Source organism: Moschus berezovskii, chromosome 19 (assembly GCF_049115385.1).
Source record: "Moschus berezovskii isolate FMDL1 chromosome 19, NW_MosBer_1.0, whole genome shotgun sequence".
Taxonomy (NCBI): Eukaryota; Metazoa; Chordata; class Mammalia; order Artiodactyla; family Moschidae; genus Moschus; species Moschus berezovskii.
In genome coordinates, this window is record NC_142478.1 from 35982487 (window position 1) to 36270844 (window position 288358).

Genomic DNA, 288358 nt, shown 5'->3' on the forward strand with positions numbered 1-288358 from the left:
ATTAACATTATGTTAATGTTATAGGTTATCTCAAAAGAGCCACTAAAAAAGTATATATGGAATATAATTATAGATGTGTGTAAGTGTGTATGAGGTTATACGTATAGAATTATATATATATACACACTCACAAATTTGGATAGTGATATCAGTCAAGAACTGTGCAAGATCTGAGATTTTACCCTACTTGCTAGAAAATTAACCTTTTACTGTTTAATATATGCTGACAGAAAACACAAAACTCCTGGGTCACAGACAAAGGACTTTATTGCTCACAGCCAGAGCAATGCTCAGAGTTTCCTGTTTGTGTCAGTTTCCCCATGCCCTCCCGTCTCATAGACTCCTGCATATGCGGTGGATTGTAGTACAGCAGGGGACACTCAACTTGGGGCATTTACTGCTTCTGCAGCAAGTGTGAACAAGCCTGCTCTTGGAGGGAGAGATTGTGCCTCACGGAGGTTTCTCACTGCAATCAAAACCTTTAGAAATATCTCAGGTAGAGAGTTTGTCAGAGTGTTAAACTCTTAGAATACTCAGCAATTTCATGCAGTTAACATGGCAGATTGCCTCTAAACAGTCCTCATTTGTTGTTGATAAAAAGAGATTTTTATTTTTTATATGTTTTATTATATTTTACACTTTTTTAATGGTTGTCTCCTCAATCTTCAAAAGATGGAGGAATGGATAATAAATGCAGTGCTGTAAAACCAAGACAGTGATCCGTATATTTCCCTCAAATGCATTTCTGGGCCTTTCTTGTAGTCTGTATTAATTTTGCTTTTCAGTCTCAGCATGTATTGTTTGTTTCCCCATTCGGTCTTGTTACATTCTCATTTATTTAATAAAACATTTATTCAGTACCTACTTGGTGTAGGTAAAATTTTTGTGTTTAAAGCACTTTCATAGCCTCAAAGTAGAAATTGTATTTCGTCTAGTTATGATGTAGTTTTTAAGAAATCTAATATATATAATTTGTAACATTATATCAGGTACCATGTATCAAAGAAATTGCATTTATAAACTTTCTCTTTATAAATATTAGCAGCTATAACGCTGCTAAAATTGTTTCTATTTTTTTCAGTGAAATATAGTTGATTTACAATATTACATTAGTTTTAGGCATATAGCATAGTGATTCAGTATTGTTATAGACTATACTCTATTAAAAGTTATTGCAAAATAATGGCTATGATTCCCTGTGCTATACAATCTATACTTGTTCATCTGTTTTATGTGTGGTACTTTGTACCTTTAATCCCATATTCCTAACATGCTCTTCTCCCATTCCCTCTCCTCCTTGGTAAACACTAATTTGTTTTCTATCTCCCTGAGTCTGTTTCTGTTTAGCATATACATTCATTTATATTAATTTTTTTATTATATATGTAAGTTATATCATATAGTATTTGCCTTTTTCTGTGTGATTTATTTCACTAAGCATAATATTCTCTCTGTCTAGTCACCTTACTGCAAATATCAGAATTTCATTTTTTTATGGCAAAACAATATATGCATGTATATAATATATATAGCAAATTATTTATCCATTCATCTCATGATGGGCACTTGGCCATTGTGTACAGTGCTGTTATGAATACTGGAGCATGTATATCTTTTCGAATTAGTCTTTTCATTTTTTTCCAGATAAAATCCAGGAGGGGAATTGCTGGATCATGTAATAATTCTATTTTTACTTTTTTGAGGGACCTCCATACTATTTTCTATAGTGGCTGAACTGATAATTTATGTTCCCACCAACAATGTACAAAGGTTCCCTTTTATTCACATCCTCTTTAACATTTGTTATTTGTAGACTTTTTGAAGGTAACCATCTGATAACTCTGTTGTCTTAATTTGCATTTTAATGAACATCTTTTCATTAAAATTGTTTCTTGTTTTATTTTATAAAATAGCTTTAACTTTTAACTGTTGAAATCCAGTAGTATTTTCTAAACAGTTTTATTGTTTAGAAAAAACAATAAAAGGAGTTTCTCAAGATAAAATAATTTGAAACCACTATTAATAATAATTTTGCCAAAGAAATGTTTTACATTACCATTATCTTATTAATACATTCTACTTTAGTACACATAACATCATCTCTTACTGAAAAGAATAGAAAAAGAAAGCATAGAATTAGAAAGAAAATCATAGAATAAGAAAGAATGAGAACTAGATTATTAAATGTCCTCGAAATACAAATATCAGAGAATATGATTGAAAATAGAATATATTTTTGACAGTGGCAACTTAATACTGGACTTCGTAACATGTGTGTTCAGTCACTTTAGGCTTTGCAACCCTATAGACTGTGGCCCATCAGGCTCCTCTGTCCATGGTATTCTCCAGGCAAGAATACTGGAGGGAGTTGCCGTGTCCTCCTCCAGGAATCTTCCTGACCCAAACATTGAACCTGCATCTCTTGAGTCTCCTGCATTGCAAGCAGATTCTTTACCCCAGAGAATAAGTGTGTTATTTAAATCCACAATATTTTTTCATTTTTTTCCAGTAAAAATAAATGGCAGGATCTAATCTCAAATTTCAAATATTGCTACATGACATTGGGTTGTTCAAGTCTTGCCTATTTTCACCCATTCTAGGAAAAAGTATTACTGAAGAGTTTTTCTAAAATTTTAAAAATGTAACTAGCATATTGGTAAAGATAATATGCATTTTATCATGAATACAGGTTCAGTATACATTTGTACAGTGAAAGATTTTTCACTTCTAATCAAAATTCCAATATTCTACTTCTTAAGTTATTAAATTTCAATTGTGAATTTAATTTTTTGAGAAACTATAGATCTTTGTAACTAGCAGAAAACTTGAGGATTTGCTATTCTACCTGAATTATGCCCACATAATTCAGAAAGGATGTGCCTGCAAATACACTTATGAGGTCACCACCCACTCTTTGCATGAACATTGTCCAAATTTATTTTTCATATTATACAAGCGTACTGATATCTGTTCATTCAAATATTTTAAATTAATTTGGAGTAGCATCATGCAGTAGAAGGAAGTATACAGGTTTTAGAATAAGACAAGTTGCAACATTAGCTCTGCCATTTACTAACCAAAAATATTTTGAAACATTATTTACTTATTTGGCTGTGTCAAGTCTTAGTTGTGGTGAGTGGGATCTTTCACTGTGGTGCCAGCCTCTCTGTTTGTGGTGCATGCGCGCAGTCGTTTGTCTCACAAGCTTAGTTGCTCTGCGACATGAGGACTCTTAGTTCCCTGACTAGGAATTGAACCCAAGTACCCTGCATTGCAAAGTGAATTCTTAACCACTGGACCACCAGGAAAGTCCTGGTATTTTCAGAAAATGACATTTTCTGAATCTCAATTCTCTCATTTTCTTTCTCATCCTTAAAATATCAGAATAAAGATGTGGGGAAGATAAAATCATCTTCATCACATGAAATGACAGAGGTTAGGGACCTAGAAGCCTGCCTAGAAATCAATGTTAGTTACTCTTGTTTCTTTTGCCATTCCCTTTATATTAATATCTACGGTGCCTTTGTAGCCCAGGGTAATTCTATAGCTTTCACATATACTATCTTGTGAGAGAATATAGGCCCTTAAATAATATAATTAATAGCAGTACTCCAAATGATGAAAGAAAGAAATATGATCATATTAAGCTATTCTAAAATATTTATGGAAAGTTCTTTTTGTATCAGTAAATATAATTCAAAATTATTTCACCAGATATTTCTTTCTTTGAAGGAGTAGAGGGTCAACTACAAATTTATCATCTGGAGGTAGGGATTTTTTTTTTACCTGTTAGTTAATGATGATAAAGATAACTGTTTTTTAATTCCATGAAAGTTTTCTATCAATTCCATACGTTTACTTCTTTGGAAATCTATTGTGACATAAAATTAAATAATGCTAGAAACATACATTCCTTTGAAAACAAAGGAATAATTGATTATTCCCTCTTCACTTTTAATCAAAAAATCCTGCCATAAAATTAGATAGGAAGTTGATGGAACATCTGGGAGGCTTTATTAGTGCTACTTAAGTAGCTAATTACTATGAGAAGGAAGAATGTGCTTTAGACTGCAGACTTTCTGAGAATGCAAAGGAGTTTAGAGTTTATCCCATAAAATGGTTATTGTCCTGTCAATCATATTTTACGACTAGACTCTGTAAGGTCCAATAAACATTCAGCAAGTTTGTGCAACCAAAAATAGACCCCTAAGTATTCTTCCAACAACACAAGAGAAGACTCTACACATGGACATCACCAGATTGATATCAGATTGATTATATTCTTTGCAGCCAAAGATGGAGAAGCTTTATACAGTTAGCAAAAACAAGACCAGGAGCTGACTGTGGCTCAGATCATGAACTCCTTATTGCCAAATGCAGACTGAAATTGAAGAAAGTAGGGAAAACCACTAGACCATTCAGATATGACCTAAATCAAATCCCTTATGATTATACAGTGGAAGTGAGGAATAGATTTAAGGGACTAGATCTGATAGATAGAGTGCCTGATGAACTCTGGATGGAGGTTCGTGACATTGTACAGGAGACAGGGACCAAGACCATCCCCATGGAAAAGAAATGCAAAAAAGCAAAATGGCTGTCTGAGGAGGCCTTACAAATAGCTGTGAAAAGAAGAGAAGCAAAAAGCAAAGGAGAAAAGGAAAGATATAAGCATCTGAATGCAGAGTTCCAGAGAATAGCAAGGAGAGATAAGAAAGCCTCCCTCAGCAATCAATGCAAAGAAATAGAGGAAAACAACAGAATAGGAAAAACAAGAGATCTTTTCAAGAAAATTAGAGATATCAAGGGAACATTTCATGCAAAGATGGGCTCTATAAAGGACAGAAATGGTATGGACCTAACAGAAGCAGAAGATATTAAGAAGAGGTGGCAAGAATACACAGAAGAACTGTACAAAAAAGATCTTCACGATGAAGATAATCACGATGGCATGATCACTCACCTGGAACCAGACATCTTGGAATGTGAAGTCAAGTGAGCCTTAGAGAGCATCACGACGAACAAAGCTAGTGGAGGTGATGGAATTCCAGTTGAGCTATTTCAAATCTTGAAAGATGATGCTGTGAAAGTGCTGTACTCAATATGCCAGCAAATTTGGAAAACTCATCAATGGCCACAGGACTGGAAAAGGTCAGTCTTCATTCCAATCCCAAAGAAAGGGAATGCCAAATAATGCTCAGACTACTGCACAATTGCACTCATCTCACACGCTATTAAAGTCATCCTCAAAATTCTCCAAGCCAGGCTTCAGCAATATGTGAACCGCGAACTTCCAGATGTTCAAGCAGGTTTTAGAAAGGCACAGGCACCAGAGATCAAATTGCCAACATCCGCTGGATCATGGAGAAAGCAAGAGAGTTCCAGAAAAACATCTATTTCTGCTTTATTGACTATGCCAAAGCCTTTGACTGTGTGGATCACAATAAACTGTGGAACATTTTGAGAGAGATGGGAATACCAGACCGCCTGACCTGCCTCTTGAGAAACCTGTATGCGGGTCAGGAAGCAACAGTTAGAACTGTACATGGAACAACAGACTAGTTCCAAATAGGAAAAGGAGTACGTCAAGGTTGTATATTGTCACCCTGCTTATTTAATTTATATGCAGGGTACATCATGAGAAACGCTGGGCTGGAGGAAGCACCAGCTGGAATCAAGATTGCCAGGAGAAATATCAATAACCTCAGATATGCAGATGACATCACCCTTATGGCAGAAAGTGAAGAGGAACTCAAAAGCTTCTTGATGAAAGTGAAAGAGGAGAGTGAAAAGGTTGGCTTGTAGCTCAACTTTCAGAAAACAAAGGTCATGGCATCTGGTCCCATCACTTCATGGGAAATCGATGGGGAAACAGTGGAAACAGTGTCAGACTTTATTTTTTGGGGCTCCAAAATCACTGCAGATGCTGATTGCAGCCATGAAATTAAAAGACGCTTACTCCTTGGAAGGAAAGTTATGACCAACCTAGATAGCATATTAAAAAACAGAGATATTACTTTGCCAACCAAGGTCCATCTAGTTGAGGCTATGTTTTTTCCCGTGGTCATGTATGGATGTGAGAGTTGGACTGTGAAGAAAGCTGATCGCCAGAGAATTGATGCTTTTGAACTGTGGTGCTGGAGAAGACTCTTGAGAGTCCCTTGGACTGCAAGGAGATCCAACCAGTCCATTCTAAAGGAGATCAATCCTGGGTGTTCATTGGAAGGACTGATGCTAAAGCTGAGACTCCAATACTTTGGCCACCTCATGTGACGAGTTGACTCACTGGAAAAGAGTCTGATGCTGGGAGGGATTGGCGGTGGGAAGAGACGGAGACGACAGAGGATGAGATGGCTGGATGGCATCCCCGACTAGATGGACATGAATTTGAGTGAACTCCGGGAGTTGGTGATGGACAGGGAGGCCTGGCGTGCTGTGATTCATGGGGTCGCAAAGAGTCGGACACAACTGAGCGACTGAACTGAACTGAACTGAAGTATTCTTATCTTTACAGATAAAACATCCCAAAGTCATTGTGAGTTCTAGAAGAAATGGATTATTCTGAGGTGCTCTATTGACATGGTAACCTTGTTGGATATTTCTCCAGGATACTTAATGTACAAACTGTTATGTTAATTATGGCATTGTATCTGTACCTCGATGGAAGGGTCATAAAATTGGTAAGATAAATGATCGATTCTTGGATTTACGATATTGTGTATTTGGGAGAGAGTTATAGGCAAATTAATACAGAAATGGTTGTATTGTATAAAGGCTGTTGAACAAGCTGATGTGACATTTTGATAGCTAAACCTTCACTGGTCATTGCATTCACACATGCAGACTGTGTTTTAAACAGCTGACTAAAATAACCAGTTACTGTTATTTGGTTACTGAATGAACAATTAGATTAGCTGTCTACAAACTTTTTCTGTAAGAATGAGGTAGTGAGCATTTTTAGCTTTATGAGTCAGAAGGTCTCTGTCCTAAATAGTCAGCTCTGCTATTGTATCATTAAGCAGTCAGAGAGACAATATGTAAATTAAAGGGCATGGTTGTTTTTCATAAATAAAATTCTTTTACCAAAAACCAGTTAGCAGGTCAAACTTGGAAGGTGAGATGAAGTTGGCCTATCCGTAAATTAGACCAATCACAGCATTTTAGCTTATGTACTCCATCTAAACTTACATACCATGAAGACAGAGATTTCATCTGTTCTTCTCACCCCCTGACAAGCAGAGTTTGCATCACACCTGGAAGACAGGAGTTAAAACATTTTGTTAACTTAAAAGGTAATTGTGTATACACGATAAAATAATTTCTAATAACTCTAAATTGTTGTTTCCTTTTCTGGTAGCTCAGTTGGTAAAGAATCTACCTGAAATGCAGGAGACCTGGTTCGATTCCTGGTCGGGAAGATCCTCTGGAGCAGGGATGGGCTACCCACTCCAGTATTCTTGGGCTTCCCTGGTGGCTCAACTGGTAAAGAAACCTGCAATGCAGGAGACCTGGGTTTGATCCCTGGGTTGGGAAGATCCCCTGGAGAAGGGAAAGGCTACCCACTCCAGTATTCTGGCCTGGAGAATTCCAAACACGACTGAGTGACTTTCATTTAGACTAAACTTGATTTGTATCACTAGCTGTACTTTAGAATATACTAATAAGTTTTAATGAATTTTATAATTGTTCTCAGGATACATATCTTAACATTTGACAGAACTTCTAGGCCAATGGGGTATATATCTTAAATAATCCCATCTTCCTTATCGACATTTTTTAAGAATAGTTCCAAGATAGAAAACCACAAAAATCCTTTTAAGTCATGTGCTACCCACCAAAGGTCTTTAATGAGCAAGAACTCTCTCCCTTACTACATAAACCATGGAGAATGTTCATATACGTCCTGTTCATCTATTGTCTTAAAACACAATATGCATGGTAAAGGTAGTTCAAAATGTTAAATTGAAAAATGTGGCTGTATATGTAGATGATCAGTGTCACAGAGAGATTATCTCTATATATTTCAAAGGAAAGTGAGAACACAGGTGACAATTATACAGGAAAGAAATAGCAATATAGAAAAATAAAATCCAAGGATTATAAAGGTTAGAAATAAAGCACAATGAAATAAAAATTTTTTAAAATATGAATAATTCTTTGGTTAGTATAGAGCATACATTGAGATGCTAAACAAATCAAATGAGTTTGTGAGGTATACCAGAAAGGGATACATAACAAAGTAGAGAAAATTTGCAGCCATCTGTTCCTAGAGGAGACAGGCATAGTATTTGACAAACATATAAATAAAATAGCAGTTTTGTAATGAAGTTTTTTGTGAAATAATTAGAAATTCTAATGAATATTGAATGAAAGAAAAATATGAGAAATAAGAGCAGCAGCATAAAGATAAATAAATTCTAGAGAGATAAGAAAGCTATTAATTCAGTTAAAGCATAAAAAATTGTTTGTATATGTTTAGATTTTACAGTTTTCTAAAGAATCTATTGATACCTAATATGAACTGACTCATTTGAAAAGACCCTGATGCTGGGAAAGATTGAAGGCGGGAGGAGACGGGGACAACAGAGGATGAGGTGGTTGGATGGCATCACCAACTCAATGGACATGAATCTGAGTAAACTCCGGGAGTTGGTGATGGACAGGGAGGCCTGGCTGCTGCAGTCTACGGGGTCGCAAAGAGTCAGACACAACTGAGCGACTGAACTGACCTGATGGTGCTATACACAGAATGTGAACTACTTCTGTTTGAGAAGTATAACAGGTTTATCAGTTAGGTTTCCTTGGGCTGCAGACATCAGAAATCGGTAATATAGAAACCATTTGTAAGTTTAATTTTCATAGAATAAGTCGAAGTTGTAGGTAGCCCAGGCCTGGACAGCCATCTGGGCTTCCCTGGTAGCTCAGATGGTGAAGAATCCACCTGCAATGCAGGAGACATGGGTTCAATCCCTGGGTTGGGAAGATGCCCTGGAGGAGGGCATGGCAACCCACTCCAGTGTTCTTGCCTGAAGTATCCCCGTGGACAGAGGAGCCTGATCAGCTACAGTCCATGGGGTTGCAAAGAGTTGGATACAACTGTGCGACCACAGCTCAGCAGAGGACAGCCATCCAAGTGGAGACACCACTCACTCTACCTCCCTCGGTGTTCATGGGTGCAAGGTGGCTGCTTCATCTGCAAACATTGATTCCATACCCCAGATGGAAAGTGATTGCAAAGGTGATGTTTGCTAGCCAGACCTGTCACTTTTCAATATGAAAAATAATTTGCTGTAAAGAAAATCCATTTGGCTGACTTCATATTAAATCTTACTGCTCAGAATCATGTCATACAACTATCCTTAGGAGCAAGGAGACTTCGGGAATTAAGAACTTTAGCAGGACACATTGCAAACCCGAGTACAATCATGTCTCTTGTTAATAAAAGAAAGAATGGATATTTAATACAAACTTAGCAGAGAAAAGGCAAAACAAGATAGAAATCTATATCATCCATACCTACACCTATATATCTATATATCTAATCTCTATATATAATCAATATATATGAAAGAATACTGGAGTGGGTAGCCATTCCCTTCCTCATGGGATCTTCCTGACCCACGGGTCAAATCTGGGTGTCCTGCATTGCACACAAATTCTTTACCATCTGAGCCAGCAGGGAAACCCAAGAATGGCAAAGGCAGGACCAAATCCTGTTCATCTTTGAATTCTCACTCATGGTAATGCCGTATAAATAAAGATGTTGGTTTAATTAATGATATCCAACATCCTAGATTTGAAAAGACTTTAGAGGCCATCATTTCCTCTTCCTCATTTTGCATATAAATCATGTAAGATTCATGTAAGGAAATTGACTTGCTTATAGCACATAGCAACTTCTCCTAATTTCTTGTTCCTTCGACCTTGGACTCTTTCATTTTATTTTATTTATTTGAAATATCACTCTGACTTTAAAGCAAGGGGCAACGCATAGCAGAGTTTGAGAGTCTAGATTCTGTTTCTGAATATTTCTTATTCTGAATATTTTTATCATTCCTGTATTTGGTAGACAGGTGGCTGGAAAAAAGTCACATAGAGAGTCAGAAAATGTTTATTTTGCTATAACAGAAATTTTGCATGACAGAGGTCAAAGTACACAGGTACAAACTCATATTGAAATATAACTATTATCATACATTCCTAGAATGGTGGTGGGGAGTGAAAGCCTTACAAGAAACACCTGTAAGTAAAGTCTGTAAGCATGTGGAAGTGGTAATGATAGTGCTTGGAAATCTCTGTGTAACAGCAGGACAGAAAATGAAGTACGTCTGTTCTCCTAAGGACAGAGGACATATACGGAACAAAAAAGAAATAATGTTTGTGTAGAAATCTTTTCAGAAACACGTTGATTTAAATTAATGCTTATTTTAAAATTTTAACAGTTTTGATGTTTTCAATTATATTGATTAGTTTAAGCAAGTTTATCTTAAAGCAATAAATATTTTGTACAACAAACACATCATACATACGGTTGGACAGGGATGACTAATCACTAAGATGGATCTAATTCTTAAAGAGTTGCTGACAAGAATTCCTGTCATTTATGAAAGAGTGCAATAAATACTTTTTCTCCCTTTTTGTTGTTTGTCATTGTAACTTTCTACCTTTTCATGAGGATAGGATGATTTTCCCATATAATTGTTCCTCTTTTAAAATGTTAACTAAATACTCAATAAATGGTGTTCAAAGAGGTGCAATTAAAATAATAATAATAAAGATGCTTTCTAAATGATGTTCTGGCTTTGTATTCAGGGCTCTCTACTTATATGATTTCTTAACTTAGTCCAGATCAGTTTGTAGAAAAGGTTATATGTAGGTTTATATATAGGTTTCATGTTGTAATGCAGTCTCAATTTTATTTATATTGTAAATAGGAACTGTGATTGAGTTTCTCAGCAAACAAAAATGTATTAGTTTCAATCTTGTAATTCCTCTATCAGTTGTCTGCTTCAGTATAGTCATTATGAGGAGAAAAAAAAATGTAGCTACCACACTTAACTCCACTCTTAGGAATTCCTAGATATTATCAAGCATTATCAGCAGACAAGGAGTCTGGTGTGGTTTACCGAAACTTTATAGCCCACCTGGGTCATAGTTACTTTTGTAGCACTTAAACTTGAATCCTATCCAGGACTACAATGCATGATCTGGCAATAATCTGGAATCAGTCACTTTTGTTTTTTCGTGGTGAGACTGTTTCTCAACCAAATTGATGCCTAGCAGCTGTGAATATCAAATTTTGCATGAGCTTCTGAAAACAAAAGAAATAATTGTAGCACATGCTTCTAAAATCATATAGACAGTCAGCAGGAGTTCCTGTCATATAGTTACAGAGAATGTTTAAGTCACAGTGATAAGGTCTGTTTGCTAAATTATCAAGAGCCAACATTCCAGTCTTAAAAGAATAGAAGTCACACTCCTCCAGCTAATCCATTTGGTGGTAACTCTGTGTGAAACAGTGAACTAGACAGGAGAAGTAGCATGAATGTTGTTTGTTTGTATCATTCTTTAAGATTGCACTTGTTAAATATTAGAAAAATTGCTTAATCAAACCAATTAAGCAAAGATGTTTATAAGCTACTTACCATGATGTTTTTTTAAAAAAAGTATTATGCCAAATAACAAAGAAAGTACCAACACAGCTCATGGGTGGACTTTTAGGAAGGATTTGACTGTTTTTGCCTTCTCCTCCCTGAAGTTCATCAGTGAGGCACTGAATATAGCATGCACTGTGAGTGAACACAATTCCTGAAGCTCGAATGCCCTGCTACTTCCCAAGGCCAGACCCTCAGTTTTGTAAGGGTGGACAATGGTGCATTATTTGTTCAAGACCCTGACATGTGACACTCGGAGATGGAGCCAGTGGAGGGGAGCAGCTGCTGCTTGCTCAGCCGTTCTGTCTGAAACCCCTTCCCTTCAGACCCCAGTGCAGCGCTGAGCGACTCCATTCACTCACAGAAAAATGGATCCCTGAGTTTTCGGTTAAAGTAGATGGAAAAGAAATGTTCCATAGCCTGCAAATACACTGCCAAAGCAACACTAGGGACTATTTTTAGGACCTACTTAGCAGCCGATTTATGAGATTCTGTATTTTCATGAGTAATATCTAATATTTTAAATAACTGAAGGCTTATTTTTTGGCATTTGTATATTACAGTTTCACAAAATGTGCTACACAATAAATTATTTTGGTTGGAAAACTTCCACATAGAAATACAATAAAATGTCCATGGAAACATTGTTTAGCAACCAAGGTTAGAGTCTATTTTCATTGTAACTCCTAAAATGTTTGCTTTTTACAAAATAAAAACTAGAGTCCTACTTTTAAAAGATTTGTCTGATCCCTAAAAACAATAAAAGTACTGTTTCTCCTTGAGTAATGTGCATTAGCATTTTTTCAGTATAGCACTGAGCTATGTTGATAAGTAGGCTGCTTAAGCACGAGGAGATGCTGAATTGAATCTGAACAATGCAAGGAGGAAGAAAGGATGTGAATCTAAAGCAGGACCTACCTGAAGATGTGTCCTTGAACAGAAGGAGAAATAGCGTTTCTCATATTCATTCAACCAAACACCAAAATACAAAAACACACCACAATAAAACAAAACAAACGCCTTTAGGACTACATCTTCCCTAGCCTTTTGCAATAATTTTCATGGCATCTCCAACTAAAATTTCATGCCAACTTATTTGGCTGGTGTTGAATGATGCCTCTTTTAAGACACTACAATAAAAGGGAGGACATTTGGGGGCTCTGCCCCTCTCCCTTCAATGATCCCCAACTAATTAGCAGCTTGTCACCTTGAGTAGGTTGCTAAATCTTTTAGATCTTCACAAGTTCTTGCTACTTGATCTTTGAGGTCTTTTTCAACTTTAGGGTCAATAATTTTATGCTCATTTTGTAGGTCTTTTTTTTGTAGTGTACATTCAGTGGTACACAAAAAGTCATTGCTTCTCTTTCAATATCTTTAATATAGTGGTTCCCATGTGTATACACATTTGGTAGATTTAAAATTAGTTCACCACTTACTTTATATAAAAATGCTATATTAATCAATTATTTGAAAAATGTAAGTAGTATCTTTATAATGTTCCTTAGTCACCACTTTAAACTTTTATTCATGTAAATTTGGATTTTTATCAATGAGATCCTCAAAAAAAATGTTATTTTGGCATTTGCCTTAAGGTAGGATGAAGCTCTTAAACAGAATCCTTATGTTTTGGACCCAATTGCAAAAATATTAATAAATGATTGACTAGTTCACATGGTTACAGGGACGGCTAAGTGGTTGGTTTAGTTACAATTATACAGTACTATGTCCCATCACTTCCCTGGTCACCTACTTGTAATGGTACACCCTTTATTGCCCTGGTATAACATATGATGATGTGACATTTTATGATATACATATTTATCTGCTTGTTGCTTATGCATGCTCCACAGAACAGGAACTTTGTCTTATTCTCCTCTGCATGCTTATACTCTAAGCTCTAGAAGAACTAGAAAGATGTCTTTATAAGGATGTAGTAGTTGCTCAATAAATGACCTGGGAAGCATGGCTTGTAGTCCAAAGGCTACTTAGAGAACTCAAGCAAGAACTTAAATTCTTTACAGCTAGAGAGTACGAAGTAGAGATAATAATACCCGAAGGTTTATAACAAATAATATTGTCTTGAATTTTCTGTGCCAGGCCCTGTTAGATTAACTGAGGCTCCAAAAGCTAAATGGAGATGAGGGCCCTACCTTAAAGGTGCTTCCAGTGAAGAGGAAAAGACGAATTATTAACAAATTCCTGTATTATTGAGTTAGCATGTTTAGTTCAGTTCAGTCGCCCAGTTGTGTCTGACTCTTTGCAACCCCATGAACTGCAGCACGCCAGGCATCCCTGTCCATCACCAATTACCAGAGTCCACTCAAAACCTATGTCCATTGAGTCGGTGATGCCATGCAACCACTCATCCTATGTCGTCCCCTTCTCCTCCTGCCCTCAGTCTTTCCCAGCATCAGGGTCTTTTCAAATGAGTCAATTCTTCACATCATGTGGCCAAAGTATTGGAGTTTCAGCTTCCACATCAGTCCTTCCAATGAACACCCAGGACTGATCTCCTTTAGTATATACTTGTTGGATCTCCTTGAAGTCCAAGGGACCCTCAGGAGTCTTTTCCAACACCACAGTTCAAAACCATCAATTCTTTGGCATTCACCTTTCTTTATAGTCCAACTCTCACATCCATACATGACCACTGGAAAAACCATAGCCTTGACTAGACGGACCTTTGTGAACAAAGTAATGTCTCTGCTTTTTAATATGCTATCTAGAATGGTCATAACTTTCCTTCCAAGGAGTAAGCGTCTTTTAATTTCATGGCTGCAGTCACCATCTGCAGTGATTATGGAGCCCAGAAAAATAAAGTCAGCCACTGTTTCCCTACCTATTTGCCTTGAAGTGATGGGACCGGGTCCCATGATCTTAGTTTTCTGAATGTTGAACTATAAGCCAACTTTTTCATTCTCTTCTTTCACTTTCATCAAGGGGCTCTTTAGTTCTTCTTGACTTTCTGCCATAAGGGTGGTGTCATCTGCATATCTGAGGTTATTGATATTTCTCCCAGCAATCTTGATTCCAGCTTATGCTTCTTCCAGCCCAGCTTTCCTCATGATGGACTCTGCATATAAGTTAAATAACCAGGGTGACAATATTACAACCCTGATGTACTCCTTTTCCTATTTGGAACCAGTCTGTTGTTCCATGTCCAGTTCTAGCTGTTGCTTCCTGGCCTGCATACAGGTTTCTCAAGAGGCAGGTCAGGTGGTCTGGAATTCCCATCTCTTTCAGAATTTTCCACAATTTATTGTGATCTACACAGTCAAAGGCTTTGGCATAGTCAATAAAGCAGAAATAGATGTTTTTCTGGAACTCTCTGGCTTTTTCCATGATCCAGTGGATGTTGGCAATTTGATCTCTGGTTCCTCTGCTTTTTCTAAAACCGGCTTGGACATCTGGAAGTTCACAGTTCACATATTGCTGAAGCCTGTCTTGGAGAATTTTGAGCATTACTTTACTAGCGTGTGAGTTGAGTGCAATTGTGTGGTAGTTTGAGCATTCTTTGGCATTGCCTTTCTTTGGGATTGGAATGAAAACTGACCTTTTCAGTCCTGTGGCCACTGCTGAGTTTTCCAAATTTGCTGGCATATTGAGTACAGCACTGTCACAGCATCATCTTTCAGGATTTGAAATAGCTCCACTGGAATTCCATCACCTCCGCTAGCTTTGATTGTATTGATGCTTCCCTAAGGCCCACTTGACTTCACATTCCAGGATGTCTGGCTCTAGGTGAGTGTGAGTGACCACACCATGACCTAGGTCGTGAAGATCTTTTTTGTACAGTTCTTCTGTGTATGCTTGCCTCCTCTTCTTAATATCTTCTGCTTCTGTTAGGTCCCTACCATTTCTGTCGTTTATTGTGCCCATCTTTGATGAAATGTTCCCTTGGATCTCTAATTTTCTTGAAGAGATCTCTAGTCTTTCCCACCCTGTTGTTTTCCTCTATTTCTTTGCATTGATCACTGAGGAAGGCTTTCTTTTCTCTCCTTGCTATTCTTTGGAACTCTGCATTCAAATGGGTATATTTTTCCTTTTCTCCTTTGCTTTTTGCTTCTCTTCTTTTTGCAGCTATTTGTAAGGCCTCCTCAGACAGCCATTTTGCTTTTTTGCTTTTCTTTTCCAAGGGGATGGTCTTGTTTCCTGTGTCCTGTACAATGTCACGAACCTCCGTCCATAGTTCATCAGGCACTCTATCTATCAGATCTAGTGCCTTAAATCTATTTCTCACTTCCACTGTATAGTCATAAGGGATCTGATTTAGGTCATACCTGAGTGGTCTAGTGGTTTCCCCACTTTCTTCAATATCAGTCTGAATTTGGCAATAAGGATTTCACGATCTGAGCCACAGTCAGCTCCAAGTCTTATTTTTGCTGACAGTATAGAGCTTCTCCATCTTGACTGCAAATAATATAATCAATCTGATTTCGGTGTTGACCATCTGGTGATGTCCATGTGTAGAGTCTTCTCTCGTGTGGTTGGAAGAGGGTGTTTGCTATGACCAGTACATTCTCTTGGCAGAACTCTATTAGCCTTTTCCCTGCTTCCTTCTGTACTCCAAGGTCAAATTTGCTTGTTACTCCAGGTGTTTCTTGACTTCCCACTTTTGCATTCTAGTCCCCTATAATGAAAAGGACATTTTTGGGGTTGTCAGTTCTAGAAGGTCTTGTAGATCTTCATAGAACTGTTCAACTTCAGCTTCAGCATTACTGGTTGGGGCAAAGACTTGGATTACTGTGATATTGAATGGTTTGCCTTGGAAACAAACAGAGATCATTCAATAAAGGAGTATCATTTAAAAAAAAAGAAGGCAAATAGGTGGGGAAACAATGGAAACATTGACAGACTTAATTTTTTTGAGCTCCAAAATCACTGCAGATGGCGGCTGCAGCCATGAAATTAAAAGTCACTTGCTCCTTGGAAGAAAAGCTATGACCAATCTTGACAGCATATCAAAAAGCAGAGACATTATTTTGCCAACAATGTCCATCTAGTCAAAGCTATGGATTTTCCAGTATTCATGTATGGATGTGAGAGTTGGACTATCAAGAAAGCTGAGCAGTGAAGAATTGATACTTTTAATGTGGTATTGGAGAAGACTCGGGAGTCCCTTAGATAAGGAGATCCAACCAGTCCATCCTAAAGGAAATTAGTCCTAAATATTCATTGGAAGGATTGATACTGAAGCTGAAACTCCAATACTTTGACCACTGATGCGAAGAACTTACTCAACTGGAAAAGGCCATATTCCTCGGATTGAAGGTGGAAGGAGAAGGGGACAACAGAGGATGAGATGGTTGGATGGTATCACCGACCCTATGGACATGGTTTGAGTAAGCTCCAGGAGTTGTTGATGAACAGGGAGGTCCATGGGGTCGCAAAGAGTCGGACATGACTGAGCAACTGAACTGAACTGAAAATGCATAAACATGCATCAAGTGCTCTGATCTTAAGTTTTCATCTTGATTTTATACACACACATAAACATACACACATGCACACACACTTGTACATATTTACACATTTATATAAAGAGAGAGATATTATTGTGTACATGAGTGGCTTATTCTTTGTAACTGCTATGTAGTGTTGCATTTTATGTATATAGTTCAACTTTTATCCAAACGTCTCTGTTGGTGTGCTTTCATGGTTTAGCTATTGTATGATTGACAATAGGCATATTTTTGTGGATATATTACTTTTGTGGTTACATTTTTTTCATTGATATACTCAAATGAAATTTTAACATCATAACTTGGGTATACTTTAGCTTTAAGAGAAAACTACCAGACTTCTCAATAGTACATATACCACTTTTATACTGGAACCAGTATGGGACAGTTTTAGCTGTACAACACTCTTGCCAAAACATGGCTTTAGCACTTTTGGAGGCTGAGTAATGGTATTTTAATGTTTTTTTAATTTGCATTTCTTTGTTTTCTACTATTATGCTAACAAATTACTAGTTTAAAAAACATATACATTTTATTATTGTGCAATTTTGTCGGTTAGCAGTCCAGCATGATCCAACTGGGCTTAAATGAAGACATCAGCTGTATTCCTTTCACAGGTATCCAGGGGAAAATCTGTTTCTGTCTCTCTGCCTTTTCTGGATTCTAAAGGTTTCCCAGAATTTTCACTTATAGCTCTTTCCTTCCTCTTCAAAGTCAGCAACTTTGCAACTCCGACCAGTCTTCTGTAGTCACATCTCTTGCTCTCCTGCTCACCGTAACCATCTTGAAGTTTTGGGTTTCCTTCTGGGTTCATGTACCTTCAGCCTTTGTATTAAAATGTTTTGCTTATGTATTATAATATATATATTATTTAATTATGTATATATATTATTTTTGCTTCTCTATACTTTGTATATATTATATATACAAAATATATACTTTGCTCATAATAACAAAGTATAAATATAGTTTGCTTAATATTTCTTCTGCTATAGATCTTGGTGATGAATTGCCTGAGCTTTTGTTTACATACAAGTTTATTTATTTTACTTTAATTTTTGAGTAATATTTTTACTGGCTATAGCGTTTGAGGTTAGTAATTTATCTTTCTTTCTTTTGACATTTTAACACTAATATTCCACTTTTGAAGGCCTTCCCTGAAAATCAGTTATCACTCATTATTACTCTTTGAGGTTATTGCTTCTTTTTGCTCTTTTTTTTCTTTTTCATTTTTCATTTTCAGTAGGCTTTAGCAATTTGACTGTCATATCCAAATGGTTTGCTTTCTTTGTAATTATCCTGTCTGAATTTTGCAGAACTTTTGGATTCATAGATTGACAAAATATCTTCCATCAATTTTGAAAAATTCTCCACATATATTTCTGCAAATATTTTTTCCAGCCCATCTTCATTGTTTTTGTCTGCTGGAACTTCAATTATATATACATTAGACCATTCGACTGAATCCTACTTTGTATTTCTTAGGTTTAGTTCTTTCCAGCTTTTTCTATGTCTCACTTGAAATATATTCTTACACTCTGTCGTATGTTTACTAATTCAATTTTCTCTTTTATTTTTTTTCTCTTTAAACCTCTCCATTGGGGTCTTAATTTTAGATTCTGGATTTTTCAGTTGTAGAATAACTATTTGTTTCTGATTTTTAATGTACATTTCAATTCTTTGTTGAAATTCTATTTTTGTCTATTTTGTGTATCTTTTTTCTATTGTAAAAATATGTTAGTTATAATTATTTTAAAGCATTTGACTTTTAAATCCATTTTCTGGATTATCCATGAAGCTGCTTCTGTTTTCTATTTTTCTCTTAATTAACAGTCATATTTTCCCAGCTCTCCCCTTTTTCACAAATTTTTGTTGAAATACAAGAACTATAGAACTTCAGGTAATACCCAATTTATTTCCTAGACCAGTTCTTTTTCCATCAAATCCTCTCTCTCTGTCTTTCCTGTATTATGGAAATGATGGGCTACAGATGATAAAATATTCGCTGAGTTAAATGAATAATCTCAGAATTAGAAGGGTATAAAATCTGTATCTCTGTCAATGTTAGAGTCATATGGCTGTTTGAAAACTTTTGAAGAAAATCAGGAAAAGAACTTCAAAACTCTAATCAATGAGGATAGGAATAAAATTGAGATATGTGGAATAATAAAATAGTAGACACCTAGGAAGGAACTTATGATACGAGCCATTGTATATCCGGGAATAGCATTAATGAGTTACCTTAGTAAGCTACAAAAATGTAGTCAATACCTGTGCAGAAGAAGCACAAATCTCAGCCTTCTGAATTTCATAGTTCTCATACTTCCCAGAAAGTCACTCAGTTGTGTACAACTCTTTGAGACCCCATGGAGTGTAGCCTGCCAAGCTCCTTTGCCCATGGTATTCTTTAGGCCAGAGTACTGGAGTGGGTTGTCATTTTCTTCTCCAGAGGATCTTCCCAAAACAGGGATTGAACCCAGGTCTCCCACATTGCAAGTGAATTCTTTACCGTCTGAGCCACCAGGGAAGCCACATAAGGGCTACAGGGATGTAATAATCATGTCAGATGTCTCTGTTGGGGTCTTTATTTTTCACTAATCAATTTTTTTTATTTACTTTATGTTTAATTTCTGCTGTACAGCAAAGTGACTCAGTTATACACATATATATATTCTTAAGGAATACTTGAAAAATTTTAACACTTCTCTTGTCTTGCAAGCTTGTTTTCTTTGTCAAGTCATTGATACATATCGTGTTTTCTTAGTCATTTAATATGTCTTAGTTTTATTATTTGTAAAGTCAGAGAAATGAAACTATAAAAATTTTAAATCTTTGGTTTAGAGACTATGTTATTTCTAATAATGTGTTAAAATAGATATTTGATACAATTCAGATTTAAATCTAAAATCACCCACAGGTTACTTCACTTGGTAACCCTTATTAGAATACTATCTTTGATAATTAGTTGGTGTCCAGAGGCTAGTGGTGTGGCGTTCTAAGGATAAATCCCATTTTTATGGCAGCAGATTATATTCTAGGTAAGTATGGCTTTTCATTACTCTGAGAGTTTCAATATTCTAGAACATGCACCTAAAATCAAAAACTGAATACCAGGATGATTTTAGTCTGAATATTTCAAATACTGTATTTCTAACTTTTGAGTTGATGCAACACCCACTAAATATGCTTTCTTATTTTTAAGCTATCCTTCCCTGACACAAATTACTTGACACACCGCTGTTTCATTCCTTCTTAAATAATTCATGGCTGTCACTCAGCCTTAAGACCATTAACTAACTGTACAAGTGTTCTAGTAATGGCTACTATTTGCATTGCATTAAAATGAGTTATAAAGAAAGATCACCTATGTCTCCTTTCCCGTTGAGTTTGACAACAAGTTGGCTCTTTGAAGCAAGTTTGACATTGATGCTTCTAGTGGCCTGGGTCAGCTAAGAGTAGCAAATCTCTATAATTTTCATGTGACAATCACAAAATTTATTAACTTATACACATTACAGGTTGTCCCCTAAGAGAAGGTTTGTTCTTACCAGCCCAAGTCTCAAACTTTTGGTAATAGAAAATAGAAAAGGTAAGCAGGGTAAGATAAGCTCAAATAAAGAACTTGAAATACTATAGTAGTGTTATTTGCTGGGATATTTTCATAGGCCTTCCTTTATTGCAGACAGAGTAGAAAACAAAGAATACGAGAAAGTAAAGTTTTGTTCATTCAAAACATAGAATAAAGTGAACCAAACAGAAATAGCACCCACACCAAAAAATCAACAAAAATTTAGAGATTTTTAATTTCATTATGTTGACAAAAGTCCGTTTAGTCAAAGCTATGGTTTTTCCAGTACTCATGTATGGATGTGAGAGTTGGACCATAAAGAAGCTGAGCACCAAAGAATTGATGCTTTTGAACTGTGGTGCTGGAGAAGATTCTTGAGAGTCCCTTGGACTGCAAGGAGATCAAACCAGTCCATCCTAAAAGAAATCAGTCCTGAATATTCATTGGATTGCTGAAGCTGAATCTCCTGATGCAAAGAACTGACCAACTGGAAAAGACCCTGATGGTGGGAAAGATTGAAGGCAGGAGGAGAAGGGGATGACAGAGGGTGAGATGGTTGGATGGCATCACCAACTTGGTGGACATGAGTTTGAGCAAGCTGAAGGAGTTGGTGATGGACAGGGAAGCCTGGTGTGCTGCAGTCCATGGGGTGGCAAAGAATCAGACACGACTGAGTGACTGCACTGAACTGAAAGTGGAAAAAAAAAAAAACCTGAGATGGAGAGTATGAGAAAATGAGCAGCCCATGTGAAGATTTGAAAGATGTTGAGAAAGTTCCAATGTGTGTGGAGTGGAAATAGAGAAAAATTGGATTTTAAGAACTTTCATTTGGGGTTATAAATTGTATACTTCTTAGTATTCTTATATAATCTGATTCAAGGTTTTTAATTAGTTATTGTTGGCAACTTGGTAATGTGCTTAACTGGGCCACTGCACTGAGCCTGAACCACACGGAGTCCATCTCGGGGCCTCTAAGAACTGAACCCATCACCACTGTTTGCCTGTTGACACCAGGGAAGCCCGTTGACACAGTTAGTGGGCCTGTTTCTCTTTCTGTCTTCATGTCTCTTGAGCTCCTGACAGAATTTGGCAGGATATACCACTCTCGCCTTCTGAAACACCATCCTCCTTCGGACCCTCTAACACCATTTTCTTCTAGTTTTTCTTCCAATTCTCTAGTTATTCTTTACGTTTGAGCTCATCCCCTCTCACCAAGCCAGTAAGCCGCCCTCAGGTCTCTTATCTGCTGTCCATCCTCTCCTGTGCTGAGCTCTCCTAATCCTGTGGGTTTAAAGACCATCTGTAGTTTGATGATCCCCAAAATTATATCTGTGGTCCAGACTCAGATGACTACATATTTGAAAATTTCCCTGGATGTCAGACTAGGGTCTCAAAATTAGAAATCTAAAACCAGATTTTCTGCTTTTACTTTTAAAGTGTTAACTACTATATTTTAGCAAATAGCATTACTAAATAGTAATTTATTCAGTTCCAAAATCTGTATTCTTGGGCATTGTTCTTCTTTTTACTTTGATCCCCACATTCAATTTGTTAAGTCCTGTCAATTCTCTCTCAAATCTGTCTCACACCTTCACATTTCTTTCCATCATTCCCAGCATGACTCTTCTCACCTTTTCATGTCTCTACATTCTTCCTTTATTACTTTTATTCAACTCATTCTCCGAAGAATGGTGGAATATTTTTTTAAAACACAAATTGAACTGTATGATATCCTAGTAGAATTTGTCAATGGCTTTTTATTTTCCTTCAGATAAAATCTGAATTTCTAATATTGGCATACAGGGCTCTGAGTGATCCAGATCATTGTATTAATAGCTTGTCTAATCTCTTATCATTTTCCCTCTTTCCACACTCCAGCTACATAAACATTGCTTACTTCTTAAAATGTACTAGCTATTTAGAGCCTTTGAAAATACAGTTTTTGCTCTCAAAAAAGCTTTCAACTATCATTAGACAACTGTCAAATTACTGAACACAAGTGAAATATCACTTTCTAAAGGAACTTCTTTGATCAATCCTAGTAAAAAAATCATCCTTATATTACTCTTTCAGAAGAATCTGTGTCCTTTATCACAGTTGGGCATTTACAGTTGACTTTTCAGTTACTACTTGTCCTCTTCAGCTCCAAAAGGGATGGAAGGTTTTACCTACCAAGCATACTGCTTGGCACAAAGAAATCATTCAATAACTACTAGATAAATAAATAAACCTTTTAAAAATGAATTTATTTCCTTTGGTCTACCCTGGTGGATAGTTCGTGTGTCTTCAGCATGCAGCTTTTTAAAACAGATTTTTTTCATTAAGAGCACAGTTTTTTTTAGAACTGATTAATTAATCCTGTAACTACTACAACCACTTATGTAGTGTAAACCCTCGTCTAGCCATTGATTGCATGGAGCTCTTTTGTGTGTTCCATATCATTAACTGCAGTATTATTTCTGTCTCCATTTAATTAAAAATAAAGCTTTGGAAGGTTAAGTTTATAACCTTCTTGAGTTGAATTAGAAAAGCAGAGTTTCATAATGCCATAAAGTTTCATAGTATTCCACCTTCTCACCTCGGAGGCAAGCCAATAGCCGCACAATGATCCCGGGGTCATGCCTACTGAAGTCTTTTATTTTTCTCGATGGATTCTCGTGGTTTTGGACTGTGAAGCTCATCGCTTCCTCCTATGAAAATCTACTTCCAAGGATCAAGAAAACATTGAACCAGTCTCTAGTTTCCAAAATTTTCCACTCTTCATAACATGTGCATAAATGGAGGCTCACTTGCTTATCGTTTAACTCTCTTTAATTACCTCTGATTTCCTGAAGGGGAAAATTTTTTTAAAGGCCGACTTCTACCACCTACTCTGGTTATTAAAAGCTTAAGTTAATATTCTTACTTCACAATGATTAATGTGTCTAGTGAGCTGTTTGACATGTGTTATTCAACACATTTTTGTTATGTAAAAGTATTACTCTCTCATTTAAGAAAATGGAATGGCCAACTTGGAGGGTTGTTTTATTGTTTGGCTCTCTGGTGTTTTTCTCTCATCTGATGACCAAAACACAGGAATTTAACCTGAAGTGTGTTTAGTTTATCCTGAGTAGGCACTGGTTAGTCTGGAAGTCCTGGAAGACAGAGAGAATCTTTGTTAATATTCCCATCTTTTCCTGGGCTAAGTAGCATCTGACTGAATCTAGCAGCTGCCCACTACCACAGTAAGATAAAGTTCATGATCAGTAATCGTGAGGAATCCCTATAAAAACAAGCAAAGTGTACATGTAGCCACACCAATACATAAATTAAGTTAAAAACATTGTTTAAAAAAGTTTTCCAATTGAAACAAATGTGAAAGTCTACTAAACAGTTGTTATTATAATTTTTTTGATGTAGACCATTTTTGAAGTCTTTATTGAATTTGTTACAACATTGTTTCTGTTTTATGTTTTGGTGTTTTGGCTGCAAGGCATGTGGAATCTTATCTCACTGACCAGGAGAGCCCACATCCCCTGCATTGGAAGGCGAAGTCTTAACTATTGGACTGCCAGGGAAGTGCCATCCACCAAACATTTTTTTAAAAGAATTTCAACTAATTCCTTAAAATAGGAGTTGGAAGCTTCATTTAATGTTGATTTCAAATGAGCCTACTTTATCCTTTTTGCTGCAATTTATCACTGATAAAATCGGGACAGGTAATGCTCTTTTTTCAATTAATCAGATGGGATATTATGAAAATACTTACACTATTCTGAGTTTCTTAATGGTTTTATGGATAAGATTTTAATTTCATTCATATCCTGTATAGTAGCTCATCTCCACAGACAGATCATACCTTCGGTTATTGATCCGTGCACTTTCCTCCACTGCCTTAAGTCTCAGCTGACTCTTTTAACTTATTTTTAACCAGTACAGTACAACACAGGGAAAATGAAACAATGGTTTCCAAGGTGAATATAGAAGAAACCTTGACTCTTCTCCCTAAGACTCCTAGAAAGCTTGCTTTGGGAGAGTTTAGTTGATGGTGTGTAATAATTCTTATCACCCTGAAACTGTCATGCTGTGAGGAAGCCCAAGATAGCCGTCTAGGAGAGTCCACTTAGAGTTATGACTGGCCAGCCCTTAACCCTTCCTGCTATCCTAGTTCTGATCCAGACATTTGAGTGAAGAAGATAATTTGAATGTTTAATGCAGTGCAACCTCCAAATAACTCTAGCCTCACCCTCCACCTGCATATAACTCATGCAAGACCTCTAGTGAGAACCATTCCTCTAAACCCAGTCAACCCTTCAAACTATGAAAGATAATAATGCATTGTGGTGTAAGTTTCTCCATTTGGGATGGTTTATTATAAAAAAAAAATAGATAACTCGAACACCTTGATACTAAATGTGAACATGATAATAGTTTTTTAGAAACCACTTGTGCAAATGGACATAAGTATAAAAATAGAGATTGGAAATGTATCTCATCCTGTCTCAAAACACATTTTGGTATTGAGGTCCAGATGGAATATATACAAGTAGTCTGGGGAAGAACAAAGACATAAAATGAAATATTATCCATTAATAATTCAAAGAATTTTTTTTTAAATGCTAAGATTCAGGAGTTAGAAATGCTATTGAATTTTTCACCTTTCAAGCCTGCCAGAGGAAGGTACATTTTCCCATGCCTTCCCTTTTCTATTTAAGAGTTTATGAGAGGCTATGTGATATACATTGGCAGATATACTTAAATGAATGAACTTGGATATCAAGAATGAGCAGATGCCCTTTAGCATTCACTCTTTCTAAGACCTCAGGTAACTATGGCAGCACAATAGTAATTTACACATTCCTCCTTGGAGGCATTGCATGCATAGTCTTAAAAGAAAAATTCTTTTCTTTTCAGGAGAAATTTTCTTATACAAAAATAACAAGTGATAGGACATAATTCAAGGCCCATAATATACATTTTCCATGCTGAATAATAAATTTGCCTGAAGATTTCAGCATAAATAAAAAATTAACAATATGTGATAGGATACATTTTAAGATAAATTTTATTGAATTTGATTTAAAAAACAGGGCTTTCCTGGTGGCTCAGCAGTAAAAAATCTGCCTGCCAAAGCAGGAGACACCACAGGTTTGACCCCTGGTCTGGGAAGATCCTAAGCCCATGTGCCCAACTATTGAGCCTGTGCTCTAGAGCCCCAGAGCCTCAACTACTGAAGCCCATGCACCTTAGAGTCTGTGCTCAGCCACAGGAGAAGCCACTTCAATGAGAAGCCCATGCACTGCAACTAGAGTGTAGCCCCTGCTCATCACAACCAGAGAAAAGCCTGCACAGCAATGAAGACCTGACACAGTCAAAAAAAAAAAAAAAAACAAACTTAAAGAGTGCTAGTCTATTTTATACAAAACAACTTATTTGTGTCTCAAAGATATATAATTTCTATGTTATTAATTGTTTCAACTCTATAAAATTACTTCAAAATCTGTATCTATAGTATTAGATTAAGTTCTGCATTGGCAAGTGGGTTTATTAACACTAGTGCCACCTTGTAGCCCATAGCAGTTATTAATATCAATTAATATTAATATATTAATATTAAAGTGGTGGGTTGGCTTCAAATTGAAGACATAATCCAAATTCTAATGAGTATTTCAATATGTGACAAATATTTTCTTAGAATTTTGATTGATAGGTTGAGAAAATTCTTATTCTGAAATCAAGTATAATTTGTTGATTTTCAACAGTTGTTTCTTATACTCAGCTTTCTGCTTCTAACACAGAAACAGATGATGTGAATATAAAATGCTGCTTCTTTCAGAAGTGAAATTTTCACAAATTTATTTAGAAAGGTACATTCAGAATCTTTAACCTTAAGATACTCACAAAATAGCACTAAAAATGACACAAAAAAATATTTCTTTATAGATACTGTTTGGAATTAATTTCAGAACAAGATCAATTTTGAAGAAAACAATGCTTTATTCTTACAACTAATATGCTGAAATAACCACACTTAAATTCTATAACTTATAAAACAAGCCATAAACCAAAGCAAACCTAACCTTGGGTCTTCCCTGGCCCTGGTGGTCTAGTGGTTAAGACTCTGGTTCCAATGCAGGGGATGCAAGTTTGATCCTTGGTCTGTTGACTAAGACCCCACATGCTGGGTGGCATGGCCAAAAAAAACAAAACAAAACAATAATAACAGTAAATCAGTAACCATGACAAAAACAAATAAGAGCTCTAGTTGTGAATCCCTGTACTGTAAACTAGTATTTCTGCTTAGCTAAACAGACTAAACATTTACAAAGCCATTTCTTTGTTATAAGAAATAGATTTAGAAAGCAAGTATCTACATTTTCAGAATTTGCCCCAGAGTTAACAAAGAAGAAATAGTTCTTTCGTAAAACCAAAGCATCCATCAAAAACCATTAGTAGCGTCCTCAGATATATTTCTAGGCATTTTATATGTATCAAATCATCCTAAAAATCCTCTCTTACTTAGCAACTGACTCAAGTTTACTCTGGTCTGCTATTACAAATGTTTTGTGTCCCCAGCTACAAGAATCTATCTTTACGCAACTCACAATTCTAGTAAAAGTTTCTCTAGTAGTAACAATAGAAAAAGATAAAATAAGGCAAAGTCACTGCCTTAATGCTTTCCAGGTGGCACAGTGGTAAAGAATCCACCTGCTAATTCGGGAGATTCAAGACTTGGGCATTCGATCCCTGGTTGGAGAAGATCCCCTGAAGAATTCTGGAAATGGCAACCCACTCCAGTATTCTTACCTGGAGAATCCCATGGACAGAGGAGCCTGGTGGGCTGCAGTGTATGGGGTTGCAAAGAGTTCTTGAACATGACTTAGTAACTGAGCATGCATGCATGCATGCATGGCCTTAATAAGTCTTTTTAAATCTTCTAGATGTTCATGACTCAGTATAAAGAAGAACTGTATATATAAAATTGTGATGTGAACACCAAAAAATCAATATCTCTCACTGGTTTGGAAGAAGAATCTTGTGCTCTTTTGCAGACAGCTTGTTTCATGCACACTATAACCTTCACAGCCTTTATAGTTCCTACAGAGGAGTGAGATATCATTGTGAAATTTTGGATAAGATTCATATTCACAAATATCTTTTTTAAAAATAAAATTTACTATTGGAGTATAATTACAACATTGTGTTAGTTTCTACTGTATAACACAGTGAATCAGCTATACACATACATATATCCGCTCCCTCTTGCGCCTCCCCCGCCCATCCCTCTAGGTTATCACAAAGCACTGAGCTGAGCTCCCTGTGCTATACAGCAGCTTCCCACTAGCTATGTATGTTACACATGGTAATGTACATATGCTGATGGATTTGGGAGAATATTCACAAATTTCAAAGCTTGACTGAGGCAGATAAAGATTCTTTGTAAGACATTGCAAAAAAAGAACCACTTCCAAACCTTGTCTTTTATAGTTTCTTTTAGAAGCTCTTTGAATTATTTTGAAAAGCTATTGTTAAGAATCCCCTCCACTTAGAATATTCTCCTCTGAAATGATCAGTTCAGTTCAGTCACTCAGTCATGTCCAGCTCTTTGCGATCCCATGAACCGCAGCACGCCAGGCCTCCCTGTCCATCACCAATTCCCGGAGTCTACCCAAACCCATGTCCATTGAGCCGGTGATGCCATCCAACCATCTCATCCTCTGTCATCCCCTTCTCCTCCTGCCCTCAATCTTTCCCAGCATCAGGGTCTTTTCCATTGAGTCAGCTCTTCACATCAGGTGGCCAAAGTATTGGAGTTTCAGCTTCAACATCAGTCCTTCCAATGAACACCCAGGACTGATCCCCTTTAGAATGGACTGGTTGGATCTCCTTGCAGTCCAAGGGACTCTCAAGAGTCTTCTCCAACACCACAGTTCAAAAGCATCAATTCTTTGGCGCTCAGCATTCTTTATAGTCCAACTCTCATATCCATACATGATGGGTCAAGATAATTTTAAAACTCCAGAAGTGCCAAAAGAGACGGTACAAAAGATAGTGTCTTGGATATGTTGTCCCATATTGGCCCAAAGAATCAGAATTCCTTACTACCTATCAAGTCTGTGTGTGGGCACACTCACTCCTTAACACCTTGGTATATCTGGAAAATGTTATGTTACCTATTTGAGAAAAAATTTACCAAAATGTGAGTTTCTGGATGACTATAAAGATTACTAAGAAACTAATCATCTCATTAAAATATCAAGGAATTTTACTTGTACGTATTTCAATTTTCTATAAGATGCTTTAATGAGATAAACCATTAACACCATGACAACTTCTAGGATTTGGTGGCTCTTCAGTGTCCTGAAAAAAAAGTGAAAGTGTTAGTTGCTCAGTGGTGTCCAACTCTTTGCAACCCCGTGGACTGTAGCCTGCTAGGCGCCTCTGTCCGTGGGATTTCCCAGGCAAAAAAACTGGAGTGGGTTGTCATTTCCTTCTTCCCGACAAAGGGATTGAACCCCAGTCTCCTGCATTGCTGGCAGATTCTTTATTGTCTGAGCCACCAGGGAAGCACCTATCAGAGCCTCCTACTACAATTTAAATGGAAACAATTTAAATAGAAACAACAGTGGAAATAGCCTTTAGAGCTCCTTACCACCTTCTGTCACAGTGACTACTATGGCACAGGATACTTTGCTGTTTCAGAAAACTGAACACAGTAATCTTCTAGTCAGTGTGAAGGAGAGTATCATTCTCTCCTGAAACAAATAAGACTCAGTCCTCAAAGAGAAATGTGGAATAACTTATGACAAATGTGCCACAATAAAGCCTCTCAAAGCCCCAATTTCATTAGGACAGAAAAATAATCTAATCATATTGTGGGCCTTTTGAAAGTGCATTTATACGAATATATTTAGTCTTGTAATTATAAATTTACAAGTATAATGCTGCTGCTAAGTCACTTCAGTCGTGTCCGACTCTGTGCGACTCCATAGATGGCAGCCTACCAGGCTCCGCCATCCCTGGGATTCTCCAGGCAAGAACACTGGAGTGGGTTGCCATTTCTTTCTCCAATGCGTGAAAGTAAAAAGTGAAAGTGAAGTCACTCAGTCGTGTCTGACTAGTAGCGACCCCATGGACTGAGGCCACCAGGCTACTCTGCACATGAGATTTTCTAGGCAAGAGTACTGGAGTGGCTTGCCATTGCCTTCTCCGGACAAGTATAATGAGAAAACATTAATTCTATTACAGAGTTATGCCATCTGCTTAAACAGTATAATTTTTGGAATTATTTAGATAATTGAAAATTCTTTAACAATGGAGAATTTACTTTATTGCTCTAAAAGCTCCATTGATTTAGATCCATTCAACTCTCCACATTAGCACTGAACAGGACAGTAGGTGAGGGTGCCCACTTGGCAAAGACAACCGTGAAATCTTGAAATCTCAGTTCTACCATTTTCTAGCTGTGAAATCTTGAGAAATTGCTTCTTAAGTCTCAATGTCTTCCTTTGTGAAACAAGAATAATAAAATCCCCGCTACGTGGCATACAGTGAGAGTACAACAAGTGAGAGCTAATATTATGATACACTCAAAGCAAAACACTCAAAAAAATAATGAATGACACTTAGCACTAATGTTTTCCCTAACATTAAATCACTTAAAAATTAATGATATTTTGCTGCAGTTGTTCACAAAATGCTTGTGAACAATAGGTGCAAAAACCAAACATCTGCTATTACAAATAATTTAAAATTTGAATGTCTGATTAAGATACTCTAACATCTGCATAAGGGAACAATGTATTATGAATGATCCTGTAGTACACGGTGCTTTGTTTCTAAATCTTGTGAATCATTTTCAAATCCGATTGGGCCCCATCTAGAAAAAATAATCTGTCCATTCTAGCACAGTATTTAGCACAACAGATGCTCAAATGTTGGTTGGCGGTAGGAAAGAAATAAGGAAGAAAGGAAGAAAGGAGGAGAAAATGAAGGAAGAATAACCTCAGACTCTACAGTTGCATTTTTAGACTAACAAGTTCCCTGATACTAGAAGAGAAAATAAGTACGGCTCTGATTTTCTGTGATCCATTGTCAATATTGGGAAGTATGTGAAAAGTATTGTGATAAAGAAGGAAAATAACACTGGCTTTGAAATCAGATAGATTTGAGTCCGAGTCTTCATTTTGCTATTTACAAGCTTGTTCAAGTGACCTAGCCTAAGAAAGGCATCAACTTGTTCATCTGTAAAGTGGGGACAATAATAGTATCTGTGTTAAATGTAGTTATAGGTATTAATCAAAGTGCAAAGAATTGTGGTGGGAAAAAAAGAATCCAGTAAATATGGAAAAGCTGGCCTCTGATTTTCAAGAGGTTACAGAAAACTTAGAGATGAAATGTACATGTAACTGCTGAAGAATAACCCAATAACCCACAAGCATTATAACAGTAATGAGAAATGTCTATATACGTTCATACTGCTCATTAAAGTTAACACCAAAATAACACAATATAGTTTGCTTTACTTTTTCTATATGAGATATGTTTCTTAAGGTAGGATTTATTTTATATAAAAATCTATATATGACTCTGCCAATGGTATGAAAGTGAAAGTTGCTCAGTTGTGTCCAACTCTTTGTGACCCCATGGACTGTACATGGAATTCTCCAGGCCAGAATACTGGAATGGGTAGCCTTTCCCTTCTCCAGGGGATCTTCCCAACCCAGGGATTGAATCCAGGTCTCCCACATTGCAGGCATATTCTTTACCAGCTGAGCCACAAGGGAAGCCCAAGAATACTGGAGTGGGTACTCTTCTCCAGTGCATCTTCCCAACCCAGGAATCAAACTGGGGTCTCCTGCATTGCAGGCAGATTCTTTACCAATTGAGCTATGAAGGCAGCCCATGCCAATGGTATAGAAGCATTCTATAATTTGAGGAAGTATATACTATTTCATATACACTATATACTTAGACCCCCAAGGACTAAGTGGAAAGCATGTTTATTATTTTATGTCATCTGTATGAAAGTGATCCTTTTCAAGGTATTGGAATTTTAAAATTCTGGGTCAAAGTAAAGTTTTGTATAAATCAAGGAATGAAATAAATTATTACTGAAATATTTTTGCATGCTGGAGTTAGTTAGGTTTTCATTTCAAGAGATTTCTATCATTTTACTCTTTGTGGCCAGTGGAATTGGCGGCTTGTTTCACTTTTGGATAATGTGGCAACATTCAAAATTTAAAAAGAGACTATATCTAGATGAATAAAAAAGAAAAAGAGATGATATAAATAAATCCCGAGGTAACTAACAAAGTATGTTTGAAATATCAAGTTGTTAAAGAGATGGAAATCTACGAGAAAAAGTTCAGTCATAATGATATAACTTGTCTATGAAAAAATACATTTTAGAGGAGAGCAATGAAACTAATTCTACTTGAGCTATAAAAAATAGGTGACATGTAGGATAATTGCATTTTGAAACATAGTGAGAATTTCTTCTACATTCAAGTAAGTTAATATTCTAAACAGAAGAATTCCCAATTTCAATCAAAGGTTTAATAGTCCATGTAAATTAAACTCTATTTCCATCTTATACTAGGATTATGATGAAAAACCCACTTTGTCTTAGCTGCTTTACAATGCATTATAAGATAATAATGCTTGTTTTAATACACTAAAGAGTTATTTAATGTCTTAACTATTCCAGAAAATTAGCTTCAAGACTTTTGATTGTAAGGTCATGCTTGTATAATCTTTGATTAAGGATGATATTCTTCCAGCCAAGAAAGGGTTAAAATACTATTCATCACTATATCACCAAAGGAAGATTATTCTTAGTAAAAAAATAAAGTAAAAATGTACACTTAAATGAAAGGTTAGGGAAACCAAAAGTTTACATGGTAATAATTAACATCAGCACATTGTATATCTAAGTATATCTTTAGAAATAAATAGGTAAAAATTTACTTCTAAGACTATTTTATAAGCAAGTTACATAAACAAATTGGTAATTGGTAATAAAAGATTTTGCTGTCCACAAAATGCTTCAGAGAATAAAACAAAATGGAATACACAGAAATGAAATCCATACTAGCCTAATATTATTCTTATGTTTATTGTTATTTGATTATAATCAACTCATCTATTAGGAAGTATTTAAATAGGGAATCAGAATTTAACATGTGTCTTTCATATGCTTTGTATGTAAGGTATCTGCTAGTAAATGATAGATTTTTAAAATTAATGCCTGCTTTGTAAACATATTAAATCTGTCAGGCGAGTGTAATTTCCTCAGTTCTATCTCGTCACAACAGAGATTTGAAGCAATGGACATTAAAGCCCTTGGCACGTCACAACTCTTGAACAGACGGTGTTATAACTCTCGGGTCTTGAACAACCGTATTATAGCTCTTAGACAGATCCGTGTTACAGCTCCATGTTACAGCTCAGTTTTATTTAGAAAATAGCAGGCAAATACATCCTCGAGGAGTGAGGGAAGGCCAACCCAAAGACGCGAAGAGAAGAGAGGGAGAGCACGGAATGCGTGGGAGAGAGAGAGACCTGGTCCTTCGGCTCCTCTTTTTATATGTTTTTTTTTTTTTTTCCTCTCCCCTGGGCCTGCCCTGTGTAAATTGGACTAGCCAGGAGTGCTGTTTATTCTACCTGAGGTCCTCCCTCTGGTCCTTGGATCTTCCTTTGCCCTTTGTTCTATTTTTGTGGGCTTTTCCCTTCCTTTTCTTTTAGCCACTGCCATTTTGGACTCCTATTTCCTATTCTAACTACCTAACAAATCCAAGCCTACTTTTCAGGTGAATAACCTTAGATAATGCTATTAAACACTTCCCTAGTGGCTCAGACAGTAAATAAGTTGCCTGCAATGGCAAGAGACCCGGGTTCAATCCCTGGGTTGAGAAAATCTAGAGAATGAAGCTGCAACCCACTCTAGTATTCTTACTTGGAAATTCCATGGACAGAGGAGCCTGGTAGGCTACAGTCCATGAGGTCACAAAGAATCAGACACGACTGAGTGATTAACACTAATATTATTTTTTGTCAAATGAGAATAGTACCTACACCATAGCTTTAGAGGATTATATAAAATAACTTGGGTGCTTTGCCTACTTGAAGTGTGGTGTACATTTAACTAATCATTAAAACAATGTCTGTGGATTTCCAGAAAATTAGAAATTCTATATACAAGGATTTAAGATACACAGCAAAGAAAGGAAAGCGGGAAGAGTGACAATCATGTTTATTGGGTGTTTATTTGTGCTTGGTACACAAAATACTCATTTAATCTATGTACATAAGTTTAAGTTTTTCAAGAAATCCTTCATATAGGTATGCTTCCCTGGTGGCTGAGATGGTATAGAATCCCTCTGCAATGCAGGGGACCTAGGTCCGATCCCTGGGTAGGAAGATCCCCTGGAGGAGGGAACAGCTACCCATCCCAGCATTCTGACCTGGAGAACTCCATGGACAGCTGCAGTCCATGGGGTCGCAAAGAGCTGGACATGACTGAGAGACTTTCAATTTCAATTACATTTCTTGTGGAAAAGGAAGTCAAGACTCATAGATATTAAGCAAATTGACTACCTAGGGAGCTGACTTTGGAATGCTATTTTCTTAATTAAGTCTATGTTCTTACTTTTTTTACTATTTATTTCTACCTCTTAGTTTCATGGGCTTCCCTGGTAGCTCAGTGGTAAAGAATCTGCCTGCAAAGCATGAGACTCAGGTTTGATCCCTGGGTGGGGAGGATTTCCTAGAGATGGAAATGGCAACCCACCCCAGTATTCTTGCCTGGGAAATCCCATGGATAGAGGAGCCTGGTGGGCTTCAGTCCATGGGATCGCAAAAGAGTCAGACATAACTTAGTGATTAAAAAACAGCTTGGTTTCACAGGAACATACAAGTCATGCTAGTTCTTGAATTTTTAAAACTCTATAAATGATACTTATTTTAACTTCTGTACCCATTTACAGAGAAAATATTGCTTTAGTTTCACTCAACAACATCTGAGAACATGTTATTATTCAGTGATGAAAATCTTCTCTCCTTTACTTCAAAAATTAAGAAAGACAGTAGGGCTCAAAGATCCAACACCTGGGCTCTGAAGTGTGAATGTGGGAGACTGTGTGTCTTTGCTGCTAACTTCACAATAGTATCCACTTCCTCATCTGTGAAATGGGCTCTGAGTTAAACCTTTCTCAGATGAAACAGGGCGAGTGTAAACCTTCTAGCATAGTGCTCAACAGACATTTTAAATTTTGCCAAATTTTTAAGTTACTGTAAAGAGCATCTTACATAGTCTCTCTTTTCTACTAAAGAAGAGACTCATTTGAAATAGCTTAAGCAACAACAACAAAACCTACATGTAAATCGCAGAGTCTAGGGTATCTCACCTCAGACCACAAAGAGCCATAAAATATTATAGGTTCAGGAAAACACTGCCATCAGAAAACTTTCTTAATTCATTTATTTAACTATGTCTATGACAACCATGCAATATTACCTTTCAATCTTATGAACAGCAAGCAGTATTCTGCAGAAACCAGTTAAAAATGCTATGGAAATAAGATGAAAATTATTAAGTTCTACCTGTTTGCTCTACCGAGAAAAAGAAAAGAGCTCTTGTGTTTTCCAAATACGTGCTAAATGTTGACTTTGGAGTCTATATAATACTTAATAGATTTTTTAGTTTATCAAAATATTATGGAGTTCTAAGGTGATTAGTCATGGGGTCGCAGAGAGTCGGACACGACTGAGCGACTGAACTGAACTGAACTGAAGGTGATTAGTCATACTCAGTAGGAATCCTATAGTTTTTTTTTTTTTTTTGTAAAGTCAAGGTTTTTTGTCACTGAAAGAAAATGTAGACTTTTTCGGGGATGAGATTCAATGTTTTGTATATTATTTTATAGTTACCTAAAAACTGGGTACATTGAGGCAGAATAAAAAAAAATGGTAATATCACTGACTCTCAAGCCCTACTCTCTAGGTTTGTACCGGACTTCACCCAATAAGTTGTGAAGTTATTTAGCCCCTGGGTAACTTAATTTCCTCATCTCTTAAAGTTTTATGAAGATTTTATATTTTAATGTGTGTGAAGGACAGAGGACAGTATAGCAAATTCTCAGTAAATATTAATTAATAGTGATATTAAAGTACCAAAAGTATACTCTAGTCCCATAAAAAGCACTATGAAAATAATATCCCAGGAGCAAAATATTATCATAAAACTTTCTTAGCTCATTCTATGATGCTATTTTGATCATTTGCTGCATTACCTACTCTTTAGTAAGCTGAATATCTGACCTACTTGGGTATTTAAGATGAGAAATGAAAACAAAAAAGAAAAAAACAAAACATTTCAATGGAAGCTTTAAGATATCTTTCCATGAATGATTTAACTGGAGGCCATGATTTACCTATTCATTCAGCCATTCAACAAATGCTTTTTGAACATCTTCTTTGTGCTAGGTGTAAGTGCCCTTTCAAATCATATTGGAAAAGAAGGCAAAGGAAAAATATATATTCTTTTCTTTTAGTGTTATATGGCTTTTCATGATTAATTTTTTTCAAAACATTATAGCAAATCAAAAATATTAAAAAATTCCCAAGTAAATGTATTAAAGCTTACAATATTGTTTAAATATTTTATTTTTCAAATGAATTTACTATATATATATTTCTTTTAATGGTATTAAACTCGAATAATATTTTGAAAATTTACTTCTTTGGGAGAGCACTTTGGTGCAAGCCACAGAGTTCATACATGTAAAGGTGGTTATATTATTCTCTAACAAAGACAATTTAGCCTCCACAGATAGTTTATTACAAGTAACTCACTAATAAGAAATATAATTCATGATAAAATTTTTATTATATGGACTCTCATTAAATTCTGTCTCACTCAAACATATATATACACACGTGAAGTAAAATCTATATAATTTACTACAAATCACATTATTCAAACGTTTCTGTTAGGCTTGAAAAGTGAAAGTGTTAGTCTCATAGTCATGTCTGACTCTTTGCAACTCCATGGACTGTAGCCTGCCAGGTCGTCTGTCCATGGGCTTTCCCAGGCAAAAATACTGGAATGGGTTGCCATTCCCTTCTCCCGGAGATCTTCCTGATCCAGGGATCAAATCTGGGTCCCCTGCACTGCAGGCAGATTCTTTACCATCTGAGCCACCAGGGAAGGCTTAGTAGAACATATTTCTTCTTCCCAGGTGGCACTATTGGTAAAGACCCTGTCTGTCGATGCTGGAGAAGGCAATGGCAAGCCACTCCAGTACTCTTGCCTAGAAAATCCCATGGATGGAGGAGCCTGGTAGGCTGCAGTCTGTGGGGTCGCTAAGGGTCGGACACGACTGAGCGACTTTACTTTCGCTTTTCACTTTCACACATTGGAGAAGGAGATGGCGGCCCACTCCAGTGTTCTTGCCTGGAGAATCCCAGGGAAGGGGGAGCCTGGTGGGCTTCCGTCTATGGGGTCACACAGAGTCGGACACGACTGAAGTGGCTTAGCAGCATCAGCAGCTGTCTGTCGATGCAGGAGACATAAGAGATGCGTGTTTGATCCCTGGGTCAGGAAGATTCCCTGGAGTAGGTCATAGCAACCCACTCTAGTATTCTTGCCTGGAGAATCCCATGGACAGAGGAGCCTGGTGGGCTACAGTCCATAGGGTCGCAAAGATTTGGACACAACTGAAGCAACTTAGCATGCATGCAGAATATATTTCTACTTTAGAATTAATGCCATTTTAATTAACAACTGAAAAATAGTAGTAGATTCTACATTTAGTATCATTGTAAATTGTTCTCTGAATACTACTTATTGTTCAGTCCCTAAGTGGTGTCCGACTTTTTGTGATCTCATGAACTGCAACATGCTAGGCTTCCCTGTCCTTCACCATCTCCCTGGAGTTTGCTCAAACTCATGTCCATTGAGTCGATGATGCCATCCAACCATCTCATCCTCTGCCACCCTCTTCTCCTCTTGCCCTCAGTCTTTCCCAGAAGCAGGGTCTTTTGCAGTGAGTCGGCCCTTTGTATCAGGTGGCCAAAGTATTGAAGCTTCAGCTTCAGCATCAGTCCTTCCAATAAATAATCAGGGTTGATTTCCTTTAGGACTGCCTGGTTTGATCTCCTTGCTGTCCAAGGGACTCTCAAGAGTTTTTTCCAGCACCACAGCTCTGCCACTTTATTGAACTTAATGTGGTCTGTTGCTCTCTGCTCTCTTTTCTTCATGGACCTTAGCTTCATCTAGTCTATTATTATTTGAATGTTTGCTTACTGTCCATCCTCTTACACAAATGAAAATGTCTGGAGGACCCGGGGGCTTTCTTGTTCTAGTCACTGATTAATTCCCAGTGCCAAGACTTGTGTCTTGCTCATAATAGACATACAATAAATGATACGTAAATGAATGAATGAACAGCATTGTCTTCTTCCTATTATCCATCTTTCTTTCCTCTTGTAATAGTACTCCAAATTTCTTTCTTTGGTAACACTATTTTCTTACTCTGAGTCTGTGCCTTAACTTGTTTCCAGGGACACAGTGACCAATACAAGGGCCAAGACAAGCCAAGCACATCTAGTGCTAAATGTGGAGTTTTTGTTGGAAAGACCATTTGTACTGGCCTTGAATCTGATAGTGTACAGTCAGAGCTAAGCACCAAGAAAGCTAATAGAATACTGATGACATTGTTTAAGTCTGCATGTCTAGTCAGGCTAAAGATGGTTCAACCAGTTATGCCAAAAAATAAATTGTTTTCTTTTCTTGTTTCTTTTTTCCTTTTGCTTAAGTTGTTTTGAGTTTGTTGCTCTCCCTTGCTATTATTTACACTGTTGTTTTAAATATATATACAATATGACCAGGGAAACTTTCATGCCAATTAAAATGCTTTTGCATAACTAATAAGTTAAATCTATATTAATTTAAAGTTTCTCAATGCAAAAATTAAAGTAAATTTATACATGGAAATTACATCAAAGTACTGTTTTATTTTATTTCATTTGAATGTTTATAACATTTTGATAAAGAGCAAAGATGGGAATTTTTAAAGAAAATATTGTATTTAAGGACCAGAAAATTACCGTTTATATGCTTATTGAACTACGTGTGTAATGATATTCAGTATAAAATTAACAGCTAATGGTGCTGCTGCTACCTTGAGCTTGGACTATGAAGGCAGTGAAATGAAACATCAGTGCATACCATTTATTCAGAAAGACAACCAAAACACCAGACAGGATCTACTGTCTTTCATCTGTCTGATCTAGTGTCTTTCATCACTTTTCTATGGAAAAGATGGTCTTTTTAATAAGGACATACATATCATTAGCCATTTTTCAACCTCTAATTAGAACAATATATTATGGTACTTGTTACATTAACTATCTAAGAAATTATGTGAAAATGTTCACATGTGTATTACATGCGTATGTAGGAAAGTACACAGTTTAATATATACCAGTGAAACTAATCTGTTTAATCTTTCCATATTTAAGTCTATACTTAAAAACTACTTATTTCTGCACAGAGGGTTGAATTAAGACATCTGCAACCCGCATGTTTCTATTAGAGGAACCATTTTGGAATTTAAGAGTTTCTTCTGTTAGTATGTGTGTTAAGTCATTTCAGTCATGTAGGACTCTTTGTGACCCTATGGACCATAGCCCACTAGGATCCTCTGTCCATGGGATTCTCAAGGCAAGAATACTGGAGTGGGTTGCTGTGCCCTCCTCTCTGTTAGTATAGGGATGCGTAATAATCTCTAATGAAAGTAAGATACTCGACTGAAGTAGTGTGGAGGGTCTAGGAAGAGAGCAGAGGAAGAAAGAATTGGAGATGATAGAGAAAAAGAATGTTTGAGAGAGGAACCTTCCCTATGGGACAATCTCCCAGCTACTAACAAAGCCTCTTATACTGTCTGCCCAACCTGGTTTAAGGAAACGAGGACATGAAGTGTTGTCCTCTGGTTCATCTCCACTGGGAGCTTTGTTGAGATCAGCTTGACCTTTCAAAGAAGCATGCATACCAGTGTATTTGAGAAGCATGCATACCAGTGTGTTTGAGAAGCATGCATACCAGTGTAATATAGAGCAGATTTCTCTTGTCATCAGAAGTCGACAGCAGAGATGGTAGATTTTCTCAGGCATCATCAGAGATAAGAATGGCTCATCCTTCTAAACCAAAAGTTCTAACTTAGGTTGGGCTTGAAAAGTATATTTCATGAACTTGTTGAATGGACTGTGTGCTGAAAAGGGCACAGACAGGTGGTCAGGAGACAGCAGCTGTGGCTCTAGCTCTTCCAATAAGTAGCTGAATAACCTACAGAACCAGTCTCCTCCTCTGCAGGTGATGACTCTTATGACTTCATCTTTACAGAAATATCTGCAGATCCAGCACTAACTCATCACAGAGAAGCTAAACTGAATGGAGATGAGGATACATTTTCATACTCAAAAAGCACGCTCAAAGACACAAAGGAAGTCTTAAAAATAGCTTAAATCAGATTACTGGCTTGTGTAAAGAGTCTTAAAAATAACAAAACAGATTATTGACTTGTGTAAAAAGAGCCTGAATTTACCTGAAATATGAATAAAGAAAAGCTAAAAAAAAAGTGACAGTAATTTTGTGGCTCTAATTATTAAATTTTCTGAAATATAGTATTCTCCCTCATCCACACAATCCAAATAAGATTACAACACAATGTATCCATTGATTATTTTCTCGTATGTGAAGTTTTGAGGCTTCCCTGGTGGTTCAATCAGTAAAGAATCTGCCTGCAATGTAAGAGATCCAGGTTTGATCAGTGGATCAAGGAGACCCCCTAAAGAAGGAAAAGGCACCACACTCCTGTTTTCTTGCCTGGGAAATCCCATGGACAGAGGAGCCTGACAAGCCACAGTTCCTGGGATTGCAAGAGTCAGACATGACTTAGCAACTAAGTCACCATCACTGTGTGAATTTCTGTATTTCTAAATTTTTTGCAATGGAAATATATTAATTTGGCTTTCATAATTTTTTTGAAACAATTTTTTCAAATAAAAAATTCTTCCTTTATTTTCTACCATATGCACAGAATTCCAAACTTTTCACATATATTATTTATTAATATATGTGAGATCACAAATTTACATCTACTATCATTTGGGTAAGAAAAGAAAGTTAGCTCATCATTTCTACAATTTCTTTAACATTTCTCATGATCAATACATAACTGAGTAGCAGTGACTGAGGAGGGATAGAGCCTTCTTTAACGTGCCAGTATTTTGACCTCTTTCAGTTTGCAAATTTCTTTTAGTTACAACCTTCTTTTTGAAATGTCCTGGACTTGAGTGAAATTGTCAAGATAAAAACTGATCCATATTTATACATGAAAATGTATATTAAATTATGTCATATTTTATTTCATTTGAACCTTCAGAGCATTGTGTTGAATATAAAAGTAAAGATACACAGTCTCAGCTTCCCCATGTTCTTCTGTTAAATGGTGTTCAGGTAGATGGAGTTTTCATAATTTTATGGAGGAAGGAATTGTTTAGTCAATAAGTCATGTCCAACTCTTGCGACCCCATGGACTGTAGCCCGCCAAAGGGATTTCTGAGGCAAGAATACTTGAGTGAGTTGCCATTTCCTTCTCCAGGGGATCTTCCTGACCCAGGGATCAAACACGTTTCTACTTCATTGGCAGATGGATTCTTACCACTGAACCACCAGGAAAGCTGAGAGGAAGGAGACCCACATGCAATCTGATTTTCAATATGTTGTTTTCTATTTAAGATCCTCTTTGCTTCTGGGGTCCACTTTAGACATCCCCTGCTGTGCTGCATAATTCTAGAAGCCTATTTATTTGGAGGAAGGCCTTGTCTTTTAAATTGTCTTTGTTGAAACAGGATTTCATAGTTACATCCATCCTCCACTGATGCATTATCATTTTAGCATTTCCTCATTTCATCACCAAAGAAGCAGGAAATTCAACCACCAATAATCCTCACCCCACTGCAGACTACAGGAACCAAAAACACAGCTTCCAATTCATCTGTCCACTTCCGTCTAGGCTTGTTGGACTTCTTCAAGGGGTGTACAACCCAAAAGGTGTTTGAGAAGCAGGCCTGTAGCTTTGATGCCCACAGATGCCTCATGATTTTTATCTAGATGTTGCTTGGTTCCTTACGTGCTACCCAAGGGTGATTCACAAGGCTTCAAGAAAAGGCTGCTGGCGTCTTGTTTCCTAGCTCTGCTTCTGTCTTCCTTTCCCTTCCGAAGTTCATTTGAAGTGGACCTGTATGCTTTCCATTGCTTCCCACTGTAAGGAAATGACCTCACAGCATGCCTTTCTCTGGCTCAGTGTGATATTAGCCATGTTCCTGTCTGGGAGTCATAACTGTAAAGGGAGTAAAATGAAAAGAAACAGGCTAAGAGGAGTAGTAGTTATTAGTAGTTACTACTCTACCATAGAGTAGGTATGGGTAGACATTATATGAATGTATTGTGAATAGATATTCCAGAATCAGTTCTGATAGATAAAAGCCAATGGCTGCATATTGACAGATAAAAATTAAGAAATATATGGAAATGGATAGTTAAATGATATTCTTTTATAACTGAATGTCTCAGTAATTAGAAGGTATGCCCCTCATCTTTGGGAGGATCAAGCTCAATCAATCTTAATAACCTAGAAGTAATTTTTGAGGATTCATGAATATGAATTAAATTCTCAGTGTTCAAAAGAACACTTTTTGGATTCCCTCTTCTAGAAACTGCATGCATAGGGAGTGGTATTTAAAGGACAAGTCACAAGATAATTTGTGGCAGTCAGATTCCCACATTGCTTTTCATAGCGAACCCACCAGAGGGAGGGAAATGTATATATAATGCATTTGTAATCCCCATCCTTCTAGTCTTTGACTTTGCTTCAATAACAATGAGAAATTGGCCCTTTTATGTGGAAAAACCATTTTGTAACAAGAAGGGCCAAAGTATAACAAAGACTTAGTTATAGAAAAACAATCACCAATAGTTTCATGAATACTGTCCAAAGATAATTTGACAGGGGATTTTTCCACAAAGTTAATTGCTACACAAAGTAAGGCTGCATTCAAACAGCTAATTGCTATAAACCAAAAAGAGATTCCAAGAATGTCTTGCCTAATGAGCTTTCTGCAACCTTATAATAAAGTCTCAGCACTGCTTAGAAAAAGCAATTTTCCACCAACCATAGGAGAGCATGGAAACCTCTAACTCTAATTTATTTAATCTAGTTTATTTCGTTTCTTTTTAGTTTTTATTTTTATAAAACCTTCAAAGAGCAATTTGTTATGAATCAAACATCAAGTGTTCTTCCCTGCCCAGCCTACCCCTTCATCTTTCTAAGAATTCCACCAGGTATAAGAGATTAACTAATACCTTCCCTCCTCTTTCCTCTTCCCTCATCTATCCTTTTTTTCTCTTTTTTTTTGGCCACATGGCATCAGGCATCAAACCCACAGCCCCTGCAGTGGAAGTGCCACGTCTTAACCACTAGACCACCAGGAAAGTCCTTCTCTCTCATCTAAAGTTGTGACTACTGGCCAATATACAGCCTAAAGCAAATTTCCCATTATGCTCAGGAAGTAACCATTGGCATGTCTATCCTGAAATGCAAGCAAATATATGTAAAATAATTAGGAAATTGATAGACAAAATTCCCTTACTTTTACTTGATTTTTGTTTATTCAGTTCTCAAAAAACAAACAGGAAGAATAAAAGGATAATAGTACAAATATAGAAATCACCTTCAAAAAAGTAGTTATTTATGGAAGCACATCCTTCTACGTGTGTGAGTTTGAGATAAGAGAAAACAATTGCTTTTTAAAATAGAAATAAAGATTAGTATTCCTTCTCTGTGTGCTCTTTTTGTCTCAGAATCTATTCTCTTCAAAGAGGCAAGAGATTTTCTTCAGGATTCTATTGTTTTAGAATAATGTTCTTGACAAAGTAATGAAACTGATATGTGAAACGTGTCAAATGTTCATTATGGATAGTACCTCCAGGGATTATCTATTTCTCTGTTTCTTAAACACCCTAGACATAAATAACAGAAACAGACACTTACCAATGAGAGGAGGAGTTACCTTTGCAAAGTAATTCTTGTGAACATATTGTGCTTTAATAGTTGAAAATTTTTGGCTACATTTGATTTACAATATTTTGAATGAAAGAAAATGATAACAATGAAGGTTAATGTTAAATATATAATAAGAGTGTTAAATAATGGCATGAAACTCCTGTTTATATATTTGTAAATATACTAAATCTATATACTAAATTTATATGAATACACAAAACTGATAATATATAAGTATATATAACTATACTAAACACCTAAATTTATATATTAAAACTAATATACATGTATTGGAGAAGGCAATGGCAAGCCACTCCAGTACTCTTGTCTAGAAAATCCCATGGATGGAGGAGCCTGGTAGGCTGCAGTCCATGCGGTCGCTAAGAGTCAGACATGACTGAGCAACTTCACTCTCACTTTTCACTTTCACACATTGGAGAAGGAAATGGCAACTCACTCCAGTGTTCTTGCTTGGAGAATCCCAGGGACGGGGGAGCCTGGTGGGCTGCCGTCTGTGGGGTCACACAGAGTTGGACACGACTGAAGTGACTTAGCAGCAGCAATATACATGTATAATTGATGTATGTATATATCATACATATCTAAATAACATGTATGTATGATGTCAGTATTCTTGCCTGGAGAATTCCATGGATAGAGAAGCCTGGTGGGCTACAGTGCATGGGGTAGCAAAGAGTTGGACACAGCTGAGTGACTAATACAAGCACACATAATGTCTACCAGAATTTTGGATATATATTTAGATATATATGAATGTTATCTACATATATACATAAATATCAAAGATTCTGGCAGACTGTGTGTGTATATCAAATTGTATGATCAGTAAATTTTGTTTTGATAGGTTTTACAGTAATTACTTTCATGTCCTAAGAAGGACACATTGATGTCCCTTGGATTAGAAAAGTATGATAATTCAAATTGAATTAAATTTGAAGCAGTTTTTGTCCCAAACTCTTCAGTGTTTTAATGATTAGTGTCCAAGATGGAATCTTGAACAATCAGACAATATAAGTAATCATTTAAGAATATAAAAATGAACATATTGAGAAATACATTCCAATTTTAGTTTAAAAAGAATGACTATTACATACTATTTTGAAAATAAAATATGCAAATGGCCACTAACTAGAAAGGCTGAATTATAGTGTTTAGCAAAGTTATCAAAAACTTGGAAATAAGACAGCAGAGTGTACATACCATACTGGGGCCTTTTTTAAAGGCACACTGAAAGATTATTTAATTATCTACGTGAATACACCAGTGTTCTAATTGCTCAGAGCCCACATACTGAGCAGTTACAAGTCACCTTGCACACTTCTGTCCAGTTGGAAAGAGAATTCCAAAGGTTATAGTTTTGCTGTTCTGTATGCCATTGATTTGTTTTATTTTTAGCAATCTTATTCTAATCTTATTTAAAACTAGTACTTGTAAATGCCCGATTCCTCAAAAGTTCTTAAAACATACTTTATCACTTTACTTATTTCCTCATTAACTGAGTTTAAAAAATTGTCATGCTCTTTCAATATTTGTATGAAAATTGTGATTTAAATTTTAATTTTTATATTTTAATTTGATGATTTTGGAGAACTCACCAAGATGCTAAAGTATTCCAAGTGGGTTTACCTGATGGAGGCAGTTAAACTGCAGTGACTGTGTGCACCTCACAGGCAGGTGTTGCTCAGGTATGTTTTCTTGACTTTCAGAGCTGATTCCCAGGTAGGATTAGCTCTTTACTTTTGTGGACATTTCATTTCTTTAGTTATTGTTTTGTTGTTATTGATATTCTAATGTTTTGGTTTTGTTGATAGGTAAGTCTATTATTCCTTCCCTCTCTTGCCTTAGCCGTGGCCATTGCTATGTCTCTTTCTACAACAGGGACTTAGTGAATCTGTGTCTTGTCTCAGAACATTGAGTTGATCTCAGCCAACCAGTAAGTTATTCCCCATGACTGGCCGCAAGGGTTGGAAATCTGGTTTTATTGTCTGAATATTTTGGTGGCATCTATTAGGATAATAGTTGCCTATTGAGATGAGATGGTTGGATGGCATCACCAACCCAATGGACATGAGTTTCCGTAAACTCCGGGAGTTGGTGATGGACAGGGAGGCCTGGCGTGCTGCAGTCCATGGGGTCGCAAAGAGTCGGACATAACTGAGTGACTGAACTGAACTGAACTGATTTTCTGTTGGATGAGGGACAAGAGAGAGAGTCATTGATTAATGTATTTTTGGTTATTTTTCTATTTCCTTTATTTGTGAGGTCAAATTGATTATGAAAATATTTCTCGTCAACTAGAAATGAGAACAGCTTTTTGCAAGCTAATCCAGTTAATTTTGTGTTCAGTTTTTATTTTTGGTCCATGTCTGAGTTTGGACAAAATGTAACTATAAGAATTCTTTATATGTTTATAAGTCAGAAAAACCTTCACTCTTTTGTGTGTCTTTGTGTGAAATATTTTTCCACTTCTATACATATTATTATATGTTACTATTATTACTAAAAAACAAACTATATTCTGACTAGGATATAGAGTTTATTATGTACATCCACAAATCTAATAATCCCTACCAAATACTGAGAAAATAAACATCTAAAGCTTTAAATGTGATAGCCTTTAAAAAAGAGATTGCACAGATGTTCAAGCAGGTTTTAGAAAAGGCAGAGGCACCAGAATCAAATTGTCAACATCCGCTGGATCATGGAGAAAGCAAGAGAGTTCCAGAAAAACATCTATTTCTGCTTCATCGCCTAAGCCAAAGCCTTTGACAGTGTGGATCACAATAAACTGTGGAACATTCTAAAAGAGATAGAAATACCAGACCACCTGACCTGCCTCTTGAGAAACCTGTATGCAGGTCAGGAAGCAACAGTTAGAACTGGACATGGAACAACAGACTGGTTCCAAATAGGAAAAGGAGTACGTCAAGGCTGTATATTGTCACCCTTATATGCAGAGTACATCATGAGGAACGCTGGGCTGGAAGAAGCACAAGTTGCAATCAAGATTGCTGGGAGAAATATCAATAACCTCAGATATGCAGATGACACCACCCTTATGGCAGAAAGTGAAGAGGAACTCAAAAGCCTCTTGATGAAAGTGAAAGAGGAGAGTGAAAAGGTTGGCTTGAAGCTCAACATTCAGAAAACAAAGATCATGGCATCTGGTCCCATCACTTCATGGGAAATGGGGAAACAGTGGAAACAGTGTCAGACTTTATTTTTTGGGGCTCCAAAATCACTGCGGATGCTGACTGCAGTCATGAAATTAAAAGACGCTTACTCCTTGGAAGGAAAGTTATGACCAACCTAGATAGTATATTAAAAAGCAGAGACATTACTTTGCCAACAAAGGTCCTCTAGTCAAGACTATGGTTTTTCCCGTGGTCATGTATGGATGTGAGAGTTGGACTATGAAGAAAATTGATCGTCGAAGAATTGATGCTTTTGAACTGTGGTGTAGGAGAAGACTCTTGAGAGTCCCTTGGACTGCAAGGAGATCCATCCAGTCCATTCTAAAGGAGATCAATCCTGGGTGTTCATTGGAAGGACTGATGCTAAAGCTGAAACTCCAATATTTTGGCCACCTCATGCAACGAGTTGACTCACTGGAAAAGACTCGGATGCTGGGAGGGAGTGGGGGCAGGAGGAGACGGGGACGACAGAGAATGAGATGGATGGATGGCATCACCGACTCGATGGACATGAGTTTGAGTGAACTCCGGGAGTTGGTGATGGACAGGGAGGCCTGGTGTGCTGTGATTCATGGGGTTGCAAAGAATTGGACACGACTGAGTGCCTGAACTGAACTGAACTGAACTAGCTCAGAAGTTGTATGTAAGAATCCAAATGGATATAAAAAAGGTTAAAACTTTGAACAAATCATATTGGGTTAACATTTAATAAATTTTTAATATTTATAGTGATTTAATATAATATTTAACTATATAATGAAAGTGAAAGTGTCTCAGTCATGTCTGATCTTGGCAACAACCCCATGGACTATACAAATCCATGAAATTCTCCAGGCCAGAATACTGGAGTGGGTAGCCTTTCCCTTCTCCAGGAGATCTTCCCAACCCAGGGAACAAACCCAGGTATCCTGCATTTCAGGCAAATGTTTTACCAGCTGAGTCACAAGGGAAGCCCAAGGATACTGGAGTGAATAGCCTATCCCTTCTCCAATGGATCTTTCCAACCCAGGAATCAAACTGGGGTCTCCTTCATTACAGGCAGATTTTTTACCAACTGAGCTATCAGGGAAGCCCTTACCTATATAGAGTACAACATAAAATTTTTTTGAAAATCAGGTTTGTATTTTCAAAAGAGACTAGTTAACCTATTGAGTTCTTAAATTTCATATATTGGCTTATTATCAGTTAAGATAATGTCTACATAATGTTTATGACATGATTTTGAAAATAAATTTTATTGAACTAAATTTATTTATAATTATACAATTAGTGTATATAAAGAGTGATTTAGAAGCATATGCAATTAAATGTAATTTCTAACATCCTTAGTTAATTTAAGATTCTAAACTAATATTAAATGAAGGTAATTCATGGGTGTTGTTTTAATAATCAGATACTTCCCAAGTGATATAGAATACTGAAACCTTGGTCACCAAGTAATTAGTTGATTATGTTCTTATGTGTGTGTGTATATTTGCTTTTTTACTTTGTGATATTTCAGAGTGCTTATTCCCATGGATCATGTTATTGAATATTTTCATGGTTGCCACTTTCAAAAGATGTGGATGTAGGTAGGTCAACATATTGTGTGTGCTTTTGAGTCTAGTACTGGTTTGCTAAGATGCTTTGTATGACAATTATCAAACACTTATCTCCCAGTTTTCTCTGTAAAGTGCAAGTAGTTATTTTGAATACAAATTATAGTTAATATGGGTAATTAAGACTAAGGTGGAAGTAACAGTAGAAGAAATGTTTGAGTATGTATCTAAGACAATAGTATGTGTTTTATTTATCAAGATGATTGAGTCTACAAAATTAGTAAATGGCCAGGCTGCATGAGAAGTAAGATAGTTAAAATCAAAACTTGAATAGGTTTATAAAGTTGTAAGTAGCAGAAACTAATTTTTATTTGTCTAGGTTTATTATGGATGTAAATAATGAATTTGAAAAGGAGCAATGAATCCATTAAATCTTGATTAAATTTGTTCACTTCTAATCAGTCAGTTCAGTACAGTTCAGTCGCTCAGTCGTGTCCGACTCTTTGCGACCCCATGAATCACGGCACGCCAGGCCTCCCTGTCCATCACCAACTCCTGGAGTTCACTCAAACTCATGTCCATCGAGTCAGTGATGCCATCCAGCCATCTCATTCTCTGTCGTCCCACTTCTAATAGATTTGTCAATTTATCAATAAGAGGATTTTTAAAAGGAACTTGTGGATATTTTATTGCCAAATATTATATTTGCACAAGCTTCACTATATTTAAGATCAGGTTTCTATTTCCAACTGCAAGCCTTTGTCTTTCTCCAGATTGAAAACTGATTCCCTAAAACTTCATTTCTCTAATAGGTGCAAAAAATTGTTAATATTTGCAGAATATTTTCAGCTTTTTTTCTTTTTGTAAGGATAGAAATAATGTTCTTTCAAGCTCTATATCACTGTCATGAAACTGGAGTTCTAAAGTCTGAATCTTTTAAATACTGAATTTATACATATTTTATAAGCAGAACTGAGAAAAGGAAATTATATTGCCTATGAATGATCAGAAATGTCATAGGTCATATTGGGTTTTCATCCACAGACAGAAAACTAACCCTAGTAAAAAAAAATCAAATGAACAGTTGGAGACCAAAAAAAAAAAGGTACTTTATTGTTTAGTCCTCAAGTTACTCTAATTAATGTAAAAGATACATTTGTTAATTCATGTCATAATTTAACAAATTTCATTTGTCTACTCAGTACCTTGAAGGTGAGGGAAGAATCTAGATTCTACTTCACTAGTCGATTCTGCCCAGGAAGTGTTTGTTAAAGTGTGAGACTGTGAATTAACAGTGGTTAAATAGAAAATATTCAGTGAATTAAATTGAAAAAAAAAGTCTGGTCAGGAAATGGAGCTGTAGGCATCTCTGCTTTTATTAGCTTCTTGGCTGACGAGAAGCTGAATTGAAGTCAAAGTCCTGTCATAGCAACAGAAGGTGACAATTGGTAGAAATAAGAGACTTGCATGGCTACTGTTTTGCTCACAATTGATTCCATATCCCTATTCTGAGATATCTTTGCCTATAGATGGACTGTAAGGAGCTGCTGAAATCTACTGTGAGAGTTTTCCCTCCTGTTCCTGAAGAGGATGTATGTCCTTCTTCTTTTTTTTTAAAATTTATCCTGATTCCATGTGCTTGCTTTCAGTCCCGCTCTATATGTTAGAAGATTTCTTCCTTGAGAAATGAAGCCTGTTTCTGCTTTTACTGCAGTGTCAGCAACAAACAGACAACTGGCTTCCACTGCAAATACGATGACTCCTCCTGCCCTAATTACAAAGCTTTTTCCACACATTCTTTGTTACCTCTGTGGTCAGCTCAGATCCAACTCAGAAATAGTGTCATCACCATGAATATCTATCCATTTCTCCCAAGTGAATACGGCATAGAAAAGAATTCCTAGAGGGAACTTTGCCAAGTATGGCTCTGAAGGAATTGCTAAACTGTTCTCCAGTGGCTGAACTGTAAACACATTTTTTTTGGATGTGCGATGTGAGGGGTGTTTACAATTTTCCTAGCTCCACTAAGATGCTGCTGCTTCTCTCCAAGTTTCCATTGTGTTTTTGTGTACCCTGGATAAATATTTGAAGTGCAAAAAACTGTGGACAGATTTTATATCTTACCACAGGTCTGGAGGACTAAGGTGACTCCTTAGATATGCTGCTCTAATGTAGTAAAGAAATCATGGGTTTCAGATTCGGAAATGCCTATGTAAAATCCCAGCTCTATTACCTACAATCTTCATTATCCGGAGCAATCACATCTCATCTACGAACCTCATTTTCCTCATGGATAAAGCAGGAGTAACAATAACTATTTTTTGAAAAATCATTAGAAACCTGATATAAAATGCTTCAGTTCAGTTCAGTTCAGTGGCTCAGTCGTGTCCAACTCTCTGCGACCCCATGAATCACAACATGCCAGGCCTCCCTGTCCATCACCAACTCCAGGAGTTCACTCCTAAAGGAGATAAAATGCTTACAAAATGCCTATTACAAAGCTTGGTATCCTGAATGTATGCAATAAGCTAAGTATTATTGTTAATCATGTATACATTGCATTACTGGGCTTCCCAGGTGCCACAGTGGTAAATAATCTGCCTGCCAATGCAGGAGACACAAGAGACGCAGGTTGGATCTCGTTGTCAGGAAAGATCCCCTGGAAGAGAAAGTGGCAACACACTCCAGTATTCTAGCTTGGAAAATTCCATGGACAGAGGAACCTAGTGGGCTATAGTCCATGGGGTCAGAAAGAGTCAAACACGACTGAGCATGCATGAAAGCATTACATAATTATATTTTATTCAGGTGCTATTTTCAAGTTGTACAAATTATACATGTGTATCCTTAAGTTATATGTATTGTACAAGTGTATCCTCACTGTACAAGTTGTGACATTTTAGTGCTACCACACAATATTTATGACTAAGGTATGCCTCTAACTTATCCTCTTAAGTGAGTTGAATTCTATATACACACACATGCATACACATGCCTTGTCAGAAAGGTTGTTTAAATGTTTAGGAGAATTTTCTTCATGCCTATTAAGATTTCTCATATCCTTTTGATGATCCATCAGAGATAAATCTAGACAAAGTGATCAATATCTTGTGTGTCATTGCTAAGATGTCATGGAGCCCAAGCCATTGCATGCATAAGTGGACTATGAAAATTAGCTCTGGGTGAGAGAGCCCATTAATAGAATTATGTAGGTTTTATTCCATGGTGGTTTTCTGTCTCTGGTTAAATATTTCTTGGTTCTTAGCTGCACCTTCAGACCTGTGTTTGACTTTTTTTTTCCATTCAGTTTCTAGGCTTTCCCACCAAATCCTAAATATTCCTCTTGACCCCACCTCTTGATTTGTCTGGTTTGGAGTTGAACCTACAACCTACTTAGGGCACATCCAAACTACATGTTCCTTGCTGGGATGTATGAGTTTTTAGGTTGGTCAATCTTCTGTGTACTCTCACCTCTATGAGTACCATGGAGGAAATCTCTGGATCTCGGGACACAGTTTTGTCTGTCTTTGTGTAGAAGAGCTGTGTCTAACTGATGAAGCCCTTATGCTGTCAGACTTCCTTTAATTGGTCACCCTGGGTTCACGGAAGAGTGCCTGTGTAATTTAGAAACTACTTTTTTGTTTCCTTTTTTAAGAAAATTTATTGTATTTATTTATTTTTGATGTGGACCATTTTTTAAAGCCTTTATTGAATTTGTTACGATATTACTTCTGTTTTCTGTGTTCTGTTTTTTCGGTCATGCGGCATATGGGATATGAGCTTCCCAGCCAGGGATGGAACTCACACGCCTGCATTGAAAAGTGAAGTGTTAATCCCTGGACCACCTGGGGAAGTCCTGGAACTACTTCAGGCTTAACAATGTCCTTTCACCTCCTTCAGGTACCATGGCTTTTAAACTCTTCCATGTGCACTCACTCTTCTCCCAAGGGCAGGTTTTGTTCCTTCCTTCTAGCTAGATCTTCAAATGTAATCTTTGTTTTTCTTTAGTCCACACTCGGCTTTTTGATGTAGTTTGTGGAGGAAGAGATCCAAGGTTTTAACTGGGAGATAGACATTTTATGCATGCTTTACCTCTGGAGGGATTTCCCCGGTGGCCCAGACGGTAAAGCATCTGCTTACAATGTGGGAGACCCGGGTTCGATCCCTGGGTTGGGAAGATCCTCTGGAGAAGGAAATGGCACCCCACTCCAGTACTCTTGCCTGGAAAATCCCATGGACGGAGGAGCCTGGTGGGCTACAGTCTGTGGGGTCGCACAGAGTCAGACACGACTGAGCGACTTCACTTCACTTTACCTCTGGAAGGAAAGATGGAAGAGTAAGAGGAACTGGCAGGAAAAGTTGTTCTTGGTTTTTTGTTTTATTATATTTGTAAATAAAGCAGTCATTATTCTATTTGGAAATGAAAGACAAGTTAATATCTTTGCAATGAGAAATAAGAAGTGAAAATATTTCAGATTTGTCTACATATTTAATATTTATATAGATAAGTTAGAATTAAAAATCACCCCTCTATTACTTATTTGACATTTCTCTTAACCAAAATATATTAGGAATAGTCATTACCAGCTTCCGCTGACAGTCTGTACATTGGCCTCTGGCCATGAAAGTCTGCACAACTAATTCTCCAGGCTTGTGACCTTAACTGCCTCTGGCTAACACTGACACGGGAAGCCAAATAGTGAAAAATCTCCAGTACTTTGTGCTTTTCTTGCCTTTAAGCCTTTTAGTCACACTGTAAGTCCTGTGAGGTATATACATGGGAGCAGCATCAATAATCTCTGGCTTACTTCTCATTGTTCTCTGAACCATTACTATAGGTCCATAGAAATTTTTTTTCACCTGTTTTTGAGAACATGCTATGCCATTTCAGTCGTGTCCAACTCTGCAACGCTATGGACCGTAGCCCACCAGACTCCTCTGTCTATGGGATTCTCCAGGCAAAGATACTGGAGTGGAGTGGATCCTCCAGGGGATCTTCTAGACCCAGAGACTAAACCCACATCTCTTATTTCTCTTGCATTGGCAGTCAGGTTTCTTTGCATTTACTGAACAATTTGAAAAGCCATACAGGGTTACTAAGAAAACTAACATTTGCTAAATGCCATGATATGGGCACTAGTATGCCACCTACATTATATGATGCCTGGTCATCTGGTTTTAAACCAACCAGGGGCTTGTGCCAGCATCCAGGAAACTACTGTGGAACAAGTATGGAAAACTCACATCCTTACTTTCTCCCAACACTGGGTATGAATCATTTCCTTCTTTTGCAATAAGATCTAGGGGAAGGACATTAAAACAAGATTCATCAGCCATCCTTGTGGCATGAACAAATATTACCAAATCAAGTTCCAACAGGAATTAACAGAAAATGTCAACTGGTGTATAAGAAGGCATTATGAGATATAGGGAAAGAGAAGTAAAATGGTAATGACTCAGAAGAAAATCCTGCCCTGAAATGAGTTTAGTTCATGACACACACAAAAAAATGTAGAACACATTTGTTTCTTATTCTTAGTAATATAAAAGAAAGCTTTAGTTCTTTTTAAAAAGGACAGGCCTGGATAAGAAAAGTATGAAATTCAATAAGAATTGATTGCCAAGTATATGTTCACTGGGAAGGATAAACAGCATATTTATACTGAAGAATTTCAAATTAACAATAATAAAGTAGACTTACAAAGGATTTCCAGCATCTAAAAAAAAACAGTAATAAAACTTTTGAGTAAATTAGAAACATAGAAAATTAACCATAGCAATATAAGAAGTGAATGAACAGGAAAAATTAAATAAAAATTAATTACCAAAACTAATAATCAAAAGTTTAAATGAAAATGCCTTTTATGATCAGACTAGAACTTGGGTCAGCTCTGATGGCCTGAAGATGATGCATGATGCCCTGTACAACTCTAGTGAGTGCCATTAACATCAAGTTTGAAATGGTAGGCTGCAGTCTGTGGGGTCGCTAAGGGTCGGACACGACTGAGTGACCTCACTTTCACTTTCACACATTGGAGAAGGAAATGGCAACCCACTCCAGTGTTCTTGGCGAATCCCAAGGACGGGGGAGCCTGGTGGGCTTCCGTCTGTGGGGTCACACAGAGTCGGACACGACTGAAGTGACTTAGCAGCAGCAGCAGCAGCCTTTACTTGGAATTGTGAAAGGCATGGGAACATAAAAGAAAATAAATCAGTTGTCAAAAGTGAGTAACAAAGGTAACAATAAATACTTTAAACACTTTTAAAAAGTGATTGCCTATAGAATACTAAAACCAAGTTAGATTCAGATCCCTCCTTGGGTAAAATAAATTCCTGAGAAAAATTATATAATATTTATGAAACTTTCACTGAAAAAGAGTTGAGTAATGATCATTCCAAATACTATCAACCACTTGAAAATATGGTTGTTTAGAAATGAAAGCCTATGGTGAATGTTCAGTGACACACTTGATACCACTGTAAGAGAAATCAGAAAATATTTTCTTGTACGTTTCCATTGTATTTCCCCAAAATAAATATATTTTAAGAGATTAAATCTCAGATAAGGAATATACCACTATCCAAATCTGCACATACTAATATTTTCTACATTTTTCAGTCTTTTATATTAAGAACCTCTGAAATGTAGCAAGCAATGATAAATTCGGCATGAAAATAAGTCTAGGAAGGTGTACAGAGAGGTTGGAAAGAACATAAATTCAGAAAAGGAAATGAGTTCAGTTTAGAAGAGTGATTATTAGAGGAGAGAAAAAGAGGGCTCAGCTCTAAGAAGGAAACAGAAAATCAGGTGTATCATATTTTTTTCATGCTAGCAAAATATAGAATGGGTTGATTCTCCATTCAGAAAATGAAAGGACTATGAAAATAAATAATTTATTAATATCAGATATTGAATACAAGAAATCCAAAGGGAGGGGGCAATCATAGCACAATGAAAAATTTAAACCTTCCAAATGAACAAAAATTTTGAAAACATACACACCCACTGTCATATTGTAACATTTCCTACACCAAACAAGGTGTTTTAAATAGCCACCAAAGAGAAATAAAATATTAAGACAGATTTTATTTAATATCATTTTCCAATTTTGTCTATATTTAGCTCTCATATAGGAACTGTGGTACTTTATCTTTTGATCTTTACTTTCTGTAGATGTTTATGTGTAATAAAAAACTTAATTCCATCCAAGTGACGAGTTTTGTCATTTATAAGATTAAGGATCTTGCTAATAAAAATAGTTCTATAATTATATTTAAAATATTTTGACTACTGCCTAAGATTGAGGGATATAATTAATGAAAGCTTAATATTAATGTTTCTTAATAGTTAAGTTATTCTGCTGGCTTATAAATGAAAGTTTTTTAAGCTTTATATTAGATAACTATATCATAATTTTAAAATGTACTTATTACTAAAGAGATATTTCTCCACAGAGTAAAAGCCTCAAATAGTATCTTACACAATATGTTGTATTTCATTAATAATTAAATTGTTCATAAAGTAAAGTTTTACTCCTGGGAAGGGAAATCTAAATAATTTTCTTGAAATTATCATGTGAAATATTTTTAAGGAAACTAACCTTGGCATGTTCAAACACCCTCAACACATCATGATTTTATTATAGTTACATAGTTTGAAGCATTTGTGAGTTAGAAACACTTCCAGGAAACTCCTCTTCTCCAATGTGAGGGCAGCATTTTTCTGTGGGCTTTCCTAAAAGGCCTACCATTGTTTTCTGGGTCTCTCACAGGAAGCACTGGGCTAGTTATCTAAGTATAGAAAACTATTCTGACATTTTATCAGATAAATATGATATGTTCACCTGATTCTTTCAACCTGCATGTTAAACATGAAACAAATACAGGGACCCAGCTAGGCCATGTAGCCAATTCAGTTCAGAGCAGAAGAGGAAGGTGAGAAGTTCTGTACTGAGAGATCCTAGCTGTTGCCTCCACCATCAGAAACATGTGCTGCTCACTCTGATTTATTTGCCAGAATTCCTAGCAAATGATTATATAAAATTACTGAATAATTAAAAATAATTACAGAAATATATTTTCATGGCTAGATATAAGTGCCTTGAATGACAAATCAATAAATAACTTTTAAGAGTATAAAGTGACCTAAATAAAGAGTAAAAATTTTGAAAAGACAACATCTGCTTCAACACTGACAGAAAAAAGAATATGGTATACTTTCAATATATTTCATAGCTTTCAATAGAATGTAATGAAAAAAATTAGATATTTGGTTATTTCCTATATATTGAAGACAAAATAAGACAAAACTAGGCTTTGACAGGGTTTCAAGAGTGCAATAATTACAAAGATTTCAAAGAAAATCGGCTAAAGGTAGTAGTAACTGAAAATAGTATATTCTTTAGTGGTAATATATGAATATATCTTTTGGATGTTTTTTTCAGTGTGCAAATCAGTGATGATAAATTGGCAGATTTGAGACTTGAACTCTGTTTTTGTCATGGTGTTTGCTTTTCCCTGCTTTCTCTTCGACATCTTTATTACCTAATCTCATTTAAACATGCAAGCATCAGTGGCATTTTTTAATTGACCTACAATGTCCGTGACTTCTCAAGGGCATCAATTTACCATGTCATCAATTATGTTGTTACTAGTTCTTAAACAGAGCCCGGTAGACACACTGCACTCAGTGAATGTCAAACAAATGGTCTAGGGCAGAGATAGTTTAGATAGAGCTTATATCTTCTGGAATGCCATGTATTTTGGTACTCATACATTGCTGACCAGAGAATTTTTTAAATTCTAATTTACTTCATTAATATGAGAAGTGAAGACCTGTATACTTTGGCAGAAGCACCTGATTCCATCCTTTTGATAATGTGTTTTTGGAAAATGCCATATTTGGAGTTCTATACTTTGTAAACTATAATTAAGTGCAGGACGACAGAGAATGAGATGGCTGGATGGCATCACCAACTCTGTGGACATGAATTGGAGTGAACTCGGGGAGTTGGTGATGGACAGGGAGGCCTGGCGTGCTGTGATTCATGGGGTCGCGGAGAGTCGGACACGACTGAGCGACTGAACTGAACTGAACTGAACTGAACATGTATGTTAAAGAGGTTGGCCATCTTAGGTGATTAGGTTGCTAAGTCATGTCTGACTCTTGCAACCCCATGGACTGTAGTCCCCCAGGTTCCTTTGTCCATGGGATTTTCCAGGCAAAGTTACTGGAGTGGTTGCCATTTCCTTATCCAGGGGATCTTCCTGACCCAGGGATCAAACCCAGGTCTCCTTCATTGCAGGCAGATTCTTTACCCACAGAGTCATCAGGGAGGTCAATTTCTCAGAGTCAGAGAAATGAACAAAATAAAAATAAGACAGATAATTTTGCAACCATTCAGTAACATCAGCTTTCATCACCTAAATTACTATTGCTATTACAACATTAAAATAATAAATTTTATGTGTCAAAAATTGTTTATAACTATTTTGATAAACGTTTAAGTAAGATTAGTGTCTCAACATTAAAAAACATTTTCTGTTCTTATTATGACTATCTGTTGTCTTTATTCAGATTGTTTATTTCCAGGGAAAATAAGAAAAAAAAAAACAATATATTGCAAAATCAACCACCAACAACTAATTTGACATTCCCAAACTTGTCTTATATTTATGACCCCAAGTTTTGCTTTCTTTTATATGTAGTGAAGACTGTAGACATCTGTATAGCAATCTGAATTGAGACTCCTTGGAAATTTTTATAATTTTCCTGCCAATATTTTATGGTAGTCTCACCCATACCCATTTTATTGGCAATTAATTTTCAAGAAGATTTCTATTATTTATTAATTTCATAGTTTTCTTTAATTTTTATTAAAAATATTCTCTTCTGGCAATCATGTATCACTGTTTTATTGAATTACATTGCACAATTGCATTAAGTAACTCTGGCACACATGTGTTAGAGAATGAACCTATATTCAGCAAACTCTAGTAAGCAAATATTTTCAATGGGTTAGAGCCTACTTGCCTTGAGTGTTCAGCACTTTGTAGACGCAGTAGAAACTTGGTTATTGTGATAGTATGATTTATTAAAAAAAAAATATTTGACCACTTAGAAAACCAGTCTTCTGGTCTTAATAGTTCTTGAATCATAGTCCAAAAATTGAGATTTCCTGAGCATAACAGCAGACCAATTTTGTCATAAAATTTGGTCTCCTGTCTTCAGTGAAAAGTTTTTGAGTCATAAAGGTAAAATAATGTCTTGTTATTCATAACAAGACCCTTTCCACCACAACTGGGTTTCTATTAATGAGGGACTTTGGGCCAGTGCTAAGGATGGAAATTGGTTGCTAGGGAAAACTACCAAGAATAGAAGCTTGGAATTTTCAGTCCCACATCCTGATTTCTAGGGAGAGGAGAGGGGCTGGAGGTTGAATGAAATACCAATGACCAATGATTTAATCAGTGTTGCCTATGCACTGAAGCCTCCATAAAACCCCCAAAGAACTGAATTTGGAGAGCTTCTGGGTTGATGATCATGTGGAAATTTGCAGAGAGTGATGTGCCTGGAGATGAAATGGAACCTCCAAGACCTTTCCCACATACCTTGTTCTATGTACTCCTTGCATCTGGCTGTTCTTAAGTTACATTCTTTTATAATAAACCAGCAATCTAGTATGTAAACTATTTACCTGCTCTGGCAAATTAATCAAACCCAAGGAGGGACCCTTGGGAACCTCTGATACATAGCCAGTTAATCCGAAGCATAAGTAACAACCTGGGCTTGCCAGAGACATCTGGAGGGGCAGGGGATGGTCTTGAAGGACTGAACCCTTAACCAGTGGAATCTGAAGCTACCTCTGGGTAAATGACAGAACTAGGTTAAGCTGTTGGGAATCCAGCTGGTGTAGGAGATTTGCTTGGTGTTGTGGGGAACCCTCTCAACACTCATACTGGAGATTGATCTCAGAACAGAAAAAGTTACCCTTGGTAATCAGTTAAGCAGAATTCAGTAAGAGAGTTTCTATAATATTTACAAAATTCTTCACAACTATTATGTGTTATTTTAGTAATAACAAACTGGAAAAAACTTTCATTAATGATGAATCACATTTCCTTTAATAACTTGTTAGAATGAAAGACACAAGAATCACAGATTAAATGTGTTTGATAAATATTGAATAACCTGTATCCATATTATTTGAGGCATGTGTTAAGTATATGACACTTCTGTGTTAAAAATGATGATAGGAATAAAATTCACACAAGCATATAACCTAACTAGTTATAAGTATTTTATATACCATCAGTGCAAATTACTATTGTCAGCAACTCTGAGATCTTTATAAAAATAAGAATAATTTTACAAAAACACAATATATTGAAACATGAGTTAAAAGAAAATTAGCAGTAAGATATGCATGTAAATGGGGCTTCTCAAGTAGTTCAGGGGTAAAGAATCCACCTGCAATGCAGGAGACTCGGGTTTGATCCCTGGGTCGGGAAGATCTCCTGGAGGAGGAAATGGCAACCTACTCCAGTTTTCTTGCCTGGAGAATCCCATTGTCGGAGAAGCCTGATGGACTACCATCCATGGAGTCACAAAGAGTTGGACATGACTGAGCAACTGAGCATGAATATTCACACATACATGTAAATGTATCAATGACAGAATGAAGTTATTATTTTAAATCAGTGTTTTGTGGTCCAACAATCTTTCAGCATTTAAGTAAGTTTATAAAAGTGCAAGTACACTTTAGTAATTTGCCTCAACTCTTCAGGGTTGTCAAAACTGGCTCAATATGCATTACTATAAAGTGTTTTGAGTCCTTTTTAAAAAGTCTTAAAAATTCTAACAATTTAGTGTTGACATGCAAGATAGAAGTCTTGGAGGAAAACAATATAAGATCAATAAAAAGAATTTGACAAGGTTGTCTCTAACTGAAAAAATGAGGCCAGGATCAAACAAAATCATTCTACAGTTCTGTTAACATAGCTAACCAATAGATATAAGTGATTTTTATTTGATTAATTTGGATAAGATTTAGGCAGTCTTCACAAAAGAATTTAAAGTATTTCTGTTGCTCTCTTCTAAGCTGGTTTTGGTGCACCTAATATTAATTTTACACGCATTATCAAAATCATAGCTAGATTTTATATTTTATGAGAAAAACCCATAGGAAGGAATAGATAATAAAGAAATGAGCTCTTGAAATAGAGCAGGAACCTGTGGTCCTTGCACCCCAAGTCCTCAGCCTGCCCTTTGTCCGTGAAAAAACCTTAGCCAAGGAGTAAGTTTAATCAGAGAAATGAAAAATGCTAAAACAAAGGAAAAATGGTCCAACAAGACTGAATAATAATAGTTTAGCCATTAAACATAGTCAAGGACTTTAGCTCCCCTTCAAGGGCAATTGATAATATTCTGTGCCATGACCTTTCAGCTGTCTTATAGACACTGAAACTCCCACCAGGTGGAAGATGATAACTACATGATGATGACCAGACTAGTCATGACATGAGCTGCCACAATTGCAGGAACTGGCCTCAAAGAAATGGGAACAAACTAACCCTGGAACTAAAGACTAACTGTACTTAAAACAATCAAGATGAGGCTGATGAGACCACCACATGACAAATTTCAAGATGACTATCAGAGCGGACTACTATTTCTGCTTGTAGCGCCTCCCTGCATTGTTTTGCCCACTGATTGTCAGTGGGGAGAGTCGCATCTGGAGGAGAAGCCCCTGGTTGCCACCCTCCAAAATAAAACAAACGTTCCTTTCCACCAACCTTGCCTCTTTATTGGCTTCTGAGTCAGGACCTTCCAGACCCCACTTTCGGTAACAGTCTTGGAGCCCTATGTGGGGCAGTTGTGTTCTCGCAACATCTGGCTCCCCAGGATTTCCCCCAGGAGAGCCACAGCCATGACACTGCACCAGAACAGCTATGAAGAGCCCACAGATATTGGCTAGCTGGCGGTGAGAGGGAGGCTTTGGGGGACATTCTTAGAAGTTGCTGAAATTATTTGTTCCTGGGATCCTCCCCATTTCCCCTCTGCTTACCGCTGGCTGCCAACTTAATGCTTTTCCTTGGTGGAAGGGAAACCCGCATCAGGAGGAGGTGATGAGTTTCAAGACTGAGTAAGTCCAGTGGTGTGTGCCGGGCAAACTTCTCTTTTGAGCATCAAGTGCTATTTGGGCATTTTGCCCATGGTTCTGACGTGTCTGCTTTGGGGGACCATTTGTATTGGAGAAGTATTTATTTGGGACTCTGTTGGTCAGCGGTGATCCTCTCAGAGGACATGTGACAGTTCTGTCTTCTGGTATGTGAGTGTGCATTCCAAGTGTGACTGGTACTCTTGTTGCCTTTTGTAAAATGGGAAATTCAGGTTCAACTCATTAGAAAACTTTAAGCAATGAAACTGTGACTAAAGACAAAGAAAGATAATTTTTTAAAACACTGTATTGCTGACAGTATTCCTCAGACTCCAGAAAAAATTGGTTAAGATGAAACTCTTGAAATTCCAAAACTTTTTTGTTTTTGCAAATGCAGTTAGAGAAAGCTAGCTTGATAAATGCTGTTTTCAAAATTCTAACCCTGAGAGAGGAAAAAAAAAAAATGCCTAGGAGAAAGCTAGAAATTAACTCTTATCATGTCCTTGAAATACAAACACAACTCACTTTGCCTGAGACTTTAGCCTTTGGTTAATTAGAACTTCAAGCCAAGGGGGGATAAAAGGAGTTGGTAGGGAGGGAGAGAAGCCTTTTAAACTCAAATGAGTAAATTCAAATTATTCCGATTGTTATTCATAAGCTGATAAGTTCTATATTGAAATATAAAATTTGAGATCTCTGAATATCATGTGTCTATATGTGATAAATGTGTAATAATTGTACAATTATGTAACCATAATTGTCATAAATGGTTTCAAAAGCTTTCAGATAAAGTCTTTGAAAAAAAAATGTTTCAGGGATATTTGTCTAAAAATAGTTTTTCCAGATTTTTGGTAGCTTTAAATTTTAGAATTTTTCTAAATTGTTTTTTGATGAAAATTAATTGAATGTCTAAATAATTTTTAAGGTAAAATACTTGTACTTTACTGAACAAATTTAAGTTTACCTAATTTTGCCTTCTTATGAGAGAAAAAGCACTAAAGATATTTGGGTTTATTAAATACACATCTCATACCATATTAAAGAGAAATTATGCTCTGAGGAAAATATATGTTTTTAGAGGTTATGGAATGTGTTCTTAAGTTTGCCAATCAGTAAATAATAGCATAGCAGTTCAATTACTTCTTTCTTGGGTTTTTAAGACCTTTAATGTTTAAAAATTGTAATATGTAATTAAAACTACTAAATATGACAAGGAAACCATTTCAGTGTGTAAAGCAAGAAGAATATGTGCTGTCAACAAGAGAAGGTATAAAGAAAGGAGTTTTCAAAAAAATTTTTTTGAGGAAAAATGATGATAATAATTTTGTCCTAGAGCTGTTTGTTTGTAGAGGGGGAAAATTAAGGGACAAATCATGTGGATACAAAAAGTGATTAAAAAAAAAATAGTTTGTGGAAAAAAGGGAACTTTGAAAAAAAGAATTTTCTATGTTGTCAGGAGTGATTAAGATTAGACTGGATTTAATTAATTCCAGTTAGTATTTAAATTTAGTTAAATGAACTTTGTTGTCAGTAGTAAGCTGATACAAGACTGAAATTTGGTTGTCTTACTCCCTGTTAAGAAAACAAATTTTTCCTGACATATTGAACTGCTTTTGATAACAAACTGTAAGTTTCTTTCTCTAGCTATCTTTGAGTATTCCAAAGAGCCCCTAATGCTAATGTGCTGTGCTTAGTCATGTCAGACTATTTGTGACCCCATGGACTATAGCCTGCAAGGCTCCTCTGTCCGTGGAATTTTCCAGGCAGGAATACTGGAGTGGGTTGCCATGCTCTTCTCCAGGGGATCTTCCCAAACCCAGGGATTGAACCTACCTCTCCTGCATTGGCAGACAGATTGTTTACCACTGAGCCACCTGGGAATCCTCTAAAAAGTCCCTAGGCATCTCAGAAGAAATATTAAAGTAACTATGATTATTTGATGTGTTAAATTATATGGGAAACATTTGATAACTTTCAGATCATACTGTTGAATTGGGTAAGAAATTTAAAGAATTCTAATGGAAAACTATCATTTTGCTTAAAATCATATTTTTGACCCCAATGTTCTGGATGGAAAAAAATTGTTCAAGTTATCACAAAGTATACTTACCTATGATGTGTATCACTGCCTCTTGAGAGGGAATTCTTCACTAGGTCAGATGACTGTTGCCTGGACGTAGCTTAACAAATGAATATGCATGTTTCAATTACTGTCCATGCTGAATTATTTTAAAACAAATGATTGGCATTGTAAAAATTTTTTTTTTTCATTGGTAGCTTGGGAGGTAAAATTTCCTAATTTTCCAAGTTGAATTCAATCTCTGTTGCATTTTCCCCCACTTTCCACCATGGAGGGGGGTGCTATGGTATTAAAAACCCACACTGTTACTAGAACTTTAGCTTCCCCAACTGTCTCAGTTTCTTTCAGATAGAACTTCATTATCTTTCATATAGTTTTCTGCCACTGGATCCTTTTTAGTTTCTATCATATAGTCTTCCCATCTTCCAACCTGTTAATTATTAATATTTTCAGAATAATTTGTTCTTCAATGTCAATTCATGTAAATTTTAAAAAGTTTAAAAAAATAAATAAATAAATAAAAAGTTTTCACGCCTTCTCATTGCTTTCTCACAATGAAATCCTAAACAGATTCAGTGCTAATCAAAACCTAACCTTCTCCTCTGTCTTGATTCTCACTATCTGACATTCTCTGCCTCTTTTTCTTCCCCTATATTTTATCTCTACCAAATTGCCTATGTTTCATCACCAATACACCACCAATATATTGTGTTTTAAATGACCACATTTTCACACACCTGCTCTTTTGCCCAGATTCACTTATCTTTTTTCTTCATCCAGTTAATCTTAATCCATCTTTTAAATTCAAATGTCCCTTTCCCCAAAAATTATTTTCCACTGGCCTGGGTCACAAGGGGTCTGATGCCCTGCACATAAACCTCTGAAACATCATTGCTTCTTTAAAATATAAAACTTAACTACTATATTGCTCTTCTGTTTTCCAATTGGCCATGAGCTCTCCAAGGTCATGGACTGATGATATCTGAGAACTTGGAATCCTCAAACCTTAGAACACTGCTTAGCAAAATGTAAGCACAATAACTCCATCTTAATTTGCTTCAGTTAAATGTGTAGGTGTGTAATCTTGGACTTTTTTTCACATTTCCTTTAGCTTAGCTTCTTCATCTATACATAACTACACATACTTAGTGAGTTGTACTAAGTTTTAAAAGAAACTATCCATTTAGTGCTTGGTCAGTATTAAATGCTGAAAAATGTTAGTTCATGTCATGGTTCCACAAAAGTATATATTGGAAACTTGTTGGGTGGTTCCCATTAATACTTCTGTAGGATTTTCTGTTTCTGTGAGTGATGCAAGAGCTGCCTCTAGCACTTATTACAAGGCTCCTTTGGCCATAGTTAATGGGCCCAGGATAACTTCTGATATAAAAGCATCAAGGGTTTCCTTCCCTAGTATTTGAGCCTGAGAACCAAAAAAATTGGTGACTGTTTTGAGATGTAAATGGATACCCAGGCAGAAGCAGAGATGAAAGAAATAGAAGGACCTAGAAGGCATGTAACTTTCTGCTTTCAGATATTTCTTACAATCCAAATGCATTCCTGTTTTCAGGCCCTATGTTTATATTTTATATAAGTTCCTCTTTTGCTTGTCACTAGATTTCTGTTTTACAAACAAAACATTCTAACCAAAACAAATGAGATTAAGTTCTCTTTAGAAGACAGTAGTAATTATGGTTTTGTAACAATACACCTTAATCAGATAATCAATGGCTGATGGCTTGGGCTGATATGCTGTGTTTATATTAAAAATATGAGCTGGCAATATGTGACCCAAAATAATGAGTCATAGTTTTCATGATATTCAACTTTCAACGTCTACAAAAGGGAATTACAGAGGCAAGCAACAAAATATGTATTCCATAAGCAGGTAAAGAACATAATAATCATCCATTTATAACTTTTTATCATTTCACTGATAAGACTCTTCAGAAATTGTAAATATGTCCTTGCTCTCCTGGATGTGGGTATCATGGGCCATTTCTTTAATGAGTATCAACTTTCTCTACCTTCACTCAATGTCATTTCTCATCTATTGATTCTTCCCTCCATCAAGATCAATGCACCAAAAAAATCTATTGACTTTATAACGCAATATAAAATACAAATGCTTTGAAATATTAATGCCCAAAGGATTATTTCAACTGAATAAGATAAAAGGACATGATTCCCTTGCTGCCTTTCAAAAACTATTATTACTGTGAATTTAGAAAGTGTGGAAGTAAGATTAAATAGACTTGGGAGAAAACAATGCTAAACATATTTTAAAATAGCAAATAAAAAATGGATAGCATTTCTTCCAAACAACCAAGATTCATTGTCTTTAAAATCGACTTCTGAAGTGAAACTCTTCAGAACTCCACTGCTCAGAGTAACTTAATGCTGAACTTTGATGTCCTAAGAGGTTTTCTGCATGAACTTTCAATTATGCAGACTGTGCCTCCCTTACATTTTCAGAGCCCTTTCACCTAGATTGAATTGTTTTTCCTTTGCACTTGCATTTCTCTGATTGATTTTTTTTCCCCCTGTCTCATTGGAGTGCTTCATATCATGTTTTCACATCCGCCTGCCTTTCACACACACAACAAAATGATGGTACATAAATGCTGGCTTTGGGGGACTTAATCATTAATTGATGTGTGGAGAGATCTCCTTTCTTCATATCAGCATATATATTTCCTCCTGACTTACAAAAGGAGGATACTGCCTTTTAAACTGAGGGGAGTAGCCTGACCCATCAAAACAGATCATAGATACAGATATAGATACAAAATATACACATGCATGTATATGTTACTACATCGATTTAACCTTTATAATGCCCATGTGCTCCATCACTGAATTGTGTCCAACTCTTTGCAACTCCACCTGTAATCTGCCAGGATCCTCTGTCCATGGGATTTCCCAAGAAAGAATACTTGAGTGAGTTGCCATTTCCTTCTCCATGGGGCCTTCCCAACCCAGGGATCAAACCCACATCTCCTGCTTGGAAGACAGATTCTTTGCAAACATTGAGCCACCAGGGAAGCCCTTAACCTGTATAAATACTTATTATTATGTATTATATAATTATACAAGTAATATATTTATATTAAAGGTGTATAGAATATATCCTTTTTTTGCCAATTTAGGAAATTACAGGGCATCTTCAGGACAGAAAGACCATGATTCTAAATCTTCCCATTACATGTAATATGTGGTCTTTGGTCATAAGATTCTTATACATAATCAATGAGTTAGGGAAAACAGAAGCATAAATACTTCAGTTACTGGACTTTTCTCAAAAAAGTCATTCTTTTTCCCACTTAAAGGCTTTTGCACATGATGCTTTCTCCACCTGAAAATCTCTTCCTCTGGTTTCAGCCGAACCACTGCTTCTCAAGGAGATCCTCACCTGACCTTTATATCTAAATTATGTCTTTCTTTTACCTCCACTCCTAGTACTATAAGTTTCCTTTATGTAAAGTATATTAATATATCTAACCATGGGGGGTATTCAGTGCCTTGCACAGCACTAGCTCATCAGAAATATTCTCTATCTATTGGCTACAATGAATATGTGAATGAATGAAAATATAAAGAAGTGAGAAATGAAGAATGGTGGGAATTCCTGAAGTTCAGCCATGTAGTGGGTTTTCAACTTTTCCTTGAGATCAGGTCATATATATTCTTAGCTTGAGGGCAGAATAGTAGGATAAGTAAGGGCAATCAACTGTGTACACAATTCCCATAGCTACAGTTCTCTCTCTCCACAAAAATGTGTTTCCATTGCTGTGGAAACACTCAATCTTGTCTGATGCTCCTGCCTTGGGATTTTAGCAGTCCCTGCCTTTCCTCATTGTCACTTACCCACCTAAAATCAGTTCCCCTCATTCACTGAAGACTTCAAGAACCAGCATCATCTTCCCTTTTGCATTCTGGCATTTTATCATAACACTGAGAGATTTCCAAGTCCATGTGGGAAATTCATCTAATGAGCTATCATTAAATGTGCAACAGTATTTAATGTATTGACTTTATCTCCATTAATTTTGGCAAGCAACTTCCAGGGCCAAAGTTGAGATCTGGTCATGACCTCGATTAGCTCTACCTAATATGTCTTTACCTCAAATAATACTCTATTAAGATCACACCTTTCCCCTCCTCTTCTCTTACAACTTCTCTCCCACACTGTCCTCTCTTTAACCTCGTGGATAGTCCTTTGAACTCCCCATTTGATCCAAGGTTGCTGCCCCCCTCTTCTGCTTCTTTTCCATCCTAGCCAGCTGGAACCACACATCTATGCAGCTGACACTTGCCTTTTTGTTTCTCTTTGACTGCTGCTGCTGCTGCTAAGTCACTTCAGTCGTGTCAGACTCTGTGTGACCCCATAGACGGAAGCCCACCAGGCTCCCCCGTAAGACCCTTAAATATGTTCCTACTGCAAGGAGATCCAACCAGTCCATTCTAAAGGAGATCAGTCCTGGGTGTTCATTGGAAGGACTGATGCTAAAGCTGAAACTCCAATACTTTGGCCACCTCATGCGACGAGTTGACTCACTGGAAAAGACTCTGATGCTGGGAGGGATTGGAGGCAGGAGGAGAAGGGGACGACAGAGAATGAGATGGCTGGATGGCATCACCGACTCGTTGGACATGAGTTTGAGTGAACTCCGGGAGTTGGTGATGGACAGGGAGGCCTGGCGTGCTGTGATTCATGGGGTCACAAAGAGTCGGATACGACTGAATGACTGAACTGAACTGAACTGATGGCCACTTTTGTCTAGAAGCCAGACACTTGCTTCCCCAGGTGCCAGTGTATAGATAGTGTTGTTTCCAAGCCTGTTTTAATCAAGCACATATCATGCCAATTTGGAAATTAGTGGTGTGTTAATAAAAAGTGATGGGAAAACCTGGCACCACATAGAATCCATTCTGGCACAGGTCGCCTAAACTGCATCGAGTTTCAGTGGAGGCGATGACTAGGGTTGCAGACACAGCACCCGATACCCAGTGTTGACTCTCACTGTGGTGTCATCTGTGTAGATCTGTGTTGTTGTTGCTCAGTCACTCAGTTGTGTCTGACTCTTTTTGACCCCATGGACTGCAGCACGCCAGGCTTCCTTGTCCTTCACCGTCTCCTGGAGTTTGCTTAAACTCATGTCCATTGAGTTGGTGATGCCATCCAACCATCTCATCCTCTGTCATCCCCTTCTCTTCTTGCCTTCAATCTTTCCCAGCATCAGGGCTTTTCTAATGAATCAGCTCTTCACATCAGGTGGCCAAAATATTGGAGCATCAGTTCTTCCACTGACTATTCAGTGTTGATTTACTTTAGGATGGACTGGTTTGATCTCCTTGCAGTCCAAGAGACTCTCAAGAGTCTTCTCCAACACCACAACTCAAAAGCATCAATTCTTCGGCACTCAGCCTTCTTTATGGTCCAACTCTCATATCCATATGTGACTACTGGAAAAACCATACCTTTGACTATCTGGAGATTGTTGGCAAATTAATGTCTCTGCTTTTTAATATGCTGTCTAGGTTTGCCATAGCTTTTCTTCCATGAAGCAAGTGTCTTTTAATTTCACGGCTGCAGTCACCATCTGCAGTGATTTTGGAGCCCAAGGAAATAAAGTCTCTCACTGTTTCCATTGTTCCCCCACCTATTTGCCATGAAGTGATGGGACCGGATGCCATAATCTTCATTTTTTGAATTTTAAGTGTGAAGCCAGCCTTTTCACTCTCCCCTTTCACCTTCATCAAGAGGCTCTTTAGTTCCTCCTCACTTTCTGCCAGGAAAGTGGTGTCATCTGCATATCCGAGGTTATGGATATTTCTCCTGGCAATCTTGATTCCAGCTTGTGCTTGATTTGTGTTAGTTCTTGTTACCTGTGATGTTATCTGTGTTATTTGTGCCCTGGAAAGGCACCTGTACACCTCCCTGGACTGCTGTGCAGGGTGGTTCTGGCTGCTCTTCTGTTTGGCATAGCTACCAAGTCCTGTATTCTCGTCCAACCGTGACAAATTCCACCTCTATTTGAACTAGTCAAAATTGATTTCAGTTAATTATACCCACTATGGAAACATTCATTTGCTGGTGTTTAAGAGTACTGAGTCTAGATTTGGACTCTTTGGTTCGAATCTTAGTTCTACTACTCTTTAGCTATTTAAACTTGGACAAGTGATTTCCCTTCTCTGTGCCTTGGTTCCATTTCATAAGTGAGGGTAAAGGAAGATTCTATGATGAGCACTGGCACACTGTATGTAATATTTTCTTCTATTACAATTAGTAAAAGCATTTGTTTGATCACATAAACTATATTCCCATCAGAAACATTAACAGTATTGTCCCTTCATTTTTATTTATATATAGTCTTTCTTTACTGTGTGTTTCTAATATAGTCACCCAAGAAAACCCAACTGTAAATTTACATTACAAAATACCTTCTCTAGTCCAGTACCTCCCTTAACTTTGATCAGAAAGCCTTATGAATCCCAGGCTCATGAAAGTCTAATGAAGACTTGTCACATAAGTTGAAAACTCATATGAATCTTTATTACTAACTTTCACTGGTCCTTGGTCAAAGCCTTCTTCTTAGTCCCTTAAATGACTATTTCAGAACATCATCTGTCTGCTCATTCTCATATCTTTAAAATGTTTAGGCCATTTGATATTATTTGCTTCATAATCTTGCCACTCAGATTTCTTAAACGTGTGAACTACATACTTTGTCTTCACTTCCTAACTCACCACTGGAACATGTCCTGTAACTTTATGTACTGAGAACATTCTCATTAGTCACCAAAAATCTCCCTATGCCAGATTCCAAGGATAATTTGAGTCTTTATCACACTGTAAAGTCACTGTTCCATGGGACAGCATTGTTCACGTCATCCTCCTTAAAATTCTATATTCCTTGAGTTTCTATATCACACACTTTACTGGTTGTTTTCACATCTTTTCGTCTCTGTGGACGCCTCTTCCATGGTTCATGCTTGCATTTTTTGATGTTTCTTGTGATTTACCAGAAAGCACAAACTCCTTGGTCACTTTCCTAGTTTCAACTACTGATCCATTGATGTTCCCCTCAAGCTTTTCTTTGCCTGAGCTTCCACATATATTCTAGATGTAGTACAGATGTACTTGCTGGAAAGTTTTTGCATGTATGGTTATTCTGGGTACCTGGAATAGGTTGAGGTTTTATACTAAGATACAGAGAGTTGAGAGTCTAAAGGTTACATGCACAAAAACTGAAGAAATTATGTGAATATGTTGAGTAGAAGAGGGTCAGAAAGTTGAGAAATCTGAAAGGAGAAATGTCTGGTATTAGATAATGTAACTTCCTATAAATGACTCTCCTGCTTTAATGCCTTACATGAAATGTACTTTTGATGGTCAGGATTTGTGAGTGTAAGAAAAATGATAGTGAGGATTGATAAAAGAAATGTCTTCTGAAGCCAGAAGGATATTGTTTAATGGTATTGAATATAAAAGATTGAATTATGCTATTTCTGTCCAGTGAAGGATCTGATTTTTAACTCAGACCCCATCAGGAATTACTTCCTCTACTATACAAAATATAATATAATAAACTTCCCTATCACTACAGTGTGACACAGAATGTAAAAGGCACCAAATACACCAGCACATCAGAAGTTGAGAGAAACATCATCTCATGGTACCTGAAATTAAAGGTAGGCATTTTTCACAGCATATTGGAGAGATGCAGTTTTTTGAACAATTCAATTGTTACTCCTTTTCTTTAAAATCTAATAGCAAAGTGCAATAGCACAGCCTGAGCAATCTTTCCTGTTACAAGAAAGTGACAACCAGGGCGGACCAAACTGAAATGGGAATATTATGTGTCATCAGAAAAGAAGCAGCAGAACTTGTACGAAGAGAAAAGAGGAGGAATTTTGACTTCAATAGACAGAGTAATTACATCAGCCTCTGATTATAAGCTTTACTGGATGCTCAGTTAAGAAAAAAAATACTGTGTATAGCTTATATATTTTTCAGTTGTTGTGACTAAGATTGTATAGAGTACATATTTTCCATTTCATGATTTGAGCCTAGTCTTAAAGACCTTTTAGACTATTTTATTGTTTTCATAAAAAATGAGCTAAATAATCACTTCATGGAAGGATTGAGATACGAACTGTGTAAGACATTTTCTTGATAATGCAATAAGGTTTCACGTACACAGAGCAGGCAAAGTCAGGCCAGATAAACAGGAAAATCCACAGACTGCTGTGGTAATAAGTTGACTTTTATCTGGAAGTTTTATATGCTTGAGGACACCTATAAGAATATTCATTGAATTCAATACTGCCTCCCATAATGCTGTCTTATCATAACCTACATCAATTTAACATGTTATGAGTATATTTATACTGAAATTGAAAGTAATGATTCATAGATACACAATCTATATGTGAGATTTCTTTTTGTATTAATAAAAATGTATTGAAAGCCTACTAATTGTGTAACCTGTTTTTGGTGATGTGGAAAAAAAAAGTGTTAGTTGCTCAGTCATGTCCAACTTGGACTGTAGTCCACCAGGCTTCTCTGTCCATGGAATTTTCCAGGCAAGAATATGGAGTGAGTAGTCATTCCCTTCTCCAGGGGCTCTTCCTGACCTAAGGATCAAATCCTGGTCTCTTGCACTGCAGGCAGATTCTTTAGCATCTGAGTCACCATGGAAGAGATTAAGCTTTTACTTTCTTGAATTTTTTTCTTCTAGTTGAGAGGAGAGTAAATTAATATATCGTCAAACTCAAAATCAATATACGTTGTGAAGCCAATAGTAAAAAAAAAAAGTAAGAACAGTAGTCAGGGAAGTCTTTTCTGAGTAGGTGAGATTTTAGCCAAGTTTTAAATGAAGTGAAAGAGTGAGATATGAGAAGGCTGAGGAGAAAGTTCTAGAAAGGAGAATGCCTACAAATGCCCTTTGGTAAGAAAACACTGAATTCAAGGTCAAGGACAATCAGAAGGATATGTTGGAAGAATGGTGGGAATGGTCACGTCAAGAGTATATGTAAGCCCTTTGACTTGAACTATTGAATAAATTAAGGTCTTATTACAGAGCCCCAGAAAACTTGGAGAGAACAAAGCTGTAGGTTAAATTAGTGAAAATTCAGATACCATTTTGCAACATTCAAGAAATCATGAGGATGAGATTTAATATGGAGAATTAGAAGGTAACAAAACCTCTGGAAGAGCTCCGGGAATCAGAGAAAGCTGCTAGCAACTTCAAGGTATCAGAGAGGGAAGAAATCACAGGAAATGGCTACCAATGATTTCAATTTCCTGGAGCACCAAAGTGAGTGATTCAGAGGAAGTTATTCATACACTACCTCCAAGAAAATCTCTCTTCTGTTGCCTACTGAAACCTGTGATCTTTATTTCTTGTCTGAACAGCATTGACTTTGGATCAAGTGCCACATATCACGGTGAAAGCATTCTGTGGGTTGCTTCAGGAAAGGAGCCACATGTGGTACAATAGCTTATATTGGGGTCATCAATTAATTGTATTTATGATGCTCTCCATCCTTCTTTTCATCATATTTAAACACACCAAATAGATGACTTAAAAAAAGACCTACCATGAATCAACGTTCATTCATCTTTTAAGTCTTTCATGGTAGCACTAAATTCTGTCATTCCTTCAGACAGGTCATACTGGTTTCTGTTTTTCATTTTCAGTTCAGTTCAGTTCAGTCGCTCAGTCGTGTCCGAGTTTTTCATTTTACTAAAACATAAATTAGTGGTAGAGGGGAGACCAGTTCCAGAACTTACACTTGATTCTTTCTAATATGATAGATGTTGAATCAAGGTACAACGGGCCAAAGGAAAAATTCTGTGAATTTCCAAATAAGGAGAAAAAGTTGTGGAAAAACCCACAGACACATTGAGCTCACTTTAACATACACTTCTTCCAAAACTTCTTCCAGACTGCCACAATCCCTTCTCTGATTCATGGTCCAGAGGGTGATTTTTTGATCTTTAAAGATTATTTTTACTCCAGAGTTTATTAATTCTTCAAAATCCTGGAAATTTTCTTCTTTTCAGACCACAGACATCCTCTAAAATGGACACAGGAACATTTTAGGAGAAGTAGAAGGAAGATTGGGAGAAGGCAATGGCGAGCCACTCCAGTACTCTTGCCTAGAAAATCCCATGGATGGAGGAGCCTCGTTGGCTGCAGTCCGTGGGGTCGCTAGGGGTCGGACACGACTGAGCGACTTCACTTTCTCTTTTCACTTTCACACATTGGAGAAGGAAATGGCAACCCACTCCAGTGTTCTTGCCTGGAGAATCCCGGGGACGGGGGACCCTGGTGGGCTTCTGTCTATGGGGTCACACAGAGTCGGACACGACTGAAGTGACGCAGCAGCAGCAGCAGAAGGAAGATTTAGAGTACCTCTGCTTGGCAGTGTCTCTGGTCCTTCTTTAGACATATCCATCATTCTCTTCTTTCAAGGAATATAGGACTGTAATTTGTCTCAAGTTTAGAATTAGCTGAAAACTTATGATTTTCCATTATACTAACTCAATCAGGTATATCCACCAACCAAGAGATTATTCTTCTATTATCTGAATTAAGGAAGAACTTAATTGCATGCCTATCTATTTCAGTTTCATGAACCTCATGATAGATTAGCCATGGCCAAATATTGCAGCTTGCCAAACTTACTGATTTTACCTCAAGCCCTGCTTTTCATGACAGCTATCATGTTTATTGTGTCATTTGTAATTAACCTATGGCACTCGGCCTCTGCCACTCTAAAATCTTACCTTTAACATAAATATCAGCAGGACTGTATCCATGCTCACATTTCTCACCTTCATTCCTGCTTTCTGAGAACAATCTCAGAGGTTTTAAAGGATGTTCTATCACCAATGTTCTTTTATTTTAAAGTTTTTATTTAGGTATAGTTTCTTTACAATGTTATGTTAATTTTTTCTGTATAGCAAAGTGAATCACATATATATATATATATATATATATATATATATCTCTGATCCCTCTTTTTTGGATTTCCTTCCCATTTAGGTCACCACAGAGCACTGCGTAGAGTCCCTGTGCTATGTAAGTAGGTTCTCATCAGTTATCTGTTCTATACACCGTACTGTGTATATGTTAATCCCAATCTGCCAGTTCATCCCACCCCCTCCTTCCCTGTTTGTGTGCCGACATTTGTTCTCTACATCTGTGTTTCTATTTCTGCTTTGCAAATAGGTTCATCTGTGTCATTTTTGTAGATTATATATATATGCATTGATACGTGATACTTGTTTTTCTCTTTCTGTCTTACTTTACTGTTTGACAATCTCTAGGTCAACCCACATAATGCTATAGTACCGTTTATTGGACCCTCCCCGGGAAATAATTGGGTAAGCAATTCACCATCATTAATCCATATTTACACACCTATCTCTCTAGTCTTTGGATTCCTTGCTCTAGGTAATGCAAAAGGATTTCTGGCATCTTACCTTCCTTTAATGTAGGTGATTATGGTGTCCAGATTTTGAGCTATTACTGTCACTCCTAGATGCTTGAAATAATATGGCATTATGACTGTATGGTGAGGTGTTTCTATGTTGCTAAGCATGACTTGATCTAATGTTACATTCCTTCTTCCTTGATCTTAAACCTTTAGAATCCATTCATATTTATGTTTCCTAGATTTCTGCTGAATAGACATTTATAAAATTCCGCAATTTTTTTTCATGTATAAGCTACCTTGACCTAGGGAGCTGATATCAGTAGAGCTTCACTCTACTGATTTTTAAGTCTGGAAATAAAAAGAGATCATCTATGTGGGACCTAAAAAGAAACAATAATACTAGAAATTATGACCTCCTGATGAATTTTAGGCAAGTCTTTCACTTATCTAGGAAAAGTTTTGAAGATGATGAACAGCAGATTTTCAGCAAAGAGTCTCCCAGGTCTGTGAAAACATATAAAGGGATGAATAATGCATCATAAGCATACAGTAAAGAGCTGGCAAGAGTGAAGGAAACTGAGGATTATGGATAACAATACCAATAAAATAATTCAGTGACATTCTGAATATTTACACATAATTTCATTATTTGAAATTTAGTTAAAAAGCAAAATGTCTGTATTCTTAACTCATTTAGAAAGGGAGACTTAAGCACCTTCTTTTTTTTCTAGAGACCTTTGAGAGGGAGGTCTTCCAAAATGTCAGTAGGCTTTGAAATCTAAATTGTCGTATAAAAAACTTACTTTATAATTAGTTATACTATAAAACCTATTGATCTGGTAGCTAAACAAGTAAAATTTTTAAACAAGGCAATATCACTAACTTTTTTAAATTTTCTTTGATTCTCAAAAATAATTACACAAAATTTCGGATTTGTTTTATTTCAAATAAGAAATAAAAGATTATAAAATGATGACTTGACTTCTGTCATCTCAGAAATTTTAAATAGCTCAAATTGAATATTGGTGCTTAAATTTAGACATGAAGTCCAAAGTTGTTTTATTTCATGTTATTCTGCTAAACTCAAGATTATTTTGTTCAGAACATGTTAATTATTTTAAATACAAGAGTACTTAAGTGAAAAGACCTGACAAATTTAAAGTCAGTATTTAATTTGCTTATCCAAGTTTTCTATGTCTCACTTCTCTCTCTCACCTTATCTTAAATCTTATATCTCTTTTTTAATTTACATAGAAAATGTTTAGTTCAGAACAGAATGACAACAAATACACATTAAAAAGCTAACATAAAGCCAGTTTGTAACTTAAAAACTTTAATATGTTTTATGCTTAAGCATCAGTGATTCCTTTATAAAAAAAAAAACTATGAAAAAGTGTCTTAGTTTTAAACCTCATGTCTTTAATAAAACACTTGCATAATTAGAAACATAGCAACAATTCAGTGGAGTTAAAGCTAGACATAATCAGGAACAGAGCAATTAAATTATAATAAAGAATATAGGGCCCATCTATACCCTTTATTATAGTTTAACATAGATGATAGAAGTGCATCAGAAATATTGATGATGGATTTTACATGAGATGGGAAATAATGACTACCCTGTAGTCATTTTCTTATGCATTCACCAAATTTTTAATTACCAAATCCTTCAGCTTTATTTTGTTATGTTTTTCCATTGTCAGCATTCAAAGTTAAGGCACTGTACTGAGACTGGGTTTAAAACAGTCATCACAAAGTAATTCAGAACACTTCCAAGTAAATATTTGCAGCAGATTTTTTAGCAGAACTCATAGAAAGTTAGTCACATTACTTGAATTGTATGGTCTAAGCCATGGAAAGAGAAATAAAAACAATCCTCCAGAATGTGTTAAAAATTAGACAGCATCAAATTGTTTAAACAATCCAGAGTATTTAAAGAAATAGGAGCAAATCCTGATTGGTAACCTCACAAAAGCAAGAATGAAATATGAGTGCCTTTATGGTCAGACCTGGAGAATTTTTTTTTCTTTTTATGGTTTCATTATATTTGTTTCCATATGTGAATTGCCACAAAACATAAAACCAGAAAATACATGAAGAACCTTTTGAGAGACATAGCATCCTACACATCTAAATCTTGGTGCCTCTTTGTCTTCATGGCTAGTGTATGTATTTTGGTGGTAACAATAATTTGTATTAAGCTTACTTCTTCTTTTTAAGTCCCCTCAGAGTCCACAATGCCACTCATGCAGTAAATACTGTAGAGCATTGTAATTCTGTCCAGTTCTAGAGACAACAATCACTTGGCATGATTAGAGGTGAATGAGTTTCAATTATGAAGTTGCTCTGCGTCTTCTTAAATAACCTTTCCTTCTCAAAACAAAGGAAATGATGAAAGTATTTTGAAAAAAAAAAAAAAAAAGTAGGGCCAGAGAAAGAAATAAGACCATATAGTAAAAGACATATTGTTATTGTGATGATTTTAAACTGTTTATCAAAAACCTAGATCTAGTATTAAGCAGAAATATCTGTATTTACACATATAATATGGGCTATCAATATAATATGCAATATCAATATAATTTTCACATTTGTTATATCAATACAATAAACTCCAAGGCTATCAGGTGAGGAGATAATTCAGAGGAATGATGCTAAATGCAAAAAGAGATTATTTCTAAACCAGGGTACCTCATTTGAGGATTCATGGCAACCTCTAGACCCAATTCTTTTTACCTCAAGTCAGAAAAGATGAGGAAATTTGACCACTGCTCAATATTTCAGTAGAAACATTTTTTTTGAAAAGTAATACATTGTAGATTGTACTCTACAGGTTTTTCCACTAACAAGTGCCAAATTAATTGTAAAAAGGTCCATTTTTTTTGAGGATTAGCTTTTATTTTCAATTTTCCTGATACTGCATTTTGACATAATAGTGAAAATAAACTTACTTGCCATAATGATTTGGTACTAAAGAGCACTTTACACTGAATTAGTAGCAATTTCCTAGTAATTTTGTAAGATGATCCATATTTTAAAATGGCAATCTATAGTTCATGGGCTCCCTTGGTGGCTCAGTTGGTAAAGAATCTTCCTGCAATGCAGGAGACCCAGGTTCATTCCCTTGGTTGGAAAGGTCCCCTGGAGAAGGGAATGGCAACCCACTCCAGTATTCTTGCCTGGAGAATTCCATGGAGAGAGGAGCCTGGTGGACTAAGATGATCCATATTTTAGAATGGCAACCTATAGTTTATAAGATATATGTATAAGCTGGAATTCTGTGCTGTGGTTATAAGTATTTCCATATGTAGCTCCCTCAACTAGCTAACCAGTTGTAGAACCACCTCAGGCAACCCTATTAGCCCCTTTGTTTGTGCTCAGTTGCTCAGTTCTATCCTACTCTTTGTGACCCCATGGACTGTAGCCCACAAGGCTCCTCTGCCCATGGAATTTTCCAGGCAAGAAACTGGAATGGATTGCCACTTCCACCTCCAGGGGATCTTCCCAACCCAGAAATCGAACCCAAATCTCCTGTGGTTCCTGCATTGGCAGATGGATTCTTTACCACCGAGCCACGTAGGAAGCCTCAGCTGGCTAAGATAGTGCTTAAAAGTGCATGTGTCTCAGGCTTCCTTGGTGGCTCAGTGGTGGAGAATCTGCCTGCCAATGCAGAAGGCATGGCTTCAGTCCCTGATTCGGGAAGATCCCACATGCCACAGAGCAACTAAGCTCGTGTGCCATAGATATTGAGCCTGTGCTCTAGAGCCCAGGAGCTGCAGCTACTGAAGCCCAGTCATCCTGGAGCCTGTGCTCCCCAACAAGAGAAGCCACTGCAATGAGAAGCCTGCCCCTGCAATTAGAGGGTAGCTCCTGCTCCCCACAGCTAGAGAGAAGCCCATGCAGCAGCAAAGGCTCAGCACAACCATAAATAAATAAAAAAATTTTAAAGAAACTAAAAATGAAATGTGATATCCAGGACTGGATCAAGGAACAGAAAACAAATATTAGTGGAAAAAAATAGTAAATATGTCCCTTCTAATCAGATATGCTCTGACATATTAGTCATCCCTTCAGATTTGCATAGATTTCCTATGGAAATAATACCATTGAAAATAAATTTCTCAATTTCCTATGAGCAGCTTCAGTGTTAAAATACTTACGCCCCTCCCTCCCAGTAAACAGACACAGGAAAAGTCAGAGTGATGGACTCAAATTTTCTGGGACTTGGGAGCCAGATATGAGTTTCAATCTTGACTCAGCCATTATGTTAAGCTGTTATATTATTAAAATCTATACCCCCAGTTTTCTGTAAAATGATGACATGTATAGAAATGTCTACCAAAAGGGGCTATGGTAATGGTTGACAACAATATATGTTCTTAACACACATAGTTTCTGCCTAGCCAGCACCCATTAAATGGTAAAAATATTATTTTAAAATGTCTTCCAAAGACAAGGAAAAAAATTGAAGATTGCCATGTGTCTATTTATTTAATGTTGAAAAACATGGCAGTTTAGTATAGTTTCTTCAGGGTCAGTTTCTTCTATTTTCCTATTCTGGCTTTGCCTTCTCTTCATGCACTATAATTCATTCAAACTTTATTTTTTTCTTGGCTCCAATCCCATGCAAGGCCTTGCACTAATAGAAGTGCTTATAGAGGCTTGGGGTATCAGTTCCACAATTTGGAAATCACAGACAAATAGTACAGCAGTGAGCGGCCCCTGGTAACCCACCATCCTGCAGAGAAGCACGCTTGGCAGGACCCAAAGGGGTTCCCTTGGGCACGCTATAGTAGAGGGATTTCAGCCTCCTGTGAATTTCCCTTTGTGCACAGCCAAGAATGGATTTGTGAGGGAGATGGTAAATGTTGCAGGGACAAGGACCAAGAAAACTGAATTTTGGTGCCACCACTCTAGGAGAATATTGGGAAATAAAAGCCAGCTGCCCAGCTCCTGGACTCGAGACTCATGAGCTATTGAGTTTGTCAGGAGTGCTTAGAAAACCCATAGAGATCTTCCAGGGTGATCCATGAGACAGAGCTGGATCACCACAATAGAGTAGCTGGAAATAGTGTCCTTTTGAGGTCTCTGTCTTAGTTTCCTACCACTAGTCTTTTAGTTTAGTAAGAAGAAACTGAACCGCCTTTGAATCTAAGAATGTCCTCTAAAACATACATCTTCCGACAACCTTGGAGGGATGAAAATTACAATAACTCCTAGGCAGAAGCCAGTGGTATAAAATTAGAAACAAGTGCCATTGCATGATATTAAGGTGAAATTCCCTATGTGATTCACATATTATAGCAAATAAGATCAGACTGTTGGAATCATGGCGAGTCAGCCTTATTAAATAAAAGCTACTCTATTTTCTTGGTAAAGAGCTGTCACAACACAAAAGCTGCACGACCTTATGTTAGGCTTGGCCTTGGTAAGGACTGTGTAGATAACATTTAAATGTCATAGGTGCCATTGAGATTATGTATGAGAAATAAATTTTTGGAGTGCTTTGTGAACTCTAAAGGGCTATAAAATATTCATCATCTTAATAGTACTTCTGCAGATTTTGAAAGAGACATAAACCCCAGTGTTTGAGTTAATGTTTTCAAGGCCTTGAAAGAGACAAATGCAAATAAAAACAAATAAAAATAATTGTGGGAAAATTAATTTGTTTCTGCCATGTTTGCTTTAAGATTTTCTAACAACAAAAGTAATAAATACTATTTTGTTGCTTTATTAGATTGTTTCTATAATATTGAGTGATAAGCACATAAGTTGTTAAGAACAAAACTCTCACAACCAAATATTAACAAAGGCTTTATCTGGTTGGAAGAGTTACAGGAATTTTATTTGCTCCTTTTATATTTTTAATATATATCAGCTTTCAGTTTTATTTGTTACTTTTATGATCACGTCTTTCTAAAATATAATTTTTCCCATAATAATACTTTTATATTCTCAAATATTCAGACATTCAGTCAGTTCAGTCACTCAGTCATGTCTGACTCTTTGCATCCCCATGCACTGCAGCTCGCCAGGCTTGCCTGTCCATCACCAACTCCCGGAGCTTGCTCAAACTCATGTCCATCAAGTCAGTGATGCCATCCAACCATCTTATCCCCCACCGTCCCCTTCTCCTCCTGCCTTTAATCTTTCCCAGCATCAGGGTCTTCTCCAATGTGTTCCTGATGTCTTCGCATCAAGTGGCCAAAGTATTGGAGTTTCAGCTTCAGCATCAGACATTCCAATGAATATTCAGGACTGATTTCCTTTAGGATGGACTGGTTGGATCTCCTTGCAGTCCAAGAGACTCTCAAAAGTTTTCTCCAACACCACAGTTCAAAAGCATCAATTCTTCGGCATTCAGCTTTCTTTATTAACCAACTCTCACATTCATACATGACTACTGGAGAAATGATAGCTTTGACTAGATGGGCCTTTGTTGGCAAAGTAATGTCTCTGCTTTTTTAATGTGCTGTCTAGGTTGGTCATAAATTTTCTTCCAAGGAGCAAGCTTCTTTTAATTTCATGGCTGCAGTCACCATGTGCAGTGATTTTGGAGCCCCCCCAAAATAAAGTCTCTCACTGTTTCCACTGTTTCCCATCTATTTGCCATGAAGTGATGGAACCAGATGCCATGATCTTAGTTTTTTGAATGTTGAGTATTAAGCCATTCAATGTTGTAATTTTAGATCTTAGAGTCTGTCTTAGACAAAACAGCCCCTATTATCGTCTCCATTTCATCCAATTTAAATTGAACATTTAGTAATACTTAATTATATTTATTGATGCAAAAAATTGTACTGTTATGAAGTTCACACAAATAAAATGTCAAAATGTTTACAAAAGACTTCAGTATTACTGCAACTTTTGGTAATGGCATGTCATGATACTTGTGTGTTTACTCATATTCTTTAATTATTTTGTTTTTGCCTTTTCAAAGCTCTACAGAGCTGAAAAGCAATGGAACACAGGTCATAGGAAATGAGACACCAACTTTAGAATTTTAAAAGCCTTAACTCATAATTTATCCATTTAATCCTCTGGCCTTCACTGGATGGCTCAATGACTTTGTTCTCCTAAGTCTGAAATGATAGCCTCTTTGTAAGCTTAGAACTTCCTGTCATTCATATTTTTTCTAAGATGCCTTTATATAATAGTATCATTTCTTCTAATGGAAACCTGCAACTATATTGCTAGGCAACATTGTAATAGAGAATTAACTGCTATCACTTGATCCCATTTCAGTGTTCCCAGATGAAAGCTTTCAATCAATGATGCTCTGATTCAAACTAATTTCATCCAAGTGGCTATTAGGACACTAGATGGTAAGATCACCAAAAGCAGTTTCACTCAAAATAAGGACTGAGCTTATAACAAAGTCAATCAGAATATTCTGATAAGGAAGCTCTGGTCATCCTACTTAAATTTGCTTTAATTAGAAATTCTCTAGTTGCAAAACATAGTTGAGAAAAGCATGGAAATTAGAAAAGCAATTCTATCTTCAATTCATATTTTCCCCCCATTTTAATTAGCAGTGAGTGTCCGGAAGCAATAAAATTCAGTAATTTAGTGGGGTGGTAGTTGTCAGTAATATATAGGCCATTTGAGTGTGGCATGCTCCCCTTCTGTGGCACAGGCTGAAAAGGCCCCACTCTTCCCCCTCAATGGTAGCCACATCCTAATTTCTGGAACCTGTGATTGTTACCCTGTATAAGAAAGGGGTGTTACTGGTGTGATTAAGGGTCTTGCGTGAGTAGCCTGAATTATCCATGTGAGCCCAACATAATCACAAGAGTCCTTATGAGAGGGAGGCAAGGTGGTCAAAGGTTGAAGGGGAAGGTGAAGTGATAACAGAAGCTGGAAGAGAAGAGGGGATGTGATGCTGGTGATATGATGTTAAGTGGCAGGCCATTTCTAGGAGCTGGAAAAGGTAAGGAAATGGATTCTCCTCTAGAGCCTTCAGTAGGACACCCTGCCCACACCACAACTTTAGCCCCATGAGACACATTTCAGGAACTGTAAGAGAATAAATTTGAGTTTCTTTGTGGCACATGGTTTGTGGTAATTTGTTACAGCATCAGTATAAAACAGGTATTATTTCCTTGGTACCAACCTACTTCTGAACCCTAGAAACGGGTTTGGGGGCCATGTGTTCACACCACCTTCCTCACCAGTGGGCCTCCCACCTCCAAGGCAAGGACTTTTCTTCTTCCATATTTATAATAAACCCAGGTCAGTTGGGGAGGGGGGTGGCGGGCAGAAGATAGTGAATCAATCATAGATTCTCTATATTCATATTGTAATTATTAGGTAAATAAGCATTAAGACTATTGCACATAAGGTTTTAAACAAAGTCACAATTTCATTGAATTTAAACATACAAAAATGTTAGAAATTATCTCAGTTTATTCCTCAGTAATAATCCCTTCCATTGGTGTAGCACAAAATTTCAAAGTCTTTAGATGTGTAAGGTCTCATTTGTTCCTCACAATAACTTTATTAGTAGGCTACAAAGGCACCTGTATCCCACTTATCAAACAAAGTCGTTATGAAGTAAAATGTCTGTTAACCACCTAATACTACAAGTTCAGTTCAGTTCAGTCGCTCAGTCGTGTCCGAATCTTTTGCAACCCCATGAATCGCAGCACGCCCGGCCTCCCTGTCCATAACCAACTCCCAGAGTACCCCCAAACCCATGTCCATTGTGTCGATGATGCCATCTAGCCATCTCATCCTCTGTTGTCCCCTTCTCCTCCTGCCCCCAATCCCTCTCAGCATTAGGATCTTTTCCAATGAGTCATTTCTTCATGTGAGGTGGCCAAAGTATTGGAGTTTCAGCTTCAACATCAGTCCTTCCGATGAACACCCAGGACTGATCTCCTTTAGAATGGACTGGTTGGACCTCCTTGCAGTCCAAGGGACTCTCAAGAGTCTTCTCCAACACCACAGTTCAAAAGCATCCATTCTTTGGCAATCAGCTTTCTTTATAGTCCAATCTCACATCCATACATGACCACGGGAAAAACCATAGCCTTGACTAGATGGACCTTGTTAGCAAAGTAATGTCTCTGCTTTTTAATATGCTCTCTAGGTTGGTCATAACTTTCCTTCCAAGGAGCAAGCGTCTTTTAATTTCATGGCTGCAATCACCATTTGTAGTGACTTTGGAGCCCAGAAAAATAAAGTTAGCCACTGTTTCCACTGTTTCCCCATCTATTTGCCATGAAGTGATGGGACCAGATGCCATGATCTTAGTTTTCTGAGTGTTGAGCTTTAAGCCAACTTTTTCACTCTCCTCTTTCACTTTCATCAAGAGGCTCTTTATTTCTTCTTCCCTTTCTGTCATAAGGGTGGTGTCATCTCCATATCTGAGGTTATTGATATTTCTCCCGGCAATCTTGATTCCAGCTTGTGCTTCCTCCAGCCCAATGTTTCTCATGATGTACTCTGCATATAAGTTAAATAAGCAGGGTGACCATATACAGCCTTGCCGTACTGCTTTTCCTATTTGGAACCAGTCTGTTGTTCCATGTTCAGTTCTAACTGTTTCTTCCTGACCTGCATACAGGTTTCTCAAGAGTCAGGTCAGGTGGTCTGGTATTCCCATCTCTTTCAGAATTTTCCACAGTTTATTGTGATCCAAGAACCCAAATCTACAGCTTCTAATTAAAACTCTACTCCTCATGCATAATCTGATTAAAAATCCACTTCTTTTATCTCACTCTGATAGAGGTCACTTGTATCTTCCTCCTTTCTCACAATTTTTACCACATAGGATGGCTCCATACTGTTATGAAGTGGCTCAGTGGGTAAAATATCCACCTGCAATGCATGAGACACAGGAGACATGGGTTTGATCCCTGGGTCAGGAATATCCCCAGAGAAAAAAATAGCAACTCCAGTATTCTTGTCTGGAAAGTCCCATGGGCAGAGGAGTCTGGCAGGCTACAGCCCAGGAGGTGGAAATGTCTGAGCACACAAGCACAACACAGGCAGCATTTTATCAAAATTAGCCTCTGATGATCACACAGCCTATTATGGTTAACAAAACTGAATTAAGACTGAATGAACCACTACACAAAATGAATCTTGCATTCTGGTCTTGGGTGGTTATCAAAGACAAGCTATCCCTCAGCAAGACTGTTTAATAATGTAAGATGTCACGTTGCAGGTAAACAAAGTATAGCAATGGCACAAGGTTTTCAGGGTGAGGAAATAGAATTTCTCATTCATAAGTCCAGGAAGAGATGGGGTGTCATTTAATGAGTATGCCAAGAAATATTTGTTTTAAAAATGCATACTATATATAAGCTCTAGTCCTTCTCTGAGGCACAAAATTAAAGCATGAGTAGTTTTCGTAACATTGAAGAGTCTATTCACACTCCTGTACATATCCTTTTAATACCCTTCTCTATCAGTATAATATGCTAATTTAAACTATAGGAATTGATTAAATATTCATGGGGAGATGAAATATCATTTTATAAGCAAAAAGAAAGGCCAGGACAGCCAGTCATTGAAGGAAAAGTTCAGGGTCATTTCAGAAAATGGGTAACTCAACCTAATTTATGTGAGAGATGAATGAAAGGGAGCAGCTGAAATTAAGATTGTGAAATTAGGTTAGGAGAGGTCTTAAATGCCAGCCTAAGAATTATATACATATTGGGGGGGGCAGTAGACATTTTTAGTTTGTAGGGCTAATATGAACAAGACCATGATTTAAAAATATTTTCCTGAATGGAGTGTATATAGGATGATATATATAGAAGGGAAAAGTTTGGAGATGGGGAGAACACTATAGTTGTTCTGATAAGACAACATGAATGTATGATGATATTTCTATTTCCTATGATTTAATAAGTAATAATAGCTAACATGGGGCTTCCCAGGTAGTGCAATGGTAAAGAATCTGTCTGCCAATGTAGGACACACAAGAGATGCAGATTTGATCCCTGGGTTGGAAAGATCCCCTGGTATAGGAAATGGCAACCTGCTCCAGTATTCTTGCCTGGGAAAACCCATGGACAGAGGAGGTTGGCAGGCTACAATGCATGGAGTCACAAAAACTTGGACATGATTGAGCAACTGAGCACACAAATACAGCTAACATGAATATACTAGTGAGGTGCCAAGCAGTTTTCTAAGCACTTACATGAGATAATTCATTGAGTTCTCACAGCTTATTTATGAGTAGCTATTGTCTTTGTCCCTATTTTACAGGTAAGGAAATTAAGGCATTAAGAAGTTAATAGATTCGCCCTGTCACACAGTAGTAATTGGTAAGGCTGCCAACTTTGAAACTGGTAGTCTGAGCTTAGAAATCATAACTCTATACAATGTTCATAAGTCAAAAAGAAACCATTTCATAAACACAAATATAGGCTCTTTTGATAACCGTTGAGCAAATAATTCCATTCTATCATTCTATCTATTCATGTGTGTTATACATTAATTTTTTTTTTTTTTTGCATTTTAATGTAGTTCATGGGATTCTCGTAGCTAGTATACTGGATTGGCTTGTCATTCTCTCCTCCAGAGGATCATGTTTTGTCAGAATTCTCCACTATGAGCCATCCATCTTGGGTGACCCTACACAACATGGCTCATAGCTTCATTGAATTATTCAAACCCCTTCACCATGACAAGGCAGTGATCCATGAAGGGGCTATAGAGGATGAGATGGTTGGATGGCATCTCCAATTCAATGGACGTTAATTTGGGCAAACTCTGGGAGATGGTAAGGGACGGGGAGCCTGGTGTGCTGCGTCTGTGGGGTTGCAAAGAGTTAGACATGACTTGGCAACTGAACAGCAATATACATCATATTTACTTTTATTTTTTGCCCTGAAAGACAGTACCTAGGCTTATTTAGAAATAAACAAAATACTTTAGAAAGGAATAGTGTTTGTGGGCTATTGGTCACATGACTACTGTTACTTCTTCTCACTGTTTCACTAGTATTTATTGAGCAATAACTACGGCACTGTGCCCTTCTTTGAGATACACAGTTCTTGCTCTCTGAGAATGTACGCCTCTTTTAGAGATTAGGTTCCTGTGTCCCATTACTATTGGTGGCATATCATATTCCTGTAGAACAATTGTTTCTATATGTGTCTATATGTTCCATATATGTACCAGTGTTCAAACTGGTATCCTTCATTTTCTATTACATTTAATACATTAATATACCGTGCTATAGACAAGACATGGTCAGTGTTAGAAGATGCCAGGTCTCAGCCACCTCACTGTGTCAGTGACATTCCAAAGCCTGCTGGGACTCTGCCATCTCTTAATAATGTCCACCTCATGTTTAGAATGCCATGATGCTAATGCAGCAGGTTCCATGAAGTACATGTAAAGATCACAGATTGTGTGCAACTGAAAATTATTTTTATTAGCATTATTTATGGTAATTAACTTTATTTAATCCTACCTACTGAAAAAGTTTAATCTGAGCAATATAAGGTAAGGGTTTTGTGTTAAATGCTTTATGATACTGATACTGAACTGCCTCAAATTTTGTTTTTGTATTCCTTTTTGGCTACTGTGTACTTTGAACTTTCAGTCGATGAGTAATTATTTTCTTAGTTCTTTTTTTGCCTAAAACCAACATATATTTAAGGACATTGAATGTATATGACTTACTGAGCATTTTTTGCTTTGAGCATTTTTTGCATATATCAAGAAATATATATTTGCTACATATACTCACCTAACTTCTAATTTTTTTCTTAGTTGAATATCTGTCTTGTCTCTGTAAAGATATTTTTACTTATATGTTCTTCACATTCATTCTTTCAACTTATCACACACAGAAAGTATTTTATGGAAAAGATCACAAAATATATAAATGACAAATGCTTCAGAAACTGTTTTGAAAAAACATATAAACATCTAAAGCTCAATTATGCACAGATCCAATTCCTGAAGACTTCATTTTTCATAAATATTTAATATATTATATTGCTAGACCATAAGAATTCAGTAATAGAAGTCTCATAGCTCAAAAGTAGAGAAGAACATTATTCTTGTCAGAGCTAGGCAGTCCCTGGGCCTTCATATACAAATAACTTTTCCCAGTGACTTTATAGGTTCCCTGGAACTATTCAATAAGAGAGAAACCATGATCATTTTTGTCTTTCAGAATTACTTCTTTTATAATAGAAAGTAAGGCATAAATAACTTTTCCTCATTATCTTTATTTACAGAATCTTGATTTGCATTTGGCAGGGAGCCTGGTGGGCTGCCGTCTATGGGGTCGCACAGAGTCGGACACGACTGAAGCGAATTAGCAGCAGCAGCAGCAGTGTACTATTTAATAATCTTAATTGGATCATTCTTTTATTCACCTAAAAATAGCCATTGAAACATTTTACACAATCATTTTGTACCAGACCAGCCAGACCATTTGTGAAAGAACAAATCCTTCTATAAGCAGTGTCATGTAGTCCCCTACAAACTAGGAAAAAAATAACTAGTCGTGAATCATAAATCCCTAGAGAAAACTATACTTTCTTTTATAAGTCTAGAAAGGAGAAAAAAAGAATTTTAGATATCTGGTACATTAATCTTCAAGAATACTGAAATATATAGTTTGTTTTGAGGGTAATTTTTACCCTGTGAATATTTCACATCAAATTTTTATATGAAAGAAAAATATTACTTTCACTCAACTCGTTACTGCTGACAGCATATTATATGAGAAGACATTATATTGTGAAATAGCAAAATGTTTCCCATCTCAAAACAGTTTCAAAAATGGAAAGAAATTACATTTCTTTCATTTTATATTCCCATTTCTAATCACTAATTTCTGCAATCAGGTATGAGGGTGATGAACTGTGGAATTGGGAAATTTCATTTTCCAGCACATAAAAAGCATGCAAAAGAAATCCATTAACCTCTCTTCAGAAGTAGCAGAAGGAAACTAACTTCTGTTTGAGTGGCAATTGCATTGGCTCGAGAAGAACAAATGCAAAGGGATCTTTGCCTAATCAGCTATCTAAGGGAGCAGAAGTTTTACTTTTTACATTTTCCACAAGAGCAAACTTTCTGAAGAAAATGATCACACTGGAGACTCTCAAGTTTGAGTTGGGTTATCTTACAGGACTGAATTTGCTGTTGCTGTTCAATCGCTCAGTCATCTCTGACTCTTTGTGACCCCATAGACTGCATCACGTCAGGCTTCCCTGTCCTTCACCATCTCCTGGAGCTTGTCAAACATCCATTGAGTCCATGATGCAAACCAACCATCTTGTTCTCTGTTGTCCCCTTCTCCTCCTGCCTTCGGTGTTTTCCAGCAGCAGGTTTTTTCTTGATGGTGGAGAGTTGTGATAAAACGTGGTCCACTGGAGAAGAGAATGTCAAACCACTTCAGCATTCATGCCTTGAGAACCCCATGAACAGTATGAAAAAGCAAAAGTGACTGAATAATTATTATGAATAATCAGTATGTGGTTTTGTTTGCTTCTCTTCTAAAATGAGTTTTTCATTGGGCTGGATACTTTCTTACCTACTACTCATTTCTTTAGGACTCTTGTGGGATGTCAACTTCTCCACGGTGTTGGTCCTGATTCATCCAAGTTTTTGTTGGAAGTTAGGTATTTTATTTCTCTCCCAGCATCTTGTTCTTAATTCTATTATAATTCTTACCATATTATATGCATTTTAATGTCTTAGTATTGAATTCCACAATGTAAGTTTCTCCAGGCATGAATACTATCTTCTATTCGTTCATCTCCATGTCTAGTGTACTACTGGGGATTTTCCCAAAAGTCAGCTCAGAATCAAGGATTCAAGTGCAAGTAGTTTATTTGGTCAGTACAGAGAACTCTGGTTTTAAAAAGTGGAGTAAGTGACACAGGATAGGGTAAATTATTAAGTGGAGAACTGTTAAGTATATCACTATTGGGGGAAACTTGAGAAAATGATCCAAATCCTAGTCCTCTGAATTCTCTTTCCTGAGAAGGGAAGAAGTTCTATAACTGAACACTGACTGAGAAGAACTGATCCAGGGCTGCTAGTTCCTCAGCATTTTCAGATGGCTGCCTTGCAACCAGAGGCACCATAGCTTTTTGGTTTTTAAAGGAAAATGGCCCTCAGGCACATACCTTCAGATATTGGCACTCAGAAGCTTACCAGAACACACAAAAAGTTTCAAGAGAAATGAAATATGTAGTGGATGCTACAGTCTGCATTTTGTACTGTTCACATTCATTCATACCTCACGTTAAATCCACTCTTTAATACAATTAAATACAGCTTCTTTAATACAGTTGCCAGTCACAACTTCTGGGGAGGGCAACATAGAATAAAAAGAGAGTTAGTTGGACAAATTATGGTTTTCATTACGGCAACTGATGTCTTCTTCCTTTACCACTCATTCCAGATTCCTCTTATTCTCACCTAGCACGTATGTTCTAGTATGTTTGCCTGATGGTGTAATGCAGACCTCTTACCTGAGGAGTCAGAGGTCTTTACTATCATGTCCTTGTTAGGCTGAAGTCGGTACAGGTGCTCAGCTCCAATTATTACCAGACATAGAAGCATAAAATGTTGTCCAGGTGACTCTCCTTTCCACGTTATATAGTAGCAATTTTGCCTCCTCCTAATAGCCAGGGTCAGTTCCCTATTCTGGCATAAGAACTTCTTTGCCTGTGATCTACTGGCCAATCAGGTGGAGCCATACCTTTCTCTGCAGTGTGCTACACTTAGTGATGCTGTGATCTCTACTAGATAATTCATCTTCTCTATTTTGCCCTGTAATGCCTCCTCTGCGGTGGATCCTCCTTAGTGAATATTGGTGAGAGACACAGAGGTTCATCATCTCTGTGCCTAATCCTGTAGGTGCATCCACATATTTTTCTCCAAGAACAGCTTGTTTCATAATTAAATGTTATAGCAGGTCCCTGGCCAACCAGCTAAGCCATTTGCTACTGCTCAGGATTTAGTGAACATATTTTTCTGAGGTCAGCTCTACCTCTGCACAAATTTATCTAAAGCTCAGCCCACTGAGACATATTTCTCTCTTGATGAATTTCAGAAGCACACTTAACTGGGATTCTCATGTAGCAGCAGGGCATCGTAAGCTTGTGCCAATGTATCTACCCAACCATTATGAATTAAACCTTAGTTTTTCTCTTTTCCAATAGCTGGCTGCGGGGAGCCTAAGGGACCATAGGTAGAAGCTGTGGGAGAGGCATCCATAAGACAGGAATAGATGATGCGGTCATCTGCGTTGTAAGTTACTTATATTCTCTAATCTAATTGGGTCTGACTCATAATATTCAATTTCAGTTGTGTGATGAATATGCATTTGCACCTCTGTAACTTGGTGGTTTTGTAATATCTGGCTCAGGGTGGGCAGCTCTGGTTACAAAGTCACTTAATGCCTCATGCTCAGTTGCCCAGCATGAGGTAGGGCCGAAGAGCAAGTCAGGAGCTGCTTTTAAAACAGTGAATACTTCTTTCCTGTACTTGGTGTGTCCTTGCCCTGACACCTCACCACCCTCCCTTTGTTGGGATACTTTTATTTTGATTTGGCCAAGTATTTTAACACAGCATTTTAATGTGCCAAATAACTAAATTGACAGCTTTCCAAATCATCTAATACTTGGGAATGAAGCTGTATTTTCAAATATGATATGTGCTGTCTTCAAAATATGAAGAAGCCTACCAAGCTCTATGTCTTTTTCTTAGTGATAAGGGGGGCACAGTGCCTTCACTTGTCCTTTATCATGGAGGAGATATATTGACATACCTCTAATGTCTGGACACTTATAAACTATACTCTTGTGACATTCTGGACCTTTTTATGATTTATATTAATGTTCTGAGATATACATGGTTTTACTAGGGCAGCCAGTACACTTGCCACTTACCTTTTCTAGGTCAGAAGAACACGATGCCCTCAGTATAGTAGATCAGTGGGAAACAATGTGAAATGTCCAGATGATCTAGGCCCCTTTTGACTTTGTGACCAAGAGTGAGAGTTAGTATTATTCTGTGACAAAACTGAATCTATGCTGCCTTTTATTCCAGGTGAATATAAATGATTCTGATTCTTTATGACAGGGACTGAAAGAATATATTTGCTATGTCAGTAGCCAGATACCAACTCCCAAAGTTTACATAAACTCTTCTAGTAAACACACCACATACAATACAATAATTGTGATTAGGACTATCACTTGACTATTTATGGTAGTCTGTCATTGTTGTTTTGTCATTGTTGTCATGACCGTTTTTAGGGACTAGACTAGTAAAATAAACAGAGATATTAAGTGGAACTGTGACCCCGTAGGTCCTTTAAGTTATTAAGAGTGGCACTAATCTTTATCATTCTACCCAGAACATAGCATTACCTCCAATTTATACATTGGTCAGAGAAAAGAAAGTAGTATGAAAGCTTTGTCTAAGGTATTCCTACCATTATGACTTTTACTCTAGAAAACAAGAAACTGATGTGTGAATCAAGCCAGTTATGAGATATATACATCCTGGGGAAGCCCTTGGCAGACCTGGAGAACCAACAGACACGCTGTGAGATAGGGTTTGGCTGTGTTCCCGTTTACCGTATGTCCACATTCTAACAGTTGGTCATGGTGGTGTTTTGAGTCTTCAAGTATTATTGTCATCTTGGATTGTATATTCAAATATCCTAAAAAGTTTAGTATGCTCATTTTCCCAGTGCATAATATACTGATAAATGACTAAAGTTTCCTTTGGGGAATATTGGGGTAAATAATTACTAAATATAATTGTTACGGCTTTTGGGGTTCTTTTGCAAGATGAACTGGCCTCTACTTCAACAATGAGCTAGGGGTCATGAGGCTGCTGCATATGGAAACTGGTTTTCCTTTGTGGCCACTGATGTTAGCCTTCCGTTGTCTGATTCTTAATCTTTTCCAATTGTATAAGTCAATAAAAAAGCTTGTCACTTTTTATCCTATCTCACCTTTTGGAACATTATGGTGTATTAACTATTACCACAGATTTCTGCAAGTTGGGTTCCCTCAGATAATGTCCTCTTAGCTCCTGCCAGTTAAGTGCTGCTACATGACTGATGCTATTCCATAACTGTATTATCTTCATTGACCCTAGAGAACTCAATACCATAGAGATTTACCCTACGCTCAATCCTGGATTAAAAAAAAATAGTAAACAGTGAGCTTCTTAATACCAGTAGCATCCTCTTCACCATTATTACTGTTACAGTAAAGTAGGTGTTTCTGGTCATTATTAGGGAATAGAATTTGCTGGTATGTCATAAGTCTTTGGGAATAAACCCTTTCACTCTTCCCCTTTGGTGCCTTCCTCTGTACTCTATCAAGTCATCCTTCAGTACTCTATCAAGGCATCCTAGTCAATCATTCTTATGATCTGTTCCCAGGAAGCTTCTAATGTTTCCTGGCAGTAGATAGAAGTTAGCCATTGCATGCAGTTCTGTTAGTAATAAATAGTTTTCTTCTAAAGAAGAAAAAATACTTCCCCTGGGCCATACTGAAATGTGCTGTTAGTTATTTGCCTAGAATATACAAGCGAAGATTGGGTCACATCTCAAAAAGGGCAGTTATCTTTTTTGTTTGTTTGTTTGTTTATTTATTTTTATTGGAGGCTAATTATTTTACAATATTATATTGGTTGGTTTTGCCATACATTGACATGAATCCGCCCCGGGTGTACATGAGTTCCCCCTCCCACCTCCCTCCTCCCTTTGTCCTCCCTCTGGGTCATCCCCACATACCAGCCCCGAGCATCCTGTAACATGCATCGACTCTGAACTGGCGATTCGTTTAACATATGATAATATACATGTTTCAATGCCATTCTCCCAAACCATCCCACCCTCACCCTCTCCCACAGAGTCCCAAAGACTGTTTTATACATCTGTGTCTCTTTTGCTGTCTCGTATACAGGGTTATCATTTGCATCTTTCTAAATTCCATATATATGCGTTAGTATATTGTGTTGGTGTTTTCCTTTGGCTTACTTCACCCTGTATAATAGGCTCTAGTTTCATCCACCTCATTAGAACTGGTTCAAATGCATTCTTTTTAATGGCTGAGTAATTCCTGTGAAATCTCTGCATGGTCTCCAGACAAGGGTAGTTTTCCAACCTTGAGGGGCAACGAGCCAATTCTACAGTCCCAGAGCATTCATGGAATGTGGAGGTTCAAGGTTGTTAAGTACATCCACACAGATGTTCCTATCTAAATGTCAAGGTCCCTGGACTTCTGTATCAGAGTCCTTACTTCAGCAACAAAGACTTCCTAGGATTAGGCAGGGGTGGGATGGGGGGAAGCTAAATAAATGCTGCAATTTTGCTTCACTCACAGTCTGGTCCTCAGCCTTGCTTTTAGTCCTGTAGGACTACAGGAAATGAGGGACTTTGACATAAAGAAATTCTGGCTCTAACATTAGGATCTAAATGGGCAGTTGGCTTTCCTTTCTTTACTGTATCACTGGCACTTAGTGAGAGCCAGCCAACTCCATCATTCTGAAATTTCCCATTATTATAATATGATCCAAATTCTTGAAAAATTATACAGTTTGTACATCCTTCTTTATCTCTATCCTACCCCAGTTTACTACAGATGAGGCTTAATAATTGTGATACTATGGCATTCTAGAGGTTCTATTCCCCGGTACCGGCTTCTATGTCACTTGACTCCAGCGATTCAGGAACTGCATTTGGGGACCATTTCAAATGAGTCTTAGTGTGGGTTCTTTCAGTAGCAGATTCAAAGCTAAGAATTAGAGGTCAAATAACTACTTGGAAGTGCAAAGTACTTAATACTTGGAAGTGGGGGCTTCTACAGGAAATAATACGGAATAGGGAAAGCTGTGGTTAGGTATTAAATGTGTTTCAGAGCTATTTAATATGGATCTAGAGTATCATAAAATTCTGGGAAAAGATGAAAACCATGTATCTAAAAAGTATTCTATCCAAAGAATAAGAGAATTAGGCTATTCATATGCCAACTCCTGACAGTTATTCATTGAGAGCTGTTGTAGTAGTGACGACAGTGGGTTCCAAGTATGAAAGTGTTACATCTTTCAGCAGTTTCAAGGAAAAAAAAAACTCTTTCACCCACAAAGATAAACATGTTTGCAATTAATGGACTTCATCAGTTCAGTTCAGTTTAGTCGCTCAGTCGTGTCCGACTCTCTGCGACCCCATGAATCACAGCACGCCAGGCCTCCCTGTCCATCACCCCAACTACCGGAGTTCACTCAAAGTCATGTCCATCAAGTCGGTGATGCCATCCAGCCATCTCATTCTCTGTTGTCCCCGTCTTCTCCCGCCCCCAATCCTTCCCAGCATCAGAGTCTTTTCCAGTGAGTCAACTCGTCGCATGAGGTGGCCAAAGTATTGGAGTTTCAGCTTTAGCATCAGTCCTTCCAATGAACACCCAGGACCGATCTCCTTTAGAATGGACTGGTTGGATCTCCTTGCAGTCCAAGGGACTCTCAAGAGTCTTCTCCAGCACCACAGTTCAAAAGCATCAAATCTTGTCTCTTGGACAGCAAGGAGATCCAACCCATCAATCCTAAGGGAATCAGTCCTGAAAATTCATTGGAAGGACTGATGCTGAAGCTGAAACTCCAATACTTTGGCCACCTGATGCGAAGAGCTGACTCATTTGAAAAGACCCTGATGCTGGGAAAGATTGAAGGTGAGAAGAGAAGGGGATGATGGAGGATAAGATGGTTGGATGGCATCACCGACTTGATGGGCATGAATTTGAGTAAACTCTGGGAGTTGGTGATGGACAGGGAAGCCTGGTATGCTGTAGTCCATGGTCTCTCAGAGTTGGACATGACTGAGCAACTGAACTGAGCTGAATTGAACTTCTGACCATGACTTCCATAATCTGGCTTAACAGCTTTCCCATTTTCACCTCATTATCAAACTCTTCTTTGCTCAGTAGTGAAAGTGAAAGTGTTAGTTGCTCAGTGGTGACTCTTTGTGATCCAATGAACCGTATTGTAGTCCACCAGGCTCCTCTGTCCATGGAATTCTCCAGGCAAAGAACTAGAGTGAGTTGCCATTTCCTTCTCCAGGGGATCTTCCCAACCCAGGGATCAAACCCTAGTCTTCATTGCAGGCAAATTCTTTACTGTCTGAGCCACCAGGGAAGTCCTTGCTCAATATTTCCCACAAATTCTGACATTTTAATTTTTCTTTTACATTACATTGAAGTTTACCCTCCCTTTAGGGGTTTATATAGTTTCTTAATGCAGCCTATGAATGGTTCTATATCATTACTCAGGCCATATTTCAAATGTCAGATCCGCCTCTCCTGACTACTCACTGAATTATACACCCTTTGTCTTTTCCCTGTCATGATTTCTTTATGTTATCATGTTGTGTTTTTTTCTGATAATTATAATTATCACACTTTTTGTTGTTCCTTTTTTATTTTTAGTTTCCTTCCTACCACAAGGTAGGCTTCAAAATCAGAAGGTTAACTGTCTAAAACAATGTTTTCACAAATCATGTGCTCAGTAAATAGCAACCAATTAAATGACTATATAAAGAGCAGAAGTATTAAACAACTATACAATCAAACTATGTGTGGATAGCAAAGAATAAATAATTTTCCCTTCTTTATCCTCTTCTGGATCTTCAAGATTTCCCCCATCAACATGCATCATATTTATATAAAATAAACTATAAATATTTGTAACTTAAAACCTTTTAAATGCCATGATTTATTTTGTTTAATTATTTTGTTGAAATGGTATATACTAAATTTAATTTTGAGATTGCATGTAAGTACTCCATTTTGGACTCTTTTTTGACCATGATGGCTACTCCATTTCTTCTAGGGGATTCCTGCCAACAGTAGTAGATATAATGGTCATCTGAGTTAAATTCACCCATGCCAGTCCATTTTAGTTCTCTGATTCCTATAATGTTGACGTTCAGTCTTGCCATCTCCTGTTTACCACTTCCAATTTGCCTTGATTGGTAGACCTAACATTCCAGATTCCTATGCAATATTGCTCTTTACAGCATCGGACCTTGCTTCTATCACCAGTCACATCCACAACTGGGTATTGGTTTTGCTTTGGCTCCATTACTTCATTCTTTCTGGAGTTATTTCTCCACTGATCTCCAGGAGCATATTGGGCACTTACTGACCTAGGGAGTTCCTCTTTCAGTATCTTGTCTTTTTGCTTTTTCATACTGTTTATGGGGTTCTCAAGGCAAGAATACTGAAGTGGTTTGCCCTTCCCTTCTCCAGCGGACCATATTCTGTCAGACCTCTCCAATATAAACCATCCGTCTTGGGTGGCCCCACACAACATGGCTTAATTGCCAACATCTGCTGGATCACGGAAAAAGCAAGAGAGTTTCAGAAAGACATCTATTTCTGCTTTATTGACTATGCCAAAGCCTTTGACTGTGTGGATTACAATAAACTGGAAAGTTCTGAAAGAGATGGGAATACCAGACCACCTGACCTGCTTCTTGAGAAACCTATATGCAGGTCGGGAAGCAACAGTTAGAACTGGACATGGAACAACAGACTGGTTCCAAATAGGAGAAGGAGTACGTCAAGGCTGTATATTATCACCCTGCTTATTTAACTTCTATGCAGAGTACATCATGAGAAACACTGGGCTGGAAGAAGCACAAGCTGGAATCAAGATTGCCAGGAGAAATATCAATAACCTCAGATATGCAGTTGACACCACCCTTATGGCAGAAAGTGAAGAGGAACTCAAAAGCCTCTTGAAGAAAGTGAAAGAGGAGAGTGAAAAAGTTGGCTTGAAGCTCAACATTCAGAAAACAAAGATCATGGCCTCTTGTCCCATCACTTCATGGGAAATAGATGGGGAAACAGTGGAAACAGTGTCAGACTTTATTTTTGGGGGCTCCAAAATCACTGTGGATGCTGATTGCAGCCATGAAGTTAAAAGACACTTACTCCTTGGAAGGAAAGTTATGACCAACCTTGATAGTATATTAAAAAGCAGAGACATTACTTTGCCAATCAAGGTCCGTCTAGTCAAGGCGATGGTTTTTCCAGTGGTCAGGTATGGATGTGAGAGTTGGACTGTGAAGAAAGCTGATCACTGAAGACTTCATGCTTTTGAACTGTGGTGCTGGAGAAGACTCTTGAGAGTCCCTTGGACTGCAAGGAGATGCAACCAGTTCATTCTAAAGGAGATCAATCCTGGGTGTTCATTGGAGGGACTGATGCTAAAGCTGAAACTCCAATACTTTGGCCATCTCATGTGAAGAGTTGACTCACTGGAAAAGACTCATGCTGGGAAAGATTGGGGGCGGGAGTAGAAGGGGATGACAGAGAGTAAGATGGCTGGATGGCATCACCGACTCAATGGACATGAGTTTGAGTGAACTCCGGGAGTTGGTGATGGACAGGGAGGCCTGGCATGCTGTGATTCATGGGGTCGCAAAGAGTTGGACATGACTGAGCGACTGAACTGAACTGAACTGACTCCTTGGAAGGAAAGTTATGACCAACCTAGACAGCATATTCAAAAGCAGAGTCATTACTTTGCCAACAAAGGTCCGTCTAGACAAGGCTATGGTTTTTCCAATGGCCATGTATGGATGTGAGAGTTGGACTGTGCAAAAAGCTGAGCACCAAAGAATTGATGCTTTTGAACTGTGGTGTTGCAGAAGACTCTTGAGAGTCCCTTGGACTGGAAGGATATCCAATCATTCCATCCTAAAGGTGATCAGTCCTGGATGTTCATTGGAAGGACTGATGTTGAAGTTGAAACTCCAATACTTTGGCCACATCGTGCAAAGAGTTGACTCATTGGAAAATACCCTGATGCTGGGAGGGATTGGGGAAAGAGAAGAAGGGGAACGACAGAGGATGAGATGGCTGGATGGCATCACCGACTTGATGAATATGAGTTTAGATAAACTCCAGGAGTTGGCGATGGACAGGGAGGCCTGGCATGCTATGGTTCATGTGGTCGCAAAGAATCAGACACAACTGAGCAACTGTATTGAACTGAACTGAACTGAAATTTAATTTTACTTCTGTTGCTTTTTTAGTACTTTGAAGTGTCTCAGCAAAAGAAAATAGCAACTTGATGTACTTGGTGACTTCTAAGACATTTTCCATATACTATAGGAAGTGGTTAATCTAGAAGGTAAAAAGGGCAAAATTAATCTGTAAAAATAATATAATCTAGAGATGTCTTTTTAAGTTCCTATTTTAAATGTGGTTACTGTGATTTCTCTCTTGTTCTTACAAATTAAGGAAAAGAATTAATTATTTGAACATTTCCATTTGTTTGCTCCAAGTTATCACAAATTGATTCTGGGAGAAAAATGAAGTAGTGATAGTAATGCAAGATTATTATGAAAGTGAAATTTAAATGCTTTTTTTCTTCTTGGGTCTGGGAATTGTGCATCTTGCTTTTCACTGCATATTTTCCAACTTTCATGGAGTGAAATAAAATTAATGGGAAAAATTTGTAGTAGCACAGCCCAAGCTAAAGTCTGTAAAAATCATTATTGGTGTACTCATTATTGACACGTGCCATATTCCTTATCCAAATGTATAATTTTATTAAGATTGTTCTATATAATAAACCATTAATTTCATAGAAACACAAGTTGAACCCCTAAAGGCAATAAATATCAAAAAAGTGAGTCATTTTCCACCCTTAATGGCAATTTGAAAAACAGAGATTTCAGAAATAATCCGGTAAAATATATTGCTATGTTCCTGGTCATTTTTGTTCAGTAACATGGATTTTTCTGGTATGGAAAATTACAGCCTTACATTTTGTTCAGACAAAATTTCCACATCAGGAAGATAAAATAATTTTAAAATGAGAAGCATTATATTCTTATAAAAGCTACTTTTTCACAAGAATACTTTACACTCTTGGTTATCAATTACCTTGCTTCTCATTTGAATAGTTGTTGATTGGACTTATAGTTGTATAACTTCCTATTTGTGCTTTATAATATGGAATGGAAGTTTAATAAAAAATCAATAATGGACATAGAGGAAAGAATACAAAATGCATCTCAGTAAGAATGTCAAAACAAATCAGCAAGAGTACAGAGGCTCTGTCTCAATTATATTTTGAGGGAGGGTATGAGACTGGAGAGAGAATTAGTTTCCTCTCCTTTATTGCTTAAGCTATAAAACTATGAAGCATTAAATGTCTTCTGGGAGCTCACCCAATGTTTGGAAAAATAAGGCTTGATTCTGTGGAATTTGATGCATTTCTTTCCAGAATATAAGCTCATCAGAGTTAGTGTGTTAAATAAATGCTGGAAACAGGGTGAAAGAAGAAGGGGAGAAAAAACCAATAAAATAAATGATGAAAAGGCAAGGCACAAGTGCCAACCACATTAATAACACTCATTTTGAAGGGTAATATTTAAGTAGGCATAGAAAGTGAGACACTGGAGAATTGAGATTAAAATTAAATCACATGCTTGTTCAATAATTATTTGACTAGGAGCTAAACACATTCATTAACAAATGCAAATGATTCTTTTAATTAGACATCAACAAATGAGGTCCAATAGCAGAAACCATGAGACTTGGTCTTGATAGATTTTCATTATAGAGCTTCAACATCTCCACAATAATTCCCTGAGTTTCCTTTACAGTCACTCGCAAAGAATGTGACTTTAAAACTGTTTTGATATTTTAATATATCCATAAATGTGCTTAAAATCTACCACAATCAAGGAGAAAAGGAGAAGCTTGTTTCTTTATATTTCTAAACTGCATTCCATTGTGCAGATATAGATATATCAGAGTTTGTTAATCCATTCACCCACCAAAAGACATTTGGGTTGTTTCCAACTCTTGGCAATTATGAATAAAGCTACAGTAAATATTCATGGACAGATCTTTTTGTGAACATAACCCAGGAGTAGTATTGCTGGACCATATGGAAAATATATGTTTAATTTTGTAAGAAATTGCCAACCCTTTTTCCAGAATACCTGGACCATTTTGCACTCCCACCAGCAACGTTCAGAAGTTCTAGCTGCTGCAAATTTTTGCCAGTGCTTGATATTATCATTCCTGACATTCCAAGTTTGCTTCTACTATGATTTCCTTCTGTCTGAAAAAGCTCTTTTAGAAGAAATCTAATACCAAGAAATTCTCTCAATTTTTCTTCATGAAAATGCCCTTATTTCACTTTTATTTCTGTTTCTTTGAATATAGAATTATGCTAGTATTTGAAATATATATTATTTGGCTTGAAGAATCCTTAAAGAAAGATGGAGTCATAAGTGTATAATATCAGGCCATTATGATTTAATTATCAAAATGGAACTTCAAAACATTATCAGAAAAAACATTATAGATTAAATGGTGAAAGATGAGTTATTCCATACATAATTTTCAGCATTCAGTAAAATCTATATTCAATAAAAATAATAGAGAAGAGGAAAATTAGATATTTTTTAAAGACCCACAGGTTCAGTTCAGTTTAGTTCAGTTGCTCAGTCGTGTCCGACTCTCTGCGACCCCATGAATCACAGCACGCCAGGCCTCCCTGTCCATCACCAATTCCCAGAGTTCACTCAAACTCGTGTCCACAGAGTCGGTGATGACATCTCATTCTCTGTCGTCCCCTTCTCCTCCCTCCCCCAACCTTTCCCATCATCAGAGTCTTTTCCAGTGAGTCAACTTGTCGCGTGAGGTGGCCAAAGTATTGCAGTTTCAGCTTTAGCATCAGTCCTTCCAATGAACACCCAGGATTGATCTCCTTTAGAATGGACTGGTTGGATCTCCTTGCAGTCCAAGGGACTCTCAAGAGTCTTCTCCAACACCACAGTTCAAAAGCATCAGTTCTTCGGTGCTCAGCTTTCTTCACAGTCCAACTCTCACATCCATACATGGCCACTGGAAAACCATAGCCTTGACTAGACGGACCTTTGTTGGCAAAGTAATGTCTCTGCTTTTTAATGTACTATCAAGGTTGGTAATAACTTTCCTTCCAAGGAGTAAGCGTCTTTTAATTTCATGGCTGCAATCAGCATCTGCAGTGATTTTGGAGCCCAAAAAAATAAACTCTGACACTGTTTCCACTGTTTTTCCATCTATTTCCCATGAAGTGATGGGACCAGAGGCCATGATCTTTGTTTTCTGAATGTTGAGTTTCAAGCCAACCTTTTCACTCTCCTCTTTCACTTTCATCAAGAGGCTTTTGAGTTCCTCTTCACTTTCTGCCATAAGGGTAGTGTCATCTGCATATCTGAGGTTATTGATATTTCTCCCAGCAATCTTGATTCCAGTTTATGCTTCTTCCAGCCCAGCGTTCCTCATGATGTATTCTGAATATAAGTTAAATAAGCAAGGTGACAATATACAGCCTTGATGTACTCCTTTTCCTATTTAATAGACAAGAGGAAAATTAGATATTTTTTAAAGACCCACAGGTTATCTAGATATTAAAATTTCTAGATACTAAAATAGTTGTGTATATGTACCAAAGCTTTCTTATCCATTCATCTGCAGATGGACATCTAGGTTGCTTCCATGTCCTGGCTATTTTCAGCCATCAAAAAGAATGCATTTGAATCAGTTTTAATGAGGTGGATGAAATTGGAGCCGATTATACAGAGTGAAGTAAGCCAGAAAGAAGAAAATCAATACTGTATATTAACGCATATATATGGAATTTAGAAAGATGGTAACCTGAACCCTGTATACGAGACTGCAAAAGAGACATAGGTATATAGAACAGTCTTTGGGACTCTGTGGGAGAGGGTGAAGGTGGGATGATTGGGGAGAATGGAATTGTAGCATGTATATTATCATAAGTAACCAGTCCAGGTTCGACGCATAAATTTTCCTCTGTTCATTTCTTTGCATTTGTGCTTTTTCAATAAAAATACTTTTAACTGAAAAATAAATAAATAAATACAATTATGCATTAAAATAAAATAAAATAAAATAGTTGTGAATAATATATTCAAAAAAATATATGAGAAAATGAAATCTGAAAAGAAATGCACAGAATAGAGCAAAGAGTCAACAACGAATGAAGAATTCAACAAATAGATTACAGCAGATTAGACTCAACATGTAAGAGTATTAGTGAGTTCCATGTTGGATCAGAATATATACAGACTGGAAATATGTTAAGAAGCAAACTAAGAAAATAATATATGAGACCCATGAGTCACAAAGTAAAAAGTCTAAGAAATTTAATTGGATTTCCAGAAAGCAAATAATTACAAGTTTAGAGAACTAATATTTAATAATGTGCTAAAAGCAAACTTGTTGAAATTTTTCCCTGAAAGGAGACATTATCTTTATTATACTACTGTAAATTAATAAGGGTATACGTGAGCTTTCTCAAAAAGCTAAAAATATAATGACCATATGACCCAACAATTCCACTCCTGGATCTGAAGAAAATGAGAACACTAATTTGAAAAGATACATGCACCTCAATATTCATAACAACATTATTTATAATAGCCAAGATATGGAAGCAACTAAAGTGCTCATCAACTGATGAAAGAATGCAGAAGATCTAGTATATATAGATCTCTATAGATATATATACATACATACAATGGGATAATACTCAGCTATTAAAAAAAAAACAATGAAATTTTACCATGGATGGACCTGAAGGGTATTACACTTAGTGAAATAAGTCAGACAGGGAAAAAGAAATACTCTATATTATCACTTATGTGTTGAATCTAAAAAGAAAGCAAACCAGTGAAATATAACAAAAAAAGAAGCAGACTCAGAGATGTAGGGAACAAGTAAGTGGTTACCAGGGAAGGTGGGAGGGACAAGATAAGGGTAGGGAAATAAGAAGTACAAACTACTGTGTACAAAATCAAAAGCTACAGGGGTATATCATATATCACAGGAATATAAACAGTATTTTACAATAGCTATAAATGGAGTATAGTCCATAAAAATTTTGTGCCACTGTGTTGCACACTTGAAACTAATTTAATATTGTAAGTCAGCTATATCTCAATTAAGAAAAAACAATCTGTTCATCAACACATGATTAAGAAAGTTAAAGCTAGGACAAAGTGGGAGAAAATTTGTCAATAGACATTTCATGCAGAATTTGTATCAAAATATATAATAAAATCTGCTACAAAACAATAAGAAAAAGGTAGACAGCCAATTGAAATTAAGTAAGATATAAACTGATGTATACAAAGATTATGTACAAATGGCCATGAAGCAAATAAAAAAGTGATCATTTTCATCATTCCTCAGGAAATGGAAAATAAAATGATGATATATCACTATACATCACACAAAATGCCAGGCTGGATGAATCACAAACTGGAATCAAGACTGCTAGGAGAAATATCAATAACCTCAGATATGCAGATGACACCACCCTTATGGCAGGAAGCAATGAGCAATTAAAGAGCCCCTTGATGAGGGTGACAGACAGGAGTGAAAAAGCTGGCTAAAACTCAACATTTAAGAAACTAAGATCATGGCATCCAGTCCAATCAATGCAAACAAAGGAGAAAATTAGAAAGAGTGATAGATTTTATTTTCTTGAGCTCCAAAATCACTGTGGATGATGACCACAGTCTTGAAATTAAAGACACTTGCTCTTGGAAGGAAAGCTAGGACAAACCTAGACAGCATATTAAAAAGCAAAGACATCACTTTGCCACCAAAGGGCTATATAGTCAAAGCTATGATTTTTCATGTACAGACGAAGGGGACGGCGGAGGATGAGATGGTTAGATCGCGTCACCGACTCAATGGACATTATCTGAGGAAACTCCAGGAGATGGTGAAGGACAGGGAAGCCTAGCATGCTTCAGTCCATGTGGTTGCAAAGAGTCAGACATGACTTAGCAACTGAACAACTTATCACTACACAATATCCAGAATGGCTAAAATTAAAACAAAAAAATAATAGGTTTCAAAGGTCCGTCTAGTCAAGGCTATGGTTTTTCCAGTGGTCACGTATGGATGTGAGAGTGGGACTGTGAAGAAAGCTGAGCACCGAAGAATGGATGCTTTTGAACTGTGGTGTTGGAGAAGACTCTTGAGAGTCCCTTGGACTGCAAGGAGGTCCAACCAGTCCCTTCTAAAGGAGATCAGTCCTGGGTGTTCATTGGAAGGACTAATGCTAAAGCTGAAACTCCAATACTTTGGCCACCTCATGTGACGAGTTGACTCACTGGAAAAGACTCTGATGCTGGGAGCGATTGGGGGCAGGAAGAGAAGGGGACAACAGAGAATGAGATGGCTGGATGGCATCACCGACTCGATGGACATGAGTTTGAGTGAACTCTGGGAGTTGGTGAGGGCCAGGGAGTCCTGGCGTGCTGTGATTCATGGGGTTGCAAAGAGTCAGACACGACTGAGCGACTGAACTGAACTGAACTGATAGGTGAAATGCAAAGCAAATCTTATCTCAAAGTGCTAGTGAGGATGTAATTTTATATAATAATTTGTACTCACTATTGACATCATCTACTAAAGAAAGCCTTCCTCAGCGATCAATGCAAAGAAATAGAGGAAAACAATAGAATGGGAAAGTCTAGAGATCTCTTCAAGAAAATTAGAGATACCAAGGGAATATTTCATGCAAAGATGGGCACAATAAAGGACAGAAATGGTATGGATCTAACAGAAGCAGAAGATATTAAGAAGAGGTGGCAACAGAAGAACTATACAAAAAAGATCTTAATGACCTAGAGAGTCTTGATGGTGTGATCACTCACCTAGAGTCAGACATCCTGGAATGCGAACTCAAGTGGGCCTTCAGAAGCATCACTATGAACAAAGCTAGTGGAGGTGATGGAATTCCAGTTGAGCTATTTCAAATCCTAAAAGGTGATGCTGCGAAAGTGCTGCACTCGATATGCCAGCAAGTTTGGAAAACTCAGCAGTGGCCACAGGATTGGAAAAGTTCAGTTTTCATTCTAATCCCAAAGAAAGGCAATGCCAAAGAATGCTCAAACTACTGCACAATTACACTCATCTCACAAGCTAGTGAAGTAATGTTCAAAATTCTCCAAGCCAGGTTTCAACAATATGTGAACTGTGAACTTCCAGATGTTCAAGTTGGTTTTAGAAAAGGTAAAGGAACCAGAGATTAAATTACTTTATTCCAAAGTGAAAATGTATTTAAAAACATTTTGATTAAACAAACACAATGCAAATGTTCATTGTTGGCTTAAAATGATTGACCAAAGATCAAAGTATAACTTGTTGCTTTAGTGATTAAAATGAAAAAGAACACTAGTTATAGTCAGAGTGTAAAATAAAATGCAAGCAGGTAAGATTTCACATTAGCTTTCTCAGAGTAAATCTATGAGTTGAGGTAAGTATTATATTCCTCATTCTCTTAAGGATTCATTTAAAATAATTAGATTTTTAAAATAAATGGTGAAAATGCATATAACATATATAGATATATATAGATAGATATATATTAATAGGGATATATAGATATACCATTTCACAGATGAAAATGCATAGCTATCCATCTGCGTTTCTTCTTGTTGCTCGCAACTGAGATGGTACAATTGTTTTCTTTCAAGGACTTCAAATATTTGATAAAAATAAATAGACCCTTCTGAAAGAAATAACATTTGAGAATATTTTCCATTATAATTTTTATTAGGTAGAATATATCGTCCTTATCTCTTTTTGAGATTAAGATTCTTAAGTGATCTTCCATCAGCAAAAGTGAGGGTCATAAACACCTGACATTAATAATTGCTAATACTGATTGAGGTCTTCCCGTTCATCTTTGCCTCTGCTCTTCAGGATCCTTTCAACTGACCTACTGACAACCCCTCCAAAATTGTGGGATGGTTGCTAACTTATTTACTCAATGACTGCTTATTGAATGTCAACTATATGCTGTGCACAATTTGTCTAGACTCTGAGGATATATCAAACAAACAAAACCCAGGCCTGTATGAAGCTTGAATTCTTGATGGGAGTGGGACAGGTAAAGATAGTGATGAATGCCATTAGGGAGAGGAAGAAAACTGTAAAAAAAAGAGATTAATCTTACTAGCTTATCTAATAATAAGAAGAATCCCCCCTTTACCATTCATAGAGTGACATACATACATACATTGGTAACAGAACTATAGAATTTTTCTAAAAGACATGGTACTTCAAGAAAGCCAGGTAATTATAATTCATTCAGTTTAGTGTAGAACCCTTAAAAAGACACTGGGCATATAAACAAATTTAAAACACAGTTCCTTTGACCTTAAAGAACTTTTATCCATGTTGTATGGCATCATTTAAAAATCCCAGGAGTCCAGTCCTCTCGTTGCTTTGAAGTAAACAAATTGAGAAGCAAGCACAGTGATAACCATCCACCGTCAGAACCCAGTGTGGGCCACTGGCTCAGAACAAATCTTTATTTTGGATGACTTTAGATATTTGAGAAACATTTATTCTGACTGAAAAGATCTTTTCCTTTTTATAACATCGGATGGGTATCCCAATTGAAACTGATTTTCAGTAGCATTTGATTTTTAGCTAAATAGAATGAGTTCTGCAAAATATGAAGAACAGTCATTTTGCCTGAAGCCAGTTGTGGCAGGCAATCAGAAACTCTGGAGGTCTTTCAGTTTGCTTATTATCCATGTAGCTGTTGAGGACTGATGCTCAAAGACCTCTATCTGAAACAGATGTCACTTTACTGAGTAATCTTCATGTGGAAAGCTTTGTCTAAAGAGAGCTCATTTTAAAACCTAGGCATAATTACTTTTATTTTATTATATAATCCAGAATGCCTCAGAAAAAAATTTTCCAGAAAGAAACTGTTACAGGCCCATTAAGCCATATATGAAGTGTATCATGAAAGTGAACTATGAGAAGTGACTTTAATTAATTTGCCACCAAAAACAATTCCTATTTGGTCATTCTTACCCTGGATTTGAATCATTCTGTCAGAAAACATAACAAAGAATATGTTTCTCTTTTTACTTCATGCAGAAGCTTTTGCCTTCCATGTGAATTCATCTTAAAGTATACCTTTGAATGAGTTTCTAGTGGATTTTCAAATTCTGTGAGTTATTTTTGAGTGGGAGTAATAAAAATCAAAAGAACACTAATGTAGTATCAAGCAAGTATCCTCCTTTCTTGCATGCTGGTGTACAAGAGTGTTCATTCTGGGAGCATTTGACTAAATCTTTTGAGAAATTGACCTCTGTGTCAACTAGCTGAACAGTAAATGCTTCCATGTGTGATAAAAGCAAAGATTCTTATCCCCTCCCCCAGTTGATTAAGAAAAGCAAGTCTTTCTTATACAATTTTAGTGGAAAGATTGAAAACATCAATATTTCTTTGAGAAAGACCCTCGTGGAAAATGTGAGAAAACAGGGAAGATTAAATTACTTGATGTCTGGATCCAGCTGATTCACAGAGGAAAGTCACATTTTCTCTCATTCTCCCACATTCTTTTCACAATGCTGGAGCATTGTTCCATAAATCATGGTTTGACTATGTGGCTGTAAAATCTGTAAATAACACACTGAATATTTTTAGTGCTCTTTATCTTGAAATTCTAATATATAGATAAGAGTACCTGACAATATTATATTCATCAATGTTGTATTTTTTCAAGTAACTTTATAATGGAGTTGAAATTGCTTAGAATTTTACATGCATAACTAAATAAATCATCATTTATGATTTGAAACAAAATTTAGTATTACATGTACAAAGTTTCACTCATAGAGAAAGAATTAAAAAAGCAATCTATCCTTAGTAGTTCATAATCTATTCTAAATCATAATAACTATTGACCCAGTACTTCTAACAAAAAGAGAATACATGTTGATCACAGCATTTAGTAGTCAGTCACGTCACAGCTAAAAGAAATACATGAGCCTTTTTCTGTGTCCTCCAAGCAGAAATGTCACCTGTGGAGAGTAACCAAGGAAAGTCTGCAGTTCACAAGGACTTTTTACCAAACAGTGATCATTATCTCTACTAATTTTCTAAACATATTATGTTTATAAAATGTTATGAAAAACTCGGGGCTGGTGTACTAGGATGAGCCAGAGGGATGAGATGGGGAGGGAGGTGGGAGGGGGGTTCAAGATCGGGAACACATGTACACCCGGGGCAGATTCATTTCAATGTATGGCAAAACGTAATTAGCCTCCAATTAAAATAAATAATTTTTTTAAAAAAAGAAAAACTGAGCCAAGAAGTTCATGGCATTATAACATAATGTACATGATACACTAGTAAACAATTGTTTATCAAAAAGTGTTTAATAAATTGAACAATGTTTATTGTCTCAAAATAAAAAAAAATCTGAAAACTTTACTGAATTTTTTTAAACTTTCCATAATTTCACCTCTTTTCACGTCTTCCCATACAATATCTTAAAAAAAAAAAAAGAATTGTTCACACTTCTAGTAAAGATTGCATTAACACTTTGAAACTGCTCTTACTTCACCTGAATGAATAAAAATGATACGTAAAGTACAAAAGAGAAAACATTAAAAACCTCTCTTATGCTCAAAACACTTAGTTCCAGGTAGAAAAATGAAAAATAAATATTTAGTAATGCTGAGATACTGAGTTCTGAAAAGCAAAACAAAATAAGACAAAACATACATTTAAAATATATAATTTTAAAGAGTGTCACTGAAATTGAAAATAATCTATAAAGGAAATTAACTCTGTAATGAAGTAGAGTTTCCACAGAGTAAAAAGAGCAATGACTTGAAAGAGCCAATAGAGAAATGAACCTAACAAAGAGCACTCATAGACAAAGAGATAAGGAACACTGAAGAGTTAATAAAGAAAGAGGAATTTGAAATACTTCAATATACAATGGAGAGATGGCAGGAAAGTAAAACTCAAGGGATAGTAGCTAAAAATTTTCCAGAACTCTGCTTTCATACTGAAAATACATCATGATTTTTGAGCATTAAGATTTTTTTTCTTACCTAGACTCATCCTAGTGAAACTGTGGCAAAGAAGGATAAAGGAAAACTCATTAACTATGTTTAAGGGTAAAGATTTCTAGATGGACAATTAGGTTAACAGTAGATTTCTTCATAGTAACAATAAGGCCAATATATTTTGAAAGCACAAAGGAAAGATTTTAAATTATATTTCTATACTCAGGTAAGCCATCTTTTATAAGGAGATAAGGGCATTTATAGACAATCAACCAAAAGAGTTTACTATCCAATTTGAATGCTTTTTATTTCCTTTTTCTTATATTTGGTTGGAACAGCCAGTACATTGTTGAACATTAATGGTGAAAGTGGCAATTCTTTTTTTGTTCGTTTTAAATGTGTTTTTAATAAATATTGAAAGTAAATAGATTAATTATTAGAAAGTTTAAAAACTAACCAACCAATAAAAATAAAACTAATAGAATAAGCCTGAAAAAAACTAAATATGTAATAAAGATAAGAATAGCATTTATTAAAACAGAAAATAAATAGGAAAAAGATAAGAAGTAGCTATATCTTTAAAAGTACTGTCAATCAGAATACAAGCAACACTAGATTCTTGATTATTTCTGTGGAGTTATACAGGAGAATTACATTAGGACATGACATTAAGTAGACTTTGACTACATCTGTACTTTTCTTTGATTGCCAAAAGAAAGTATGGTGTTTATAAATATTTGTTAAATAATTCCCTGTACTTTTCTATATGATTTAAATAGGCATAACAAAAATTATGTACATATATTTTTAAAGAAATACAATAGAATGTTTAGTCTTTACAGTGTTCCTATATATTTCAAAAACACATTTGTCCTTTAGTTCTGTCGCATGGAAAATATTCTAAGTTAAAAGTAGAATAGAAAGTCTAAATAATATCTTTTCAGAGGCATAGAGTAAAACCACAGAAAGAAGGGTATTCTAACATCATAATGACTTCTCTGGTGGTACAGATGGTTAAAAATCTGCCTGCAGTGCAGAAAACCAGGGTTCAATCTCTGGGTGGGGAAGATCCCCTGGAGAAGGAAATGGCAACCCACTCCAGTATTCTTCCCTGAGAATCCCATGGATGGAGGAGCCTGGCAGGCTACAGTCCATGGGTTCGCAGAGTCAGACAAAACTGAGCAATTTCAATTTCACTTTAACATCATAACAGACTTCAAATGTATTGTGTTTTGTTTTTTTTTAAGTTTAGAGTATTTATAAAAATTAATTTTAATGCATTTCCAATCAGTGTTTTTAAAAAATTTTAGCAGTGGTTACTATTTTCATTGGTGAACTATGAGGTTGAACTGTAGAAAATAAGAAACGGAAGGTGCTAGAGATTGCCAAAGGAATGAATGGATTAAATAAAAATAGCATATACCTCAAGACATCAAAAAGTGTCACTTTTTAATTATTTCTGTCTGAAACAGATTTAAAGTTCCACCGAACACAATTCTCTTCAGATTTAGAACATACATCTCATTTGTTTCTCTTGGAATAACTCAATTTAACATTTTATCCACACAAAAAAAATCTCATTTCATATTTCTTTTTCAGAAACATATATTTTTATTATTACAATGTTATCAAATAACAAAATGCTACATCTTCTAAGCAGTGACCCTTTGATTTTTCTCTTTGAAATTTTAGTAATTTTTCTATTTTCATTAAATATAGAAACCAGTTTTGGATGACTCCCTCATAGCAGTAAGATAGCAGTATTGTGCAACAAAGCAATCCACACTTGTAATGATGAAATCTTATTTTATGGGGACATGGCCACATTTCAATGAATAAATTCATGAAGTCTCACCGCTCTGTGACCCCTACCTACAGTCTTTTTTATCTAGTCCCATTTTAGCTCATTACTGTCATAACAAAAGCAGCCATTCTATTTCACTTCTGATCTTATCTGCCCTTTAAAGGTAAAGAGACACACAAACAACCAAGAAGATAGGCACCTCACTTTTTATTTCTTTAAATGGCCAGTACACTCATTCTTTTTGGTTTCTTTTTTTAGCAGATAGATTTACTCAAAAAAAGTATGCTTGCTTTTTCTGTAAGGCTTCCTTAGGTTATAAAACTAAACGGAAAATATAATTGCCCCTATCTTCAGCTAATTTATTTGAAGATCCCTTTCCAGTCTCATTAGCAGGCAGAAATTATCCCAATGATACCCTACAGACAGGAGGTAAATAGATGAGTGTGTGACCTGAGTGCCTGTAAGGTATTCACAAGGTCAGACTGATCATTAAAATACCACTGAATGGTCTCTTGATAGCAAGGAGCACAGCATACCATTCTTCATCTGTCTGCTCCAAGTCTAGCCCTAGAATCTTGCTAATTCATTTATATACAGGTTCAAAGATATTATTAAATACTTAGGATCTGAGAAGCATGAAGTGTTTTGCAGTTAAATTAGTTGCCCCAAAGTTCTAATAGAAATCAGGTAAGTGTGGCAGATTTACTACAAAAATGATCATGTTTTCTTCTCAAAAGCTCATAAAGGGAGAGTGATGAAATAAAAAAGGTGTAAACCCACAAGGACAAAGAGAAAATGAAATGACACAAGACATTTTAATAAAGCTTTGAAATACACGTAGTGTGGGAGAATTGGTAAATTATTAATACTTAGCAAAATGGAAATGTTTGTTACCTAGCACCTTCAGAGTGGCAAAGGAAAAAGTAGCAAGAAAAAGTCTTTTTTAATCGGAGTATAATTGCTTTACAATGCTGTGTTAGTTTCTGGTGTACAGCAAAGTGAATCAGCTATATATGCATATATCCCCTTCCTCTTGGACCTCCCTCCCACCCACCCCCAACCCTACCCCTCCAAGTCATCCCAGAGCACCAAGCTGAACTCTGTGCTATACTACAGCTTCCCACTAGCAACTTATTTTATACATGGTAGTGTATATATGTCAGAGCCGAGAGGGTGGGACAAATTGCGAGAAAATTTACTTTTGATTCAGAGGTCAGCCAGAAGATGGAGATGAAAGATGAGACTAGAAACATGAAGATTAAATTGGGATCCTCAGGTCCTAACTTCTGACTCACTGTTAAAATGCCTGTAGCAGGCAAACATATCCCAGGGAAGGACAGAGGGAAAGCAACTAGTAAAGAAAGAACACATAAATCGGAATGAAATAAGAGAACAATCATGTTGGAAAATCTTAATGCAATAAAGACAAAGGTACTCAAAACAATTATTACTATCATTTTTATTTACATTTAATGCTATGTAAATACATTTTATTTACATATAATAATAAATGAAAAGTAAGCACTGTACAAGCAAATCTGTGCTACATAAAAAACCACATACATCTCTAATATGAATACTATATATTCCATTGCAATGTATAGTCTAATGACATAGTGTCTTTCTTTTTAGCAATTTCACATGGTAACTAATAATGACCTAAGCGTCTGTTACGAATACAAACTATTTTATTATCCATCTCATGACAAAGAGACTTTTGGTTATGACTGACTTTTTTTTTAGAAAACGTTAAACTTGACTAAAGTGAAAAATAAGCTTTTAATTTGTCATATTTATTTGATAACACATGACAAATATTTGAAAAATACGTAAGCATTTATTTTTATATCTTATTTCATCTCTAATTTGCCCTTATTGTTACATCCTATTTCAACTCTGAAATGCCCTTTGTTTGAAGGTTCAGTAATAATAAAAAGAAGACTCTATTATTCATCTTCCTTGAAATGAGGCCACAACAGTTTGAAAAAAAAATATAATAGATCTGCCATTAAAGACAACTGCTTTTCTCTTTATTTTTTTTTAGTTGTCATTTGTCAATAATGACTGTTCAATGATTAGAGGGAGGAAAGGAAACCTTGAGCAAAGGGTCATAAAGTATTATTATTAAAACATGTGTTTTGTATTTTGTTTACATTCACACTTCAATAGGTACTTCTGGTTACACAATTGTACTATTCAACCCTTTATCCTATGCATCTTTTTTGCTTGTCATACAGTAGTTCCTTGAACTACTGCTATAATAAAATCAATGGATTAGAAATACTTTGACCTCGGTATGATAGACAAATCGAAAAAAAAATTTTTTCTAATCAGTGGTAACAAAGTCACATGGCATAAAACAACTTGTAAACCCTTCCTGCATAGATCAGGTCTTCAGGACAGATCATCCTTTAAATCTTTTCCAACCAGCCTAAGGAAAGGAATGCATTTACTGAGTTGCTAAATTAAAGAGCAAAGCAAGTTTTGACAGATTCAGGGATGGAGTTCATGGGTGGGAAGAGGGTGGCTGTAAAAACTATGGGTGTTGTCAGTTTGATTTCCTAATTATCAGTTTGGTTCAGTCGTTCAGTCATGTCCGACTCTTTGCGACCCCATGAATTGCACAAAAGGCCTCCCCGTCCATCACCAACTACCGGAGCTTACCCAAACTCATGTCCATTGAGTCGGTGATGCCATCCAGCCATCTCCTCCTCTGTTGTCCCCTTCTCCTCCTGCCATCAATCTTTCCCAGCATCACGGTCTTTTCCAATGAGTCAGTTCTTTGCATCAGGTGGCCAAAGTATTGGAGTTTCAGCTTCAGTATCAGTCCTTCCAATGAATATTCAGGACTGATTTCCTTTAGGATGGACTGGTTGGATCTCCCTGCAGTTCAAAGAACTCTCAAGCATCTTCTCCAACACCACAGTTCAAAAGCATCAATTCTTTGGCGCTCAGCTTTCTTTCTAGTCCAACTCTCACATCTATACATGACTACTGGAAAAACCATAACCTTGACTAGACAGACCTTTGTTGGCAAAGTAATGACTCTGCTTTTAAATATGCTGTCTAGGTTGGTCAAAACTTTCCTTCCAAGGATCTAAATAAGGATTAATCCATTTCTACCAACATACTACACACTTTAAAATCATTTTTAAAGTTCAGTCTCTGTTCTTTGTAATGTATATGGCTACTAAATGATATAAGTCAAGAAAAACATAATTAGGATCAGTTCAGTTCAGTTCAGTCGCTCAGTCATGTCCGACTCTCCCCGACCCCATGAATCACAGCACGCCAGGCCTCCCTGTCCATCACCAACTCCCGGAGTTCACTCAAACTCATGTCCACAGAGTCGGTGATGCCATCCAGCCATCTCATTCTCTGTCGTCCCCTTCTCCTCCCACCCCCAACCTTTCCCAGCATCAGAGTCTTTTCCAGTGAGTCAACTTGTCGCATGAGGTGGCCAAGTATTGCAGTTTCAGCTTTAGCATCAGTCCTTCCAATGAACACCCAGGACTGATCTCCTTTAGAATGGACTATGGGATCTCCTTGCAGTCCAAGGGACTCTCAAGAGTCTTCTCCAACACCACAGTTCAAAAGCATCAACTCTTCGGCCATCAGCTTTCTTCACAATCCAACTCTCACATCCATACATGACCACGGGAAAAACCATAGCCTTGACTAGATGGACCTTTGTTGGCAAAGTAATGTCTCTGCTTTTTAATATACTATCTAGGTTGGTCATAACTTTCCTTCCAAGGAGTAAGCGTCTTTTAATTTCATGGCTGCAATCAGCATCTGCAGTGATTTTGGAGCCCAAAAAAATAAAGTCTGACACTGTTTCCACTGTTTTTCCATCTATTTCCCATGAAGTGATGGGACCAGATGCCATGATCTTTGTTTTCTGAATGCTGAGCTTCAAGCCAACCTTTTCACTCTCCTCTTTCACTTTCATCAAGACGCTTTTTAGTTCCTCTTCACTTTCTGCCATAAGGGTAGTGTCATCTGCATATCTGAGGTTATTGATATTTCTCCCAGCAAACTTGATTCCAGCTTGTGCTTCTTCCAGCCCAGCGTTCCTCATGATGTACTCTGCATATAAGTTAAATAAACAAGGTGACAATATACAGCCTTGACGTATTCCTTTTCCTATTTGGAACCAGTCGGTTGTTTCATGTACTGTTCTAACTGTTGCTTCCTGACCTGCATACAAGTTTCTCAAGAGGCAGGTCAGGTGGTCTGGTATTCCCATCTCTTTCAGAATGTTCCACAGTTTATTGTGATCCACACAATCAAAGGCTTTCGCATAGTCAATGAAGCAGAAATAGATGTTTTTCTGGAATTCTCTTGCTTTCTCCATGATCCAGCGGATGTTGGCAATTTGATCTCTGGTGCCTCTGCCTTTTCTAAAACCTTCTTGAACATCTGGGAGTTCACGGTTCACATATTGCTGAAGCCTGGCTTGGAGAATTTTGAGCATGACTTTACTAGCATGTGAGATGAGTGCAATTGTGCGGTAGTTTGAGCATTCTTTGGCATTGCCTTTCTTTGGGATTGGAATGAAGACTGACCTTTTCCAGTCCTGTGTCCACTGCTGTTTCCCAAATTTGCTGGCCTATTGAGTGCAGCACTTTCACAGCATCATCTTTCAAGGTTTGAAATAGCTCAATTGGAATTCCATCACCTCCACTAGCTTTGTTCGTAGTGATGCTTTCAAAGGCCCACTTGATTTAACTTCCAAAATGTCTGGCTCTAGGTCAGTGATCACGTTATTGTGACTACCTTGGTCGTGAAGATCTTTTTTGTACAGTTCTTCTGTGTATTCTTGCCACCTCTTCTTAATATCTTCTGCTTCTGTTAGGTCCATACCATTTCTGTCCTTTATCGAGCCCATCTTTGCATGAAATGTTCCCTTGGAATCTCTAATTTTCTTGAAGAGATGTCTTGTTTTTCCTAGTCTGTTGTTTTCCTCTATTTCTTTGCATCGATCACTGAGGAAGGCTTTCTTATCTCTCCTTGGTATTCTTTGGAACTCTGCATTCAGACGCTTATATCTTTCCTTTTCTCCTTTGCTTTTCGCTTCTCTTCTTTTCACAGCTATTTGTAAGGCCTCATCAGACAGCCAGTTTGCTTTTTTGCATTTCTTTTCCATGGGGATGGTCTTGGTCCCTGTCTCCTGTACAATGTCACGAACCTCCGTCCAGAGTTCATCAGGCACTCTATCTATCAGATCTAGACCCTTAAATCTATTTCTCACTTCCACTGTATAATCATGAGGGATTTGATTTAGGTCATACCTGAATGGTCTAGTGGTTTTCCCTACTTTCTTCAATTTAAGTCTGAATTTAGCAATAAGGAGTTCATGATCTGAGCCACAGTCAGCTCCTGGTCTTGTTTTTGCTAACTGTATACAGCTTCTCCCAGAGAAGGCAATGGCAAGCCACTCCAGGACTGTTGCCTAGAAAATCCCATGGACGGTGGAGCCTGGTAGGCTGCAGTCCATGGGGCCTCGAAGAGTCGGACGCGACTAAGCGACTTCACTTTCACTTTTCACTTTCACACATTGGAGAAGGAAATGGCAACCCACTCCAGTGTTCTTGCCTGGAGAATCCCAGGGACGGGGGAGCCTGGTAGACTGCCGTCTATGGGGTCGCACAGAGTCGGACACGACTGAAGTGACTTAGCAGCAGCAGCAGCATACAGCTTCTCCATCTTTGGCTGCAAAGAATATAATCAATCTGATTTTGGTGTTGACCATCTGGTGATATCCATCTGTAGAGTCTTCTCTTGTGTTGTTGGAAGAGGGTGTTTGCTATGACCAGTGTGTTCTCTTGGCAAAACTCTATTAGCCTTTGCCCTGCTTCATTCCGTGCTCCAAGGCCAAATTTGCCTGTTACTCCAGGTGTTTCTTGACTTCCTACTTTTGCATTCCAGTCCCCTATAATGAAAAGGACATCTTTTTTGAGTGTTAGTTCTAAAAGGTCTTGTAGGTCTTCATAGACCCATTCAACTTCGGCTTCTTCAGCGTTACTGGTTGGGGCATAGGCCTGGATTACTGTAATATTGAATGATTTGCCTTGGAAACGAACAGGAATCATTTTGTCGTTTTTAAGATTGCATCCAAGTACTGCATTTCGGACTCTTTTGTTGACCATGATAGCTACTCCATTTCTTCTAAGGGATTCTGCCCACAGTAGTAGATACAATGGTCATCTGAGTTAAATTCACCCATTCCATTCCATTTTAGTTCACTGATTCCTAGAATGTCTATGTTCACTCTTGCCATCTCCTGTTTGACCACTTCCAATTTGCCTTGATTCATGGACCTAACATTCCAGGTTCCTATGCAATATTGCTGTTTACAGCACCAGACCTTTCTTCTATCACCGGTCACATCCACAACTAGGTATTGGTTTTGCTTTTGCTCCATCCCTTCATTCCTTCTAGAGTTATTTCTCCACTGAGCTCCAGTAGCATACTGGGCACCTACTGACCTGGGGAATTCCTCTTTCAGTATCCTATCATTTTGCCCTTTGATACTGTTCATGGGGTTCTCAAGGCAAGTATACTGAAGTGGTTCGCCATTCCCTTCTCCAGTGGACCACATTCGGCTGTGGTCCATGTGATCAGATCGACTAGTTTCCTGTGATTATGATTTCAGTGTGTCTGCCCTCTGATGGACCCTCGCAATACCTACCGTCTTATTTGGGTTTCTCTTACCTTGGGCGCGGTATATCTCTTCACAGCTGCTCCAACAAAGCGCAGCGGCTGCACCTTATCTTGGATGAGAGCTATCTCCTCAAGGCTGCCCCTCCTGACCTTGAACGTGGAGTAGCTCGTCTCGGCCCTCCTGCGCCCGCGCAGCCACCGCCTATTGACGTGGGGTAGCTCCTCTCAGCCGCCGGCCCTGGCCTCAGGCCTGGGGTAGCTCCTCACTGCCGCGCCTCTTTGCGAGGTCGGTTGCGCCCAGTCCGGCATCTAGAATGACATAATTAGGATCCACTATGTGCAGAATGCCACAAAATGCTAAAAAGTGCTTTTGCCTCATTTCTTCAGTTCAGTTCAGTTCAGTCGCTCAGTCGTGTCCGACTCTCCGCGACCCCATGAATCACAGCACGCCAGGCCTCCCTGTCCATCACCAACTCCCGGAGTTCACTCAAACTCATGTCCACAGAGTCGGTGATGCCATCCAGCCATCTCATTCTCGGTCGTCCCCTTCTCCTCCCGCCCCCAACCTTTCCCAGCATCAGAGTCTTTTCCAGTGAGTCAACTCGTCGCATGAGGTGGCCAAAGTATTGCAGCTTCAGCTTTAGCATCAGTCCCTCCAATGAACATCCAGGATTGATCTCCTCTAGAATGGACTGGTTGGATCTCCTATTTCCCCTGAAACCCAAAGGAGGAATAGATAATGCCATCCACAGGAGTGGGACCTGATCTGCCAGCACTACCTTGCTGTAGATTATGGCAATTGCATCATCTAACACTAACCCTTAGGCAAGCAGATGTCTAACTCTTGCTGAGGTGTTTTGATGAATACTTTGTATTTGCATTACTGCATAAAAATCTAATGTAAACTGCATCACTGTATGAATCTTTATAGATAAATATTTTTCATAATGATATATTTTCCTCTAATAGCCAGAATGCTATCATAAATTATAAATGTAGAAAGTTTTTTTTCAGGGTTGAGTTTAGATATCACAATTCTGGCTGTATTTTAGCTCCATAAATGAATAACAATGACTTTCTCAAGAAAAGATCTTAATTTCTAGTTTCTGAAATTATTGTGAGGTTGGAAAAGTTCCTACAAATGCAGAATGATATGTTCATATTTGTATTTTACTTATATTTTAAGAATTACTTCCTATTTCACATCATAGAAATACTAAAAATATAAATTTTTCTTAGGTGACAATATAGAACTCTTAAAATATTAACTATCAAGTTCAAATATCTTTATTAACTCAGGACAAAAAATTGCTTCAGATTAGCTAATGAGAACTTTCAATATCTTTCTATTATACCCATCTATTGATATGTACTTTTTTTTCTTTTTATTTTTTTTATATACATATATATACCATGTTTATATACATCACATTTTAAAAAATTAATTAATTAATTTTAACTGGAGGCTAATTACTTTACAATATTGTAGTGGTTGGCTGATATGTACTTTTAAATGTTATATCTGTAAACTGCAATTTCCTTCAATTTCAAGAATAATACTATCAGTTTCCAAGTGCTTGCTATGGGCCAGGAAATGGTCTGCAAAATTTACATATTTACTGTATAATTCATTTTTCAGGTGAAGCAACTGAGATTTGGAAAGGTCAAGTAACTTGTCCCAATTCAGCTAGAAAATGGAGAGGCCAGGATTCAATTCTACATCAGATTCATCCCCCAAACTCTGCCTACTGACTATTCTTTACTACTCCTTTGTAATGGAGTTTCACTAGTAAGATTCAGAGTTTCACTAGTAAGATTCAGAGTTTCACTAGTAAGATTTGTAATCCTTCTAAAAATTGTCAATGAAAAATCTTAGAACTCTTTTTGAATGCTTACTAAGCATATTAATACAAAAATACAATGTGTGTGGTTTGCCTAGGGAAGGGCACACCTAATAATATAGATATTTTCATCCTAAATATAATTTTTGTTTCTTCATAGCCTGGCATTTTTAAGAAAAATCTAGACTGCTCTAATTTGAGTAGTTGTTTTTTTCATAACATCATACACAAAAATAACAATTTTAAAAAGTTGAATTCAATTATATAAAGTAATTAAGGAATAATTATTTTGATTTCAAAATACAAAAGAAGAAATAAAACGCAGTCAGAATTTATGAAGTGCTTGTTCTAAATATTTAAAGTAATCATTGAACTAAAGAAAAATTGCTTCTTTTGGAAATTTTTTTTAAAATTATAATCATACAGTTCTTGGTATTTTGTTTTATGGCATTTTCTTTGTTTTATGACAGTTTAATCTTCAAGTGCCTTATTTTCCAACATATGCGGTTAATATGTTAAAGAAGTCTTTAGTGTTGATCTTTTTTACGAAGTCTTCAAAGCTATTAAATATATCCACAAAATGTAAGTACACAAAACATATACATATACCAGCATAATAACTTCATGCATCAGAGCATATTATCACTATCCATGTAACTTCATTTTATTAGCAAATAAATGATACATATTTATAACTGAATATTGAAATTAGAGGCGTAAATCAAAAAACTTGCCTGCATACCATAACAAATGACCCTGTGTCAACAACAAAAACATGTTCTTTCCAAAACATTATTAAAGTATCAATAATAGCAATAAATCTTATGAATAACTTGAAACATACTCACACTATTTCATTAAGTCTTGGGGCTGCACTCTTCCCACACACACATGAGGTGTCTTCTAGCTACATGGAATCTCAACATTTCTCTGTCTTAAACTTGACCTTTTAAGAGGCAAAGTTATCATCTTTAACCTAACCTACTGAGAGGGTTATTAAGCCTTGAAAATCATTTTATTTAAAATACAGAAGGTGGACCTGAATAGATGTCCTTCATGTTGGTAGGGAATGCAGTTAATGATACTGGACTTGAGATTCCATAGAGAATCTTTCAGAAATTAGTACAGAAGATTGTCTTTGTGGTTAAGTTCCAAAATGTGTCCCCAGTCATTACAGAACTTGTACCTCTGTGTGTCTAAAAGTACTTCATATTAGTATTTATATTGAGTGTTTTTTTTAGGACTTAGTACACTAAGGTCTCTTCAGTTTAAAGAAATGCCAAGAGCTATTGTACACCACTCTTCTAAGCATATTGCTTGTGATTGTAACATTGGAAGGTAGAAATAACAATCATCTCTCACTTTATGAGAGTGAGCAAGATATAGCCTACATCACTTGGTCCAAGTGATCATAAACTGAACCAATGGAACAGAATCTTAGGCATGTAGAAAGTTCTATTATAATGTCCATACAGAACTATATCTACTTAACGTTTTAGGCATCTTTTTGCACAGTAAGCAATTTCATGGTTGAAGATTTTCTTCATCTTAATTTCACATTCAGAAATCGATAGGACTTTTAAAATGCCTGTATCCTACTATGCATACTATATTATCCTACTATGCATATTATACAAGCTACTTTTGTGTACAGCCTTAGTGAATAGAATCTGCATGTTTATTGGAGTATTTAGATTTTTAATCAGGATCAACTCATGTAATGCTTAAAATTCTCCAAGCCAGGCTTCAGCAATTCGTGAACCATGAACTTCCAGTTGTTCAAGCTAGTTTTAGAAAAAGCAGAGGAACCAGAGATCAAATTGCCAACATCCACTGGATCATGGAAAAAGCAAGAGAGTTCCAGAAAAACATCTATTTCTGCTTTATTGACTATGCCAAAGCCTTTGACTGTGTGGATCACAATAAACTGTGGAAAATTCTGAAGGAGATGGGAATACCAGACCACCTGACCTGCCTCTTGAGAAACCTGTATACAGATCAGGAAGCAACAGTTAGAACTGGACATGGAACAACAGAATGGTTCCAAATAGGAAAAGCAGTACGGCAAGGCTGTATATTGTCACTCTGCTGATTTAACTTGTACGCAGAGTACATCATGAGGAACGCTGGGCTGGAAGAAGCACAAGCTGGAATCAAGATTGCATGGGGGAAATGTCAATAACCTCAGATATGCAGATGACACCACCCTTATGGCAGAAAGTGAAGAGGAACTCAAAAGCCTCTTGATGAAAGAGGAGAGTGAAAAAGTTGGCTTAAAGCTCAACATTCAGAAAACTAAGATCATGGCTTCTGGTCCCATCACTTCACGGGAAATAGATGGGGAAACAGTGGAAACAGTGGGTGACTTTATTTTTCTGGGCTCCAAAATCACTGCAATGTTGATTGCAGCCATGAAATTAAAAGACGCTCCTTGGAAGGAAAGTTATGACCAACCTAGATAGCATATTAAAAAGCAGAGACATTACTTTGCCAACAATGGTCCATCTAGTCAAGGCTATGATTTTTCCAGTAGTCATGTATGGATGTGAGAGTTGGACTATAAAGAAAACTGAGCACAGAAGAATTGATGCTTTTGAACTGCAGTGTTGTGGAAGACTCTTGAGAGTCCCTTGGACAGTGAGAAGATCCAACCAGTCCATCCTAAAGGAAGTCAGTCATGAATATTCATTGGAAGGACTGATGCTGAAGCTGAAACTCCGAAACTTTGGCCACCTGATGTGAAGAACTGACTCATTGGAAAAGACCCTGATGCTGGGAAAGATTGAAGGTGCAAGGAGAAGTAGACGACAGAGAATTGAGATGGTTAGATGGCATCACTGTCTAGATGGATGTGAGTTTGAGTAAACCTGGCGAGTTGGTGATGGACAGGAAGGCCTGGCCTGCTGCAGTCCATGGGGTCACAAAGAGGCAGACACGACTGAGCGACTAAACTGAACTGAACTGATGTTGGAGTTGGTTCCTTCTTTGTTCATTTTTGAAGAGTTTACAATCCTGGGTGTTCAATGGAGGGACTGATGCTGAAGCTGAAACTCCAATACTCTGGCCACCTCATGCAAAGAGTTGACTCACTGGAAAAGATTCTGATGCTGGGAAAGATTGGTGTGGGAGAAGGGGACGACAGAGAGTGAGATGGCTGGATGGCGTCACCGACTCGATGGACATGAGTTTGAGTGAACTCCAGGAGTTGGTGATGGACAGGGAGGCCTGGTGTGCTGTGATTCATGGGGTTGCAAAGAGTCGGACACGACTGAGTGACTGAACTGAACTGAACTGAACTGAATCATAAATATTTGCTGAATTTTGTCAAAGGCTTTTTCTGCATCTATTGTGATTATCATATAGTTTTATCTTTCAGTTTTTTAATATGGTGTATCACATTGATTGATTTGCATATATTGAGGAATCCTTGCATTCCTGGAATAAACCCAACTTGATCATGGTGTATAGATTTTTGATGTGTTGCTGAATTCTGTTTGCTAAAATTTTGTTGAGGATTTTTGCATCTACGTTCATCATTGTTATTGGTCTGTAGTTTTCTTTTTCTGTGTTTGTCTTTGTCTGGTTTTGGTATCAGGGTGATGGTGGCCTCGTGGAATGAGTTTGGAAGTGTTCCTTCCTCTGCAACTTTTTGAAAGAGTTTAAGAAGAATGGGCACTAGCTCTTCTGTAAATGTTTGATAGAATTCTCCTGTGAAGCCATCTGGTCCCAGGCTTTTGTTTTGGGGGAGATTTTTGATCACAGCTTCAACTTCTGTGTTTGTGTCTGGGTTGTTATCATTTCTATTTCTTCCTGGTTCAGTCTTGGAAGACTGAACTTTTCTAAGAATCTGTCCATTTCTTCCAGGATATCCATTTTATTGCCATGTAGTTGTTCATAATATTCTCTTATAATCCTTTGTATTTCTGCATTGTCTGTTGTAACCTCTCCTTTTTCATTTCTAGTTTTGATTCTTCTCTCTTTTTTTCTTGATGACTCTGGCCAAAGTTTTGTCAATTTTGTATACCTTCTCAAAGAAACAGCTTTTAGTTTTATCAATCTTATTAATAAAATTAATGAAATTGTTTATTTCATTTCTTTTTCATTTATGGATCTTTATGATTTCTTTCCTTTTACTAATTTTGAGGGGTTTTTTTGCTCTTTTTCCAGTTGTTTTAGAAGTAAAGTTAGGTTGTCTATTCAATGTTTTTCTTATTTCCTGAGGTAGGATTGTATTGCTACAAACTTCCCTCTTAGGACTGCTTTTGCTGCCTTCCATAATTTTGAGTTGTTGTGTTTTCATTGTCATTTCTTTCTAGAAAGGTTTGATTTCCCTTTTGATTTCTTCAATAACTTGTTGGTTATTTAGAAACAGGTTGTTTAATCTCCATGTGTTTGTTTTTCTTATAGTTGTTTTCTTGTAATTGATATCTAGTCTCATAGGGTTGTGGTCGGAGAAGATGCTTGATATGATTTCAGTTTTCTTAAATTTACTGTTTGACTGGTGACCCAAGATGTTGTGAGTTTGATTTGTGACCTGGAGAATGCTCCATGTGCACTTGAGAAGAAGGTGTATTCTTCTGCATTTGGATGGAATGTCCTGAAGATATCAATGAGATCCATCTCATGTAATGTATCATTTAAGACTTGTGTTTCCTTATGTTTTCTGTTTTGATGATCTGCCCATTGGTGTGAGTGGGGTGTTAAAGTCTCCTATTATTACTGTGTTACTGTCAATTTCTCCTTTTGTGTCTGTTAGTGTTTGTCTTATGTGTTGATTCGCTCCTATGTTGGGTGCACAGATATTTACAATTTTGTTGTCCTCCTCTTGGATTGATCCCTTGATCACTATGTAATGTCCCTCTTTATCTCTTGTGATATTCTTTAAGTTCTATTTTGTCTGATATGAGGATTGCTACTCCAGCCTCTTTGGCTTCCCATTTGCATGGAATATATTTTTCCATCCTCTCACTTTCAGTCTATATGTGTCTTTAGGTCTGAAGTGGGTTTCTTGTAAACAGCATATATTTGGGTCTGGTTTTTGTATCCATTCAGCTAGTCTGTGTCTTTTGGTTGGAGCATTTAATCCATTTACATTTAAAGTAATTATCAACATACATGTTCCTATTGCCATTTTCTTAATTATTTGGAGTTGATTTTGTAGATCTTTTTTCTTCTCTTATGTTTCTTGACTATATAAGTCTGTTTAACATTTGTTGTAAAGCTGGTTTGGTGGTACTGAATTCTCTTGACTTCTGCTTGTCTGAAAAGCTTTTTATTTTTCCATCAATTTTGAATGAGATCCTTGCCAGGTACAGTAATCTTGGTTGTAGATTTTTCCCTTTCAGTACTTTAAATATGTCCTACTATTCCCTTCTGGCCTGCAGAGTTTCTGCTGAAAGATCAGCTGTTAAGCAGATGGGGTTTCCTTTGTATGTTACTTGTTGCCTCTCCCTTGCTGCTTTTAACATTCTTTCTTTGTGTTTAGTCTTTGTTAGTTTGATTAGTATGTGTCTTGGCATGTTTCTCCTTGGGTTTATCCTGTATGGGTCCCTTTCTGGTTCTTGGACTTGACTGGCTATTTCCTCTTCTATGTTGGGGAAATGTTCAACTATAATTTCTTCAAAAATTTTCTCATACCCTTTCTTTTTCTCTTCTTCTGGGACCCCTATAATTCAAATGTTGGTGCATTTGATATTGTCCCAAAGGTCTCTGAGACTATCCTCAGTTCTTTTCATTATTTTTACTTTATTCTACTCTTCAGAAGTTATTTCCACTACTTTATCTTCCAGCTCACTGATTCATACTTCTGCTTTAGATATTTTGCAACTGATTCCTTCTAGAGTATTTTTAATTACAGTAATTGAGTTGTTTGTCTCTGCATATTTATTCTTTCACTCTTCTTGGTCTTTGTTAATTGATTCTTGCATTTTCTCCATTTTGTTTTCAAGGTTTTTGAGCATCTTTACTATCACTTTTCTGATTTATTTTTCAGGTAGTTTGCCTATTTCCTCTTCATTTCTTTGGACTTCTGTGTTTCTAGTTTGCTCCTTCATTTGTGCAGTATTTCTCTGCCTTTTCATTAATCTTTTTTAACTTATTGTGTTTGAGGTGTCCTTTTCCCAGGCTTCAAGGTTGAATTCTTTCTTCCTTTTGGTTTCTGCCCTCCTGATGTTTGTCCAGGGGTTTGTGTAAGCTTTGTATAGGGTGAGATATGTGCTGAGCTTTTGTTTGTTTATTTTTCCTCTGATGGACAAGGCTGAGTGAGGTGGTAATCCTCTCTGCTGATGACTGGGTTTGTGTTTTTGTTTTGTTTGTTGTTTAGATGTGTCATGATGTACAATGTGCTATTGGTGGTTGGGTGATGTCAGCTCTTATATTCCAGTAGTTTCCTTTGTGTGAGTTCTCACTATTTGATACCCCCTAGGGTTAGTTCTCTGGTAGTCTAGAGTCTTGGAGTCAGTGCTCCCACTTCAAGGCTCAGGGCTTGATCTTCAGTTTTGCATGGATCTATGAAAGATGATGCTGTGAAAGTGCTGCACTCAATATGCCAGCAAATTTGGAAAACTCAGCAGTGGCCACAGGACTGGAAAAGGTCAGTCTTCATTCCAATCCCAAAGAAAGGCAATGCCAAAGAATGCTCAAACGACTGCACAATTGCACTCATCTCACATGCTAGTATTCTCCAAGGCAGGCTTCAGCAATACGTGAACCAGGAACTTCCAGATGTTCAAGCAGGTTTTAGAAAAGGCAGAGGTACCAGAGATCAAATTACCAACATCCGCTTGATCATGGAGAAAGCAAGAGAGTTCCAGAAAAACATCTATTTCTGCTTCATTGACTATTCCAAAGCCTTTGACTGTGTGGATCACAATAAACTGTGGAAAATTCTGAAAGAGATGGGAATACCAGACCACCTGACCTGCCTCTTGAGAAACAGTTAGAACTGGACATGGAACAACAGACTGGTTCCAAATAGGAAAAGAAGTACGTCAAGGTTGTATATTATCACCCTGCTTATTTAACTTCTATGCAGAGTACATCATGAGGAACACTGGGCTGGAAGAAGCACAAGTTAGAATCAAGATTGCTGGGAGAAATGTCAATAACCTCAGATATGCAGATGACACCACCCTTATGGCAGAAAGTGAAGAGGAACTAAAAAGCCTCTTGATGAAAGTGAAAGAGGAGAGTGAAAAGGTTGGCTTGAAGCTCAACATTCAGAAAACTAAGATCATGGCATCTGGTCCCATCACTTCATGGGAAACAGATGGGGAAACAGTGGAAACAGTGTCAGACTTTATTTTTTTGGGCTCCAAAATCACTGTGGATGCTGATTGCAGCCATGAAATTAAAAGACGCTTATTCCTTGGAAGGAAAGTTATGACCAATCTAGATAGTATATTAAAAAGCAGAGACATCACTTTGACAACAAAGGTCCGTCTAGTCAAGACAATGGTTTTTCCAGTGGTCAGGTATGGATGTGAAAGTTGGACTGTGAAGAAAGCTGATCACTGAAGACTTCATGATTTTGAACTGTGGTGCTGGAGAAGACTCTTGAGAGTCCCTTGGACTGTAAGGAGATCCAACCAGTCCATTCTAAAGAAGATCAATCCTGGGTGTTCATTGGAAGGACTGATGCTAAAGCTGAAACTCCAATACTTTGGCTACCTCATGTAACGAGTTGACTCACTGGGAAAGACTCTGATGCTGGGAGGGATTGGGGGCGGGAGGAGAAGGGAACGACAGAGAGTGAGATGGCTGGATGGCATCACCGACTCGATGGACATGAATTTGAGTGAACTCTGTGAGTTGGTGATGGACAGGGAGGCCTGGCATGCTGTGATTCAAGGGGTTACAAAGAGTCGGACACGACTGAGCAACTGAACTGAACTGAACTGATGTATCCTTTTCCGCTGGTCAGTTACTCCTGTCGACTCTCAGTTGGTGTTCTGCGCTCACTTCTGCGTTCGAAGAACGGAACACCTTCGGACGCAGAAGTGAGCGCAGAACACCTGATATATCTGTGGAGAGAGTTGTACTCCACATCCACCTACTCCTCCACCATCTTGTTCTCTCCTAATATAAGCAGAGCAGAGATTTGTAAGCAGAAACCTCCTCAGGAACAAAAACCTGAACTGTAATTCACAAATTGCTGGAGGCTCAGCATGGACAACTCTGAAAGTTCAGAACTTCAGAGGGACCCAATCATATGAAGGCAGCCATAATACTATGAGATTCACCTCCAAAAGGTCACCTATGTCCCCACAGTTATAAAACTGTTTTTCCTCATATTTTATTTGTGTCTGTTGATCAAAGGAAATTTACATTGTTTATAGTAAAATTACCTTTTTATCTCTGTGTAAGACCTTTTTATGTCTTAAGAAAAATTTGCTACTATGAAATCATGAAGGTATTCTCCCACATATTTTTCTAAAGGTTAACTGGAATTGCACAATTTGAGCCAGTAGTTAGGGTGATCATCTTTGCTTCCCTTGTACATCCCTATTTAATGCTTATTGTCCAGGGTACTTAATTGTACCTTTTTCTTTCTTAATAATATATCAATTTGGATAATAAAATATATGGTTGCCTTACCTATAATCCATATGTAGATAAGTTTTTGTGTGCTGTGAGGGAAGGGTCTCTATTAATAAAATTTTCTGAGTAACACACAACCTTATAATTTCAGTGGCTTCCAATAGCAACTTTTGTTTTTCATTCATAGGTCAGTATTTTCATCCTTTCTATCTGTGGTTTAGGGGTAGCTTAACTAGGCTTGACTCCAGACTGAAGATTTTGTTTGTCTATTTCATGTGACCCTCCTCCTACCACCCAGGTAGAGAGAGCCATATTCTATTGGTTAAAGCAAGCTATGTGGCCAAGACACAAATCATTCAGGCCAGGATATAAATTCCCTTCACATGGAAGCCATGACCTGATTAAAGAGTAAAAGAATTGTGAATAGGTATGAAATGCAATGGTCTTTGAAGGGTCCAGTTTAATTTTTTCCCATATGGATACCCAATGTAGCCAGTGTCATTTATTCATAACACAACTCATTTTTTCACCTTTCTGCTGTGGTAACTTAGTCATTTATGAAGTATCTGTGCATACCTGAGTTTACTGGAAAAAAACTATTTTTTATTGTCAATTACTGGACTGACATGCCCAACTATATTGAAATACAGTATTTATGCAATAAAATTAATCAGTTAATAGTATACAGTTTGATGAGATTGAACAATTGCATTAACCATGTTCTTATGACCAAAATCAAGATACAGGCCATTTATATCACCACAAAATATTTCCTCATGCCTCTTTGAAGTTATTCTCATATCGTGAATCTCAGTCTCAGATGCCTGTTCATTTGCTTCAAGTTATTAGAATTTTAACCTTTTAGAGGCATGCTGCAGTCCATGGGGTTGCAAAGAGTTGGACACGACTGAGCAACTGAACTGAACTGAGAGTTTCATATAAATGGAATCTTACAGAACATTGTATTTTATGTTATACTTCCTTCACATAGGGCTCTCCTTGTGGCTCAGCTGGTAAAGAATCTGCCTGCAATGCGGGAGATCTGGGTTCGATCCCTGGGTTGGGAAGGTCCCCTGGAGAAGGGAAAGGCTACCCACTCCAGTATTCTGGCCTAGAGAATTCCATGGACTGTTTAGTTCATGGGGTCACAAAGAGTCAGACACGACTGAGTGGCGTTCACTTCACTTCAGTTCACTCTTTCACATAGCTTAATGTTTTTCAGATTTCTCCAAGTAATCTGATATTAATACTTGGATATTAATACTTCATTCTTTTCATTGCTTATGTATAAGGATATAGCATGATATGTTCAGTTATTTACCAGTTAATTGACACAGGTTTTGTATCAGTTTGCTAGGGCTGCCTTGACAAAATATCACAAACTGGGTAGCTTAAACAACAGAAATTTGTTGTCTTAACTGTTCTTGATGCTGGAAGTCAAAAATCAAGGTGTTGGCTAGATTGTCTTCCTCTAAAGCTGTGAAAGCAAATCTGTTCTGTGTCTGGTTTGCTGGCAATCTTTGTCATTCCTTGGCTTGTAAACACATCCCCCCAATCTCTGTCTTCATGCTTGCATAACATTCTCCATGCAGGTATGTTAGTGTTGTGTCCAAAATTCCTTTTTTTTTTTTATAAGGATACCAGTCATATTGATTAGAGGAGCCACCCTTCTTCAGCATGACTTAATCTTAAATAATTATGACTCTATTTCCTAGTAAGGTCATATTCTTAGTTACTTGGAGTTGGAATTACACCATATTTATTTAGAGGGAATACAATTCAACCTACAATATACAAGACTGATTTCAAATTTTAGCTGTTATATTGTTTTTGTGAACGTTTGTAAAAAAGCCTTTATGTGGCTATCTGCTTTCATATCTGTTGGAATACACCAAGGCATGATTACGAAAGTTTTTAAATAAATTTTGTTATATTTAGAAACAAGTATTCCAATACTTTCTTGTCTTCTTTTAGTCTACCCTATTATAGTTTTAGCATTTAATTTGTAAAATAATGTTAGAATTGGTTTTTCAAGTTCAAAAAAAATAAGAAAAAATACAAAAAGTTTTATTGAATTATGCAAAAACTATAGATCAACTTGTGAAAATTTTATATTTTTACAAAAGTGTTTCAGCCCATGAATTTTGTATGTATCTCCATTTATTTGTCATATTTTATTTCCTACCTTAACTATATTTATTCACAAAGAAGTTGCATGGTTTGTTTGATTTTTCTTATGAAATATTTTTTGATGATTTTAAATATATCTTTTGTGAAACTTGATTTTTAATTGTAAATTTCTAGTATGTAAATACAAAAGATTTTTCAGAGAGATAGTGATTTTTCTGCTAAAAATCTTTCTAAGTTCTCACCTAGTTAAAATAAAAATATATTCATAAATTCTTAGAAACTTCTATCTACATGAATATAAATGTATATAAAGATTGCTTTCTCTTTATAATCTTTTACATATCAATTTTTTTCTTATATTAACACACTGGTCTAGACATCTAATATAAACTTAACTAAACTGAAGTGGCAATAATGAACATATTTGTTTTATTCCCTATGTGAAAGATAAGATGTTCAATGTATCAAGTGTAATTTTTAAAATGAGGATATCCTTTATAAAAGTCAAAAAGCCAGACACTATAAAACTGTCATAGGAAAACATAGGCAGAACACTCCATGACATAAATCCCAAGATACATTTTGTTCCACTTTGTAGAATAATGAAAATAATAACAAAAATAAATGGGATCCAATTAAACTTAAAAGTTTTTGCACAGCAAAGGAAACCATAAACAAAACAAAAAGACAACCCTCAGAATAGGAGAAAATATTTGCAAACTAAGCAACTGGTAAGGGATTAATCACCAAAATGTACAAGTAGCTCATGTAGCTTGGTACGAAAAAAAAAAAAAAAAAACAGAAAATGGGCAGAAAACCTAAACAGACATATTCAGAGATTCTGGAGAACATGATATGGACATCTTAAGGAAGCCATTGTTTACCCTCCTCAAATCTGCTCTCTTGTACCCAAAGATTCACATCTGTCCCAAATGCAAAATATATTCAGTGTATCCCAAACTCCACAAAAGGTTAACCCAAGTTTATTAACTCAATATTATTCTCAAGTTCAAATCTCACCTAAGGCTTATCAGCTTAAAAATTCCAAGTCATATCATCTAAATCAACCACATTAGATATGGGTGATACTTCACTTAGTACGATGTCTATCCTGAGATTAAATTCACTTCCATATATGGAACTATGAAACTAGAATACAAGTGATTGATGTTCAAAATAGAATATGTTATCTATTTTCAGAATATAATTGAAATTGTATTTTGCCATAAAATATGGCAGGCTTCAGATACCAGGTATAGACATTACTATTCTGAACAGGAGAAAATGGAAGGAAAAAAGGAGTCATTGGTCCCAAACAGTTTCAAACTCCAGCAGGACAAACTCCCTTAGGTTTCAGGACCTGAGTGTAATCATTTGTGTCTTAAGTCTCTGCCATCTGAGCCCCCATCTCTGACCTTGGATGTAGTTCTCCTTTTTCTTGAAGGATAGCACAGTTGAGTAGTGTTATTAGCTTGTTTCCTTCAAGTAAAATTTGGGGAATCTGGTAGTCTTGTTTTATCATGTTCATTCTCTTTGCTTTTCAGTCCAAGCTGGCAGTATTACTGCTGAGATAACATTCTCAGGAGTCTTGTAGATCTCCAGTGTATGCGTTCTGGATTCACTCAGTTAGACAAGAGGCTCTTCCACAGATCTTTCCAGTGTAATCCTATCTCTATTTTTGACTTCTACTGAAATGAATGAGGGGAATCCATGAGTCATACACCTAATCTTTCAAAAAGCCCTCTGTGTGAAGGAATACTCTGAAATTTTAATCCTTCTGAAATACTAGCAAAAGGTTGAACGGTATTACTCTTGGCTTTTTCTCTGGATCTTGTGACCCTTCTAATTTTAGCAATCTGGAAAGGCTGTGAATTTCCCAAATCATCGGCACCCCACTCCAGTACTCTTGCCTGGAAAATCCCATGGACGGAGGAGCCTGGTGGGCTGCAGTCCATGGGGTCGCTAAGAGTTGGACATGACTGAAGCGACTTAGCAGCAGCAGCAGCAGCAGGTCATCGTCATCTTTGCTTAACAGTTTTTTGATCAATCCATCTCTTTCATCTCACCTTGCATTCTAAGCAGCAAGAAGAAACCAATCATATCTACAACTCTATTTTTTGAAATCCCTGAGTTCATCATGCTTTACTTACCATGTATAACATTAGTCAGTTAAAGTTTCTTCCACTGTACAACACTAGATAATATTACCTCGAGTTCCCAATAATGTGTTCTTCATGTCCATCTTAGCTTTCACTAGCACCATCTTCAATTCAGTTCAGTTCAGTTCAGTTCAGTCACTCAGTCGTGTCCGACTCTTCGCGACCCCGTGAATCACAGCACGCCAGGCCTCCCTGTCCATCACCAAATCCCGGAGTTCACTCAAACTCATGTCCACAGAGTCAGTGATGCCATCCAACCATCTCATTTTCTGTCGTCCCCTTCTCCTCCCACCCCCAACCTTTCCCAGCATCAGAGTCTTTTCCAGTGAGTCAACTCGTCGCATGAGGTGGCCAAGTATTGCAGTTTCAGCTTTAGCATCAGTCCTTCCCATGAACACCCAGGATTGATCTCCTTTAGAATGGACTGGTTGGATCAAAGGTCTACTAAAAGTGTGTTTATGATAACTTTGGTGCTTCTCATTTCCTGTTGAGTGTTTTTAGGCAGAGTTATTAGAGAAAATTCCTGGATAGAATAAACAAAATGCAGTTGAAAATTATTAGACAAACAACGTAAAATATAAGCTTTAAGATAGGAATATCACACTGAATATTCATTCAATGGCTGAGAAAGGTACCTTCTGAAAAACAAAATCATAGAATCATCAAGATTAGGAAAGCATTAAGAAGAAAGCAAAAAACAAAAAAAGATCAGCACTGAGAATAGAACACAATAATAACTTTAAAAGGTTACAATTGAGTAGAAATCACAACTTTCAAAAAACAGTGAGTGATTCCCCACCTCTAAGTGCAATAAAAAAAGATTGCAGGATAATAGCCATCTAATAATCTAAGAAACAACTGATCAAAATTAGAACAATAATTCAACAAGCTCCAAAGATTATACCCCAAGAAGAAATCAGATTTCACTGAACAGAATAACCTTAGTCCTATACTTGTCAACAGAACTGAACAGGATTATAAATATCAAGGTGCACAAATGGTATAGAAATCATGAAACAAAATGTGAAACTAACAAAAAGTTCGAATTATTTTATATAATTGATGGGATTTAGGGAAATCATTCATTTTTTACCTCATTATTGTTACAGTTTTTATTAAGTTGCCCTCATTGATGGTTTCATAGAACATGTGATATATACAGAGATATGTAATCTCTGTAAAGATTAATATTCCAACAACCGTAATATTTTAAATGCAGTTTTAAAGTTGTCAAATTTTAGAACTTGTAAATTAGACCTGGATGATTTAATAGGATTATAGATGAGAATATAAATTTTATAGTTTAATTTTTCATGATGTAAGAATAGTGACACAGAATTGAGTATGGAGGCAAATAATTTCCTCACTGTATTTAACAGACATAATAAAAACTTTCAAAATTCAGTGGACAAAGAAATAGAGATTTTAGTTTAAAGCAAACCAAACTGTTTTATTTAGCAAAATAAAATAACTAAAATTGGAGAAAAAGGGAAAAGGGCATTAGAATGGAGAAGTGTAAGGTACATTAATTAAAAAAATCTTAATATCTTGATTTGTTTTTACAGCCTACCTTATGTTGTAACATTATTAATGCTTTAAAGTCTGCCTTGTCTTATCATATTCTTTTATTCAGAACTAAATTGCACAAGTCGAGTTACTATTACTGAACAAACTTTTATCAATAGTACCTCCATTGACTGAAGGGCTAAAATTAATTCTCTTAGCAAAATCTGAATTCCTATTTAAAGTTTCCCAAAATAAAAAGACTATCAAAAGAAAGCATTAAAAATTTGACAACTTAATCTTCTAAATATGGCACTGTAAGAATTGTAAACTGCTGGCAGATTTTGCTACTTAGAACTGGAATTACAAAGCTCAAGTAGTATGAGAAAGTGTCACATTTCAAGGTACCTTGGAAATGAATACTGAGAGAAAGAATGAATGCAATTGCACTTAAGAGATTAGCTCTGTTAAACATTATAAAAATTTATCACCACATAGAATCACAGGCATGACTTTCAAAAGTTGATTGTTTTGCAATGGATACAGTCTATTATTACTTGAATTTACATCAAAAGTGCTCCTCCAGATGAATTTACATCAAAAGTGCTCCTTCAGGATAGAAGTAACTGACTTCCCTTTAATAGTCTCTTTTTTAGTCATTCTAATGATATGGTAATTATTGGCAGAACAAAAAAGATAACAAAACATGTATAAGTCTTTCAGGTGAAAGATTAGTGTCTAATTCAGGTTTATTTCACTGTGCATCATGTCAGACGTGATGCCATTAACTGATGCTTCCATTAGTAGATTCAACTACAGTTGAACACTCTGGAGTGGTACCCTTGTCTTCCATCAGTTTCCTCTGAATTCTGCCTCAAAGGCTGCACAGAATCTCTAGCCAAATAGGTCAAGTTTCTTTACTGCACTGTTTGCTGTTGCTTTTCCTCCAGGAATCCAGTCATGCTACTTCATTGCATCCTTGATTCTGTCATTAGACCATATGTCTGCCCTTTCTCTCTCTCTCTCTCTCCACCTCAACCTAATTTCTGTGAGCAGCTTCGATTTTCTGTCAACAGATGTGGATTAAGGAGTGGGTCAATAAAGCAGATGCCTAAGGCAGCAATCTTGAAGGATGTATTCTGAGAGGCCAAATTGTATTTACCAGAACTCCTCCCTAGAAGAATATAGCAGCAAGAATGGAAAGGAAAACTTGACAAGCTCCTCCAGTTAGAGGATCAGATCCCCCAAAGAATTGCTTGAGACTGGTTTTTGGTCACTAACTTGATTGCTTCCAAGGGTAGATCCTGTTAAAGATGAGCTTTTCTTTTGCTGCTTTAAAATTTATTTTTGCAGCTTTTTTGTTTTTCAGTTATATTCCCTTCTACAAGAGCCATTGGAATAGTGCTCCCACAAATTGCAGAGGAAAAACCTGGAGCTTCGTTACTAAAATCCCTTGCCAATAGAATCCCCATGCTTCCAGTGAGCAGTACTAGTGTAAAGACTTGCCCATGGGGGTTAGGGTTGAATTGTCCAGGGCCATCAGATTATCATTGACCCCCACTTCCATGAGTATCTTTCAATTCCTGGTTGCTACTAACAGTTTTCCTGTTACATTCAGCCAGGCAGGAGAGTGATGTTTTGAATATTAGACTCCCAAGAGCCAACCATGAAGAAACTCTTTCAAATGGACCCCATCCTGTGATTCAGGGAGCTGGTGTCCTGCATAATAACAGCTTTGAGACAGAAGAGACCACACAAATCAAAGTCCTTCTTTTTATAGAGGACTTAAGTAACTAGCACTTGAATCTCATTCTTGTAATAAAATGTTCTTTATCAGGACTCTCTTTAAACATCTATGATACAGTCAGTATAATCTGTGTAGCTACCAAGACAATATTATGGCCAACCATATATTCTTTGGAATCTGATGCCTTATTCTGTTGTATTCACAACAAAACTAAGCTAAACCAACTTCATGAATATGTTTTTACCTTTGAAGCATAAATTTGTCAGAACTTACTATTTGGTGAAGCCATCAATTTATGGAATATCAACACATTCTAGATGTCTTTCAATGTTTCAGTTCAGTTTAGTCATGAACCGCAGCATGCCAGGCTTCCCTGTCCATCACCAACTCCCAGAGCTTGCTCAAAATCATGTCCATCGAGTAGGTGATGCCATCCAACCATCCTTTGTCATTCCCTTTTCCTACTGCCTTCAATCTTTCCCAGCATCAGGGTCTTTTCCGATGAGTCAGTTCTTTGCATCAGGGGACCAAAGTATTGGAGCTTCAACTTCAGCATCAGTCTTTCCAATGAATATTCAGGACTGATTTTCTTTAGGATGGACTGGTTGGAACTCCTTGCAGTCCAAGGAACTCTCAAGAGTCTTCTCCAACACTACAGTTCAAAAGCATCAATTCTTCAAAACTCAGCTTTGAAGAATTAAACTTATAGTCCAACTCTAACATCCATACATAACTCCTGGAAAAGTCATAGCTTTGACTAGATGGACGATGTTGGCAAAATAATGTCTCTGCTTTTTAAGGTGCTGTCTAGGTTGGTCATAGCTTTTCTTCCAAGGAAAAAGTGTCTTTTAATTTCATGGCTGCAGTCACAATCTGCAGAGATTTTGGAGCCCAAGAAAATAAAGCCTCACACTGTTTTCATTGTTTTCCCCTCTATTTGCCATGAAGTGATGGGACCGGATGCCATGATCTTTGTTTTCTGAATGTTGAGTTTTAAGCCAACTTTTTCAATCTCCTCTTTCACTCTCATCAAGAGGCTCTTCAGTTCCTCCCAGAAATCTTGATTCCAGCTTTTGCTTCACCCACCCTGGCATTTCACATAATGTATTCTGCATATAAGTTAAGTAAGTAGGGTGACAATATATAGCCTTGACATACTCCTTTTCCAATTTGGAACCGGTCCGTTGTTCCATGTCCAGTACTAACTGTTGCTTCTTGACCTACATAGAGATTTCTCAAGAGGCAGATCAGGTGGTCTGGTGTTCCCATCTCATTAAGAATTTTCCACAGGTTGTTGTGATCCACACAGTCAAATTCTTTGGCATAGTCAATAAAGCAGAAATAGCATTTTTCTGGAACTTTCTTGCTTTTTCTATGATCCAATGGGTGTTGGCGATTTGATCTTTGGTTCCTCTGCCTTTGCGAAATCCAGCTTGACTATCTGGAAGTTCTCAGTTCACATGCTGTTGATTGCCTCGCTCGGAGAATTTTGAGTGTTACTTTGCTAGAGTGTGAGATGAGTGCAATTGTGCAGTAGTTTGAACATTTTTTGGCATTTCCTTTCTTTGGGAATAGAATTAAAATTGATCTTTTCCAAGAGATCTCCAGGCAAGAATACTGGAGAGGGTTGCCACTCCCTTCTCCAGGGGATCTTCCCAACCCAGGGATCAAACCCAGGTCTCCTGCATTGCAGGCAAGTTCTTTTACCATTTGAGCCATGGGAGAAGTCTTTTCAATGTTTCTAAGTCTTTAGCTGTAATACTTTTACCAATACAATAGTTTGCATTCTTTCTCTTCCTAATTGCCTTCTAAGAGTACTATTTTCACACAAAGAGTTAGGATAATAGCTTCTATATGTGTGTTTGTGCTTTTCTATTGTGTTTTAAGGAGGAAAGTGTGAATTTCAGATTAATTTTTGAACCATCAAGATAGACATATAAAGTAAGCTTAATACAACAGTCTAGTTTATAAATTTATCCCATTTCTTGATATTAAGAAATTTTGCAGATTAGATGACATTGGAATGCCATATAAATAAAAAGAAATTATTATAGAATAATCCTAGAAGCTTTGTTTAAATTTTTATTTTTTATTTTATTTTTTTAAACTTTATTTTTTGTATTGGGGTAGAGTTGATTAACAAACAATGTTTTGATAGTTGCAGGTGAACAGGGAAGGGACTCTGCCATTCATGTATCCATTCTCTCCCAAACCCCTCTCCCCTCCAGGCTGTCACATAATACTGAGGAGAGTTCCATGTGCTATACAGCAGGCCCTTGTTGGTTATCCATTTTAAATGTAGCAGTGTGTACATGTCCATCCTAAACTCCCTAACTATCCCTACATAAAAAAATTATTATTCATAAAAGTATTTCTTTAAGATCACTGTGAGATATTAGGATGTATTTTGTTTGCTAAAAATTTTGGACAATATTTGTTACAATATTTATATTTTAAAATTTATTTTGCAACATGCATTTATACACTAAGAAGATTGTATTAACTCTGATAATTTGTAATATGTCTGGATCTGACAAACATATGTAGGCTATTCAGTTCAGTTCAGTCGCTCAGTCGTGTCCAACTCTCCGCGACCCCATGAATCACAGCACGCCAGGCCTCCCTGTCCATCACCAACTCCCGGAGTACACTCAAACTCATGTCCACAGAGTCGGTGATGCCATCCAGCCATCTCATTCTCTATCGTCCCCTTCTCCTCCCGCCCCCAACCTTTCCCAGCATCAGAGTCTTTTCCAGTGAGTCAACTCATCGCATGAGGTGGCCAAAGTATTGCAGTTTCAGCTTCAGCATCAGTCCCTCCAATGAACATCCAGGATTGATCTCCTTTAGAATGGGCTGGTCGGATCTCCTTGCAGTATAAGGGACTCTCAAGAGTCTTCTCCAACACCACAGTTCAAAAGCATCGATTCTTCGGCGATCAGCTTTCTTCACAGTCCAACTCTCACATCCATACATGACCACGGGAAAAACCATAGCCTTGACTAGACGGACCTTGGTTGGCAAAGTAATGTCTCTGCTTTTTAATATACTATCAAGGTTGGTCATAACTTTCCTTCCAAGGAGCAAGCGTCTTTTAATTTCATAGCTGCAATCGGCATCTGCAGTGATTTTGGAGCCCAAAAAAATAAAGTCTGACACTGTTTCCATTGTTTTTCCATCTATTTCCATGAAGTGATGGGACCAGATGCCATGATCTTTGTTTTCTGAATGTTGAGCTTCAAGCCAACATTTTCACTCTCCTCTTTCACTTTCATCAAGAGGCTTTTTAGTTCCTCTTCACTTTCTGCCATAAGGGTAGTGTCATCTGCATATCTGAGGTAGGCTACTACCATATGGTAATTATTATATTTGTGTGAGTGAATGATGAACTTCTAGGGAAAAAATTATATTTAAAGAATAAATGAGTTCATAAATGAATAAGTAAATGAATAGAAATGGTCATTTTCCAAAGTAATGCTAAATACTTTCCTTTGTTTTTTTCTAAATATTTTCCTTTGTTATTTTCCTTTGTTATTTTATGGTCACTTGCAAGTATTTAAGAAAATTCTTTGTAAAAGAATATATATATATATATATATATATATATAACTGAGTCACTTTGTTGTATACCTGAAACTATCACAACATTGTGAATCAACTATGATACAATATAACATAAAAAGTTTAAAAAAAACTCGAGGTTTGGAATTTTTTTCAGATCAGATCAGATCAGATCAGTCGCTCAGTTGTGTCCGACTCTCCGCGACCCCATGAATCACAGCACGCCAGGCCTCCCTGTCCATCACCAACTCCCGGAGCTCACTCAAACTCATGTCCACAGAGTTGGTGATGCCATCCAGCCATCTCATTCTCCGTCGTCCCCTTCTCCTCCCGCCCCCAACCTTTCTCAGCATCAGAGTCTTTTCCAGTGAGTCAACTCGTCGCATGAGGTGGCCAAAGTATTGCAGCTTCAGCTTTAGCATCAGTCCCTCCAATGAACATCCAGGATTGATCTCCTCTAAAATGGACTGGTTGGATCTCCTTGCAGTATAAGGGACTCTCAAGAGTCTTCTCCAACACCACAGTTCAAAAGCATCGATTCTTCGGCGATCAGCCTTCTTCACAGTCCAACTCTCACATCCATACATGACCACGGGAAAAACCATTGCCTTGACTAGACGGACCTTGATTGGCAAAGTAATGTCTCTGCTTTTTAATATACTATCAATGCAAAACAGTGCCAGTGAATGAAATACATATCTGCTTTGAGCAGAATAGGAAAAGCAGCGTCTTCTCACTCACTCTTAGAATGACTTGAAGAAATTTTCTTTTGTGAAGTTATTAAAATATTTCTCTTTTACTTATTTTCCAGCAGTGTGTGAAAATATGTGTGCAGAGTGGACATTACTATCCAAAGCACATAATATATTTTAAGGCATTTTTTTCACACCTTGAATGTAGCAGGTGTATATAAAATAAAAATTGTAATAACACTTTGATCTATTGTTTCTTACTCTCCACAGGAGGATTGTGAAGCAGAAAACGTGTGGGAGATGGGAGACTTAGGAATCTTGACCTCTGTCCCTGTAACACTCAGGGTAGTTTGCTTTCTCTGTGCCAGTAGCGGGCATGTAGAGGTAAGACCTGCTGCTTCTTGGTACCCCAGACAGTATGAGAGATTATTTTACTGTGATGAAAGAAATCATTATATTCTGTTTCGTTGGTTTATAGCAGGTACTATACCCTGTTTATGGAGAAGGCAATGGCACACCACTCCAGTACTCTTGCCTAGAAAATCCCATGGACGGAGGAGCCTGGTAGGCTGCAGTACGTGGGGTTGCTAAGGGTCAAACATGACTGAGCGACTTCACTTTCACTTTTCACTTTCACACAGAGAAGGAAATGGCAGCCCACTCCGGTGTTCCTGCCTGGAGAATCCCAGGGATGGGGGCGCCTGGTGGGCTGCCTTCTATGGGGTTGCACAGAGTCGGACACGACTGAAGTGACTTAGCAGCAGCAGCACTAACATTACTAACATTTAGCCTAGTTACCGCTACAAAAATCTCAGAGATGTCTCTCAGGACTTTACCTCCTCAAGTCAGTAAGCTCTAGGAAAGGGATTGACAGCCTAATCTTCTCAGTGTGTCATGGCATGGATTGTAAACTGCTATCATGTGTAGGTCTGCTTTGTGACAGATAGAAATGGTATTACAAGAGCCAAATGCATGAAAATTAAACACTGAAGAATAGTTAAATCTGCTTCAGTTGCTAAAAGTAATAATATGATACTTGATAAAATATAGCCTTAGTTTCAAAATTAATTTATTTAAAATTCAATAAAATTTTAATATGATAGCTATAAATACACAATCACTGTTATTTTGGGAAAATTATGAAGTAAGTGACATTTTCTTTAACATCTGATTCCTAATTCTTTCTTTTATTCACTTATTATTATCATATTCCCCTGCTTATATGAGCTAGTGTTTTCTGCCATATAACAGATCAGCCACATATGGGAAAATTTTAGCCTGCATGAAGACACTAGTTCATATTTCCCATATAACAGATCAGCCACATGGAAATTTCTTTCTTAAGTACAAACCAATTAAAATGTATGTTTAGAAATTATTTGTAGAGAATGTGTAATTTGCTTTCAACATGCAAAAGTGGACATAGTACTAACAGGATCAGGAGATTTTGGAACATATTAATAATTCTTATGATTTTAAATATTACATGATGTTTTCAACCACATTTTTAAAATGCTTATAATAAAATAAAAATAATTTTGAAAAGTTTAAATATTCAAACTGAGATTGCTGTTTAGTAAACCTAACATGGAATACAAGTACACTCTGAAAATCATATAACCTACCTCTTTTTACTTCATGATTTAAGTCACTATAGTTTTATTCTTCAGTTTTTTTTTCCAAAAGAAAAAAAAAAAAAAAACATCGTATGTCCTTCCACCAAAAAAGAAGAAAAAGTAGAATGTAAGATTTTAAGGACAGATATGTAATTATTGTCTTTTTTTTTTCCCAAATTTTTTAATGGAAGGCTGTCATGTAGCAAGAGCCTGTAACTTTGTTGAATGAATGTATTAAGGAATAAATTAAAACAAATTCCATTGACCACATATATTTTATTAGAGTTGAATATAATTAAAAAACATAGATTATTTTAAATTAAAATAATTCTAGAGACCTTATCATATGAGATGGACAATGATTATATTTTATGTATATATATATATATATATATACACAGAGAGAAAATATATAGATAATATATAAAAATATTTAAAAATACGTTTGTATGAATATGTTTTATTATATACAGGCATTTGAATTACTCTTAACATTAATATTTCATAAAATGGCACAAACTTTCTGAATCCTCAGAAGTACAAAATTGGAGAAAAATAAGGCATCTTTTAAGAGACACATGAGGGCAACATGAGGTGTCATGATATACAGGGCTGTTGACTGGATAGGATTCCAGAGACTTGGAATCTAGTTCCAACACTCTACCATGAACTGGTTTTGTGACTCTGGGCAAATCAATTAAAATTTCTGGACATCATTTTTGGCACCAGCAACTTGAGGGAAATAGATTTATATCTTTGAGTCTTTCCAGCTTTCACAATCTGCCTACTGGAAAATTTTTATTCCACCTCTAATAAGGTGAATTTAAAGATGGTAGGAGAAGGGGACGACAGAGAATGAGATGGCTGGATGGCATCACCGACTCGATGGACATGAGTCTGAGTGAACTCCGGGAGTTGGTGATGGACAGGGAGGTCTGGCATGCTGTGATTCATGGGGTCGCAAAGAGTCAGACACTACTGAGCAACTGAACTGAACTGAAACATGGTAGTAATTATATATATATATATATATATATACACACACACAAACACATAAATTGAGACTAAGGATTTCATATAGAGATTCATATTACCTTAAATATAACAAATAAATTTCAAAAAAAATGTAAATAATGTAAAATTGGCAAGCATATTTAAATTTGACAATGTAGAACAGATGATTAGTCTAAACTTGTTGTCACCAGGCCCTATAGCATCCCCTCTCCCAAAGCTGATTGCAGCCATGAAATTAAAAGACGCTTGCTCCTTGGAAGGAAAGTTATGACCAACCTTGATAGTATATTAAAAAGCAGAGACATTACTTTGCCAACCAAGGTCCGTCTAGTCAAGGCAATGGTTTTTCCCGTGGTCATGTATGGATGTGAGAGTTGGACTGTGAAGAAAGCTGATCGCCGAAGAATCGATGCTTTTGAACTGTGGTGTTGGAGAAGACTCTTGAGAGTCCCTTATACTGCAAGGAGATCCGACCAGTCCATTCTAAAGGAGATCAATCCTGGATGTTCATTGGAGGGACTGATGCTAAAGCTGAAACTGCAATACTTTGGCCACCTCATGCGACGAGTTGACTCACTGGAAAAGACTCTGATGCTGGGAAAGGTTGGGGGCAGGAGGAGAAGGGGATGACGGAGAATGAGATGGCTGGATGGCATCACCGACTCTGTGGACGTGGGTTTGAGTGTACTCCGGGAGTTGGTGATGGACAGGGAGGCCTGGCGTGCTGTGATTCATGGGGTCGCAGAGAGTCGGACACGACTGAGCGACTGAACTGAACTGAACTCCCAAAGCTATAATCACTTGACTCACACTTGCAAATGGATCTACCTTAGGTTTGGGGAACAACTGTGCTCTTAATCAGAAGAAATTAAAGCATTATTAATTTTTAAAGTGAGACTACTCAGAATTGAATTAAATTGTATCCTATCTCTTCTGCCATGTTTCCAATTCTAGCAACAGGACTTTTCTGTTTTTATTTTTTCTTATTTTCCCCCTCAGGATTCCAGAGCTAGTAATTGGATATTTTCCTGTCCCATGTCAAATCATATCTTCTAATTAAAAAGCAAACAGGTATTTCATATTTCCTTCTGTGAAGATACCCCAGTTCAAGTAAATTATTTAGTTTGAGAGCATTATTTTTTAAAAGGTTACTACTGAGTGTAGAACCCATTTATCAATGAAAACATATATTTTGTTAGCAATGACATCTATACAAGAGATAAAAATTGTGTGGGTACACATATCTGTGTACTTGTAAATATACACATACATGCATAGACATACACATATTATGCATATTTATTGTGATCAGAAAATTTAAGTAAAGCATGATGCCCACTCATCTTTTTCCACTATTCTTCAATACTTGAGCATTTAATAGGCAATATCCTTTAAAACTGGAGAAGGAAATGGCAACCCACTCCAGTGTTCTTGCCTGGAGAATCCCAGGGACGGGGCAGCCTGGTGGGCTTCCGTATATGGGGTCACACAGAGTCGGACAAAACAAAAATAGTAAATTCTGTATTTTAGCAAAGCTTCTTTTTAGAAAGGAAAGATAAATGGTAGATGACTAGGAGTTAAAATGGATAAATATTATGCTTAAAATAAGGAAGATTGAATCTAAAGTGATTTAAAATAGAATGTCATCTATCATATTTATGGCACCCACTGTTTTGTCACCCCATTGTAATTATTAATAGTGCCTATCTTTTAACTTTTGAAAGTGTCCTGTCTTGGATATTAAATTATATGCTCACTTTACCTGCATATTGTACAGTGTGGGAAGTATGGACAAGGTCCATTGCAAGGGGCCCAGGTCAAGGGGGAGAGAGTACTCAAATTCACTGTGGGAAGAACTTAGTCTCTCTTTTTCTTAATTGAAGTATAGTTGATTTACAATATTGTGTTAGTTTCAGGTATACAGTCAAGTGATTTAGTTATACATATATCTACATTCTTTTTTTTTTTTCCTATCTTTCTCTATAATCTCATTCCTTCTTTCCATTTATACTGGTCTTCAAATGATTGGACAAAATGCAGCAGTCTTGTGTCTTACTCAGCAATGTCTATAGGCTCCCCTGTGAATAGAGTGTAGCTGAGTCTACTCTTGTCCAGTTGGTGAACCATTAATCCTGGGACCACAAAAGATACATTATTTTGGTCTCTTCTAAATCAATGCTATAATCCATTGCACACTGCCTGTGTTTTAATTTTATCCTCCATAAACTAGAGGAGGGGAGCTTCTCCAAAGATGAGTGATGAAGAATAGCTATGCTTAAATTGTTTATGTAAAGGTCAGGCTCAGTATAAAAGTAGACTATAGCAAATAATCATCCACAAACTCTTGCTGGCTTCTCACCAGGATAGAAATCACATTCAGGGAAAATTTAGAGCTCATAAATTGAGAATGTAGCATGTCTGAACATAGAGGATTTGCATTTGTTACATGATTTCATTTAATTTTTTTTAAATTCCTCTGAGTTTTGCATTTCATAGGCAGTTGGCTCAGTGTGAAGGCTATGAAGCTGTTCCAGAATCATCTAAATGAAGTATTTGGTAACAGATGGCAATAAACACACTGTAATGGGCCTTATTTTGTTTTATTTTATTAGACCAAGGTTATGGCCACAGCTATGAACTTAATCTGTCTTTTTTTATAACCATGAGAGTGGTTAACATTGCATTCATATCACCAGCTGCCTGAGATGATACTCCTTACTGCTTACTGAAGCTAAGCAATAGAGAAAACAACATATTTGGTAGAGCATCCTGTCAGTCTGAAAATAAGTTATCTCTAATAAGGCAGTTTGGGCATGGAAACTACACATGCTTGGTTTTAAGTTAGATCTATTTCTAGACCCAATGAGTAAAATTAGCATCAATTTTACACAATAAATGTGTTTTAGCAATATTCATGATTAAATCAAATCATGTTAGAAACAAAAGGGAAACTCTGTACAACTGTAGGAAGCAAGAAAGGTAAGAGCAGTGAAGAGAATCTGATCAAGTAATGTGGTCTGAATTAAGGAAGATGATCCCTTTTTAAAAAAATAAAAATCAGCAGAACAATTTCTTTTTTAGTTTATTTTAAATATGGGTGATTTTTTTTCATTATTAAAATAAGACACAGGATTCCAAGTAGACAAAGGAAAACAGAAGCTCTCAAAAGACACAGTCCACAGTGTGTAAATTTGTTGTATTCTTTGCTTAGTTAGATCCAAACACATTTCATCATGTGTAAGACAAAAGAAGGCAAGTTAGAGATATTTATAGTAGTCTGGGAAATTCTATGTAATCAATAATATAACAGAATTTATACAATTAGCACCACCGATTACAATAATACCTTGAACTTCCTTTAACATCCAAGCTTTGCCACACTCATGCCTTTTACATTTCTGTTTATTTCCTATGCGGAGAGTTTAATTCTCTTCTCACTGTGAGCACCCAAGCTATGTTTTGATTATTGGATTGCTTTTCAGATATCCTGACAACAAGAAGAGAATGGCATGAATATTGTACATGAGCATTTAATCCTTGTCAAGGTATTGAAGATACATATATCAGTCATGATTTAGAACTTGAAATCCAGGTAAATTCTGATTACCCTGACAGATTCTAGTTTCTCAACTGAGAATCAGAATCCTGTGAACTTGATTGCCATCAAGTCTCCTTCCTTAATGAAAGCACTCAACATCGGAGATAAAGAGATAAATGTGTTCATTACAGAGCAACACCCAGATTCTGCCTGTTAGTCACCACATACTTGTATATTACATAAAGTTATTTTTGATTTATCAAAAATGTCCAAGTTTGTAGTTTATATCTACCAATATATTTTGCAACAATCAGCTGCTATAATGAGATTACAGAGGAAGACTAGGCATCAATTTGTTGGGGGAGTTTGTAACTTCCTTGATTCTGTCTCACCACAGCAAGAATTTGAAGCAATGGACAGACCAGTGTTACAGCTGTTTTATTTGGCAAGCAAAGGAAAATGCATCCTTGAGGTGTGAGGACAGGCCAACCCAAAAGACCCAAAAAGAAGACAGAGGCCCCGACCTAAAACAGGGCAAAGAGAGAAGCCCACAGCTCAATTTTGGCTCCTCTCTTTATATGTTTTTATTCTCCTCCCCCTGAGCTTGCTCTGTGCAAATTGGGCTAGCCAGGAAGGCTGTTTGTTTTACCCGAGGTTCTCACTCTGGTCCTCAAACCTTCCTTTGTTCTATTTTCGTGGGCTTTTCCCTTCTTTGTCTTTTAGCCACTGCCATTATGGACTCCTTTTCCCTATTCTAACTACCTAGCAACTTGATTATATGGGTCTATGTGCTGAAGATTTCTTAAAAGTAGTGAAAAATTTCACATTTAAAATTAAAATGCAAAATAGTTCCTAATTTATGATATTTTTAAAACAATTGTTTCAAATGTGTTTTTATTATAGGTAATAGAAATCACAAGTTTCATTAAAGAAACTCCTTTTAATGGCAACAGAAGACTGAATTCAAGACAGTATTGAATTTTGTGAAAAAGTAAAATTTTAACAATAAATATTTAAAGTCAGAAATGGAAGTAATGTAAATTTTTCCCACTTATTCTCAAAATGTACATTACTATGGTGTATCTCAATTTCAACAGGTAAGCTCCTAAATTGTTTATGTTACACTGAACTAATGCTGAAAATTGGATTAGCTGTTCTCTTTGTCTAACCTTCTAATTTCAGAGACCAGATCTAGGCAGACTGATGTTCTTTGAGAGGGAGACAAAGGGATGGATGTTTCTAACTGTCTTCCTCATGCATCCTGCTTTACTCTTCAGCTAAATTCAAACCTCCTTTAATTGAAACACATGACTCAGACAAATCAGCAAAACTCTGATTCCGCCTTAGAAGCTAAAACTGAGCCTGTAAGGAAACTAAGTTTTCACAGTTGTCCTGACTGTGCACATTTAACTAAAGTTGTTACAGACCTGAAACAGTCTGTAACTAAAGAAAGGTCATTTAAAGTAGCCAGAAGAGTTAATTTCTAAAGCCTGGGTTCTCAGGGATCCACATCAGTTCTAAGAAAGCTAGTATTTGCTGAGGGATGTTCACACTTCTCAGCAAAGGGGACAAGGCAGATAGATGTAAATACTTCCCCTGTGATTTACTGGTTCTGTGAGTTTTGCTGGGTTACCTGATTTCTCCATCCATCAATTTAATCATCTATTAATTGGATAAATGAATTTCACCAAGCTATTTCAAAGGTGATAATAATCTGTTACAGTATTCAGGACAGATTAGTGGACTAATATATGTTTCAAGGAAGTGGCTTTCTCCTTTGGTCTGATAAGTATCTTGATCCCCAAATTCTCCTTATTTTGAGATTCATTATGTGGCTAAGCCCAAATATATTCTCTGGACCACTTTCCTTACATAACAGTGGGACATCCAGCAAGAATAAACATTTTAGTCACTTCTGAGATCATGGATACTGTTTAATATATTAATTACCATTTCAGCCAAGATATACACATTTTAAATATTCTGATTAATTAAATATCTGGTTTAATTTATAGATTCACTATAGCTCATAGCAGTTGACTATGGCTTTTAGGGAACGATTTTTGAGCTAGGCCTTGAGCAATGAGCAGGGTTTTGATAAGATGGTGCACTCACCCAGGCTAGAGATGTTACAAAAGCCAGAGTTGAATGGATATATAAAACTAACATAGGCACAGGAGAGAAATCTCTGGGGCAGCAGAAAATGGAAGGCAGAACTGAAGTCACTGGGTCCTTGAATGCACTATTGGGTGCAAAATTAAATGTACCCTTTCTCTTGTTCACAATTCTCTGGTTGGATCTTTGCCACCTTGAAGGCCCTTCAGATAAGAACTCTGCAAGCTGTCTTGGTCAGTGAGAAAACTTCATAGGCTGGGACAGAAATATTCTAAAATAGGTGCAGGTAGACCAGTCAACCCTGACCAATGTGTTCCTTTCAGCATGCCTTTTCACATCCTATGGAGTAAATGATTACAGTTCAAGGAGAAGCTCCTGGGGGGAAAAATGAACCTCAGCTGATGTATATATATTAAAAGACATGAGATTTCTGCACTGAGGCATATTTGTTTCTCCTTATAGATATCCTAAATTTATCACGGGGGAGAATAGAGGCTTTATAATGATCACCTGAGCATACATTAACAGTTGAGGTACTAAACCTCCAGGGGTCTCTGAGTTCACAGGGAAAATGACAACCTAATAGGTCTATGGATTCTGTCATGGTTATTGTTTTTCAGTCACTCAGTTGTGTCCAACTCTGCAACCCCATGGACTGCAGCACACCAGGCTTCCCTTTCCTTCACAGTCTCCCAGAGTTTGCTCAAACTCATGTCCATTGAGTCAGTGATGCCATCTAACCAGCTCATCTTCTGTTGCCCCCTTCTCCTTCTGCCTTCAATCTTCACCAGCGCCAGGGTCTTTTCTAATGAGTCAGTTTTTTGCATCAGGTGGCCAAAGTATTGAAGCTTCAGCTCCAGCATCAGTCCTTCCAATGAATATTCAGGACTGATTTCCATCAGGATTGACTGGTTTGATCTTCTTGCAGTCCAAAGGTCTCTCAAGAGTCTTCTCCAACACCACAGTTCAAAAGCATCAATTCTTTGGCTCTCAGCCTTCTTTATGGTCCATCTCTCACATCCATAGATGACTACTGGAAAAACTATAGCCTTGATTATATGGACCTTCGTTGGCAAAGTGATGTCTCTGCTTTTTAATACACTGTCCAGGTTTGTCATAGCTTTTCTTCCAAGGAGCAAGCATCTTTTAATTTCATGGCTGTATTTCTGTCATGGAGATACTATCTGGCTTAGCATGACAGAATTAATGAATCAGACAGAAATAAAGGATATTATAAGTATATTTAAATCTTCAAAAAATGAAAGATGGAAAGTTAAAATGTGAAGCATAAACAGCAGTTTATGAAGAATAATTTTCAAAGTATAGAAGTTAAAGTAAAAAGTAGGTGGAATACATTGCAGTGATGCAGCTGACAAATAAAACAGAATGAAACCTGAGAAAGATTCCGTTGCACCTTTTTCAAAAGAGAAGACAATAGATATGGGATATAAAAATAAATTTATCAAGATGTATATTATGTATGTCCTAGAAGGTGAAAAAAAATTATAAATAAATGAAAAGGAAATCTGAAAAATGACCAATAGCTTTCTGGAATTAGAGAAAGATCTAACTTTTAAGACTGAAAGACTCATAGAAAGCCCAATAAGATAAATCAGTCTTTGAATCATACATTATAGTGAATTCAAATCTTTGAACACATAAAGTTATTTTGTGTTAAAGATAGTCTACAAAGGAAAAAAAAAGCGTATTCTCACCATCATTATTGGATGAAAGAAGACATAAAATTATATTTTCCATTTGTTGAAGAAAAAAAACTTCAAATTAACAATTTTATAGCAAGTTAAATCAACATATCAACCTGGAAATGCAGCAAATATTTTATCAGGAACACACTAAATGTCTCAGAAAGTTTATCATTAACAAATCCCCTTTGATAAGAGTTTTCAAAGACATATTACATCAAGAAATAAGTTCAAAAGGATGCTATGAGACCAGTGCAGTAGGGTGAGGAAAGAACTTAGAAAGGTGACATATCTAGAATAACAAAAAGGATACTGGGAGAAAGGATGTGATATAAAGAAAAAATAAAATCAAGTAATAGTAAAACCTTGCCTAGACCAACAGTCTTCTATGTGTTGAAATAGGATGTATATCTCATTGTCTAAGAAGAGAAAGATGATAAAGAAGAGAAAGACCAAGTAGAGAAAAAGAAGGGAAGGAGACAAGATGGATCATGATGGAAACTCTATTTAGAAAGAGTAAGCAGCTCATATTAGAAAAGGATGGAACTTTGGTCTTACATCACAATAAAAATTAAAGCTAGGAAAGTCAAGGGCTAGCTGGTGGAAAATACAGAGTCTCAAACTGAAAGCAGAGATTTAGTTTTGAGGATGATGAGATTCATGGAATGCTTTTGAGTAGGCAAGGATCACAATCAAGCTATCTTTTAAAAACATAATGAGTAGCAATATACAAATGATGGGAAAGAAGCCAGGAATGTCTTAATAAGGAATTAAAACAATCTCATCAAAAGATCATAATGCCTTGAAATCAGATGATGGTGTAGTTTATTTGGCAGGGACAAAGGATAGTTAAATCAGAGTGTCTCCTAAGTAGCCTCATCTAGGTTAATGCTGAATTGTATTACACAATAATGTCACTTTGATATACAATGGGGAAATCCATTGTTTTCTCACACGCCAGTAGGAAATTTTCTCTTTGGCAAATGGTGCAGAATAGATATCTTAACTATCACCAAAATGTAATAGAAAATAGAGCATAAAAACAGAAAGCACATTTCAGAAGGAGACTGGTAGAAGAAAAGACAGGAAAGTCAATCCTAGCCACCAATGGGATAAAATAAACTGAACTTTAATTACCCTTCTTATCAGGGGTAACTGAAATGAGAAAAACATAACTAGACCTGAGATTATGTACAGCAATCATGGCTGAAAAAAAGTCAAATGCTTCTAGAAATCAATTTTTCTTAAAGTACATGGTCAAAATCATACTTAAAGAAATTGTTTCTTCATCTGAGACTTGCTCATGTAAGATGGGCTTCCTTCTTGGGTAACTAGTAAGGCCATAGCTCTCATTTGTCAGGTAACTGAACTGGAATCTGGGCACTAACCATCACCCCCATTCAGAGGACTAGCATCCTCTGTTAGCTCCCTGTCAGTGAGCCTGACAGACAGGTTGATTCTGAGAAATCAGATTGCTTGGTTCTGATCCCTGTCAGCCTGATTCTGAGAAAAAGAGAGCCTTCCTTGGCACAGGGATAAAGCCTGCAAGGTTTGAACTGAAAAATTCTGCTCTTGATAGGAATCCTTTTTTTCTTAAGTTCGAGATGAACTTACATGTGTTCATGTGTTTATCTTACCTAGCATTTGAGATCAATCAGTTTCTTTAACAGAGAAATGTCTGATGATCTCACCCTCCAGTCCACTGTGGGTTTGGTTTGGAGAAGATGAAAATGGATACAAATGTTGGTACTTAGGAAAAGGATGGTGTTAGGGACTGAACGGTGCCCCTTCCTCCCACTCTTCAGTCTGCTCAGTCGCACCTGACTCTGCGACCAGAGGTCAAATATGTGTTTCCTGAATTGCAGGCAAATTCTTCACCACTGAGCCACCAGGGAAGCCCATGCTGAAGCTCTAAACCCCAATATAAATGTATTGGCTGATAGGGCTTTTAGGAGGCAATTAAGGTTAAATGAGGCCATCAGGGTAGGGTCCTGACCCAGATGGCTCAGCAGTAAAGAATCTGCCTGCCAATGCAGGAGACACAGGAGATGTGGGTTCGATCCCTGAGTTAGGAAAATCCCCTGGAGGAGGACATGGCTACCTACTCCAGTATTCTGGCCTAAAGAATCACATGGACAGAGGGGCCTGATGGGCTCCAGCAAAGAGCACCTTGGCCATTTTTTGCCTAATCCAATAGGATTGGTGGTCTAATAATAAATAGAAGAAGAATCTTTCTCTTTTGTACTATTGAAAAAACAGTGAAAAGGCAGTAGTCTGCAAGCCACAAAGAGACCTCTCACCAGGAGCTGACCATGCTGGCACCCTGATCACCGACTTCCTGCCTCTGGAACTATCAGAAAACAAATTTTTGTTGTTGAACTAATCCAAAATATGGTATTTTTGCCATGGCAGCCAGAGAAGATTAATACAAGAAGTATTATGTTAATACCAATGGCTACTCTATATGACCCTTATTCTAACAGTTTCTGCTGATAATGAAAATATATGACCATTATTCTACTACACTCCCTAATAAACACACAATATATCTGAGGATTACATTCTTCTGTGAAGCCTGGGGGATAGTAGGCTTGCTTTGACAATAAGCTGTACATTAGTCCCCCTTTTTCCATGGTTTCGTTTCAAAGATTTCATGGTCTGAAGTATTAAGTGGAAATTTCCAGACATAAACAATTCATAAGTTTTAAAATATGTTCTGTTCTGAATAGTACTCTCAATCTTGAGCACTGTCCCACCTGGGTCATGAATCATCCCTTTGTCTGGAGTGTCCCGCCATCCTACTTACTCACTAAGTAGCCGGCTCAGTTATGAGATGGAATATCATGGTACTGAAGTGCTAAGTAACCCTTACTTTACTTAATAATGGCCCAAAGTGCAAGAATAGTGATTCTGGCAATTCATATATGCTCAGGAGAAGCCTTAAATTGAAAAAAATGAAAGTCCTAAAGGAAAGGAAAGAAAAAAGGCTTATGCTGAAATTACTAAGGTCTGTGGTCAGAATGAATCTTCTATTCATGAAATTGTGAAGAAGGAGAAAGAAATTCATGCTAGTTTTGCTGCACCACTTCAGACTACAAATGTTAAGGCCACTTCAAACTACAAAAGTTGAGTGATAAGTGCTTAGTCAAGATGGAAAAGCTTTGGATTTGTACAGGAAGATAGTTTGAGAGGGACAGAGACCACATTCACATAACTTTTATTACAGTATATGGTTACGATTGTTCTATCTCATTATTTGTTGTAAAGTTCTTATTGTGCCCAATTTGTAAATTTAACTCTGTCATAGGTATGTGTGCATAGGGAAAAACATACTATTTATAGAGGATTCAATACTCCATAGTTTTAGATATTTACTGGGTGTCTTGGACTATAGCAAGATTCCCTTAGAAGAAATGGAGAAGCCATCATAGTCAACCAGAGAGTCCAAAATGCAGTACTTTGATGCAATCTCAAAAATGACAGAATAATCTCTGCTCATTTATAAGGCAAACCATTCAATATCATGGTAATCCAAGTCTATGCCCTGACCAGTAACGCTGCAGAAGCTGAAGTTGAACGGTTCTATGAAGACCTACAAGAGCTTTTAGAACTAACGCCCCAAAAAGATGTCCTTTTCACTATGGGGGACTGGAATGCAAAAGTAGGAAGTCAAGAAACACCTTAAGTAACAAGCAAATTTGGCCTTGGAGTCCAGAATGAAGCAGGGCAAAGGCTTGCCAAGAGAACACACTGGTCGTAGAAAATACCCTCTTCCAACAACACAATAGAAGACTCTACACATGGACATCACCAGGCGGCCAACACCGAAATCATACTGATTATATTCTTTACAGCCAAAGATGGAGAAGCTTTATAAAGTCAGCAAAAACAAGATTAGGAGCTGACTGTGGCTCAGATCATGAACTCCTTACTGTCAAATTCAGACTTAAATTGAAGAAAGTAGGGAAAACCACTACACCATTCAGTTATGACCTAAATCAAATCCCTTACGATTATACAGTCAAAGTGACAAATAGATTTAAGGGACTAGAACTGACAGAAAGAGTGCCTGATGAACTATGAACAGAGGTTCATGATTTCTACAAGAGACAGGGATCAAGACCATCCCCAAGAAAACGAAATGCAAAAAGGCAAAATGGCTGTCTGAGGAGGCCTTACAACTACCTGAGAAGAGAGAAGCAAAAAGCAAAGGAGAAAAGGAAAGATATACCCATTTGAATGCAGATTTCCAAAGAATAGCAAGGAGAGATAAGAAAACCTTCTTCAGTGATCAGTGCAAAGAAATAGAGGAAATCAATAGAATGGGAAAGATTAGAGATCTCTTCAAGTAAAGTAGAGATACCAAGGAAATATTTCATGCAAGATGGGCTCATAAAGGACAGAAATGGTATGGGCCTAACAGAAGCAGAAGATATTAAGAAGAGGTGGCAAGAATACACAGAAGAACTGTACAAAAAAGATATTCACGATGCAGATAATCACTATGATATGATCACTCACCTAGAGTCAGACATCCTGAAATATGAAGTCAGGTGGGCCCTAGGAAACATCACTGGGAACAAAGCTAGTGAAGGTGATGGGATTCCAGATGAGCTATTTCAAATCCTGAAAGATGATGCTGTGAAAGTGCTGCACTCAATACACCAGCAAATTAGGAAAACTCAACAGTGACCACAGGACAGGAAAAGGTCAGTTTTCATTCCAGTTGCAAAGAAAGGCAATGCCAAAGAATGCTCAAACATGCACAATTGCACTCATCTCAGTTCAGTTCAATTCAGTTGCTCAGTCATATCCAACTCTTTGTGACCACATGGACTGCAGGACATCAGGCCTCCCTGTCCATCACTCATGTCGATTGAGTCGGTGATGCCAGGAGATGCACCCATCTCATACGCCAGCAAAGTCATGCTCAAAATTCTCCAAGCCAGGCTTCACCAATACATGAACTTCCAGGTGTTCAAGATGGTTTTAGAAAAGACAGAGGAACCAGAGATCAAATTGCCAACATCTGCTGGATCATGGAAAAAACAGGAGAGTTCCAGAAAAACATCTATTTCTGCTTTATTGACTATGCCAAAGGCTTTGGCTGTGTGGATCACAATAAACTGTGGAAAATTCTGAAAGAGATGGGAATACCAGTCCACCTGACCTGTCACTTGAGAAATCAGTATGCAGGTCAAGAAGCAACAGTTTGAACCAGACATGGAACAACAGACTGGTTCCAAATAAGAAAAGGAGTACGTCAAGTCTGTATATTGTCACCCTGCTTATTTACCTTATATGCAGAGTACATCATGAGAAATGCTGGGCTGGATGAAGCACAAGCTGGAATCAAGATTGCTGGAAGAAATATCAATAACCTCAGATATGCAGATGACACCACCCTTATGGCAGAAAGTGAAAAACTTAAGAGGAGCATGAAAAAGTTGGCTTAAAGTTCAACATTCAGAAAACTAAGATCATGGCATCCGGTCCCATCACTTCATGGAAAATAGATGGGGAAACAGTGGCTGACTTTATTTTTGGGGGGCTCCAAAGTCACTGCAGATGGTGACTGCAGCCATGAAATTAAGACACTTACTCCTTGGAAGGAAAGTTATGACCCACCTAGAGAGCATACTGAAAAGCAGAGACATTACTTTCCCAACAAAGGTCCCCTATGGTTTTACCAATAGTCATGTATGTATGTGAGAGTTGGACTATAAAGAAAGCTGAGTGCCGATGAACTGATGCTTTTGAACTGTGGTGTTGGAGAAGACTCTTGGGAGTCCCTTGGACTGCAAGGAGATTCAACTATTCCATCCCAAAGGAGATCAGTCCTGGGTGTTCATTGGAAGGACTGATGTTGAATGTGTAACTCCAATACTTTGGCCACCTGATGTGAAGAGCTGACTCATTTGAAAAGACCCTGATGCTGGGAAAGATAGAATGCAGGAGGAGAAGGGGTTGACAGAGGATGATATGGTAGGATGGCATCACTGACGCAAGGACATGAGTTTGGGTAAGCTCCAGGAGTTGATGATGTACAGGGAGGTCTGGTGTGCTGCAGTCCATGGGATCACAAAGAGTCAGACCCAACTGAGCAACTGAACTGAAATGAACTGCACTTGGACTGTATCCTAAATAAACAGGGGCTACTGTATTAATGCAGAATTCCTTTAGAATTTTGTCTACATCAATTCCTGATATGAAATTGAAGATAGTTGATTAACTCAGTTGGCTACCATTTACAAAAAATGCTTAGCACCATACAATATTTCTTTTTCTCTGTTTGACATCACTCAGTGTGAGAATCTCTAGGTCCATCCATGTAGCTGCAAATGGCATTGTTTCATCCTTTTTAATACCTGAGTACTATTCCATTTTATATGTGTACCACATCTTCTTTATCCATTCTTCTGCTGATGGACATTTAGATTGCTTTCATGTCTTGGCTATTGTAAACAACACTACAGTGAACATTGGGGTGCATGTACCAGCTGAACTTATTTACAAAAAAGAAAAAAACTCACAGACTTACAAAACAAATTTGGGATTATTAGGGGGCAAGATGGGGTGATGAATAGTTAGGAAGTTTGGGATTGACATGTACACACTGCTATGTTTAAAATGGATAACCAACAGGGACCTACTGTATAACACAGGGAACTGTGCTCAATGTTCTGTATAAACCTAATTGGGAAAAGAATTTTTAAAATAGATACACATATATGTATAACAGAATCACTGTGTTGTACACCTGAAGCTAACAAAACATTGTTAATCAATTATACTCCAATATAAAATAAAAAGTTTAAAACATGCTTAACACAAAAACATTTGAAAATATTAATTCAACCAATGTGAACATTTAACAGGTGAAATAAAAGCAGGTCGTTTTTCTGATTTGCTAGAACTTAGTGGCTACATTGTATTATAAGACGCTATCCTTGTAGGAGTGGTGTCATGTTTGTCTGCCTACAACTAGGGACCACATGCTGTTTCACTTCAAACTCTTTTTACTATCTTCTATGAAAGCTATGATTAGTATTTTATTTCCTTTATAATTATTAATCACTAGCAGCATGATAAGCTCTATAGTTTTTAAATAAAGTTTTAAGCTTATTGTCAGGACATGCTTTTTCTTTCTATTTCCTTTGGCAGTACTTAAAACACATATGTTTTGCTATTTTGCTTTCCTGATAGCAGTCCCCATAAAATTCATCTTTTATAGTGAAATAAAATGCTAGTAATATAAACAAATTTTAAAGTTAGTCTTTTTCACTCCAATTCTGGCACTTTGTATTAGCTTTGGCATGCTTTGAAGAGAGGAAGATGGATCCGTCTAATCCCTGATCAAAATTTATAATTGATTCAGCATAAATCAGCATAAGGGAAATTAGTATCTGTTTACTACATGGCACAGAAGTGCGTTCTCTTTAGTGGCACTAGTCCATATGATAAAGCAGCTAGCAATATTTTTACATATCTATAAAAGCCATATAATTAGAGGAGTTCAATATCACCACATTAAGAAGTGAAAATGAGTATATAGATTTATAACTATACTCTCCACTGAAATTTTATTCACCTTAATCAATGATCATTGATGAATTTCCTAACTTTTCTTTGAAGCTAAAAATGTAATAAAATTGTAATCGTTTATATAAAACCCCATTTAGATGTCACACTCCCCAGTAGGTTAGCATTCCTTGCTTTAAACTTTTTGTGAATATATCTGAAATAAAATTTGCATCACTTTTTTGTTTATTTTGTCTCCCTTCATTAGACAACAAATTATTTGAAAAGAGAAATAATGTTTTATTTATTCTTTTGTCCCCAAACCCAGCACAGTAATTGACAAGAAACACATCCTCTGTGATTGTCCGTTCAATGGTCAAATAAACACTCAATGGAAATTGGGAGCAGTGTCTCTGGAGCCTGAATGTGTGGAGTTGAATCCTGATTTTGCACTTACTCTGATATTAATACCTTGGCAAATCAGTCTTTTTGTGAGGATAATAATAAAATTAAGTTCATAGAGTTTTATTGTTAATTGAGTTACTACTTGTAAAGCATTTAGATTAGTGCTTGGATCTTAAGAACTCAATCAATATCTATTATTATTATTCCATATAAGAAACACAGGGAACTGTTAAACCATATTTTCTGCATGAAGGTTTGCTAAATAAGGTAATATGTTCTTTATCTATTCAGAGTTCAGTTCAGTTCAGTTCAGTTCAGTTCAGTCGCTCAGTCGTGTCCGACTCTCCGCGACCCCATGAATCACAGCACGCCAGGCCTCCCTGTCCATCACCAACTCCCGGAGTACACTCAAACCCACGTCCACAGAGTCGGTGATGCCATCCAGCCATCTCATTCTCGGTCGTCCCCTTCTCCTCCCGCTCCCAACCTTTCCCAGCATCAGAGTCTTTTCCATTGAGTCAACTCGTCGCATGAGGTGGCCAAAGTATTGCAGTTTCAGCTTTAGCATCAGTCCCTCCAATGAACATCCAGGATTGATCTCCTTTAGAATAGACTAGTTGGATCTCCTTGCAGTATAAGGGACTCTCAAGAGTCTTCTCCAACACCACAGTTCAAAGAGTACAAAATGATTTTCACATTTTGAAACTCTAGATGTTATAAACTTTTGTCAACTTAGTTAACTCGTCCCAGATAGATTCAATTCATCCATTCAAACTTTTATTTCACAGAATATGCAGTAAAAATCATGCTGGTCTTTAAGAAATTCAACCTTAGAGGAGGGTTTGATACTCATAGAGCAATAGTAGCTTATGATAATCTCCATTAGCATGTACCCCAATATTTTGTAACTATGTTTATACTTAACTCTTCAGTAAAATCTGAATTCATTTAAAAAAGAGATTTTTTTTTTTTTTACCGTTTTGATATTCCCAGCTCCTCAACACTTAAGAAATAATGTATGCTGAAATAACAAATATGTAATAATGTAATTTCTGGTGATTCATCTGAGGTGATTAGCAGAGGGAGTTGACTAATATTTTTAAAGCAGTTATTTAAAATACACTTTCACCTTACATATTTTAATTCAGTTTTTGAAAAGGAAAGGAAAACTAATTTGCCTACATCTTAACATAGAGTTCAGGACTTTCTCTGAGAAGAGCTGTCCTATTTCTGTTTAATAAGGTCTTTCTTGTATAAACAGTAGCCATAAGCCACTAGCTAGAATTTTTATTAATATTTCCTATAATAAATTTTAAAATACCAGTGAAACAATCTGAATGCAAAACACCTCTCAATTTTGTTTTGTTTTCCATGTTTTTAAAATTCCTTCCATCCTTGACATCAAACTCAATAGTAATGTTTTCAGTTATTTACATTAATATTTCAAAAAACTCAATTTAGCTTTCTTGGATATAATGTTCTTTATTTTTACATGTAAATTTAATCAACTAGAAAGAAATTTAAATCTCATAATTACAGTGACAAATGGAATAGCTGTATTTTGGGGCACAAAGACAATGAACTCAGTAAACACATACTCTAGCTCTGCAAGGAGAAGGCAATGGCGAGCCACTCCAGTGTTCTTGCCCGGAGAATCCCAGGGTCGGGGGAGCCTGGTGGGTTTCCGTCTATGGGGTCACACAGAGTCGGACATGACTGAAGTGACTTAGCAGCAGCAGCAACTCATAAAGGCTGTACAGTAATGATAGTGGGTAGCTACTCTTATTATATACAATATAAGTTGAAGAAGCTAAAGCACAGTGAAATAATTTGCCCAAGGTCAAGTGGCTAGTAAGCAATGAAGCCAGGCTTTGAACTCACACCAGGGTTTCAGATCAGCTTTTAACCACTAAGCTATACAGCCATTCTATAGGAGAGAAGCAAGGATTTAACAGAAGTACATCTTTGGGGAAAAATTTCACTCACACCTACTCATTTCTTCTATGCTTGATAGATACCTCCTGCATGCTGTGCTCAACTCAGTAACTGTCATGTCTGATGCTTTGTGACTCTATGGACTGTAGCCCTCCGGGCTCCTCTCTCCATGGGGATTTTCCAGGCAAGAAGACTGGAGTGGATTTCCATTTCCTCCTTCAGAGGATCTTACTGACCCAAGGATTGAACCTGGGTCTCCTGCTTAGCAGGCAGATTCTATACCACTGAAACACTGGTGAAGCCCACCTGTCGCCTATCTCACTCCAAATTGTTTCCTTTTTTGCCAAATATTGCCAATATTCCATCGAGAGATATGTCCCATTCTCAATGTGCATGACCTCACTTCAACATGAAAGGTGGGCTCAGATTGGTTTAAGTCATTCGCAAAGTCCATCCTTCTCCCACAGTAATTAATTCAATTCAGGGAAGAGGCAAATGACTCAAGTGAAGTGATGATATGTTTAAAAAAGTAGCTTCTTTTGTCTTCAAGAGAACTACCAGAAATGTCTCTCCCTGCTCCCTGTCTTTGGATATCATCGAGGAAGCATTTGGCCATGGTTATCCATCTTTGAGGCATTGTGCAACCATGAAGGAGCCCCAAATGAGGTTAAACATTTATCCTAAAGACAAAGTCTAAAGAAACTAGATCCTTAATAACAATACTAAGTTGCTAAATTTATGAGTCAGTACAATAGATACCCTTTGGGTATGTAAGCCATCTTTCATTCAGTTCAGTTCAGTTCAGTCACTCAGTCCTGTCCAGCTATTTGTGACCCCATGGACTACAGCATGCCAGGCTTCCCTGTCCATCACCAACTCCCGGAGTTTACTCAGACTCATATCCATTGAGACAGTGATGCCATCCAACCATCTCATCCTCTGTTGTCCCTTTCTCCTCCAGCCTTCAATCTTTCCCAGCATCAGGGTCTTTTCCAATGAATCAGTTCTTCCCATCAGGTGGCCAAAGTATTGGAGTTTCAGCTTCAGCATCAGTCCTTCCAGTGAATATTCAGAACTGATTTCCTTTAGGATGGACTAGTTGGATCTCCTTGCAGTCCAAAGGTTTCTCAAGAATCTTCTCCAACACCACAGTTCAAAAGCATCAATTCTTCGGCATTCAGCTTTCTTATGGTCCAACACTCACATCCATACATGATTACTGGAAAAACCATGGCTTTTACTAGGTGGACTATTGTTGCCTTTTCTAAATCCAGCTTGAACATCTGGAAGTTCTTGGTTCATGTACTGTTGAAGCCTGGTTTGGAGAATTTTGAGCATTACTTTGCTAATGTGTGAGATGAGTGCAATTGTGCAGTAGTTTGAGCATTCTTTGGCATTGCCTTTCTTCGAGATTGGAATGAGAACTGACCTTTTCCAGTCCTGTGACAACTACTGAGTTTTTCAAACTTGCTGGCATATTGAGTGCAGCACTTTCACAGCATCATCTTTTAGGACTTGCAATAGCTCAACTAGAATTTCATCACTTCCACTAATTTTAATCATAGTGATGCTTCATAAGGCCCACTTGACTTTGCATCCCAGGATGTCTGGCTCTAGGTGAGTGATCACACTATCATGGTTATCTGGGTCATGAAGATCATTTTTGTTTACTTCTTCTGTGTATTCTTGCCACCTCTTAATATTTTCTGCTTCTATTAGGTCCATACCATTCCTGTCCTTTATTGAGCCCATCTTTGCATGAAATGTTCCCTTGGTATCTCTAATTTTCTTGAAGAGATCTCTAGGTTTTCCCATCCTATTATTTTGCTCTATTTCTTTGCATTGATCACTGAGGAAGGCTTTCTTATCTCTCCTTGCTATTCTTTGGAACTCTGCATTCAGATGGGTATATCTTTCCTTTTCTCCTTTGCCTTTCACTTCTCTTCTTTTTTCAGCTATTTGTAAGGCTTCCTCAGACAACCATTTAGACTTTTTGCATTTCTTTTTCTTGGGGATGGTCCTGATCACTGCTTCTTCTACAATGTCAACAACCTCCATCCATAGTTCTTCAGGCACTCTGTCTATCAGATCTAATCCCTTTAATCTATTTGTCCCTTCCACTGTATAATCGTAAGGAATTTGATTTAGGTCATACCTGAATGGTCTATTGGTTTTCTCCACTTTCTTCAATTTAAGTCTGAATTTGGCAATAAGGATTTTAGATTATTTCCAATGAATGATTCTATAATTATTTGTAGCCAGAATTAGTCTAATGCATTTATAGTTTCCTTATTTCCTTAACTTCTTATCTAAATCAATGTTACTTTGTTACCATGTTTGTGACATTCTCCTTTTACTTTCTGATTCAACTGTCTATAAAACACTTATAGCATACTATACTTGACTCCATGCTGTTTTCTTCTTCTTCTAAGTTTATATAACAGATTTTCTTGTTCGGACTGTATGAGTTCATCTATGTTGGCTTGCATCCTAGCCAAGCTGTTTTCCTTAGTGTATTCCAGGCTAAAACATTTGATAACTTATTATTCTTGATATTATTAGTACTAAAAAAAAAATCTGTCAAGATAGTTTACTCATCTGGGTTACAGAAAAAGGACAAAATTCTTATTCATTCAGTTCAGTTCAGTCGCTCAGTCGTGTCCGACTCTTTGCGACCCCATGAATCACAGCACGCCAGGCCTCCCTGTCTATCACCAACTCCTGGAGTTCACTCAAACTCATGTCCATCGAGTCGGTGATGCTGTCCAGCCATCTCATTCTCTGTCGTCCCCTTCTCCTCCCGCCCCCAATCCCTCCTAGCATCAGAGTCTTTTCCAATAAGTCATCTCGTCCCATGAGGTGGCCAAAGTATTCCAGTGTCAGCTTTAGCATCAGTCCTTCCAATGAACACCCAGGATTGAGCTCCTTTAGAATGGACTGGTTGGATCTCCTTGCAGTCCAAGGGACTCTCAAGAGTCTTCTCCAACACCACAGTTCAAAAGCATCAATTCTTCGGCGATCAACTTTCTTCACAGTCCAACTCTCACATCCATACATGACCACTGGAAAAACCATAGCCTTGACTAGACGGACCTTTGTTGGCAAAGTAATGTCTCTGCTTTTTAATATACTATCTAGGTTGGTCTTAACTTTCCTTCCAAGGAGTAAGCGTCTTTTAATTTCATGGCTGCAATCAGCATCTGCAGTGATTTTAGAGCCCCCAAAAATAAAGTCTGACACTGTTTCCACTGTTTCCCCATCTATTTCCCATGAAGTGATGGGACCAGATGCCATGATCTTAGTTTTCTGAATGTTGAGCTTCATGCCAACCTTTTCACTCTTCTCTTTCACTTTCATCAAGAGGCTTTTGAGTTCCTCTTCACTTTCTGCCATAAGGGTGATGTCATCTGCATATCTGAGGTTATTGATATTTCTCCTGGCAATCGATTCCAGCTTGTGCTTCTTCCAGCCCAACGTTCCTCGTGATGTACTCTGCATAGAAGTTAAATAAGCAAGGTGACAATATACAACCTTGACATACTCCTTTTCCTATTTGGAACCAGTCTGTTGTTCCATGTCCAGTTCTAACTGTTGCTTCCTGACCTGCATACAGGTTTCTCAAGAGGCAGGTCAGGTGGTCTGGTATTCCCATCTCTTTCACAATTTTCCACAGTTTATTGTGATCCATTAGTTTTATTTAATTAAGGCTTAATTTATATTGTGGTTATGTCTTACGATAAACTATTAGTTTCTGATTTGATAGCATTGAAATTATTCTATAGGTTGCTAGAAGTTGAAAGCAACTTTTATGTATATTACGTTTGTGTTTAATTGAATTGTCTGAATATATTGAGCTTCCCTGGTGGCTCAGATGGTAAAGAATCCCCCTTCTATGTGGTAGACCTGGTTTTAATTCCTCTGTTTAGAAGATCCCCTGGAGAAGGGAACAGCTACTCACTTCTGTATTTTTGCCTGGAGAATTCCATGGACTGTATAGTCCATGGGGTTGCAAATAGTCGGACACAACTGATATATGACATATATTGTATATCATTTTATACTATATATATATGGTATGTGCACTTATAGATATCAAAGATTTACAGAGAGAGAGTTGAATTACAGAATGATTTCCATCAGAACTTTATGTACCTTATAGAATTTTTAACTTCATAAATAATTCGTATTTGTATAGAATGAATCTGACTTTTTGTTCTCATTCAATTATAATAGTCTAAGAACATTTCCCAAGAAAATGCTGGTCTTTAGAGCATATCAATTCACTAAATTAATTCGTCTTCCTTTTCTAAACTTGTTAGTCAAAATAATTTCCAGTTTTACATTTCACACCTGTCAGAATGGCTGCTATCCAAAAGTCTACATGCAATAAATGCTGGAGAGGGTGTGGAGAAAACGGAACCCTCTTACACTGTTGGTGGGAATGCAAACTAGTACAGCCACTATGGAGAACAATGTGGAGATTCCTCAAAAAACTGGAAATAGAACTGCCATATGATCCAGCAATCGCACTCCCGGCAATCGCACTCCTGGGCGTACACACCGAGGAAACCAGGATTGAAAGAAACACATGTATTCCAATGTTCATCGCAGCACTGTTTATAATAGCGAGGACATGGAAGCAACCTAGATGTCCATCTGCAGATGAATGGATAAGAAAGCTTTAGTACATATACACAACAGAGTATTTTTTAGTCATCAAAAGAATGCATTTGAGTCAGTTCTAATAAGGTGGATGAAATTGGAGCCTATAATACAGAGTGAAGTCAGCCTGAAAGAAAAACATCAATACAGTATATTAAGGCATATATATGGAATTTAGAAAGATGGTAACCTTAACCATGTATCCATTCCATTCCATCGCTCAGTCGTGTCCGACTCTTTGCGACCCCGTGGACTGTAGCCTACCAGGCTTCTCTGTCCATGGGATTCTCCAGGCAAGAATACTGGAGTGGGTTACCGTTTCCTTCTCCAGGGGATCTATACTAGACAGCAAAAGAGACATAGGTATATAGAACAGTCTTTGGGACTCTGTGGGAGAGGGTGAAGGTGGGATGATTTGGGAAAATGGCATTGTAGCATGTATATTATCATATGTGAAATGAATCACCAGTCCTGGTTTGACGCATGATATAGGATGCTTGGGGCTGGTGCACGGGGATGACCTGGAGGGAGGATATGGGGAAGAGAGAGGTGGAAGGGGGGTTCAAGAAGGGGAACACATGTACAGCCGGGGCAGATTCGTGTCAATGTATGGCAAAACCAACCAATATATTAATGTAAAGTAATTTGCTTCCAATTAAAAAAAAAGGAAAAAAAAAATAATTTCCAGTTTTAGAGGGATAAGAAATATAAACAAGCTGGGTTAAAATATACAATCACAGAATACTGTATATTACAAATATATATATATATATATAAAGCACAAATATATCTCTGAATCTGAAGTATTGCCATGCTTTTCTACATGAAATAATGCCTTTGGTATATACATGCAAATCTGGGGACATTATGAGAGTGAACTACTTTCCTCTTTTGTTTTCATATTTGAATTATTGTATTAAGAGAGATGAATAAAATACGTGGCTGGGATATGAGCCAAAATAAAGATTTCTTGCAAATGGCAGACACAATCCTACCAAATACAGATAAAAGAAGAACTAAATTTTAAAGGTTGCCAACTCATTTGTCAGATGAAATTGCTTTTCCAAGGTTCTCATCTCACTTTTGTCTTTGTGAACCACCCATATCTTGGGACATTCTGCTCAATTTGCTTTTATTCCTCTGCACTTCCTGATTCATTTTCTACCTTTCTGAACTCTCCTTCTTTTAGTCTTTAAGACAAACTTGAGCTAGTACCACTCTTATGCCCATCATATTACTGGGGAAAATAAGTCTTAGGAAAGGTAAAAACATCAAATACCCCACACATAAGAATCTTGCCCAACATTCTACCACTCACTAGTGGCAAAGGTGGTATGCCCAGGTATGCTTGGGTGCAGAGCTCAGCTTTATCCCTGGAGCTGCTCAAAGTTATGTAATAGAGCAGAATCATTGATTAAAGGTTCAATTCCAGACAGGTGAATTTAAAGTGCACCATAAAATGCCTAAGGAAAAAGTACGGTAGCTAGCTGAAGTTCTCTGCAAGAATGCAGAAATAATTCTCATGGAGTTGCAATTTTGAAAGCATAGAAGGAAATAGGAAATTTAAAAACAGCATGGTAAAGAAGAAAAGGAAAAGAGCTAAGAATAGGATTTGGGGGAAATCTACACTGAATGGCAGAATGAGAAAGTTGCTAAGGTGATAAGTTCTATATCTAGAATGAGAAGGAACTGAATAAGTACTCAATAAGATGTTGAAGAGATAGATAAAAGTTAGAGAAGTTGGAAAACAATAGAATAAATGATAGAAAACTACTGAGTGATAAAAGGGAGGTCATTAATTTCAAGATGTCATAGACAAGACAGACAAAGCCAAAACTGTGTTAATTTCAAGCAGAGCCATTCTATTTAGTTCTTTGAAACAAAGAATAGGAAATGGGGAAATAAAAGGGTGGCTCTTTCTTTTCAAAATAATTTTTTTCTTGTTGAAGACTAAAACAAGTTGTCATGGAAGTTAAAGGAAACTATACATATATAGAGAGAGCTATATATATATTTAGGTAGGAAACAAATTTAATAAAAGGCTTGTTTGGCTAAATAGGCAAGACCTGAGTCAATTGAATAAGAGTGAAGTGGAAAACGTATAAAGATGTAAAGCAGAGAGAGGAATTAGATTGAGAGATTGTGACTTTTTCTTGGTGGTATAGAATGTATAAATACATTCTTATATGTATTTATACAGCCAAGATATTTATTAGAAAATGGGGAAAAAGAGTCCTGAACATTAAAGACATATAATAGGTACAGAATTAGTTTTTGGAACTGATTCAAGAGCCAGTTCTAATGTGCTTAGTGGTGTGGGAAGAATATTTTACATTGAGTTTATAAGGAAAACTCAAGGGAAGAAAGTCTAGTTATTTGTACTTAACTGAGTTCACAAATAAATAAGTAAACAGTGGAAAGAGTAGTACTGAAACAAGCAAGAAGCAACAAAGGAAAATAAACTCTGAATCTCTGCTCTTCAAAGAAAGCATCTTGGAGTAAAGAAGGAATATCAAATTCTTAAGTAATTTTATACTTGTAAAGAAACTATTTAAACTCTTACTGCTGTATATATCATTGACTCTTAATTCTTGTCTGGCAGCACATATTTTTGTTTAAAGAGTTAGTTCCTTCTCACAATTAACAGTCCATCTAGTGATCCTTTAATTTTTACATAAAGCATCCTAGATATAAGAAGTTAATTGCCTTAGAAATAGTGCATTCAATATCAAGTAAATTTTGTCAAGGACAGTTCCTTGAAAGGAAGAAAACAACAGCAGTCTCAAAATAATATCCATTAGCTTTGGCTTTTCCCAACTGTTGACAAAATAAAAAATGTTGATTAACTTTTTGTTTATATTAACAATCTAATTCAAATTAAACTATATAAATACAATTATACTGTGTTTTAGATAACATTCAATTTTGTTGACTGATAAAACCATCCTTTCTAGTCTTAAAGGTATACATATGCCTGTATATGAAGATAGTTAATTTAAACCACCATAATTTATTTTCTAACATCAGCTGTAGACGTTTTATGTGAGCAGCTCCTTCACTGTCTAAAATACATTGAAGGTGCACTAGATGGTTTCTTTGGTCCCCTCTAGTTTTAACATCCCAGAATCTTCAATAGTCTCTTGTTTTTTCCAATCATTAATTAAAGGAATAATTTAAAGGACAATTATATTTTCTGTACCACTTCTTTCACAAGATTGCCTTAAAAAGGCTAATTCTTCAGCCAATATTACAACTATCCTTTCCTCAAGAGGGAATTGATGATCTAAGGAAAGATCTACAAGTAAGTTCTGTATCTTCCTCATTTTTTTCCGTATCAGTCCCATATCAAACCTTCTAGGAATGGAACTTCCACTTATCTCCCATTGGCATTCAGATATTAATTAAAAGAAGTATCATTTACATAAACACAGCTTTGTTTTTTTGGCAAATCATTTCTTTTTGATTACTACAATTTATGCATACTGCATACTTGTAAACAAAATGGTTAATCTCATTCTCTGCTCTGTCTGCAGTCACGGAACAGAAATGATGTGTGAGAGTTTCCTCTTTCACATACACTTCCCTGCATTTCTAGAGCACAGACAGTGAAAATAAAGGGAAAAAAAATTGAATTCTTTGCTTTCTTGATTGGTATGAGTAACTTTTGTGTAGAGCCAGTGTTTGATATTTATGCCAAAATTGTGTCTCCCCTTCCAACTGTGATACAACAATTAACTCTGCCACCGTGAGTCGTGAGTCATGGATTGATGACTTTTGTGTTTTAAAGGCTTTCATGCAAGAATGATGACTTTCTTGGGTGATGGTGGGGAAAGTAGTAAGTTATACTTTCCTTTACAGTCTCTAAATATTAATCTTGTAAACCCATTCCTTTCACATGATTCTATCAAGAGTCAAAATTCTCAAAAATGCACTTGGATTTAGTGTCATTGTGCTTAGAAGGATTTTGCTCCATATGTTCATTAATGAGAACTCTGAAAAATTTTAAATTTTTTAAAACAATGTATGTTTTAAATACATTGGTTATGTTGAATGTTAATTACTTAAAGACAAATATGCAGCCACACTCAAGTCATAATAGAGTTTATTTAAACTAATAAGTGAACAGCAACAAGAAACAAAAAACTAGATCAGTTATGACTTTCAAAAGCAGAGATGGCTTATCAATACATTATTATTGATACTGTTCTAACAGTTTTATGATTTCAAAGCACGAGACCGAACTCCGGTGTTCTTGGCCACAAAATGACCGCAAGGGCTCTTAATATTACTTTCTCATTTCATATTCAAAGCCATAAAGCAATGGAGGAAGATCTTTATCAGAGAATAATATAAATTTGTTTCACAGTTACTGGAAAGTAAACATTCTTTACGATCAGTTCAGTTCAGTAGTTCAGTCTCAATAGACTCTTTGTGACCACATGGACTGCAACATGCCAGGCTTACCCGTCCATCACCAACTCCCAGAACTTACTCAAACTCATGTCCATTGAGTCGGTGATGCCATTCAACAATCTCATCCTCTGTAATCTCCTTTTCCTCCCACCTTCAATCTTTCCCAGCATCAGGATCTTTTCCAATGTGTCAGTTCTTCGCATCAGGTGGCCAAAGTGTTGGGGTTTCAGCTTCAGCATCAGTCCTTCCAATGAACACCCAGGACTGATTTCCTTTAGGATGGATTGGTTGAATCTCCTTGCAGTCCAAGAGACTCTGAAGAGTCTTCTTTAACACCACAGTTCAAAAGCATCAATTCTTTGGCATTCAGCTTTCTTTATAGTCCAACTCTCAAATCCATACATGACTACTGGAGAAACCACTGCTTTGACTAGACAGATCATTGTTGGCAAAGTAATATCTCTACTTTTTAATATGCTGTGTAGGTTGGTCAGTTTTCATTCCAATCCCTAAGAAAGGTAATGCCAAAGAATGCTCAAACTACTGCACAGTTGCACTCATCTCACAAGCTAGTAAAATAATGCTCAAAATTCTCCAAGCTAGACTTCAACAATACATGAATTTTGAACTTCCGGTTGTCCAACCTGGTTTTTGACTAGGCAGAGAAACCAGATATCAAACTGTCAACATCTGCTGGATCATTGAAAAAGCAAGAGAGTTCCAGAAAAGCATCTATTTCTGCTTTATTGACTATGCCAAAGCCTTTGACTGTGTGGATCACAAGAACCTGTGGAAAATTGTGAAAGAAATGGGAATACCAGACCACCTGACCTGCCTTTTGAGAAATCTGTATGCAGGTCAGGAAGCAACAGTTAGAACTGGACATGGAACAACAGACTGGTTCCAAATAGGAATAGGAATACATCAAGGATGTATTTTGTCACTCTGCTTATTTAACTTATATGCAGAGTACATCATGAGAAACGCTGGTCTGGAGGAAGCACAAGCTGGAATCAAGATTGCCAGGAGAAATATCAATAACCTCAGATATGTAGATCACACCACCCTTGTGGCAGAAAGTGAAAAAGAACTAAAGAGTCTCTTGATGAAAGTGAAAGATGAGAGTGAAAAGTTGGCTTAAAGCTCAACATTCAGAAAACTGAGATCATTTGATCTGGTTCCATCACTTCATGGCAAATAGATGGGGAAACAGTGGAAACTGGCTGAGTTTATTTTTGGAGGATCCAAAATCACTGCACAAAAGATGCTTACCCCTTGGAAAGTTATAACCAATCTAGACAGCAGAGGTGTTATTTTGCCAACAAAAGCCCATCTAGTCAAGGCTATGGTTTTTCCAGTAGTTATGTATGGATTTGAGAGTTGGACTATGAAGAAAGCTGAGCACCGAAGAATTGATGCTTTTGAATTGTGGTGTTGGAGAAGACTCTTGAGAGTCTCTTGGACTGCAAGGAGATCCAATCAGTCAATCCTAAAGGAGATCAATCCTGAGTGTTCTTTGGAAGGACTGATGTTTGAAACTCCAATACTTTATCCACCTTATGCGAAGAGCTGATTCATTTGAAAAGACCCTGATGCTGGGAAAGACTGAAGGTGGGAGGAGAAGGGGATGACAGAGGATGAGATGGTTGGATGGCATCACCGACTCAATGGACATGAATTTGGGTAAACTCCAGGAGTTGGTGATGGACAGGGAGGTCTGCTGTGCTGCCGTCCATGGTGTCACAAAGAGTCAGACACAACTTAGTGACTGAACTGAACTGAGGTTTGTCATAGCTTTCCTTCCAAGGAGCAAGCATCTTTTAATTTCATGGCTGCAGTCACCATCTGCAGTCATTTTGGAGCCCCCTAAAATAAAGTCTCTCACTGTTTTCATAATTTCCCCATCGATTTGCCATGAAGTGATTGGACTGGATGCTATGATCTTAGTTTTTTGAATGTTGAGTTTTAAGCCAGCTTTTTCACTCTTCTCTTTCACTTTCATCAAGAGGTTCTTTAGTTCTTCTTCACTTTTTTCACCAGTACAAATTAGATAAAAGGCTAGGAATACACAAAAGGTATTAAAATCAGCTTTAAGGAAGAGAAAAATACTTCTTTGTCATGTATATCTTTATAAATATGATTTTTATACCATCCTCACTCCTTAACTCTAATTTCCTTTTGTATTTTTATTTTCTGTTTAAAAGTTTTCATGCATTTTTGTACTTTGAATGCATTTTTATCCTGCTTCATTTCATGTAATTTTATGAATCCTCTTAAGTCTTTCTGGAATGAGATATGCATCTCTGTGCTGTGCTATGCCTAATTGTTCAGTCATGTCAGACTCTTTTTCATCCTATGGACTGTAGCCTGCTAGGCTCCTCTGTCCATGGGAATTCTCCAGGCAGGAATACTGGAGTGGGTTGCCACGCCCTCCTCCAAGGGATCTTCTCGATCCAGGCATCGAACCCAAGTCTCCCATGCTGCAGGTGAATTCTTTACCATTTGAGCCACTAGGGAAGCTGAAGAATACTGGAGTGGGTAGCCCATCCCTTCTCCAGGGGATATTCCCGACCCAGGAATTGAACAGACAGTGGTCTCTTGATCTCTACGTGTATACATATATGCATACAAAGTGACCTTGTTTAAGCTACTTCTCTGTAACATATTTTATAGACACTTGTTTGGAAATCTTTATTGATTTGATTTCCCCAGACATTTGATAAAAGTCTCCCTGTAATGCTGCAGGCAGTTTTATAATAACAAATTACATGGATCATTTTACAGTGTATGAACAGCAAAGAGCAGTATTCTGTTAAAAGTAGCAAGGTTTTTCAAATGTTGCTTATAAAACGGTCTCATGACAAGAACACTTTGGTTTTGTTTTCTTTCATCCTGGTTCATTGATCCCTGTGGAATTATCACTGAACCATGAGGTTACTGGTCCAGGATAAACAGCTCCTGTGCATCACTAGATCATAATTTACCACATTCCCGCTCTTCTCTCTGCCCTGCCAAACAGATGGTTGATTTCGTTGTATGGTGGTGCTTTTTGTTGTTGTTGTTGTTTTGTTCTTTGATGATCGAAGCAGAGACAGACAAAGAAAAGATAAAACAAAAAAATTAGAAAGATATCTACTATTTTGCTATTTGACTATAAAAATAAAAGAAGCATTTAAAAGACTGACTATAAAAATCCACTGAGTGGGGCGGAGGGTGGGGTGGGAAAACTAGGACACATAGTCATTAACAATCTGGAAAAAAAAAAAATTCCAAAGAACTGTTAGTGAGAAATATTGGTTAGAATACAATTGTACAGAAAAATACAGGTATTAGGTAATTGAATCAGTAAAGAGAAAATGCTATGAATAATTGTTACACCTCTCAAAAACTCTTGTTCTTGTTAATTTGTTTGTTTAGCTGTGACGATAATTCTAAATTACTTTAAGGTTTGGTGCTAATGTTACAGAAATTAAAGCCTTTGAGAGACCTCAGATTCATTCACACTTAATTATAGGTATTGTTTTAAAGGGTCTTGCAAATGTTCTTAGATTTAAAATGTTAATAATATATTTGTTAAAATATAATTTGTTACATCTAAATGTAACTATAAAAATATAGTTTAAAAATTATTTATGTATATAGACAAGCACTAGTAGGGAATATAAAAAAAATTCAACAATGATGTATCAGGTTGATATGAAAATATTTTTTCCTATTTTTTACTCCAAAATTATGTTGTTACTAGAATTGTTTTTATTAAAGTAGGTGAAATACTCAGAAATATCTTCACACTGTACTGTACTTTATGACAATTTAGTAACTTCTAACATCTAATTATATTTGAAACTATTTGTATATAAAATATAGTAATATTAATTTTCTTTCTGATAACTCACAATTTGAATATCCATATTCATGTAGAGAACTGTATAATTAAACAGAGGTGTAAAAATATCTTGGGTTTATCAATAAGAGATATTTTCCCTATATGATCTTGTGAGTATATTGAAAAACTATCATCTACTTTTGTGGGGGAAAAGCGAATTCACCAGACATTACTAAGCAGTGGCAAAGAGCCATCCTTTGAAGATGAATTTGAGTTCTGGAAATATCCCAAAGTCCTTGGTATCTAAAGTGTGGGGGATGTGATTAGACTGTTAAAACTCTTACACATAAAATTGAATGGACATTTTTTGGAGATGGACTACACTTTGATTGTGAAAGTATTTGAACAGAAGCTCCTTCCAAGAGGTAGCTTAAATGAATTTTGAAGATATTTCTGCCTTTACTAGGAGGTGTGCTACAAATCTACCTTCTCCAATTTGTTTTGGAAGTAGGGTAGTGAGAAGGCAGCTTCAAAGTGACCTGGAAAATGATTTTAAAAGAAATGTTCTCCATCTGTTTTCTTAAGTGACAGTGAAGTTTTAAACATTCTGCATAACCTACTAGTGTGACAGTTTTGAAGGCAACACTTGTGTATCTTGAATTCTAATTGAGATACCTAACAAAAAAAAAAAAATAAGAATAGTAATACAAGGAACTGGTCCATTGGGTTAGCAGGTATCAGTTATTCAAATGTATTTCATTCCCACTATAGTGTGAGAGTGAGGAGACTCCAGGCTCATCTAGGCAGGGAGGGGCTTTGTGGAGAGCACTTCTGTGCTGATTCTGGAGGTTTTCCAGAGGTTCTGTAGTCTCCTCGGCTTGTCTGCTGACTGACGTGTGGCTTTCCAGAGCCTTTGTTCTCAGCCATGGTTCATTTTCTGGATTACTTGGAAACTGATTCATATGCAGAGCTGTCCATTACTTTCTTAGAAGAGAAGCACAAAACTTTGTTCCTTCCTCTCAATATCTTCTCTATTTTCTTTACTTTTACTATTAAAAAAAAAAAAAAAGATCTGTCTCTATGAAAATGAAAGTGCTAGTAGCTATCATCCGACTCTTTGTGACCCCATGGGCTGTAGCCTGCCAGGTTTCTCTGTCCATGGAATTCTTCAAGCAAGAATACCAGAGTGCATAGTCATTCCCTTCTGTCTCTATAGTTTTGTCTTTTAATCTATTATTATTATTGTTACTATTATCATTATTTTGAAACTCATTCTCTCACTGTCCATGAAGATTCTTTTGCTCAGTTCAATCTGGACTATATCTTAAAAGGTTTAACTTACTATTTACTATTAAATGCTAAAAAATTTCTCAATATTTTATGTTTACATATAAACACAACATGCTTAAATATATTTTAATACTGTAACCACAATTCCTGTCTTTACCTTTCTATCTACTGTCTTGATATGAAAGAGTATTTCTTTGATATGGTCTGAGGGAGAAAAAAATAGGTAACTTCGAATAGAAGAAGTAAAGTTAGTAAATCCTTAATAAACTTTTGTCACTCTCAACACAACTAAGTTCAATGAAGCATAACTTTATGAACAAGATCAGGAACATTGGTTGCATTTGTTGGAAAAATCAGTTTGGTTTATATTTTTGTATATAGTTGTATCACTATGAATATACATTCCGAAGCATCATAAACATGTTTTCTCATTTTTATAATGTAGATACAAAAATGACCTCATTACTTCAGGAGTACTATGAATATTTTTCATGGTCATATTGATTAATTCCTGTGAGACTTCTATAAACTAAATTTTGAAAAAATAATGTGCCAAAAGTCATAAGTAGTTATTACTGAGACAGATTCTGTTATTTGTTTTCCCATTCAGTAGACAGGGAATGATATTCACTGTTGCTTGTTGCACAAAGTCTATTTGCACAAAGAAAATAGTCAGATTTACTAACAGCAGTTCTGTCAAGGTATTGTGTGTAATTTGGCCTTTATTTTCTTTAAGCAAATTTCTCTTTGTATTGTATGGCTCCACTTTGCAATCTTGAGTCTATGAATGAAGATAAACAAGAGAGCATGATCTACGTGTAGAAGAGTTCTTTCTTTGTAATTACACTTTCTGAGAGCAAAATATTCCCCAGCTGCATGCTGCTACAGAAAGTAATTAAAGTTAATAGTAGCTGCCCTTAATTTATGGGCACAAAGGGAAATAATCATATTTAAAATAAATGTGACAGTTTTGAAATGAATACATAGGGCACTGTAGCCTGTTGTCAGTAAAAGCAGCTCTTGCAGCCATTCAAAAGGATGGCATTAGAGGTATTTTTTTTCTTTATTCCTTTCCATTTGTACTTTTAAAGGAAAAGTAATTTCTTTATTGAAAATATCACTGACCTTCTGATGAGAAGTTTTCTCTATTTATTCTTAAATGGCTGAATCAAAATTTTGATACCATCTTTTTTGTTTTAAAGGATTTCCTCAGCCTCTGCTTTGGCATTCCCATCAGCTCCAAAATAAAGCAATAAAAAGACATATTAATTTGCCAATTAGAATCTAATGAGATATTGATTTTCATTGGATTTGATGTGGATAATTTAGGTCTCAAAATCAAGAAAAGGATGTTCCTATTAAATCATTCTAGATGAAACTGTGATAATTTGCAAAGTCATGGATACATTATATACTATGTTTACTTAGTTGAAAATGTTTAAAATTAAAATTAAATTATGTAAATGATATAAATACATTTCTAAAAAATCTAATCTGCACACTTGTTTTCAAAAACAAAAAATTATCTTCAAGAAAACAATAGTTTCTACAAGGTAAGACATTAGATACACTCTTTGGGTAGTAACATATTTTGCAGAATGGAATGATAATGGAGTCAGGACATATGATTCTAAGTGGATTTAACATACCTCATTTATCCTACAGTGATGCTGAATTGATCCCATAATACAAATCCAGGAGATTATCTAGTTAGTAGACTTTAAGCAACACAATAATAGAAACAATTTTATTTCTGTTTACTTAAACTTGGCATCACTGACTTGATGGACATGAGTTTGAGTGAACTCCGGGAGTTGGTGATGGACAGGGAGGCCTGGCGTGCTGTGATTCATGGGGTCGCAATGAGTCGGACACGACTGAGCGACTGAGCTGAACTGAACTGAAACTTGGCTAACTCTATTCCCAAGCTAGTTCAAACTTTGAAGAAGCTTATATTAATTAATTTCCAGTTTTTATTCTTTTCAATAACAAGCCTGCTTTCATTTTTTAAAATTCATATTTTATTCTTTGGAATATTTTCCTAAAATATCAATCTTCTAAATTTTCCAAATGAAAATGAAATTGACTTAGGTTAGATTATCATCAGAAACTGATAATTCATATAAACTGTTTATTAATATATTTATTCTATGGCACTTTAGGGATTAGTACAGATTGAAAAATAGGGGCCACATAGAAACCACCCAGTAAATATTAGTTATAATATAACTTATTTGACTATTAAGTAATTGAAATCTAAGATGAAATATTGACTTAAAAACTGATAAAAAATAATTTGTCGAAACTTTACTTTGTGAAAATCGCTGTGTTAGCAGCTGAGGAGATACAGACAAGATTTGTCCATAAAGATTTTACATCCTAAAAAGAAAAATTGGATATGCATTATATATAATACATATCTTGTATAAAATATATTCCTATGTTATATTTTTATACATAAACGTATATACATACATATGTGTATGTTATACTATATAATTGATTGATAGGTCAACAGGCAGAGAGTATTAAGTTCAATGAGACATACCAATTAAAAGTGTAGAAAATGAGATTTCTTAATGTAAAGGCATGGCTTAATGATGCTTCAGTTTCAGAAATTATTTTGGCATTCGTCTTTGGTCCTTCTACCCTGTAAACTATTATAAATCCCCTAGTAAGTTATGTAAGAGATATATTCTCAGTTTATAATATTTGCAATGAGTAGGAAAGGACTACATTAAGGCTGTATATTGTCACTCTGCTTATTTAACTTATATGAACAGTATATCATGTGAAATGCCTGGCTGGATGAAATACAAAGTGGAATCAAGATTGCTGGGTGAAATATCAATAACCTCAGATATGCAGATGACACCACCCTTATGGCAGAAAGTGAAGAGGAACTCAAAAGCCTCTTGATGAAAGTGAAAGAGAAGAGTGAAAAAGTTGGCTTAAAGCTCAACATTCAGAAAACTAAGATCATGGCATCTGGTCCCATCACTTCATGGGAAATAGATGGGGAAACAATGGAAACAGTGAGAGAGTTTCTTTTGGGGGGCTCCAAAATCACTACAGATGGTGACTGCTGCCATGAAATTAAAAGACACTTGCTCCTTGGAAGAAAAGCTATGACCAACCTAGACAGCATATTAAAAAGCAGAGACATTACTTTGCCAACAAAGGTCCATCTAGTAAAAGCCATGGTTTTTCCAGTAGTCATGTATGGATGTGTGAAAAAGAAAGCTGAGCACCGAAGAATTGATGCTTTTGAACTGTGGTGTTGGAGAAGACTCTTGAGAGTCCCTTGAACAGCAAGGAGATCCAACCAGTCCATCCTAAAGGAAATCAGCCCTGAATATTCATTAGAAGGGTTGATGCTGAATCTGAAACTAATATTTGGCCACCTGATGCGAAGAACTGACTCATTAGAAAACACCCTAATGCTGGGAAAGATTGAAAGCAGGAGAAGAAGGTGATGACAGAGTATGAGATGGTTGGATGGCATCACCAACTCGATGGACATGAGTTTTAGCAAGCTCCGGGAGTTGGTGATGGACAGGGAAGCCTGGCATGTTGTGGTCCATGGGGTCGCAAAGAGTGGGACATGACTGAGTGACTGTACTGAGTGATTATGCTTAAATCAATAAAAATATTGACATTAAAAATAGTTCAGATTTTCAAGTCATCATATTAATATGCAGGAAAATGATTTTTCTTGTAATATTATTTAATAAAATTATTTATACTCATAGATAATTAAAAGTCTATTTAAGAAGAGTCTACTATTTATTATTGCTGTTATTGCTAGAAAATATATTTTTATCTTCCATCATAAGCTCATTTATTCTTAATGAGAAGAATGAGGACATATGAAATCATAATACCTGTTATATAAGAATAAAGATTAGTGACTGTTTTTCAGTCCCTAAGTCATGCCCACTTTTTTGCAATCTCGACTACATAGCATGCCAGGCTTCCCTGTCCTTCACTATCTCCCAGATTTTGCTCAAAGTCATGTCCCTTGAGTCGGTGAGATCAGTGGAAAGGACCAGCTAATATGTGTATTCAAATAATTTAACTTATACACATTTGGGGGCTACCTTTTTGCTAAGCCTGATAAGTAACTGGTAAGTACTTTTATATTTCTACATAAGCACACTTTTCAAAGCAGTGATATCCTTTTATGTAGTAACTCTAATCTAGCCATAAATAAACTATACATTTGCTATAAAATTTCAAAGTGAAGATATATGCTTACAAATTTGAAGTGTTCCACAGAGATTCTTTTATGAACATAGGTGATTTATTACAGAGTGAAGGTGACCATTTTCAGGAAGAAACTACTCTGCTGATGCATTTTTTAATTTTATTGCCCAGAATACCCTACAAACTCTAATGAAGGTCATTATTTCCAAAAGCCCTTAAATTCAGAATAGTTTATAGCTTTGTAAAGTCAATTTATTACACAACAAAGAAAATTGTTTTGTATTTGTATCTTTCATGCTGAAACTTTTTCCTTAGTAAAATGGAGTCTCTTCAAGGAATATACAATATACATTATAAAGAAAGCTCTATGGAAAACATTTTAAAGCTCTCAGATAATATATTACCTATATTTTATTTTAAAATGTTTTATTCCAAGCAAATGTATTGTCCTGAAATGTCTCATCAATGTAGAATAGAGGAATTACAACTATGTTTTGCCTGCCTGTTTTTAGAAAAAGAAATAAGAGAATTGCTTTCACTTATTAGGGACATACTTCTTCACTGATAGTATTTATTTAGTATCATGGTACTGAATTGCTGAGATTTGTGATGAGGACAGAATGTTTCATTTTTCACTTTTCATTCTAAGTTCTTGGGCTTCCCAGGTGGCCCAGTAGTAAAGAATCTGCCGGCCAATTCAGAAGCCACAGAAAACGCAGGTTTGATTGATCCCTGGGTGGAGAAGATCCCCTGGAGGGGGAATGGCAACCAACTCCAGCATTCTTGGCTGGGATATGCTGTGGACAGAGGAGCCTGGCCGTCTGGTCCATGGGGTCGTGAAGAATTGGACACAACTGAGCGCGCGCGCACACACACACACACACACACACACACACACACACACATCTTTATTGAAGTTGTAAAATTTCTCCATAGAGATCATGTGTTCATCTTTTTCAAATGGCCTGATATTATGATATTTACTACTGTTCAATTAAGGCAGATTTTTAATTATTAGAAGAGAAAATATAATAGAGTGTGTTAGAATATTCTTAAAATTTTACTTACTCTTGACCAACTAGGCATAAGTATATTTCTCTATGAAAGACATACAAAATTTATTATCTCTGTGTTCAGTCATAATTTGAGTTCAAGTTCTAAACAATTTAGAGAAGATAGCATATGTAAAGAATGAAGTGAAGATTTTTGTCTTTTTAACTGGTTTTTAAAATCCAATAACTAACTGGTATTTCACTGATCCCAAAGTTGATATGCCCAATAAAATATAGAGCAAGATTTCCCAAATAAAAGTCTTTCTGATGATAAATTTTGTCCAGCTTTTATTTAAAGGGAATAGGTATAAATTTTGTTGTTGTTGTTGTTGTTTTTCTGCCCAATTTTAAGAGTTGCATTTTTTGGTTTTATCTATTATTGTATGGGGGTATGTATGTGTTCTTTCCTAAACAGTGCCATCTTCTGTGGTGACTGCATTTGCCATTTATGGTTTCCTAAGGATCAAATTGCTATGTGTCAAGTGAAATTGAGTGAATTTGTATATAAATATTCCTTTAAATGGACTTAAAAAATGAGTACACATTTTGATAATTAAAGAAAGATTTCTTTTTATACAAAAAAATTCCATCCTCCCATGTGTGATATGTGAACAATGCGTACATAATTATCATCACAATCTCATATCCAAACATACTACCCTGGTAAAATATATTTTCACTCTCAACTCTGGATGAGTACAAAGCCAGCTTTAGAACTCTGATCCTATAGTGACCAAAAAGAAAGAAAGATGTGCATTTTAAATCAGAAGTTTTGAATGAGAGCAGACGCCTTCTCTCCAATTTTAAACTAAAGGACAGAGGGGAGAATAATCAAATAAATGAACAAATTAGCTATTTTCATTGGCTGGAAAGTGCAATTATGTTAATATATGGATTCTTACCAACTTGTTCTATTTATTTTGTAATGTAACTCCACTTTGTGTAGAATCATAAGGTAATTCTAAAATTTATATAGAAATGCAAAGTATCTAGAAGAGCAAAATCAGTTTTAAAAAAAGGATAAAGTTTGAGAACTTAGACTACCTGATATTAAGAGTTATTATGAATCAATCAATAATCAAAATAATATTTTATTGGTGTTAAAATAAGTATATAGATAAGAGGAACAGAATCAAGAGTCCAGAAATAGTCACACACACACACACACAAACACACACACATATAGTCATTTGTACCAAACGGGAAAGGGTAAAATTTCAACTTCAATCCTCACATCATACCATACTCAGTATTTAACTTAAAATGGCTCATAGATGCAAGCACAAAATCAACACCACAAAATTTTAGAATATAATATTCTTGACTTTAGGGTAGACAAAAATTTCCCAGTCATGACACAAAATCACTAACCATGAAAGAAAAATAAATTGGTAAACTGGGTTTGAAAAATACCAAGTGCTGCAGAATATATGAAGCAAATGAGACTCTAACATAGTGATTAGACTCTGTGTGACCCCGTGGACTGTAGCCCACCAGGAATTAATTCCATGGACTGTCCATGGAATTACTTCTCCAGGCAAGAATACTGGAGTGGGTTGCTATTTCCTTCTCCAGGGGAAATCATCCCGACCCAGGGATTGAACCCAGGTCTCCCACATTGCAGGCAGCCTCTTTAATGACTGAGCCACCAGGAAAGCCAATACAGTGATAGAAAAGTATAAAATAGTATACTTGCTTTGGAAAGATTTAATACTTTCTTGAAAAATTAAGCATACATTTATCATGGTATCAGCATATCCATTCCTGAGTATGGGCCCAAGAGAAATAAAAACAGTTGTCCACAAAATATTGTGTACATAGTCACATCGGCTTTATTCCTAGTAATCAAAAACTGGAAACAAACAAAATAGCTAACAAGAGGTGAACAGCTAAGCAAATGTGGTATATTCATACAATGGAATTCTACCCTGCAATAACAATAGCAAATGAACTATTGACCACAAAGTAAAATGAATTAATTTCAAAAGCATATGCTATGTGAAGGAAGTCAGGCATAAAAAAGTGTATCTTAAGTGCTTTGTTTTATATGACATTGTTTGAGCATGCATAATTAATCTCCAGTGAGAGAGACCGGTGAGAGATCACCAGTTACTAGAGACAACTAGGTATCCAGAGGAAAAAATAAATCTTGATTCCTATGGCATATCACACACAAAACTCAGTGCTAGAAGAATTTTAAACCGAAATCTGAAAGATTAAATGATCGAGTTTCTGGAAAATAACATAAAAGAACAGATCTTTGGGATAGAAAAATATTTCTTCAGCATTATATAATAAGCTACTTATAAAGAAAAATATTGATTAAGTGGCTTGCATTGAAATTAAGACTTTTCCATAAAAGTCACCCTTAAAAGAAATGAAACTACATATACGTACACAGTATCTAATGTACATACCAACAAATAGGTTTCTAAAATATAAAAGATTTCCTATACCATGAAGAAAGAAATACATAATAAAAGGATGAGCAAGCAAAAGACTTGAAATCCATTCTCCAGTGATTTTTTTTAAAAAGAAAAGTAGCTCAACATTATTAATCATCAGGGAAAAGAAAATTAAGACCATAATGAGACACTCCTACATACTTCTAAAATGCTGGTGTATAAATTAATAAAACCACTTTGAAAAATTATGTGGCAGTGTCTACTAAATCTTGCTTAATATGCGCAACATCCTATGATATTTTGCTCCTAAGAATATACTCAGCAAAATTATATATATGTGTGTACCAAAACATTATATTCAAATAAAATAATAATATTTGAAATATATTTACTAGCCAAAATCTGGAGAAAAACTGTATACTTCTCAGACTGGATAAATGATCTCATAATTATGCAATGAAAAACTATGCAGCAATAAAAATGAACACACTACTGCTACACGTAATATCACACATGTCTCACAGATATAATGTTGAAGAAAGTAAGCCAGAGTAGGAAACAAGATTGTTGGGTTCCATTTCTATAAAAGCAAAGCCAATCTACAGTGACAGAAATCAGAATGACAATTGCTTTGGTGGGTAATGACTGGAGGAGAACACAGAAAATGTTTCTGAAGTGCTAGTTTTTGGTTTTGTTTTTTTTCATCAGAGTGGAGATAACCAGGATGCAAAAATATGTACAAATGCTTTGGACTCTGTGCATTTTTCTTTATATATGCTAATACTTCAATGAAAATTGTTTGCTTGTAAATGTAAGAGACTTGTGCTCTTGTAGAGTCAGTTTAGCATTAATTAATATCTAGGTTCAGTTTAGTTTAGTTGCTCAGTCGTGTCCAACTCTTTGCGACTCCATGAACCGCACCACACCAGGCCTCCCTGTCCATCACCAACTCCTGGAGCCCACCCAAACCCATGTCCATTGAGTTGGGGATGCCATCCAACCATCTCATAGCATACTGTGCATCTACTGACCTGGGGAGTTCATCTTTCAGCGTCCTAGCTTTTTGCCTTTTCATCCTGTTTATGGGGCTCTCAAGGCAAGAATACTGAAGTGGTTTGCCATTCCCTTCTCCAGTGGACCACATTCTGTCAGACCTCTCCATCATGACCCATCTGTCTTGGGTGGCCCCACACGGCATCTGAGTTAGTGGGCTTTTAATAGAAATGTTGCATGGTATTTTCTTTTAAGCCCCCCAAAATTAGTCTTTTTGTGATAAAAAAATCATTTTTAAATGACTCAGTTGTATTTTGCCACTTCTCATCATTAGATACACAAATGTATTTCTTGTGGTTGTATCATATTTACATCATGCTACTTGACCATTTAAAAATCTAACTGGATTATTTTTCTTCCCGAATTTAGAATTATTCTATTCCATTAGAGAATAAATAATCTCAGATTAGTAAGTAAAACCATGATTTTACCCATGTTTTCTTGGAATTCTGTTGTTAATTAATAATGAAGTTGCCAAACAATATTTGAGTTATCAAAAAGGTTTGCTACATTCCTACTTAGAAATAGCACAGCGAATGTCAAAATTTGCTAACTATAGATTTTTTACCTTAAAAATCCCTATATAAGTTTTCATTTGTTTATTTGTTTAATGAAAAGGAGTAGTTGCTGGGGATCTTTCCAAATAGAATGATCAGTAAGGCAGGTTTATCCTGACTATGTACAAACTTCGGTTTAAATAATCAGTACATTTTAAAATATGCCAATAGATTTCTTCTATTCCTAAAAAGTACCAACCTGGTTGTCAGAGACCGATGTTTGTTGCATTGTTTTCCTACTCTCAGGCTGAACAAACTATTTAGAACTTAGTTGTCTTCAGTCATTCAGTCATGTCCAACTCTTTGCAACCCCATGGACCTCAGCATGCCAGACCTCCCTGTCCATCACCAACTCCCAGAGTCCACCCAAAACCATGTCCGTTGAGTCAGTGAAGCCATCCAACCATCTTATCCTCTATCGTCCCCATCTCTTCCTGCCCTCAATCTTTCCCAGCATCAGGGTCTTTTCCAGTGAGTCAGCTCTTTGCATCAGGTGGCCAAAGTATTGGAATTTCAGCTTCAACATCTGTCCTTCCAATGAACACCCAGGACTGATCTCCTTGAGGATGGACTGGTTGGATCTCCTTGAAATCCAAGGAACTCTCAAGAGTCTTCTCCAACACCACAGTTCAAAAGCATCAATTCTTCGGTGCTCAGCTTTCTTTATAGTCCAACTCTCACATCCATACATGGCTACTGGAAAAACCATAGCCTTGACTAGACGAACCTTTCTTGGCAAAGTAATGTCTCTGCTTTTTAATATGCTATCTAGGTTGGTCTTAACTTTCCTTCCAAGGAGTAAGCATCTTTTAATTTCATGGCTGCAATCAGCATCTGCAGTGATTTTGGAGCCCAAAATAATAAAGTCAGCCACTGTTTCCACTGCTTCTCCTTCTATTTCCCATGAAGTGATGGGACCAGATGCCATGATCTTAGTTTTCTGAATGTTGAGCTTTAAGCCAACTTTTTCACTCTCCTATTTCACTTTCATCAAGAGGCTCTTTAGTTCTTCTTCACCTTCTGCCGTAAGGGTGGTGTCATCTGCATATCTGAGGTTATTGATATTTCTCCCGGCAATCTTGATTCCAGCTTGTGTTTCCTCCAGGCCAGCATTTCTCGTGATGTTCTCTGCCTATAAGTTAAATAAGTGGAGTGACAATATATAGCCTTGATGTATTCCTTTTCCTTTTTGGAATCAGTCTGTTTTTCCACGTCCAGTTCTAACTATTGCTTCCTGATCTGCATACAGGTTTCTCAAAAGGCAGGTCAGGTGGTCTGGTATTCCCATCTCTTTAAGAATTTTCCACAGTTTATTGTGATCCACACAGTCAAAGGCTTTGGCGTAGTCAATAAAGTAGAAATAGATGTTTTTCTGGAACTCTCTCCCTTTTTTGATGATCCAGCGGATGTTGGCAGTTTGATCTCTGGTTCCTCTGCCTTTTCTAAAACCAGCTTGAACATCTAGAAGTTTATGGTTCACGTATTGCTGAAGCCTGGCTTAGAGAATTTTGAGCATGACTTTACTAGTGTGTGAGATGAGTGCAATTGTGCGGTAGTTTGAGCATTCTTTGGCATTCCCTTTCTTTGGGATTGGAATGAAGACTGACCTTTTCCCTTCCTGTGGCCACTGCTGAGTTTTCCAAACTTGCTGGCATATTGAATGCAGCACTTTCACAGCATCATCTTTCAGGATTTGAAATAGCTCAACTGGAATTCCATCACCTCCACTAGCTTTGTTCGTAGTGATGCTTCCTAAGGCCCACTTGACTTCACATTCCAGGATGTCTGGCTCTAGGTGAGTGATCACACCATTGTGATTATCTGGGTCGTGAAGATCTTTTTTTGTACAGTTCTTCTGTGTATTCTTGCCACCTCTTCTTAATATCTTCTGCTTCTGTTAGGTCCCTACCATTTCTGGTATCATTCATAATAGGATATGATAGTAGAGAAATATCTTAGAAGAGTTCAGCATAGTATATCAGAACTCTCATGTCACTTACTGGATAAAAAGGGAAGTAAGAAAGTTTTCCTGGTTTACTTGGGGTTAGTTTTAACAAAGGCTTCCCAGGGTGTGGCTTGCGGTAAGGAATCCGCCTGCCAATGCAGGAGATATAAGAGATAAGGGTTCCATCCCTGGGTTGGAAAGATCCCTTGAAGGAAGAAATGGCAACCCACTCCAGTATTCTTGCCTGAAGAATCCCATGGACAAAGGAGCCTGGCAGGCTACAGTCCATGGGGTCAGAAAGAGTCAGACATGACTGATGAGATTTAGCATGCTTCAGTTTTAACAAAATAGTTGCACCTCTCAGTTCATGGGCTCTCCTTGTGGTTCAGCTGGTAAAGAATCCATCTGCAATATGGGAGACCTGGGTTCAATCCCCTGGGTTGGGAATATCCCCTGGAGAAGGAAAAGGCTACCGACTCCAGTATTCTGGCGTGGAAAATTCCATGGGGTTGCAAAGAGTCAGACACGACTGAGCAACTTTCACTTTACTCAGTTCATACTTTGTATATTTCGTAATAAAGTAAAGGTTATATTACTAAAATATGAGAATATACAGCACACAATAACCTGTTTTATGTAAAGGGCATTCTAGATGTTTTTAACTTTTTAAAAAATGTTTTTATGTTTATACCACTGCATCTACCACACCTTGGCCTTCACAGCTTCAGGGCCAACTTTCTTTGGCAGTAATTCTTAGTTTCTATCTGAAGATTATTCGCTTTTTTCAGTTAGTGTGTGATAAGGAAAAGTTGATTCATCATGCAAAATTATCTGATATTTGCTATATCCTGTCACTATTGCTATTTATAGAATCCACATAAGAGTGATATTTTCTCTTGATGTGCTGTAGAGATCCTGCCATCATTTTGTTCATTTAACTCAGCATTTTATGATGAGTTTATCTTTTCCATCCTAGTATGCATAAAATTCATAATGAACAAAAAGGATCATTTTTCTCATCTCAATATTCTCTGCACATGTTTGACATGTTCTGCACAATCAATTATATCACTGTGGTTATATTCTGTCTTAGTCTAACTGTGCTACCAGGAAACCATACAAAACAAATCATGATAATATAAATCATAAACATAAAATCAAGAACAATGTCTTCCAGACATTTTGGGATACTAAAATGATTAGAGAAGGATTGTATTTCCTTTATAAGAAGGTTGGGGGGAATTGAATAAAAGTTTACTACCTGATGATTTATTCACATCTTATCTAATTCAACAAAACAATTCTCTGTGAGGTAGAAATTCACAATTTCCATCATCTTGATGAAAACACCATACTTTCTGAGAGTCATCCAGTTTGAAAATGATGAGAATGGGAGTTGAAACCATATCCCCTTGTCAAAAATTCCCCACCTTTTGCCTTTGAGGAAGCTGCAATATGAAATATCTTTATGGGGAAGGAGTCACTAACTTGCATAAAGGATAGTATTTCCTGAATAGGTGGATTCTCCTAAGGGATGGAAATAAATTTTTATTGAAGATGTAATTCATGCAGTATTTAGAAGCTGGATGAAATAATTTATCTCCAGCAAAGTGGAGAGATTAAAGAGCCTGAAGAGCTAGACCATCCTTCAAGTCACTGAAAAGGAGAACACTTAACCACTTGAGAAGAAAATCAGTGTTGGTTCATCAATTTATTTCTCTAAGAACACCATGATCTTTCTTACATCTGACCTTTATGTATGAAGTTCTGTAATCAGTCCTACATCTACTCTCTCTTCAAATTCATCTTGGAGGGACTTCCCTGGTGGTCCAGTGGCTAAGACTCAACTGCAAGGGGCCCAGGTTCAATCCTTGGCAAGGCAGTTAAATCTCACATGCCTCAACTGAGACCTGGTGCAGCCAAATAAATAAATAAACATTTAAAAAAATTCATCATGGAGATGTTTCCCTACACCTATGTATTCCCTAATCCTCTCAATACCTTGTAAAGTTGGTATTATTGTCTCAATTTTCCAGATGATAAAATAAGACCTCGTTGTTACAGATAGAAAAATACATCTTTTGTGATAGTGCCAAGAAGCAAAGACCTAATTGATGAACTATTAAAAACAATCTCTAAATTTCCAACCTGGATATTTGTTAAAAGTTTAGATATTTTGTTGAGCTTCTTTCTCTCTCTACCTACTGTGTTTTAGAAAATCACTAAACTATGGCATAAGAAATGATACTTTTTACTAAAACCAATGAGCCCTTTTGTAGAAAAATAATCACCTGCAAATTTTAGTTTTTGCTTGTAGAAGCTTTTAGTAGTAATTTGTAGTACCTTGCATTTTTCTCACCACTAGACTAATCAGAAATTTGTTCCTCATTAAATGTTCACTGGATCAAGAGCAATTAAAATTGTATAAATATGTGATAAAAAAAAAATCTAATGCACAGCAGCCTCAAACATGAAATTCAAGTACTTATCAGCTATTGATGTGGTTGAGAAAGCAATTCGTTCTGTTTCTCTGCTGGTTAACCAACCTAAAAAAATGTTGTAACACCTAGAGAAGCACATTAATAGTTAAGAATGTGTACTTTCTTCTCCCGAATTCAAATCCAACCACAATTTTCTGGCTCTGTTGTCTTGATCAAAACAGTAGGCTTATTTTGTCCTCTTTAAATCTCTTAAAAAAGGGAGATAATGAGTGAGTGAGCACACATGTTCCATAAAGGAGTTTGGAATCAAGTAGGATAATGTGGGTGAAGCGTGTCCCCCACAGAAAGCAACCTGCTTATTTCTGTCAGGCTGCCTTTCCTCATCATTCTCCCTCCTCGTGACAAGCTCTCTTTCCTCCTTGCCTTCCCTGTCCCTCAACAAATCCACTTCCCCTCCGGTCTCAGAATAAATTGTATTTGCCCAATTTTTTCTAAAACATTTTTTTAAGCACGCAACATCTATGAGAAGATACAGTTTAGCTATTTGTTGCCTAAGGTGTCAGGAAATTTCTGGCTAAAATAACTTTTGGGACTTCCTTAAAAAAGTGGTCCAGTGGTTGAGAGTCTGCCTCCCAATGCAGGGGTTGTGGTTTGATCCCTGGTGCGTTAACTAGGTTCCCACATGCCACAAGGCAGCTAAGCCTGAGCCCCACATCTAGAGAAGGACTGCACACTGCAATAAAGACCTAGCACATAAATAAATATATATAAAATTATGTATAATTAGGTTAAAAGTTATATATATATACATATATATACCTAATTAATAATTTTTATATTAAATTGTCTCTTAAAATAATAGGAATGGCTTCTTTCTCCTGACTAGGCCTTTACAGACACAATCCAATGTATAAATTCACATGTTCTTTACCCATATTTTTAAAAGAAACCTCTCCATTATCAGTGGTAATCAATAATGAAAATATATCATAGTTCAGCAATGTGTCATTTGATGACATAAGGTTTATGTCCTATGTTATAACCTGATGCACAATTAGACATTTAGTGGTTTCAGCCCTTTCTGTGTTTACCTCTTTTTGGAAGTCTTTTTTGATGTTTAAATTTTTATCTTATCTATAACATGGTTTTTCTCATTATAAAATATAATTAGTTTGATATAAAGTCTTCAAGGCTCTAAAAATATGTGTGATTCTCTGTTCTCTAGACATGCTCTGGTGATAAATTTTCAAACTGCCTGCTTTATGAAATGCAGTAAAGGGAGCTATAAATTCAATCAATGATTGATGAAGTGAATCACACTGTCTTGTCATTCAAGCAATAAAAGTCATATTTTATGGGCTTTAACGCCTTTCACGCACATTCACTCTCTCCCTCCTCACCCCCTCTCTTTCTTTTTTCTCCCATACAGTTGAGAGTTTGAGGAAGAAATAAGACTATGTTAAGAATTTCTCATCTTACTCTTTCATTGTGAAGTAATTTGCATGCTTTGTATAATTTAATTTTAAATAAGCCAATTTTAAACAGTGTATGCATAAATGAAGAGGTTTCAGTATCAGGAATATCTTGTTTCAAATACAAATTCTGTCATTTATTATCTCTGGACTATCACCACATTGTAAAAACTTGCTGATCCAAATTTCACATACGACCAATGGTTACAGAACAAGCGACACTGTGCTGAACACAGTGTCAGGCAGTTTATGTTGGAAGTGAGACACACAATTCAGTCTGGTACACACAGATCATTCTGGGCCAAGATACACAACCGGGAGCTATTTCAGGGAGAGCTCTAGGCTCATGTACCTGTTCCTAAATTTCAATTACTCAGACTTCTGACTTGAATTAGTTCAATCTATACTATAACAGAGACTCAGTACAACTCGGCAAATGCAACATCAAACAGCCTGAAGTGCAAATTGTCAGCAGGCAGCAGTAGAGATCAAAGAACGTGCTCACCAGCAGTTAGCAAGTCAGAGAGAAAAAGAGAGACCTGAGATGTGCTGGTCATTGTCTAGACACCCACACTTCACTCTTCTCCAACTGTTCTGAAGATTCCCCAGAAATAGAATACATTTTCCCACCCGCAAATTTGGCTTGAATATTTTCAGTGCTAATGCCACAGATACACTGTAAGTGTATGGGAAGTTTTATTACTCATATGACAAGGATTTCTAGGAAGAGCACAGTGGCTCACAGGCAGGTAGTAAACCAGCTTGAGAGATTAGGGAGAGAGACTGGCTTGGGAGTCTTTTGGTGATTAGGTGGTAGAGCAGTGTAAGTGTTCTGGTGGGTGGTTTGAACTTCCTGCGGCACCGAAGGAAGGCTCGCATAGGCTTTCTCATTAGTTTGACCAGATGTGGGACAGAAAAGGAAAAGTGAAGAGTGAGGCTTAAAAGTTGTCAGCAGTGAAACATCAAAAAGTGAAGTCTTTATTATAGTTAGCTTCTGCATCAGAAACAGTTGACCTTTTCCATTGTGTCCAGTTTACCATCATGCCTTGTGTGATGATGCATCGAGGTAACAATGGCACCAATGTGAGTAATGCAGGCTTGATCGGCAGCTGATTCCATTGAGACTCATCAGAGAATGACCCTTACTGTGAGCATCTGTATGCGCAGCTCAGACTGCCAGATGAACAACCACAATTGCCTTCTACATTCTGCAGCCATAGAAAGGATCATCTTTAATCTGCCATTTTGTAGTCTTCCAAGTAATAGAACAGATGGCTAGGCCACTGGCAGAAGCTTAAGAGTTAGTAAAACTATGCCTAGAACTTCCCTGCTGGCTCAAACAGTAAAGCATCTGCCTACAATGCAGGAGACCCGGGTTCGATTCCTGGGTTGGGAAGATCCCCTGGAGAAGGAAATGGCAACCCACTCCAGTACCATGGAAAATCCTGGTAGGCTACAGTCCATGGGGTCGCGAAGAGTCGGACACGACTGAGTGACTTCACTTCACAAAACTATGCCTATTATATACCTGCATGTTATGTACAGCATTATATAAAAATATAACATGATCCACTAAAGTACTGTCTAAGAAAAGGGTCACTGCTTCAAATTCAACCTATTGTAATGACCAGCCTTCACCACAGTTGGTCTTCAGAGTTGTCAGTGGGGTGAGATTGCGGCTCTTATCCAATGGCCGCTGTTAGCTTCCACTGATGAACAGTATCAGTGAATGATGCCCATCAATTAAACTCCCTATTGAGCAAATATCATTTTTTAGACATTCAAGTCGGGGATGAAGTTTCCTTAAAGGAGGAACAGCATGTTTTCATGCAAATCTGAAATGTCCTAGGGTCAGGTCAGTTGCACTCTTGAACAGATTGTACCTGTTTAACCAAGAAAACCTACTGAGTATTTTCCATTTTGTTAGTCATTGAATTCAAATTGATGCACTCCCAAATAAGGATGTCAGTGTAGAGGTACAAGGACTCTGGGTGATTCTAGTTGTAAAGAACATGCCTGCCAATGGAGGAGATATAGGAGACTTGGGTTCGATCCCTGGGTCAGGAAGATCCCCTTGAAGAAGGCCTGGCAACCCACTCCAGTATTCTTGCCTGGAGAATCCCCATGTCACAGGCTATAGTCCGTGGGGTTGCAAAAAGTCAGACACAACTGAAGCAACTTAGCACGAACATAGAGGTACAAGCCTCTGTGAGTCATGGGTACTAATTCAAGAGACGTTTAGTAGCTGGTTAAAATGTGACCTTTTTCAGTAAACTAAAGAGATACAATTGGTAGTTTCATCTGGTAGGCACCGTTCTGAGAAATAATCTCTATGAGTACTCTGGCAGTCATTAAACCTTTAACTAAAACTTGGGTTTTCATTTATTTCTTGTAGTTCAGTTTGCTTCTGTTTGATTAGCCAGGAAGGGAGAGGGTAAAGGGGTTAATTGGAAGGGGAGAAGGGATTGATCTGCCCCACTACTATTTTTTCCCTCGTGGTAATCTTTGAAAAGGTGAATTCTCTGTAACCCTTATGGGACAGGAGATAGAAGCATGTAGCACATCAATTCAGTGGTATGTGCAGATGTCAAAGCCACTGCAGAAGAGAATTGAATCAGCTGAAAGCGGCATCAGCAAGGCCATGTCAGCATCTCTGTTCCACAGTGACTTTGTCCCGCAGTCTATAGATTGAATTCAGTTTCCTTCTCTGCCTAACAGACTGGGTGGAAAGTGACTTTGGTGCAAGGATTCAGTAGAACCATAAGCATTAATAATCCCCAATTGGTTGGGATGACAGTGGACCACAACCCAACCAAAGAGACCTCTGTGTTTTTTGGTTCATCCAGTATCTCTCAAAATTCAAGCTTCTCATTGCTGATGCCTTTTTTTTCTTTTTTTTTTAAGCTTTCAGGACCCGGGCTTCCTACCCATAGTTACCTCATCTATCTACTGTAGCCATAGTGGTTGCTGCCCCATTACCATGATAGCTCTTCCTGTTCCTCCTCAGAGGAGAGTAGTCAACAAGTAGATTCCACCTCGGCAGCTTGTTGCTTCAATTCTACTCGTTGCTTCTCAAGGTCATTAGCAATTAGGGCATTACTCCCTTCTCTCTTGCCCACTATTTGGGTGAATGCTTTCTCAGATTGCAGACTTCCCTGGTTACTCAGTAGGTAAAAAAATCCACCTCAATTGCGGGAGACCTGGGTTTGATCTCTGGGTTGAGAAGAGCCCCTGGAGGAGGGCATGGCAACACTATTCTTTCCTGGAGAACCCCCATATACAGAGGATCCTGGAGGGTTGCAATCCATGGGGGTCACAGAGAGTCGGACATGACTGAATGACTAAGCACAACACAGCACCGCACGTTCTCAGATCTCAGGGTTTCTCCTAACTCTGAACCTTCCTTGTACTTCCTCTTCCAAAAAGTCATCTTATTCATGAAGCCATCCACATCATGAAAACTTTCATTTCTGAAATTTAATCTTAACTTATCCTTATGGCTAAAAAGGTAGTCTGCTACTGTTTCAAAGTGGATCTCATTGTAGAAGAACACTGAGATTGGGGAAATCTAGTTACTTTATGGGCTGAGCCTTCTCTTTTTCTCAATGGGAGATACACCTCATCCCTCAAGGGTACTCTACGAAAAGACAATCCTGAAAAATGACACAAGGCTCTGAATTTTTGGCACATCAAGCAACAACAAAGCACTGAGTGACCTGTGGAAAACTGTCTCCCAACACTATAGAAAAAGTAAAACTGATCAAAATAGAAGCTTGTTCTTATCACGACAGTGATCGTGGACCATATATCCACCAGCTATATTTTCACTAGCCTCCATTTTTTCTTTCTCCATTGCTTGATGCACTTATTATTATTGAATTGAGTTTTCATTAGAGAATAAATATCTTCTTGTTTATGGAACAGTATTTGGGACTTTGATGTTGGGTTTAAGCAAACTCATATTGGAGGAAAAATAAATCTGATTGATACAGAGGGGAACAGAATACATTAAATATTAACATTTGATGCTAATTCCTTAAAAACAGCAACTAAACTAGGAAAGCAGACACATACATTTGAACAAACATATTTCTCCAGGCTTTCATAATAGAGCCATATCTTTTTAAAATGATGAGTTAATCTCAGTTATGTCTGACACTGAATCTCTTTGTATTCCACCATTCATGCTTCTTCACAAAGAAAGGAAAGCAAGTGATATGTTTAGAACAAATGAGTATGAAATGTAATAAGCTTCAATTCTTTCTTTGAACAAAGGTTATCTATAATAGGACTATACAGATAATTTTAAGTTTTATTTAAACTAAATTAGAGACAAAAATAAGATAGAAAGTCATTTGAAAACCTAACATATAAAAACACTGTTAGGAATTCTCCGTCCTATATTGTAGCCATGCCAATACCGCAAAAGGAACACTGACAAAATCAGAAAACGTTTTCTCAAACACAGCTGACTATCTGCCTGAGATATTTCAGATGTTTTATAGGAGTTGTAAGCTATCACTGTATTCATTCCAAAAAATACACCAAGAATACTATGTGCTAAAGCAAGTGTCTCTTTAGAATATCTAATTATGTATCATAATATAAAAATTAGGTAATAGTAATTTAAAAGCTATAACAAAATATATAATTATTTTATAATTATATAGAAATATATAATAAATGTATAGTATTGTAATATGTAAACAATTTTGTGAGTTATTTAAATAAATATGTGAACCATTTACTAAATATGTGAACTACTTACTACATAGGGCTTTCCCTGGTGTCTCAGATGGTAAAAAATCTGCCAACAATGCAGGAGACCTGGTTTTGATCCCTGGGTTGGGAAGATCCCCTAGAGAAGGGAATGGCTACCTACTCTAGTATTCTTGCCTGGAGAATTCCTTGGACAGAGAAGCCTAGTGAGCTACAGTCCACAGGGTTACAAAGAGTTGGGCACAACTAAGGAACTAACACTTATTTACTACATAAACTATTTATAATTTATAGTATAAATTATTTCATATAAATTGTATATAATGTAGTCTATAATATAGAACTACATATAAACAATTTGTGTATTTTAATACATTATGATGTATAATAATGTGCAAACCATTAAAAGATATAAACTATTTTATGCACGTTTTGACAGATAGACTATTAATTTGCAATTGATTGAAATATTCATTTCTTTTGCATTCTAATTACATGGTCAAATCTATATTGCAATTTTTTCTTGCTCAAAATATTGAAGAGGAGAATTCCAAATGTTTCAATTCTCTTAATTGCATCATTTAGAATGTAAAAGTTACTGTGATATTCTGAACTAAAAATAAGCATGCTATTAAAATTTTTAATGAATAAAAAATTGAGAACTAAAAAATGTTTTGTATTTATTCACAAAAGATTGTCACCAAACATATATTTTCTTTTAGTCTAACCATTTAAAAATACAAGTATTTGATTTCAAAGGAAAATACCAATGTTGAAAAATGAAGTAGGGAAATAGTTTACTATTGACAGTCATGCAGTAGAAGGAAGTGACAGATGACAACTTGACAGTGATAAGGAAGTAGAAGAAAATAGACAATAAGGTAGAAGTTGAATCAAAAGAAATAAAAAGCTGTGCCATTTTTTATAGGATAGTATCATTCTTTTCAACCAAAAGAGTAGCATGAAGAGATGATGGAGAAACAGTACAACTCTCTCAGATTTTCCGAACTGTCAAAGACCAGGGGATGACAGCCCTCCATCCACATCCTCACATTTGGGTGACTCATGTTAGAGTAGTGTTACATAGTCCAGTAACCCTCACAGTGAAGACATCTGACACATTTTATGCGTCATGTAAATATTCCGCTTAAGAAGTTAGGTAGTGTGCTGCACAATTTTAAAATAGAAAAGTGAAAGCTCATTAGCTGTCTAGAAATAAATGATAGAGGATATATACAACTGATGCTTTACTTTGTCTTAATACTGTTTTTCCAGTGCTCAAGTGGAAATTTTACGAAGAACTTTGCATATGCCTAATTTCAGTCAGAATTTAAGGAAGTCTGAAGTTAGTTCTTGCCCATGGTAGTACTTGCAGTAGAGGGTTAGATCTTTGACTTTCGGCAAACAACTAACAGTTTAGATCTTTGACTTTCAGCAAATTATCAATTACTCTGTGCCGGGCTGGTTGAAGCACAAGCTGGAATCAAGATTGCTGGGAGGATATCATTAATCTCAAATATGCAGATGATACCACCCTTATGTCAGAAAGTGAAGAGGAACTAAAAAGCCTCTTGATGAAGTGAAAGAGGAGGTGAAGAAAAAGCTGGCTTAAAACTCATCATTCAAAAAATGAAGATCATGGCATCCAGTCCCATCATTTCATGGCAAATAGATGGGGAAACAATGGAAACAGTGTGTGACTTAATTTTCTTGGGCTCTAAAATCATTGCAGATGGTGACTGCAGCCATGAAATTAAAAGATGCTTGCTCCTTAAAGAAAAGTTATGACCAACCTAAACAGCATATTAAAATGCAGAAACATTACTTTGCTGACAAAGGTCCATGTAATCAAAGCTGTGGTTTTTCCACTAGTCATGTATAGATGTGAGAGTTGGACTATAAAGAAAGCTGAGCGCCAAAGAATTGATACTTCTGAACTGTGGTGTTGGAGAAGACTCTTGAGAGTCCCTTGGACTGCAAGGAGATCCAACTAATCTATCGTAAAGGAGATCAGTTCAGTCCTGACTATTCACTGGAAGGACTGATGCTGAAGCTGAAACTCCAATACTTTGGCCACCTGATGCGAAGAACTGACTCCTTGGAAAAGACCTTGATGCTGGGAAAGATTGAAGGCAGGAGGAGAAGGGGATGACAGATGGTTGGATGGCATCACCATCTCGATGGACATGAGTTTTAGCAAGCTCCGGAAGTTGGTGATGGACAGGGAAGCCTGGCATGCTGCAGTCCATGGGGTCGCAAACAGTCAGACACAACTGAGTAACTGAACGGAAACTTCAGTTGCCTGTTTGGTGCCTCATTAATCTATTGGATCTCTTTTATTTATGTTTTTCTATGGGAAGGAAACAGTGTCAGGAATTACATGATATACCTACTACCTCTGTTTGTATTCTGACACTGTTTAAGCTACAATCACTTTCAGCTAGATAAAAAGCAATCTTAGCCTGTATTCCCAACTTTCAAGGTCTGGCATGTAGTAGCTATGGCAGTGAGTCTTTGCTGAATTGTCAGTCTGCCTAGACTAGGCCTCCCCTTTGGCCTGTAGCAATCCTTCTTCTCAATTATCATTGGCGTTTCATTAGTTTCAGTGTCAACTGTGTTGGTCATTGTCTCCCCTTCAGTTAAGCAGGTTTTACTGGTTGTTCTTAGGAATGTGGTGTTGCGAGTGTTCTCTTGAACTCTAATTACTTATCTCATATTAAAAAACTTGGATGAGTTTTATCAAAACTGTCTCACTATCATCATCATAAAGGCAGTCATTTCTAATTACTCACTTGATAAATATCAGCATTGTGTGATTTTCATTTCTGTTTTTATTTCCACTGTCATAAGTATCCTCAAAACAGTGGATATATTTTATTATTCAGTTTACTTAAATTGGTTGAAAAGAATTTTTTAAGTGAAAGGTTGAGTTTGGCCTTTTGAACATACGAAAAACAATTGTTTAATAAAGAAAAATATATTTAGCATAAGATAATAGGTGAAATGTGATAAGGTACAAAAGCCCTAATCTAAACACTGATGTAGGCAAGACCAGGTTCAAGTTCTTGTGACATGTATAGCACACAGGGTTTTGTGCTCAGAAGGGCTCTGCTGTCTCTGTATTGAAATTCTCACTGATTTTGAACATTTTCATTTTGCAGTGGGCCCTGCAAATTATGTAGCAGGTTCTGAATACAAGGGAATACAGTTTACTGGCTTACTTCATTGGAAGGACTGATGCTAAAGCTGAAACTCCAATACTTTGGCCACCTCATGTGACGAGTTGACTCACTGGAAAAGACTCTGATGCTGGGAAGGATTGGGGGCGGGAGGAGAAGGGGATGACAGAGAATGAGATGTCTGGATGGCATCACCGACTCGATGGACATGAGTTTGAGTGAACTCCTGGAGTTGGTGATGGACAGGGAGGCCTGGCGTGCTGTGATTCATGGGGTCGCAGAGAGTCGGACACGACTGAGCGACTGAACTGAACTGACTGATAGACGGTAAACAAAATCTAAATTGTATACATACTTACAACATGTACCATAATGAATATTAAATTCTGATCACAATTTATGTTCAGAGATCTGAATTTTCACTTGAACTTAGAAGACAGAGATGTTTTGTCATTGTTTTCCTTTCAGTGATGATTTGTGTTTGTGGAAATAAACTAGCTCCTCAGGTTTTGCTCAGTAGAAAAAAATGATTTTGTCAGAAGCAATCATTTGGTGAAACACCAAACCTTAGAAAACAAAGTGGAGAATGTGCCAATGTATGTAACAGGAAGCGTAGGTTTTAGTTTTAGTTTTACCAAGGCTTCCTTGGTAAGTTTTAAGTTTAGAGGATGTTTGCCTTTAGTTGGTGGGGCTCAGTGGATGTCATTCACATTTAGATTAATTTATAGTTGTGTCCTACCAATGTGCCCTGGAATAAGAGTAAACAAAGGGAGAGGATAGAGAATATACTAAGAATGCCTATAAGTCAGAGAAAAATGGCAACTAATCTGATATCAAACAGACGGATATGGACAGACAATTCAGAGACCAGCTAATAAATATGAAAAACCTCAGTTGTGACTATAGTTATACAAATCAAAACCACAACAAAATAGTGTTTCAATCCCATCAAATACAAAAAGATTTAAAGGATCGGAGAATACAACATCTCAGGTTAATTCTCACACTGGTTGGTGGGAGTGAAAACTGGTACAACCACTTTAGGGAGCAGTTTCACACAGTAAATGTCTAGTAAATGTGAAGAAGCAGCTTACCTGTGATGGAGAAATTCTATCCCCAGTTATATGCCCTAAAGAAATGCACACATGTGTGAAAGCAGGTATGTCCCAATCTGCACTGCAGCATTATATATAATAGAAAAAAGCTTAGTGCTTCTTAATATGAAAGTGGACAAATTGCATTATATTCATGTGGTGGGATATTACATAGCAGTTAAAATAAATAAATTAGAGCTACATCACTTAGCAAGAATAATTTTTTAAAAAAGCAATATTCAATGCAAAAAGCAAGTTGCAAAACTGTATGAATAGTATGATAAAATTATGAAATTTTAAGAAACAAAAAAGTGCAATGTTATTTCTGACACATATAATACAAATATAAACATACGAGTAGGAAGGATACCAATTTGAGGACAATGATACATGTGGTGAGGGAGGGAAGATCAGTGAAGGGCACAAAGAGGATTCAACTTTCACCTGCAGCATTTTATTCAACAAGATATGGCAAGTTTGTTGACTTGTTAAGTTAGGAGAGCAAGATTAAATAAGCGTTCGTTGTCTTATTATTTCAGTGTGTTTGACATCTTTTGTTTAAATAAGGTGAAAAAAAAGATCATGAAGGCAGTTTGAGAAATGAACAACTTTTGCATACACAGTGTTGAAGAGCACCTCTGAACTAATTGGCAATTTGAATGGAGCAAAATGAAGCAGCTGCTTGGAAGCAGAATTTGTTATACAGGGTGAATTATCTGGAGCTTTTACTTGAGTTTTGCCTCATTAGCAATCATTCCTGTCACTAATTATAAAGACTAAATCTCCACACAAAATTACATGCAATTAAAACAAGAGCACAGATGCCAGTGAAAGTCGCTCAGTCGTGTTGAACTCTTTGCGGCCCCATGGACTATACAGGCCAGAATACTGGAGTGGGTAGCTGTTCACTTCTCCAGGGTATCTTCCCAAATCAGGGATCAAACCCAGATCTCCCACATTGCAGGCGGATTCTTTACCAGCTGAGCCACAACGGAAGCAAAGTGAAAGTTGCTCAGTCATATTTGACTCTTTGCAACCCCTTGGACTGTAGCCTGCCAGGTTCCTCTGTCCATGAAATTCTCTAGGCCAGAATACTGGAGTGGGTAGCTATTCCGTCTCAGGGAGATTGTCCCAACCCAGAAATCAAACCCAGGTCTCTCACAATCCAGGCGGATTCTTTACCAGCTGAGCCACAAGGAAAGCCCATAGATGCCAGAAATAAGAGCCATTCCTTGGAAAAAAGAACCTTTGTGTATTTGTGTGTGTGTGTTTGGGGAGGTGGGTACTCAGAAAAAGGAGGGGTGGTTACATTCAATGGAGCACAGAGTTCACAGGCATCACATAAACTCGCTGTGCACTTTTCTTTCAATGCTCACTTCCTCTAAAATTCAACTGCCCAGATTTGCCTTGAATGGAGAAAAAGTCACCTGTCATTCCTTATGACAATTTCACTCCAGCTATGCCCTGCGCTGTATCAGTAAATGGGGGTATATGGGAAGGCAAGAAGAGTGGGTGACACAATTCCTTAGCTGTGCTCACACTCTCCCTGAAATGGCCAGGCACATGCCTTCCCAGGTGAACAGTGTGCTGTGTCATGGGACTGAGAAATGAATCTGTTTGGTGACACGCACTGCATGCATTAGGGACCGCAGTGTCTGTGTGTACTTGATGGCAGATGATTATATGCACTTTCACATGAAGGGAGGCAGAAAAAAAAAAAAAAACAGATTTATTTCCACTGTCAGCAGCTTTAGAGATGAGATCTATCCCATTACATCTGCTTCTGTTCTAATTTAGGACAGTCTTGGAGATAATTTTATCTGATGGGAGAGGACTCTTTTTAAGTATAGAAATGTGATTTCAGAATATTTAAAACAGAAGGAGCCCCAAGTTGCTACAGTATCACATACACACACATATAAACCCACATTGATAATTTTATATTCTGAAGTGTATTTCCTTCCATGTTTAAATTGTTTCTTCCCTTACTAGATATCATATGTAAAATACTGCTCATGGTAGAAGCTATGAGGCTATATTTTACTGTAACAGATTATGGCTTGCTATTTAAATCATGTGGTAATAATGTTAATGGTAAAAATAGGGCCATGTGAGGGTGGAGTAAGGATCTTCTGGTATTCAATGATCATTTCATTGAACAATTATTTTCACAGTAAGTGCTTCTTGAGGCCATTAGGTGTTATTGCTTATGGTAGACAACAGTAATCTAAAATGACAGATTGCTTTCTTTTGAAAGAAATAGATACCCAGTGATAAAGAAATATGTGAGAGATGTAATTATGGTCCAAACCTTAATTTAGGCTTAGAATTTTAATTGTCCAAAGTAATATGATCCAAGCTGGCAAACAGTAGGCCATTCCTTAGAAAGGAAACATGGCTTGACAAAATGTAATGCAAATATCAGCTGAAGTACCCTCTGCTTTGAGAGCTAAATGAAATCGACTTGAACACCATCCTAGGGAGGGGAAGACATATCCCTTCAAATTCTTTTTTGGGATTCTGATGAAAAGTGTATAGTTATTAATGGGGCCCCAGCTCCCACGTCCTTAGATTTCCATAGCAGATTTCTAAGAGAACACCTTCTAATCCTTCTTTACCTCCTCATTCGTTTCAGTTCAGTTCAGTTCATTCTCTCAGTTGTGTCCGACTCTCTGCGACCCCATGAATCACAGCACGCCAGGCCTCCCTGTCCATCACCAACTCCCGGAGTACACTCAAACTTATGTCCACAGAGTCGGTGATGCCATCCAGCCATCTCATTCTCTGTCGTCCCCTTCTCCTCCCGCCCCCAACCTTTCCCAGCATCAGAGTCTTTTCCAGTGAGTCAACTCGTCGCATGAGGTGGCCAAAGTATTGCAGTTTCAGCTTTAGCATCAGTCCTTCCAATGAACACCCAGGATTGATCTCCTTTAGAATGGACTGGTTGGATCTCCTTGCAGTATAAGGGACTCTCAAGAGTCTTCTCCAGCACCACAGTTCAAAAGCATCAATTCTTCAGTGCTCAGCTTTCTTCACAGTCCAACTCTCACATCCATACATGACCACGGGAAAAACCATAGCCTTGACTAGACGGACCTTGGTTGGCAAAGTAATGTCTCTGCTTTTTAATATACTATCTAGGTTGGTCATATTCGTTTACTCCTTCCCAATAAAGAAGAAGGGTATTTTTGTGTGTCTATGTAGTGCCATTGACTTAAAGTTCTGTATTCCAGGACTCCCTGTGCAGTCCAGTGATTAAGACTCCATGCTTCCAATACAGGAGCATAGGTTCAATCCCTGGTTAGGGGACAAAGACTCTACATGCTGTGCTGTGCAGCTGAAAAAACAAAAAACAAATTTTAGAAAAGCATTCTGTGTCCCCTTTTATTTTTCCTTAAACCAGATTCTTTGTATTTTGTTCTAGCAATTGCTTTATTTTGCTCTTTCTTTCTATATTCAGCTTTTGGATCTACCTTTCAATATCTAGTTGGACCATCAAAATATTTCCTTCAGGAAGTCTGTGCCTTTATAAATAGAATTCTGGTGCCAATTGTTAACTATTAACTTTGTTAAAAAAAGGTATTTGGTTATTAAGTCTTTGAAATTTAACTCAGTGTCAGGCTACTAGGTATGGTACTCACTGCCTCTCTGTGAGCTAATCCCAATTTACAGATAGCCCAGTAATTTTTCAAAAACCATGAAATTCACAAGTGACACATTTAGAATGTGAAAATAGTCATTCCTAGATGTTAATAACTTAATGAGTTAATATGGTGGTTGTTCAGAATAAAAATCAAGCAGCATATTTTACCTATATGGCACATGACTGATGCTAAAAACTTAAAAGAAAAAGTATAGTTCAGTATCTGTCTTGTCAGGATCTGATGAAAAGATTTTAAGTGAAGACCTACAGTCCTTTTAAAACTTTTCATTTAATAAAATTAACAAAAGGCTTTGAAAGGCTTTAAGAATGTTGAAGTATTTACCAGGCATTTTTTAAGATGTCAAAAACTTTAGTGACTCTTGTATATCATTCTTACATTTTTCACAACAAAGTAATCCAAGACTGAAGGAATTGCTTTGTGTTTAATTATTAAATCCAAGCATGGTTCATTTTAATATTCACTAGTTGTTTTAGATGGAATGATATTGGAATGATAACCACATCAGACTGCTATGAACCAGATACATTTTTATAACTTTAAGGTTTGACAATATTTGAAAAATAAAAATGACTACGAAGAGAAACCTTCCCAAAATCTTTATTTCTTTGTCTAAGATCATGATTAACACAAAGTTTAGTAAATGCTTATGAGGTACTCTCAAAGTCATGTGGCTACAGCATAGACCATCTGAGCAGTACAGATACAGTCAATCAGTGGGGGAACATATCCAGACATTAAAAGATTCCATTTTGTATTTATTTGTATATCAAGAATAAACCGTAAAACATAGATGATACTTTTCACCAAGAAAATTACCTAAATTTTTGTGCTGCTGCCATTTAGCTTGCTTTATTTTAGAAGGCAAATTTCCCATAACTATAAATTCAGAGACTTACACAGTTATCTAGCAATCTAGTAAAAGAAATCTTCTTTGGCTTCAACTTCATGGACTGGTTTCCAGGGGCGTATTATTACAGGAAAATTGGCTCTTCTCTTTGTTTTGGCCCTGGTAAGAATCACAATGGTGGTGACTTTGTGAACCTTTGAGAAATATAATCACTGTTCATTTTTTATGAAGTAACTCATGGAAAAATTTCTTTTTCTGTTTTTGACATAATAATAAATATTTTTGCATTTGAAAAGTGTATAAGAGTTATTTCATTTTCTCAGACTTAAAAAAAAGATTGGGGGAGAATGGATACATATATAGTGTGGCTGAGTTCTTTTCCTATTCACCTGGAGCTTTCACAACATTGTCTTGCGACCCCACGGACTATAGCCTGCCAGGCTCCTCTGTCCATGGGATTTCCCAGGGAAGAATACTGGAGTGGGTTGACATTTCCTTTGCCATGGGATCTTCCTGACCCAAGGATTGAACCTACATCACTTGTATTTCAGGGGGATTATCTACTGCTCATCCATCAGGGAAGCCCCAGTCAAGTATACCCAAGTACAAAATAGAAAGTAAAAAAAGTTCAAGGATACTTGACGTAGAGATATTCTCATAGAAATATTCTGAGCCAATTGTGGAAAGAGGGTCTCCTCAATAAACTGGGAGATGAAAGTGAAAGTCACTCAGTTGTGTCCGATTCTTTGTGCCCCCATGGACGACACAGTCCATGGGATTCTCCAGGCCAGAATATTGGAATGGGTAGCCTTTCCCTTCTCCAGGGGATCTTCCCAACCCAAGGATCGAACCCAGGTCTCCAGCATTACAGGTGGATTCTTTACCAGCTGAGCCACAAGGGAAGCCCAAACTTTGGGATGTTACCCAGGAAATGCAAGTAGCTTGATTTTAGTGACTCAAACATATCTTTGCTCCTTAACTGCATATGTTAGTATAATTGAACCTGTGTATTTTCAAATGATTACTTTTTTTATATTGGAAATCCCTTGTCTTTGCACAGAACTTCTTTATCTATAAATAGAAAGGCAAAATATTATTTCCAGAATGCATATATATATTAAAAGAACAAAAAAATATTTTTGTTGAGGGTAAATTTTTGGCATATTCAATGCAACAGGATATTTCTATGAAAGGCTTTGAGTACTTTTCCTTGTAATAGTAACCACTATATTCTGCTATTAGAAGCTAACATTTATTCCTGTTTTATTGAAGTATTTTTTCCGTTCTGAATTCCTCACCAACATGGATAAGATTAATTAATTCAAAGGTACAGATGTACAATAGGAATAGAAATGAATGACATTTAAAGATAATAAAATTTGAAGTATGTATACATGACCTTAATTTTGTATTTTCTATAAAACAGGAGATGTTTATGAATTCACCTATGTATTTAAGAAGAGAAAGCTAAAAGTATACAATTTTCTCAATTGTCAATGGAATAAACACTAGTTGCTCTGCCTAGACAAAACAGATGTAATGTTTACATAATACAATCTAGTTGATGATGAATATTCTCATTAAGTTAGAAACAACAGTATTGCAAATTAACTTTTAGAAAATTGCAGTTCTATTAATTTGCTTTCACTATATTGTTCAATTCATAATGAGGAAAAAATAGAATATGCATTTAGTGAAACCATAATTTTTAGTTTCTGCATCAAATTCTTTACAGTTTTTAAAAATTTCACATGTTTTATGAAGTTTGAAATATTTCTCATTTCAAGTGCTTATAAACTTTTGCTGAGAGAAAATAACCACTTATTAAAAGCATGTTTTTAAATTAATTCCAGTATTAATATATAAAAAAGTTCTCTGTTCATTGTTGGTAACTATCATCTACCTATTTTATGATTTTGATTAAAAATATTTGCCTGTGCTCTTCCAACACAAAATACTGACAAAAATTATGAAATTTGACAGTGTTCAGTTCAGTCGCTCAGTCATGTCCGACTCTCCACGACCCCATGAATCACAGCACGCCAGGCCTCCCTGTCCATCACCAACTCCCGGAGTTCACTCAAACTCATGTCCACAGAGTCGGTGATGCCATCCAGCCATCTCATGACACTTCCCAATGAGCATACATTTTTGGCAATGTTTAACATTGTCAACCTTTCCCAACCTGTCAACCTGCTGGGAAAGGTTGACAATGTTAAACATTGCCAAAAATGTATGCTCATTGGGAAGTGTCATACATTATGGCAGCATTGAAAATGAATAAAATATTGATCTCAAGAGGCCTTGGCCTTCAGTGGCTTGAAGCAGGACCTCAGTTTCCCAACCAGAGACTGAAGCAAGGCTGCAGCAGTTAGAGCGTGGAATCCTAACGACTAGACCACCAGGGCCAATGGCCAGTGACAAGGACCAGCTCTTTCACTTTGAAGAAAGGAATTTCAACAAATAGATGGAAAGTAGTGAAATAAGTAAAGTGTTAATTAGGAGGAAAAATGATTTTGTGGATAGACACATACGGGTGGGATAGACACACCTGGGTAAGCTCAGAGATAGAACCACACTTTAGTTTAAATCACTTACATGGGGCAGTTCTTCCAGGTTTCCTCTGGCCAGTCATCTTGTTTTGCTGACTCTGAGTCCATATGTAATTTAACTCAGGTTCCTCCCCTGTGTGCCTGTGCATCTTTTAGCCAAGATGGATTCTAGAGCAAGGGTTTCTGGGAAGAAGCATATATTATGGCCTGGTGCCCCCTCCCTTCCCTGAACTCCAATGAACCTTTCTGTGCATGTGTAGTTTGGAAGATCTCCTTGACATTGAGAATGAGAAATATGTAGTCTCTTTATCTCCTATCAAAGCAGGAAGTTCTTCCTTGCTCCTCCTTGCTCCTGCCATTATATTTATCTTTGGGTATCTGTCCACAGGTGACAGATTCCAGCTGCTCAGCCTCGGGCCCATCTATCTCCTGTCTCAGTATCTTTGAAAAATAATTATCAACTTAAACATGAACATTGCATATAATCCAGAAATTTCCTTTTGTGTTCATAATCTACAGGAATGCCCCCATATATGCTTCTGGAAATACATACAGAAATATACATAACAGCATTGTGCATGATATATGTTCTTCTAAATGAAACTATCCCTAAATATCAATCACAGAAAAATGGGTAAAATTTGTGGTTTATTTAACTAATAAAATATATGGCAATGAAAACTAATTAACTGCATTAATGAATCTGAGGAATATAATATTGATTGAAAATGTAGAATACAATATACAACTTTTACAAATGTAAAATTCAATCAAAATCAAATGTTATTCAAATATTTATACATACATGATAGAATCTTATAAAGCAATAAAATAATTAATATAAAATTTATGAGAGTAGGTAGATAGACGTTTCCTAAATTTTCTATTATGTTTTACAACTTATGCATATTTAGCAAATATTACATAATTGACAAAGAAAAGAAATATGAATAACTTCAACATTAATTCTAAATGCTCCACAAATGTGGTTTGAAGAAATGTCCAAAGTATCATAATTGTGAATAAGGAAAATTAAGAAGAATATCCACAGTTCCTTGAAATAGCTTATCTTCTATTGGCAGTACATCAATTTACTTGAATTGTATCAATGAATCATATTATATTGCCTCAATGCAAATATTGATTAAGATAATATTAATAATAAAATTTTTAGAATATGTCTTCAGCATGGATATATGAAGAATGCTTTTATGTCAAAGAACTTGTTTATAATTATATACTTTTGATGATTTCCTAATTGTTGAAGCAATTCTTTCATCAAACTTAGTAGGACCCTACAGAGACTTCCTGGGAAAGATCCTCTCCCCATGTCCCCTGCAAGCCACCTATTTATAGCAAAGCTATAGCCTCCCCTGGGTCACAAATGCCTGTCTCAAAAACTGATGACTGAAAGATGCAAACATGTAGGGACTGAAAAGAAGTTTGGGGCCAGGACAACTGGTTTCAAACTGTAGGACAACTGGTAAATTTAAACAGTGAATCAGCCAAATGGCAATCACAGAATCTTTTGTCCCTCTCTGAAATACCTGCATAACAGAATCTGATGCACATTTCCTCAGTTGCTTTATAGATGCTAAAACCTCCACCAAATGAAAGCTAACTACTTGATGACCATGAGCACTTAGTCCCCAGACCTACTGGAGCTTGAGGACTGATTAATGTTAACTCCTGTGACAATACCCTGTTACCTCACCGTTAACCAATCAGAGAATTGTGCACAAGTTGATCACTCACCCTGCAACTCCCCTCTCTCACCTTGCCTTTAAAAATTGCTTCCCTGAAACCCAGTGGGGAATTCAAGTCCTTTGAGCATGAGCTGCCGCAATCATCCTTGGGCAGCTCTGCAATAAACCTTTCTCTGTTCTGAACTCTGACCTTTCAGTTTGTTTGGCCTCTCTGTGCACCAGGCACAGGAATTTGGGTTCAAAAACAATGAAACTATGGTCATTGCTGTATTGTAACAAACAACCAGCTTCAAGGTTTTATCAAACTACAAATTCTGAAGAAATCAATGCTAAAGAGTAGCACTTTTATTTAGCCTTATTTCAGTCCTTCTCAGGAATATGTCATTTGCTGTTGTTCAGTTGCTAAATCTTTGTGACCCCATGGATTGCAGCACTCCAGGCTTCCCAGTCAGTCCTTCACCATCTTCCAGAGCTTATTCAAACTCATGTCCATCAAGTCAGTGATGCCATCCAACCATCTCATCCTCTGTTGCCCCCTTCTCCTTCTGCCCTCAATCTTTCCCAGCATCAGTCTTTTCCAATGAGTAGGCTCTTCGATCAGGTGGTCAAAATATTGGAGCTTCAGTTTATCATTAGTCCTTCCAATGAATATTCATGGTTGATTTCCTTTAGGATTGACTGGTTTGATCTCCTTGCTGTCCAAGGGACTCACTCTCCCAGGAATATACAACAGACTAAAACTTCTGTTCTCTCTATGCACACTAGCAACATTTTAGTTAAAGCTGTGATGTGACACAATTTATAAAAGAAAAGAAGCTTTTCAAAGTTTAAGAATAACAATTCCCAAAAGAAATTTATTTTGAGGGAAACTTTACAGTTTTAAATAAAGACTAATAAAAATTTAATATACAAAAAAACCCCAAGCTTGAATGAACTTCAATGCCATTCTATGTGTACCCACATATCTTTTGGTTTTTGTACTTACTATACCTTACTATACCATGATGGAACTGAGTGTCTATTTACTCCTCTGAACTGTGATTCACTTGGAGCTGATCGCCGAAGAATTGATGCTTTTGAACTGTGGTGTTGGAGAAGACTCTTGGGAGTCCCTTGTACTGCAAGGAGATCCAACCAGTCCATTCTAAAGGAGATCAATCCTGGGTGTTCTTTGGAAAGACTGATGCTAAAGCTGAAACTGCAATACTTTGACCACCTCATGTGACGAGTTGACTCACTGGAAAAGACTCTGATGCTGGGAAAGGTTGGGGGTGGGAGGAGAAGGGGACGACAGAGAATGAGATGGCTGGATGGCATCACCGACTCTATGGACATGAGTTTGAGTGAACTCTGGGAGTTGGTGATGGACAGGGAGACCTGGCATGCTGTGATTCATGGGGTCTCAAAGAGTCGGACATGACTGAGCGACTGAACTGAACTGAACTGAACTGAATAGTTTTGTACCCTTCAATTCTTTCATGGTACTGGATAGTTAGTAAATCTTCAATAAAAGCCTACTTATAAATGAATGAATGGATGGGAAGACACATTGATTAATTAGTTAATTAATTAATTAATTGGATTTCTTCAGGGCCCATAGCTTGAAAATTCCACAAAGAAGAAGTTATTTTGGTTTTATAATGATTTTATCTAGGTGATTTCTATTGCTGCCAACTAAAAATTTCTAATAAATGACCAAGGTTTGTTCTTTAAATCAATTTCTTTGCCTTTTTAAATGGAAAATAAACTAATCAAAACAAGCAGATGCATTGAACTTTTTGGTGGCAATCTGAAAGCAACACAATGGAGTGTATATTTAGAGAGAGGAGGTGGGTCTGGGAACTACATTCCTCTATTCTGAACGTGAATCACTTTCCTACTTGAAACAAAGATTCACAGCATAAAATTGTCCTTATGAAAAGTGTGATGGTCCTGTAACAACTCACAAGTTCTTAAGTAACCATGTACTGCTGCTAAAAATAATATTATGCCAGTTTTAAGATTCCTTAATCCTCCTCTCTTTTTAACAGTTTCATTGATTGCAGAGGCTTCACTCTATTTTTCTACAAATTATATAAGATGATTCTGAAAGTATCTAAAGAGCCAAACGAACCAATGGGGAAAAGGGGAGGAAGAGGCAGAATATCAACAAGAAAAACTCTATGGCACTAAAGGGAACTAAATTCCTTGTTTTAATTCAAATTACCAAATTGATCTGCTGTGACAGGAGAAAGGGATAACTCCTCAATTCAATCCAACTGTGTAACAGAAAATCAGTTCTGTGTTTGGATGCTTTATCCCAAAATAATCTGTGGAGAGATTTTCAACTTCTCTAAAGTCTGATAATAGTAAAATGAGCCATTGATCTCTTCTGACTAATCCCAAGTATGGAATTTCTTGCATGTTAAATATCAGATACTAGAAATAGAAGCCTCCATGTCTCCACTGCTTGAAAAGGTCACATATTGATTTTCCCTCTTAGATTTTTTTTTTTAGTGGTTGGGGGAAGGGTGCATCTTTTGTGTGCTGGCCTGTGAGTATGCATGTCTGAGTGTGTTTGTGTCTGTATTTCTGAGGGGGATGGGGGAGGGAGCACCAATTATTTGCAATGGAGTATTCATGCCCTTTGAAAACATCTATTGAGGACAAGAATGAGAGAGGCAGGCTGCATTTCATAATGTTAATTTCTCTCTTTGCCAGGAGGCAAGTGAGCCTATGGATTCTGCCTCTGCCTTGTTCTTTTACTTAATACTGAATATAATGAAGAAAGAGGCTATAGAGAACATTTCACAAAAATCTGGAAACAGATTTAATGCAGTTAAGCAGCTAAAAATAAAAATCTTTAATGTCTGATCAAACCAACCAAATATCTGGGGTCAGCTGGAAAACTAAAATGCCTTTCTCATGTTATTTAAAATGGAATCTGAGGTCAAAAAGCATAACAATGAACTCCTTCTTCCATTCAGGATACTTCTCAGATTTTGTAGCTATTGTTTCAACTTATCAGTTTTGCCCTGAAACATAGCACTGCTTTGCAAGCCTCTAAAAAGGAAGGGAAAGCATGCTGAAATACTGAATTCCACTCCACTCACACCATGACACAAAATATATTTAAAGAAACCTAGATTTTTTTATAAATAATCACATATAAACTGTGTATATACATATATATTCTTATATATTAATATATAAGGTGTCTCTGAGAGTACAGAGTAAGAGTCACGTGATTTATTCATTCATTCAACAAATTTTCTCAGAATACCTCCCATGTACAAGGCATTGTTCTAGGGACTGGAAATGCAACAGTCATTACAAAAGAATCCTGGCCTTTGTAAATCTCACATGCTTGGGGGAGGCAGCGATAAATAAGTCAGATAAATTATGTGAAATAGACTGTATACTAAAAAGAGGAAAGTGCAAAGAAAAATCAAACATGGAAAGGAAATAGGAAATATGTGGAAGTAGATGTTTTACATCGGGTGGCCCATGATGATCTCACTGAGACAATGACATTTCCTAAAGATCTAAGTGAGAAAGAGACCGCACATCAACAGAAGTTGAGCACAGGAAACAGCATAATCAAAACAGGGAATAATGTGTTTACAGATTCAAGGTGGTCTGCCACTGATTTAAAGAGCTGAAGCACTCACCATCTTAGCTGTGATGGAGATAGCAGAAAATGGTGGTTACTATTGATAGTATATTAAAAAGCAGAGACATTACTTTGCCAACCAAGGTCCGTCTAGTCAAGGCAATGGTTTTTCCCGTGGTCATGTATGGATGTGAGAGTGGGACTGTGAAGAAAGCTGATCGCCGAAGAATCGATGCTTATGAACTGTGGTGTTGGAGAAGACTCTTGAGAGTCCCTTATACTGCAAGGAGATCCAACCAGTCCATTCTAGAGGAGATCAATCCTGGATGTTCATTGGAGGGACTGATGCTAAAGCTGAAGCTGCAATACTTTGGCCACCTCATGCGACGAGTTGACTCACTGGAAAAGACTCTGATGCTGGGAAAGGTTGGGGGCGGGAGGAGAAGGGGACGACGGAGAATGAGATGGCTGGATGGCATCACCGACTCTGTGGACATGAGTTTGAGTGAACTCCGGGAGTTGGTGATGGACAGGGAGGCCTGGCGTGCTGTGATTCATGGGGTCGTGGAGAGTCAGACATGACTGAGCGACTGAACTGAACTGAACTGAACTGATTGATACTATCACCATCCTATCACCAGTGTCTAGATATGTGCGAGCTGGAGACAGACAAAGAGACTGAGGTTACCAATGCAACTTCCTCAAGGTATTCATGCAGAGCAAAGAAAATGGCCTCTACCTTGCTTCCATGTTTTATTTTTTTTTTATGTAATTAATTTATTTTTTATTGGAGGCAAATTATTTTACAATATTATATTGGTTGGTTTTGCCATACATTGATATGAATTTGCCCCGGGTTTACATAAGTTCCCCCTCCTGAACCGCCCTCCTACCTCCCTCCTCCCTTTATCCTCCCTCTGGGTCATCCCCGCATGCCAGCCCCGAGCATCCTATAGCATGCATTGACCCTGAACTAGTGATTCGTTTCACATATGACAACATACGTGTTTCAATGCCATTCTCCCAAATCATCCACCCTCACCCTCTCCCATAGAGTCCAAAAGACTGTTCTATACATCTGTGTCTCTTTTGCTGTCTCGTATACAGGGTTATCATTTGCATCTTTCTAAATTCCATATATATGTGCTAGTATACTGTATTGGTGTTTTTCTTTCTGGCTTACTTCACTCTGTATAATAGGCTCCAGTTTCATCCACCTCATTAGAACTGATTCAAATGTATTCTTTTTAATGGCTGAATAATACTCCATTGTGTATATGTACCAAAGCTTTCTTATCCATTCGTCTGCAGATGGACATCTAGGTTGCTTCCATGTCCTGGCTATTATAAACAGTGCTGCAATGAACATTGGAGTACACGTGTCTCTTTCAATTCTGGTTTCCTCGGTGTGTATGCCCAGGACTGCGATTGCTGGATCATATGGCAGTTCTATTTCCAATTTTTTGAGGAATCTCCACACTGTTCTCCATAGTGGCTGTACTAGTTTGCATTCCCACCAACAGTGTAAGAGGGTTCCTTTCTCTCCACATCCTCTCCAGCATTTATTGCATGTAGACTTTTGGTTAGCAGCCATTCTGACTGGTGTGAAATGGTATCTCATTGTGGTTTTGATTTGCATCTCTCTGATTATGAGGGATGTTGAGCATTTTTTCATGTGTTTGTTAGCCATCTGTATGTCTTCTTTGGAGAAATTTCTGTTTAGTTCTTTGGCCCATTTTTTGATTGGGTCATTTATTTTTCTGGAATTGAGCTGCAGGTACCTTGCTTCCATGTTTTAAAATGCTGCAATTGCATTTAATCGATGGACACTATTCATATCCCAAATTCTAGAAAATCTAGAAAATTCTAGACAATTTAGATTTTGGCTTTCCAAACAGAATTATTGCCAAAGCTGTGGCTCCAAAGCCATCTTTCCCTCAAACAGAGACCAATTACTCTTATCTAAATTTTAGGATGAAGCTGCAGAGAGAAAATATTAAGAATTGGTTAGAACAACTAGGCCCAAGATGGTGACAGATTTGGCTTCTAGTAGACCGTGAGCTTCATTATATGTTCACTGTAATATATTAGCATGCTAAATGACATACCCATCAGTGCTATAACAGTTGAAGATTGCTATAGCAACAACCAGAAATTTGGTATTAGGGCTGAAAAGGAGAGTTTCATCAGTTCTGAGTCCAAACCACACCCCTGTTCTCTGATGATATGTATATTCCTTCTGCTGCTGCTGCTGCTGCTAAGTCACTTCAGTCGTGTCCGACTCTGTGTGACCCCATAGACGGAAGCCCACCAGGCTCCTCCTTCCCTGGGATTCTCTAGGCAAGAACACTGGAGTGGGTTGCCATTTCCTTCTCCAATGTGTGAAAGTGAAAAGTGAAAGTGATGTCGCTCAGTCGTGTCCGACCCTTAGTGACCCCATGGACTGTAGCCTACCAGGCTCCTCCATCCATGGGATTTTCTAGGCAAAAGTACTGGAGTGGCTTGACATTGCCTTCTCTGGTATATTCCTTCTACTCTTTCTAATTCCCTTTTTTTTTTTAAATTTCAATTAGCCCTCCTATGTGGGCTTCCATGGTGGCTTAGACGGTAAGGAATCTTTCTGCAATGCAAGAGACCCAGGTTCCATCCCTGGGTGAGGAAGATTCACCAGAGAAAGGAAGGGCTACCCACTCCAGTATTCTTGTCTGGAAAATTCCATGGACAGAGGAGCCTGGCTGGTTACAATCCATGGGGTCCCAAAGAGTTGGACACAACTGAGTGACTTTCTTCACCCTCCTATATATTTGGTGTCTCTGCCAGAATGGGGTTAAGAGTTTGATTTGTGAAGTAGGTTCCTGCTTCTTCATTTTTTGGCTGTTGACTAATGTTTGTTCTCTTCCATCTCAGCATCAACTTTTTTTTAATTGGCTGTGCTAATCTGATGGGGCTGGGGGTGGAGGGCAGGGAGAAGAAACTCCATGTGGAAATAGTGAGTTTTAGTCCAGGATAGGACCATGGTGCCAGTCCACATGACCAACTGGGTAACAGAATGTGGGTAGAATTAAGGTTGAGACACCCTATTCTAAAATTTTATCAGTAGGAAATTAATAGGAAAGAATGCCCAGTTATAGATCTTCTTAGGCCCTTGAAGCCTTCAGGTTTATTCTCAGAGTGATATTGGAAGTCATTAGAGATTTTCATGGACAAGAGTGACATGGTTTGGGAAACATTTCAATAGGGCATGTATGACTCCTGTCTGGGAGTAGACAAAAAAGTGTCTGGGAGTAGACAAAAAAGTGTGAAAAGGTGAAACAATCCAGGCAAAAAAGAAACTTCCATAAGAGTGATGGCATAGAAAGGAAAGAGAAGTGATTATAGTTGATATATTTTGAAAGCAGAGTTAACTGAATTTACCTTTAGATGGGCTGTGAAAAAGAGAGAGAAAAATCAAGGATGCTTCTGAGGTTTTGATCTTTAAAACCAGGAATAAAGAACCTCCATTAATTGAAATGTCAAAGATGTTAAGAAAAGTAGAGTAGTGTGGGGGATAGAGAGATAAGAGACTCAATTTGACACATGTTAAGTGAACTGTCAAGCAAATGAGCACACACACACACACACACACACACACACGTGAACATTCAAATAGCATGTCCAGTAGGAGCTTGAACATATGAATCTGTTGTTCAGATAACATTTAAGGATAATGTATCAGTTTACCAAAATAATCCTGTGCATGCTTGGCAAACATATTGAGCATAGGAAAGTTGATTCTTTGTTATTAGTTTATAGAGAACTTTTTCTCCTTCTTTCCTTTAAATTAGCTCATGTATTTTACTGAAGCAAAAAAAAAAATTGCCTTTATGTAATTGCATTTTCCAATGAATATTAAGTGGGTTGACCTCTTGTACCATTCATCCATGTCTGTAAGACATTGTTAAGAGAGTGAATAAAAGTTAATTGAACATTATGATTGTTGAACACTGGGGAATCTTTCTTAATTTCAAGGAACGTCTTTACTAATTCTGAAAGCTAGGTGCTTGAGTGTTTCACACGTGCAAAGCTCTAATCCCTTCTGTTTCAAAAGATAACCATTGATTTCCATTTCCAAGTGAACCATCTGCTCACATGGCCTGAGTTCAGAAGGAGTGAAATCTGATAACTGGGCAAGAAATGAACTTCCTTTGGTCCCTCAGCAAACTGATCAGCCCTCGCAGGACAGGAGCAGTTTCAGTGGCCAAGGAGTCTATCATCAGGGACTCAGAGATAAATGAATACCCAAAAAGAATATAAATGGGAGCATTTAACTAAGCACTACTCAGAAAAGAAGGTTCATGCACATGCTCCCAAGCACTTACACACAGGCACGCAGAGAAAAGATGGAGCTGAGAAAAAAGGAATTACTTATTTCACAAAATGACAGAAGAGGAAGAAGAAATATTCTATGGGTATAAATAATGTTAGATTATTATTATTCTATTCAATTTTCGGGCAATCTATTGGCTTGCTTTAAACTGCTTATGAGAATTAAAAGTGACAAATATTACTACTTGAGTTACTAAGTATCATGTTAGTCCTGTATTGCTCAGTTGTATCTGACTCTGCAACTCCATAGACTATAGCCTGTCAGGCTCCTCTGTCCATGGAATTTTCCAGGCAAGAATACTGGAGTGGTTGACCATGCCCTTCTCCAGGGGATCTTACTGACCCAGGGATCGAATACTAAGTATTATAGATCTTTAAGTCACAAATAATAGATACGCCTGGAAGTGGAAAATTAACTTGACAGCTGTATAGCAAATTAATAGAAGTGGTAAAAGAAAAAAGTTAAAACAACTACAGTGATAAACAAACCTAACAGTTGATTCTGAGTCCTGCTCTGCAAATTTAGCATTAATTAGAAGGCTGAGAATAGTTGAACAATAAAAGCAATAATAGAATCAAATTTGATGAACACATTACGCTTTTTCTACGTCTTTCCAAAGAGTCATCTCAAATGAAGTAAATAAACATTTCCATAACTTGCCTAAGGTAACAATTAATGAATGATATTCTGGCTTGGAAAATCATAGCCCTAACTTCAATCTCAGCACTCTTTCCAATAACAATACAGTTTCGGGAGAAAGATTTCAATCAGGAATCAGACACCTCAACATCTGGATATCTAGCTCATAAAATAATGACATTCTATAGCCTGAAAAGACTTTACACATCATTTAGCCAGTGCATCTTGAACATTTGCAAATGAGGACTTTTTAAAAAAATATAAACATATTTTTCCAACTACCATATGACTACAATTGGACTTTTGGACCCTAGTAATTGCAGAAATATATAAAGCATATGAATTCAAGGCCCTCTTGCAATTATTCCAAGGCTCATAATTTGGAAAGTACAGATTTAGTCCAATCTTCTCATTTTACAGATGGGAATCCAAAACCCAAGGAAATTAAGTGAATCACCCAAGGACATAATGTAGGCTATTCAAAGAACCAAGAGTGTGACTGTTGCATGCTGCTTTCCCTCCTCTTTCATTTGGGAACAATTTCTTTTTTGTTTCTTTCTTGGCATTTTATGGTTGTAGTTATCATGAGATTTTAATTCTATTTTGAGTGCTTGGTTGTCTTGGCCACACTATTTTCCATATAGTCTCTACTTCATTCCAGTAGATGAGCCAATGATTTCTCTATTTTCTGCTACTGATTGATTGAGTGCCAACAAACTTTGAGCAGATTTAAGAAAAGAGAAATTCATGAAAAATAAAAATGACTAAATAATATTGATAGGAAAAATAAATTTGGAGTGTTTGTCTTTGTCATTATTTAAATGATGCATCAAACCAAGTATTTCAATTAACTCCATTCTTTCCTTTACAAAATGGGCAAAACCTTTTTATGAGGCCTTGTGAAAATAGAAAGATAAACCAAAGATTACACATATTTCATAAATCTTAGGGGTTATCTAGTATCTAAGAATTCTCTCAAAAGTTGTTTGGTGATTATTTTGCTTTGAATAGAGAAAAAGATAAAGTAAGATCAGCCTATATTTTTGGACTTCTCGTATGTAGTTGTAACATTTGCACATGAAAAATTAGTACTATTAATAAATAAGTATGGGGGCATGTGGTGACTTTGTTTTTATTCAAAATGAACAGTTACTACAAGGCAAATTTTCATTCAGTTAATGTGACTTGCCTCAAGATATAATTTCTATTATTTTTATTTGAAAGCCTTAAATAGCTGTATCCAAAATGATGGATTCCCATTTCTCAGACTAGCTTCTAGGAAGAATTCAAAACCAATGGTAAGTAAGTCCCAGGCAGTCTAATAGAAAAGGTACCAAGTGGGAACAACTTCTGATTGACTAGGGATGCAGTATGAACCTGATGGAGGCAGAAGAGAGCATTTAAATGGGCAGATTCCCTTCCCAGCTGGTGATACTGGGAAAGAACCCACCTGCCAATGCTGAAGCCGCAGGAGACATGGGTTCCATCCCTGGGTCAGGAAGATCCCCTGGAGAAGGGAATGGCAACCCACTCCAGTATTCCTGCCTGGAGAAGCCCATGGACAGAGGAGTCTGGTGGGCTACAGCCCATAGAGAGTCAGACATGACTGAAGTGACTTAGCACACACCTACAATATGTATCTTGCCTATCTACATAATTCTTATATGTTTTTTCACTCCCTACTCCAACTTCTTTTCAAATAAAACTCAGCAATAAAAAGGCAAAAGTCGGAAAATCTAGTTAAAGTTCAAGGATTGTATTAATTTTCCATTCTTCTCTGGCCATATCCTCTAGAGGAAGACTTCCTAGGCTATGAAATTCTCCATGTAGCAACTATAGATTGCTGGCCAGTGAGATACAAAAAGACAGGGGGGATTTGAAGAGGAGATAAATAGATACACCCAGTAGGGAGCAGAGCATTTCATCAAATGAAATCAGACAATTAAAAGTTATCATGGAGGTTTTATGTATATTAATATATAAAATGAATACTTGAATGAGAAGGTACACCCACATTGCAAGAAGTGTAGGTTTGACTATTCCCATTGCTGTAAATGGTGGAACAAATAATTCTTCTACAGACTTTTGCAGAATCATCTAAGACACAGTACCTAGATCCAGTGTCCACATCTCAGTTCTGTTTGTTGTTGTTCAGTCACTAAGCCATATCCTACTCTTTGTGACCCCATGGACTGCAACCCTCCAGGCTTCTCTGTCCATGGGATTTCCCAGGAAAGAACACTGGAGTGGGTTGCCATTTACTTTTCCAAGGGATCTTCCCAACCCAGGGATCAAACCCACATCTGCAGTATCCTCGGCATTGCAGGCAGATTCTTGACCACTGAGCCATCTGGGAAGCCCTACCAGTTCTATTGCTTGAACTCAAATCTATATCTTTGCACATCTCACATCTTTCACCCTAAAGTTGCACCATTAGGAGGCAGCAAATCTTCTCTTCATATTCATGGTTCACAGGGTAATGAGTATCTGAGGTGGTGCCAGTATCATGGCAGAGGAAAGTCAGGAATAGTGGCCCTTACTGCACTAGTTCCCAATGCTTCTGCTCAACTATCACACATACTTCTGAAAATATGTATTTCTGTTTTCATTCCATAGGTCAATGCAAATCCCATAGCCCGGCAAGCTCAATAGTAGACAGAGACAAGCAATCCTCCATTGGAGAGGAAGCTTTCTTTGTTCTTATGATAGTTCACCATAAATTATACTTACTTTGATGTCAAAATTCAGTTTACAATTGTCTTTTGAAAGATATTTTATGGTTTCATTTTTCCTTTGATTTTTTCTAACCTCTACTTTCTAAGTGTATCACTTAGGTAACTATGTCTGAAGTATAGTTCTTACTAAAAATGTATTGCTGAAACTTGGATTTTGGCTATTATGGAGATAAAATCTTTTAATTGACAAAATTAAGTTTCTACATTGTCTCAATTACTTTCAGGTTTTTCTTTTATCTGAGTTATCTTTTTGTATTCTGTATATATTTTTTTCACTTTATTCACCTTTCTTACCTTCAGGACTTATATTTCATATATTTTCTTCTGTTTTTCCTCTGGTGGGGGTTATGCATTTTATATTATTTATTTGTATTTGACAGTGTCTATTGCTTACTGACATATATATGTGTCTAAATCTGGAGCAAGATAAGTGCTTTTACCATTGCATGGTCTCCCTTCTCTCAAACACCACCCTACTTGTTGATATTATCTAGAGTCTATTTAAGGATTATTGTGACTATACTTTTTCAAAACATTGATTATTAGGCAACAGTAAACTTCAATAAGTCCTATAACTAACATTATTTCTTAAATAGTAAAGCATTTCACCTTGTAGTATTTCTCTTCTGGATGTAATGTATTCTACAATATTCTTTCTAAGCAAGTCTTTCATAGTAAATTTTATTCTGAATCCATTTATTCATAAAAATACTTTTATTAACTTACTTTTAAATAATTTAACTAAAGAGAAAATTGTAGATTTGAATTTACTTTGCTTTAACAATTTAAAAACAATATGCTATATTTTTACCTTGAAAAAGTTGGTATCACTCTGACTTCCCAGCCTTGATTTTTGAGGTAACTGCTTTTCTCACCAGAAACATTAACAATGTTATTCTCATCTTTGATTTTTTTTTAAATGTTTAACTGACAGAGAATGAGATGGCTGGATGGCATCACCGACCCTGTGGACACGAGTTTGAGTGAACTCCGGGATTTGGTGATGGACAGGGAGGCCTGGCGTGCTGTGATTCATGGGGTCGCAAAGAGTTGGACATGACTGAGTGACTGAACTGAACTGAACTGATTATGTATTGGAATGAACATTTTTTTCTCTTTGTCAGCATCCTACTTGAGATCTCATAGTTTCTGTGAAGGCATGAGTTGCTATCTCTTTAAATAATTTTCCCCCTTATATACTGGACCTGCTTCTGAGCTCTCTTCATAACGCAGGGTTAAATTTCTGCTTCTATGCTCCATTTTTAATTTACTTTATTTAATTTTTTTGTTTTTTGTTTTTTTTCATTCTGGGGAACTTCCTGAAACTGTTTTTTAGTTCGTTATTTTATTCTTGGGACAAATGCAATCTGCTATTAAGTTCATTATTTCAAATATTGTCTTTTCATGACTGATGTCTCTAGTAGATTCTTATTAATAACCCAATTTCTGCTCCATGCTTCCTTTGGAAATTCTCTTTCAATATAACAAAATTCATATTTTCACTTTCTTCAACTGTGATAAGCTCTGAGGAAACTGCCCCCATGAAGCCTTCTCTAATGAAGCAGCAAACATTGTGCATCACCCCATAGCTTCAGAATAAGAAGGTGGGGTGGTGCCTTACATGCTGCTTACAACCATCTCCACACACCCTACCCTTCTGAATTCTGTGTGTGTTTGTTTTCTTTGAGGCTTGTGTCCCTTTACTCTTCCTCTTTGCTATTATTTCCCAGTATCTAGGCCACTAAAGACCATTCTTTGAATATTAAAGTGTCTTCTTTGATATTACGCTCCTTCAGTATCACCATCACGTTGGGTGATTTCAGTGAGTGCCACAACCATTCAGTTTCTGATTCCATCATCATCAGTAACTTCTGTTCTTTGAATTTGTGAAATCTTACAAACCCTTTACCCCTTACATTGCTCCTAATTAAACCTCTTCTTTTTTCAGGTCCTTTCTATTCAGCTTTAATTTCATGAGCCATCCCTTCAGTATATTTATTTACAAATATGTTCTATTACATTAGAGATCTTCTGTTTTGCCTGGGGGAAGTATCTTGTTCATGAACAAAAACCCTATGACAGTAATCAAAGACAACCTTGAATTCATAGAGACTTCTTAAGACTCCTTCAGACCTTTTTATTTTTCTGAAAGATGTAAGAAAAACATGGCAGATCAAAGTGTGAGTGATCTTGAAGGCAAGTGTAGGAGGTCAGATCCGTTTAGAATGATACAAACAGGAAAAAAAAAAAAAACTTAGAAGTTGAGCTAATGTGCAAGATGAGTTGAGCAAATTACCTAAGATTTGATGATCTAGGAAACATTCTGTGAAACGAATCACCAGTCCAGGTTCGGCGCATAATACAGGATGCTCAGGGCTGGTGCACGGGGATGACCCAGAGGGAGGGTAAGGGGAGGAGGGAGGTGGGAGGGGGGTTCAGGAAGAGGAACTCATGTACACCCAGGGTGGATTCATGTCAATGTATGGCAAAACCAACCAATATAATATTGTAAAATAATTAGCCTACAATTAAAAAAAAATTGATTGGATTAGACACATTAGGCCAGAGAAAGCTTGCTGGAGATCATTACAAAGATTTCAATCTTAACCAAAATTCAAGAATATAATTCGGAGCTAAAAATGTGTATATAGCGGAAAAGGGTACTCATCTCCAGGTTCTGGGATTCAGGAACCACGAGAGAGTAATGGAGCTAACTACCATATACATATCATTACTCTTAATAACAGAAGTGAAGTCTCAGATTCAGAAGAGAAAAACAATAATCTTTTAGAGACCACAGAAATGCCACTGAGAAAATTATCCTCAACCAGTAACAGAAAGAATGGGTCTTTCTGGGAGTGAGGAACCTTGTGACCCAGAGTGTGAGAGTCAAAGATGAGGAAATAACATCATCCAACCAACTTCTGGTGCAGGAAGAGTCCTCCTAGAGTGCAGCAGAGTGGTCATAAGACTGTTCATCCATGAAAAACTAGGGAGGATAAGTTGATATTTGGTGTGCACTACTTTATAACCTTAAGATTATGCTTGAAATCACATTCTCTGCTAAAATGTTGGTAAGTAAATTAACCATTTCCCTGAAATTCTCATTCCTTGTAATGAATTAAGTCTGTGGCTCAAACGGTAAACATCAGCCTGCAATGCAGGAAACCCAGGTTCGACCCCTGGGTTGGGAAGATCCTCTGTAGGACGGAATGGCTACCCACTCCAGTATTCTTGCCTGGAGAATTCCGTGGACAGAGGAGCCTGACAGACTACAGTCCATGGGGTCACAAAGAGTCAGATGCGACTAACACTTTCACCCAGTTGACACTTTCTATTTGACATGCATTGGGACTCCACTGACCCAAAAAGGAAGAGTCTCAAATTTGGGGCCTCAGGTTGCTGGTAGCATGTACATGAACTAGAGTTGGGAATAAAGTGGGAGGTCACGGGGACATGGAATGGCAGTAGAGACCCCAAATTCTGCTGATTCAGCCATGGGGCTGAAAATGTGACTGATCTAAACCATTTTCATGGCTCTGATCAAGAAAAACAAGTGGCTGTAGTCATGTCAGTTGAAAAATAGAATGCTTCTTCTAATGCTTCATCACTTAGTTTTTCTATGTGATACTTATTGCCATCTGAGTATAATTTCCACCTGTCCATCAATGCCAGAAATACTTTGTTTTAAGTAGCTATGTAAAGAATTTTCATACACCAATGGTAGGAGTACTATTAAGTTATAATTAATGATTCTTGGTTTTAGTTTGGAAATTGATTGCAACAGACAATACATGTCAATGTCACATGGCTGAATATTACTGAACAGGATATTGTTGTTTTATGATAGTGAAACTCTGACCTATTTACTCATTCTGGGTACTTGCCAGACTGATACCAGCATTTTAAACTAGTGAGAAGCTTAAACTTAATTCTTGGTGGGGCCATAGTAGTTCAAAGATAAGACACTATTGATAAACCAAGGCTGTTCCTCTGACATTTGAAGGCAACTTTAAGACTTTTATTATTTATTTTATGGTTTTATTTTAGGTTTATTTTAGAGTGTCGAATAATTCACTGCAAACTTCAATTCTCCTAAGAAATCATCAGATAATTGTGAGACTGGCTTTAAAAGAGTACTTATAAGACACAGATAAATTTGATGCAATTAGTAGGATTTTTATATAATCAAATGCAAATTCTGTCTTTCCTATGGTTTAAAGCTTTTTAATTTAGATTTATTAGTTGCATTTTCTAATTGAAGACAATAAGAAGGAAAAATAGGCCATAAACTTTCCTTTGAGATAATATTTATTGACACTTTATTGTTACAAAAACAAAAGTAAAATATATTCTTGTTTGAAGAATTCAGACAATGGATAAAGGTATAATATAAAAGTGAAAATCTGGCACTTGCCTCTAGTAGCATCATTTTATTGTTTGTTTGTTTGTTTTTCCTCAATAATGCAAGCATGAATAAACCAACAAAAATAAACCAGCATGACAAATTATGTATTATTTTTTAAAATAAAGGGAATGATTCTAAACACATCATTGAGAACATTATGTTTTTCACTTAATATGATATCTTGAACAGTTTCCATATTGACACATACAAGCATATTTTACTTTCTTTGGGAGATGGGAGAGTGTTTCAGAAGGGAGTGGATAAATGTATACCTATGGCAGATTCATGTTGAGGTTTGAAAGAAAACAACAAAAGTCTGTAAAGCAGTTATTCTTCAATTAAAAAATAAATACATTAAAAATACTTTTTTTAGCAGCTTCAAAATATCTTGTTTCATTAATTTTCGTGCTTAGATACCTTGTTTGCTTATTATTACTAAACATTCATCTTTTTTCCCTCCTAATTTTGAACATTCATCCTAATTTTATAAATCATGACATTTTTGTTGAAGTACCAGTTGATCGGCTGCATCAGTTGCGTTCAGATGTAGAATAAAAATACAGGATTATAAGTGTAGCCAAATATTTTAAATGTTTTGGGTTACTGTTATCACCTTATCTTTATTTTCTATAAAGTCTAGTACAATTTACATAACTCATACCAATATCCTAACTATTATGGAGAGAATAGCTTTGGCTACTTTTGGCCATGCATATCTAACTCTGAATTCTCACTCCCAACTTAATTCTACATCCCACTTCACCATCATTCTTCCTGATGATAAAAATTAATATAAAAAATATGGGAACCCAAGTTGCTATCTACACTACAACCATTGCAGTCATGCAGTGATTCTAAGATTCTTTTTCATGATTTATTTTATGATTCAAAATATGTCTTATGGGATAAATGCTTCACCCTATTCCACCCCCTTTTGCCTTTAAATTTAATATAAACCAAATCTGGCTATTGACACTAAAATAGAAAGTCAATTCAATTACATAATAAATCATTAAATTCCTTATCTAACTATTTGGCCCAACCAGCATTTCAATTCAGGCAAAATTGTTACCAGGTATCTTTGTACCTAGATAACTAAGGCCTGCTGTAATTCTCTTCCATTATAATTTTCCCTAAAAATGTAACTAATTCTTATGTATTCACTTCCTCAGTAATGAAAAGTTTTCCATTGTTAAAGTCACAGTAAATTCTCGTTACATTTCCACTTCAAGGCAACAGTCAATATTGAAGCCGAGGTCTTGCTTAAGGCAACTGTGTGCTCACCTTTACCTTGGGCTTACATCCTGAAATGGGATCCCTTGTCTCTTTTACCCTAACTTATCCTGACAAGTGATTTTCTGAACCTGTTAAATAGCTTGAAACTTTTTTTATATGACCTCTTTCAACAAATATAAAAATGAATTAAGTTACATAAGAGACCTAATCCAAAGTTGTTTTTTTCCTTTGTCTTCTTCTTTTTTAAAAAATAAACATCAAAAACATTTTAAAACCAAAACTTAATATCCTATAATTTTCTAGCTGAATAGAACACTAGATAACCTAGTTTAATTGATCTCACTTATTTTAGCCAACTCACTCATTTTATAAACTTAGGTACTGATACCAAAAAAGTTAAACAAATTGGCCCAAGAGCTTATAAATGGAGAAATGCAGATTGTTTCTCCCTTATTTTTTACCCCCTCATTTTATAAGGCTGAAGATAAAAGGAAAAAAATGACTGTATGCCTGTCTATTTTTAGAAAAACACATCCCCAAATCTTGGACATCATTAGAGTGCAAAAGCTGGTATGATTTCTCCAAAAAGCATAACTTTCAGCTTCTACCCATGAACAAAGACTCCATGACAAACATGTAGTGGAAACCAGTGATCCTGGCTTGTGGTTATGTGCTAGTTGTTCAGTCGTCTCTGACTCTGCTACTGCATGGACTGTAGCCCACCAAGCTCCTCTGTCCATGGAATTCTCCAGGCAAGATACTGGAGTGGGTTGCCATTCCCTTCTTCAAGGGATCTTCTCAGCCCAAGGATTGAACCCAGGTATCCTGCATTGCAGGCAGATTCTTTACTGCCTGAGCCACCAGGGCTTCAATTCAGTTCAGTTCAGTCGCTCAGTCATGTCCGATTCTTTGAGACCCCATGAATTACAGCACGCCAGGCCTCCCTGTCCATCACCAACTCTCGGAGTTCACTCAAACTCATGTCCATCGAGTCGGTGATGCCATCCAGCCATCTCATTCTCTGTCGTCCCTGTCTCCTCCTGCCCCCAATCCCTCCCAGCATCAGAGTCTTCCAGTGAGTCAATTCGTCGCATGAGGTGGCCAAAGTATTGGAGTTTCAGCTTCAGCATCAGTCCTTCCAATGAACACCCAGGATTGATCTCCTTTAGAATGGACTGGTTGGATCTCCTTGCAGTCCAAGGGACTCTCAAGAGTCTTCTCCAACACCACAGTTCAAAAGCATCAATTTTTCGGTGATCAGCTTTCTTATCTTGGGGTAAAATAATAGAGAATAGGAAAATGAAAGTCAGAATAGGAAGCAATATGGTAAGTTAGCAGATGACAAGATAGGCAAGAATTATGACCTAGGTAATCAAGATGAATTATATAGCCTCAAAATCATCGTTTGGGTCATTTATTGCCTCTGAATATGACACAGTTTTACAAAATGGCAATGCAATAATATTTCCCCAATTATTTTTTTCTTCAAATCTAAGTGACATTCTAATGGGAAACACTAGAGAGATCTCAAGAAAATTAGAGATACCAAGGGAACATTGTATGCAAAGATGAGCACAATAAACAACAGAAATAGTATGGACCTAACAGTAGCAGAAGAAGGCAATGGCAAGCCACTCCAGTACTATTGCCTAGAAAATCCCATGGATGGAGGAGCCTAGTAGGCTGCAGTCCATGGGTCGCTGGGGGTCGGACATGACTGAGCGACTTCACTTTCACTTTTCACTTTCACACATGGGAGAAGGAAATGGCAACCCACTCCAGTGTTCTTGCCTGGAGAATCCCAGGGATGGGGGAGCCTGGTGGGCTTCCGTCTATGGGGTCACACAGAGTCGGACACGACTGAAGTGACTTAGCAGCAGCAGCAACAGTAGCAGGAAATATTAAGAAGAGGTGGCAAGAATACACAGAAGAACTATACAAAAAAGATCTTCACAACTCAGATAATCACCATGATGTGATCACTCAGTTAGAGCCACTCATCCTGGAATGCAAAGTCAAGTGGACCATAGGAAGCATCACAACGAACAAAGCTAGTGGAGGGGATGGAATTCCAAATGAGCTATTTCAAATCCTGAAAGATGATGCTGTGAAAGTGATGCACTCAATAAGCCAGCAAATTTGGAAAACTCAGCAGTGGCCATGGGACTGGAAAAAGTCAGTTTTCATTCCAATCCCAAAGAAAGGCAATGCCAAAGAATGCTCAAACTACTGCACAGTTGCACTCATCTCACATGCCAGTAAAGCAATGCTCAAAATTCTCCAAGTAAGGTTTCAACAGTCCGTGAACCATGAACTTCCAGATGTTCCAGCTAGATTTAGAAAAGTCAGAGGAACTGGAGATCAAATTGCCAACATCCGTTGGATCATCAAAAAAGCAAGAGAGTTCCAGAAAAATATCTACTTCTGCTTTACTGACTATGCCAAAGCCTTTGACTATTTGGATCACAATAAACTGTGGAAAATTCTGAAAGAGATGGGAATACCAGACCACCTGACCTGCCTCCTGAGAAATCTGCATTCTGGTCAAGAAGCAACAGTTAGAAGTGTACATGAAACAACAGATGGGTTCCAAATCAGTAAAGAAGTACGTCAAGGCTGTATATTGTCACCCTGCTTATTTATCTTATACACAGAGTACATCATGAGAAATGTTGGACTGAATAAAGCACAAGCTGGAATCATGATTGTCAGGAGAAATATCAATAATCTCAGATATGCAGATGACACCACCCTTATGGCAGAAATTGAAGAGGAACTAAAGAGCCTCTTGATGAAAGTGCAAGAGGAGAGTGAAAAATGTTAAGGCTCAACATTCAGAAAACAAAGATTATGGCATCTGGTCCCATCACTCCATGGCAAGTAGATGGGGAAACAATGGAAACAGTGACAGACTTTTTTTTTGGCTCCAAAATCACTGCAGATGGTGACTGCAGCCATGAAATTAAAAGACACTTGCTCCTTGGAAGAAAAGTTATGACCAACCTGGACAGCATATTAAAAAGTAGAAACATTATTTTGCCAACAAAGGCCCATCTAGTCAAAACTATGGTTTTTCCAGTAGTCATGTATGGATGTGAGAGTTGGACTATAAAGAAAGCTGAGTGCTGAACAATTAATGCTTTTGAACTGTGGTGTTGGAAAAGACACTTGAGATTCCCTTGGACATCAAGAAGATCCAACCAGTCTGTCCTAAAGAAATCAGTTGTGAATATTCATTGGAAGGACTGATTTCAAGCTGATGCTCCAATACTTTGGCCACCTGATGCGAAGAACTGACTCATTTGAAAAGACCCTGATGCTGGGAAAGATTGAAGGCAGGAAGGGAAGGGGACGACCAAGGATGAGATGGTTGGATGGCATCACTGACTCAATGGATATGAATTTGAGTAAGCTCCGGGAGTTGGTGATAGACAGGGAGGCCTGGTGTGCTGCAGTCCATGGGGTTGCAAAGAGTTGGACACGACTGAGTGACTGAACTGAACTGAAGTGACATTATTCTTGAATGGTGCACTGAAAAATTTCTAGTAACTCCTATAATGTGTGTGTTAATCACTCAGTTGTATCCAACTCTTTCTGACCCCATGGACTGTAGCTCACTAGGCTCCTGTGTCCATGGGTTACCCAGGCAAGAATACTGGATTGGGTTGGCATTTCCTTCTGCAGGGGATCTTCCCAATCCAGTGATCCAACCCAGGTCTCCTGCATTATTGGCAGATTCTTTATGTTCTGAAACACCAGGGAATCCCAAATCCTATAATAAATGTTTCTAATTGATCAGAAAATCATAGTTTATATAACCCTAGTACATAGTTATTTTTCAGACCTATAAAGTAATTGATACAGATTTAAAACTAGAATTCAGTATGGCTGATTCATGTTGATGGATGGCTAAAACTAACGTACTGTTGTAAAGCAATTATCCTTCAACTGAAAATAAATAAAATTTTCATAAAAAGATGAAAGTAAATAAAACTACAGTTCAATTTTCTAAAATCCACTAAATCGAATCAATAATCAACATAGATTTGTTTGTGAAATCTGATAAGGGCACCTATCATAATATCTGAGTCAGTCTCAAATTCAGTCTACTACCCAAGCATCGCTCAACAATACAGCATTGCACATGTTGAGTGTATTTGTGAGTATGTGTGTGGTAATATTAAGAAGTTTGTGTTTAGCAGTTCATTTTAAATACATAATGCCCTTTGTTACCTTGATAAATAATTCATCAAACAATCACCGGGGTGTGTATATGTATATTTAATGTGGAAGGTCATCATCTATTTTTAGAGGTTCCTACCCTAACTCCACAGGGTTTCTGAATCAATTTATAGAAATACCATAAAATGCCTTTGTCCTTGGTTTGATGATCCACAGTTTTAATTATTATCATACCTTCTGGTTCTTTCAATTAGTCTTAGGGCAAAATGCTATGGCTTAAAATTAAAATTTAGTCATTTATATTTCATGCTCAGGCTTTTTATTTAGAGAAACTGAAATCATGACCTAAGTGATGTGTGAACCCTGCTGATAACATGTCATCTGAGTGTCTGCTCCATAGGCTGTTGCTAGCAATCCTTCTCTGCTGCAACATTTAACCTATTAACTTATTAAAGTAAGAAATCATATGGTGGCACTGTAGAACTAACCACTGAATTAGAAAGAAGTCACTTTGTTGTAAAAGGTATTTCAGGAAACTGGGTGCTGGTTCTGGAACAAGGAAAAAGGATAGGATGAAAGATAAAAATCATGTGTTTCTGTTTTCTTGGATAACACCAACATTTTTGAGTCAATAGAAAAATGTGAAATTCCTATTGATTAATAGTTTTAATTGCAAGTGTGGAGCAAATTCATTTTACATTGATAGAAAAACTAGCAGATTGAAAAACGTTTGTTTGAAACTAGCTTGTTCACATTATTTCTAGGGGACTCATAATCTATTGTGTGAAGTTAATTTTGCAGAACACCAGAAGGTATATATGCTGCATTTGGCTGTGCAGTTCTTGAATCCTCTTAAAACAAGACCAAACCTTAAAATGAAATAACCCTTAAAGGTTCTGCTCCACAAAATGCAGTAGTATTGGAAAAAATTTTTCATCATAATAAAATTACCATTATGCCAGATAACATTTTACTTTCAGTTTTACTCATCTCAGAAAGAGAATATTCTAACCCATGAGAACAAAAATATATTCTTTTTTTCTTTTTTTTAATTAATTTATTTTAATTGGAGGCTAATTACTTTACATTACTGTATTGGTTTTGCCATACATTGACATGAATCTGCCCCGGGTGTACATATGTTCCCCATCTTGAACCCCCCTCCCACCTCCCTCCCCATCCCATCCCTCTGGTTCATCCCAGTACACTAGCCCCGAGCATCTTGTATCATGCATTGAACTTGGACTGGTGATTCATTTCACATATGATAATATACATGTTACAGTGCCATTCTCCCAAATCATCCCACCCTCGTCCTCTCCCACAGAGTCCAAAAGACTGTTCTATACGTCTGTGTCTCTTTTGCTGTCTCGTATACAGGGTTATTGTTATCATCTTTCTAAATTCCATATATGTGTGTTAATATACTGTATTGGTGTTTTTCTTTCTGGCTTACTTCACTCTGTATGATAGGCTACAGTTTCATCCACCTCATTAGAACTGATTCAAATGCATTCTTTTTAATTGCTGAGTAATAACATTGTGTATATGTACCACAGCTTTCTTATCCATTCGTCTGCAGATGGACATCTAGGTTGCTTCCTTGTCTTGGCTATTATAGACAGTGCTGTGATGAACATTGGAGTACATGTGTCTCTTTCAATTCTGGTTTCCTCGGTGTGTATGCCCAGGAGTGCGATTGCTGGATCATATGGCAGTTCTATTTCCAGGTTTTTAAGGAATCTCCATACTGTTCTCCATAGTGGCTGTACTAGTTTGCATTCCCACCAACAGTGTAAGAGGGTTCCTTTCTCTCCACACCCTCTCCAGCATTTATTGCTTGTACACGTTTGGATAGCAGCCATTCTGACTGGTGTGAAATGGTATCTCATTGTGGTTTTGATTTGCATTTCTCTGATTATGAGGGATGTTGAGCATTTTTTCATGTGTTTGTTAGCCATCTTTATGTCTTCTTTGGAGAAATGTCTGTTTAGTTCTTTGGCCCATTTTTTGATTGGGTCATTTATTTTTCTGGAATTGAGCTGCAGGATAATCTTACCTTAAAATACCATCTAATAAAAATTTCAATCATAGTTACCTTAGCCCTTTTGAAATACCAAATATTTTACACTCTGTATGTTAATTTATTTCTGTTTACAATTTCATAAATGCAAAATTATTTCATTCCTTTGAGTTGACATTGATAAAGATTTGTTGGAATATTTTAGCAACTTGTTAAAAAAACATCTGCAAACTGCAGGAGGAATCAAGTAAATATAAAATTTACTATATATATGAAAACCAATGTATATTATATCCTCATAAAAGCTAATATAAGATCTATTTTAGTAATTCCAATTTTAACCTTTGGCTCAACAATTCATTTATCCATTCAATCACAGTTAGACTAAACATCTACTTTGTGCCAAGTTGTGCTGTGTTGGTCAAATCCATGAGAATATAAACTTCAAATTAAATATCTTTCCATTGACTAAAAAAAAAAAAATAAATAAGTAGAAAACCTCAAAAAGGTGACTGAAAATAGGGTAATGAGGAAATTTGACCATCTCAGTTTTAAGGGTATCTCTCTGAATAGATTTTTTTAAAAAACTGCATTTAAGACAATCTTATTTATTTATTGAGAATACCAGTACTTTATTATCTGGGGCTTCCCAGGGGCTCATTGGTAAAGAATTTGCCTGCCATTGCAGGAGCCACAGGAGGCCTACGTTTGATCCCTGGGTTAGGAAAATCCCCTGGAAGAGGAAATAGCAACCCACTCCAGTATTCTTCTTGGGATAATCCCATATACAGAGGAGTGTAGCCAGCTACAGTCCATGGGGTTGCAAAGAGTCAGACATGATCAACCGACTGAACACACTATTATCTAAGCCAGAACCTAATATTATTTTGAAATTTGTATTTTATTTTATTTAAAAAAAAATGAACAACTAAATCCCATAGCAATACTCTTGTATAAGGGTGAGGACTCTGAACATGTACTCCTACCCTTTGTGGGACCCTATCAAAACTAGTTATAGAATAAATCCAGTAACTCATAGAGTGGTTTTATTTTATTTATATTAATTAATTAATTATTTTTTTAAAAAAAGCATCATAAGACAAATTGTTGTCACTAAGAATTAACCTAGGTGTTATTCCTTTGTCTTTTGTAGTCCCATATTTGTTTTCAAAAATTGTTTTATTTTTTTCTTGAAAAGTCCTTTGCAGCTCTTTGAAATTCATAGGAAGGAAGCATAGAATGTTCATGTCAATAAGAATCATGATAATATATTTCTACTTGAAGTATGAACAAATAGAAATTTTCATGTAAACTTTAATACCACTATGTTTGGCTTAAATTTAATTGATTCTATTAGCTTTGTCAGTACACTTGTGTGTATTTCCTTATACATGGCAATTTACACTCCTTTAAGGGAATTCCCCTTTATGTATTACATTTGCAAATCAGTCAACTATTAAATTAATAGTGGTTGATTGTTAAAAGACAAATAATTAATATAGAAAACTAAGAAAACTAAAGAATCTCTGATCTATAAACTCTCCACATAAGCCCATGATGATTAATTCCTTGTGATTTTATTGGCATAAAGTAGAAAACATTTTTGGACCATTTATAAATTATGCTTACATTATTTTTTATACTCGTCCCATCTGAACAAGTTCTCTTCTGAATAATTTGGTATTCTCTATTTCCCACAATCTTCAGGAGTCCCATCTTCTGATTTTACAGGTTGGGATAGTGTACAGCGGTGGAAGAAATGGAGAACATTTCAATGTGAGGCTGGGACAGCAAACCCAACAGTTGACACTTGAAGTAAACACTAAAATTACATTAACTAAATCAGCTCTGTTAATAAAATCTTGTTGGAGTAAAAAGCCTCTCTAACAGCAATAAAATTCAAGAATATATATTATTTACAGGATCTAGTTGAGTTAAAAACTATCAGTTAAAAAGAGTCTAGACCAAACATTGAATAACACCATTTTATGTTGAAAACAAGGCTGAGTTATTTTAATCTGTTTATCAAAGATAGCCAAAATGAATAGCAGAAACAGTGAACATATTTCAATACAGTCAAGGTCAATTTCCAGCTGTAACTCATTTGGGAGTAAATAGTAAATCTAAAAGCTCATCAAAAATTGTTTCAAGGGACTTCCCTGGTGGTCCAGTGGTTAAGACTCTGTGCTTCCATTGCAGGGGTTGTGGATTCAGTTCTTGGCCGTGGAAGTTCCAGATACTGCACTTGGTGGCCAAAAGAATAAATAAAATAAAAATGCATATACCTTTAAAAAAAAAAAAAACACGGTATTTTCATGGAAGGAATGTGACCAGGATTTTGTTTTTACAGTGAGAATGGAATGCTGTAAACAACAACATGCATGAATCTCAAACTGAGAAGAGAGTATGTAGAATTCAATATTTATGTTGACTAGTTTACACAGTGCTTCAGAACACAGAAGTAAACCACTTGGTATTGGCTGTCAATTGGCAGCTTTGCAAGTAAAGGCCAAACTGGAATGCTTTCACATTTTCCTTTTCTTTTCTGCTCGACTAGACAGATATGCACTAAAAGCAATTTAGGAGGGAATGGCATAATAAAACAGCATGTATGTGTGTTGGTTTCTCAGGTAAACACCTATAATTGGTACAGGGTATTTACAACAAGAAGTCACTTCCCATTCAGTATCAATAACCTACTTCAGTTGGATGACCAAAGCTCATTCCGTAGGATGACTGACACCAGATCCAAACACATTTATCCTTCCCAGGGTTTATAGAGGCCTGCCAAGCCATATGAGACCACATTTTATGGCAGCAATTACTTTCTTTTTGGTTGTAAACAACAGAACCTGTAAGAGTACTTGCAAAATACTGTTCCCCACAACTCTGCCAATAACCAACTGGATAGTTATTCCACTCTTGGCCTTTCAACTTGATAGCAGTAAAACTAGCTGTTGTGCAAATGTTCCACTTTGCATTCTACAGTTACATAGCAAGCTAATGCAGCAGCAAGTCTCCAAATTCCAAAGTCTCTCTTCTGTGTGAGGTTTTTCTTTTGGTTTCACATTCTTGGTGGTGGTTATTAAATTGCCATGATCAATTTGAAGAGCTGACCATCAAATCATCTATGCTGAAATTAGAATCCTCTGGAAAGTTACTCTCTTCTAACTTCTGATAAACTTTAAAAAAAATTAAAATCAGACAATGTAATCGCTGCAAAAACAAAATAAGTCAGATCACTACTATAAATGTCACCCAGTCAAAAAGAAAAGGATTTTCTAAGTTCAAACAATGAAGCCTATTTTTCCCAATGTTAGAGTCATTGCCAATGAATGGAAGTGATATGGTTGCTCTTCTTTTATATGGAGGCTAATTGAGTCAACTAACGAGACAAGTTGTATTTAATTGCTGACTTTAGGAATGCAAAAAAAGAGAATATATTGCTTTTCCATCCAAGAGACTTAGTCATTCAAGAGTGAGGTTGAATAGTTTCATTTTTCTGTATCGGAGCACCACAATTTCAGCAGTAACACAAAACATTTGTCATTTCCTAGCTTCCCTCACTTACCTGCCCCAAAGCCAAGAGTATATATAGCCCTTCTCCATCTCACAGTGTATTTACGTCTGTGATTCCCAATAGAAGGTGATTTTCAAGTGAACAATCGGGACTTGTGTGAGATGAATGTGATAACCACTGCACTAATAAAATGTCCAAGGATCATGCTTTGTGGATCTTTAATCCTTACAACCCCTAGACCAATGCTTTGAACATAGAAGGTACTCAATGAATGGATGTTCTTAAATAAATTAAACTTGACAAAGCATGGCAAATCAGATTACCTAAAAATAAATAATGCAGATAAAAATATGAAAAGCTGTAAATTCATTTTCTAATCATGCAGTTTTGCACTGTTTTATAAGTATTGAACTGGAAAGAGAAAATACTGCACAAATGATTGAATTTGCATTTCATTCTTAACGTCCCACAAATTATTAGAAGCCTGATAAACAGGCTTTTAGTAGCAGAAAAGCTCAGAAGTAGAAATAAAGCAAAGTTCTCATTCTGTTTTTTTCCATATATTAAAAGATCCATGTCTTGAAAAATCCAAGCAACTAACACATAAAATACCTGATATGTAATAGTCATTTTTCATAATTGAGAAATAATATTAATTTTATGTTCTTTCTTTACTCTCTCAAAGGTGTTTTAGATTGTTTCTTTTATGAAAAAATTCACTTTCAAAGCCCAAAGAGAATTATCCAAAGGCTATCCCAGTTCAATGATGTGGAGATACGGTAGTTTATTTTCATTAGTCACACAAATTTGCCCAACATCTGTTTTGGAATTCTCATTTAAAAGGCATTAAATTTCAAATCAGGTATGTATGCTTTTGGCAAAAGATTCTCTCTGGAATTTTAACTAGTAGGTGGTAAATAAGGCTTTGTTTATTAAAAAAAAATACTGAGGTATAAATTGATTTACTACGCACACTTTTGTGGACAAAAATTAAGCAAGAAGTTTCAGAAATAATTTAAAATCTGTATTTCATTCATTTATCTTGCCTTTTCTGTATAAACTATATTTCAGGGAAACCAAATATGTGAGGAGAAAAAAATTATTTCTTACAGAATTCTAACCTGTAAATGCCAAAGAAATGATCTGATTTGAAAATTACTTTTTTGAAGCAAAGAGTGAAAGACTTCTGGAAGGTAAACACAATGCTAGAGCAATTAGGTGAAAGACTGAGAATTTTATGATGTATTATTCAGGCTGACAACACCTGAACAAAGCAATCAATCTTCATATCATTACACATCTCTTGATGTCATAGAAGAAGAAGTGCACAGAATAACCTATGAATTGTTTTTGCCAAAACAATTGAAATGGAATCCAGTCAAGCCTCCAGATATAAAATCAATTTACAGAAAATACAGGAGATAAAGGGCACTAAAAGCATACACTCAGCAAAATCAATACAGTGGATTATTATTAGGATCGTGGATAAATAAAACAACTGTAAAATGTTATATCGATGTAAATGGGAATTTTGAATATATTCTTGGTGTTATGTTATTCCAAGAAATTATTGTTAGGTGTGATATGTATCTATCATTATGTTTAATTTTTTTTAAGTATCCATAATACAGTTCAATAATACTTCACTCATCTTATCCATTTTGTTTCTTTTAAATGTCAATGTTTTAAAATTGAGGAAGACTAAAGCAAGTACTGGACTTCCCAGATGGTGCTAGTGCTAAAGAGCCAGCCTGCAAGAGACCTAAGAGACTGGGGTTTCATCCCTGGGTGGGGAAGATCCCCTGGAAGAGGGCTGGCAACCCACTCCAGTATTCTTGCCTGGAGAATCCCATGGACAGAGGAGCCTGGTGGGCTACAGTCCACAGGATCACAAAGAGTTGGACACAACTGAAGTGATTTGGCCTGCACACTATGTGTACCTCTAAGAGCAAGACGTTTTTGTTGTACATCAACAACAAAATACAACAAATCATTATTGTATTTCTCAATCATTCAGGTCAGTTCAGTTCAGTTCAGTCGCTCAGTCGTGTCCGACTCTTTGCAACCCCATGAATCACAGCACACCAGGCCTCCCTGTCCATCACCAACTCCCAGAGTTCACTCAAACTCATGTCCATTGAGCTGGTGATGCATTAGATGAACTTTAAAAAAGAAAATGTTTTCCTCCATACCATTTTCATTCTACAGATACATACCTGAATTCTTCAGTCACCTTCCACAAGTTTGGGATTGGCCTGAGGGATAGTGTTGAATTCAGTATGACAGGCAGTGTCAAAACGGCCTCTGACTATCCCATCTCCTAGTATCTGTGTCCTTGTGCAATACCCTCCCCTTGAATGTGGCATGGGTTTAATGACTCATTTCTTCTAATTCTCTGGTGGCTCAGATGGTCAAGAATCTGCCTGCAGTGCAGGAGACTCAGGTTCAATCCCTGGGTCAGGAAGATCCCGTGGAGAAGGGAATGGCAACCCACTCCACTATTCTCACCTGGAGAATCCCATGGACAGAGGAGCCTGGTGGGCTACAGTCTATTGGGTTGCAAAGAGTCAGACATGACTGAGTGAATGACACTTTTCACTTTCTAATTAATAGAATGTGGCAGAAGTGATGAGATATCACTTCTAAAATCAGATTATCAAAGATGGTGGCTTCCATCTTGGAGGCTTTGGCGTTCTCTTACTATTTTGGAATTCTTGCTTCTGGAGAAAGCCAGCTTCCATGACATGAAGCAGCTCTGTAGTAAAATCCCCATGAATAAGATTGGAAGTAGATTTTCTATGTTTTGCCGAAAGTTCTGCGTATGAATTCGGAAACAGATCCTCTCCCAGTTGAACCTTCAGAGACAACAGTGCCACCTAATAGTTTGACTGTTACTGTGTGAGAGATGGACTCTAAGCAAGAACCATGTATTTATTCCACTGTGGGATTCTTCCTTTTCTACATATTACTCATCCCGCCACTACTGACAAGTGTACTCTTGTGAGAAACTAACTCATATGCTTAGTTTTGCCTCAGGCTTCACCTGTATTTATTACCCTGATTTTATCTTGCCTCATTCCTTTCCTTTGTTTGTCTACTTTTGTTTTCCCATACCGCCTAATTATTTTTACTCAGCCTTTTAGGATTATGAAATCACTTTAGTGTGATAATGTAAGCTGTTTTAGCTATTAAGAAAACATTCCTTATTATAGTTATATGAAAGTTTCCTGTCCCAAAGATGACCAATCTAAGTACCCTACAGCAGGATAATATATATGCATGTGGACACTCAACTGTGTCTGACTCCTTGTGACCCCACCAGGGGTCGCATGGGATTGGAGATGGCAAGAATACTGGAGTGGGTTGCCATTTCCTCCTCCAGGGGATCTTCCTGACCCAGGGATCCAACTCACATCTCCAGTGTCCCCTGTATTGCAGGCAGATTCTTTACCACTGAGCCACCAGGGAAGCCCCAACAGGATAATAAATAGAAGGTAAATATTTCACACCTCTGTGATAGCTCAGACAAGGCATTGTCTTCTGGAAGATGAAAGAAGATGGCACTTCTTTGAGATATTTGAGGGAGAAAAAAAGGGAGTAAGTTAACAGATTTTTGACTGTGGGTGTTTTACAGCTCTAGCTGTTAGCTAGCAAATAAAGATTACTCAGTCATAAAGTTAAATCAAGATGTTAATTAGGGAGAAATATGAAACTATTTACTGTTTGGTTTAGTACTATAGAAACTAACCTACAGGATGTGCTTTTTCAAAAGACAATTTCCCGACAGTGAGACAGCACTGGCATAGCTATGTTGTTTCACAACATTCCTCTGTAATTTATTTAAAACAGAATTGGAGTCATGATTATACAGCATCAAATTGAATAAGGCATCCATCTTCAGGAAAAGTGGGGACTACAGATAAGTTAGAGTCAACAGAAACAGGCAACCACGTCAATCAGTTGCATCATATCATCATCATCATCATCATCACAGAGCTCATTAGATGACAAGTCCTCTTCTAAGCAATCTACACTCAACTCATTTACTTCTCTTAGAAGTCTATGGGGGTAGGTATTACCATCATCCCCATTTTAAATGAGGCAAATAAGATGAGAAACTAAATAACTTGTCCATATTAAGTGTGAAGAGTTCATGATCCTTGTGCTAAGTTGCTTTAGCCATGTCCCACTCTGTCGACCCTATGAACTGTAGCCCACCAGGCTCCTCTATCGATGGGATTCTCCATGCATGAATACTGGAGTGGATTGCCATTCCCTTCTCCAGGGGATCCTACCAACCCAGGGATCAAACTGGTGCGTCTTACGTCTAACCTGCATGGGCAAGCGGGTTCTTTACCACTAGCACCACCTGGGAAGCCCTTATCCATGATCCCTTTTCCTAGACAGTATTTGGTGGTTTAATTGCTAAATTGTATCTGACTCTTGGCGATACTACGGACTGTAGCCTGCCAGGCTCTTCTGTCCATCGGATTTCTCAGGAAAAAATACTGGAGTCGGTTGCCATATCCTACTCCAGGGGATCTTCCCAGTCCAGGGATTGAACCTGCGTCTCCTGCATTGGCAGGCAGATTCTTTACCACAGAGCCCCCTGGGAAGACCCACAATCACATACACATATACTAATCAGTCATACTGCTACACTTAGAGGCTGAATAGGAACAGCTAAGAGGCAGGTGGGAATCTAAGTATACTAAAACATGGAGGGTGGAGATCTACACAGGCACATGCAAAATTACTTGAATCTCATGCATTTTCTTATCTTATAAATGACAGAGAAAGTGAGATTGCAAGTATGGGTTGGCCAAAAAGTTCATTTGGGCTTTTCCATAGAGATGTAATCAGGCAGTTTCACCTCAAAATGTGAGGCAGAGACTTCCTCCGTGATGGTCACAATGAGTAAGCATCCATCTGAAAGACACAGTGGTGATGCTAGAAGAGCATCTAGTTGAAGGAAAACCATCCTGGCAGTATGAATTTCTCAGTAACACAGAAGTGGCTCTCTGTTAAAAGGTATCAGCTCTCAGATAGGATTTGGACTTGGGAAGAGAGGAGACCAGTGTGAAACACCATGCATGGCATTAGTGTTTGAGGGGGTTAATTTATTAACAACAATTTTGTTCTGGAGTTTGGGTGAGCCTGGTCTGAGACGGTATTTGAGAACACATTGGCCTTCAGGTTTTTCTCCAGTCAGTAACAATTTGCACATATTCTTTATTCTATAGTAATCAGAATAGTCTGTGATAGATTCAGCTCCCCGAAGATCACCTGCATCCAGTGAAATCTATCATTTACACTGGGACACCACATATTAGTAGAACATTTGCTTCACTCCTCCTATCCTAGACGTGTTACATTTTCCTAGGATTGAGGCTGTGGTTTTCAACTTAATTCACCAGGAAATGTTTTGTCTTGTGTCTAATCCTTTCACAGTTTGGAAAATATAACTTTGATCCCGATTCTAAGCTAAGAGAAAGTGATGGGAAGAATTGGGGAAACTCACAGAGTCTGAAGTCCTGGCTTGAACCCAAGCTCTACCATTTACATAATGGCCAGCCCAATAAATGACTTCGTGTAAAGAGCTTCAGTGTCTTTTTAAAAATTAAAATAGGCCTGACGGAGTTTGTGGAATGGAATATATGAGGTGATGGATATGAAAGTTTCTGACACCTAAATGACATTTAATAAAGGTTAATTAATGAGCTGTTTGGCTATTCCCTCCTCAGTTTTTCACATATAATTAATTTTTATGAGGTAATCCTTTTGGAATAAAGCACTACATAAAAAAATAATGGAAGACAACATAAATTGCATTTTACTTTTCAAATTTAGCACCATCATATTTTGCAATTGAAATATTTGAGTTTTTAAGCAAATATTCTAATTTCAAACATACAGGGTAACTGAGATTATATGTAACATCTTGTATCTTACCTTCTTTGGATTTTGTCTCATGTACAAAACCTGATTTTACATTGTGTACTTGGTATAAAATTTGATCAAATGAAAACCTTGGGGCTGAATACAATGCCTTCAGGTGAATTTGCAGACAATTACTTTTTTTTTCTAACATCAACATAACTCATTTCTTATTTCAATTTCATAAAACACACTGAGTATTATGTGAGGACTTTATGTTCTTGTGAACTCTTGAACCCACTGAGCTAATAAGACTGGAATTCCAAAGAGTTAGAGACCTACTCTATTTAAATATGTCTACAAACCGTTCTCTCATGCCGCTTCCTCTGTTCCATGGGCATGGCTCTGCTTTCCCTCCAATGAAAGTCTAATATTTTATTATGCTACACTATGGTCTGGTGGTACCAAATAGGCTTGATGAAAGAAGGAAATAAATCTCATGCCTCATTTTATGTATATAATATATATATAACCTCATATATTTATCTAAAATTAGCATAGGTATTTATATATTATATATATACATTTTTGTATCATTTATGTAGGTCTTTCCTGGTGGCTCAGCAGTAAAGAATCCACCTGTAATGAAGGAAATGTGGGTTGGATCCCTGGGTTGAGAAGATCCCCTGGAGAAGAAAACGGCAACCCACTCCAGTATTTTTGCCTGGGAAATCCCGTGAACAGAGGAGCCCGTCTCTGTAGCCTGGGCCATAGCCCATAGGGTCACATGTATATGTATACATATACATATATATGTGTGTGTGCATACACCCTCACATACTCACATACACACAACACACACCCAAATTCATGGTTTGAAATTCTCATGACTCTTAAACACATTCAATAAGAACTTCCTTAATATAAAGCACTTGACTAAATCCTATAGGTTCGCAAAGAGTTGGACACAACTGATTGACTTTCAATTTCACTTGCAAATGCCTAGATTGTTCCTGAAAGTAATCAAACATTCTTTAACCATGGACTGTTAAACAAATAGTACACCAGTTTCAGAGTTTGTGAAAATAGGACGATGGAGGGCCAGTAAAGCACAATCTATTTTCAATAAGTTAACAAGGCCAGAGAACACAAGTGTCAATGCATCACATTTGCACAGTGCTAACAACTTTCCCAATATTCTCAGCCATCACACCTCTTTTCCTCTTTGGCTTAAAAGGGTAGCCAGACTCTGGAGGGAGACCAGATTGTTGACTGAGCAATCTCTGAGGAGAGGCTAGACTTTATTCCTCCTCTTTGGTCCTGGTTCCCCATGCTTCCTTCCCCTTGACCCTGCCTTGGTCAATATTTTATTGTCCCGCATCATAGTTTCCTTATAAGTCAATTTTTTCTTCATTTCTCTTTTCCACTAAGAGTTTGATTGTTAATGTCAGTCCTATTCCAAGTGTTATTCCAACTTCTGAGATTTCATAAAACAAAAAAGGATGGGTTGAATTACAAAGAGGATGGAGGAGAGGAAAGTAGGAAGAACCACACACACACAAAAAAGCAAAGTTCCAAAAATAAAAGATTCTGGTTTTTACATTTCCCAAGAACTAAAAGAGATTTTTCCAGGTCTTGTTGCCTAAATATTATTAAAGTAGGGTATGGAAAAACAGTGGAAACAGTGTCAGACTTTATTTTTTTGGGCTCCAAAATCACTGCAGATGCTGATTGCAGCCATGAAATTAAAAGACACTTGCTCCTTGGAAGGAAAGTTATGACCAACCTTGATAGTATATTAAAAAGCAGAGACATTACTTTGCCAACCAAGGTCCGTCTAGTCAAGGCAATGGTTTTTCCCGTGGTCATGTATGGTTGTGAGAGTTGGACTGTGAAGAAAGCTGATCGCCGAAGAATCGATGCTTTTGAACTGTGGTGTTGGAGAAGACTCTTGAGAGTCCCTTATACTGCAAGGAGATCCAACCAGTCCATTCTAAAGGAGATCAATCCTGGATGTTCATTGGAGGGACTGATGCTAAAGCTGAAACTGCAATACTTTGGCCACCTCATGCGACGAGTTGACTCACTGGAAAAGACTCTGATGCTGGGAAAGGTTGGGGGCGGGAGGAGAAGGGGACGACAGAGAATGAGATGGCTGGATGGCATCACCGACTCTGTGGACATGAGTTTGAGTGTACTCCGGGAGTTGGTGATGGACAGGGAGGCCTGGCGTGCTGTGATTCATGGGGTTGTGGAGAGTCGGACACGACTGAGCAACTGAACTGAACTGAACTGAGGGTATGTTTAGAATATGATATTAGGAAAGCAAGTTAGGACACCCACTAGACTTAGAATTCCCTGAATGTACATGGAGACATCTCAAGTGTCTTTTATATGTTCCTGACACCTCTAAGTTGGAGTAACACTTGAACAAGTATTAATGAGGACCTGCTTGCTCTATGACAGCACTCTTGCGGTACTGAGAAATGGGGCAAATATACATTTCTACCCTCGAGGAACTTAAAATCCACAGTTTTATTTCTTTGAGGAAAGAAATATTTAAAATCCCAGGAAGCAAAATCCTCTATATTTTTGAGCTGTCTTCAGAGGGGAAATGTGCTGATCTTGTGATATTTAGTAAATAAGACAGACTGACAGACTAACAGACTCATCAACAAATCCAAGGTCAGGCTCAGGGAGATAAAAAGAGGAACATTGTCAATTCTCTGTCTGGACAGGTTCTAAAAATAGAAAAGCCCATTTGCAGAATGTTCCTTCCCCATGTAAAGACCTGCCAGCCAAAGATTCTTTGACCCACAAGTCCATGTGAACCATTATGTTGTCCAGGAAATTCATTTCAATCAAGTAAGTGTCAAAAGTACATATTCTGGTCTCTAAAACACAAGATAATTACTTTCTCTGCTCTGTTAAAGATTCCAAGTTCCTCTTGTAGCACAGTCACAAGCAGTTGTAGATGGTGTGCTTGTTCTTCTTGGTTTCTTATACCATAAATGTATGGCCAAGGTCAGGACTGGATATGTTTGTTTATAAACATCTAGTATGCTTCTGGTGTTCCATAAAACAGGCTTATACTACCCTTAAATTTCTTTGTTTTTATCCTAGTCACCAGGTGACAAGGAACAGCATCCATTTACTACAGAATTAGGTCTGATTCAAATTATGACAAGTTCAAAAACATTAATAATTAATAAAATATAATGTTTGTGTGATGTATAGAAACAAAGAAGACAGTCATCAGTCAAGAAAGGGGAGAAACTGACCTGGGCATGAATAGCAAGACGTGTAGACAATTGGGAGCTCTCTGGAAGCAGATTACAACAGTCATTTAATAAAAAAGAAAATGAATCTGAAAAATGTATCTATCCAAGTGTGGTGTTGGGCCACACGTGTATTTCTTGTTTCTATACACCTGTATAGCTTTTTTCTATGAATCAATTTTAAGAATACATCTGAGAAACACATTATTTTTAAATAACATTCTGTGTTTTAGAGTCTTTACCTTGAAGTTATTAGTAATACATAGTACAGAATTAGTGATTCTATAACACAGAAAATATTTTGACTAGCATTTGAGCATGAGTTATGGGGACCAGATCCTCAGATGATCTGAATAAAAGACACCACATTATTGCTAACACCTTTGATTTCCTCAATCCTCTTTTTTCCTTCCCACAAAGTGTCTCAATTTTTGTGCAAATAGACCTTGGTTGACCCACTTCACCCATCCTTCAGGTCTTCTGAAGCATGCTTGAATTTCAAGAGAATTAAGCTAGAAATGTGTTGCATAAGTATAGAAACTTAAAAAATATTCCTTTGAAACAAATTTATTATTTCTATACATTTACTTAGTTTCATAAGGTTTTGACAATATGTACATTGCAATACATTTGACACTGTTTAAATGTAAGTAATCCCCATCTGCTTGGATGTCATATGGGACAATAAATGTCTAGATATTGACAACTAGGCACTATGGGGCAACAGGTAAAAAAGTAATTTTGTATTATACTCCTACAGGCCTAGTAACATAAGTTTCCCCACCACTGCCCGAGAAAATGTGCTTTATTTATATGGTGCTCTGGCCATCAGGAATTCTCAAACTAACATCCTTTGGAAGGAGTCAAATGCGATTATTAAAGTATAAAGATTATTCTTGTATATTTTAAGATATTACTGCATGAAGCATACTATAAATTGGGTTTTATCCTGTAAAATAAGGAGTACATTTCTTAGCACCCTTATAACTTCAGTAATAGATCACAGAGCCATTGACAGTAATTGCAAAACATGGTACAGCTTGGAATGAATAAAACAAGAGAATGTGGTGGCCTGAAAACTAAATTAGTGCTTAAATCTCAGAATCTTCTGCTACAAACTCCATACAATGAACAAAAAAAAAAGAAAGAAAGAAAGCTGATTATAACTGTACCGAATGCATTCTGTTAAGAACAAAGCACATTTGGACAAAGGCTTTGCTGATGATTAGAGCTTATTAAGGAAAAAGTTTGCTCTTATCTTGAACTACCTATTCCTTGGACTAATGATCATTTTTTATTTGTTACAATTTTTCATGTCACGGTTATCTGTCTGGCCTCACTCTCCTCTCCCGTCTTGGAAACGTGTAATGCTTAGCACATTATAGATCAATTGAGAATTCAGAAATTGTCAAAACTCCTGAGTTGGGATGGCAGAAGTTAGCTAGTGCCTGTTACGGCTTCTCACAACTGCCCATTAAAATACCACAGAGACATGAAAAAATGAAGGAAGTTCAAAATACTTGTAGAATAAAGCCTATTCTTAGATTTCCTTTTTGAGCTTACTTAAAATGCTTCAACACAACTTAAATAAAAGGGTAGAAGAAAGTAAGCAGTCCAACAAACAAAAACATACACTAAATCTGGGTAAGGGCTGGCGGAGAAGACTGGGTTTTATTAATAAACCATTTCACTGAAGCCAAATGCTAGCCCTAGGCAAGCTCACTTTTTTGTTAAATTAGACAAATTTCATAAGTCTTAGAAATATGACATATAGCAGGTCTCGACATTAATGTTATATTATTACTGACAAATATTTGATGATTTCTTCTCAGTGGTGGAATCTTGTGAATACAGAGAGAATTTAACTATAACCCTTTCCTTAAAGAAATTCAGGCTTTCATGATATATTCGCATTTAAGAAAGGATAGTTTCTCTATTACTTATGAAATAAACATCAAACTCTTCTCTTTGCTTCTCATAATCTGGCCCAGTCAAATTTCTATTTCCTCTCTTTACTCCTCAACATTTCTGTAAAAGATTTCCAGGAAAAAAAAGTGATATAAAACTTAAGTATTACCCGTATATCAGTAGTGAGAGAGCAGTGCTTACAAAAGAGAGCTAAATAAATTGATATGTTTTCTTCATTTAAAGATTCTTTCATTTGCTTCTCTTTATGTTGTGTGCTGTGCTAAGTTGCTTCAGCCATGTCCAATTCTTTGCAACCACATAGACTGTAGCCCGCCAGGTTCCTCTGTCCATGGGATTCTCCAGGCAAGAATACTGGGGTAGGTTGCCATTCCCTCCTCCAGGGGATCTGCCTGACCTGTGTCTCCTACAAGTCTCTGGCACTGCAGGTGGATTCTTTACTGCTGAGCCACCCAGGAAGGTCTCCCTTACTATTCTGCAGAGCTACTTGTGTGAAGAGAGAGCTGTGAGGTATACAATCAGCAGCTTGGTTTCAAGGACTGTGAACTTTGACAGTTACACAAAATTTCTCTTTTTTCACAATTGCTTCCACTAAATACCATCTGTTTCTAAATTGAGAATCACTGTAATGGGTGCTATTGGTTATATCCCACACAAATATTAAACAGTGTCATCCTCCAAGCAGTTTCCATAAACAAATAATAAACTCTTAACTAAAGGTACAAATGAATGAAAAATAAGAAACTTAACCAACATCTGAGAGGAGGAAAAAACCTCAAAGTTAAGTTGGGAAAAAAAATATCTTCTTGATTCTCATCAATTTTCTGTTCAGAAAGCATGAGTAATCTTTTAAAAGTTAAAATTTCTTTCCCTTTCTTAAAATCACTGAACATTTTGTCTGTTCTTGCCTTGCTTGCACTTAATTTACTATTCTAGTATTTATAAGACATAAAATATAATTTTCATACTTGGGTTCCAACCTTACGTGTAACTGAACTAAAAAATAAGGTTTCAGATCATCAAATAAATCAAATTCCTATGGAATAGAAGGTTTCTAGTTATGACTAAATCTTCTCTTTTTTCAGTTGATTTTTAAAGAGAAATAAAGAAATTATGCTTAGTATATGGATGTGAGAGCTGGACTATAAAGAAAGCTGAGCGCCAAAGAATTGATGCTTTTGAACTGTGGTGCTGGAGAAGACTCTTGAGAGTCCCCTGGACTGCAAGGAGATCCAACCAGTCCATCCTAAAGGAGATCAGTCCTGGGTGTTCATTGGAAGGACTGATGTTGAAACTGAAACTCCAATACTTTGGCCACCTGATGCGAAGAGTTGACTCATTTGAAAAGACCCTGATGCTGGGAAAGATTGAGGGCAGGAGGAGAAGGGGACGACAGAGGATGAGATGGTTGGATGGCATCACTGACTCAATGGACATGAGTTTGGGTGAACTCCAGGAGTTGGTGATGGACAGGGAAGTCTGGCGTGCTGTGGTTCATGAGGTCGGAAAGAGTTGGACACGACTGAACAACTGAACTGAACTAATTCTACCTTTAAAAAAATCCTAGTATAAGAAAAAATGAAAGGCATGTTAAAGACTGAATTAAATATTACCAGTGAACAGCTATAATACAGCTATAGAGCACACTGCAGTCATGAAAAGAAACACAGGCCTAGCATGTTCAGACTTTAACTAAAACTGGGGAGAGACTAAGGCATGCAATTAGGAAGAAATATGTAAATGCTATTCCTCTTTGTATAATTTCATCAATATCTGGGTTCTCAAAGATGTTGCTTGAGATAAAAAATGTTAGCGAAGCACTTTGTGGGGGCTGATTAGTTATTGGGCAGAGTCCCACAAGGTGACATGGTTTGGGTGAAATCATCTTTGTCAAGGCTTGTTCTCTCAAGGTTTGAAGTCTAGAACCATCTTTAATATGGTAGTCAGGAGAAATCAGTCTTTCAGGGACTGACTCATACTGCTGCTGCTGCTGCTAAGTCGCTTCAGTCGTGTCCGACTCTGTGCGACCCCATAGACAGCAGCCCACCAGGCTCCCCCGTCCCTGGGATTCTCCAAGCAAGAACACTGGAGTGGGTTGCCATTTCCCTCTCCAATGCTCATACTGCTGCTGCTGCTAAGTCACTTCAGTCGTGTCCGACTCTCTGTGACCCCATAGATGGAAGCCCACCAGGCTCCCCTGTCCCTGGGATTCTCCAGGCAAGAACACTGGAGTGGGTTGCCATTTCCTTATCCAATGTGTGAAAGTAAAAAGTGAAAGTGAAGTTGCTCAGTCGTGTCCGACCCCTAGCGACCCCACTAGAATTAGAAATTGCCCACAGAGAGGAATAACATGACTGCTGGAAAATCCCTTGCAGAAAGGCTATGGTAGGAAGCTAAGACATAAAGAGCTTGTGCTGTGAACATGGACTCAGAGGAGTCACAACCAGCTGGATGACTCCACAGCTGGTGTTATCCAGCTACTGGCCTGAAGCTTTTCCACCATGGTGTTATGGCTGCTATATGAAACTGATGGTAATTAGAGCACTCAGGAACATAGGCTCTTGGATACAGCTAGGTTGTGTTCTTCCTGCTTCTTACCTGGAATCTGTTTATTAGCACAACTGAACTTATTTACCATCATCTATTAAGTATTTCTGCTTACAATCTTGATTCCAGCTTGTGAGTCATCCAGCCCAGCATTTCGTGTGATTGCCAGGAAAAATATGAACAACCTCAGATATGAATATGATACTACTCTAAAGGTAGAAAGTGAAAAGGCACTAAAGAACCTCTTCAAGAGGGTAAAAGAGGAGAGTGAAAAAGCTGGCTTAAAACTCAACATTCAAAAAACTAAGATCATGGCATCCAGTCCTATCACTTCATGGCAAATAGACGGGGCAAAAGTGGAAACAGTGCCAGATTTTATTTTTCTGAGCTCCAAAATCACTGTGGATGGTGACTGCAACCATGAAATTAAATGACATTTACTCCTTGGAAAGAAAGCTATGACAAACCTAGATAGCATATTAAAAATCAGAGGCATCACTTTGCCAACCAAGGTCTATATAGTCAAAGCTATGGTTTTTCCAGAAGTCTTGTATGGATGTGATAGATGGACAATAAAGAAGGCTGAGCGCTGAAGAATTAATGCTTTCGAATCATAGTGCTAGAAAAGACTCTTGAGAGTCCCTTGGACTGTAAGGAGATCAAACCAGTCACACCTAAAGGCAATCAACCCTGACTATTCATTGGAAGGACTGAAGCTGAAGCTCCAATACCTTGGCCACTGAATGCAAAGAGCCAATTGATTAGAAAAGGCCTGGCTGGGAAAGATTGAAGGCAAGAGGCGAAGAGGGTGGAGGGTGGCAGAAGATGATATGGTTAGTTAGATAGCATCACCGACTCAATGAACATGAATCTGAGCAAACTCCGTGATATAGTGAAGGACAAGGAAGCCTGGCGTGCTGCCGTCCATGGGGTTGCAAAGAGTCAGACATGACCTAGCAACTGAACAATAACATTAAGTGTTTACTAATTTATCTCTCTGACTTTAGAGGTGCATAAGTAGTAACCATATCAATAAAAAATAGAAGGAATTTGAATACTTGCTGTAGAAGATAATGTTTATTTATTTATTTATTTTAGGGAAAAACATAGCTCTTCTTCTGTCTAATTATTCCATCTTTGTGCCAGAGCTTATCATGTCCTGTCTGCTCCAAAAGTCTACCGTTTACTTTTCTTTGGCTTACTTTTCATCTTTTCCTTCTATACTGGCTATTTGCTTCTCTATTTAAATATATTCAGCTCTCTTAAAGTTAAAAAAAGAATTCTTCCTGAGGCCTTACTCCCTCCAGTTAGAAACTGCACTCTGTATCAAATCTCCTTAAAAGGAAGTCTATGTCTGCACAATTGCACTCATCTCACACGCTAGTAAAGTCATGCTCAAAATTCTCCAAGCCAGGCTTCAGCAGTATGTAAACCGTGAACTCCCAGATGTTCAAGCAGGTTTTAGAAAAGGCAGAGGCACCAGAGATCAAATTGCCAACATCCGCTGGATCATGGAGAAAGCAAGAGAGTTTCAGAAAAACATCTACTTCTGCTTCATTGACTATGCCAAAGCCTTTGACTATGTGGATCACAATAAACTGTGGAACATTCTGAAAGAGATGGGAATCCCAGACCACCTGACCTGCCTCTTGAGAAACCTGTATGCAGGTCAGGAAGCAACAGTTAGAACTGGACATGGAACAACCGACTGGTTCCAAATAGGAAAAGGTATACGTCAAGGTTGTATATTGTCACCTTGCTTATTTAACTTCTATGCAGAGTACATCATGAGGAACGCTGGGCTGGAAGAAGCACAAGCTGGAATCAAGATTGCTGGGAGAAATATCAATAACCTCAGATATGCAGATGACACTACCCTTATGGCAGAAAGTGAAGAGGAACTCAAAAGTCTCTTGATGAAAGTGAAAGAGGAGAGTGAAAAGGTTGGCTTGAAGCTCAACATTCAGAAGATCATGGCATCTGGTACCATCACTTCATGGGAAATAGATGGAAAAACAGTGGAAACAGTGTCAGACTTTATTTTTGGGGGCTCCAAAATCACTGCAGATGCTGATTGCAGCCATGAAATTAAAAGACGTTTACTCCTTGGAAGGAAAGTTATGACCAACCTTGATAGTATATTAAAAAGCAGAGACATTACTTTGCCAACCAAGGTCCGTCTAGTCAAGGCAATGGTTTTTCCCGTGGTCATGTATGGATGTGAGAGTTGGACTGTGAAGAAGGCTGATCGCCGAAGAATCGATGCTTTTGAACTTGTGGTGTTGGAGAAGACTCTTGAGAGTCCCTTATACTGCAAGGAGATCCAACCAGTCCATTCTAGAGGAGATCAATCCTGGGTGTTCATTGGAGGGACTGATCTAAAGCTGAAACTGCAATACTTTGGCCACCTCATGCGACGAGTTGACTCACTGGAAAAGACTGTGATGCTGGGAAAGGTTGGGGGCGGGAGGAGAAGGGGATGACCGAGAATGAGATGGCTGGATGGCATCACCGACTCTGTGGACATGAGTTTGAGTGAACTCCGGGAGTTGGTGATTGACAGGGAGGCCTGGCGTGCTGTGATTCATGGGGTCGCGGAGAGTCGGACACGACTGAGCGACTGAACTGAACTGAACCGATGTCTGCACTTAATCACTTCATAATTGGTTCAATTTTTATACCACCCTGTGGAAACCTTTTACTGATCACTGATACTTTCCACATTGCAAAATCCAATAGGGATATGCTCCTTCAGTGACTTTGTCCTGTGGCAGTCATTCCTCCCATTTGAAAGTCTTAGCCTCCGTTGAAAGTGAAAGTGAAAGTCGCTCAGTCGTGTCCGCCTCTTTGCGACCTCATGGACTATAAAGTCCATGGAATTCTCCAGGCCAGAATACTGGAGCCTTTCCCTTCTCCAAGGGATCTTCCCAACCCAGGGATAGAACCCAGGACTCCTGTGTTGCAGGTGGATTCTTTACCAACTGAACTAGGAGGGAAGCCCTCCTTTAGTTTTTCTAAAATATACTGATTCTCCAACTTAATCAGACCACTGCTCAGTGCTTTCTTCTTGGCTTCATTTCCTCTGCTGCTTGTTAATTTTCACTACTCTTCACAGCTTTATCTTTGTTCTTCTCTCATGCTACTTATTTTCTCTGAGCAATCTGATTTATTGTTATGACTTCAACCACCAGCTTTCCACTCATAAGATGGCCAAATTGTTATCTCCAGCTCACCTCCTAAACTCCAGATCTATATATATTTGGCATCGTATTTGACATCCCACCAAGTGAGCAATTTATTATCAACATTACAAAAGAAGCTTATATTTTTCTTCCAAACCTTCCTCTTGTGTTATATATCCAGTCTCAGTGAAAGGCTTGCCATTTATCCATGACTCATCCAACAAATATCTATATACTGTGTCATGTTCACAACTTTCCTCTCCTTTATCTCCAAAATCCAATTAATAACATATGTATCATTAGTAAAGCTAGGGGCATTTCTTCAGTCAGTCCTTTTTCTCTGCTCTCATTGTTACTTTAATTCAGAGCTATCACGTCTCATCTGAACTGCTTCAATAGCATCCTAAATGGTGTTCTTCTATATGAAAAAATAGAAACAAATTTTTCATATAGAAGAATATTTTTTTTATAAAAATACATTTCTGTAGAAAATATTCTATAAGAAAAAAAATCCTACACAAGTGTTCAGGAAATAAAGTGAAATATTTTAAAGGGTCGCTGCTGCTGCTAAGTCATGTCCAACTATGTGAGACCCCATAGAAGGCAGCCCACCATGCTCTTCTGTCCCTGGGATTCTCCAGGCAAGAATACTGGAGTGGGTTGCCATTTCTTCTCCAATGCATGCATGCAAAGTCGCTTCAGTCGTGTCCGACTCTGTGCGACCCTATGGACAGCAGCACACCAGGCTCCTCTGTCCACAGAATTCTCTAAGCAAGAATACTGGAGTGGGTTACCACTTCCTTCTCCTATTTTAAAGTGCAATTAGAGATAATAAAGTGTGACCTTAACATCTAAAACCCTTAAAAGTAGTTAGAAACCTAATTTGTCACTGTTTTAATAGCTGGAGCTTTTACTGACATTAAGAAATAGAAATTAATTCTAAATTAAACCATCCATTGCTCTTTTACTAAGAGTGAGTGACTCTAATTTATCCATTTGAATAATAATTTAAGACTTTTCTACCACCACGAGCTCTGGGTCAGTGTGAAGTATTAAAGAATAGCCTCTAATAGCTTTTCTGAGTCTTCTTAAGCTGTCATTAAATGTTTCAAAGCCTCACTCCTATCGCATACTCTCATTTATTTTCTTTTATTCTCCACTAAAACTTGTGTATCTTCCATCACACGTTCACTGATGCTGGGAAAGATTGAAGGCAGGAGGAGAAGGGGACAACAGAGGATGAGATGGTTGGATGGCATCACCTACTCAATGGACACGAGTTTGAATAAACTCCAGGAGTTGGAGTTGGACAGGAAGGCCTGGCGTGCTACAGTCCATAGGGTTGCAAACAGTCAGACATGACTGAGCGACTAAACTGACTGAACTAAACTGAACTGTAAATTGCAAGGATGGCAATAAGTTTTCATCATCTAAAGTTTTAGAGTCAATTTTTCTGCAAGACCCAATTTATTATATCATGTGCTACATTCCAAATCATTAGGGTATAAAATACAGTGTTTTTCATCTGATAAATCTTATGAGTTCTTAAAAGGTTTTTTAAGCATGATTACTCTATGCACCTTACTATCAATGATATGAAATATGTGATAAAAGGTCAGGTATACCATGGCTCCTGGAAAAGTTTCTGATAAATATGAAAGAAAGACCAGATATATATAACCTGAAAGTTCATCTCTTGTGAGCTTGAAGTTCAATACTGTGATGTTGTTTCACCATATTGACCGGTCAAAGTATTTTAGAAAAATGTAAACATATGATACAGACCCTTTGTCTGCATCCCATTCTGGAAACACTGTCCTTGGGGCAGATGGCACCGCAGTTCCAGGGTTCTTAATGGGCACAAATAAAATACTTCTCAGGCTGGGAACCCCATGATCGGTCATCCCTTTGCTCAGAAGAGGTGTTCAGAAGCTTCACATTTGTAACCATTCTTTGGCAGTTGGATCCTTGCTTATTCTCTGTGTTGATTTCTCTAGTGACTTAAAAATATTCCTCAGCGTGAAAAAGCAAAGCAGTCCACTGAATAACCGAGACAGGCAGGTGAGTCTTCTGTTTCAGTGGAAGCGCATTTGTCGTACAAAAGCACCAACAAACAAAAGTGAGGTCTTGTTTCCGAGACCCCTTGAGCAAATATATGTTACAAACAAAAGGGAAAAACTAACTGCTCATCTATGGAAAATGTTATATGTGTATGTGGGGGTCAATGACAGTGTGCTCAGTTGCTCGGTCATGTTCAACTCCTTGCAACCCCGAGGACTGTAGGCCTCCAGACTCTTCTGTCCCTGGGATTTTCCAGGAAAGAATCCTGGAGTGGGTTGCCATTTCCACCTCTAAGGAATCTTCCTAACCCAGAGATCAAACACATGCCTCCTTCACTGCAGGCAGATTCTTTACCACTGAGCCATTGGGGAAGCTACTGTGATGTTTTTCTAACATTACCTTAAGTATTCAATCTTCTTGAGCTATAAGTCTACCCATTGAAACAGGCCCAAAGGCACCGGTTAAAATGTGACATGAAGCAAACACCTTCAGGGGGCCTCTACTTTACGTCAGAGTTGGTATTTGATTTGCTTTGTAGTGGACACCCAAAAGTATCTATGTCTGAGAGGCCATCAAATTATACCTGGTAGAGTTGGCCTTGGAACAACATGGGTTTGAACCAGGCAGGTCTACTTCCACACAGATTTTTTACCTCTAAATAGCTAGCAGAGGGTGTCAGTTTGGCTGAATCCATAGTGTGGTGCATCCGCAGATGTGGAGGCAAGAGTAGGACCAACCAAAAAGCCATACATGATTTCCCACTGCTTGAAGGGTTGGTACTGCCAACCCTGGCATTGTTTAAGGGTCTTATCATCTGTACATAAGATAAAAACCTAAAACTCTGGGATTTAACTCTGGGCAATGTTTTGGCCAATGATACACTTTTATCTCATAAGCCATTATCTAATCTACCCAAATGATTCTATTGAAATCTGAAAAAAAAAAAGATATGATTCATCTTTATCCCCATCAGAAATGTTTTCTTTTTTTCCTTGGCACTAATGCCAACCTATCAGGGTTTAGCAGCACTAGAATGCCTCTTCTTTCTCAAACACACAATTATTATTAACTTGTGAAACCTAAATACATAAAACAAACCCCTTCTGTGAATATTGTTTGACAATTTAATGATGAAAAGCAAAGAAAAGTTTTTAATGTTGGCAGAGTCTTGTTCCAAATTCTCAATCTAGTCATTTCCTCTCCTATTAAGCTAACAAAGTCTATAGGAAGCATTTACCTGTAGAAGGAAGCGGATTTTTATTTGCTGAGCATCTACTCTGTGCCAGAAACTTTGCACTTACTGCCTTGTTTAATCTTTGTAACAACTGTGAGAGGTAGATTGTTAACTCTCTTTTGTGTAGAAATAATAATGCAGAAAATGAAATTCATGTTATACCATTAAGAAGCCATGAAGCCAAGAGACCAATCTTCATGTGCCTTGTGCCAAAGCCATATTCTTCCTACTCCCTTGGGTGAAAGATGAACAGAGGAGCTCCTGAGAAGATTTACAGATTGATTTCTCTCAAAAGTCAGTGAAAACCACATCTGGACTGGGAAGGGCTCATTAGGATTCTACAGGGGAATGGACTTCTCTCCTGGAGCATGTGGGTCTTAATGCATCTTCCCAAGTATGGATGTCACAGATTGAGTCCAGGAACAATCAGAAAAAGGGCGCTTTCATCTTATGACCCTTCTGTGCCTTCTGGGAAAACTGCATCTTTATCTTGTCCTCGACAGCAGCCATTACAAACATCCAACATTATAACTTCCCTGGTGGTTCAGAGAGTAAAGAATCCTCTTGCAATGCTGGAGACTCGGGTTCAATCCCTGGATCAGGAAGATCCCCTGGAAAAAGGGGACGGCAACCCACTCCAGTATTCTTGTCTGGAGAATTTCATGGACTGAGGAGCCTGGTGGGCTGCAATCCATGGGGTCACAAAAGTAGGATATGACTAAACGACTAACACTTTTCAAAGAAAATAGAGAATATTAGACAAATACTTTATCTACTTTCCTCTTCTCATCCTCCATCTTACCCATGTGCAGCTATCACTTCCTCCTGGCCCCTATTACAATGAAAATTTGCCCACCATGCTTCCTATTAATAAATCTCCGTTAACCAATTTCTCCTGCCTTCTCTGGGACCACTGTCTACAATTGACTAATTTTCTAGTCTCTGTTCTGGGACCCCATCTCCCCCCACAACATGTAAACATTTTATTATTTCATAATAAAATAAATAACCATATCCACATCCTCCTCCAGCTACTGATCTAGTTTTCTCTCCTCTAATACAATCAAATTCCATGAAAGAGTCATTTACACTCTCTTTCCTTGCCTGTTTCCTCCAGTTGAGTCTTCAGCCTCAGAAATCTGATTTCTGGCCACCCTAACTCCACTGAAGTTGTTTCTGTTAAAGCCATCAACAGGTTCATAATTGTTAAATCTGAAGACCATGACCTTCTATGAACCCTGGGCTGTGTTGAAGGCTGTTGACCTCTTCTCCTCTGCTACTTGCTCTTGCCTGGGCTTCAATGTTGCTGAACACTCTGGGTCTTCCTCCCAGCTCTCTGGTGGCTCTTTCTCCTTTGCATTTATATCTTGATCTTTTGCTACCTCTGACAGCTAAAAGGCACTGGTATGGATGACTATGGATAGTGGAAATTTATGTAAGGTTATCTTTAGCCTTGGGCTTCCCTGGTGGCTCAGACAGGTAATGAAACTGCCTGCAAGGCAGGAGACCCAGGTTTGATCCCTAGGTGAGGGAAGATCACCTGGAGATGGTAATAGCTAGCCACTCAAGCATTCTTGCCTGGAGAATTGCAGGGATAGAGGAGCCTGGTGGGCTACAGTCCATGGGGTTGCAAAGACTGGGTAACTAATGCTTTCACTTTCACTTAGCCTTAGATTTAGGGGGAAATAAATGGCATAATATATAGAGATATGTGAGGGGTTCTTGATGGCCACTCCAGGATAATAAAATAGAGGAAGAAATATTTGGGCATGAACATCACAGTTCGATAAAGTAATGGGCACACAGAGAAAGCTCCTGAGATGCTTATTGTTGCTCTGTGGCAATACATACGGTTTTAACACTTTAGCTCATATGTGATTGGTAAATAGAAGAAATGACATCATTTTTAGCTGTATTATGAGAAAATTAGTAACAAGCTGCATGCTAGGGCTCTGCTCATGGCTCTCTCTGCCGTTTTCTCCTCCTGCAAAGAATACAGTAAGTAAGTAGGTAAATGTTAGTCATTCAGCAGTATGCAACTATTTGCCATCCCAAGTACTGGAGCCCACCAGGCTCCTCTGCCCTTGGGATTTCCTAAGCAAGAATACTGGAGTGGGTTGCCAATTCCTCCTTTAGGGGATCTTCCTGGCCCAGGGATCAAATCTGAGTCTCCTGCACTGCAGGCAGATTCTTTACTGTCTGAGCCACCAGGGAAGCCGCCAAAGAATGCAGACCTTCGTGTATATCTGCATCATTGCAGAGGCCCCCAAGCCCACATTTCTAGTTTATTGCTTTTATACCTATTTGATATCCCTAAGGTAGCTTCCCTGGGCTAAGTTATTTCATGACATGATTATTATTTTCATTGTTGTTTGGTTAGAAACTTGCATTGGTTTCTGGAAGTCTTTCCCAATTCCTATTTTTACCATGGGCTCTGATATTTTTGTGCATGACTTTTCAGAACACAAAGAGGAATGCACAGCTGCTGACACTCCAGGTGTCTGTTTATAAATTTAATGGGAAGTAAGCATGGAATATCCTATGCTTTATTATCAGGCATATACTTGTATTCTATGGCTGTGTTTCTTAAAAATTTAGTAAGTATTGTATTTTGTTTTCTCAATGCAAAGTTTCTTCAATCAAAGTTGAGCTCCTATTCTTTATTACCTGTCTGCCAGGCCTGAAGCATGACTAGAAAGCTATATTTTAGTTACATGAGTTATATGGTGTGAATCTGATAAATCTTTTTCTTCCCATATTCAAAGATGGCAAAAATAGATGACTGAATGGTAATCAAGAATGCAGAAAGGAATTCATTTTGGGCTGAATTCCAAGCTCAAGAACAAGAAGTTACATTCTCCATATTTTTTTTTTCTTTACTGATAGAACTAAGGGGGAGAAAAAAATAGGAGTTTAGAATGAAAATATAGTTTTAATTTTAGCCATACTTTTCTAACATAATTTCTATGAACATAAAATCAGCACTCAGGTTTACCCCTGGATGTTCAACCATTAAGCTGTGTTGCTGGTCCTTTCTTTAAAGGAAACTTTCTATGACCACTTGTCATAATTTATATTTGCTTTCCTTCTTCTCAATTCTCTTTGCCTAACATCACATCTCCAGGCTTAATCTGTCTTGTAAATTCTATTTAGACTCCAGACATTATTACTCCAGATGCATTCACTGACTTCCAGAAGATTGTCTTATAAAATGTTGCCAACTGGTGAATTAAAGAGATGCATATAATTCTATCAGAAAAGGAAATCACTCTACCAAGATTTTTCTTTCAACTGTTTATGCCCCCAAACTCCTGATACTAGTATTTAAGCAAGAGAGCATCTTTGCTTTATCACTCCCCCGTGAAGTGCTAATGTCTCAAAATATGGGAGTATTATTCTACTGTTAAATATTATGTAAAGAAGATAGCCACATTATTTTGAAGAAAGAGTCTACCCTTGCCTGAATGAAAAGATTGCAGACAAAGAATCAGCTCCATAGGATAAAACTGAGTAGCTGTTGAAGCAGAAGTGAAGGCCACTGGCAAGGAAGTAGGAAGCTAACTTTGGTTAGCTAATGGTTAACATTCAGATGTCATCTCATGAAGAGATGTGGTTAAGTGAAGGTCTAGCAAGTTAAATATTTATATGGTTTGAACTAGGCATGTTTTACTTGGGAATCCACTGAACCTCATAAAATTATAAGCTATGTTAATATAACCAAGATATTGTTCACAACGGATTTTAAAAGACATGAAAGTAGTATCTAGGCGTTAGTTTGCTTTTAAAAGTTGGTTTTTTTTTTCTTTTTTCATAAATATGCTTAGCTATCTTTAAGTATGCCCATAATAATAGTCCTTTTATTTTCTTAATTAAAGCTTGGGATGCATTGTCAAAAAAATTCCCTACAATGATAACAATCAAAATCCACAAAACCAGACTGCATACATTAGAACAAGGCAGAACATTTAAAATAATAAATTCTGGCCCAGATAATCCAGCCTATATTTTTTACTTCACAGAGTTCTAACAACATGAGCCTAGAGTTTAAGCAATGCAATGCAAACTTGTAAACAAAACAGGATTTAAAGGAGTTTAATTTTCACCCTCTTCTGCCACCACCTTCAGATCCTGTGTTTCACAGTAACGCTTTACTTTATGGGTTATTTAGTTTTCTGTTTCTCTTCCTGGATTTCCTAAAGAATTTTAAAAATATTGTTAAGATTTTCAACACAAATTAGTACCAAATTAGCACTTAGGCATTGTTGGATGCATTGTAATCTAAATCATCCTGAATTTTGCCAGCCATAAGTCTTTAGCCATTTACTTTCACTGGGCAGTAACTGCCCTGTCATTAATCAGGTTGTATATACTTTAAGAAGGAAAAGAGACTAAGAATCTGCAGCAAGATGAAGTAGCACCCATCACTGGTAGCACTTGCTAATTTCTAAGGAACAAGGGTCTGCTTTGTTTATATGTTAACTGCTACCCTCAAACCCACACACAAAAAAGTGAGTTATGAAGAAACCTCTCTCAAAGCTGTTGAGGTTACCTACCCAATCCTACCAGCCTAAGCTTTGGTGGTCAGTCCTAAAAGAGGATCAACCAGAGGTGCTGATGAAGTGCTTCTGTCTTCCAGAATAGCATAGGAAAGAGCCACAGAGTGCCGAGTCCATGGCCACTAGAGGGTAAGAATCACACTACATTGCACATTATTCCTGTGATCTGCCACAGGAGAAATTCAGTTTCATGATGGTCCTTGAAAGGAAATGTTGCTAAAAAATATGCAGCTTTTCTTCCATCTAAACTAAAATCTATTATCATTTTTACTGCTGAGCTTTCTTAAATCAGTTCAGCTCAGTTCAGTTCAGTTCAGTTGCTCAGCCGTGTCCAACTCTTTGCGATCCCATGGACTGCAGCACGCCAGGCCTCACTGTCCATCACCAACTCCCGGAGTTTACTCAAACTCATGTCCATTGAGTCGGAGATGCCATCCAACCATCTCATACTCTGTTGTCCCCTTCTCCTCCCGCCTTCAATATTTCCCAGCATCAGGGTCTTTTCAAATGAGTCAATTCTTCACATAAGGTGGCCAAAGTATTGGAGTTTCAGCTTCAGCATCAGTTCTTCCAATGAATATTCAGGACTGATTTCCTTTACGATGGACTGGTTGGATCTCCTTGCAGTCCAAGGGACTCTCAAAAGTCTTCTCCAACACCACAGTTCAAAAGCATCAAGTCTTCAGCACTCAGCTTTCTTTATAGTGCAACTCTCACACCATACATGACCACTGGGAAAACCATAGCTTTGACTAGATGAAACTTTGTTGTCAAAGTAATGTCTCTGCTTTTTAATATGCTATCTAGGTTGGTCATAACTTTCCTTCCAAGGAGCAAGCGTCTTTTAATTTCATAGCTGCAATCAGCATCTGCAGTGATTTTGGAGCCCAAAAAAATAAAGTCTGACACTGTTTCCACTGTTTTTCCATCTATTTCCCATGAAGTGATGGGACCAGATGCCATGATCTTTGTTTTCTGAATGCTGAGCTTCAAGCCAACCTTTTCACTCTCCTCTTTCACTTTCATCAAGACGCTCTTTAGTTCTTCTTCACTTTCTGCCATAAGGTTGGTGTCATCTGCATATCTGAGGTTATTGATATTTCTCCCAGCAATCTTGATTCCAGCTTGTGCTTCTTCCAGCCCAGTGTTTCTCATGATGTACTCTGCATATAAGTTAAATAATCAGGGTTACAATATACAGCCTTGATGTACTCCTTTTCCTATTTGGAACCAGTCTGTTGTTCCATGTCCAGTTCAAAACGTTACTTCCCGTCCTGCATTCAGATTTCTCAAGAAGCAGGTCAGGTGATCTGGTATTCACATCTATTTAAGAATTTTCCAGTTTGTTGTGATCCACATAGTCAAAGGCTTTGGCATAGTCAATAAAGCAAAAATAGATGTTTTTCTGGAACTCTCTTGCTTTTTCAATTATCCAGAAGATGTTGGCAATTTAATCTCTGGTTCTTCTCTCTTTACTAAAACCAGCTTATACATCTGGAATTTCATGGTTCACGTTATGTTGAAACCTGGCTTGGAGAATTTTGACCATTCCTTTACTAGCCTGTGAGATGAGTGCAATTGTGCGGTAGTTTGAGCATTCTTTGGCATTGCCTTTCTTTGGGATTGGAATGAAGACTGACCTTTTCCAGTCCTATGGCCACTGCTGAGTTTTCCAAATTTGCTGGCATATTGAGTGCAGCACTTTCACAGCATCATCTTTCAGGATTTGAAGTAGCTCAACTGGAATTCCATCACTTGCACTAGCTTTGTTCTCAGTGATGCTTCCTAAGGCCCACTCAACTTCACTTTCCAGGATGTCTGGCTCTAGGTGAGTGATCACATCATCGTGATTATCTAGGTCATGAAGATCTGTTTTGTACAGTTCTTCTGTTTGTTCTTGCCACCTCTTCTTAATATCTTCTGCTTCTGTTAGGTCCATACCATTTCTGTCCTTTATGAGCCCATCTTTGCATGAAATGTTCCCTTGGTATCTCTAATTTTCTTGAAGAGATCTCTAGTCTTTCCCATTCTATTGTTGTCCTCTATTTCTTTGCATTGATTGCTTAGGAAGGCTTTCTCATCTCTCTTTGCTATTCTTTGGAACTCTGCATTCAGATGGGTATATCTTTCCTTTTCTCCTTTGATTTTCTCTTCTCTTCTTTTTGCAGCTATTTGTAAGGCCTCCTCAGACAGCCATTTTGGTTTTTGCATTTCTTTTTCTTGGGGATGGTCTTGCTCCCTGTCTCCTGTACTGTGTCATGAATCTCTGTCTATAGTTCATCAGGCGCTGTATCAGACAGAGTATTTCTTAATTTCATGTATTTCTAAAATACACGAATGCTAAAATAGTTTGTATATTTGGGGAAGTTGGCTGTGACGATGAAGAGGATGTGAGACTATGTGTGCAGAAGAACCATAAGGATGATAAAACACCTTCAATTCTCTGAGCAACACGAATTGGGCTTTTTGAAAATCTTTACCAGTTTTAGTACGTTCTATTCATTTTCATGTAAAATTTAGCTCATGTGAGTCCACTATAACAAACTTATCATTAGTTCACTAGTTCAGCAGGATTTCCATTTATCCATCTTACACACAGCCAATTTCCAAGAAAAAACACTTTTCAGTACTGATGAAACCTATACGATAAAAGCATCCCCTCACAATATTTTTGTCTTTTCTAAAGTAAAAATAGCTAGGTGTGACTTCCTTTCCATTACAAATTCCCTTGTTTATACACAGAGGCATTTGGTTTAGAAGACATTTAGATACACAGAACTCTGTTTGAATCCTCAAATCATGCTTGGGAGAATTCCCATAGAAATATCATTAAGAAAACAAGCTTATTTCCAGACCAAGGTTATTGAGCTCATATTAACATAAATATTTAGAATTAAAATAAAATCTTGAAAAATGCTCTTTAAAAATCAAACTGAGCAAAAAAAAATCTACTAAACCTAGATTTTCCCCGCACTAGCCACTGCATTAGTAACTTTTTGTCATGTAAACCTTGTCTTGACTCAGAGAGAGTTTAAATTAATACCCAAGCTTAAATTAATACCACACACAGGTTTTACAAAACCCTAACAGATTGCAGCCAAACTCACAGAATTTCTTTTGTTTGTCCCCAGGCTTCATTGCTCTGACTTCTTCATTAGAGAAGGATGGATCCCCACTCAGTTTATTGAATGATGAATTCTGTTCTGCAGTTTCTCTGGAAATCCCAAAATGATTTATGATGTGCTCTTATCTGGAAACCCATGACCCCAAAGTTACATCATCCAGAACAAAATCACAAGCCCAAAGGACAGCTAAATAGCTCTTAAAGACACACAACACTTGCAACTTAGAAACATAGGTCTGAGAGCTAGTTACTTAATCTGTTCATATCTCAGTTTCTTCATGTGAAACTGTGGATAAATAACAGCACCTAATTTATAGGGTTTGTGAAGATTAAGATGAGTTATCAATGACAAATACTTAGAATATTGCTTGACACATGCTCAGAACTTCATTAGTGTTAGTGATGAGAATACTGAAGATGATGAACACTTATGAAAACTAAGTTTAAAGAGATATGAGATTGGCTCAGGCCCAAATCATATAGCTAAGCTATGAGTCTAACCTCCCACCTTTTTTAGTTTAAATTCCAAGCTCTTTGATGTGTTCCTCACTGAGAGTCTCCAAGCAGAAGGCAGGATATGATGAATGAAGAGACACTTGATGTAATAGTCATACATATTGCTTGGTAGCAGAGCAGGTCAGAGGCATTTAGATAGTTAGGGAAAACTTAATTTGACCAGCTTGATTACCTGGTCACTTCTAACACGCTTTACTCTGTATTAAGGTACAGAGGACAAAAATGTAGAAGTACTGCTGTGACAGCTACTCCAGGCACACAAGTCAAAGAGTTACAGATAATAACAAGGTGAAAAGTAAAAGAACGCCAAGAAAATTACCCTGTTGAGGCGTCTAATGTAGAGGGAAATGCATGCCTTAAATCTCTCTCAATGCCCCCACAGTCTGGGAGAACATTGCTCTCCATTCTCCTGTAGACGCAGCCTCCTATAATTCAATAATGATGACTCATAGTCATTAGGAAAAGAAACAGTGCATTTGCTATATTCTGCACAAGAAGACAAGGAAGTCATTAAGATTTTCAAGTATTCCTCAGTACTCATACATTACTTTTATTATCAGCAACAACAACAACAACAAAAAGCACACAAACAGAAGACAGGGAAGTTTATAAGCCTCTGTCTGGTAACTTTCTGTTCTGCTTTGTTTTGGATGAAGTTTCTGCTTTGCTCCAACTCTATGTAATTGAATCTACGGATGTCACTCTAAGATTGAGTCTGACTCAATCTCACCTCATTTTATGAGTCAATATTTATCAAGATAGAGTAAAAATATCAAAATCCAGGTACCTTCTCACCGTCTATCTCACGATGCTTATAATCAAACTTTTCGCAGCTCAAGTGGATATAGGGTCCCAGTTTGCCCATTTTCTAGTCTGATACTCAGCAAATGCACTAAAGGAAGACTACCCAGTAGAACTCTCTTAAACAATGAAAATGTTCTCTTGAGCTGTAGGATGTTGTAGCCAGTAGCCATATGTAGCCATTGAGCACTCGAAAGTGGTTCATGAACCTGAGGAAAAGCATTCTTTAATTGTGTTCACTTTAATCAATTTAAAATAGTCACATAGAACTCTAGCAGCTACCATATTAGATTGTACAGCGCTAGAGATTCCCTGGGGCTTCCTAGGTTGTGCTACAGGTAAAGAACCTGTCCGCCAATGCAGGAGATGCAAGAGATGTGGGCTTCATCCATGAGTCAGGAAGATACCTTCAAGGAGGAAATGGTACCTCACTCCAGTATTCTTGCCTGGAGAATCCCATGGACAGGTAGACTACAGTCCTCAGGGCCTCAAAGAGTCGGACACAACTGAGCGCATAGAGATTCCCTGATCCTAGTTGATATTCCCCAGAATGATTCTCTACTTGCTTGATTGCACTGGTTGCACATGTATTTTCTGTGACCATGTGTTACCCATCCATTAGAAACTTCAGAGTCACTATTCTTGACTTGTAATTAAAATGACAAGACCAGAGTTTCAGTTAGAAATTGTCACTACCTTTCAGTTGGAAAGAAACAAACAAGGAACCAAATAGAAGTTAATAATGTCAGAAAACTGGCTTTATCTCTGAAGCAGTAGGAAAGAAATCAGAACCTTAAAGAAAGCTTCAAGAAATTAGAACTCTGAGCTCAGAGGCCAGATCACATTACCTACAGTACACGGTACAAATGATTACAATATTTTGTAATTCTTTCTACAGAGAGATGAAGTTGATGAAATCTATTTCCCCACCCCTTGAATTTAGGCTTGGTCAGATAACTTGCTTTGAGTAATAAAACAGTAATAAATATGCTGCATGTAGGGCCTGAAAGAGTGCTTAGGCACTCTAGGAATTGCCATCTCTCTTTACTGGATGAGAACCCTGTGAAGAAGTCAGTTTGGCCAGCAAATGAGAGACCCTGGAGGGTAGAATTCATCCATCTCAGCTGAACCACCTCCTCAAACAACTAGATTCAAGCTGACCTGAGTTCTGACCCACAGATCTGGGAGGGAGCCCAGTGGAGGCTAGCACAAAAAGAAACAACCAAGCTCTGCCCAATTTGCCAACCTATGGGACTGTGAGATACATTTATGATTGATGTTATCTTAAGTCACTAGGTTTTAGAGTGATTTGTTATGCAGCAAAGATAACTGACACACTACCCAGATCAGACAGGAGCACTGCAATAAGATGTTAATATAAAAATTGATCTGGAACAGGGTCAAACTAAAGAACAGGCTTTTGGGAAACCTACGAGTGCTGGCTCAAAAACACAGAAAACTGTCTCTGCTTAGTTAGTAGTCAAAAAAATCATAATCACTTGAGATTAAGAAATGAAGACCTCAGCATAAACAACTGAGAGAATAGATTACGAAAAATCTAAACAGCTTCATATGCAGACCTGAAACTACCACATTGTTAATCGACTGTACCTCAATACAAAATGGTTTTGGTGTTAAATAAATAAATTTTTTAAAAGACCAAAAAAAAAGATGGCGGAAAGGAATAAGAACATAAAACACCAGCAAGATATTTTCATAAAAGAAAATATCAGATTGAAAATAGAACCAAGGAAAAACTTAGGAAATAAAAATATAATAATTAAAATTAGCAATAAAATTAAAAAGTCCATGTACAAGAGGGACTAAATAAAGAAAATCATAAGCAAGAAACATAAGATGATAAAAATAAAATATCAGTAATCTCAATGTAAGTGAATGGATTAATTACAGAAAAAGAGACTCAAAGGACAATTTTTAAAAATTCAGAAATATGCTGTTTATAAAAAGAAAACCTGAAAATTACGATGCCAAAATGTTAAAAAAAAGAATGAAAAACTGTTAACCAAAATTTACCTATTATCAACGTATCAAACATTGTATCAAACAAGTAGGATTTAAGGAGGAAATTGGTTAAGTTAATCACTCCTTTCTTCTCTCATGTTCAAAACTAACTGGGAGATGTGCACAGAAGTCAATGATAGTGTGGTCACTCAGTCGTGTCTGACTCTTTGTGACCCCATGGACTGTAGCCAGCCAGGCTCCTCTGTCCAGTGGAATTCTCCAGGCAAGAATACTGGAGTGGATTACCATTCCCTTCTCCAGGGGATTTTCCTGACCCAGGGATAGAACCCAGGTCTTCCACATTGTAGGCAGATTCTTTACTGCTGAACCACAAAAGTAAGTAAGTAAGGGATAAAACTGTTACCTTTAAAACTCACAAAGGCAATTAAGGGAAATAACTTTTTTGTCAAAAATTTTGTATGCTTATATTTTTTTCTGAATTAGAAAAAAAGAAAAAGACTATCAAATATCCTCTACCCAGTCACAGGCAGGTCTGGCAAACCACTGAATAGGGCCATACAGACTAAGCTTACCATCTCCCAGAGAATACCAGCAGTGTGTACACTGTCTCCAGACATCCCAATTCAGCGGCCATAAGTAACTGAGTCTGAACGACTAGCTCCTTTCCCAAATTCAGTAATCAGAATAGCTTGTTCTTCTTTCCCTGGTTCTAATTCTAACGATATGGTAGGCTACATATCTAGAAAAAAATAATACTTTATGATGGATATAAAATTATATATCTGAAAATATGACCAAATTGATGATAGGTGATAGAAATATGTAGAAGCCATAAAACTACAACAAATCTCTTATCTGATTATAGATTGTCATTACCCTCTAACATATGACAGAGCCTTTTTCCCTCTCTGGATGATAATACTCTAAATTGAGACCTCATAGAATTACCACATATTGATTTTCAAATAATAATATAGAAGAAAAAAATCACAAAATACATAAGGATATAAGTCACCATTACTGAAATCATCAAAACCAACAAAACCATGGATATCAACAAACTGATTCTAAAGTTTATTTGGAGAGTAAAGGACCAAGAATAGCCAATAAAATATTAAAAGAGAAGATCAAAATTGGCAGATGACAATACCCAACTTCAAGACTTAGTATAATTAAGACAGTGTGGTACTGGCAAAAGAATAAACAAAAAAGTCAATGGAACAGAATACAGAGTCCAGAAGTTCAGTTCAGTTCAGTTCAGTCACTCAGTCGTGTCCGACTCTCCACGACCCCATGAATCACAGCACGCCAGGCCTCCCTGTCCATCACCAACTCCCGGAGTTCACTCAAACTCATGTCCACAGAGTCGGTGATGCCATCCAGCCATCTCATTCTCTGTCGTCCCCTTCTCCTCCCGCCCCCAACCTTTCCCAGCATCAGAGTCTTTTCCAGTGAGTCAACTCGTCGCATGAGGTGGCCAAAGTATTGGAGTTTCAGCTTTAGCATCAGTCCTTCGAATGAACACCCAGGATTGATCTCCCTTAGAATGGACTGGTTGGAGTCCAGAAGTAGACCCACGTAAATAGAGTGAACTGGTCTTTGACAAAGGAGCAAAGACCTTACAAAGGCAATACAATGGGGCAAGATAGTCTTTCAACAAATGGTACTGACAAAATCAGACATTCACCTGCAAAAGAATGAATTTAGACAGAATTTCCACTCTTCACAAAACTTGACTCAAAATGAATCATAGACCTAAATATAAAATGCAAGACTATAAAATGAGAAGATAACAATAGAAACCATGTATGATTTTGGGTATGGTAATGACTTTTTAGATAAAACACCAAAGTCTAGATCTATGAAAGAAATAATTGGTAAGGTGGAATTCATTGAAATTTTAAACTTCTGCACTCTGCAAAAGCAAACGACTAGAGAATGAGGAGACAAGCCATACACTGGGAGAAAAAGTTTATAGGACCTATCTAATAAAGGACTGTTATCCGGAATATAAAAAGAAACTCTTAAAACTCAACAGTAAGAGCACAATCGAACAGATTCAAATACAGGCCAGTTCACCAAAGAAGTTTTATAAAAGTAAAATAAGCATTTGAAAAGATTCAATCCCTAGAAAATCTTCTATTTAGGAGTAGAAAATGGCTAGCATGAAGAACAGGGGCAGTGCAGTATCTTTAAACCATCCACTTCTATAATTTTTATGAGAAAGAAGATGAAAGTTTTTTCAAGAGGGATCCAGAGTTTTACACATTTGCAATATCATCACTTGAAAAATCTGATAAATTACTTAGAAATATGTTAGGATCATTACTAAACAACTTAAACTCTACACAGATGTGTAGATCTACGTTCTTTTAGAATAAATACATGTCTACAGTGTTCTTGCCTGGAGAATCCCAGGGACGGTGGAGCCTGGTGGGCTGCTGTCTATGGGGTCGCACAGAGTCGGACACGACTGAAGTGACTTAGCAGCAGTAGCAGCACTAGTATTTTTATTTAATTATTGTGTGAGGAAAAAGGAAACACATTTTATAGAACCTCAATATAGAATCATATAGAACTCCTTGTACCGAGTTAATTCCGTTGTGTAGATATTTCTATTACCTGGATTAAAACTCAGTTGAATATTTACAGGTCAGACACGGCCTTACTTTTACAGCTGGAAGCATACTTTGTTTCATTTTTAAACTCTATTAATTGATAGCACCTATTCCTGATATTTTTCTTCTTTAGGTTGTAACAGTTTTCTGTAGCAGATGAGTGCTATTTTGATGTTCTTCACAAACTTAAAACATGGCTTTCTTACAAGTAGGGGATTCTTGGCAAGCTACTTACTTTCTTCAAAATCAAACTTCCATAGATCTAGTGGCATAGTCTATAAATCATTGCATATCCATACATTAAAATCATCACAGATGACCTAACTCTACCTGTGATGTATGCATATTACAATATATGCCTAGATTCTTAAACAAAAAAAACTGTTCTAAACTTAGTCTATATTTGTCCATTCACTTTAAAATTTAATAAGGGATTAAAAATATATCAATATAATTTTTTAGGGTTGAACATATTTTATTTTAATTAAATGATGGGTAAATAATGATTTCTATGGCTCATATTTGAAATGACAAAGTCAAGTCCATATTCAAAACCCTAGAGAGAACTCTCTTCTAAGATAATTCTGCAGGGTTTAACCCTTTATATCAAATAGTTTTTGTTTAGTTGACATCTAAGGGCAGCTATTGGATTAAGCAGTTATATTATACAAACCAAATGATTCACAGTTGAGAGACATAGATAATATCATTCAGGGATGGCTTAAGTTTAAAAAAATTGTGGTATTATCTGACTGGTCTGAAATGACTGAACAAATACTTATTTTCTTCTCCCTTAGATAAGGACATCATTAAAATGAGTTAGGTTTACAGGAAAAATCTATCCCTTATTTGCTAAGATCCTACTTTAATGATAATTTAAAAGTTAACAGAAAGAAGACCATCAATTTAAGATCAGAAAGGATGTGCTATCTCACAGTAGTTTTGATTTGCATTTCTCAAATAATATTTTGAGCATCTTTCCATGGCCTCTTGGCCATCTGTATGTCTTCTTTAGAAAAAAATGTCTGTTTAGGTCTTTCACTCATTTTCTGATTAGGCTGTTTGTTGTTTTCATACTGAGTTAAATGAACTATTTGTTTATTTTGGAAAGTAATCAAATATCATATATTAATGCATATATGGGGAAATCTAGAAAAATGGTACCACTGAACCTATCTGCAAGGCAGGAATAGAGATTCAGATGTAGAGAATGGACATGTGGACAAAGTGGTGATAAGGGAAGGATGGGATAAACTGGGATATTAGGATTGACAGATATACACTCAGCTCAGTTCAGTTCAGTTGCTCAGTCGTGTCTGACTCTTTGCAACCCCATGAACCGCAGCAAGCTAGGCCTCCCTGTCCATCACCAACTCCCGGAGTCTACCCAAACCCATGTCCATCGAGTCGGTGATGCCAGCCAACCATCTCATCTTCTGTCATCCCCTTCTCCTCCTGCCCTCAATCTTTCCCAGCATCAGGGTCTTTTCCAATGAGTCAGTTCTTCGTATCAGGTGGCCAAAGTATTAGAGTTTCAGCTTCAACATCAGTCCTTCTAATGAACACCCAGGACTGATCTCCTTTAGGGTGGACTGGTTGGAACTCCTTGCAGTCCAAGGGACTCTCAAGAGACTTCTCCAACACAACAGTTAAAAGGATCAATTCTTTGGCGCTCAGCTTTCTTTATAGTCCAACTCTCACATCCATACATGACCACTGGAAAAACCATAGCCTTGACTAGATGGACCTTGGTTGGCAAAGGGATGTCTCTACTTTTTGATATGCTATCTAGGTTGGTCATAACTTTTTTTTTCCAAGGAGTAAGCATCTTTTAATTTGATGGCTTCAATCAGCATCTGCAGTGATTTTGGAGCCCAGAAAAATAAAGTCAGCCACTGTTTCCACTGTTTCCCCATCTATTTGCCATGAAATGATGGGACCGAATCCCAGGATCTCAGTTTTCTGAGTGTTGAGCTTCAAGCCAACTTTTTCACTCTTCTCTTTCACTTTCATCAAGAAGCTCTTTAGTTCTTCATTTTCTGCCGTAAGGGTGGTGTGATCTGCATATCTGAAGTTATTGATATTTCTCCCAGCAATCTTGATTCCAGCTTGTGCTTCATACAGCCCAGCGTTTCTCATAATGTACTTTGCATATAAGTTAAATAAGCAGGGTGATAATATACAGCCTTGATGTGCTCCTTTTCCTATTGGAACTAGTCTGTTGTACCATGTCCAGTTCTAACTGTTGCTTCCTGACCTGCATACAGGTTTCTCAAGAGGCAGGTCAGGTGGTCTGGTATTCCCATCTCTTTCAGAATTTTCCACAGTTTATTGTGATCCACATAGTCAAAGGCTTTGGCATAGTCAATGAAGTAGAAATAGATATTTTTCTGGAACTCTATTCCTTTTTCCATGGTCCAGTGATTGTTGGCAATATGATCTCTGGTTCCTCTGCCTTTTCTAAAACCAGCTTGAACATCTGGAAGTTCACAGTTAATGTACTGCTGAAGCCTGGCTTGGAGAATTTTGAGCATTCCATTATAGCCTGTGAGATGAGTGCAATTGTGCGGTAGTTTGAACATTCTTTGGCACTGCCTTTCTTTGGGATTGGAATGAAAACTGAGCTTTTTCAGTCCTGTGGTTTTCCAAATTTGCTGGTATATTGAGTGCAGCACTATTACAGCGTCTTCTTTCAGGATTTGAAATAGCTCAACTGGAATTCCATCACCTCCACTAGCTTTGTTTGTAGTGATGCTTTCTAAGGTCCACTTGACTTCACATTCCAGGATGTCTGGCTCTAGGTGAGTGATCACACCATCGTGATTATCTTGGTCATGTAGATCTTTTTTGTACAGTTCTTCTGTGTATTCTTGCCACCTCTTCTTAATATCTTCTGCTTCTGTTAGGTCCATACCATTTCTGTCCTTTATGAGCCCATCTTTGCATGAAATGTTCCCTTGGTATCTCTAATTTTCTTGAAGAGATCTCTAGTCTTTTCCATTCTATTGTTTTCCTCTATTTCTTTGCGTTAATTGCTGAGGAAGGCTTTCTTATCTCTCCTTGCTATTCTTTGGAATTCTGCAATCGAATGGGTATATCTTTCCTTTTCTCCTTTGCTTTTGGCTTCCCTTCTTTTCACAACTATTTGTAAGGCCTCCTCAGACAGCCATTCTGCTTTTTTGCATTTTTTTTTTATGGGGATGGTCTTGATCCCTGTCTCCTGTACAATGTCACGAACCTCCATCCGTAGTTCATCAGGCACTGTGTCTATCAGATCTAGTCCCTTAAATCTATTTCTCACTTCCACTGTATAACAATAAGTGATTTGATTTACATAATATCTGAATGGTCTAGTGGTTTTCCCCACTTTCTTCAATTTAAGTCTGAATTTGGCAATAAGGAGTTCATGATCTGAGCCACAGTCAGCTCCTGAATGGAGCTTTTTTTTTTTTTGCTGACTATATAGAGCTTCTCCATCTTTGGCTGCAAAGAGTATAATCAATCTGATTTCGGTGTTGGCCGTCTGATTATGTCCATGTGTAGAGTCTTCTCTTGTGTTGTTGGAAGAGGGTGTTTGCTATGACCAGTGCGTTATCTTGGCAAAACTCTATTAGCCTTTGCCCTGCTTCATTCTGTACTCCAAGGCCAAAATTTGCCTGTTAGTCCAGGTGTTTCTTGACTTCCTACTTTTGCATTCCAGTCCCCTATTATGAAAAGGACATCTTTTTTGGGTGTTAGTTCTACCAGGTGTAAAATAGATAGCTAGTGGGGACCTGGCGTATAGCTCAGGGAGCTCAGCTTGGTGCTCTGTGATGACCTAGAGGGGTGAGATGGGGCAGGGGGTGGCCCAGGAAGGAGGTCCAAGAGGGAGAGGATATCTGTATACATATAGCTGATTCAATTTGTTGTACAGCAGAAATTAACATAACATTGTAAAGCAATTATACTCCAATCAAATTTTTTTAACAAAGGATCTAGTTAAAAAAAAAAAAAGGTCAGAAAGGAGTAAACTGGTACAAGTTAATGAAAATCAAAAGTACTAAATACATTGGGATATTATTGCTCAATTTAAAAAAAAATTATAAAAGTTCTCACTTTTATTTGAGACATAGTCTTCTTATTCTAACTTGCTTTCCTACTTTTAATAGAAATGGAGATACAAAAAATTTAACTTTATAATCAGGAAAATTAAACTAGAAAAGACATAAGAGGTTAAAACAGAAAGTTAAATATATTTGATAAAATTTCTGGAAAAAAAGAACAGAGGAAATCCAGAGGAAAAATGTTTTTCAAAAAAAATAATAGACGATAGTTCCAGGACTTATGAGGAACACAAGCCTTAAAACTGAAAAGCTTCACAAAATGCTGAGCAAGATAAATTTTAAACACAAGCACATCATTATCCAAAACACATCATTAGGAAATTTCAGTAATAAAAAAAGTCTTCCCAATTAAAGAATAAAAATAACACATTTCAAATTTATCAGCAAAAGAGAGCACTAAAATATAGCTGAATAAGACTTTAAAGTCTTGAGGAAAAATTACTTTGATGTTAAATTTGCCTCTTATTGTATATTCTTCAAAAAAAGAAATGTGTCTTTGAAAATGCAAGTCAGACCATGCCACTTTGTGTTTAGATTTCTCTGGTAGTTTCACAGCTCACACAGAATGAATACCAAATCTTTCCTGACCCATAAGTCCCTGGACGATAGGGCCCTTGGTTCCTTTACTACTAAGGCTACTAAACTACTTCCCTTCTTTAGTCACATTGAAGTCCTCACAGCTCCCTAGCAAGCTTGCCCCTGATTCAGGGTCTTTATTTTTAGAGTTCTCTCAGCTTAAAAGTCTTCTTCCAGATATTCAAATTAGCAACTTTCTCATGTCCTTCTTACCTCTGCCCAAACCTTCCCATCCTAGAATGCCTTTCCTAACTGCAAAATGAAAGAACCAAGCCTCTGTCTGATTCATTCTCACTCACCCAACTTTGTTCTTCTTTATTACATTTCCTATACCTGATAAACTACCTGATAAATTCGTTTACTCTCTTTTTTTTCTAGAATCTAAAATCAAATCAGCAAGAAATGTGCCATTTTGACCACTGGTTGTATCCTAAGCATCTAAATAATATGAGGCAAGGGTATGACCAATGTTCCTTAAGAGATGAATGACTGAATGGAAGGACCTTCAATGAGGGTGGATAAGGGTTGCTCTGCCTTTGAACACTCCAGGATGAGAAGTTGTGACTCCCCTCTCCCTTACTCCCAGCTTCTCCTAGGCTCTCCTCAACCATGCTATGTAGGTTTAATATCCGCAAGTTTTGCTTTTAGGGTGGTACAAATGAAATGGGTATAAGCTTAGATCTACTATCCTTTTAGAAGATGAGCAAAGAGGAACTCTCTGCAGCCCTGTGAAAGCACCAACTTGCCTGAGTGAATCTATTACTTGATTCTAATAATGGGATTGTGAATGCTGGTAGCTGGTCCTCCAATTCCTCCTATTTGTCTTTGGCAAACTTCACTTTTCTTACACCAGCTTCTGCTCAGTTCTAGAATCATTGTCAGGCTCTGCAGTATAGCTCTGTCCTAAAGTCTCAGGTGACTGAATATATAATTTATAGCTTCAAAAGTCTAATAAATTGTGTAGGCTTTTCTGTAGGCATAGATTCACACACACACACACACACACACACAAAATCTGGCATATACTGTGTATTCAACAAATGAATGTCTTATGAATAATGGATGAGGGCTCTGATTCATATCTTCTCTCTCTGAGATCTCAAATTTGGAGTTTCCAACCTCCTTGTGTATCAGGGGGAAGAATATGGTATATTCTTCAGGTTTTAGGATCTTTCACTCACATATAATTGCCCAAAGCAAGTATGTGGTTGTGTGCAATTTCCAGTTAGTGCAATTCTACCATTAACCAGTAAATGAACTGAAATATTAACAATCATTCTAATTTCTTCCATACAAGCCTAAAAAACAATAAATTAAACCTGCAGGTGGTGGCCCCCAAAAAGAATGCCTGTAAGAAGAACACAATGCTGTTCAAGAAATAAGCAGAATGGGAAAGAACCTGGATCATATTAGGCATATAATGAAAACAGCATATATATTTTATCTCAATAAGAAAAAAACAAAGGCAATACAAAGTAGGGAGAAGTTTTTAAAAATCAAGCAAAAAAACCGTAATTGAATATGAATCAAATTAAATATGGTTTTGAATAATTGATTGGGTATAAAAAAGAAATATTCTCCCATGAGTAGTACCAACTTTGACTCACGAGAACACCTAAGAAGAAAATATAAGCATAACTCACTACTTTGCAATGCAATGAGCCAAATTTTTGTGGTCAAGGTAGTGTAAAAATTCTAAAAAATTAAGATAACATAGACAGCTTATTGGTTTTCAACTTTTAAACTTATTTTATAGGCTAAGCATCTAAGATTATATTTGGAATATAGAACTAAATAGAAGTGTTATCAAGCTAGCAACATAAAATTTAATGTAACTTGAACAAATGGTAGAAAAGAGAAAGTAGGGAGGGAAAATGTAAAAAAAAATAAGGGTGCCAATATCTTTAATGTATTGCGTTGAGCATCAATTATTTGTGATGGAACAGGGAATAAATTTTTCAGTAACTATTTAAACTTAGAAAAGAAACAATAGGAGAACTAGAATAGTAAAATAACTATTAAACGGGAAAGGTGTTAGGGAATATTGAGGTTGGATAAGTAAACTAAATCCTCATTTATAAAAGAAGACAGCAGTAAAAATTTCTAAATTCTATAAAGATATAGTAGTGAAGATGTACTTGGGAGACTGGTAACTGCAAGAAGACCAAATGCTGACATGTGTTAAAATATTGCCCCTGAGGAGCAGGGTGGAAGTGAGAATAAATTTGGAAAATGAATTCTTGATTTCAAGTATAAACTCTCCTGTAACATTCAGTTTAACGTTGGTTTACATTTCTTCCTGAGCTTCCCTAGTGGCTCAGATGTTAAAGAAAAGTGAAAGTGAAAGTCACTCAGTCTTGCCGGACTCTTAGCAACCCCAGGGACTATACGGTCCATAGAATTCTCCACACCAGAATACTGGAGTGGGTACCCTTTTCCTTCTCCAGAGGATCTTCCCAACCCAGGGATAGAACCCAGGTCTCCAGCATTGCAGGCGGATCCTTTACCAGCTGAGCCACAAGGGAAGCCCCAGACAGTAAAGAATCCACCTGCAATGCAGGAAACCTGGATTCTATCCCTGGTTTGGGAAGATCCCCTGCAGAAGGAGTTGGCTACCCATCTCAGTATTCTTGCCTGGAGAATGATGACCCTTCCACTTTATATTTCTTCTATAAAATACTTTCTAAAAATCATAAAATGCATATATTAATGGGATATAAAGCCCTTTAAGTATTACAGAGAGAAAGCTGATTGGCTTGTTCACATAATAAGCCACAAGTCAGGTAACTTCAAAGCATGGCAACCAAAATGCTACACGGAGAGAGCAGGTGGGATGGCGTGTTGCTTGAGGATAATTGACACCTAAGAAGGTAAATTGTGAGGAAGGAGATTGCTGTTAGACTCAACCCATAGCGTTGTGTTGGGCAGTCTTTGGTGAGACCAGGTTTTGTGAGAAATATACTGTCAGGAAACATCTAATAGGAGTTTCCTGTGTGCTGTTTTGGATCTGTCAGGAATTCTCTGTTCCTTATTAATTCCTGAATATTCGGGAATTAAGAGGAGAAGCCTCTCCTCCGGGCTGAGGAATCCCGGCATTTCCTTCATTAGTTTTTCTATACGGTGATAAGTACCCTCTTCCTTTTTATGAACTATATGGTAAAAGTGGTTATTTACAACTCTTTCTCTTTAATATGGATCGCCTATGTTTTGTAAGTCTGGGATTTAATCTTTATCTTTGCTGAGAATAACTACAGTATAAATACCTACAGAGTGTTGAATAAAATGCCTTTGCTCCATCAGAGCTTTGGTCCCCGTGTCTTGCGCGCTCTCTCTCTCCCTGCCTCTCTTTTTCAGGCTGATTCCTGGAGCACAGAGGCCCTCTGGGTTCACTTTCCTGCTCGGGCTTCTAAGATCTTCTCGAGAAGGCGCTCTGTGCCTTCACCCCATTGAGAGGACTCCTGAGGCCTTCGTGAACAGAGCAAGCCCCGTGCAGGGGCTTTATTGGCTTTCTGCATAAACCAAGGAAGATCAGCCTCTTTCTCCTTTACTTTCTCAGCGGTCGACTCCAGACCACTAGGTTCCGGTCCATTAAAGGACCAACAATATGCAATTACCCCTTAAATTGTGTGAAGTATAAAGTTAATATTTATTTGAATAAATGCCAGAAAAGCTGAGTGACTGTTTTTCATCGGGGTGTCGTGTACTGTATTGTTTTGCAAACCTTTGAGATTGATTAATCCAATGAAATAAGAATGAAAAGAACAGATGAAGGTGACATTTTTAAAGTACAATCTTAGAAAGATATGAAAAATAAGAAATGTAAAATACCAACAAAGGTCCATCTGGTCAAAGCTATGATTTTCCCAGTGGTCATGTATGGATGTGAAAGTTGGACTGTAAAGAAAACTGAGCGCCAAAAAACTGATGCTTTTGAACTGTGGTGTTGGAGAAGATTCTTGAGAGTCCCTTGGACTGCAAGGAGATCCAACAAGTCCATCCTAGAGTGTCAGTCCTGAATATTCGTTGGAAAGACTGATGCTGAAGCTGAAACTTCAATACTTTGGCCACCTGATGGGAAGAACTGACTCACTGGAAAAGCCCCTGATGCTGGGGAAGATTGCTGGAGGAGAAGGGGACGATAGAGGATGAGATGGTTGGATGGCATCACTGACGCAATACACTTGAATTTGAGTAGGCTTCGGGAGTTGGTGATGGACTGTTAAGCCTGGCATGTTACAGTCCATGGGGTTGCAAAGAGTTGGACATGACTGAGTGACTGAACTGAACTGAAAAAGACAGCGCTCAGACTCTACCTGGCACTTACAGAACTTTTTTTTAAGAGCCATTGAACTGTACATATTTTTGGTTTTTTGGCACACCTTACAGCTGTAGGATCCCCCATTAGGGATGGTACCTGCGCCCCCTGCATTGGAAGTGCAGAGTCTTAACCACTAGACCAACAGGGAAGACCTTAGAGCACATTTATTAGCAATGCAATTCTTTCATCCTTACCAATATTCTTCAGTTTGGCCTAATGCCTTTTAAGAAGAATTTTCTTAGATGATAGAGTACAACTGTTCATTGCCAAGTGTGGCAATGTTAAACAGTGTCATAATTTTGTCACTACAAGCAACTATTTATGATAAATTAAAAAAATAACAATAAAAATATTGTTTATCTGAATACTGTCATTTTGATAGAAATAATAATCCCATATCTTGAAATGAAATTGCAGATGCTTTAGAAATTATGATGTATTTTTTAAATGATTGCCTCAGTTATTGTTTTACATGTTTAACTCACCAAGATTGAATTTTTTAAACTGTCTGCTTTTTTCAATAGCAATAATTTTGTATTGGCACTTGGAAGTAGCATTTATGTGAGTCTGAGAATTCTCTGAAGGTTCCTTAGTGTGGAGTACATGAGTTATAAATTTATCTTTTCACTTAAAATGTTTTGCTTTTTTTCCCCCAGAAGACCATGCTTTGCATAATCTCTTAGTGTTCTTACAATTCTGTGTCCTCCTTTTGAGATATCTAAGGACTCCATATTCATGTACAGAGTCCTGACAATTTCCCATTGGTTAGGAATTCTCAGATGAGCAACAATTTCCACCAGCAACTGGTTGCTCAAGGAAGCCTCTAGTGTGTAATAACTTTGTACCATCTCTTGTTAATGCTCTATTCCCTATTTTAGCCACAATTTCTCTTGGGAATGACATTTTACTTGGTGATGCTAATTGAATGCCTCATCAGTGCAATGCAATAACCATATGGGAGAGAGCAAGGAAAGAAAATATTTCCTCATCCTTCAGGAGATTATACGAGGGATTCACACAGGATACACGACACACGGTTTACTTGATGTCTTAAGAGGATGCTATAGAAATTCAAGAAGGAATGGAACTTCCTACATTTGAATTAAGGTGCTTATAAAATGTTAAATTAGTTCTTGTCCCTTTTGGGACTATTGCCTCCATTCAAGTATTTCCCAAACTAAAATGTTCATTAAAATCGCTTACAGAGGATTTTTAGCTTAGAGATTCCCAGGTCTCACCTCCAGAGATTTTTATTTGGTAGTTCCCCAGGCAATTCTGATAATTGGCTAGGCTGGAAACAATTGCTAGAGATAATGTGAACATTAATAGAAAAACTTGTTTGACCAGAAATAAAAAATAACTCTGCAAGGTTCAACATATTCAGTTCTGTACAGAAGCAAGTTCTCATATTTACAGATCTAAACATGTCAAAATAAAATTTCTATATCTTCTCTCATTAATTACTTTAAATGACATTTTAAAAATTAATTTTTCCAGCTTGGTTATCTTGCTACTTTCTATTGTTTTTTATCATGTTATTGCAACTTTATACAAAAAACTCCTCTCCAAGAATGTCCAATGGACTGACATCGGGAAATATTAAAATATATTTTTATTTATAGACATAGAAAGGTGGAAGCTTTGTATCACCTATGACATACTTAACAAGAGAAAATCTATTCCAAATTCAGTTCCAGTTAACAATAAAATGTAAAGCCTATAATTCTCTGACTCTCAATAATCCAGCACAGATACAGAGGAACAAAGGGACAGAAGGCAATAAAAGTATAGAGAAGGGGAAGGGAAAAGGTGTATTGCTAAAAGGTGATTATGGATTGCTAAAAAAAGTAGTGAAGTGAATTTCTACCCAGAAAAAGGAGTATTTATTGCACACTATATGTTAATAGCTCCAATTTTAAATGATATAAAAGGAAGTCTTAGCCCCAATAACCTTCCACGGTGCCCACAGGTGCTGAAATGAAGATTTTCCAAAGAATAGTTGCTTGTATCATTAAATAGTGACCACTTTCTCAAACCCTCTGGTTTAATTGTTTTCCCTAACAACATTGAACTAGCTCAGCAGACACATCTTGGAAGCAGATTTTGTGTCCTTTAAAAGCTCTTCTTCAGGATCATGACATGGTATTAATAAATCTCATCTTGGTTTTCCTCTTTAAACACTGACCTTTGAACTAAGCATGTATGTGTGCAAAAATAATTGTAGAAGGCACAGTCAGCCTTATTAAAGCCTTAAGTTAGCAGTGTGCAAGCGATTAGGGTCAAGGGCATTTTTATTCTTTATCCTTCATGGATTGATAACTTTGTAAGATATCATAAGATGAATATCTGAAAAATTAAATATCACTAGAGACATGAAACACAAGCTCAAATTATTTATTATATGATTCCCAGAAGACAGAAAAAAATGCTCAAAGTACTATAAAAATTTCTAACCACTTACTCTCAAAGTCTGTACTTGTCTGTGGGTTATTTTCTGTCATTAATACTGTAATTGTTAAAAAGACTTTCAATTAAATACTCATCTATTGATGTTTGTGTACCTTTCTTTCAAGCAAAATCAAATGCCAGCACTCTTATATACCACCAACCCAAAAGCAGCTTCTTCTGTTATCTAAGGACTCTATATCTTTGCTTTTGTACTTCCCTTTCCTGACATAAGCAACCTTCCTATTGGAAGCAAACGTTAATTCATGATTGAGGTTCAAGCAGAAAAAGACCTTTTCCATTCCCAGTTGAGATGAAATGTACCCTGGTGCAAGTCTTTGTCTAACACTGCTAAGATCCCTCGCTGGGGTACACACACTTGACAACTCAGAAACTCTTCCAGTTTGATGATGTCATGCCCAATATCAGAAAGCTATGGCTAAATGAGTGGAAGGAGGGGCAAAAGAGAAAGAAGAAGAAACTTTAAGGGAGAGCATACATACTGAAAATACTTGAAAGATGATTACATGAAACTATTTTGAACTTGAGATCTTTTCTTTATATATTTGATGTCATTCTCTCCCTGAATTGCTATATGTATTCATGTGTGCCCTGCTCAGTGAGATTTCTCAAAATCCTTAGTTTTCAAAGCATTTTATTCCTCCTATACCTAATTAAGGGCTTCCCTGGTGGCTCAGAGGTTAACGTGTCTGCCTCCAATGCGGGAGACCCGGGTTCGATCCCTGGGTCGGGAAGATCCCCTGGAGAAGGAAATGGTAACTCCAGTATTCTTGCCTGGAGAATCCCATGGATGGAGAAGCCTGGTAGGCTACAGTCCACGGGGTCGCAAAGAGTCGGACACGACTGAGCGACTACAGAACAGATACCTAATTAAGGGCTTCCAAGGTGGCTCTAGTGGTAAAAAACTCTCCTGCCAATATGCGTGTGTATATTAGTCTCTCAGTCATGTCTCGGTCTGAGACTCCATGGACTATAGCCTGCCAGACTCCTCTGTCCATGGAATTCTCCAGGCAAGAATACTGAAGTGTATAGCCATTCCCTTCTCCAGGGGATCTTCCCAACCGAGGGATTGAACCAGGGTCTCCCACATTGCAGGCAGATTTTTTACCGTCTGAGCCACCAATGCAGGAGACATAAGAGATAGGAGTTCTCTTGGACAGAGGAGCCTGGTGGGCTACAGTCCAAAGGATCACAAAAACCTTATCATTATTAAACACAGGGCATACATCTGCAAAAAACATTTCTCTTTCTTTCACCTGGTAGCTTAGGAAGCCCTTTTAGGTGACCCCCTCTTGGAGCAAGCACATGCCTGCCTAAACTCTCCTAGATGCTGAGCTGGACTGCACATTGCCACCAGCCTTCTCTGATGACATTGATCGCAGTGGTCGCTCTTCTAGACCCAGCCTGGTCACAGTAAAAAGGAGGGTGTGATTACAGTAGGAATTGTCACACACGTGTAATTCAATCCAGATTTGGCGTGTCCCCATCCTCTGCTGGAAATCAGTGCACGGGCTCTCTGTCAGCCTTCTGGATCTCTGACTCCGCTGGGGCCAAGAGTGTTTATAGTCACTCTTGGATGGACTTGGCAGCTGCAGAACTCAGCACCAAGCTGTGAAATGCATGCGGCCAGCAGCAACTGTGCCTGTCTGGCTTTGAGATGGACATTTCCCCCCAGGTTTTCTCTTGCTCTGTAAGTGTTTTCACTTTATTTTATTTTTTGCATGTTGGAAAGAGAAAGACAGACTAGAGAGAAATGAACAAGGGAGGTGCTCCATCTGCCACAAAATCTTGAGCACAGGAAACATTGTATAAAAATGTATTCCTTTCTCCCTTAGCCATGCTGAGTCATAACATTTTGTGATAAATCATTATATTTCTTAAGATTCACTTTCTTGGGCTCTCTTTGCTCTTTCCTTGTTAAATGGAAATATGCTCCTCAATTATATGGCTTTTTTACTAGTTTTTTATTTTACCATTAATGTTGGCAGACTTTACACATATATTTGGGCTTCCCAGGTGGCTCTAGTGGTAAAGAACCTATTTGCCAATGCAGGAGACATAAGAGGTGCAGGTTAGATCTCTTGGTTGGGAATCCCCTGGAAGAGGGCATGGCAATCCACTTTAGTATTTTTGCCTGGAGAATCCCATGGACAGAGGAGCCTGGTGGGCTACAGTCCGTGGAGTCACAAAGAGTTGGACACAACTGAAGTGACCTAACATACACACATGTGTACTCATCCTAATGTTTCTAGATTTAAACACAAAAGAAAAAAAAGTCATGCTGATTTTTAAGGCCATGTCTACTACTTTTCCAAATAACTTGGTTGAGTCTCAGCCTATCCATTTGACCAGTATTCCCAGTATCATGCCTGCCTCTAAGAAACAGCTGGAGCATCAGAAGACAGGAGACCCAGGAAATAAATAAAAGAGTCCCCCCACCTCCCGTTCTATCTTGCTCTCCCCAACCATTCATCAATGTGTATGGCCAACTCTAACCACCCAAATCACCAGACTATTTTATGACATGCTTTCATTTTTGCTTTCAAATTGCTGCTGCTGCTGCTGCTAAGTCGTTTCAGTCGTGTCCGACTCTGTGTGACCCCATAGATGGCAGCCCACCAGGCTCCTCCATCCCTGGGATTCTCCAGGCAAGAACACTGGAGTGGGTTGCCATTTCCTTCTCCAATGCATGAAAGTGAAAAGTGAAGTCGCTCAGTCATGTCCAACTCTTAGCGACCCCATGGACTGCAGCCTACCAGGCTCCTCCGTCCATGGGAGTTTCCAGGCAAGAGTACTGGAGTGGGTTACCAGTGCCTTCTCTGAAATTTCTGCTAACATATTTTAACTTTGACCTCTCTAACTCAAACTCTCAAAGGACAGAATATCAATTCCTATTATCTTTACGATGTCTATTCATAAGAGCCTATTCATGCTCAATGCCAGCTTACGAACTGGTCGTCCAATGACATCTTCTCAGAATGTTCTTTATGATATCATACTGAACTTCCTTAAGTATTGAATTATCGGGTCATTGGCTCATGATCCAAAAGCATTTTTAATTTTGATCAGAGGCAGAATATACAATAGAAAGAATTGGACTCTGGGATCAATGATTCTTCCTCAACTCATTTAGTACAGAATCTCACATGAGTCTCTTATCTGCTCTCAAACTCCTTCACTCAGCTATAAAAGATGACTACTATTTCTTAGAACATTGGATCCAAAAAGAGGTTGGTGATGGAGGTTTCAAGTGCCACCAGATTCCATGCAGTATTCGTTACTCATGGTCATTCTATTCCGACAGTCTTAATCATTGATGGAGGTTGCAGTGCAGTGCTCCACACATTGGTGGAGGCTCCACACGGACAACCTAATTCTGAGTTACAAGAGCAGATTTTCATGAGCTTGTATTGTGCATGCACTCCTGCACACCTGTTTATCCATTGTCACAGTATTATCTGTGCCATGACAGCGGTTGATCTTGTTTTTCCTTTTCTTCCCATCAAGATCCTGCCTGACTCATAGATGAAGAGCTGTAAGAAGCCTGATCACAGTGCAGGAAGCATTCTGCTGTGGGAGCATGAATGAGGACCTCTTCAACAAACATCCAGAGCCAAAATGACAGTGTGCTTTCTGGAGACAGATCCTCCTTAAAGCTATTTAGTTTGTTCTGCAAAGCGGTCCTGATTAAAACAGGCCCAAATAAATCAATGGCAAGCCACTCCAGTACTCTTGCCTAGAAAATCCCATGGACGGAGGAGCCTGGTAGTCTGCAGTCTGTGGGGTCGCTAAGGGTCGGACACGACTGAGCGACTTCACTTTCACACATTGGAGAAGGAAATGGCAACCCACTCCAGTGTTCTTGCCTGGAGAATCCCAGGGACGGAGGAGCCTGGTGGGCTTCCGTCTATGGGGTCACACAGAGTCAGACACGACTGAAGTGACTTAGCAGCAGCAGCAAATAAATCAAGCTAGACAGCACCTTTAGATCTGGCCTTTTGAAATGAAGCATTTGCATGATGCTGTATGGAACCATGATGTTTTACACCATCGAAGAGGAACTCAGCCTTCCTCTTATGTTCAGCATTAAAATACAGACACAATAGATTGTGTCTAGGGTTTAACAAAGTCCTTCTTGGAAAATTATTTCAAATATAAAAGTCTGATTTCTTGAATTTATACATATAATTTCTGTGATCATACTGAATTATTACATAATAAAAATTCTTTGAAGAAAGTTTAGCATTATAATTAGCATGTATTAAGGATTTCCTTTGTGCTAAGCTCCAAGTCCTTTGCAGGCTGCAGTCCATAGGGCCACAACAAGTCAGACACAACTGAGCATGCACACCCTCCAACAGGCTACCTAACTCCTGGTACATCAGTTTCTCCATCTCAGAAAGTGGATGACAACAATGATGCTGTGCTGTGCTTAGTCGCTCAGTCGTGTCCAACTTTTTGCAACCCCGAGGACTGTAGCCCGCCAGGCTCCTCTGTCCATGGGATTCTCCAGGCAAGAATATTGGAGTGGGTTGCTATGCCCTCCACCAGGGGATCTTCCCAACCCAGACACCGAACTGGGGTCTCTGCATTGCAGGCAGATTCTTTACCAGATGAGCTACCAGGGAAGCCCCAGCAATGATATTTTCTATCTCAGGAGCTTACTTTGTGAATTAAAAGAGAAAATATAAGAAAAACTTCCTAACTCTGCCTACCATTTAGCTGAGCTTAGTAAATTATACCGGAGAAGGCAATGGCAACCCAGTCCCGTACTCTTGCCTGGAAAATCCCATGGATGGAGGAGCCTGGTAGGATGCAGTCCATGGGGTCGCTAAGAGTCAGACATGACTGAGCGACTTCACTTTCAGTTTTCACTTTCCACTTTCACGCAATGGAGAAGGAAATGGCAACCCACTCCAGTGTTCTTGCCTAGAGAATCCCAGGGATGGGGGAGCCTGGTGGGCTGCCATCTATGGGGTCGCACAGAGTCGGACATGATGAGCAACTTAGCAGCAGCAGCAGCGGCAGTAAATTATACACGTTGCCTATTGTTATATCACAAAATCCTCTGGGCCAAGAAGAAACAAGCTGAAAAGAAGCAGACTCCTTAAATTACTCCTCCCAAAGTCTCCCTAGGTTCCAAGAAGTATAGATAAATAATTTGCTTCAAAACTCAAAATAAGTGCATGGACTGCAGTAGGCAAATTCTCCCAATACCAAGCCTCTTTTGAAAGCTGTCTCTTGCAAGCCCTGCCCCCAGAATGACCCGGCATCTTGCTTATGTGAACACTCTGCCTTAAGGAAAATTATCTCTAGATATTGCACTCCTGGTGAGCTTGATTCCCCTCCATCAACACATTTCTGATTCTGTATAGCTAAAGGAGAAAATATGACATTTTTTAAAGGAGAAGTGAATTTATCTGGGAGAAAAGGAAAAAAAGAAAACCTTTGGATAGTTTAATGATTGCATATGGGCTAAACAATGCTTTCTCATATTATCTTTTTCTGAAATGAAATCACTTTTGCTAGCAATTGTAGAAAGAGGTAAAAATTTCTGCAAATGGCCTAACATTCTAGGAAGAAAATGATTTCTTCAGAAATAACCTTGTATCTTACCAAAATGTGGCACTATATTATAATTCATATCAATTAACTTCATTCTACAAAAGTATATGTCTATGAGTAGATACCATATAAATATAATATATTTAAAAGAATAAAAAAAATCAAGTTTGGGGTGTAGTGACCCACACAACCAGTTAATGACCACAGGTATGGAAATGTATGTTGTGAGAATTATGCAAATAAATTACACAAAATAATTAAATTATTGATACTATTTCATGTATTTCTATCAGGAGGTTGTAGTGTAACAGGAATCAGAAAACAATGACAGTAAGATAGGCAGACCCATGACTTCTGGGTGGCAGGACAAAGCATTTGCCTTAACAACAAATCAGTGAGAAATAAAACAAAGAATGACTGAGATTTACTAAGATGGATTATAGCTAAGATGTTACAAGAAAATTTGGAGATTTACATGACAAGTTCCATAAGAAGTTAACTATTTATTGAAAGACCTGAAATACATGAGTGGTGGTTTAGAGGTGATTTAGAAAGACCTATAATCATAAGGGCAGCTGGAGCTTAAGATCACTGGTGATGACATGGCTTAGACTACTTCCAGCATCTACGTGCGCATGGCATGGTCCAAAGGTCATGGACTGCATTCCTTTTCCTTGATTATGTATTGCCCTTTGTTAACAACTGCCTTATCACTGAAAAGGGAGAAGGCTCTTTGTTCTTAAAAATTTGCTAGAGACACATTTTCTCTTCAACAGCCTATGTTGATAAAAAGATGACCTCATAGAGTTTGTAGTAGGGTCACATCTGTCAGAAGCACCTCTGTGACGTGTGATGTTGATGTTCTACTTGCTCATCAAGTCTCGTGGGTCAAGAAAGAAAATCTAATGGGAGGTCCTAAAATTAGAGGCTGTACCCCTGGTGAGTCTGTCCACAGATATGCCATCCAATTGGAAAGCGCTCTGTGTAAATATAGAGCATATCTCATAAGATATGAATTGATATGCTATGCTATGTGCAGTCATGTCCAACTCTTTGTGACCCCATGGACTGTAGCCTACCAGGCCCCTCTGTACATAGGATTCTCCCAGCAAGAATCCTGGAGTGTGTTTCCATTCCCTTCTCCAGGGTATCCTTCCGACCCAGGGACCGAACCTGTGTTTCTTGCATCTCTCTCGTTGGCAAGCAGATTCTTTATCACTGCGACACCTGAGAAATCCTATGAATTGATAAATCTATTTAAAATTCAATGTTAAAACTTTCAAATAAAAAAATTGTACAGTGAATTGTATGTGGCTGTACAGGATCAAAAATTTAGTAGAAAAGAAAGTATTAGTGCCTGTGTATCAAATTTTTATAAGGTGATTTCTCACTAGGATTTCATTTTCTTTTTTTTTTTTTTTTTTTTGGCTTTAGTAGAAACTTGTCTTTAATTCTTTGGCAATCAGAATCAGACATCATCAATATAAAAATGTTTCTCTCTGTAGATGCATAGGCACTCAGAACTGAAAGAAATATACATACACATATATTTTCTTAACAGTCCTCATATAGATTACTTTCCTAAATCATTTCTATTGATTCCTAAAAATAGAAGCAGTCTCTAACCTAATGCTATCTAAACAGACGTGGAAGCATAAAGAATGTTAACTCTTCTCAGGCATTTTATCTAAGAATTTAAGATACAGAAACAATAAAAAACAAAAAAACAAGAAACAGTGAACAACAAATCTTTAAAACAGCTAAAAATTCACTTAGATCAAAAAAACCACTAAACATTCAGAAAGGAAAGCAGGATATTTTGAATTCATATCTCTTCAGTTCTGTTCAGTTCAGTCGCTCAGTCGTGTCTGACTCTTTGCGACCCCATGAATCACAGCACGCCAGGCCTCCCTGTCAATCACCAACTCCCGAAGCTCACTCAAACTCATGTCCATCGAGTCGGTGATGCCATCCAGCCATCTCATTCTCTGTCGTCCCCTTCTCCTCCTGCCCCCAATCCTTTCCAGCATCAGAGTCTTTTTCAGTGAGTCAACTCGTCGCATGAGGTGGCCAAAGTATTGCAGTTTCAGCTTTCGCATCAGTCCTTCCAATGAACACCCAGGATTAATCTCCTTTAGAATGGACTGGTTGGATCTCCTTGCAGTCCAAGGGACTCTCAAGAGTCTTCTCCAACACCACAAGTTCAAAAGCATCAATTCTTCGGCGATCAGCTTTCTTCACAGTCCAACTCTCACATCTATACATGACCATGGGAAAAACCATAGCCTTGACTAGATGGACCTTTGTTGGCAAAGTAATGTCTCTGCTTTTTAATATACTATCTAGGTTGGTCATAACTTTCCTTCCAAGGAGTAAGCGTCTTTTAATTTCATGGCTGCAATCAGCATCCACAGTGATTTTGGAGCCCCCCAAAATAAAGTCTGACACTGTTTCCCCTGTTTACCCATCTATTTCCTATGAAGTGATGGGACCAGATGCCATCATCTTTGTTTTCTGAATGTTGAGCTTCAAGCCAACTTTTTCACTCTCCTCTTTCACTTTCATCAAGAGATTTTTTAGTTCCTCTTCACTTTCTGCCATAAGGGTGGTGTCATCTGCATATCTGAGCTTAGCCAATTTAAAATAATGCATATTCTCCTTGAAAATCAACTCTAGCTATTTTTCCAATACTTTCTGGAAATATTTTTTATCATTAAATATTCTTATTCATTGAATCATTCAATGATTTCATAGTGGGAGGTAATTCCCACATGCTTCAGAAAAGTGCATATACCTGGATCTGTGTGTGTACTTGTGAGGGATAAAAAGAGAATGAGAAGTCCAGGCCTACCAGTGTCCCACTCAATGCCTGGAGGCCATCCACTTATTATTTAGGAAGTAGCTACTTTCCCTGGCTCCACATAGTCAAAACTTGTTATTCTTGGGATTATTTTGATCTTCAAAATACATGAAATACTTTTAGAATGTGTAATAATATCAATAAAATACTTATGTTACAATACTTATGTTATTTAGCAGAACAATGGCAAGCCACTCCAGTACTCTTGCCTAGAAAATCCCATGGATGGAGCTGCCTGGTAGGCTGCAGTTCGTGGGGTCACTAAGGGTTGGACACGACTGAGCGACTTCACTTTCACTTTTCACTTTCACACATTGGAGAAGGAAATGGCAACCCACTCCAGTGTTCTTGCCTGGAGAATCCCAGGGACGGGGGAGCC

The 288358-nt window shown here is 37.3% G+C and overlaps 1 protein-coding gene across 1 annotated transcript; it reads left to right on the top strand.

The window, feature by feature from the left end:
• The first annotated feature begins 49131 nt into the window (after positions 1 to 49131).
• LOC148774855 (uncharacterized) lies at positions 49132 to 192617 on the top strand. The gene is made up of 5 exons (XM_088827853.1): positions 49132 to 52445; positions 74843 to 74878; positions 75127 to 75183; positions 141027 to 141140; positions 192468 to 192617. The coding sequence occupies exons 1-5, from the start codon at positions 52425 to 52427 to the stop codon at positions 192615 to 192617; spliced, it is 378 nt and encodes a 125-aa protein (XP_088683979.1). The 5' UTR covers positions 49132 to 52424.
• Positions 192618 to 288358: the final 95741 nt, after the last annotated feature.

Coding starts and splice junctions, on each gene's coding strand:
- LOC148774855 (XM_088827853.1), top strand. CDS start 52,425: ATGTCCTTTCACCTCCTTCAG. Junction 74,879..75,126: donor GCGTAGAGTCCCTGTGCTAT/GTAAGTAGGTTC, acceptor GACAATCTCTAG/GTCAACCCACATAATGCTAT. Junction 141,141..192,467: donor CCAGTAGCGGGCATGTAGAG/GTAAGACCTGCT, acceptor CTTATGGGACAG/GAGATAGAAGCATGTAGCAC.